The sequence below is a fragment of the Bos grunniens genome, chromosome 28, assembly GCF_055505025.1.
Source record: "Bos grunniens cultivar Pamir isolate PY7600 chromosome 28, Bosgru_T2T1.0, whole genome shotgun sequence".
Classification (NCBI taxonomy): domain Eukaryota; kingdom Metazoa; phylum Chordata; class Mammalia; order Artiodactyla; family Bovidae; genus Bos; species Bos grunniens.
Genome location: NC_141192.1, coordinates 19,195,045 through 19,460,084, shown reverse-complemented (window position 1 = coordinate 19,460,084; position 265,040 = coordinate 19,195,045). Strand labels below are relative to the sequence as shown.

Here is a 265,040-nt window from a genome sequence, read left to right as displayed (position 1 = left end):
TCCTTGATAGAGATGCGGCAGGCTCTTGGGACGACCTGGATTGGGAACTGGAAAACTGCCCAGGGAGCCCCAGAAGCCCTCTGCAGCATCCACGGGGTACACTGCTCTGGTCCCCCCCCAGGAGGACCAGCTGCAAGAGCAGTTGGCATAACCTCCAGCCATTGCAGCTTCAATCCTGTACAGCACTCTCCCCACTCGGGCTCTCCCGGATGATGACCGAGCCCAGCAGGACTCTGAGCCACTAGCTACACTGTTTCTGTCTGTGGCAGCTTTGCCTGGAGCCTCCCCACTGGTCTGGCTGGGCGTTCCTCAGACCCACCCTGCTATGTGGGGCTCTTCCTTGCCCCTCTCTATTCATGGGTGTCAGACCTGCATTGTGGTTCTGTCGGCTCTTCCTGCCTTCTTCTGCTTCCTCCTTCATCCTTCACAGGGGTTTCCACAAATAAACCTCTTGCAAGTCAAATCCCACCCTAGTGTCTGATGCTCTAGGATCTCAGTGACACATCCTCACCCTCATCTTTGTCTCTCTGGGCAGCTGCTTGGTCCTTCTTTCTGGTGAAGGCAGCCTTCTCTGGCACTGCCTAGGGAAGCCACCAGCCCGGTTTCCAACTTAATATGTATAGTTCCAGCCAGAATCAGTTGTCTTTCTCTTTCTTTGCATCGCTCTGCCCTTCCATCTTGAGTGTGGGGCCACTGGGCCTGTGGACTGTGGCCGGAAGGGCAGGAAATGATTGCTCATCTTCCGTATAGATGAGGGTGGGGTGGGGAAGGCAGGACTCAGGCACTCAGTGTGATCTGGGTGGATACCCCCAAATCTGCATGTGGCAGTGCCAACCTCTGATTATTTTCTAAATAAAGGGAATGCCCATTATAAGGGGTTTTCAAGATGTACCTCATTTGTCCTCCAGAAATGTCCTATTTGATGGTCTCAAATAGCAGTTAATGAGCTTAGCATTTCTCCAGCCTGGCCAGCACTGCTATTACATTTTTTTTTTTAACTTTATTTTATTTTGGGGTTTAGCCAGTTAACAGTGTTGTGATAGTTTCACGTGAACATCAAAGAGGCTCAGCCATACATGAATACATGTGTTTTCATTCTCCCCCAAGCTCCCCTCCCATCCAGGTCTATTACATTTTTTTAAAAAGTTCTTGATAGTTTTGTAGCTCAAAATAGAATTTCATACGTGTTTAATTTTATATTTTGTATATTTACTTATTTTTAAAATTGAAGTATCGTTGCTGTACGGTATTATACACTTAAGACATATAGTGATTCATAATTTTTAAAATAAATTTTTACTGAAGTATAGTTGCTTTACAATGTTATATTAGTTTTCATAATTTTTAAAGCTTATACTTCACTTAGAGTTCTTGTAAAATATTGGCTGTATTCTCTGTGTTGTACGATATATGTTTGTAGCTTTTTCTATACCTAATAGATTGTACCTCTTACTCTCCTACCCTTGTATTCCCCCTCCTCACTTCCCTCTCCCCACTGGCAACACTTGTTTGTTCTCTATGTCCATGAGTCAGCTTTTGTTTTTTTTGTTATATTCACCGGTTTGTTGTAATTTTTTAGAGTCTACATATAAATGGTATCATACTCTATTTTTCTTTCTTTATCTGATTTATTTCACAAAGCATAATATTCTCTAGGTCCACCTATGTTTCTGCAAATGGCAGAATTTCATTCGTTTTATGGTTGAGTAATATTTCATTGTGTGTGTGTGTGTGTGTATAAACACACACACACACACACACACACACACGGACTGCATCTTCTCTATCTGGTTGTCTGTTGATGAGCACTTGGATTGCCTCCACATATTGGCTGTTGTTGGAGAAGGCAGTGGTACCCCACTCCAGTACTCTTGCCTGGAAAATCCCATGGACGGAGGAGCCTGGTGGGCTGCAGTCCATGGGGTTGCTAGGAGTCGGACATGACTGAGTGACTTCACTTTCACTTTTCACTTTCCTGCATTGGAGAAGGAAATGGCAACCCACTCCAGTGTTCTTGCCTGGAGAATCCCAGGGACGGGGGAGCCTGGTGGGCTGACGTCTATGGGGTTGCACAGAGTCGGACACGACTGAAGCGACTTAGCAGCAGCAGCAGCATTGGCTGTTGTAAATAGTGCTGCAATGAACGTTGGGGTACATTTGTTTGAATTAGTGTTTTTGTTCTTTTTCTGGACATATATTCAGGGGTGAAATTGCTGGATCATATGGTAGTTCTATTTTTAGTTTTTTGAGGACCGTCCATACTGTTATTGAAGAGACTGTCTTTTCTCCATTGGATAGTTTTGCCTCCTTTGTTGAAGACTAATTGATCATAAGTGCATGAGCTTATTTCTAGGTTCTCTGTTCTGTTCCACTCATCTGTGTGCCCAGAGAGTATCTGACTCCAAGCCTGCGCTCATTTTAGAGATGGATATTGGTGCCAGCTCTGGGTACTGGAATCCTCTCTGACATTTTCAGTGATAGGAGAGAAACGTCAGTCCTTCTGGAAGCATGCCTTTGCTGGGGCGGGTTGGGAGGGGGATGAAGGGAAAGAATGATTTCTTTGAAAACCCTCCCATGAGGTCTTGCGGTTCTCAGACTTGATGCTTTTCAAACCCTGTGTCCTTTCAAGAGGTTCCCCTCAACACCCACAAGAAGGGCTTGTTTCCTATGAGTCACTCTGATAGATTATCTGTGACAGGGGCTTTTGAGTTTCATTTTGTGCCTCCCCTTAGCGTATTTTTTCCCTACCATCTGCCCACCTCACCCGTTGACATGCCATACATGACAGAGTGGCCATGCTATCCGAAAGTAATTTTCGTTCTTTCTTTGAACTAAATGAGACCATCTTATGGGCTGAATTAGACACCAATAATTTATGAAAACACCCATTTCTCCATTCCCACCCTAGCATTTGAGGTCACCAGTCTTCTTAATTTTTGCCCATCTGATAAAGGAGAAAACTGTTTTATTTTTATCTTAATATGATTTTCCCAATTACGAATGAGATGGAACATCTTTTTATTCCTTTGTTGGCCATTTGGATTTGCTCTTTTATATGTTTGCTTATTTTTCTATTGGGTTTTTTAAAAAATTAATAGGCGTAAGATATTAACATAATCTGCTTCGTTTGTAGGTAGGTAGATCTATAGCCAGTTCTTTCTCCTAGTTTATCTGGTCTCGTAATTCTTTTGGAGTGTCTTTTGTCAAATTTTTGTATTTTGTGTCAGCAGACCTTCTCTACCCAGGATTATTGATCTATTTTCTGGTTTTCTTTGATCACTTGTACAGTATTGTCCTTTATGTTTCATTCTTTAATTGACCTGGGATAAATGTTTGTGAGTGACATGAGGTACAGAATGTAATTTATTTTTTTTGAAATGGGTATCCAGTCGGCCCACGTTAATTTATTGAGTAGCCAAGATTCTCTACTCCTTGAACTGCAGTCCTTGTCATTTGATGGGTCCATACGATAGACGTGTGGTTGCCCTTGCCTGTAGCATTCATTCATCATCCAGCCACCATTTCTGACTTTCCATTCTAATTAAAAAAAATCTTGACTGGATTTTTAATTTTTTAAATCTTTATTACTCTTTTCTGGCCTTTTACTTTTTCTTGGGTCAATTTTGATAAAATGCCAACATTTCCCCAGAATAACATATGGACATCTGTCAAGAATTTTGAATTTATTAATGTAAAATCATATGTAATATTCTCTTAAATATTTAAAAGCCTCCTGTGGGGCTTCTCCAGTGGCTCAGATGGTAAAGAATCTGCCTGCAATGCAGGTTCAGTCTGGGTTCAGACTGGGTTCAGTCTCTGAGCTGGGAAGATACCCTGGAGAAAGAAATGGCAACCCACTCCAGCATTCTTGACTGGAGATTTCCATGGATGGATGAGCCTGGTGGGCTGTAGTCCATGGGGTCACAAAGAGTCTCATCTGTGATTATCTTCTTTCTCAATTTTAATATTTATGAATATCTTACATATTTTTCTTGGTTACATTTGCAGGTTTTTCTATTGAATTGTTGCTTTCAAATAAGCTATTTTCGTTCCTATAAATGTGAACACTGAGAGTTTGTGATCACATAAAGTAATAGAGGTGAATTTTTGCTGCAGTAATGCTGCTTGATTCTGTGAACCTCTTCTGAGTAATATGCCAAAAATCACCTCATGATATCTCTTTAAAACATTAAAATTTTTTTCGTTAGCTGTCAATCAAGGGAGTACACCTATAATTTTTTTAAAAATAATTTTGTTCATTTATTTTTGGTTATGCTGGATCTTCACTGTTGCATGGGCTTTTCTCTAGTTGCGGCGAGCAGGCGCTACTCTAGTTGCACTGTGTGGGCTTCTCATTGCAATGGCCTCTCTTGTTGCAAAGCAGAGGCCATAGAGCTCTTGGCTTCAGTAGTTGAGGCATGGGGGCTCAGAAGTTGCAGCTCCCGGGCTCTAGAGCACGGGCTCAATTGTGGTGGTACACAGGCTTTGTTGTGCCATGGCAGGTGGGATCTTCTTGGATCAGGGATCGAACCCCTGCCTTCTGCATTGACAGGCGGATCCTTTACCACTGAGCCACCGGGGAAGCCTTCCTGTAATTTTTTTTTTTATAAGCAGAGAATTGGAAAACACCTGAATTGCAAAAGGATCTATTACCTGGATATTGGAGTCATTAACTCTCTCTTTTCTGGAAAATATGCTTTGAAAAGTTTATTAAGATTTGTCAAGTGACTACTAATTATATCTCTCACTCTGAGGTACCCTACCCCCTATGTAAATTAGCATACACAAAATAGGTGAGAAGAATATCGTTCATTTTAAAACTCTTTTACAAATACTCTAATCTTTCTTTTTTCACACTTCCATAAAGTTTTTTAAAAACAACTTTATGGAGGTATAATTGACATACACTAAACCACAAAGTATATAATTTTTTAAGTTGACATATATACACACCTGTGAATGATCCTCAGGTTAATGAAGTCAAGTTAATGAACAATATCCATCATCTCCCAAAGTTTGCTCAGGTCCATTTGTTATTCCTCCATTCCCCCTTCCCCATCCCTCTCACCAGGCACACTTTGATCTGCTTTTTGAAATCATAGATTTGTTTGCCTTTTCCAGGGTTTTATATAAATGGAATCATCAACTGTACTCTTATCTGGCTTCTTTCACTCAGCATGATTATTTTGAAATCATCTATGTTTAATATATGTCAATTGGTCATTCTTTTTACAGCTGCATAGTATTCCATCATATAGCTGTACCTTCAGTTGGTTAATCCAAATTGTTGCTGGGTATTTGGGTCGTTTTCCAGTTTTAGCTAGTACACGTAAAGCTATTAGGAACATGTGGAGGTCTTTGTATGGACATATGTCTTCATTTCTCTTGGATAAATACTTAGGGAGAGAATGAATGATGTGGCATATGTATGTTTAACTTTTTAAGAAACTGCCAAACTATTTTCCAGATGGTTTCATCCCCACCAGCAGCACATGGGCGTTCCAGTGCCTCCACGCCCTTGCCAACCTTGGAATTGCCAATCTTTTTCACGTTAGTCATTCTAATAGGTGTGTAATGGGTATGTTTCCTACCACCTCGTGGCTCAGCAGGTAAAGAATCTGCCTGCCATGTGGGAGACCTGGGTTTGATCCCTGGGTTGGGAAGATCCCCTGGAGAAGGGAAAGGCTACCCACTCCAGTATTCTGGCCTGGAGAATTCCATGGACTGTATAGACCATGGGGTCGCAAAGAGTCAGACATGACTGAATGACTTTAACTTCACTTCACTTCACTTCCTACTACCACCCTCCCAGGTCACATTTTTAATTTTTAAGATTTTCGGTTCATTTCTTAGGGGAAGCCTAAAAGCATGCTAAGCCTCATCTCTTCGAAGACATTAGCATGGTATGGTGTGTGTGCTCAGTTGTGTCTGACGCTGTGACCCCATGGACTATAGCCCATCAGGCTCCTCTGACCACGGCATTTTTTTTTCCAGGCAAGAATACTAGAGTGGGTTGCCACTTTTTACTCCAGGGGATCTTCCCAACACAAGGATTGAACCCACATCTCCTGCATTGGCAGGCAGATTCTTGATCACTGTGCCACCTGGGAATCCCCTTGAAGACATTAGTCATTCGTATGTGAAGGCTTATTCCATTAGCTCTGTTTTATTGGATGTTAGTTCTTCTCTTTGTTGAGTTTGGTGTTTGTTTTTCGTGTTGCTGGTTTTCCTTCGTGGTTGCTGAGTTTGGTTGTGCGCTCATCTTTGTCTTGAGATTTGAGGTTATTCTGTTTGTGAGACCTGTGACTCTTTAGCATGTTCCAGATGACTGACTACTGGGCAGGGATGAGTGGTGCTGGTGACAGTGTGTGCTGGTGGCCGTCCTTCCGGACAAGGGTGTATATCAGCCCTGGGCTGCTGCCCCAAGTGCCCCCTCACTGCTACTACCTGACGATACACTACCCTGACCTGACCTGGGCTCCTCAGGGGGCACAAGGAGAGCCAAATTCTCCAGCCACCTCTGCTGGAATGCTCCAACCTATGTCCTGATGGGTGTTCAGGCTTCCTCCTGCCTCCTGGCCTGGCATCTCTGAGCTGAAATCTTCCTCAAAGCTGGTTCCTCCTCTCTCAGAGGCTTTCACCTGCATGACTTGTGGGCTGTCATCTCCCCTGCCCATCCAGTTCCGTCAACCTCTGTCTTTCAGGGACTCCTCACCATTTCTGACCCCTTCTTACTCGAGCACTGGCATAGAATTTAACAAATCAATACTTTAAATGATATTTTGAGGACTGTGGGTTGGGAGGGGGAAATGAGAACATATGCTCAATCATAATTTATGTATTAAAATAACTCACGCTATGTAGCTATTGCCCTGTAACAATTAGGATTCTGGCAACAACCTTGAGATCCGACTGTAAAGGGAGTTTAATGAAAGGACCATTTGCAGAGGTGTGGGCAGGGCTAAGGGAACCAGTGGTGAGGTGCTCAGGAACTAGTCGCAGGGGGAAGCTGTAGCTGTCCCTAGACCTAAGGGGGCAAAGGGACAGCACCATGTTACCTGCCCCTGCCTGCCACAGGGGACTCGCGGCCATCCAACAGAAACTGCGTTGAGGATGGGGTAACCACGGCCAGAGCAGCATCACTGAACGTGGGACTGATGGAGGAGGGGGTAACCACGGCCAGAGCAGCATCATTGAATGTGGGACTGATGGAAGAGGGGCAGATGCTTTGCCTTGCTGTCCTCCTCTGTCCTCTGAGCTCCCATCAGTACCTTCCTTTGATTGCAGGGGGCACCAGTGACATGGTCCACAGGGTGGGTCAGCCTCTGGAGAAAGGGCATACAGGAGAACCAGTGCAGCCTCTTCCAAGTGCTTCATGCATGTCATCACCCCCAGTAGTTCTGCAACAGCCCAAGGAGGTAGGCATGTTCCTTATTTTACAAAAGAGGAAGCTCAGGCACCTTGATCCAGTGATACCTCCAGATTTTCCTTCTGCGCTTCCTGTTGCTGTTCCTCCTTTCTCTAGCCCACTGCTCTGGATGGTTTCAAGCTCAGTTTGATTCAGGTCTGCTCACCCCTGCCATCTAAGTGCCCTTGAGATGCCTAGAGAAAGGATTCTGACTTCTCAAGATGCTGTGCCCACATTACCTCCAGCGTTTCATTACGAAAATTTCAAAAGTACAGGCAGGTTGGAAGTATATGGAGAACAGTCTGTACTTCTGTGCCGATTTCTCAAACACACTTTCACACTATTGTCATCAGCTTGTCTAAACCTCCTCTAACTTGTCAGTTCCTTAAAGCTGCGATCCCCAACCTTTTGGGCACCAGGGACTGGTTTCACAGAAGACAGTGTTTTCATGGACTGGCTGTGGGGGGAATGGTTTCAGGATGACTCAAGCACATTTCCCTTACCGTGCACTTTATTTCTATTATTATTACATCAGCTCTACCTCAGCTCATCAGACATTAGATCCCGGAGGTTGGGGGCTCTTTGTATCTCAGGGTCTGTGATGGCCTGGTACATGGAATGTGGTCAGTAAATATTTGATGAGTTGGTAATTCACAAGGCATTTGGTGTTTCTCAGGAAAAGGGAAGGAAAGTTTCATTTATTGAATGCCTATGGGTGGTTTTCATACATCATGTTGGGGCACTGAATTCATTATTTCACCAGAGCGTCCCAAATCAGAGGAGGCTGGGATTACGATCTCTGTTTTATGAGACCAAGAGAGGTTCTGTAATTTACTCAAGGCTCATGTCATATCCCTAAGGGATCTGGGATTCCGGACACCAAGATTCCCTCAAACCCATGCTGGTGACTCTGTGCCCTCTCTGTAGCCTAGAGGCTACTTGGGGTTGGGGACTGTGTTTGTGCTTTTCTGAATGTCCCAGGACCTGGCAACTAGCAGGCACACTCAATGTTTTTGGAAAGAATGAGTGAATGAACCTTTGCCGAGTATTTTCAAACTACTGGAATATGTCACTCACTGCTGGAAATTCATTCACCATGGGAATATGACACCTAAAGGGAGCTCGTGCACCTCTTCACTTAGCAAAGGAGGGGTCTGAGGCTGGAAGGGCAATGACAGCCAAAGTCATGCAGGGACCAGTGTGCTGACTCTCTGCAGTGCGCTTTCTTTTCCCTTTCTCTTCAGATCTATCTGAGCATCTGGACTGGTACCACTCGATAACCCAGGGCTTGGAGACCCACAGAAGCCACCTTTCCTAAGGCTGTGTGGGTATCTTCCCAGGCCCTAGCTCATAGTGCCTGTCTTTCTTCTTCTTCACTGAAGATCCCCATGGGCTTCAGATGCTTGAAGTTGTGTGTGAAATTGTGTTTATATACTTAGCTCAGGAGAGGATCCAGTGTTAGCATCAGGCTTTCAAAACAAATACAAAAACTGTGACTCCCCAGAAGTGGGTGGGGGCTCCTTTATGTGTTTCTCCAGTGGTTCCCCAACTTCTTGATTGCAGAGACAAATAGAATTTTTCAAAAAATATTAGGTTGTAAATTTTTGCAAAGTTGCCCCACTAAAAAGGAATGAACCCCTCTTATAACACTATCATATCATAAAAGGGTATTTTTAACCTCTCCAGACAAGGACAAATTCTCTGGAGGATAAAAATCATGGACCTTCCAATTAGATGCAATAGCTGTAACACCCTACATGGTCCTTATTTTGCTCATGTTACTCTTGACTGAAGAAGTCAGTGTGGGCCAGCCTTTGGGAATCTTGCCCTCCACCGAGAAGCAGATGCTTAGAGCTTGTGTACTGGTGGCTGTGTAGAATTCTCCTGAAAGGCACCCCCTACAGGTGGCTGGGCATGGGTTCTGTTGGATCCCTGGGTGGCATTTCCACTAGTTTGACTGCCAATTGGCATGAACTCTGGTCACATGGGGAGGTTATATAATTGTCTATTGGCTTAAGTTTTCTCACAAGAGTTTTGGGTGAAATTCTGGAGAATGCATGCTCTAAGTGACAAAAGCAATCTCCTGTCCCCGATTCCCTGGGAAAGGAAGTACTGGGTGGGGGCGGGGAGCTGTGGCCATGTGAGATGACCCCACTCCCTTAGGGTTACTTGGGTTCCTGTGTCCATCTTCTGCTGATGCAGGAGCTAGGCCTTTGTCCCTCCTGCCTCAGATTCTCCCATCAGGGCATTGGGTGGCGTTCTCTCTGGCAAGGTGCACTCTCTCGTTGGCCGGACAGGCAGGCTTGTGGCTTCATGAAGAGGTTTTCCAGGGAAGGTATACTGACGAGGGACTTGGCCACGAGCAGGAGCGTCTCGGGGCAGAGGTGAGAGCAGAGCAGCACAGGCTGCTGCAGTTGGTGGTGTCTTTGTGGCTCCTGTGGTACCACTCACGGTAGCATCTGTGTGAGTGTTTCTTGAGTGACAGGTGCTATTGAGCATCTCATGCGGTGATTTACCGCAGCCCTGTTTCTGCATCTCTAAAAGGAGCTGACAGTGCTCTCCTGCTCCACACCCTGACTTGCTGCGCCAGCAGGATTCCCTAGCTGCCTGTGGGATCTGGGGCAGGACAGGCATCCACCTGTAAGTCGGGCCCCTTCCCGATGCTGCTGCTGCACCCGACGTGTTTGTAAGGTGCTTCTGCATCCGGTCCTCTCCCCCACAGGAGCCCACGTGTGATCTTAGACCCTGCCTGAGCTGTCAGTGTGTCCGGGCAACGTGAGGAACAGCAGACCCAGAGGGGAACCTGCTTGCTCAAGGTCACGTAGCAAGCAAGGGCGTAGCCTGCCACACACATCTGGTCTGGGAGGGCTGTGAAAATGCTCTTCACTCCAGGCGGTACCAATAAAGGCCCTTCTGCCCAGTTTGTTGATGCAACGAAACAGTAAACAAACGCTTTTTGCAAGCAGTTGGGGGACATAATTAGGGAAGAATGGACCAGAACATCTAAATCATTGAACTTTTTCAAGGAAAGCCCTAGTGTTATTTTCAAATACACTACAGATGAGAACCAAGAATAAACTACCGTCTGGACCCAGCTAGGGCCCTGCAGCACCTGCTTAAACACCAGATAAGAATCATGCGGGATTACTCGTGGTTTGTAAGCTGATTTGCACGGTTTGCTTAATAAACACACTTACATGGTTTTAAATGGTTTCCAAAAGACTTGAAAGCAGTTTGTGCTCTTAACGAAGTTAAAAAATCCCCCGCCATGTCATTTGCCCTGCAGATTGATTCAGCAAACTGTATTTTTGTTTTGTTTTTGAAATCATAAACAGATGCTTATGTTTAGACTGCTGGCTCCAGCTTAAACATAGGCTTTCTGTTTCTTCTTTGCCCAGCTTGCTTTTAAGGGGCAGGGACTGGGCTTCTAGCTGGATCGGAGTCCTGTCCCTGTGCCTCTCCTGTAAGCTGCCTTCAGCAACTGGCTGCTCCCTTAGCAGTTGGCCTCCTGGGAGAGGAGAGGGTCGTGGGAACTGAAGGGAGCGGATGATGAGGAGTGAGGCCTTCTGGGTCAGTGTATGTGGCCTGGAGCAAGTCCCACTCCTGCCCTGCCCGTGGGGTCTTTGCCTGGCAGCCAAGGGGGTTAGAGTGACGGAGTAGCATGGTGCCTGACACAGGGATGCCCAGGAAATTCGTGCCCCCTGCTTTCCTTCCAGGCTCCTTGGAATCCCCAGCCAGCCTTCCCCACCCTCTTCTGGTCCAGAGGGTGGGCATGGGAGCTGGGGGTCTGGTTCATTGAGTGCCCCAGGGAGGGGAACCAAGTGCACCCCTCGTTCTAGCCCCTGGAGAAGCGATGTACAAACCTGCAGGTGCCATTTCCAAGTGCCAAGGAAGACAATGGGGGCACCAGGGTGGGCTAGGAGCCTCCAGTGTAATGTGGACCAGAGTGGAGGAGCGAGGAGCCAGAGGGGAGGGGTCCTGGTGAGAGCCCTATGCCCTGGCCAGGACAGGAGGAGTGACTGGGGGCACCCAGGCACTGCTACAGGCCTACAGTAGCGAGGGGTGGATGCCCGGGGAGGACAGATGGGGAGGTGGGGAAATGAGAGCAGAAGCAGGACATACCCAGCGCCATCGGCAGCAGAAGCCCTGGTTCGAATCTCTCCATTCCCAGCATAAGCAACTGGGAGACTTTGGACAAGTTCTCAAATCTTGGTTAGCCTCAGTTTCCTCACTTACAAAGTAGGGCTCTTAGAAAAAAGAAATGAAATCGTGCATGTTTACACAGCACATGTCTCACAGTAGGCACTTTTAAGAAGTGGTCGATAAAGGTAAAACCAAACTAGAAACCTTGAAGTCTCATCCTCACCTTGGTATTTGTCATGAGCTTGTGCATGAGAGTGGGGTTGGCTCTGGTTGGAAGTCCCTTCCTCCCAAATATTGGCTCCCCACACTGGGGGTCTCAAATTGTTTCAAGGTAAAAGGAGGAAGAGTAGAGGTGGATTTGGCCTTTTGCAGGGGTCAGGGCCATGGAGGGCAGTGGGAAGGGAGGAGCAGAAGCTTTCTCTCCAGCCCACCCTCGACTCTTCTTTTCCAGGAGCAAGGCTCCAGTGCTCGCTCTCCCACCCTCCCCGGTCTCTTTGTCTCCCCCTCACCCCACAAGCTCACAGTTACATGAAGCAGGGGGTATATATGCCAACATTCATTCATTCAACAGTGTTTATTGAGTACTTGCTAAGTGCCAGGTCCTATTAGGAACATGGAGGCAGTGATGATCAAGACAGTACCATGCAAAAGAGTCTCAAGGCCTAGTGACAGCCCCACCCATTTGGCTTTCTTCACTGCCCCCCACCCCCACCCCGGGGCGGAGCATTGCTGTAACAGGGTGTTCTGGGAGGGGTGGCGGAGCAGTGAGTGGGGCTAGGTCCTTGGTGCTTGGAAGGCTTGGAGTCTCATGAGCCTACCATGAACGTGAGGTTGGTCTCCCTAATGATGGAGAGCTGAGTTGGATCTTGTTTTAGGTCCTGGCCTGACAGGTGGGAAGATAGACACAGGAAGGTCAAGGCAGAGGCCAGCTGAGAAGCCAGTGGCAGGCTGCCGGAAACAGAGCGGTGGTTTCTCAAGAGGTTAAACACAGAAATACCATTTGACCTGGCAATTCCACTCCTTGTTGTTTATCTAAAAGAAGTGCAAGCAGGGACTCAAACAGAAACTTGTACCCCAGTGTTCGTCATAGCATTAGTCACAGTAGCCAAAAGGTAGAAACAACCCAATGTCCGTCCACGGAAGAGTGGATCAACAAAGTGAAATAGCCATGCAGTGGAATACTACTCAGCCACAAGAGAATAAAGGCCTGACACAGCTGACAGTGTGAATGGACCTTGAAAGCATTATGTGGGACGAAAGAAGCCGGAAATGATAGACAAATATTGTATGATCCCGATCATATGAGGTACCTCGAGTAGGCAAACTCCTAGAGACAGAAAATAGATTAGAGGTTACTAGAGGCCGAGGGAGGGGGAGTTATTGTTAATGGGAACAGCGTTTTTGTTGGAGATAATGAACAAGTTTCAGGTATAGATGGGCTTCCCTGGTGACTCAGAGCTTAAAGCGTCTGCCTGCAATGTGGGAGACCCGGGTTTGATCCCTGGGTCAGGAAGATCCCCTGGAGAAGGAAATAGCAAACCACTCCGGTACTCTTGCCTGGAGAATCCCATGGACGGAGAAGCCTGGTAGGCTACAGTCCATGGGGTCACAAAGAGTTGGACACGACTGAGCGACTTCACTTTCACTCTTCTTTCTTTCAGGTATAGATAGACTCATTGGGAAGGACCCCGATGCGGGGAAAGGTCGAAGGCAAAAGGAGAAGGGGGCAGCACAGGATGAGGTGGTGAGATAGCATCGCTGACTCAGTGACATGAATTTGAGCAAGCTCTGGGAGATGGTGAAGAACAGGGAAACCTGGAGTACTGCAGTCCATGGGGTTGCAAAGAGTCGGACTCGACTGAGCAATTGAACGACAAAAAATAGAGAGGATGCTTACATGACATTTTGAATGTAATTAATGCTACTGAACTGTATGCTTTCAAATGGTTAAAATGATCAATATTATGCTCTGTACGTGCGTGCTTGGTTGCTCAGTCGTGTCTGACTCTTTGGGACCCCATGGGCTATAGCCCACCAGGCTTCTCTGTCCATGGGATTCTCCAGGCAAGAATAATGCAGTGGGTTGCCACTTCCTTCTCCAGGAGATCTTCCCAACCCAGGGGTAGAATCTAGGTCTCCTATACTGCAGGTGGTTTCTTTACCATCTGAGCTACCAGGGAAGCCCTACTATGCTCTGTATGTTGTCTTATCATATTAAGTTAAAAAAAAAGTGAGTGGCCGGTGGCATCAGGGAATTGCTGTTCCTGAGAGCATCCCCCTAAAGTGAGTCTTCTGCACATGAGGGCTTTGTGTGTGATGGTTGGGAAGACAATGAGGACAAGATGTTAGGGGAGATGGTGCAGGATATGCTCTGGACAACTCAGGAGTCATACAGTGGGACAGCCAGAGACGCGTGCTCCTCAGCTTTCTGGGAGACCTCATTTCTAAAACAGGGATGAATACATCCATTTCGTAGGGCTGCTGGGAAGATTAAATGCGCTAATGCATGTACAGCCATCCAAATTCTACCATAAGCACTCAAGCACTTATTAGTATTTTACTTGTAGTGTTAGTAAGAGAAAAATAAGGGTAGTGTAGCGGCAAGGAGAGGCAGTAGGGGGTCTCTCAATTACTGCACCTTGGAAAAATGCCTCACAAAATGAAGTCTCATGAAGCCCCACATTCCCGTGGGAGAAGGATCTGCAGAGGTGGGAGTGACATCTTTAGTGACAGCCTCCACGGAGGCGGGACCTTGGGGGAAGGTCCCCCGTCCACCGGTGATGATTCCTGTGAATAGAGAGGAGAGGGAGACAAATATGTTTTCCTGGGGGGCCAGCCTTCTTTCATGGTGGTGGATCTCATGGGGAGTTTGGGTCTCCCAGGGGAAAAGTCAGTGTCGTGCCAGTAAGCTGACGTCATGGGCCTCTTAAGAAGAAACAGGGAACCGGCTGTTGTGGAGATTAACTGCGAGCTCCAGATGTGCAGTCAAGCCCGGCAGTAAACAGATTGCCATTATAGTCTGCAAAACAATAGCAGCTGTTCTGGTTTGGCCGGCAAATCTGGCTTTGTGAAGAGAAGCGCCTGTGGAGCAGTACTTCTGAGAATGGGGTGGCGGGGGGTGGTGATTGTGGGGTTTGCCCACCCAGCAGATTTGGGGTAACAGGGCTGTTGGGTTCTTCAGCCACACCCACTGTCAGGGACCAGCTGACTTGAGGACTTAGGGTCAAGTTCCTCCTAGCTGAAAAACCATGCAGAAATCATTGTTCTAGCTCCTTGTTCTATAGCTGGGACCTGGGGGCCTGAAAGGAGTTTTCTGTGATTATGAGGTACAAAAGAGAACTGGTTGGGGTTGGGGCTCAGTGTTGGATCAAAGTCAAGGTTCATATGGTTGAGTTTCTATGGCCAGTTTGGGGTGAACCTGTGGCTGGAGTCATTTCACTGCAGCCTGGATTGGCCATCAGTCCTTGGCTGCTCTTGAGGATCCTGTCTGTGATGGAGGTTGGTCTCTTGCTGTGCAACACTAACCCTCATCACCCCGTGAGAATCTCACCTGTGACCCTGGTCTCATCTGTACCACACCCACCCGCCACCCTATCACCCTCTCCCTAACAGTGAGAAGCCAGGCAGATGCCCAGTCTGCCCCTGTCTGTGTGTGTGGCTGCCTGGACTGTGGAAGTCTTGGCTGGAAAAGACCTCTTTAGGCAGGGGTGGATGGGGGAAGGAGAACTCTGTGAGCAGGTTAAGGTGGTGGGCCTGGCCCTTCTGGGGTCACAGCTTGCCTAGACCAAGTGGGTACCAGCTATGCCCAGAGAAAGTGCTGTCCCAACTGGGACTTTCTCAGTTGGTAACTGAGCCCATTGAGAAATAAAAGGTCTGGGTAGATAATAATTGAAAGCCATCCTTCACCTTCCATGAAAGGTTCTTGTTTTCACTGTCGGTATCAGACAGGAGGAGGACTGACTGACCCAGTCCCCTGTCCACCTTGACCTGGACAGTGGGTGGCCCTTCTGTGGCTCCTTCACACAAAGAGGGGTGAGGGACAGCCATTGCCTGGACTGGAGTCAGCTTAGTGGTCCTTCTGCCCAACCAAGTGAGAGATGGGACTGTATATTTAGACACAGGATCCCTGATCCATGACCGTGGCTGGATGTTGTAAAGGGGCAGGTTTCTGTGTCATATGATGGTTCATGGTTAGAACTTTCCATATGTAGAACAACTTCTGGAGGTAATGAGTTCTATCTCTGGGAGAATTCAAGTGAGGCTAGAAGATTCTTTGGTAGAATTCATTCATTCATATGATCATCCAGTGTTTTTCAAGCATCAAACTGATGTCAGGTGCTGGACCAATTGATTCAACTGTGAAAAAGATAGAAATGGCCCTTGGCCTCACAGTGCTGTGATGGGGAGATAATGAGGTCTATGGGAGCAGGGTATGGGGGGCCATGACCCAGACCTGCAAGCCAGGCTTCCTGCAAGAAGGCTTCCTGGAGGAAGCCACCTTTGAAAACAATCCTGAGGCTGAGGAGGACTTAATCTGGATGTAGGATAAAAATTCCAGAAAGAGGAGGCAGCATTCGGGAAGGGCTAGAGACAGTGTAGCTATCAGAAGAATCAGCTTGCTCAGTGAGGAAGGGCTTGGTGGGGGACAGGGTAGGGGCAGAGTTCATCAGGGCAGAATGTGGTCACACTAGGGGCTTTGAACTTTATCCCAAGAGCCACAAGGAACCAATGAAGAATTTTAAGTGAGGCAGTGGTATGGTTTGCTTAGCTGGGTTTCCTCAGAGACAAACCTTGAGACAGGGATTTGCCAATGAATTGTTTGTGTAGGAAGTGATCCCAGAAAATACCCCATAGTGGAGTGGAGAATTGAGCCAGGGAAGGGAGACAGCCAAGAGAGCTTGTGTGGTCAAGCAGGTCACCATTGTGGATACTGGAGCTTAACTCTGTTGGGAAACTCTAGGAGTCACTGAATTTGAGTATGTCCCTTGGAGTTATCCCCACCTCTGCTCCAGCCCTGAGATGGAGAGAGCTGGGGTATTTATATACCACCTCCCATCAGGCAATGGTTGAGGGCTGTTCTGGGCTGAGTGGGGCATGGCATGATTCCCCAGCACTTCTGGCCTTCCCCTGGAGCCCTCAGGCAGAGAGGCAGGGCCAGCCTGCAGTAGGGCCCAGGGGATCCGGCAGGGTGTGGGCACCACTGTGGCTGTGGGGTGGAGGGACAGTGAGGGGTGGACAGGAGCCTGGAGATCAGTGAGAAGGCCACAGGAAGACTTGTCCAAGCAAGAGATGTGGATGGCCTGGGTTGGAGAGGCTGTGATTGTGAGCAGAAGGGGGCGCTTGTTAGGAGGCTGAGTTGGCTGACTCTGGTGACAGATGTGGGGGAAGGATCACTGTAGAGAGGATTCACAGCTTCTCAAAGCTGCAAGGGGCCCCTGTGTCTCCCCTCGGGCTCTCTCCACCCCCACATGGCTGCTCTCCAGCAGATCCTCCCCTGCTCACACATGTCAGAGACACTGACACGGTCGCCGCACCACCTGGGGCCACACCTCAGAGACCACGAAGCGTGTCTGCAGGGAGATGAGGGTGCTGTGGTAACTGCTTAGAAAACAAAACCTCGGCTGTTGTCAACCCAAGCCCCGAGTCGTGGAAGAGATCACTTGGGCCCAGGTGGCAGGGGCAGTGCCACCAGCAGAGTGCCACCCTGCTCCATGAATCTCTTCCACGCTCACATCATCTCCCCATCAGACACAGCCCATGAGAAGGCAGATGCTCCACATGGCTTGTTCACTGACCCCAGGACCCGGTTGACAGAAAGTGCTCGGTAACCATGGGTGAATGCTGGAATCTGTGAATAGTCCCTGCTCCATGCCCTGGGGAGGGGAGTACTGGGAGCAGTTGAGTGTGACTCTAAGGACAAGGTCCTACCAGGGTGGAGTGGGAGGAGGGTTGGGAAAGGGGGTGGTGTGTTGAAGCAGCAAGGGAGAAAATGGAATGGTGTCATCACCAGGGTTTTTAGTTGCCAGGAATAGAAGCCAAGTCTGGATGAAATAAGTAGGGAAATAATTCAGCCCTAACCAATGATGGGTGGGAGGTGATGTATGGAAGCCCATCTCCCTCCCTCCCAGCTGGGATAACTCTTCGTTGGCTCTGGTTGCCCACGTGGTAACTTGCTGGATCATGCCTCTTTTATGGCCACCCTCCCTCCCCTGGCCTACTACCCCTCTTCTCTACTGGGCTCCCTGGGGTCACTGCCCACATAATTGCTGGTTTCAGCATCAGCTTCTGTAGGAATCCCAAACAGAGCTGGTTGCATCTAACTGGTAAACCAGTCACACATCTTCTCCTAGTTGCAGGGGAGGTTGGAGAAGAAAGAATACGGCATTTTCAGCTTCTGGGGCAAAGTGGTCCCTCTTCCTACCAGACTCACTAGTATGTTATCAGTGCCCCTATAGGAAGCTGTCCTAGTCTGTTCTGGCTGCTATAACGAAATACCACAAGCAGGTGGCTTATAAACAACAGAAATTTATTTTACACAGTTCTGGAAGTCCAAGGTGCTAGCAGATTCAGTGGGCTTGCTTTCTGGTTCATAGAAGGTATTTTCTCACTGTGTCCTCACACAGGGGAAGCAGCCAGGGATCTTTCTGGGGTCTCTTTTATAAGAGCAGTAACCTACATTAAGGGAGAAGGCAACGGCACCCCACTCCAGTACTCTTGCCTAGAAAATCCCATGGACAGAAGAGCCTGGTAGGCTGCAGTCCATGGGGTTGCTAGAGTCGGACACGACTGAGTGACTTCACTTTCACTTTTCACTTTCATGCATTGGAGGAGGAAATGGCAACCCACTCCAGTATTCTTGCCTGGAGAATCCCAGGGACGGGGAAGCCTGGTGGGCTGCTGTCTATGGGGTCACAGAGTTGGACACGACTGAAGCGACTTAGCAGCAGCAGCAACCTACGTTAAGAGGGCTCCACCCTCATGACTAATTGCCTCCAAAGGCCCCACCTTCTAATACCATCACCCTGACAATTGCTATTTCAATGCATGATTCGTGGGGAGACATAAACATTTAGACCATAGTCTGGGCATATTCAAATTATAACTTGAGGAGGGTTTATAAAGGGGGCTTCCCAGGTATCCCTAGTGGTAAAAGAACCCGCCTGCCAATGCAGGAGCATGTGAGACAAGGGTTCTATCCCTGGGTTGGAAAGATCCCCTGGAGGAGGGCATGGCAACCCACTCCAGTATTCTTGCCTGGAGAATCTCGTGGACAGAGGAGCCTGGTGGGCTATAGTCCATGGGGTCACAGAGTTGGACACGACTGAGCAACTAAGCATGTGCATTTGTATTTATAAATGGCCTCTTGACAAAGGTGTAGGGGGCTGTTGAGAAGCGGAAGGGACAGTGTGATAACTCAGGATTGGTAGTGGTGGAGCAGTCACCGTCCCTAGGTCTGAAGGGATGAAGGGAGGGAGCAATGTCTGGAACACAGAAAGAGACATGCAGAGACATTGAAGAGGAGTGGTGACACAGGGACAGCGAGCCCAAGGCCACCTCATTTGTCTCTGAGATCTCCCTCCTGCCCTCCCATCTCCTGCCCACAGGCTCAGATCGGCCAGCCTCCGGGCCAGAGCAGGATGGAGCAGGGTGAAGATGAGAAGTGGAGGGCGGATGGAAGACATCAGGCACAGCAAGGAATTTCCTGAACAAGCGAGGGGCCCCAAGTGTGACAAAGTGTCAGTGGAATGTCAATGAAAGTGTTGCATTGGAGCTGAGGGCTCCTTGGCTGCCCCTCAACAGCATCAGCCATTCTTTTTCCTTGGTAACACCACCCCTTTCCCTGTGGGTCCTCCTGTCCGAGTCCTGCTGGTCTCTGCAGAGCTGTTCTCCAAGTGGAGTGCCCACGACTCACAGAGCCCCGGCTCAGCCACTGACCTCTGCAGTCCTGGCCCAGTCGCTTCTTCTGAGCCTCTGTTTCCTTAAATGCAAAACCAGGAGGGTTAATCAGATGACCTCCCAGGATTGCTTCTATAGCACTGACCTTCTAGGAAGGCTCATGACCCCCTTCCAAACAGTCCTGGGAAGGGAGTAAAACACAGATCATCCTTTTGGGGAAACCAAGGCTCAGGGGAACTTTCTGGAGGTCCCTGACCATGTGGGGCCTAGACCAAGACTTCCAGTCTCTGGACAGAGCTGTTTCTGGAGCCAGGCCTGCCCTGGCCCCACTCTCCTCAAGGGTACGGCCCATAGCCATGTTATTTTCAACAACTACAGCAGCCAGAGTGAAGCTGCATGATTTCTCTTGTGCTCTTGTGTGTGTGTGTGTGTGTGTGTGTGTGTGTGTGGTTGTGAAGGGAAAGGTGTAAGAACAGCAGTTTCAACCAGGCTTCTAGAGCTTGCCAATCCCCCTGCCCCACTTGGGGACTCAGGGTCAGTGTAATGTCACTGCTGGGCTTTTGAGCCTATGGGTCCACAGACCTCAAAGGGCTTAATTTGTAGGGAGTTTCAAAGAGATCCAGGAGGCCTGTGCCAGCAACTCTGAGCCTCACCAACAGTGGCCCTGCACAGCCAAATCCTACCAGGTCTAGGAGGCTGCCCACTGCACGGGCCTGTGTTCTGGGGCCTGTGTTCCAGGCACATGAAACTAAGACCAGGTCGTGTTACATCACAGCCTGAGGCTCTGAAGGGTCCTTCATGCCAAGGCCAGGAGCCCTTGAAACCACTGCCTCTCCCCTAGAATTGTAGGATGCAGAGACCTGTTAAGTCAGCCAGGTTCTGAAATTAGAATTTTCAAATGATTGCTCTGGAACAATCATGACCTGCGTACATGTCCTCTGGCTTGTACTGCGCTTGCCTATGTTGGTTTATTTTTACAAAGTGAAGTGAACTGCCAACAGTTAGGAGTCAAGCTCGGAGAAGGCAATGGCACCCCACTCCAGTACTCTTGCCTGGAAAATCCCATGCACGGAAGAGCCTGGTGGGCTGCAGTCCATGGGGTCGCCAAGAGTCGGACACGACTGAGCGACTTCACTTTCACTTTTCACTTTCATGCATTGGAGAAGGAAATGGCAACCCACTCCAGTGTTCTTACCTGGAGAATCCCAGGGACGGCAGAGCCTGATGGGCTGCTCTCTATGGGGTTGCACAGAGTCGGAGACGACTGAAGCAACTTAGCAGCAGCAGCAGCAGGAGTCAAGCTGGGATTTCTAGTTACTTTAAGGAATTAGGAAAAGCTCCGGGCTCATATTCCTGCCTGGGAACCTTTGGTTGTCGCAGAGATGCCCCTCCCCTGCCCCGACCCTGGATAAGACATGCCCTTCAGCTCATCCCAGACTTCACCATTCCCTCTTATCTCCCCACTCAGAGCTGAACATCCACTCGTGTTTATTCCTGTTTATGCTGCTCTTTCTTGAATCAGAGAGTTATGAGGAGACTGAGATATTTTGAGTCCTCCCCATTTTCAACAGAATTGGGAAAACAGTTAATTTATATTACTTGCCTGCCCCTGGGGTCAACCACCTGTTCTGTTGGGTCGGGTTGCTAAGGTCGGAGTCCATCTCCGAGGCTATGGCTGGGCTCTGTCGTCTCCTCTGCTACCACCACCACCACCATCATGGTCACCATCACATCACATTTATTGGTCAGACTGTGTACACAATGAGACAAGTCAAGACAGTCCTGGATTTTGGCTGAGAGGCAAAGCTTGGTGGGCCAAGAAAACAGAGTAACCGGAGCAGCTGGGGCCAAAGAGGTTAGGTCTAATATGATGAAGAATTCACCACGCTAGAAGCGGGGCTGCGAGGGAATGGTGTAAGTGACACCAGGCAGCCTGGCGGGCACAGCGTCCGGGCTTTCTGCCCTGTCCCTGACCTGTAGGGCAGTGAAGCACTGGCTGCAGGGCCTGACCCAGCTCCACCTCCGTTCCTGGGCTCGAGAATATTGAAGAGCTAAGGCAGTTTGGACAGGGCTGAGGGCTGGCCTGTAAATCCAGCCACCTCATTGGAAGAAAAAAAGAAGTCTCAGTTTTCTGTCTGTCTAATGGAGATATGGAGATATAGGCCCTCTGGGTTCCTGAACGGGACCTTTCCAGTTTGGCACAGAGGTCCTCTCAGGACCCACTTCTCTCACCACACTGGCCCACTCCGGTTTCCTGGAGGATTCCCCAGAAGCCCTTGGGGGGCATACTGCAGGCACCTCTCCCCCGTCAGGTGAGGCAAGCATTTGACCTGGTAGGAGAATTTCAGGAGACCGTGGCTCATGGGGCATGACACCTCATGTGAGCCAGACTTTGGGGTGCGGTCACAAGTGCCAAGAAGGTCATCGTCCCAGCCAAAGTCTGCATCCCAGACCTGCACCCTCAGGGGGCCCCCGGTGGCCAGGAGCACATCCCCGAAGTCCAGCCGCGTCATCCACCTGGGGTTGTTATTGTTCCATACTGTGGCGGTCCTCTGCTCCTGGCCGGCGAAGAAGACCTTCAGATAGGCGTCCGTGGCAGTGATCCAGTCTCCCCACAGACCTGATGCCTTGAAGTTCATGACCTCCAGGTGGGCCAGTCCCCTCTGCCGGGGACAGCAGTCCTGGGTGGTGGCTGCTGAACCAGGACACATGCACTGGCATGGGTTCTTCGGGTTCTTGTGTTGCCCCGGGGGGCACGGGCGGTTGCAGTCCCTCCAGCGTGCCCTGTCAGTCACGTACTTGCTCACGGCCTGCCTGAGGGCCTCCCGCCGCGGGTCCTGGCTCTCCACAAGCATGTGCAGAGGCTCCAGCGTGTAGTCCACCAGGCCAGGGCTGTCCTGCAGTGAGGCCACCCAGGCTGAGAACTGCTCGGGCCCAGCCTGGCTCCCGAAGAGCAGGTCATGCATGGTTGAGTGGTGGCCACCATCGACATTGGAATGGCGCTCCCGGTAGGCCTGGTGGAAGGAGGTCCCCACCTTGTGGTTCTTCTTCTTCTCCTCACATGCCTTGAACGATGGCGAGGCACTGGCCCTGTCGCTTATGCTGACCTCAGCCTCGACAGCCAGGCAGTCCTCGACCTCGCTGGCTGTGAGCCCCTCCAGGGCCAGCTCGCAGGTGCGCAGGGCAGTGAGGGCCGAGATGCGGCCGCCCAGCTCCATGGACCGGATGAAGTGGGTTCCGTAGCTGGAGATGAGCCTGTGGTAGTCGGGCTTGGTGGAGGTGTTGAAGTGGGGGGGCAGTGTCTTGAGGGCCCTCTTGAACTCAGGGTGTACTGGGGGAGTGTGCACCAGGTGAAAACTGAGAGGTGAGAAAAAAGCAGGTGAGCCCAGTGGCGGGCCCCTTTCAGTAACCCCCTTGAGATTGCCCAAGGTCGTATTAAATGTCAGAGCTAGGGCTTGAACCCAGGTGACGTGGCTGCAAAGCCCAAGCTCTGAATCACCCATCCAGCAGGAAAACCCACTCTGCCCATTGCCCCTTGGTAACGTAGATAGTTTGTATAGGTTTTTCTTACTCAAAAAAGTTTGTTTTTTCTCTCAATTTTCTAATTTTAAAAGCAATGATACCCTACTGTTGGTAACCTTCTGGCTTTGGAGCCTAGTCCTGTGGGCTTTGTCTGTCTGTCTCTTGGACTGGGTCCTGGTCCCTGCATGGACTGGGCCATGCAGTCAGGAGGTGCCCTGTCTCACTGTGTGGGAAACATGGCCTTCCGTGAGAGAAATCAGGGTCGGTGACTCTAGGTCCCATGGAGACATGCATTTCTCAGGGTGACAAAGTCCCTGAGGACTTGGGGCGTGTCTACTTTTGTTCAACCTGCAGTCATAATTCCCAGCACAGAGCCTGAGAAGGCAGAAATGAAGAGTGCTTGAGTGGATGAAACAGCCCCAGGGAAGAGGGACTGAGCTGGGTCTCCTGCCCACTGGAAGCTGGCAATGCCCAAGAAAGAGGGGGTTGGGCATCTCCTCCTGGTGGAAGCAGCCTCCAGTCCCCACCTTACCCTTCCAGGACTCCCAGATCACCCTGAGTTTCCCGTTTCTTTTCTCAAGTCCCCTCCACCCCCAGTGCTCACCTGTAAAAGCGACACTCCACTAAGTCCATGCTGAAGCGGTAGTTGTCCTGGTGAGTCTTCTGGGCAGCGAAGTTGGCATCCTGGGAGTGGGAGCCCGCCACTGTCACACGGACATTAGCATTTGGCTTGGGAGACACGTCCAGCCCCACCTGCCAGTCGTTGCGGATCCTGTTGGCCGCCTCCCCAGCCACATCCTCGGTGGAGCGGCCCTCTAGCTTGACCACCCTGCGCTTGCAGCCCGCTCCGTGGGCACGCCAGTCGGTGATTGCCAGGGGCAGGCGCTGGAGGACATCCTTCTGCAGGGCATTGTGGCAGAGGGTGCAAGTGCCGTCGGGCCGCAGGAAACGCTGTGTGTCCACTGGGAACGAGCCTGAGCGCTGGAGGCTGGTCACATCCACGCCCTCCCCTGCCAGCCAGGAGCCCGGCACAAACTTGAGGGCGCGCTGGCACTCAGAGCGCGCGGCTGTGTAGCAGGGGGCAGGGGCAGGTGTGGGCAGAAGCAGGAGGATGCCAAGGAGGAGCACTCGGGCAGCCATGGAGCTGTGGAGACAGGGGGCATTTGGTCTCCCAGAAGCTGTGGGCAGGGGTGTGGAGGGTGGCCAACCCTTCCTCCAACTGTAGGTTATCAGGACATATGCGGTGGAGAGGGATGGAGATACATCTCTCAAGTCACTGGACGTCAGAGCTGGTATGGCCTTTACAAATCTGGTCCACCCCCTGCATTGTATGGCTGGACCCAGACAGGGGAAGGGACTTGCCCAAGGTCACACAGCCAGGCGGAGACCTTACTAGGATTTCGAATAGGAATCCAGATGGATGGTTTTGTCCCCAGGACCACAGCTACTGTTGGTGGAGAGGGGTTCTGCATGCAGAGGAGGGGGCAGAGAGTAGTTGGACAAGATTTGAGGAGGAATTTGGGAACCCTAGGGTAGCCTGGATTCTGGAGAGGGATCATTTTGGATTCAAGAACAAGCCATGCTTTCTTTACCCACTCCACCTCTCTCACTCCACCCCCTCCCCCTTTAAGCTCTTAGCAGTACTGGGGAAGAAATGAGGTTGCGCATCACCATCTTCCTCCCCATTGTGCCTTAGGGGCCTCTCTCTGAGCTCATGGAAGAACATCAGCCTGAATTCTAGGATAAAAGCTGCCCAAGCACCTGTGTCCCTAGATCCAGTGTGGGGAGGAGCCATTCTCCTCCAGGAGGCTTGCTCTCCTCCTGATGCTCGTCTCCTCTTTGGCCTTCCCTGCCCGGCTCTGCGGAATTCTGCTCATATCTGTGAGCTGCCTGTCACTAAACACTAGCTAAAAGGTTCTTCCTCAATTGGAAGTGGCTCAGGAGCCTCACTGGGGCTGCTTATGAACTGGAATCTCCACTCTATCCCTGTCCAAACTGAGCTCCTCAGAGACCGCTCCCCTCTCGCACCTACCAGGGACAGCAGCTTGTTGGAGGCCCAGGGGATCATGGAGGGCAGGAACCTACCCTGCATTCTAGCTTGGAGCCTCCCATGCCTTCCCCAAAGGAGTGGCAAAATTCCAGGCAACACAGCAGGCCCCAGAGAGGTAAACAGGAGAAGGGGAGTCTTTGGAATGCCCTCAGATCATCTCACTTAGGGAGCCAGCATGGTTCATAACTTTAAAAAACTGACTCTGGGGACCTTCCCGGTGGTTTGGCAGATAAAGCTCTGTGCTTCCACTGCAGGGGGTGCAAGTTCGATCCCTGGTCGGGGAGCTAAAATCCCACATGTTGCATGATGTGGCCAAAAAATTATTACTCATTTCCACCCTGACCCCCATCATATTATCTCCCAGGGAGCCTGTTTCTGGACTCTTTTTAGTTTTAATTTGAAGGGGCCTTAAAGACGATGTACTCTAACCTCTTCATTTTGTATAACAGAAAACTGAAGCCCTGGGAGGGCGTGAAGCAGCCCAGAGAGTCAGTAGTAGAGCACAGTCTAGACACTGGCCTCTTGTCTTAAGGGACACAGCACTTCCTGCTCCATCAGGCTCTTCCCCAGACAGGCTTTTATGCCCCTCTGTCCCCACCCAGGGGCTCCCAGCCTCCCTGGCTCCCTGCTTCCTCCCTACCTGGAGTCCATGCTGAGATGCTCCTATGCAGACACCTCTCCCCACGGACAGCTCCTGAAATGGTGGCGCAGCCCCCCACACAGGCTCACCACACAGCTCATCACCCAGGCCACAGCTCACATCACGTCTGCTTCCTGCCCCGCCCCCACCAGCTCTAGTCACGGGTCCCTTGTGCTCTCACCCCCCCACCTCCCGCCACCGCCCACCGGCACCCACCCTGTCCTCACCTCCCCATCCGGCTTGCTCACAGCCCTCAGGAAACAAGCGGTGAGGGCCTGAGGCTCATCTGCCATGCAGCGCTGCCTGGGGCATGGGAACCCGGGGCAAACAGGTGAGGTTCCGCGGGTGGAGCAAGAACACAGGGGTCTGAGAGCTTTGAGATTCAACTCTGGAGTTGATGACAGGCCAGCAGGAACAGTTTCCCTGCTTCTCCCCGCAGCATCGCATGTGTGAGCTGTAAGAGGCAGTATAGAGTAGGAGCTTGGGAACCAGGCTGCCTGTGCTTGGGCCAGCTCGGTTGCCCAGTAGCTGTGTGGCCTGGTCAGCGTCTTTAGCCTCTCTGTGCCTCAGTTTCCTCATCTCAAAATGGGGCTACTCTTAGTGTAGACCCCATGGGTTATGAAGATTTGAAGGGTTACTATGTGTGAAGCGCTCAGACCAGCGCCTGGCCCTCTGTGAGTATTAAAGCATGTGACCATTCCTTCCTCCCAGGGCAGTGGGGAGAAAATAAATTCTTGTTCAGACCTCTTTGCCCACTTCCTGCCCACACCTGCAGCCCAGCCCCAGGGCCAGGTTCTGGACTCCAAACACATGTTCCAGGACAGCATCTCCTGCTCCTCAGTCTGTGAGAACCAGTGGCCTCGCTGGTTTCCAGCCTCCACGCTCTGGTCTGGAATAGTACCCATAGCGTGGATGGGTGGACAGCTGTGTGACCCCGTTGGGGAGAGAGATGTGGGTGGGACCAGGGGCCCGGGGTCTTCTCCAACTTCTGTCTTTACCTGAGGTTTCCATGGGTTGAGTGACTCACAGACCAACTTCTGGGAGTGGGGGCAACATCATAGTGGTCTGAGGTGGAGATAGCTCGTTAAGTGGGGCACCGTTCTTTTGAGTTCACCCCCCAACCGCATCAGTAACAGGAAAAAATAGCCACAGGCCCCAGACCACGTGTGACACCACTGGATGGCTCATTCTTCCGAGTTTATGCCCCCTGCTGTGTCCCCTGCTCTTACAGGAACTGGGGCTTAAGCCCTCTTCTTGAAACCCAGGCCTATCTCCTCCCCACGATGTTCCCCTTTCTCTCTTAGAATTTACAGCCTCCTGACCCCCTTCTAGCTCCTGCCCACAGCCAAGGTCAGATATCCAGGCTGTGGAGTTCAGTTTTGCCTGTGTTCAGAAGACCAGCTTAAAGAGCGTGGAACCCCGTAGAAAATCTGTAGGAAGACAAAGGGGTGATAGGGGATACTGGTTCCAATCCCAACTTTAGTGTAGGCTTGCTGCGTGACTCTTGGCAGTAGAGTTTACACACCTTTCTAGGTTCGCTTCCTCATCTATAAAATCAAAGAGAGGACTTTGAAATTTCTAGGGATCCTTAGGCTCCTAATGATGAAATGTGCACTTAGCAGTTTTCATCTGGTGTGTAAAGTAGCTAATGTCCAAGACATGCTGGTGAGGGGCAGTCCGTGAAAGAGCAGTGATGACATTGACATTCGCAACTTCTGATGACAGCTGTCCTCTCCAACTGAAACTTCGCACTTGAAATGTGTTTTAATCACAGTTTTTCCCGAGAGACATTAAGTTGCAATTTTCAGAAACCATCTGTATGGTTTATTGTTAACAACTTTGTTGAAATATAATTCACATACCATACAATGCACCCATTTAAAGTATATAATTCAGTGGGTTTTAGTGTATTCACAGAATTGTGCAGCCATCACCACCATCAATTTTAGAACATTTTCATCACTTCCTCAGAAAAACCATGTACCTATTAGCCGTCACTGCTCATTTCCCCGGATACCAATCTACTTTCTGGCTCTGTGGATTTTTCTTTTAACTGAATCATACAAGGTATGACTTTTTGTATCTGTAGTATCATTCCACATATTTCCAAGGTTCGTCCAAGTTGTAGAATGTATCAAAACTGCCTGCCTTCTATGGCTGAATAATATTCTGTTGTGTGGACATACCACATTTGTTTATCTATTTATCATTTGATGGATGTTTTGGTTGTTTTCACTTTCTGGCTATTGTGAATAATGCTGCTATGAGCATTTGCATACAAATTTTTTGTGTGTGAGCATATGTTTTCATATGTCTTGGATCTACATGTAGGAGTGGAATTGATGGGTCTATAGTAACTCTTTAGGAACCATTTTCCTATGTGCCCCATTTTACATTCCCACTAGCAGCATGCGAGGTTCCAGTTTCTCCACATCCTTGTTATTATCTGACTTTCTGACTGTAGCCACTCTTGTGTGTATGAAGTGTTGTCTCATTGTGGTTTCAATTTGCATTTCTCCAACGGCTAATGATGTTGAGCATCTTTTCATTTGTTTATTGGTCACTTGCGTGTCTTCTTCCCCACTCCAGTACTCTTGCCTGGAAAATCCCATGGATGGAGGAGCCTGGTGGGCTGCAAGTCCATGGGGTCTCTGGGAGTCCGACACGACCTAGCGACTTCACTTTCACTTTTCACTTTCATGCATTGGAGGAGGAAATGGCAACCCACTCCAGTGTTCTTGCCTGGAGAATCCCAGGGACGGGGGAGCCTGGTGGGCTGCCGTCTATGGGGTCGCACAGAGTCGGACACGACTGAAGCGACTTAGCAGCAGCAGTGTGTCTTCTTTGGAGAAATGTCTATTTGAGTCCTTTGCCCATTTTTGAATTGGGTTATTTGTCTTTTTATGATTGATTTATGATAGTTCTTTATCTACTTCAGAGTCTAGACCCTTTTCAGGAATGTGATTTGCAAATATATTCTCCTATTCTATGAGTTGTTTTTTCACTCACTTGATGGTGTCTTTCAAAGCATGAATGTTTTTAATTTTGATGAAGTCCGACTTACCTATTTTTTTTTTGTTGTTTATACTTTTAATGTTGTATCTAAAAATCTTTGCTTAACCAAGGTCGTGAAGATTTAATCATGTTTTCTTCTAAGAGTCTTATAGTTAACTCTAACATTTAGGCCCATGATCTACTTGGAGTATTGTCCAACTACATTCTTTTGCATGTGGATATGAATTTATATGGGCTTCCCTCATGGCTCAGTTGGTAAAGAATCTGCCTGCAATGCAAGAGACCCATGTTTGATTCCTGGGTTGCGAAGATCCCCTTGAGAAGGAAATGGCAACCCACTCCAGTATTCTTGCCTGGAGAATCCCATGGACTGAAGAGCCTGGCGGGCTATAGTCCATGGGGTTGCAAGAGTTGGACACGACTTGGTGACTATCATCTCATCTCTCACATGGAGTTATATATTTATTTATATATATTTATATTTATCTATCTATCTACATAGATATATAAAGGTCACAAAATGTTTACTCTTGACAGAAAAACTTCATGGATACTCTAGTAGAACGCATGAGAAAGATATTGATCCTGATGGTATCTACCTGCATAAACTATACCTACAGTAGACATGAACCATAATCAAAGAGAGATCCTTTAACAAATCCAGTGTTTAGACTGTACTTACTGTGCTTATTTTAGAGATCCAGAATGTAGTCCCAGACATTGTTCCCTTCATCTTGTCGTCATTCTTCATTCTCTTTTCCTTACAGATTTGTGGAACTTTGGGATTCTTCCTCAAATGAGTTATCCATGGTTATGCTCGAGTCCCCATCTTTAGTTTCATTAAATAAATTGGAGTTTTTCCCACTTTCTCCATGCTGTGGCAGAGTTTGTGGAAGGCTCAGTCTTTGTAGTTGGGTAGATTTGTAGATTTGTAACTGTAGGGTCCATGTCTTCAATAGCTCTATCTGATTTTCTGGCTTTTTTTTAAAAATCTGATATTGGTTTTGGCAAGTTACATTTTTTTAGGACACCTTGTCTGTAAAACTTCACACTTGTAGACATGAAGTTGTTTACAATTGTCTCTTTCTCTTAAAACTTTTTTTTTTGAATCAGTAGCAATACCCCTTTAAAAGATGGTAATTTTTATTATGGTTTTTCTCTTTTTTCTAGATCAGTTTTGTTAAAGATTTTCATTACTTTTCTCAAAGAATCTGCTCTTGGCTTTATTCATCTTCTTTATTGTATCATTATTTTCCATTTTGTTCATTTTATTCTTATCTTTTTATTTGCTTCCTTCTTCCTGTATTCTTTGAACTTTTGTGGTTCTTTTTCTAATTTCTTGAGTTGAATCCTTAGTTCATTAATTTTCAGTCTTTTTTTTAACTGATGTATAATTGACATGTAAACATTAGTTTCAGGGGTACAACATAACAATTTGATGTGTATATATTGTGAAATCGTTACTACATTAAGTCTAGTTAACATCCGTCACCCTGCTTAGTTACAAAATCTTTTTTTACTTGTGATGAGAACTTTAAAGATCTATTTTTTTTAAGTTTCAAATAACACAGTATAGTACAATTAACTATAGCCACCATGCTGTAGATTATATCCCCATGACTTACTTATTTTATAACTGGAAGTTTGTACCTTTTGACCTCCTTCACTCATCTCATTGACCCTCCAACCCCACCAATTTATTCTCTGAATATATGAATTTGGCTTTTTTTTTTTTTAAATGAGTCCATATATAAATACGATCATATGGTATTTGATGTTCTCTGATTATTTCACTTATCATAATGTCCTTAAGATCCATCCATGCTGTTGCAAATGGCAAAATTTCCTTCTTCTTTATGGCTAAAGAATAATTATATGTGTATATAAAATTATAAGATGCTGGGAGGGATTGGGGGCAGGAAGAGAAGGAGACGACAGAGGATGAGATGGCTGGGTGGCACCACCGACTTGATGGACATGAGTTTGAGTAAGCTCCCGGAGTTGGTGATGGACAAGGAGGCCTGGCATGCTGTGATTCATGGGGTCGCAAAGAGTCGGACACGACTGAGCGACTGAACTGGACTGATAAAATTATATACATATATCCATGCATCCATTGGTGGACACTTAATGTTGTTTCCGTGCCTTGGCTGTTGTAAAGAATACTGCAGTGCACATGGGCATGCAGATGACTTCTCAAGTTGGTATTTTTGTTTTCTTTGAACAAATACCCAGAAGTGGAATTACTGGATTAGACTTTCTTCTTTTTTAATGTAAGCACTTAAGCTTCTATGAATCTTTCTAACTGCATCTGTAAAGTTTCGAAATATTTTCATTATTGCCTAGTTTTTTCATATTTTCTAAATTTCCTTATGATTTTTCTTTGACCTATGAGTTTTTTTTTTTTTAAGTGTGCTTTTTGCATTTTCAGGAAAATGGAGTTTTAAATGCTTTCTTTTGCTTATGGGTTTCTAACATAGATGCATTGTAGTCGGAAACATGTTGTCTAAATGACAACCATTCTTTGATGGTTGTTGAAATCTTCTCTGTGGCCTACTGAATGTGCAGTTTTTGTAAATGTTCCTGTGTACTTGAGAAGAATATCTCTTTGCTAATTTTTGGATGTAGGGTTCTATATTCAAATCTTTGGTTTTGTTGATACACTAATTACTGAGAGAATCATGTTAAAATCTGCCGTTGTGAAGACAGTGTTCAAGGTCTGTAACTTTCTCTCTGCATCTAGAGTTCTGCCAATTTTAGCTTTGTGTTTTGAGGCTGTTTTATGAAACAAGTGTAGTGTCGTTTCATCTCAGTGAATTTAATTCTTTGTTTAATGGCCCTTTTAATCCCAAATAATGTTTTTGCCACAGTATCCATTTTGTCTCATATTAATAAAACTATCCTAACTTTTAAAAAACTATATTTTTAAACTGTGCTAGATCACATGTAACATAAAATTTACCCTCTTAATCATTTTTAACTGTATCAACTTTCTTCTGATTAGTATTCACTATGGAGATTGGGTTTCCCTGCTGGCTCAGTGATAAAGAATCCACCTGCAATGCAGGAGATATAGAAGACGTGGATCCGATCCCTGGGTTGGGAAGATCTCCTGGAGGAGGGAAAGTCAACCCACTCCAGTATTCTCGCCTGGTGAATCCTGTGGACAGAGAAACCTGGCGGGCTACGTTCATGGGGTCACAAAGAGTGTGACACAACCGAAACGACCACGAACTCACACACTGAGATCCTCTCTCTTCACTTTCAAACTCCCTGTGTTCCTATGTTTTAAGTGGGTCTCTGCTAAACATAATTAGATTTTGTTTTGTCATCCAATTTGAGTAACTACATAGCTGCATTAAGTCCATTTACATTTATTGTGATTATTGTTAAGAGTTGATTTCTACCATCGTGGGTTATAATTTTTTTCCTTGTACTGTTTTTTCTGTGCTTCCCTTTCCCCACTCCTTTCCTGCCAACCAATTCTTTTAGATTGACTAAATTTTGAAAGAAAAAGTACATTCTTTTTTTTTCTCTAATGGTTTAGCTCTTAAAATCTTTCTGATTTTTTGTGGTTACCCATAAAAATGCTAATAACATCCATTCCTTGTAAGTATCTTTCTAGGGATACTTAGTATACTATTGGAGAAGGCAATGGCACCCCACTCCAGTACTCTTGCCTGGAAAATCCCATGGATGGAGGAGCCTGGTAGGCTGCAGTCCATGGGGTCGCTAGGGTCGGACACAACTGAGCGACTTCACTTTCACTTTTCACTTTCATGCATTGGAGAAGGAAATGGCAACCCACTCCAGTGTTCTTGCCTGGAGAATCCCAGGGACGGGGGAGCCTGGTGGGCTGCCGTCTATGGGGTCGCACAGAGTCGGACACGACTGAAGCAACTTAGCAGCAGCAGCAGTATACTATTACCTAAAATCACCCTCTCTCATTCTGAGGGTTATTTTTTTTCCAGTATTTTAGTTCTAGCTTACTTTTTCTCTACTAAATTAATCACTATTAATACACTCAAAGTTTGTTTATATTTCCCTACACATTTACCAGTTTCTTTGCTCATTATTCTCTGGGCTTCCTTTGAGGATAATTCTGCTTTTTCTTAAAGTGTGCCCGTTAGAAGGGTTTTCAATGGGTGTCTCCGGTGGTACACACTCTCAGTTTCTGTTTACCCAAAATGTCTTTGTTTCACCCTTGTCTTTGCATCATGATTTCAGCTGACTGATGCTTTGAAGTTATTGCTGGTTGGCATGTCTCAGCTCTTTGAAGTTTTTTTTTTTTTTTTTCACTGTTTCTGGCTTCCATTGTGGCTGTAGTTTGTCTTCCTTTTATAGAGAATTTTCTTTTTTGTGTGCAGAGGAGGGACTGTTTTTAAGAGCTTTTCATTTTTGATTTTCTGAAATTGTACAGCAAAGTGTGTATCCAGATATGAATTGGTTTTAATTGATCTTGTTTTGGATTTATTCTTCCTGCACCTGAGGATTCACATCTTTCATCATTCTAAAAATCATCTTGGCTGTTATCCCATGTATCCCATCTCCCTCATTGTCTCTATTTTTGACGTTTGGAATGCCAATTAGCAACAGAATAGGCCTTTTCCTTCTCTCTTCCTGATCTGTTATACTCTTTCTTATTGTCTACTGTTCGTCCCTCTGTACTGTGTTCTCATTATTTTTCTCCAGTTCTTTGTTTCAGTTCACTGATTCTTACTTTAGCTTTGTCGAATTTGCTATTTAATTCATCCATCAAGGTTTTGTTTTGAGGTATGGCTAAATTTATTTATTTTTATTGTGTTTTTCTCTTTTTATTTTTCAGAAGGCAATTTGGACAAGTCTCACATTTTCTTAAAAGACCACAGGTATACTGAACTGATAAAATGTATGGGGTTTAGAGTTGGTTTGGAGCTCAGATCCCAGCTCTGTGACTCATCTTTAGCAAGTGAATTAATTTCTTCAAACTTTTTAGTTTCCTCATTTTTTTAAAAGATAAACTTGATGTATTAATGATATTTCATCATTAAATACCAACGTCTTAGGGTATAATCTATACTTTTGAGTAAAAAGACTACTGGGTTGTGAGATATGTTTAAGGATTAGAAGCCTGTTACAGTCACATCAACAAAACTGCTAGAGACTGTGGCAGGTGAGGAAGAATTCTAGTTTGGAGAGATGTGGAGATCTGAAAAAAAAAGAAAAGGAAAAAACCTACAAGAGCAAAATTTAGATATGAATATACATTTTTTCTTCAGTAAACATTTTACTTTTTCCTATTATTATGACTTGCTTAAATTAACATTTTAAAAGTGAAATTTATTTATTTCAAAAATTAAAAAAAATATTATTGGAGTAAAGTCAGTTTTAGTTTCCTCATCTTAAAAATGGGGTAACAGTAGCACATAGCTCACAGAGTTATTTTAGGGACCAAATAACACATGAAAAACACATAACATAATACCAGGTATAACATAGAAAATATCAGCTACTATCTAAAATCCGTGAAAAGTCCCCACTGCCTGTGGGGAAATCTAGAACTGAGATTTTAGCCTAGGTAATACATTCACCATGATGCAAAAATCAAAGCAATAAAAAGATATACAGTGAATAAACTTCCTGATCCTTTCCCCGCCTGCCTAACCCTCTAATTTATGTTCACAGGTGCCACTTTTTTCTTTTTCTTTTTCTTTTTTGAGTTTTTTTGGTATCTTCTCAGATTTTTTTCCACACTAATATAAGCAAATACTCGTAAAACTTTTTATTTTCTCTCCTCACACAAAAGAAAACATGTTATACATATTGCTTTGCAGTTTGATTTTGTTATTAAATAATATTCTTTGAAGATATTTACATATCAGCATATAGAGAGTTTCCTCATTCTTTTATTTTTTAAACACTTGCATAGTATTTTATTATGTAGATGAACCATAATTTGGCCAGCCTCCTGTTGATGGACATTTGAGTTGTTTATAGTCTTTTGCTCTTACAAACAATGCTGGAGTGAATAATCTTGTACATATCTCATTTTGCATATTTGTAGGTATATCTGTGTATAAATTTCCAGAGGTTGAATTGTTAGATCAGAACCTTATACATGTTCAATTTATGTTTACATACACACATGTGTATACATATACATATATATATATTAAGCATTTACATATACAGTATATATATACACACACACACACATGGCTGCCGTCCATGGGGTCTTAAAGACTGAATGACTGAACAACAATATATACACATACATATATATGTATATTTATATATACCCTCCATAAGTTTGACATCAATTTTTGTTCTTACAGCAATGCATGTGTAGGCCTGTTTTCCTTACTCTTATCTGTAGAATATGTGGTCAAACTTCCCGATTTTTGTTTAGTTCATTTTTACTTTCTTTTTTTTTTTTTTGGCCATGTCACATGGCATGTGGGATCTTAGTTCCATGACCAGGAATTGAACCTGTTTCCCCTTCAGTAGAAGTATGGAGTCTTAACAACTGGACTGCCAGGTCCCTCATTTTTCACTTTCAGTAATTTATTTTTTACTTATAAACTCTCTGTTTCATTCTGTTCCAGCTTTTGTGATAATGTTTTCCATTCCTTTAAAAAATTTTGAAAACATTAACACATACTCATTTAGAATTTTATGTCAAGTCATGCCAATACCTGGCACCCTTGGTGCATCAACTGCATTGTGTTGTTATGTCAATTCAATCTCCCCTCTTAGTGGCTTGTATCTTTGAGCGTTTTGTTTGTACATTGAGATTGTGGGCTTATGCATGACTGTCTTCACCTGGGTTGAAAAATTCCTCCAAATTAGGTTTGCATTTGGTTTTGTGAGGCACTTCTCAGTTTGACCAACCCAACTATTTGTATTTATTTTTTGGCTTGGCATATTCTAATCCATACATGTGGCATAAATGTGAACCTCTAATGAAGGGAGAGTAGGTCTGTGGTTATGATGTTTTAGGAGAGATTGTGTTTTTCCACTCAGATTTGAGAGTGAAACAAACAATTGTCTTTCTTGGCTCCCTTTCCCAGTAAATAAATTCCTTTTTCTAGTCTACACTTTGATTTACATTATTAGCTCTTTGAGCATTTATTTAGGTCTTATGTGAGATGATTTCAGCTTCTCTACCTCCACACCCCTCCCCAAGACATGGTTGCCTTTTACAGCTCTGGTCATTGTAACTTAAGCTCTGGTTTTCCTGGACAGACACATACCCTCAGGGCATCCGCTGCTGGTCTGCCTGCTGCTGCTGCTAAGTTGCTTCAGTCGTGTCCAACTCTGTGCGACCCCATAGACGGCAGCCCACCAGGCTCCACTGTCCCTGGGATTCTCCAGGCAAGAACACTGGAGTTTTCCCCCTAATTATTACTTCTTTGGTTTTTGGCATCTTGGGACTTTTCTTACTTATTTTCAATTTCATCTGTGTTTTCTGATACATGTTACTATATTTACTCTGGCCTTTGTGGTGTTTTGCAGCAAGGGAAATTTTAAGGATAATTATTCTATAATATTTGATCTCACAAATACTCATTTAATAAGTATTTATTCAAATGTTCATATTATTCAAATAAAATAGCACCTACCATGTGCTAGGCTATTCTATTTTATTCCAAAAGATTAAAAAGATTATGCTTATTGGTATAGCAACCACTAGCTAATTCACGTACTATTAAATTAATGGGAAATTCTTTCCTATTTTAACAAAGAGATATAAGCATGGTGGATGCTGACATTTTCATGTGAAGTCAGCCCAACTTGGATAGCACTAAGAGGGCATTTGTAATACTCTTGTTTGAGGTTCACCCCACCACACTAATCTCTACTGATAAATCTGTATTAATAAAACAATGTTAATAAAATCTGGAATGCTAACGTGTATATCACACAAATGAGTAGTAAAAAGTAGAATCTCCTTTAAAAATTCTTTTTTAATTTATTTTTTTATTTTTTGGCTCTACCATGTGGCATGTGGGATCTTAGTTCCCTTACCAGAGATTGAATCCCCACCCCCTGCATTGGAAGTGCAGTCTTAAACACTGGACTGCTAGGGAAGTCCCTTAAAAAAAATCATTGGAGATAATGAAGGTTGCTCTAAGGATATGTTACTGTGGCAGTGTCTCAGAATGTTGAAACTATGAAGACGTCAGGCTCTTCCTCTCTCCTGTCCCTTCTGTATTTCTCTTTGAGACTCTGCACCTCTTTCATCTCCTCTTGTTTCTCTGCACCGCTCTTCAATTTCATTAGGTGCCTGTTTGGCTCACTCAGCTGCTTCGGTGGTTCCATCATGGCTGTTTAAACATGGCAGCCTTGGGAAGCCTGGTGGGTCAGCCAGCAGACATGGCAGCCCAGCCTTCCCAGTTGGCTCCCAGGGCTCACCCTTTTGATCGTATAGCATGGATTTTACGTTTACAAAGACTGTCACATACATTATTGAATCTATATCTAACAGTGTTGTGACATAAGCAGAATCTTGTTATTCCTAATTATTTTATTAAGTGAAAAACTGAAACCCAACAAGTAGTACTTGCCCACCATTACACAGCCAACAATTGGCAGAGCAGGGACCAAACCCAGGTTTTTTGGCTCAAAACCAAGTCTTTCTTAGGAGCCCAGCTCACATACAGCTGCCTGGTAAGTCCGCATCCAAATGAAATTCCAATGTCTGGAAAAAATGAATTTCTAACTCATCAGTGAGCTCCCAATTTTCTGAGATTTCTATTAAAGAACAGAAGGTCTGGGATTTCTTTGTGAGAATGGTGGCCTCAGACTATAGAGTTTAGAAAACCAGTGTGGGTTTCGTGAATGTCTTGAGGGCTATGCCTGGCCGTATCGGGAGTTTTGCAGTGGATTACTAGTGGCCAAGGGCTTGTGAAAATATACACGTCTCACTGAGCTTAAACCTGAATGGAAAAAAAAAAAAAAGAATTTCTGAGTAAGAGTCTGACTAATGGCTCTATGGAAGAAATTGAGCAGTGTCTGAGACTTTTCCATGTGCCTTTCAGCTAGAAAAATTTCATCTTAAAACTCTGTACTGTGCACAGTCATCTATTGTAACTCAACGATGAAGTCTTTACTGAACACCTACTATAAACTAGGTGCTGGCAGTAATAGATCCATACAAGATAAGACTCTGTCTTTAATGGAGACTATAGTCCAGAGAAGTTTTAGCACCCTCCTTGACTTTATAGTCTTGTTCACTGCCTGGTCAAAACCACTGCTCAATCCCAATTGACAATCAGCCTTGGATAAGTAATCTCTTTTAGCCTCAGCGTCCTCATATGTAAAATAAGGCCAATGATTGTTCCTACTCAGCTGTGTCTGTAACTCAGAGTATTGCTGTGGAGATTAAAAGGTAACGTATGCAGCTGTGTCTCTTTTGCTGTCTCGCATACAGGGTTATCGTTACCATCTTTCTAAATTCCATATAAATTTAAATTTAAAAAAATAAAAAATAAAAGGTAACGTATGTAAAGGGCTTGGCACAGAGTAAAAGATCTAAACAAAAGGTGGGTTGTTGGCATAAAATCTTAAAGAGGGTTTTGGATGTATGGCTTAGAAATGAGCAGCTAGAATAGTCCAGAGTGGTGGCTTTAGATTCCGTTATCCCACTGATGTCACCAGACTAGGGTGCTCTTGAAGGGTTGGCAGGTGGCAGACATTGTGCAGAGGTTTTCAGGGAGTGGAATAGCAGGAGCAATGGCAGAAAAGAGACTCACATCAAGGAAATAGCTTGTGTTTATGAGGAGGCCTAGTGTGTAGGGGAAAGAGGTAGTTATTAATGATTATAAATATTATAAATATCACACATTTAATACTCACTATCTGCCAGGCACCTTGAGAAGTGCTTTAAAATTATGATGTAAATTAATCTTCCTAATACCACATGAAATATCCCCATCAAATGCTGAAACTTGCCAGCCAAATACCTCTTTTAAGACAAAGCCTTACACTGAAGAGAAATGGTTAGGAGTGGAATCTGAACCAAATGGGACAGTGAAGAGTCAAGTACTTTGGCCACCTGATGTGAAGAGCCAACACTGGAAAAGACCCTGATGCTGGGAAAGATTGAAGGCAGAAGCAGGTGACAGGGGATGAGATGACTGGATGACATCGCTGACTCGATGGACATGAGTTTGAGCAAACTCCAGTAGATAGTGAAGGACAGGGAAGCCTGGTGCGCTGCAGTCCATGGGATGGCAGAGTCGGACACGACTGAGCGACTGAACAACAGGAAGCAATTCTTAAATTCCTGTCATGTTTTAAAGATATTTTCCAGTACAACAGAAGGGGGAGCCCTAGAATCATGAATCTTGGCCAAGAAATCTGCCCATTCTTCCCATTCAGGAGTACAGGGAAATCTACCCCACTTAAACATGGGCAACAGCAAAGAGCTGAAGGGAGAAACTCAGGGTTCTTGTAAGAAAAGGAACTGATGGGCATAATAACAGGCCAGCAGACAATGAAGTTCTCTAGAAAAGCGTGCCTATAAAACAAATGAAAATTTTAATTTAATATTTCAAAATAAGTTAAAAAAATTTTAAATGACTAAAGGTATGAAATGAAAGCATAACACAGGATAATAAAAATTCATAGATGAGATGATGGGACAAAGAAAGACTTAGAAAGAGTTCATGTAGAATTCAGTAAGGAAGAAGTGTTTTTCTCCTTTAAAAAGAAAAACCGTCTCAGAAATGAAAGCATGTGAATACAGGAGGGAGTAAATAACGCAAATAATATAATAAGAGAAATAGAAGATAAAAAGGAGGAAAATTAAAAAGAAATAAAAATAAACTGGAAAATGGGGGAAAAAAAGGATATGAGAGAAAATGATAGATATGGAAGAGAAGATCCAACCTGTGTATAAAAGAGAACCTGAGGAAAATCCAAGCAAAGAAATAGAAAAAGGGACAGAGTTAATACACAATCTCAGTGAAAGACTTTAATTTACTTCTCTCTGTAACTAATTAAACAAATAGGCAACAATAAAATCAGTAAAGATAGAAAAGATTTGAAAAGCACAATTGGTAAGCTTGATCCAATTAATATCCATAGAACAGTGCACTCATGTACCGAAGAAATACATCTTCTTTAAGTGCACACTGAACATTCCTCTAAATCACCTATCTGTTGGGCCGTAAAGTAAGTCTCAGAAACGGAATCAATTTCAATGGATTGAAATTTTACAGGGATTATAGTTATCTAATGGTTTTAGCTAGGAATCAATAATAAGAACAACAGCAACAAAAGAAAATCCCAAGATGTTTGGAAATCAGCAAATAGACCCTAAGACAAAGAATAAATTAGACAATACTTTAAACAGAATGATAATAAAAATATAACATGCTAAAGTATGTGGGATATGATGAAAGGCATGCTTAGAGGGAAATTTGCAGTCATAAATGCGTGTATCAGATAAGGAGGAAGATTTATTATCAATAATTAAGGTATCTATTCCAAGATGTATAAAAGGGTAGAAGATTAAATCCAGTGTAGAAAGGAAATAATAAAGAGAGGAAATTAATGAACTAGAAAGCAAATATGCTATAAAGAAAAATCCATAAGTATAGTTGTGTTTTTTTAAAATGACAAATAAAAATCATTAACCTTTAGCAAGAGATATAGAAAAAGAGAGAAAGAGAAGGCACAAATTGACAAGATCAGGAATGAAAAAGGTGATATCATTACAGGGCCTGTGAACATAAAAAAGATCATAAGATGATATTAGGGACAATTTCATGCCCATGAATTTGACAATGTAGATAATTAATACTTTTCTTAAAACTGTAGCTTACTAAAGCTAACATGGAGAGAAATAAAAAACTGGAATAAGCTCATACCTAGAAAATAAGTGTTTTTCCTTTGTATAATTAGGATGTGTGTTCCACGAAAGTCACCCTTTTAAAGTATAAAATTTAGTGGCATTAAGTACACGCGCAGTGTGGTACAGCCATTACTGTGATCAGTTCCAGAACACTTTCATTATCCTTGAAAAGAAACCCATATCCATTAGCAGTGACTCTCCAATTTCTCCTCCCCTCCCAGTGCCAGTCCCTGGCAACAACTAATCTACTTTCTCTCTCTGTGGATTTGCCTATTCTAGAAATTCCTTATAAATGTAATCATATGATGTATATATGTGGTCTTGTGTGGCTGGATGCTTTCACTTAGCATGAGCCTTCAAACTTTATCCATGTTGTAACATTTACCAGTGTTCTATATTTTTCATGTCTGAATAACATTCCATTGTATAGTTACAGGTACCACATTTTGATTGTCTAATTATCACGTGATAGATTGTTTCCACTTTGTGACTATCATGAACAATGGGGCTATGAGCGTTCATGTACAAATTTTTGTGTGGATGTACTTTTTCATTTCTTTGGGACATATACCTAGGAGTGGATCTGCTGGGTCATATTGTAACTCTAGGTTTAACTTTTTGAGAAATCACCAAACTATTTTTCCAAAGCAGCTGCTCCATTTTACATCCCCACCAACAGTGTATGAGGGTTCCAGTTTCTCTACAACCTACTCAACACTTGTTATCTGTTGTTTTGATTATAGCCATCCTAGTGCGTGTGAAGTGGCGTTATTTGTCTTACCGTTTAGTTGTAAATTTCTTTGATATATTCTGGATACTAGACTCTCTTCAGATCTGTGATTTGCAAAACTTCACTCCCACGCTATGGGTTGTCCTTTTCACTTTCTTGATAGTATTCTTTGAAGCACAAACGTTTTTAACTTTGATAAAGTTCAATTTATTTTTTTCTTTTGTTGCTTATGTTTTTGGTGTCAAGTTTAAGAAACAGTTGCCCAGTACAAGGCAGGATTGCCTAATCCATGAGGACTTACAGTTGTATTTTATTCTACAAATTTTGTGATATCAGATTTTGCCTTTAAGTCTTTGATCCACTTTTTTTCAGGTGATAAATTGATCTTGCTAAATATCCTAAGAAAATCTCCACTATTAGAAAACATGATTGCTATCAATGATAAACATTACCATGAAAAAGAGTATGGATATGAAAAATCTAATCCTAAAGCATACACTCTGAATGATGTAATGGTGGAATGAAGAGAGTTCCTGCTTACTATTATTTTTCCCTTTCAATTTTATTGAGATACTGTGTAAATTTAAGGTGTATGTACAGCATAATGACTTGACTTGCTTATGTTGTGAAATGATCACCACATTTCAAATAAATGATTAAGTTAACATCCTTTGATCCATTTTGAGTTAACTTTATAAATGATGTGAAGTAAAGGTTCAACTTCATTTTCCCCCCATATGTATAGCTAGTTGAGGCTTCCTTGTTGGCTCAATGGTAAAGAATCCACCTGCAAGGCAGGAGCTGGATTCGATCCCTGGGTAGGGTAGATCCCCTGGAGGACAAATGGCAACCTAATTCCAGTATTCTCACCCGGAGAGTTCCCATGGACAGTGGAGCCTGGTAGGCAACAGTCCATAGGGTCGCAAAGAGTCGGACATGACTTAACACACACACACACACACACACACACAGCTAGTTGTTCCAGACCATTTGTTGAAAAGACTAATTTTCCCCTATTGGTTGATCTTGGCACACTTGTTGAAAATCAGTTGACTATAAAAGCATGTGTTTAGAGATTTCCCTGGTGGCCTATTGGTTAAGACTCTGCACTTTCACTGCCAAGGGTGCAGGTTTGATCCCTGGTTTGGGGAACTAAGATCCCACAAGTCACACAGCATGGCCAAAAAAAAAAAAAAGCATGCCTTTATTTTTGGGTCCTCAATTTTATTTCATTGATATATGTCTATCCTTGTGCTACACCTAAGAACCTTATGAAGGGCATTCTCAAAGAGCAAGACCTCCAGTTACTAGGAGTGCTTTAATTCCATCACCAAGCTTCTCTTCTGACTGCGTGCACTGGCAGTGGAGTCAGCTTACCCTCTCCTGTGGCTTCTGTTGCCTTCAGAGGCTGATGAGCCTCACATTTCTCCACAGCCCAGGAAGCTGGGATGGGTTCCCTTGACTGAGTTCCAGAAACCTCAAACCTTTGTCCCAACCACCTCTTCCCTTTCCCTTCTGAACTTGTCGTCCTCATTTCAGGGGATGACTGCCACCCGCTTCCAATCCCCAAGGCAAGAACCAATGGCATCATCTTTATTTGCTCCTCCTTTCACCCCTCCAATCCGTCAACAACAATATACAGTCACTCATCTACTTCTCAGGTTTGCATCCCCTTTCCTAGACCTAAAGACAATAGAATCAGGCCTCCTAACCTTGCCTGTGGCTTATTGCACAGCCCCTCATGTGCTCAGATCCACTCCTGGTGAATAGATTGCTCCCCTTTCCAACCACCTTCCATGCCCTCTACCGCCTAAGGGATAAACATCCAACTTGGGAGGGCCCCAAATAGGAGCTAGGCGTCTGGAGGCAGATCGGATGGAATCATGGAGGCGGAGGAGCTGGCGGTGAGGGAGGGTGCGTACTGTGGATAGTGGGGGATTAAAGATCGAGTTAAAAAATATTGTTTGAGCATCTGTTGGGGCAGACACTGTGTTAAGCTCTTAATGTGCATTATCTCATTTAGTCTTTACATAAGGTCACATAGGAAGCAGGAGAGCTGGGTCTGAACCCAGACTGGGTGGGCTCAGTCCTGAACTGCACTTGACCACCAGATGGCTTCTGTGCAGGGCTGTGGGCAGCCAGTCCTGCACCGCAGGGCTTAACACAGTGTCTGCCCCAATAGATGCTCAAAACAATATTTTTTAACTTGATCTTTAATCCCTCACTATCCACAGTATGCACCACCAGTTGGGGTGAAATACCAGGGAGGAGAGTAATCCTTGCCCAAATGGTCGCTCATCCTCTTACCCCATGTTTTCTTGTCCTGCTTTTCATTTTGCAGATGAGGAAAATAAGACTCTGAGGTCCCTCAGCCAGCAGAAAGCAGAGCTGGACTGACACAGAACATCTGACCTCAGAGCTTCCTGGGAGGGGATCCAATGTGATGAAGGTAGCCCTGATTGAGGAATGGGGAGGCCCAGCTTCCAGGCTGGTGCACTCATGTATGCATATCCTGGAGGTGATGGGAAAGTGTCACCTCTTCATCTCAAGCCATCCATGTCTACTGCCAGGGCTATTGTGAGGCCCAAGGAGCTAGAGCTGATCTAGTGCTCCAGGGAGCAGCACACTATGCATGAACACAGGCCGGTGAGCAAACGTCAGAGGTTCTTACCGCTGTCCAGTGATGCTGAGGGAAGGGGGTGTCTGGGTGCCTGGAGAAAAGATGAGACCATTAGGGAGCCGGGCACTCTTGAGGTTAAGGTGAGAAACGACTGTGTTAACAAGTCGGAATCATCCTGTTATGAAATGAGCATCCTTTAGAGGTAGTGACCTCCCACCCCTGGGGAGAGGCAAGCAGCTGATGGAGAGTGTGCCCTGGGGGAGACAAGACATGAGTCATCCTCAGTTCCAAGACCAGTTCATATTGAGATTCTAGCTTTCTGAGAGGCTGTGCTTCTCAACGCAAAGAGAGTTCTAGGGGTAGACCCTGCTATGTTTGAAAGCTTATTGTCAAGGAACGAGGAAAATGCTATTTTAGGTTTACTAGCAGATTTCTTTTAACTGAGGAATAGTTGATTTACAGTGTTTCAGGTACACAGCAAAGTGATTTAGTATATGTATATATATTTCAGATTCCTTTATATTATAAGATATTGAACTTAGTTCCCTGTACAATAGAGGAGGTCCTTGTCATGTATCTATTTTATAAATAGTAGTGTGGAGAAGGTGATGGCACCCCACTCCAGTACTCTTGCCTGGAAAATCCCACGGACGGAGGAGCCTGGTAGGCTACAGTCCATGGGGTCCCTAAGAGTCAGACACGACTGAGCGACTTCACTTTCACCTTTCACTTTCATGCATTAGAGAAGGAAATGGCAACCCACTCCAGTGTTCTTGCCTGGAGAATCCCAGGGACGGGGGAGCCTGGTGGGCTGACGTCTGTGGGGTCGCACAGAGTCGGACACGACTGAAGTGACTTAGCAAGCAAGCAAGTGTGTATATGTTAATCCCCAACTCCTAATTTATGTCCCCACTGCCCCTCTCCCCTTTGGTAACCATAAGTCTGTTTTCTGTGTCTGTGAGTTCTTTTCTGTTTTGTAAATAAGTTCCCTTGTATCATTCTTCTTTAGATTCCGCATGTAAGTGGTATCATATTTCTCTTCTCTTAGTTGGATCATCTGTAGGTCCATCCATGTTGCTGTAAATGGCATTATTAGAGTCTTTCTTATGGGTGAGTAATACTCCACTGTATATATTAATATATACCACCTTTCTTTATCCACTCCTCTGTTGATGGACATTTAGGCTGCTTCCATATCTTGGCTATTATAAAATAGTGCTGCAATGAACCCTGGCGTGCTTGTATCTTTTTGAATTAGAGTTTCCATATTTTCCGGATATATGCCCAGGAGTGGGATTGCAGGATCGTATGCTAACTCTAGTTTTAGTTTTTAAGGGAACCTCCGTGCTGTTTTCCATAGCGACTGCACCAATTTACATTCCCACCAACAGCGTAGGAGGGTTCCCTTTTCTCCACACCCTTTCCAGTACTTATTATTTCCAGACTTTTTGATGATGGCCATTCTGACTGGCAGATCTTTTACTGTTTTTGTTCTTCTTTTGGTTTGGGAAAGAACTAAAAGATTGAATTTGTCTTTGGCTTAAAGATGGAGCTTTGGTTAAAAAGAGAATCCGCTTTAAAATGAGCCTTTGGAAAAGAGGAAGAGAATGGATCAGATTCTGAGGGGCCTTGGGATCAGGCCTGCGGGTCTGAGGTGTGCAGTGAGGGATGGAGTCGTCTTCCCTCTGACTGAGACCCACAGGAGGCTTCAGAGCCTGGCCCCTGGGGGTGGGCTGGGAAGTGTGGTTGTCTCCAGCGCCACCCAGGGTGGGCAACACACAACAGGGGCAGCAAGCAGAGGACATCTGAGGGACAGGAAGCTAGGAGCCCCCATAGAGGTGGCCAGCAGAATCCACAGGCTTCACACCCAGGGTCAGTTTGCAAGTGGTCTTTGCTGCAGCATAAGGCCCTCTGGAGAATTATAAAATGGTTTTTTTGAGTGTTAGCAGCCCAGTGATTGGTACATCTCTTTCTTCTCCTCGAAAAGAATTTCCATCAAAAGAAATACACTCATGACAGGCGTGTTTGTTCCTTGGAATCTCAGAGCAGCTTCTACTGATTTCAGAGGTATCTGAAACTTTTCCATGAATTGACCACCTGGGCAGGTGATTAGGACTGAGTGGGGTGAGGAGGAGGCTAGGACAGCCCTGTTTGGTTCTCATTCCAGGATAAAGAGGATGGAAACAAGGCCCCTAGGTGGTCTGAGGAGATTTGGGACTAGAGCAAAGTCAAGTTCATTGTAGCCCCTTCACTCCCTGTGCAGCAAGGGGCTCTGAGCAGGATAGGTAGAGCCCGAGAGCCACCCAGAGCCCACATTACAGGGTCCATGTACTTAACAGCAGGCTGTTCTCATTCTCAGAGCCCAGCAGCATGGATCTCAGCACCTGGTAGAGCATTGGAGGGGCCAGCTAAGGGTTGTATGATACATGAATTCATTGCACAGCCAGGGCACCTTCACAGAGCACCTGGGAATAAAAAGCAAGGGAGGTCACACCCCCATCCCACCCCCTCCCAGCAGCTCTTGATCTGCCCCGTCAGCTGCCTCCTAGCCCTCTCTTTCCTGGGCAGAGGACCTCAGTAGAGTTTCCTGGGAACCAGGCATCTCTGGTTGCTCTTGGGGAAGGCAGCAGGCCCAGCCTTTGGGTTGCGTGGGATGAACCCTCCCCATAAACCCCACCACGGTTCCTGGGAGCTCCCCCGAGACTTTCTGAGGGCCGGAGTGCAGGCACCCACTCCTCTCGAGTGTGGGGTACCAGGAACCTCACGTACAAACTCCAGAGACCCTTCACTGAGAGAACAGGAGTCTTTGACCTCTGACTTCTGGGCAGTAAGTTTGGGGTCACAAGAGCCAAGGCAGTCGTTGTCCCAGCCAGAGTCCTGCAGCCTCAGGTTCCCTCCACCCTGTGGCCAGGAGCACGTCCCCAAAGTCTAGCCGTGTTGACCACCCGGGGTTGTTATCTTTTCACACTGTGATGGTTCTCTGCTCCTGGCCACTGAAGAAGACCTTCAGATGGGCATCCGTGGCACTGAACCGGTCTCCCTGCAGACCTGTCGTCAGGAAGTTCATGGTCTCCAACCAGTCCGGGCCCTTCTGCTGGGGACAGCAGTCCTGGTTGGTGGCCACCAAGCCACTGAGGTCACTGGGGTTCTTCCACTGTCCCTCTAGGAGCCAGAAAAAACTTTGTGCAAGAGGCACTGGGTATGCATGAGCTCATAGCTTTGATTTTGTTTAATGTTTCCCTCTGACTATAAAAGCAATACTTACTCATGTTAAAAGTTTAGAAAGTATAGAAAGATTATTCAAACAACATAGTAAATGCTCTCTCAGCAGAATTCTCCATCTGTATCTCCAACCACATCACTGACTCCCCTCTTACTAAGCTAGCACTGCGGGGTCAATCCTATTCCAGGAAGGCTCCTTTGAGACCTCCCAAGTGGCCTCTGCTCATCCCCCTCTCTGTCTCTATGCTTCTCATTGCAGACGGAACATGGCTACTCCTTCCTTCCCAGCATTACATTCTCCTTGCCCTTTCCCCCGCCCAGCAGGCCTCACCTCTGCAAGAAGCAGCACTCCACCGAGTGTGTGCAGACGCTGTATTGGTCCTGGAACATCAGACAAACCCTGGGTCACTTTCTTGGGAGAGTGGGAGAGCTAGTTTTGGCCCTGGCCAGGTAATGCTGGGAGCTGGAGCCATAGGTGGGCCAGTGGGTGAGGGCCTAACGCAGGTGTTGCAGGGTAGCCTGCTGCAGGGCATCAGACCAGAGGGTGAAAATGCCACTGTGCCACAAGAAGCGCTACGTGTCCTCCAGGAAGGAGCCCAAGTGTCAGAGGCTGGTCACATCCATGTGTTCCCCCACCAGCCATAAGCTGGGCCCAAGGGTCACAGCAGGAGGTGGGTGCCTGAAAGAGCTGTGCAGTCAGGGGCACTGGCTCACGGAAGCTGAGCCCAAGAAGGAAATATAAGAGCAGGTCTCTGCAGCTTCTCACCTCCCTCCCTCCTCAGCCTCTCCACGCACCACTGACTCAGTCACACCTGCCTTCTTTCTAGCACCTCTACCTCCAGCATGGGTAGGTCTCCTTGGCAACAGCAGAGCGAGTGTCGGGTGCAAAGCAGGAGCTGAGTGTGCCTCTGCTGAGTGTTCTCAGGGGCCCTCTGAAAGGAAATAGGCCCCATTCTGAAGCCAGGGGGTCTTGGTCACTGTTGCTGAACTGAACTTGGGTCTGCTCGTCCGACAAGCAGTGAAGCCAATCGACTGACATCAGGTTGTGGTGAAGGAAAATACAGCCTGAGTTGCAGGGTGCCAAGCAAGGAGAAGTGGCAGCTCACACACAAAAGAGCCAAACTGCCTGATGGCTTTCAGGCCAGGGTTTCCACAGGCACACGAAGGGTGAGGGTCGCGGGGTATGTTGATCAGCTCGTGGACGTTCTTCTGACTGATTGGTGGAGAGGTGACATGGTGTTATTTCGGGAATCGCAATCATCAATTTTCTAGTTCCAACCAGTCTTGGGTCTGCGTTCTGGTGGTCATCATGCAGTTAACTTCCTCTACCTGGCAAGGGGCTGGGGGTGAGTCTTAGTTTCTGCAAAACAACTCAAGGATATGTGTTAGGATGTTATCTATAGCCCTTGAGGAGGAACGAAGTGTCCTTGACTTTGTTTTATGGCTAAGCTATTATTTTGCTTTGTTTGACTGCTTTTCTTTGTGTTCCTCTAATTATTAACTCATTACATTTGTTCTCTGGAACTTGGGGAATGCCTTTCTATAAGCAAGATGCAGGGGACAGGGGAGGTTTGTCCTGGGAAGGCACCACTGGTCCTGCTCAATTTCATGACCAACCATCCCAGTTTGCCCAACAGGGTCTTTGATTCTGGGACTGGAAAAGTCCTGGGCAAACCAGGAGGAGTTGCTCACCCTTGTCATCCACTCAGCCAACATTTGATCTGTGAGAAATAGGGCAGAGGCCCTGTAGACCCACGTGGCTCTGGCCCCACTGTGGTCACTACATCTTTGAGACCTTGAATGCTGTGCTGAATGGGCTCCAGTTCTGGCTCTGTGACCGTGGGCCAGAGCCTCTCTTCTCATGCCTGTAAACAGGAGCACGGATAAACACTTGCCCAGCACATCACACTGGATCATTGTGGATGTGGAAGGACCTCGTGGGGACCTCTGATGAGTGGCCGCTGGCATTCTGGTTATCTTTGCCCCTGTTCTCATTTCGGTGGGGAGAGCTTAGAAAACTCAGCCCAGCCTGTAGCCACCATGTCTGTACCCTGCTGCAGTTCTGTTTACTTGCTCTGCTTCCAGGCCTTTCTTATGGAAGCACGTCTGTGGGCCATTTAATCATCGCCTCTCTCACCTGTACAGCTTAGTACAATTTAAAGGGGCTTTCACATCCATGCTCGATTTTATTTGGTAATTTCTCAATTTTTCATTTACAGAGCACAGACTATACCAAAGCCCCCAAACCCCACATATCTGAGTATTTTGTCATCCTTATTTAGAGCAAGAATACTAAATGCAGTCAGAGTAACGGTGGACATTTATCAAGTCCTTATGATGTGCCAGGCACTCTGCTACGTACTTTGCGTACAGTGACGGCCCAACAAACCAGCTCTGTGATTTTCCCACTTTACAGATGAGAAAACTGAGACATGCTGGGGTGGTTGTTCAGGAAATATTCCCCAAGTCACAGAGCTGGTAAGTGGCAAGCCAGCATTGCTTATTTTCCTTAAGCCCTTCTGGATCCTGCATCTGACAGGGACAGACCAGTAATAGTCCATAGAATCCCCCTGCCACAGCATCTACTCCCTGAGTTGGGAGTACCAGGCTGCTGAGGTTGGACAGAAGATGGAAAGGAGGAGGTGGAGGTGGTTGATAAGGTACCTCCAGTTAGTGCAGGTGCCCTGGGCAGGATGTGGGGGGAGCCCAGGTTGGAATATTAGACTTCTGCTCTCCTGAGGTATGACTTTGGTCAGTTCGCCTCCACGTTCTGCCTTCGGTTTTCCCACCAGACAAGGTATTGGCATTCTAGTAGTCATCATTTGCAGCACTGCTTTGTGACAGCTTGGCATTTCCTGTGGGTTATCGGATTAATCTTTATACGATCCCTCATGAGTAAATACCTTTTTACTTTTCACTTTACAGATAGGGGAAGTGAGACACTTCAGCGGTGAAGTGACCTGTGTCAAGTCACTTGGGTGATTGGTTAGTGGTGTCCTGGGCTTAAACCTAGGTAGGCCTGTTTGGTTCCAGAGCCCAAAGCTTTAACCTCTGGGCTAAATGTGTGGAGGCCTCAGGTTCCTACCAGCTGGATGAGATCTGGGTTCCTTTGGGGCTTTCTCTCTTGCTAGGGTCAGGGAAGTAATGTAAATCAAGTAGTAAGGAAGTCCCAGTGTAGGAGTCCTCTGTTGGCAGTCATATCTAAGTCAGGGGCTGCACTCCAGGGGGGCTCCGTTATCAGCTTGATGTGGTCCAAGAAGTGCCCACTCCGTCCCTAGGCTCCTTCCCTATCCTAGACTGCAGTCACCTGGCTCTACCACCGGCTGTCACCTGGACTGTCTTGGATTCTGCTTCCAGATGCTGTCGTCCAAGGTAGAGCTCAGCCAAGGGAAGAAAAGGATGTGGCTCATGGCTTGCCCTTGTACTTATGAGGCAGGTCGGCTCTCTGGCTTAGCTTATAGTCTTATGTAGCCCCCACAGTATCTTTAGGGAGATGTCTGTGGGTCTCTGTATGTGTGTGTGTGTGCAAAGTTGCTTCGGTCGTGTCCGACTCTCTGTGACACTATGGACTGCAGCCCTCCAGGCTCCTGTGTTCCTGGGACTCTGCAGACAAGGATACTGGAGTGGGTTCCATGTCCTCTTCCAGGGGATCTTCCTGACCCAGGGATCACACCAATGTCTCTCAAGTCTCCTGCATCGGCAGGTGCATTCTTAACGACTCGCGCCACCTGGGAAGCCCCGAGTATCTGTATGTGACTGTCTTTTTGAGGATTTTTGTATAACAAGATGAAGATCTTATCTCTCCCCAGGGCAGAGGGCATATTTGTCCACTGTGCCCCCACAGCAATGATGAGGCAGACTTGCTAGTAGCCCTGTTTTGTAAGATTGGAATTTCCTAAACTCAGGGTTCCTCATTTGTGAACAACCCTCTGTGGGCACAGTATCCACCTAGGCCTGCCTCCAACCTGGTGGAGCTTGGGGACGAGGAGATATGAAGCTCATGCTGCTAAGAATGCCATGAGCAACCAGGTTCTTGGTCTTCAATCCAGGAGTTTAGAGGCTTCCCAGGTGATGCTGGTGGTAAAAAACCCACCTGCCAATGCAGGAGACATTAGAGATGCGGGTTTGATCCCTTGGTCTGGGAGATCCCCTGGAGGAGGGCATGGAACACACTCCAGTATTCTTGCCTGGAGAATCCATGGACAGAGGAGCCTGGAGGGCTATGGTCCATGGGTCACAAAGAGTTGGACATGACTGAAGTGACTTAGCATGCCAAGAAACTGGGGATTAGCCTCCAAGAAGGGTGACATCTCAGACCCTTCATACCCCTTCACAGGTTTGGTGATGAGGATGAGTAAAGATGGAGATATGTCTTTCTCGAAGAGGAAACGCTAAGCGCCTGATAGAGGCAGAGATGGGGATGTACCCCATGGGTGCGGTAGCAGAGGCTCTCCAAGTGTTGGCAGCTGGTTGGGGAGTGAAGGTCCTCCACTGTCCTCCCTGTTAATGAGGCCATAGGGCTCGAGGGAGGAGGGAAGTGTGCTCTCTGCCTGTTACTTTGGCTGTTGTTCACACTCCTGCAGCCAGGAGGAAGAGGTGCCAGGAGTCCCAGAGGCTGGCAGACAGCGCTGGCTGGATCCTATCTGAGCCTAGGCTGCTGCAGCGCTGCTGCAAACCCAGAGTGTGGGATGGACCGCAGCTGTGGGCATCTCTTCTGGTGATGGCTCAATCCACCTGCTTCCTGGGCCATTTGCCCTATGACCGCAGTGCACCTTCCAAAAGCCGCTCCCTCGGGACAGAGGGAGGGCTCTCCCCTCCGTGAGGCAGTTAGGGTGCGGCTGCCTCCAGAGAGGGCTCATTTCCCAGCTGCTCTCCGGACCACGGGGCTACAAGGATGTGTGGACATATTCTGACCACTCGGTGGAGGTCAGTCACTTCCAAGTGGGAGAAGCCTCCTCTGGGCCAGCTGGAGCAGACTCAGGGAAGCGCAAGGCTCGGGAGCCCTGGTTTTGCAGTTTGGCCTGTACAATCTAGGGTCCACTTTTAGCCTATTCTGGATCTGGGTTTTCCCTCCGTACCTCAATTCTCCCTGTGCTTTGCTCTCTCCACGACCTTGTCTCTGTGTCTCTACCCCTCCGCCCCAGGCACAGCTCCACTACCCCTAAGTAACCAAGTAGTGACTGAGTCAGGGGCCTTGGGAGGGATTTCTGACCCAGTTCCCACCCCTACTAGCCTCCCAGTTTCCCAGGCTGACTTGGCTAATTGATCTGGAGGCCTTGCCAAAAAACATATCCTGGAGGCTTGCAGAGTGTAAATGTGCACGGCTGGCTGTGGGGCTCGCTGGCCTCAGCTGCTAGGAGTTATAAAAAGAACAGAAGTGCCGGTGGCGTTGGGGTGACTAATGGTGACCACTGGGGGTGTAGCCGTCAGCTGTGAGATGATGTGTATTCCGCCTCACTCAGTTCCCAAGGCCTGAGTGTCCCTGGAGGCTGATAGCCTTTCTCAACTTCTAGATGGGGCTGCTTAAGCCACTGAGAGCTTAATCAACACACAGAACTCAACCAGGCGTAGAACTTAATCAGTGACCTGCAGAGCTGCAGCCACTGAGAGCTGGCCGTGGGTCCAGCCCTGCTCTAGGCACCATAGGAAGCCATGCACAAGGAGGAGCCATTGTGACCCTAATGATTTGGTGAGAAATGGTGTGCTTACAGATCCCCCAGGAGCTTGGAGAGGGTGGATTTCGGAGTCTGAAGAGCTGACTCCAGGTCCCAACACTGTTGCTTACTTCGGCTGGTTATTAACTTCTCTGGACCTCAACTTAAGTCTCATCTGGAAGTGGGACAGTCTCTGCCCAATGGGGATGACATGAATCAGGATAGTAAAATAAATTTTAACCTGACATTGGGTCCTATGGGAAGGAGATGTTATCCCCAGCTGGGTCACACTTAGAATATGCAGCCACCACCCCACCCCCACCCCCAACATCCCCCTGCCTGAAGACCAAGCTGACCTAGCCCTGCCCTTAACAGCTGCTTGTGGTACCCACAATTTGGGCCACCAATGTATCATTATCATTATTATTTAGTAACAGGAGATAGGAGAGGCTCTCTCACTGGGGACATTTTACTTAAGCCCAGGTCCATAAAGCATGGCGGTCATGGTCCTCTTGGGCACGCTGTAGAAGCTGGTGCATTTTCCTCTGCAGTTATCCACGCTGCCAACGGGAGGTTGGCCTGCAGCTCCCCACACTGGTGCCAGGGTAGATCTTTTCTATCCTAATCTAATACAAATCCACATGCCCTTCATGGCAATGAGTTCATACTCTTCGAGAAATCACTGAGCCCCATGGAGAGTGCAGCTCACCCAGTGTGGAGGGCCGAGGGGAGGGGACCTTGATGCTGGTCCATGAAACACACATCCATTGAGCATCTACTGGGTGACAAGCCCTGGTGAGACAAAACCTGAGCCAAGAATGGCTCCATCCTTAAGAAGTTGATAAGAAATGATTCAATAAGAAATATGCGTCTTTTTCCAGACCACGACAGGAATCTCCTAACACCACAGCAGACTTCAGAAAGCACTAAAGACTAATTGATGCAGTCATTCATTGATTCGTCAGACATTTACAAAGCATTTACCATGTTTCAGACTATGTGCTAGGAAGTAAATAAAGGTGGGATGAGACCTTTAGTTCATAGTTATTAAACTGATAAGTGCTTTCAGCATAGGGACTTTCCAAGATAAAGATGTGGAGCAGAAGAGGGAGTGATTGGATGTTTTGCTAGCTAGGAGAGTGGGAGTAGTTATGTGTCTGGGAGCGTTTCATGGAGGAGGTGACCGCTGATACAGGATTTGAAGGAAGAGTCTTGGCCTGTGGGATGGAAGCATGGGCCAAAGGTCCCGCCCCCGGCTGAGGGAACGGCCTATGCAAAGGCCTAGGGCTGAATCATGGACAGTCGGGTCTCAGAGGCACCACAAAGATGACGTCATCCCCCTACTCCTGGTGCAGAAGGGACTACTCAGAGCCATCCAGCCAATCAGTAGCTGTGTTCTGAACCTGGGCTCCTAACTTTCCTGCCAAGTGTTTCCTCTTGCTGAGCAAACACTAGGCTTTGTACAAAACATCGTCTTCCCGACTTGAATCATGAGTGGGTATACACTCAGGTCATCTGAATTTAGTTCAGAGTTTGTAGAGCAGAACTGGAGGGGCTGACGTCTACTGGGGTCTGTGCAATGCTTTCCATGGTACCTTGTACAGATGTGTTGTTCAGTCACTCAATCACATCCGACTTTTTGCGACCCCATAAACTGCAGCACACCAGGCTTCCCTGTCCACCATCTCCCAGAGTTTGTTCAAACTCACGTTCATTGAGTCAATGATGCTATCCAACCTTCTCATCCTCTGTTGCCCCCTTCTCCTCTTGCCCTTAATTTTTTGGTGCAGAGTTGGTGCTCAGTAAATGTCTGTGGGCTTCTCCATGGCTAGATGGTGGGTGACAGCCTCTCCCTCTTTTGGAGGGTGCATGATGACAGTTTTCAACTCACGATGGCTTGAAGCTAGGGCTTGGGAAAGCTCTGTGCACTCGAAGGCAAGAATTTCACAGGCTAAGCGTGAGCACTGAGTTGCTCTCAGTTTGAAAGGGGGCAGGTCATCCTGGAAATGAAAGAACATAGATGCACCTCCAGCTGCTCTGCCCTTTGAGTGGTGCAGGGAGTGAGGCCTTCTCAGTCACTCAGGGCTTTCAGTTTTAGGGCCTAAGAAGGAAGCAGAAGTGCCAATAACATTATGCTTTCGCTGTCCTTGTTCTTAAAGAGCTTTCAGACATGACTGGTGTGTGTGTCCACTCTTATGGGAGATAGACATTTGTAGTCTCATTGTCCAGGTTTAGAAAACTGAAACTCAAAAGTGCTACAGCCCAGGGTAATCTATTGGAGCAAAGTTGGCCTTGGGTAAAGAGAGAGAAATCACCACTGCCTAAATTGTGTTTCAGAGACTCAATTTTACCATCAGACTGCTATTCCACTGTTTTGATAACATATAAAAACTGAGTCATATTCTCTTTCTGAATTGTGTCAAACATACGAACCAAAGTGTACATCTTTATGTTATAGTTTATATTGATATATAATTATATAACACATAGTTATTAAATTATATTATACATTAAATATAAGTTATGCATTTAATATCATAGCTTATGATATAATATCATAAATTTATATTTATATAAGATATATAATATTTATTGTTGTTGTTCAGTTGCTCAGTTGTATCTGATTCTTTGTGATCCCATGGACTGCAGCACACCAGGCTTCCCTGTCCTTCACCATCTCCCATTTTATAGTGTATATTATATAAATTATATATTAAAGTATAAACTATAACATAAAGATCTACACCTTAAGATATGTATATCTGCTATATTTCAGAAAGAGGATACTGTGATAAGCACCCCCTTCCTATATCTTAACGTTTTCATCCCTTTGGGCTCTAAACCCTCAAGTACTCAGTGCCACAGTGTGAGCAAGGAATTTAAGAGCAGTTTTTAAGTCTCACTGGCTTTCTAAATCCTAACACTGCCCCTGTCCACTCATAGAAGCTTTCTAGTGGCTACTGAGAGCCCTCTGGATGGGCCAGATCCCTGGACACGAACTTTCAGGCCCCTCGAGGTCAGATCCACTCATCTCTCTCCACCAGCCACAGGGCACTTCCTCCAGGAGGCGTCTTCTAAAGGCTCACCTGTGGGTTTGGAGTCCCCACTGCGTGCCCTCGAGCATTTGTGTCCACGCCCCTCCAAGCAGGTCACCCCCCCTACCTGGACTGCCCAGGTCATCCTGGGGTCACCCCTTGTCTGTCTGACCCTCACTCGATGGTGAGCACAGAACCCCCAGACTGGCTGCCATGGTCACTTCTGGACCCCCGGTGCCCAGCACAGAGCTGGGATGTGGGCATGCCAGGGGGAGGTTAGATGTTGGCCATGAGTTGGAAGCTGGAGCAGCGAGAATCCGTGTCCTGGGAGTGAGGGAGGTTGTCCTGAGCCACAGAGGGAGATGGGACCAGCTGTGGCACTTTGCTCAGCCGGCCCGTTTTGGAAGGTTGGAATCATCCTGAATTCCCCCCTTAGTAACCATTCACTCCCCTCCCTCCTTCTCATAGAAACCTGATTTGTCCATCTTCCTCAGAGCAGCTGTGTGTTCCAAGGAGGGCCTTGGCCATTACTCGGGACTGGCTGAAGAACAGGCTTAGGGAAATTCTGGACCCTGAGGGCCAAAGGGGCCTCTGGAAGCCATTACCTTGTTCTTCAAAAGGGACACAAGAAAATGCAGAATTCTGCAGGACAAATGTGCTGGTTTCTTCAGTTGAAAAAATGGAGAGGAAAAAAGGAGAAGGAAATTGTTTAGATAAGGGATCTGAAAAACTTCTCTGGAAAGACCAAGTAATAAATATTTCGGTCTTTGTGGGCCATGCTGATTCTGGAGAAACCAGTCCCCTCCACTTTTGTAGCTTGAAATGATCCCAAGAACATGTAAACAAGAGGAGGTGGCTGGGAGTGTTTACAAAACAGGCTGTGGCAGGGATTTGGCCACAGGTGTAGTTTGCCTGCCCCTGGTTTAGATGAAAAGACTCATCTGTGACGCATCAGCCAAATGCCTTGTGTGGACTTTGTCTGGACCCTGATCTGAACAAAACTAAACGAAACAAATAATTCTGTGACAGTTGGGGAAATTTGTACAATGATTGGATATAGGATGATTTTAAGGAATTGTGGTTAATTTTGTTAGGTGTGACAGAGACATGATGGTTTTTGTTTTCGATATTTTGTTTTTGTTTTTAAAGAAGAGAGTTGTTCAGTCACTAAGTCGTGTCCAACTCTTTGGGACCCCATGAACTGCAGTACGCCAGGCTTCCCTGTCCTTTACTATCTCCTGGGGCTTGCTCAAACTTATGTCCATTGAGTCAGTGATGCCATCCAACCATCTCATCCTCTGTCACCCCTTTCTCTTCTTGCCCTCAACCTTTCCCAGCACCAGGGTCTTTTCCAATGAGTCAGCGGCTCTTTGTATAAGGTGATCAAAGAATTGGAGCTTTAGCAGCAGTCCTTCCAATGAATGTTGAGGATTGATTTCCTTTAGGATTGACTGGTTTGATCTCCTTGCTGTCCAAGGGACTCCCAAGAGTCTTCTCCAGAACCACGATTTGAGAGCATCGATTCTTCGGCACTTAGCCCTCTTTATGGTCCAACTCTCACATCCATACATGACTACTGGGAAGATCATAGCTTTGACTATATGGACCTTTGTTGGCAAAGTGATGTCTCTGCTCTTTAATATGCTGTCTAGGTTTGTCATAGCTTTTCTTCCAAGATGGGGGAAAAGTGGAAACAGTAATAGATTTTATTTTCTTGGGCTCCAAAATCACTGCAGATGGTGACTGCAGCCATGAAATTAAAAGATGCTTGCTCCTTGGAAGAAAAGAAGAGAGAGTCTTTATCATATTAACTACTGATACTAAATGGGAGATTATGCCTGAGATCCAACCACCTTCTAGGGTGTGGAAGGGAAGGAGTAAAGAAAACAAGACCATCTATGTGCTGATAATGATTGAAGCTGGGTTATAGGTAATAGGATGGGGATCTTCATACTATTTTATCTTCTTTCGCCTATGTTTGAAAATTTGCATAGTAAAATTTTTTAAAAGTTGGGACAAGAAAGAACTCCCTCTTCCATTGCCTCTGGTGATCATCGCATCTGGTGAACATATGTTACTGGCGCTAAGGCAGCTATCTTGTGACTAAGAGGGGACAAGCCGGAGGGTGAGATTAATGCCAGGCTTGGAAAAGCAAAAAAAGGAAGGAATTGGGTACTGGATGGTTCTGTTGGGTTGCCAGATTAATCAGCTCAGAATGTGCCTGCTTCAGTATTCCATATTATGTGGGGTAATAAATTAAACTATATTTAATTTTGTTGTTGTTACATGTAATTCCACTGATCTAGAAAGGGGAACAGAATGGAGGCCTGGCTCCTCTCTGCTGCAGGGTGCCACCATGGCATCTCAGGGGACACCTGGGTTGTAAGAAAGGTTTGTGAGAAGTGGGTCCTTGCCAAGACTCTGAGTCCTTCTAGCAGATCCAAGTGGCTCCAGGAAATGGAAGCAGTCCCTGCTTGTGACCTACCTCTCTTGAACGCCAAAAGGCCAATGTTAGGCTGCACTGGGCTTTGGCTAGAAGGATGGGATGCTAATATTTCAATCATAGACTGCCAGTTTTGGGAGCGGAAACGGCAGAAACAGAGTTACTGAAGGACAGCTGGTCTTTCTGGCATCCTTCCCTACAAAGACAGAGAGAGCTCTTCTCTGTGAACCCTCAACACACAGTAACCACAACCACACAACGTCCACATACAGGGCACAAACAGCATTGTTTCTAACTGATCTCACGGTTCAGCTGGTCTCAAGGGTATCAGCTGCTCTGTAATGTATGACAAGTCAGTGTGGTTAACTTAACCCATCCGGGTCTCCTAGATATGGTCATTAGACATATGCCAAAAAATGTGCAGAGGGAATCTGGGGGATAAAAGGAGAAGGTGATGTGGGAAGGGCCAAAGGCATGGTGTCTGGTTCCTCTGGATGCCCCGGAGCTCTGCCCAGGACTCAGGTCACATAACTCAAGCCCAGGCTTTGGAGATGGGATGGGAGGTAAGGGGGGCAGCCTTCTATAAGGAACCTTATATAAGGTCCTTCTATAAGGAACCTTCTAACCTTATATAAGGTCCCAAATCCTTAGTGAGTCTGTTTTCAGTCCCAATTTGGCCCTGATTTTCAAGGCTTTGCTTACAACAGTGACTATAGGCTTCCTTGATAGCTCAGCTGGTAAAGAATCTGCCTGCAATGCAGGAGACACCGGTTTGATCCCTGGGTTGGGAAGATCCCCTGGAGAAGGGATAGGTTACTCACTCCAGTATTCTTGCCTGAAGAATCCCCATGGACAGAGGAACCTGGCGGGCTACAGTCTATGGGGTTGCAAAGAGTCAGACATGACTGAGCGACTAAGCACACACGTGCGCACATGCATGTGTGCATGCACACATACACACACACATATATCTTGTTGTTCAGTCACTCAGTTGTGTCCAGCTCTTTGTGATTCCACAGACTGTAGCAACCCTTTGAGATACCATGGACTGCAGCACGCCAGGCTTCCCAGTCCCTCACCATCTCCCCACGTTTGTCCAAGTTCATGTCCATTGAGTTGGTGATGTCATCCAACCATCTCATCCTCTGTCGCCCTCTTCTCCTGCCTTCAATCTTTACCATCATCAGGGTCTTTTCCAATGAGATGGCTGTTTGCATCGGGTGGCTAAAGTATTGGAGCTTCAGCTTCAGCAGCAGTCCTTCCAATGAATATTCAGGACTGATTTCCTTTTGGATTGACTGGCTGCATCTCCTTGCTGTCTAGGGGCCTCTCAAGAGTCTTCTCATGTGTACTCACGTGTGTGTATGTATATATAGTATGTATGTATATGTATGTATTGGGCAGTGGCGTGTCTTAGGTGCAGCATGCGAGATCTTTTAGCTATAGCATTTGAGGTCTTAGTTGTGGCATGTGGGATCTAGTTCCCTGACCTGGGGTTGAACCAGGGTTCCCTGCATTGGGAGTGTGGCATCTTAGCTACTGAAGCATCAGGGAATCCCCTCAACAGTGATTCTTAACTAGGATCATCAGAATCCCCTGAAGGACTTGTTAAAACACAGATCATCTGGGCCCACCTTCTGAGCTTCTGATTGAACAGGTCCAGGGCCTGAGAATCTGCATTGAAGATGGACTCTGAAGTGATGCCTTTTCTGTTGCTCTGGGGAACGCTGATTTGAGAATCACTGGCCTAGAACTTCTTGGCAGGACAGTGGATCTCAGGTGTCAGGAAGAAGACAGTCAAACTTTTGTTTGTCGTCACTTTGGGCTGAGGTGGGAACCAATGATAAATGGCCAGAGAAGGCTCATCCAGGGTGGGAGGAGCCTAGAGTGGTGATGCTCTAAAATCATCTGACCAGGAACCAGGAATCTTGGGGTGTTATTTTGCTTCTGAGTCATCTCGCTATGTGACTTGAAAAGATCATGTTTGCTCCCCGGGCCTCAGTTTAGTGCTTTATAAAATGAGAAGATGGCCATTTTCTGTATGTGTTATAGTTTTCAAGGGGGTTGAGGATATAGACTCCAGGGCAGTTGTGACCATGGAGGCTAGTATGCAAAGTGCCTGGTCAGTAAGTGGCAGCTGTGATGACTACTTTGTTATTTTTAATATGTTTTCAAGGCTTGGGGGAGACACAAAGGCAACTCTTCTCTCCCATCTCTTCCTGGAGCCTGGTGACCTTCGTGTTGATGGTAGAATCAGAACTTGCAAGTATATGTGTCAGGTTTCCCCCGGAATGATTATTCTGGGAAATACTAAACTCTCCAAATTTTCTTTCTTTCTTTTTTAAAACAGCTTTATTGAGATATAATTCACACATCATAAAATTCCTTCTTCCAAAGCGTACAATTCGGTGTTTTTATTATATTCACGGAATTGTGCAACCATCGTTTCTATCTGAATTTAGATGGAAGTCCCAAATAGCCATTAGCAGTCACTCTCTATTCTTTTCCTCCCCAACCCCTGGCAGCAGATAACCTACTTAGTATCTCTACACAGATTTATCTATTCTAGCCAGTTTTTATATATATCTCCCCAAATTTTCTATGAACTGTTCCTTCTCCAGCTCCCCTTCATTTGATTATTTAATATTTATTGAGGGTCCATTAGGTGCCAAACACCGGACAGGCACTGAGGATGCAAGATGGAAAAAAATCCAGGCGAGCTCCCTGCTCCCTGTGGAACTCATAAACTAGGGAGGAAGCAGATGTTATCTGTGAATCACACAAAATAGGTAAAACTTAACAGTGAGAAGTGCTGTTGGGAGTTGGGAGGGCAGGACAGGCTTCAGACAGTGATGACAGGGATTGTCTGGGCAGAGGCAGAATAGAGCATCCAGGACAGAGGAGACAGCCTGTGCAAAGGCCCCGAGGCGAGACGAGCATGGTGCGTACCTGGAGCTAGGCTGGAGGGCTGTGAACGTGTATGTCTCGGGGTTCCCCCTGGAATGATTACTCTGAGAAATACTAAACTCTCCAAATTTCCTTTCTTTTTTTAAAACAGATTTTGAGATATAATTCACATGCCATAAAATTAATTCTTCCAAAGTGTACAGTTCAGCGTCTTTATTATATGCACGGAATTGTGCAACCATCATTTCTATCTGAACTTAGGGGGGACATAGAGGCAGGAGGGTCAGCAGGACCACCCTGTGCAAAGAGAGCCTCGGAGGCTGTGTTAGGGTGTCTAGTCTTCATCCCCAGAGTAAGAGAACCTCTGGAGGTTTATAGCAGAGGCAGTTACATGACCTATGGTGAGTTTTAAATATGTCCTCAGATGCAGTTGGAGTAGAGGTTTCAGGGGGCAGAGCTGGGGGGAGAAGGATCTGTTAGGAAGAACTTACAGCAGTGGCCACTGTAGGGTTGCTAGTGACCTACTGGGGTTGGGGGGCACATTTGAGATGGAAGTAGCTGCATTTGGGGGTCCTTTGGAGTAGATTCCATAGGGCTTGGAGTCGAGTTGGTGACTAGGGTGGCCTGTCTGTTGGGCTTCCTAACTGGGTGCATGGTGGTGGCTCTCACTGAACTAGGGCAGGATTCCCTCTCTCCTCGCCTGAGTGCGTCAGAGCCTGGTGGGTCACTGGTCACACCAGGAGTTATAAGAAAGGGATGCTCTGTGTGTGTTTCAGGGTAACATCTGAAGCACAGCAGCTGGCACTCAACAGTCGACAGCCACCTGCTGTGCCCCTGAACTGGGACAACACTGCACCCTGCTGTGTCTTGCTCATGTCCCCCCTCCCCGCTCCCAGGGGCTTCCTGGCTTCTTGCTGCGGAGACCTGTCTCAGGCTGAGACTCTTACTGTTTTAGGGGGCATCTGTGACTTCCCCTGTGAGGGGAGATTTCTTTGTCTCAACTGCAGACCACTTCCTCTTCCCTTTGGAGGGTGGAGCAGGGGAGGGAAAGAACCGGTGCCTGGAGGAGAGAGGCTGTGCTCCTGCTCATGAGCGAGCAGGGGCCTGGGTTCTGAAGCCAGGGGTCCATTCTTGCTCTCGCTGGGTGAGTAGAGGCAGGTTCTCCCCTCCTCTCTAGAGGGCACCTGTGAAATAGAGGGTGGGGCACTGGCTTGGAGACTGTCTCTGGGCATCTCCAGCTCAAGGCTCTGGGGTTTCGTCTGTGCTCGGAGAACAGGCTGCCTTCCTCCCCAGGGGGTGCTCACAGGTGGCCCTGCTCCTTCATCCACAGGCCGCTTCCCCATCCCCGTCTCCCCTGGTTGTCAGGCTTTCTCACACACCTGTCACGTCTTCCAGGGGGTTGCTGACTGTGCAGTGCAAGCTGTTTGCATCTCCTCTTTCCCTACAAGGGCCCTGGATGGGAAGAGTGTTGAGCAAGTGTCGGAGGGCCCTGAGCACGAGAAACATCCAAGTCATTTTCCCACCCATGTAGGATCTCAGGTGAGAGGCTGGGGACCCAGAACTTGCCTTCCTTGGAGGGTGCCAGCAGATGCCTGTAGATTGCTTTGCTCTGGCTCTGATCTTCTCCAGAAACAGGGCCGGTCACCCAGCCATTTCCCCCACCTTCTGGCCCAGACTCTGCACTCTGCTCCCATGTCCCCTCTTCCCAACAAAGGCTTCCTGACTAGAAAAGAGCTTGGACATAACATTGTTTGCCAACACAAGCAACCACTGTAGCCCCAGGGAAGGGGGTTGGGGTAGAGAGCCAGGGTGAGGTTTTGCTCTCTGCTTGCCAAGACTGGCTCCAGGGAAGGCCCCAGCCCACAGTTCATGAGTCAGGCTGCTGGGGTCCCTCTTGACTTAACCAAGTCTAAGGCAGGAAGTAGGGGGTGGAGTCTAGGGAGGAGACCTGGGCCCCTGAGGTTTCTAGGCAAGCTTCTCTGGGATGGCCCCAAAGAGGGAGAAAATTATCAATCTATCCATACTATGAATTTTCCCTTCTGTCACCACAGGGCCCGCCACTCTGCAGCTGGGAAAACTGAGCCCCCGAGAAGGGAGGCAGGCCATTTTATCCTGAGCTCCCCTGCTGAGTTCATGGAAGGCCAGAATGGAGACAATTCACTGCCTCTCCTGCTGCTGCTGCTGCTGCTAAGTCGCTTCAGTCGTGTCCGACTCTCTGTGACCCCATAGACAGCAGCCCACCAGGCTCCCCCGTCCCTGGGATTCTCCAGGCAAGAACACTGGAGTGGGTTGCCATTTCCTTCTCCAATGCATGAAAGTGAAAAGTGAAAGTGAAGTCACTCAGTCATGTCTGACTCTTAGCGACCCCACGGACTGCAGCCTACCAGGCTCCTCCATCCATGGGATTTTCCAGGCAAGTTCCCATTAACATACGGGTCCCCCTCACACTCTTGCTTCATCAGCCCTCACACACAAAACCACACTCTGGCCCTTGACTTCACAGATCTTAAAGAACCAGAAAGAAGAGAAAGAGAACTCTATTCTTCCCAGACTTAATATGGATCGGTTTGGTAATGCCATTTCCAATAACTGGATGCTCGGATGTTGAGTGGAATAGAGCACACTTTGCGCTTCCACGGGACTTCAGAGTTTACATCTGTGGCTCCCAGTGCCTTCACTCTTTGGCCTCACCTTTGACAGATGAGGTCGTGCAATACAGAGAAAAATGACTCACCCTTGGTCACTTTGTGTTGGGCAGAGTCTAGCCCAGAACAGTCTTCTGACCCCTACCCTTGTCTCTTTCTCCCACTCAGCACTAGATTCTGGGTTCTAATGCCAGCTCAGCTGCAAATGAGCTGCGTGACCTGAGACATGTCATTTCAGCTCTCTGAACCCGCTTCATAAATGTACTGCCCTCCAAAATCCTGATGTCATTTCATTCATTCCATGACTGCTGCCTCTCAGGAGGCCCTGAGTCAGGTCCTGGAGCTGTAAGGATGGGTTTTCTAGTTCTTTGCCCACAAAGCAGGAACATATTCAGAGCCCAGGGAGGGTATAGATTAGGAAACCGCATATGGGGAGAAAACAGCAGGGACCCAAGTCCTCTTTCAGGTGACCTAGAAATTCCCAAGAGAAGTCAGGTCAGAGAATTTCCATCCACACATTGGCCTCCCTTTAAGAAAGCCCTATAACAAAATGTCTGAGCTCAGAAGCAGAAAGATTAGGGGTCTTTATATACTTTACAGAAAGATTTTTTTATTTGGCAATTCTTAAAAACAAAACAAAACAAAAACCAAAACTGCTTTCTCCAATTCCCATCTCCGGGTTTACAGTGCATTTACAAATTGTTAGGAGCACATTTATAGAGTAGAGCAGGAAAGAAAGCAGGAGTTGGGCTTTTTGCCTGACTACTGAACTGGTCTCAGCAACATTGCAAAACCAGCACCCATTCTCATCTCTTAGACTCATTTTTTTCCCACGGAAGGCTGTTTGGCGGGTACATGGGTGGTAAGTTTGGAAGCAGAGGATGGTTATCATTTACTGAAACCTATGTGCTATAATTAACACCCATTTCACAGATGAGGAAGCTGAGGTGCAGAGCTAGGATTTCAATCAGGGCTGTTTGACTGTAAAGGCAGGGCTCTCTGCCCACCTTGCTCAGCCCTGCTCTGGACTAGGACACAGATCAGTCACTGTACTTGGGGGCAGGTGACTAGACTCCAAAATGGATAGATTCAAAGGGTGGAAGAATACTGGGGGCATCAAGACCATTAGGAGAGAAAGGAGACCCTCTCGGGGCGGGGGTGGGGTGTTCACTATCTCCCATCCAAAGGCAGTGGGCATCCCATCGGCCCAGTGGCTCTGGAAACAAGGAAAGTAAGGGGGACCAGCAAGTAAAGCGGAGCGGAGGAGCCTAGGAAAGTAAGGGCCGTCACTCCGGGGGAGCCAAAGAGGCTGAGGGGACAGTCTCCCAGGGCGCCCGGAGCCCCAGCTCTGGCTCCGCGTGGCACTTCCGATCCGCGCCCTGTGCCCCGCCCACGGGCGCTCTGCGCCCCCTGCTCCGACCCGCGCCCGGCCCCGCCCCGCCAGTGTGCCCACCCCCGGCCCGCCCCGTACTCCCCTCGCCTGGCTCCCGGAGCGTCCCGGAGCGTCGAGGCGCTGGCGGACCGACCCGCCGGCAGTTGGCACTGGGGACGCTGGCGCGTCGGTCGCTCCGCTCTCCCGCCGGCAGCCTCGAGCGCCCGGAGCCAGCGGTCCAGGCGGCGGCGCCGCGCAGGGGCCCGGGATCGGGCGGCAGGAGGCTGCGAGGCGGGAGTCGGCGGCGGCGGAGGAGGCGGAGGCCGGCCGGAGCCCGGATCGCGCCCCAGCCTCGCTTGCAGCCCAGAGCTTGGGGCTCGGCGCCCGTCCGGCCCACAGCCACATGGCTCCTGTCTGCGCACGGCTGTCCTGCCTGTTGCTCTTGCACTGTGCGCTCTGCGCCGCCGCGGGCAGCGGGACTGAAGGTGCGTGCGGGTTGGGTGCGCGGGGGCGCACTGGTTCGGTATGCACGAGGGTCGGTATGGCCCGAGGCTCCCGAGGTGCCCCGCAGCGTTGAAGTGGGGGGAGGCTGTGTGCACACTCTGGCTGTGCTCTCTTTTCTTCTCCTCAGTGCCGCCGAAGCTGTCGGGGATCTCTCTCCTTTTCTAGTGCGAGACTCCGAAGAGTCCCCAGGAGAGGACTGGGGGATAGAAGCCTTTTCTGAGGGGCTGTGTATCTGTCTCTTTGTCTCAGTGTTTCTCACTCTCCTCTCTCTCCTCTTTCACTGCCTTCTCTGTCTCCAGCTTGTATGCATATGTGTACAGATAAGTGTGTGTAGGTGTGTGTCAAGTGAACACCAGGCACTCACACTCCTGCACAAACACACATATATCTCTCTCCCCCAGTACTGTCACCCTGTGCCTTGCAGACACCCTCTCATAGACACCAGACACACTCCACCGTTACCCGTGCAGTATGGGGTGCCCTTCTGGTGTCTCTGAGCATGGGGAGGGGGCTCTGGTCTTTCCACGGCAGAGTGCCTGCTTGTCTGAGCTCTGTTCATGTAGGAAACAGGATCCCTTTGGCTGAAGTCTTGAGGGTCTTCTGCTGGGCTGGATAGAACCAGAGGAGAGAGTTTGTTGTCCCCCCCTCCTCTTAACTGCCTTGGGCACGAGGGATTTTCAGGACATATCATTTTCTAGGTTTTTATCAGTGCCGTGAAGGGGGCTGGGAGGCAAGAGATAGAGCCGTGTGGAAATGAAAATTCCTCCCAAGCTCCTATCCATGAATCACTCGGCCTGGAAGCCAGGGAGCTGTCATTCCTGCCCGGCCTGGCTGGGCTTAGCGAGAGCTGTGTAAGGACGGGCCGCTGGCATGTAGCCTGGAGCATGGGGCCATGACCTCACACTTAATTCAGTCCGAGTGGGCAGGTCACCCGTGCGTCTCCTTTTATTTTTGAAGATCTATATTTACCCAGCTTGGGGCTGGGCCATGTCGAAATTTCGGCAGCCACTGTGCTGCTTAAAAAAGTTTCCTTTCTAAACTTGGAAAAACGTAGAACCTGTATTCCTTCCCTTCCCTCTCCAGCTCCTCTTTTCTCCCTGACGCGTGCCCAGGATGCCCTGAGTTTCTAGGTGTGTTTGTTTTGCCAGCTGTGTTCCAGGAGCTCAGCGAGGAGGGCCCTACCCCAGGCTGGGCTGGTGACTTCAGTTCCCTGGGGAGTTTGGGCACACCCGGCCACCCCTCTCTTTGCCCAGGGGCTTTCGGGGAATTTCCTTTGTAGTGCCCAAAGTTGGAAGGTTTGTTGCTACAGTGACAGGATTCTGTTTGGCATCATTTATTTTCCTCTGCTAAGTGTAACAAAGATCTGGGATTATTGCGAGCAATTTGTGTCTAGCAGTTTATGAACTTGAACACCGATCATCTGAGTGCAGAGATCCAAGAGCTGAGGGAGCACTGGGTGAGAAATGGATGAATTTGGACTAAGGGGGTCCCTCCAAAGTGCAGTCAAGGTTGCAGATCCTTTCCTGTCCCGTGGGGTTTCCAGCTTTGCAACCCTATGGACTGTGCCTGCCAGGCTCCTCTGTCCATGGGATTTTTCAGGCAAGAATACTGGAGTGGGTAGCCATTCCCTTCTCCAGGGGATCTTCCTGACCAAGGAACTGAACCTGCATCTCCCGTGTCTTCTGCATTGCAGGTTGATTCTTTACCTGCTGAGCCACCCGGTAACTCTTTCTTTATTTCCAACAGAGCTGCGCTTCTCAAGAAAACTCAGTGACTATGGTGTGACAGTGCCCTGCAGCACAGATTCTCAGGGACGCTTCCTCTCGCATGTGGTGTCCGGACCAGCGGCAGCCTCCACAGGGAATGTGAAGGGGGATGGGCCGCCCTCACCACTGTCACACTCCGGTCGCCTGCGGGTGGCTCGAAGCCCACTGCGCCCTGAAGGCGTGACCCTGCAGCCTGGCAGGATGGGGCGCTCCTCCCTGTACTTCAACGTCACTGTGTTTGGGGAGGAACTGCACTTACACCTGCGGCCCAACCGCCGACTGGTTGTGCCCGGAGCCTCGGTGGAGTGGCAGGAGGATTTTCAGGAGCTGTTCCGGCAGCCCTTGCAGAGAGAGTGTGTCTACACCGGGGGTGTCACGGGCATGCCAGGGGCAGCTGTCGCCATCAGCAACTGCGATGGATTGGTAAGGGACAAGCCTCTCATCAAGATCCACTCCCCCATCCTCTCCCTCACTTCCCACTGTCCCCCGCTCTGCCCGTGAGCCAGACCAATGTGGTTTTCTCCTTGGCTCCCATGTGTTTGGGATTCCTGTGGGCACGGCCTGAAGTCAGGGCCAAGTCGGGGGCTGCGCTGCTTTCCAGAGAGAACCCCACATGCCCCACTGGCCACAAGGTTCACACTCTGTCGGCTTTAAAGTGGCCAAGATAGGATGGTACCTTATCCTCTTGATCCCCCACCATCTACTGACGCACCGGGACCACAGCTCACTGTCAGGGATCTGAGTATGCATGCATGCAGGTGTGAGGCAAGTGGGCTTTGCTGGAGCTGGGTCCTGGCTGCGCCGCTCCTGAGCCACAACGCTTTGGATATGTCACTTGCCCTCTGGTGGTCCTTTCCCTCACGTGTGGAGCAGTGTTTAATCTGCACGTATTTACTGTACGTGCTCCTGTCCAGCCTGGCGGATATGGCACCGCCTAAGACAGACATGGCCCCTGCCCTCCCGGACCTGATGTGCTGGTGATGACAATATGACCGACCTCACCAGGCAGCATGGCCAGTGGATGGCACCTGCTTGGCACATGGTCAAGGCTGCCGGTATCAGCTGCTGTTACTCTCTTTACTACTGTGTCCTTTCTCATGCCCCACTGTCTCTGGCCCTGAAGCCAGCCTGCTCTTCTGTGGCTCTCTGCTCTGAGTTCCCTTTCTTAGGACTCTGTCCTCCCAGGCACAGGGAACCTCCTGCTATTTGGTTCCATGTTGCAAACCAGAAAGCCACAGGTGGCTTCTGTCCTCCTCACACTCAACTGCTGCCGGATCCCATTCCCCTCGCTGCTCCGTCTGCTGTGTCAGGCCCTCATGAGCCTCCATGGCAGCCTCAGGGCCTGAATGGGTGCTGTTTTCATGGTCTCTGCTTTACCAAGCACAGGCTGATATGTCCACGAAAGGACCTGCCCGTGCCTCTGCCTTTCGGCTTTAAGAAAGGGATGAATCAGATGGTTCAATTGTAAGGGGGCTTCTTTCCTCACTGGCAGGGCTAGGAGCATTTCTTACCATTTTCCCATTCTTAAGAAGTGTCTTCCTGCTCAATGTCATGGCTCCTTTGTCTAGATCAGTGTTTCTCAATCTTTTTTTTCATTATCATCCCCCGGAGGAGCTTTTTTGGATACGTTTCCTCTAATTGCTCCCCGATGAAACCCTAATACCATAACTATATTGAATATGTCTTTCAACTCTGTATATCTATGTTTTATGTATAAAATGAGTGAATTTTTTTGCTTCCCAAAGAATCAATTTTTGCCCATTGGAAACACCAGAGCCCCACTGAAAGGCAGGGTCTAGGCAGTGGTTGTTTCTTAGAGTGGAGTGTATACCAGAATCACCTGGAACATGAGGGTTCTGTGGAGCAGACTTGGAGGAACCCAGATGGGAAGGCCAGCTGTGAGGAGGCTGAAACCTTGTCCTGCCGCCAGGGTGAGCCTTGGCTGCCAGCCCGCCCTGGCTCAGCAGTCCAGGGACTCTCCTCAGCAGGAGCCCTCAGTCAGCCTTGGCTAGCACTGTGCTGTGGCCACCGGTTTTGGTTGAAAATCCAGAGTGACATGGGAAGTCACCCAGAGACGCAGTGTCTTTATAGACAGAACGCACCAGGGCATGTCGGTGGCTTGGGCTGAAGGACAAGGTTACCTGAAGTCATCAGTCACATGGGCTGTAAGCTGTTTGGTGACAGAGATGGTCTCCTTGACCACCTCCATTAATGTCTATGGGGATCTGAACAAAGGCGTGAGTGGTGATCGTTGCCAGTAATAGATAGCTACCCACCCTCTTTGCACTCTGGAAACCCTGTCATTGAAGCAGCTCAGCAGGCGTTGACAAGTGGGCACTGGATGCTTAGCTGACATTGATGACTTGTGGTGGCCTCTGAGTAAATGTTCTCATTGGCTGTGTGTGACCTGGGCAGGCCACTCCCCCTCTCTGGGCTTATTCCTCTCATTTGTCCAAGGAGGGGCTGCCCTCGCTGCTTGCGGGCAGATGGAAATCTATTCTGTGTGACATTTGCAGAAGTTGGATCCGGTGTTGGAGGCTATCCACAGATAGGCTTCTGGAAGCCTGTTCCGCAGTAGAACTGAGGCTCTAGGAGTGGCTTGCCTGGTCCCCTTGCCTTTGGTGGGAGGAAGAAGTGGACATCATGGGCTGGGCCCCTGCCTGTGCCCTCAGCTGTCCCCAGAGACCAGTCCCTAAGTCCAGCTCTTGGGAATCTCCCCGACCAGTTCCCTGGCAGGGATCACGGTCCAGCACAGAGGCCCGCTGCCCAGGCAGGGATTTCCTCACTTCCAGTCCCTTCCAGAAAACTGCCCTGTGTCCCGTGAGATCAGATGTTCTTCACGCTCACCCAGCTGAGTCACCTTGGGGTTCAGAGTCCACAGTGCAGCCCTTCTGATGATCAGATTTAACTCTGCATCTTTACGTGCCCTCTGGATTTTAACCCCATATCTTAAATACTAAATACAGTCATTCATTCTGGAAAAATACGTAATGAGAGCTGGCCACAGGCAGGCTCCACAGGGAGACTGAAGAAAGTGCAAGAGACACAAATAAGAACAGTGACGGTCACCAGCCACAGCCGCAGCCCAGGTGCAGCACACATACGTCATGTGCGCCGTTAAGCTCATCCATTACGTAGGTGGGGAAACTGAGTCATGGGAAGGAGATGCGATTATTATTGTTGTTTTAGCAAAGATGATATTTGAACTGGGCCTTGAAGGATGAATAGAAGTTTGTTAGGGCCAGTGGGTGAGGAGGGCGTTCTGGGCAGAGGAAAGAGCTTGCCAGCATGCCGGTGGGGCCAGGAAGGGGATCCTAGAAGACACACTGGGCAGGTGGGCCCTGCTCTGACCTTGAAGGAAGCACAGGAAGGGAGAGGGGGCCCAGGGCAGCGATGTGGCCACCTGTCATCTGAGAAGAGTCTGGGCCACGTGTTGGGAGACGTGACTGTGTGATCCCAGGCAAGCTACCGTGCTCTGGGCCTCCCTTGCCTCCTGGGTGTATCCTGGAGCCTGGACTGGATACGCTCAGAGCCCTTCCACCTCTGGCATTGGTACTTTGTGACACAGGGCAGGCGTTGCTGGAGAAGCCCCTTCCTGGCGGGGCCTGGGATCTGTTCTTACCAGGTCTGGGCAGGGCAGCAGGTGCAGAAATGAAGGACATCAGTCCTGAGCTTGGCCCTTATGGCTGGGCAGACCTTCTAGTTGTAAGTGGTCTGAGCAAACCCTCCTTTGTGTGGACAGACTTGCAGCCGTTTGGACTTGAGCTGTTCTGGTAAAAGCGCTGTGTCTAAATGGGTGACTTGATCCTCATTTCCAGCTGGAATCTGCAGTGGGAGGCAGTGACATGACCTCTTCCACTTCTCCTGTCATCCCAGAGTCACTCACCATGGGCACCGGGACAGACATAGGTGGCTTTTGTGCACTGCGGTTAAATTCATACCTGAAACTGAGGAGCAGGCACTTTGGCTTACTTCCTACTGGCTCTGCTGGAAGACCCAGTGTGTCAGAGTCGGGAGGGGGTCAGAGGAGGAACTCAAGAATGAGGAAGCTAGGATCCCTGCCCTGGATGAGTCTGGAGGGTAATGGGACTCAGACATAAAAGCAGACAGACTGCAGTCTTGTGAGGCAGCAGGGGGAAGACCCATTTGTTTTGATTAGGTCATCAAGGAAGACTCCTAGAGGAGGTGGCATTGGCTCAAGACTGTTCAGACATTATAAACACAAAAGAAAGTGTCAAGCCCTTGGTCAGCAAGAGATAACTGCTGATACAGGGCGTTCTTAAGGATGTGTAGGGGAGGAGAATAAGGGATGTGGCGAGGCCCAGTCGAACCTGTAGAGGGCTTCCTCTGGGGTTGGGGGCAGCTGTCAGACACTAGGGTCCCAGATTGGGAGTGGGCCCAGGCAGTGACAGCAACCTGCTGGACCACTCTGCAGGGCTGCTCTTGGGGAGCAAGAGAAGCAATCAAAAGCGGCAGTCCCCTCAATGTTCCTGTGACCCTAAACCTCAGGGTCTCTAGGCAGGGAGGTCCTGGGTCATCTCAGGACCCCTGGCTGGGGGCAGATGCAGAATAGACCCTCTGCTAGCAACTGTGGCTCTGAAGTCCTGGGAAGCACATGAAAGCCTGGGGTGGGGGCCTCTTTCTGAGTCCTGGAGGGATTGTGGGTTGCAGGAATGGGGTCAGCAGAGTGGGGCCCCTGTGAACCATCTGGAACCCAGGCTGCCAGCCTCCTGCAGGCCATTTACCCCACTGCTGTCTCTGCCTCCTGGGGTTGAGCCTCGCCACCTCTGCACTGGGGTGATGGGGGCCAGACTGCCTCACATCCTCCCTTTGCCCTCAGTGCCCCTGTGAGTCACGGGCCTGGCGCGGAAGCAGCCGCACGTGGAAGATTTGTCACCATCTGGTTCTGTTTTCCACCCTCTGTAGAACGTGCATTTTTAACGGGTTACAGAGGAGACAGACCCCTGGCAGGCAGTGTGGGGAGAGGGCAGGGGAGGCTGATGTCGGCTCTGCTTCCTGCCCCTGCCTAATGTGGAAGACCCAGCAGCATTCTGAGCCTCGGTCCTTTTGTCTTTAAAATGGAATCACAGTGCCTGGTGGAGGGAGTGTGTATTGGGGATAGACGGTTTAAATGGTCCAGGGTTTCTCAGTGAGGTGATGAGATGTCCTAAACTTGTGGTGGTGGTTGCACAACTTTATGCAGATACTAAAAACTATCACATCTGTACTTTAAATGGGTGAATTGTATGGTACATGAATTATGGTTCAATAAAGCTGTTATCAATACTACTTGGCCTATGGAAAGCCCAGTAACAGGCGTTTTTAGTCATTAGGAGGAAAAATGATTTTTAGTCATTAGGGTGGCAGAAATTGTGGGGTCGCTCTACTCTAGTGCAGATTAGCTGTGTGACCTTAAATAGATTTCTAAATCTCTCTGTGCTTGATATTCCTCATCTTTAAGGAGGCAAGGAGAACAGTCATCTATAGGGTTGTTCAGAGGATTGAATAAGATAAGTAAAAAAGTGAAGTGTCTGATATATGGTGCAGCCTTAAAATATGGGGATTGTTAATAGTAACATTTATTGTTTTTATAGTAATTACAACAGTAATTACAGTTGTCATTAATGGTGAGAAATAACTGCTGCTGCTGCTAAGTCGCTTCAGTCGTGTCCGACTCTGTGCGACCCCATAGACGGCAGCCCACCAGGCTCCCCCGTCCCTGGGATTCTCCAGGCAAGAACACTGGAGTGGGTTGCCATTTCCTTCTCCAATGCATGAAAGTGAAAAGTGAAAGTGAAGTAGCTCAGTCGTGTCCGACTCTTAGCGACCCCATGGACTGCAGCCTACCAGGCTCCTCTGTCCATGGGATTTTCCAGGCAAGAGTACTGGAGTGGGGTGCCATTGCCTTCTCCGAGAAATAACTGTAAATATTGTTAAAGTCCCTTGTACTGCAGTGGTATGTGGATTATCAATGCTCTCTGATGTAAGCCCTAGGCTACCTCTGGTTCCCAAGTTGGCCAAGCCCTGCCTCCCCTCTGCTACAGCAACTTTCTCTGCAGAATGAGTCACATGGTGCTTGTTCAGTGCATGGGAGTGTGTAATGACTGGTCTGTAAAAGCCCCTGGAGAGATACTTTCCAGGGCAGGTGGATACTGGGAGGTGCCAAGTGGAGCATTCTGTTAACAATTTGTGGGCCCCTTGCCCCAGCCAGGTCCTTGACTGGGCTCTGGTGATGCAGGGTTGAAACACACCCCTTTCTCTCTATACTCCAGAACCCACAATTTAAAGAGAAGACAAATAATGCACAGTAGACAGCATAAAACAAGTTCTGCATAAGGTACTTGGTAGGTGTCCTGCAGGTGAGTACTAAAGAATGGTGCTCAGGGAAGTCTTCTTTACCAACTGAGCTGAGACCTGGGTTTGACCCCTGGGTCAGGAAGATCCCCTGGAGCAGGAAATGGCAAACCACTGTAGTATTCTTGTCAGGGAAATCCCATGGACAGAGGAGTCTTGTGAGCTGCAGTTCATAGGGTCGCAAAGTCGGGCACAACTGAGTGACTAACTCAACTCAGGGAAGGTTTCACAGTGGAGGGTACTTTTGGGCCGAGTATAAAGGCATAAAAGCATCAATAAGAGCTTTTAAAGCTAAGAGGTAGGAACTGTAGGCATTCATAGGGAGGGAAATCCTGTGTCTTCATAGGATTCAGGAAATGGTGAGTCTTCACAGCTCTCCATGGAAGAAGGGAGTGATGAAAATGTAGTTTAGAGAAGCTGTGCCTCACTGTGGAGCTTAGCCTTGCCCCGTGGCCGTAGGGAGCCATGGGAGGATGGTAAGCAGAAGTCACATTCGTATCTGGGGACGATGCTAATCTTCCCAGCTGCATCCCAGCACAATGCCATTGTAGCAGGTTTGCCTGCAACTCACTGGTGTCTTTGTGCCAATATCCATCCTTGCCCTGGGTTTGCTCCTTGCTGGTTAGGGAGTAAGTGAGCTTTCCTGACAGTTCCTTGGGAAGCCCCTGGCCCTGCCTTGCTGTCTGTGCCTGTCCTGGGATGTGGAGTATGAGGCTTGGAGTTTCAGAGATGCCCTCATCCAACCATCCAGCATGCCTGTCCCCATACGTCTTGACCTGCGGGCTGCCTGTCTCTACACGTCTGTGCCAACAGCCATGGGAGGGGCAGGGGATATCTTGCCCTGCACTGATGCAGAGGTTGTCGTCTTGTGCCACGTGCCCCTCCAGCCTTGGTGGTGGTGCCTGCTCTGCAGACCCCCAGCTGGGCTGGTGGGTTGTCACGTCCTTTTGCAGACCCTGCCTCTGCTCATTCTGTTCACACCTCCCACAGGGCTCTCCCCTTCCCTCTGCTGAGGCATCTGCCATCTTGGCCACCCGCTTCCCAGAACTCAAGAACTGTCTGATTTCTCTGAGTGCTGAGCACGGGACTGGGCTCATGATACAAGGGAGGTCATGACTTCAGGAGCAGGGCGTAACACAAGAAAGAGAAGAGGGCCAAGCGCTAGGGGAGAGGTGGGGCTGCGGCAAACTCCTGTTTGAAGGGAGTGGCAGTCTGGTATCACATTTAAGTATTTTAAGGGGAAATCAGAAATAGAGATCTTTAAGCAAAGTACTCTATATTTTAAGACAGGATGTGGGCCCAATATAGCAATATGGCATGTTTTGTTTTTTTTTGGCCAGTGAGCTGTACATGCAGGGGATGAGACCACGACCCCTGCAACCAGACTGCCTTGGTTGCAATCCCAGCCTTACCTTTTTCCTGCTGTGTGGCCGTGGGCGATTGCTGAGCCTCTCTATGCCTCCGTTTCCTCATCTGTAAAGTGAGGATGACATTAGTCACTCTATAAGAGTTGTCATGTGTGCAAAGGGCTCTTTTAGCCTAGTACCTGATAGGTTTCAGCCCTTGCTATTGGATGATGTAGATTTATTGGTTGAGTCTGCCAGTCTCAGGGATTGGGTGTGGGACAGAAGAGGAGAGGAAGTCAAGAGCACCCCAGTTTTCTGTGTGACACCCCCAGAGGGGTCTCTGGGCCTTCAGCTGGGAGGGCAGAGCCCGTTGCTCCCAGCCTCACCCAGGACTGTTCATTTTTTCTCAGGCTGCAGCTTGCTCCTTGCCCCAGTTTGCGTTCTTCCCCTGGAACATTCCCATTAGTCTCCTGAAGGCCAGGGTCTGAGCCTAGTGACCTGTGTGTCTGTACGACCCCAGCACCTGCCGCAGGGTAGACCTCCAGTGGATGCTGTGTGAGCCGACGGATGAGAGAGGGAACACGGGCGTCTTGCTTTCAGAAGCAGCATGAAGCTCATGTTGGCATCTTCTCACCCCCGCCAGAGACGGAGGAGCAGCGTGCCTGGGCTCGGGGATAGGAGGAATCGTGTAGCCACCTTTGCAGTCGTTCTCCCAGACAGACCCCAGGCAGGTGGGTTGATCTCTCTGAGCCTCAGTTTCTGTATTTGTAAAGTGGCATCCCTGCCTTGTAGTTTTGCTGATTAGAAATCAGGCATTTAAAAGTGGTGCCTCAGCACCCAGAACAGTAAGTGGCAGCATTTGCTACTATTATTGTGAATCTCTTGGGATAAATACGGAAACTGTGGCAGGTTCCACAGTGGGTTTGCTTCCAGACCCCTGGGTGCTCATTCTAGTGCTCTTGCTTCCCAGAAGGCCAGTGCGGCCTCCGTCTGAGTGGCCCAGGGCCTGGGTCCTGGGTGGTTTTCCACTCCTCAAGGCATCTGATCTTGTAGCCTCGCCGTTCTAGTCACCCCATGGCTGTGCCTTGCTGTCTGCCCTGGGTTAATAATGTGCGTAGGATATGGAGTAGAAGCCAGACATCAGCTCACTGCCACTCCTTCCGAGCAGCGCTGGCCTCCCATTCCAGGGGGGGCTGGTCTGGGGGCTGGTTTTATTTTTCTTCCCTGGCATCTTCAGGTTGGCTGGAGGGAGGGTGGCTTCTGGGCTGCTCTGTGGGCTGGTGAGTGTGGTGGGGGCTGCGCTTGCGTCCCATCTGCCTTCCAGCCTCAGTGTGGTCCAGGCCCAGGGGTGGGCTTTTGGTGAGGACTCGGGGAATTTCCGCATTCCCTGGACCCTGCAGTGGAAAGTTCCCAAGCCATCTGCCAGGCCTGGCCTTCTATCTTCAGCATGCAGGCCTTCCCCTGCCTTTAAAGCCTTAGAAACAACAAGAACAACAGCAAGAGGAAGAACAATGGTAATATTTGTGGACTGCCTCATCTCGGGCAGCTCCAAGGAGCTCCCTATCAGCACAAATAACCCTCATGTTATGAACACCTCCAGCTCAGCTTCATTGCCAGAGTTCACCCTAACTTTGGCCTGAGTGTGGGCAGCTGTAACTGGAAGAGACTTTGGGGGCCTCCCCTCGTCACTTTACAGACAAGGAAACTGAGGCTCAGGGAAGGGAGACTCCCCCAGGGTCACACAGTGGTTACCATCAGGGCCAAGGGGGTTCAGGGCCTTGAGTCCCCATCCAGCGCTCCCCACCCACCCCGCCACGATCCCGTGTAGCCTCTCCTGAGTTAGTAAACAGGAATTGCTCCTCAAGGTCATAAACCCTGTAAGGCCAGGATTCGGTGGCCATGACAATGACTTCAGAACACAGATGCTTAAGGGACTGGTCCATCAATTGCCCCATGGGGGTTGGTCCTGGGAGTCCTTGTGCCTTGTGAGTGGGGGTGTTTGGGAGGCTCCCACTGTAAATGTGAGTGGCTCAACTTCTTCAAGTTGCTGTCCTGAAGACTGGGAAGCCCCTTAAGAGAGAGAGGAAAAAAAAAGCCAGCCTCCCTGTTAGCAGGACTTGACGCTCAGATGAAACCTCCTGGTGCTTGTTGGCGCCAAGTGGCCATTGCACTGTTGTGTCCATTTTCGTAATTTTGGAGGGCAGCGGGCTGCTGTTCTGCACACATTGCTTGTCATGGAACATGAAAACCCTTTCGGTCTCCTTTTCTTCTGCTTTCCATAACGTGGCAGAGAGGTCAGTAGAACAGGCCCTTTTAGAGAAACGTCTGAAGGTAGGAGTGTTTGCTAGGGCACGGTCATTCTGAATGCAAACCTTATTCCCAATGGGTTACTTAAAGCCCTTTGTCAGTTTTCGCTTTTAAGCCAGCCAAATATTTGTACCTTTGATCTGTCCAGAAGACACTTGTACCCCCAGGCTGCCCCGCCCCGCAGGAGAAGTTCATTTCCGTCCCTTGAGGTTGGCAGGAACCCACACTCTGAATTAGCTCCTCCAGCCCAGAGAAACCTCATTGAGCCCTTGATGTTTCGTCACCTCATAATTCACAGTCCCGAGGCTGTCCGCTGAGCCACAGCCACATTTTGTGAGAGAGGTCTCTCTCATTAAGGGCCCAAGAGGGTTCATTTTGGAAACTTGGATTCGAGGATGTCTGCTGAAGGTGATTTTGTTCCGAAGTTGGTCCTGTGTTGTGGATCATTATTTGTCCCCCGATGGAGAAGCTCACATCTAGAAGAGGGACAGACAGACTTATCTGGGAGGGGTAGAGCATCTGCCAGGAACCACTGGAGGGGGCAGTGATGGGTACATTTAAGCTGGGCCGGAAGGGATCCACAGAGCTGTCCGCAGGGCACAGGCACGAGACCAGCGTGGACAAGCATGGGTCCCAGTACAAAACAGGCCCCATTTGGCTTCAGCAGGGGAGATTTTTGTCGCTAATAATCCCCAAAGGGAAACAAACAGGGCTTGACAAGAATAACAAGTGGTGGGGTGGTCCAAGGGCGATGGCAGTGCCCTCCCTAACGGCCTCCCCGCTTCCATCCATGCCCCTGGCCATCTCTTTACCATCAGCAGCCAGAGCAGTCTTGTTGGAGCCAAGTCCTCCCATGATACTCCTCCCAGAGAAGCCAAGCAGGCCCTGGGCAGCCTCCCTCCTTCCAGGCTGCCTGTGACACCCCTGGCATCCCTCCATGGCCCTTGCACTCTCCTCCTTCCCCAGATGCTGCATGCACCCACCCCTCATCTCACCCCTCCAGGGTCCCCTCTTAGTGACATCTTCCCTGACCCCCTTATTTAAAATTTCAACCTCCAGTTCTCTCCTCTGCTTCTTGTTTCCCCATGGGTGTACCATGTTCTTATGGATCGCCTGTCTCACCTCTGATGAAGGTCAGCCCCAGGTGAGGAGGGATTTTTGCCTGTGTCCCCTGCACACCTGGAATGGGGTCTGCTCAGCAATCATCTGAGGAATGAATGAGTGGTATGACAGACAAAGGTTTAGGAGAAGTAAACTGCAGAGATGTAAGTGAACTAGTAGAGTCAGTGGGGAACCTGGTGAGTGGCATGAGTGACTGGGACGTGGGCATTTGAACTGCTAGTAATAGGGGTTAACACAAACAAGCTCTGGGGAAGTGTCAGAGTTCTAAAACATTTGGAAAACATGCTAATGGTGCCGGGCCCTGGGCAGGGTTAAGGATAACAATGGGCCTCATTTGATGGTGCTTTTTAGCTAATGTGGTTTTGTCCACTTGTCCCCCTGTAGAGGAAGGCTGCTGCTGCTGCTGCTGCTAAGTCGTTTCAGTCGTGTCCGACTCTGTGCGACCCCATAGACGGCAGCCCACCAGGCTCCCCCGTCCCTGGGACTCTCCAGGCAAGAACACTGGAGTGGGTTGCCATTTCCTTCTCCAATGCATGAAAGTGAAAAGTGAAAGTGACGTCGCTCAGTCGTGTCCGACTCTATGCAGCCCCATGCACTGCAGCCTACCAGGCTCCTCCGTCCGTGGTATTTTCCAGGCAAGAGTACCAGAGTGGGTTGCCATTGCCTTCTGTCTCTGGTAGAGGAAGGCAGTGATGCCTAAATGTTGTCAGGAGCCTGTCAGGAGTTCAGGCATCTAGATACACTCATCTTTCCATTCTCCTGTGCTCACGTGCCTTCTGTAGGGCCCTCTGGAGTAGGCTGATGTCAGGGTGGATCAGAGGGGAGCCCTGGCCTCTGTGACCTGCTGAGGCCCAGCCCTCAGCTGTAGCTGCACCTTTTCCTGGCGCCACCCCGCCATCCTCTGGCTTTCATCTGAGCTGTAGAGTTCAGGCCTTGATGCGGGGAACCATTCCCCAGCTCAGGGCCTGGCAGCCACACTGCCTCCTGGCATTTGAGGGCTGGTTCCTGTCTCCTCGTCTTGAAGCCCCCACTGCTGCCAGGACTTTGGGCCAACCAGGGGGCCAGGCAGAGCTCCTAACCCAAGCTTGGTGGGCCATCCATGGTGGTGATAGAAGGGTAAGCCTCAGAGCCACGTGGCTCCTGGGCATGGGGAATGGAAACTGGTGGCGGCTGCCAGCCTGGCAAGGTCTGCCCTGGACCCTGGCTTGGCTCCAGGGTGGGGGTTTGCCGCACAAAGGGACTCTCTGAGCACCTGCAGGTGAGGCCCTGCCCTGCTGCTGGGCCAGGACCCCTGCTGCTGGGAGGAGGGGCATCATAAAAAGCGAGCGCCCTCCCTTTAAGCACATTTGCCAAGCTGGAAGAAGTTGCAAGAAGATCTAAGCAACTCTGTCCTCCATGGGGCCAGAGGACAGAATCACTCACTGCTTTCAGCAGCAGCAGCATCATAGTAAAGATATTGTTACTAATTATCCTCAATCTGCACCGTGGGCTCCTAACTGGTGGGTTGTGACATCATTGACTGGCCACTGGCCACACCACCACAGATTCCCTCCCTGCTTCCCAGACACACTCAGCTCAGGGCAGTTTTAGCAACTCACTCTTCACTCACAGTGGAGTGGCACCTTGAGGGGAGAGGGTGGTGAGGTTCTGAGACAGCACCTAAGGCATAGATCACATTTGGTCCAGGTGATGCTTGGCCATGCTCAGCCCAGGGAGATGCTCATGGTGTAACAGGTGTGCAGTCACCCGGCCTGTCTGGACTTCCCTTCCCCGCATCCCATTCGGTCAGGGCGTGTACTCATTGTCCTTTGTCCCCTCTCTGTCTTTCTTGCCCATTTCCTGTATAATGGCAAACTAATTCTGGTCAAACACTGCCTGCTGCTACTGCTCTCTTTGTGAAACATGATCACTTAAACATCCATTTGGTACCATTACACCATTTGGAAGCTTCTAGAATTGAGGCCAGGGGTTCTGAGCCCTGGCTGCACATTAGATTCACCTGTGCGGGTTTGAGACACTACTGATTCTTGCTCCCCCGACCCCACCACAGATGTAATTCATTTGTCTGGGCTGTGGCCTGGGCATCAGGCATGCTGCAGATTCCACAGGTGATACCAATGGGCATCAAGGAGTCAGACCCACTGCAATAGCGTTCTGGAAAAGTCTGCTTTGTGTTTGATGGAAAAGGTGGGGAATCAGGAGAGCCAGGCTGAAGAAGGAAGGAAAGGGAAAGGCTGCCTTGCCTGCTGCTGGGCCTCAGGAGGGGACATTTTCCCCTCATTATATCATTCCCTTTAGTTTCAGGAGTGGAAACTGAGGCTTAGAAAGCATCACCCAGCAGCTTGAGTTGGAGCAAACTCTGGAAGATAGTGAAGGACAGGGAAGCCTGGTGTGCTGCAGTCCATGGGGTCTCAGAGAGTGAGACCCGACTTAGCGACTGAACAACAACAGCCCAGCTGGGAAGGGTGCTGGCTGGGTCCCAGCCACAGGTGTTTCACTCATGGTGTAGCTGCTACATCCTTTACAAGGGGGTTGGGTGATAGCAGACGGGGGCGACACTGGGTTTATTTCCTTTTAAACTTTGTTTTAAAATCATTGTTGTGTAATTTTTAGTTGCTCATTGTAGCAGGCAAGCATTCTGTGCAGAATCATCTTTCCTGTTTAGATAGGGGAATCAGAAAAGTTAGAAGACATCTAAACGTTTATAGAGAAGGAAATTGCCTACAACTTCACACTTGGGTGGTGCATTTCCACTAACCTGTTGTCAGCCTGCTGCTGCTGCTGCTGCTAAGTCACCTCAGTCGTGTCCGACTCTGTGCGACCCCATAGACGGCAGCCCACCAGGCTCCCCCATCCCTGGGATTCTCCAGGCAAGAACACTGGAGTGGGTTGCCATTTCCTTCTCCAATGCATGAAAGTGAGAAGTGAAAGTGACGTCGCTCAGTCGTGTCCGACTGTTAGCGACCCCATGGACTGCAGCCTACCAGGCTCCTCCGTCCATGGGATTTTCCAGGCAAGAGTACTGGAGTGGGGTGCCATTGCCTTCTCCATTTGTCAGCCTGTGTTCCTTTTAAAAATTTTTGTTGGAGTATAGCTGCTTTCCAATGTTGTGTTAGTTTCTGCTGTGCAGCAGAGTGAATCTGTTACACTATACATATATCCACTCCTTTTTAGATTTCCTTCCCATTTAGATCACCACAGAGCACCGAGTCCCCTGTGCTGTATAGTAGGTCCTCATTATTTATCTATTTTGTACGTTCCCAATCTCCCAGTCCATCCCACCGTCTACTCCCCACCTTGATAACCGTAAGTTTGTTCTCTACATCTGTGACTCTATTTGTCTGCCCAAGTTCTTTCTCACATTTACGATTCCTGTGAACCAGCCTCTTCTTAGTAAGGACTTTTTCCTTAAGGATGCTTAACCATTGGTATTTTTTCTCAGGGATTTCTTCCTGTGTACAGACAGGGGATCTGAGCAGGTCAAAGCCAGGTTGCAGTGGAGCCAGGACTAGGGGTGAACCATCCGTAGTTCCAGAATGTTGCTCCCTTCATGAGCCACTGGTAGTCCCAGGCCCACTTTGAATCATAGTCGTGCTAATCATGGCAGCAAACTCTAACACTTAGACAGCTGTGTTGCTGGCTCAGACTGTTCTAGATTCTCCATGTGTGTTTCTCCAAGCAACTCATAAGATCGGTACCCTTATAGTCGTGAAGCGCAGGGATGTTTAGTAACTTGTCCAGGACTCCATGGTTTGAACCATGGCAGGCCCCAGGGATCCTGGCTCTAGGGTCTCTGTATTGAGCCACTACATTGCTTCTTCTTGAGCAGGATCTTTGCTGCCAATGGCATGGGCCCACCACAGCTTCCCTAGCCTTTCACCTGGCAGCTCCCATGGTATGGGGCCTGCAGAGGTCGTGACCCTGGGAGTGGGCCGAGCCGGCAAGGGTTCATCCCAGATAACTGCCTCCAGCTGGTGGAGGCTTTCAGTTTCCTGTGTCTCTTCTGAGCCTCGGGCGGTTCTGGGGCTCTGATGCCGCCCGTGTGGGGTGTGTGTTGCTCTCTGCGGCCAAGCCTGGCAGCTCCCAGCTCCATCCTCCGAGGGTGCCTTCCTCCGGCCTGTCCCCGGGGCTGCAGCGTGAATCAGCGTTCAGACTCTCCTTGGCTTGGGCCCAGGCCTTGGCAGCCCAGCGTCCAGCAGAGCTCCTGTGGCTTGGGGCTTCACATCAGGTTTGAATTATGTGGAATCTCAGCGTCCGCAGGCTTTCATCCTGGCTGTGCTGAGTCACGCTTCCGTGGAGCAGGCAGCCTGTAGCCTCCTGCGTGTGAGTCGGCTGAGGGCATGTGTGCTGTTCGCCTGCTTGTGTGTTGTGTCTCTGTGTGTATTGTCCTTTCTGTGCTCTGGGTGCTGCGTGTCCCTTGTTTCCGTGTGTATATGTAATTTCTCTGTCTCGTATCTCTCTGTGCATACCAGCCTTATTAACGGCTTTATTGAGATACAGTCTACATACCATGCAAATCACCCACTTAATGTGTACAGTTGAGTGGATTTTTATTAAATGCACAGAGCCATGTAATTATCGTGTATCTGTGCTCAGTCTTGTCTGACTCTTTGCGACCCCATGGACTGTAGCCCACCAGGCTCCTCTCTCTATGCGATTTTCCAGGCAAAAATACTGGGGTGGGTTGCCATTTCCTCCTCCAGGGGATCTTTCTGACCCAGGGATCGAACCTGCGTTTCCTGAATCTCCTGCGTTGGCAAACAGATTCTTTACCACTGCACCACCTGGGAAGCCCATGTAATTATTACCATGTTCAATTTTAGAACATTTTCACTATCTAAAAAAGAAGCTCTGTGTCTTTTATCCGCACCCATCACCCCAAATTCATTACCTCAGCCCCTGGCAGCCACTAATCTATTTTCTGTCTCTATAGATTTCCCTGTTTTAGACTTTTACATGAATGGAATTGTATAATATGTGACTGTTTGTGACTGACTTCTTTCACTTAGCGTAATGTTTTCAAGATTCATCCACGTTGTAGAATTTTTCAGCATGTCTTTCTTTTTTACGGCTGAATAACATTCCATTGTACAGACACACCACCTTTTGCTTATCCATTCATCTGCTGATGGGCACCTGGGTTGTTTCACATCTTGGCTACAGTGGACACTGTGTAAAGGTTTTTGCAGACTTACGTTTTCATTTCTCTTGAGTTTATACTGAGTAGAATTGCTGGCTCATGTGGAAGCTCTGTTTAATATTTGGTGAACTGCCAGACTGTTTTCCAAAGCGGCTGCATCATTTTACGTTCTCACCAACAATGTATGGGGGTTACAGTTTCTGCACATCCCTGTCAACACTTGTTAGCCTCTGGCTTTTTGATTCTAGCCATCCTTGTGGGTGTGTAGTATCTCATGGTGGTTATGATGTGCATTCCCGTAATGACTGATGATGCTGAGCATCTTTTCATGTGCTTAACGGCCATTTGTATGTCTTCCTTAAAGAAGTGCTCAGATTCTTTCCCCATTTTTATTTCTTTTTTTTCTTTGCTTTATTTTTGTTTTGAAAATTTACGTATTTATTAATTTATTTATTTGACTGTGCCGGGTCTTAGTTGCAGCAAGCAGGATCTCAGTTGCGGTTTGTGGGACTGAACCTGGGCCCCCTGCATTGGGAGCATGGCGTCTTAGTCACTGGACCACCAGAAAGTCCCTCTATCCCCAGTTTTAAATTGGGCTGTCTTTTTATTATTGAGCAGTAAGTGTTCTTCATATATGTTAGATATGTCACTCATAAGGAGAGCTGAGGCTGGTTTCTTGTGTTTTTATACCCCACCATCAAGCCCAGCATGCAGTAGATGCTTCATGAAAACATGAGGGCCTATTGAGGGAGGAAAGGATGGCCTCAGGGTATAGGGGTTTGTGGGTAGGGCTGCCCCCCAACACTTGTCATGAATCAGAGACAGTGCCCCAGGGTGATCTCTCAGAGGGGCTGGTCCCTGCAGGCTCTGTTGGATGCATCTTTCATCCAACAGACTTAACAAAACCATGAGGGAGGTTGGAAGACTTGCAAAAACCTAATCCCTGGGGTCCACCTGTCCCCTTGATTTTTGACTTGAGCAACTAGGCAAAAGAGTGTCATTTGCTGAGATGGGGAAGGCAAGGGGAGGAATAGGTCTGCTTTAAAGGTTGAGGTGCCCAGCGGAAGCCCAGGGTCTCTATCAAGGAGGCTGTTGGACATTCCTCTGTGGAATTCTGGGAGGGGTCAGGGCTGAGGATGTAATTTGGGAGGTATCTGCAAATACATGATATGTAAAGCTGTGGGATCAGGGGAAGTCCCCAGGGAGCATGTGTGTGGCTGGAGGAGCTGAGAGAGACCGGGACAAAGAAACAATGTCTTGCTCTGAACACGTGAGGTCTCAGGTGACTATGACGAGGGCAGTTTCCAGGAAGTACTGGTTCTAGAAGCCCCACTGGGGTGGATGGAGGAGAGGTACAAGGCACAGAAGTGGAGGCAGTGAGAAGCGTGGACAGCTGTGCTGTGGAGGGAAAAAGAGACCCTGGCCATAGCTGGCAGGGCTGGGAGGGAATTTCACAGAGATCAAGTGCATTCATGTGTCAGCGAAATGATCCAGGAGAGAGGGAGGGCCTGGCGATGCTGAAAAGAGGGATGCTAATTGCAGGATCAGCGTCAGGTTCACCTGAGAGCTCTGGCCCCTGATTTCAAGGAGACCCGTGGGCACCACGAGCATTTCCTCTGTCAGTGTGCAGACGTGGAGTGGGTGGAGACTTGGGTTGAACCAGGACAGAGGCTTCTCTGGGAGAGCAGGATGGAGGGAAGAGTGGAAGAGAGTTATGAGTGTTTGCAGAACTATTATGTATCATGATGGAGAAGTCCAAGGTGATGAGAAGGGAAGTAAGGACTTGGAGGGGAGATTGACAGTGGTGGAATGGTGGGGTCATGTGTTGGAAGTCTTAGTGAAGTTTAATGGTAGCTGGAGCCAGCATGTTGGAGTTACGAGGGAGAGAAGGAGATACCCACAGTCAGAGTTCCTGAGGTTGTAGCAGGTGATGTGGTCTTGGGGGGAGCCTGGCTGGCAGTGGCCGGGGATAGAAGCACGTGGCTATATTGGGGGAGAAGCTGGTGGAAGCCACTTCTGATTCTCATGCCACTCCTAGTTGTGTGCATCGCACCAGCCTCCACTTGCTGGGTTATCTTTTGTCTCCTCCAGTGGCATAGTTTCAGGTTAAATTTGCTGTAAGCCTAGAACCTAAGACAGCACAGCTGGCAGTAAAAGCCTCGTGATGGAATTTCCAGAACAAGTTCAAGCCTGAGAACACACTCTCCTTGGGAGGTGGTAGGATGCTTGGGTTAGGGGTGGGCTGCACTGCTTGATTCCCTTCTGGGGAGGCTCCACAGAGACTGGCTTTGGAAGGAGAAGGAAGGGGAGACTGGCCCACTACTCCATCTTGAAATGGGCCCTCCTTCTGGGCATTTGACACACATTAGCCAATTTGAGGGTGCAGCAAGGGACCTCAGGATTCCCTTTTCCCAGAGGACCTGCAGCTGTCCTCTCAGAGCCAAGTCACTGGCTCTACCTGGACCCAAGCTGACCCTTGCTCACTGTCTCTGCACCTGACTCAGCACAGATAGCCCCTTACCCTTGTCCAAGGAATCCCTTGGGATCTCTTTCTGTGGCCTCCCTGGAGATCTGTCTGTTGGCTCATTGTACCCTCCCCTCCCAGTTTACATGCAAGAATGTGCAGTTTTAGAATAAACATGTTATTCTAACATGTACATATTAATTTCAAAATAATGTGACTTCAGTTATTTGCTGAAGTATTTGGGACCTCACCCTGATGACAGATAGCTGCTGGTAACCAAGTGGACTCATTTATGACCCACAGTAGTCACCTAGCCAGTCATCACCTGTCTCCTTCAGGTGACCTGGAATTGCGCTTTGGTCTTGGGTTTTTTCCTGAGGGGAAACCGGACTGGAAAACCACAGTTAGCATGACCTGAAGGCCTCTGGATGAAGATTGCAGCAGCAGGTGTCACCTTTGCAACCAAAAACAATGTCCCAGCCATATTAGAAAATTCAAACCGGCCCCTCCATCAGCCATGCACCTTCCAGGAAATGGCCCTCAGAAGCAGCTGTGTTAAAGGGTCCAGACCAGGGCAGAGGGGGCCAGGCCTGCCCGCTGGTGGGTTTCTATTTGGAGAAATTGCCTGAGGGCCTGTACAATGTGTGGCCCAATTGGATAGAATCAGCTATTTGTTGTTGTTGTTTTTATTGCATGAAGAGCCTTTCCAGTATATATTTCCTGCTTACTGTTTCCAGAAGAATAAGTTATGGGTGAAAACAGATATGGCTGACATTTATTTTCCATTCTACCAGGATTTATTTTCTCCCTGTTTCTTGATTTCTTATACAGAAATTTGATTTGATTTTAGTGTCTTAAAATTAGCTACCACTTTTCAGAAATATAAACATCTCATAAATTGAGAGACAGGAGTAATTTGGAGAGGAGGAGGAGAGCCAGAAAGTTCCCGTTGCCAGTCTGTCTGCCCTGAGTGGTGCCTGGTTTCCTGGCCAGGGCAGTGCTGAAGGGGAGCGTGGGCCAAACCTCTCCTGGTGCAGACAGGGAAACCGAGGGCCTTTGGAAGGGACCAGCCCAGGCTGCCTCCTGATCTGGTGGCTGGGCCTGCCTTCCCATCCCTTCTCCAGGAGGAGGGTCTTAGACACTATGAGAGAGCCCAGACCTGGATTGGAACTGCCTGTCAAGACCTGGGCGTGATGCCCCAAATACATGAAGATGATCACTAGGGAGGCCCTGCCTTCAGTGCCAGGGAGGGCTGGTGAGATCCTCAGTTACAAAGAGGTTTGAAGCTTATTTTCCAGGTTGCATGTCAGGGCCTTGGGTCTTCTCCCTAAACAGTTCACTGGGGTGGGAAAATAGGGGTTCTTCTAGCTGTTCCTTGAGGGGAGGCCCGAGGACGTGTTGGGGGGGCTAGGCTAGTCCCAGGAATCCCGGGGCTTCCTTGTCTGGTGGAGCAGAGCTGCTGTGTGAGGTGGGAGTCCTTTCAGGGGAGCAGCCACCTGGGCAGTGGGTGCGGTTGGCTCCCTTTAGGGCTGAGTGCTGAAGCGTTTGCTCATCCTCACGGCAGTGGTAGAAGGTGGACTGGTTTTCATCGAGTGTTTTTGCCCAGAGGTGGGAAGTGAACAACCTGCTTGCTCTGCAAGGTCGGAACCAGAGGCACAGGGACTTGCAGATGGGACTATGAGAGGAATGTCTCCGTGCTCCAGATGGGCCCCCAGGTCAGGAGCGGGCCCGGGATGGGTGAGGTGATGGAGCCTAGTGATGAAGAGCCACATGGAGCGGAGCTCTGCTCTAGTGCTGTCCCTGACTTGATGAGCGACTCTGGGCAAGTTATTTAAGCATTCCGTACTTCTGTTTCCTCATCCATGAGATGGGTCTAATATCAGTGCCTACCTCATAGGGTTGTTGTAAAGATGAATTAAGATGTGTAAATGTGAGTGGCAGACACTCTTAGTGTTGTTATTCAGTCGATAAATCGTGTCCGACTCTTTGCCGCCCCATGGACTGTAGCACACCAGGCTCTTCCGTCCTTCACTGTCTCCCGGATTTTGCTCAAATTCGTGTCCATTGAGTCAGTGACGTTATCTAACTTATTACTAGCAATGGTAATAAGACTTCACAAAGGGCAGAATGCAGGGAAGTGTGTTCAGCTCAGTAAGACAATAACAGTGTCCCTGCAGAGACCAGGATACATCTTGAGAGGGGGAGCTCTCTGTCACTAGAGGCATCCAAGCAAATAATAGAGGTCCCCTGACTAGGTATTGAAGCCTGAGACTGGGGCAGACGTGGTAATCTTGAAAGGGGAACGTGAGCTGCAAGGGAGTGCCTTGTAGCCCAGCCCATTCTGTGTGCATCTTTCTGTACCCTGCAACCCTCATGGGAGGCCCTGAGGTCTGGTGGCCATGGTGACTCAGTGGGTGATGGGGCACAGGGAATGCCAGATTCTGAAGAATCTTCTGGGGCAGTGGGTTAACCAAGTTCCAGAATAGGGGAGGCTACGGTGAAGTGTGTATGTGGTGGGGGAGGGCGGTCGCTGAATGGAGTCTTCTGCCCCTTGGTCTAGAGAACTCGTCTCTGCTAGAGGAGAGGTGTGATGGGCAGAGAGAGAGCAGCTGCAACCCTCGGTGAGCCTGGGTTTGTGTGAGTTTGGCCAGGATGAAGCACAGGTCATCTGACTTCTGCTGTAAGGGTCTCTTGCTTTGCTTGGTCCAGAGGGCCTTCAGTGGGGTGTAAGCACTGACCTTGGGGATTAGACAGGAGTACAGAAGGTGGGATGGGATGGATGGGTGGGGGCCTTGGTGGAGAGTCTCTCTTGGCAGCTGAGCTGCAGTAGCTTTGGGTGGAAAGCCCTGGGCCCTGCTGCCCTATGTACCTGGAAGAATGGCTTCCTTCAGGGGCTGTGCATATCCTCAGTGGCAGAGGCTCTTTGACTTGGCCATCATTTACGCAGGGCTTCCTGGTGGCTCAGACGGTAAAGAGTCCACTTGCAATGCAGGAGACCCGGGTTTGATCCCTGGGTCGGGAAGATCCCTTGGAAAAGGAATGGCTACCCAGCCCAGTATTCTTGCCTGGAGAATTCCATGGACAGAGGAGCCTGGCAGGCTACTGTCTATGGGGTTACACAGAGTCAGACACGACTGATTGACTAACACACTTTCTGTGCAGGTTTGGCATAGCCTCTGCCCATGAACCTGAATGCCTCCCCAACCCCACATGGACCTTCCTGCTCCTACATCTGCATCCAGGTCCCTTACCTGCTGTGTCCTTTCCAGCTCCTGTGGGTTTCTTTTGCCACCCTGTCAGTTTCTCCCTTCTTTCACCATAGTAATTACCCTCCCTCTGGCCATGGGGATCGAGCAAGAACTACCAATCCCCGGGTGACTGTGTGAGTCAGGCCGGACTAACCACAGGTTTCCTGGGCTGTACCAGATGGGACTATGCAAGAAAAGCCTTCTTGTCTCTGGTGTCAGAGCAGAGATGTACCTGTGAGAACATACCTTGTCTGGGAGAGTGAAGCTGATGCAGAGGGGCCGTGAGGAGGGTGCGGAGAGAGCCAAGGCACTGGGCCCTTCATTTCCAGCGCCTGCCCCTGCCATGGTTTGTCCAGGGACCTATATGCTCCCCTTTGGTCCAAGAGGGTGCAAGCTGAATTTCTGCCCCTTGCAACCATGAGCCTGATGGATCCTTGTCCATCAGGTATACCTGCCAGAGCACCAAGCCCAACAGCTTGGCCATCTTCTCTGTGGTCTCCTCCGTTCAGATGATGAACAACTCACAGCCGAAGTCTGGGCCTCATTATCTGTTTTTCACTGCCCTGGGCACGTGGCAGGTGCAGAAGTTAAAAAGAGAAAGCATTTTAAAAGAAAGGACGCCTGCTTAATATAGAGTTTGACGCTGACATTTTAATAAGCAGACTGGAGCTTTTGCAGACAGTTGAGCGTCCCTGATAAAATGGTTACCTTGAGGAGCTCCAGACTTGCTCTGGTAATGCTGCTAATATCCCTGGAACATTTTTTTGGCCTCCTGATTGGTGCAGAAGGCAGCTATCTTGGTTTTGATCCAAGATGGTGTTGGCAGTTTGATGAAGAGACATAGCTGGGAAGGACAGGAGGAAGATGGGCTGCTCTGGGAGGTTCGATGTCGTGTGTGCAGGAAGCCTTGACGGGAGTTCCCTAAGAAGCAAGCTCAAAACAGGCCGAGGTGGGAAAACTGGTGGGATTTAGTTGTGTAAAGTAATGACTGCTTTAAAAAGAGGCAGCTCCTATTCAAACAGGAAGGCCCAATAGATTTATAAAAATGGTTTCCTTCATTCCCTGTTTTGTGTTCACAGCTGCATTCCCAGTGTCTGGCACAGGGCTGGTATGTAGTAGGCACTCCATAGGTGTTTGTTGAATGAGTGAAGGAATTCAACAAGTAAGTATTTATTAAGGATTGCCTCCTATTTTCCAGGCACCGTGGTGGGTGTCCCTCACTGCTTTATAGAGCTGACGTGTGCGCGGGGGCGGGAGACTGTACAGCCACACATGTATTCACACACATTTCATTATATGTTTCACTTACCCCTGTGAATATTGCCTTCATTTGGGACCTAATAACATGTTGGCGGGGCTCGACCAAGGTTATATTTTTATGTTTTTTTTTATTTCCAAAGCCAGCACTTGATATTTTTAAGGAACTATTTTGATGCAGGTGAGAAATCAGATCATAACATTGAGCATACACTCCTGGGGCACTGTCCTCGCTCATTTATTGTCAGCAAACACAAGCTGCACGCACACATGCTTTAAATCTGAAATAACAGCACTCTTTGCTGGAATTGGGGTCCAGTGCCCACCTTAGGGGGGCTTCCCAGGTGGCACTGATGGTAAAGAACCCGCCTGCCAATACAGGAGACATAAGAGATGCAGGTTCAATCCCTGGATTGGGAAGGTCCCCTGGAGCAGGGCATGGCAACCCACTCCAGTATTCTTGCCTGGAGAATCCCATGGGCAGAGGAGCATGGCGGGCTGCAGTCCATGGGGTTGCAGAGTTGGACGTGACTGAAGCGACTTAGCACGCATGCGCCTTTGTTTAGAGGAACTGTTACGTGCACCCCGTGAGCGCACAGCACAGTGAAAGTGGATCTGTTATAGACACGATGGGAGGGCGGGCGGGAAGGAGAGAGTAGCCTGGAAACATCTACACTACCATATGTAAAATAGATAGCCAGTGGAAATCTGCTGTATGACTCAGGGGACTCAAGCCAGGGCTCTGTGACAACCTAGAGGGGTGAGATGGGGAGGGAGGTGGGCGGGAGGTTCAAGAGGGAGGGGACGTATGTATACGTATGGTTGATTCATGTTGAGGTATGGCAGAAACCAGCAGAATATTATAAGACAATTATCCTTCAATTAGAAATAAAGAAAAAGAAAAGTGGCTCTGCTCTGCTTGTGACGGGCATGCGGGCCCTTGCTTGGCCGCCTAACACCCTCTTCCCACTTCCCTGCTGGCATCTGAGGGCCCCCAAGCCCCTAGAGGAAGTGCCTGCTCTCGTGTGGTCACACTCATTTGCACACACACGCACGCCTGTTCTGCCGTGTGTTCACATCTCTGCTCTCTCCCCGTTCCCCCCCACTTGCCGCATCCCTGGTTCAGGCCGGCCTCATCCGTACGGACAGCACTGACTACTTCATCGAGCCCTTCGAGCGCGGGCAGCAGGAGGCGGAGGCCGGTGGGAGGAAGCACGTGGTGTACCGGCGGGAAGTCGTCAGGCAGCGATGGACAGAGCCGCTCGGGGACCTTCACAATGAAGGTAGGCTGTGGTCGGAGGTGCCAGGTCTACCTCCCTCCACGTCGCAGGGATGTTTTCAGGTAACTTCTGGCCTGGGCTTTTCAACTCCTGGCCTCAGTCTTCTCACTGGTGTAATGGCTCTGGGCCATATAGATCTACTGCACCAGCAGGAAACTGCCCTCTGTTTTAGGGGCTATGATAGCAGGCTGGAGTGCAGGCCGGAGGAGCTACCTGAGTCCCCTGAACACAGGTCCTTGAGTCTCGGAGTGGCTCAGCGTTGCTTTGCAAGGCTATTCCTCTGCCAGGACAGAAGGTGGAATGACTGCAGTTAGCTTCTCCCCGCTGGAAATCATCTCCAGCCCTGGGAACCACAGGAAGGGGGTTCTTAGGGCACTCGTAGGGAGACTGCCTGGGGTCAGGCCACCAGAGTCAGCTCTGTGTCCAAAGGAGCGTTTAAAAATCCTACCTCCAGGGACTTCCCTGTGGTCCAGCGGTTGAGAATCTGCCTCCAATGCGGGGGTCACAGATTCAGTTGTTGGTCTGGGAAGATTCCACATGCCAGGGGGCAACTCAGCCCATGTGCCCCAACTACTAAAGCCTGCATGCCCTAGAGGCTGTGCTCTCCACTACGATGAGAAGCCCGGACACCACACCTAGAGAGTAGCCCCCACTTGCTGCAACTAGAGGAAAGACCATGAGCAGCAACGAAGACCCAGTGCAGCCAAAAAAAATGAATAAATAATTAAAAAAAAAACAGCTTAAATGTGAAAAGAAAAAGATATCCTACCTCCAGTATTGTTTACTGTGTGACCTTAAGCAAGTTACTTAACATCTCTGAACCTGTTTTTCTAATCTGTAAAGTGGGATGATCATTGCTAACTCTGAGGTTTTATGTGTTATAATGTTAGAAATGTTGTAATGTGTATAGAACTCCCAGCATGGAGCTTGGCCTCTGGTAGATGTTTGATGAATGGTTGCTCTTGTTAAGGCTTTGTTACTAAGGTAACTGCTGCCATGTTGGGGTGAGAGTCTCTGAGAGGGGCCTCTGTGTAGCCAGTGAGCAGCACCGGAGCCTGCCCACCAGCAGTACGCAGGACCCATGGTTGAGCCAGTGAAGTGGTGAATGGTCCTAGGCCTGTGCCAACTTCATAGTCCAACTGAGGTTTGTCTCAAAGCCCCTTTGGCCATGAGGACACGCGTGGATTCCACCCTCATTCCTGGGTGGAATCTGGCCATGAGTGACACACCCTCCTGCCTGGGCCCTGGCGGAATTGGGCCCAGCGTGAAGGAATGCCTGGAAACCAGTAGTCCCCACGTACAATGCGTCCTTTGAAGCCTCAGCTGCTCTCCCTGTGTTGCTCTTAAGTGACGCCACACTTATGTTATGACAGTGGAGGGCTCTGCAGTTATGTTATGATGGGGGAGGGGTTGGACAGAGCCTCGGGTGGCTGGGCAGGGTTTCAGGAGCTCAGTGGTGACCCGAACTGTTACCTCCACCACTCCTGGAGGGAATGACGAGTCTCTCTTGGGCTCTGTTTTATCTGAGGCCAGCTCCAAATCAAAAGACCACAAATCCTCCCTTTTGAGAGAGACCTTGGGGAAGTCCTACTCCAGGGCTGTGAGCCTGGAACCAGCTCCACAGTCGGCCACCATGATCAACAACTGGGAGGCTGAGACCACTGAGCTCCAGGTGGGGTTCACGCCTTGAACGCTGCCCTGTCTCCCCCTCGTTGGGTTGCCTGGCTGTACCTCCTGTGGGTGGTGGTGTGCCCTGGGCCCATCTGGGTTCTTCCTTAGAAAGACAAGGATGATAGGGGACTTTCTTAAAAACCTGTGACTCACTCTGTTATTTTAAGGCGAGCAGTGGGTCTGAGCCTGGTATGTGAAGTTCTTTTGGGTGTGCCTGTCTCCACTTAACATTCTTGTTTAAGATGAAAGGTTTGACCTCGAAGGCTGTGCCCTGCACGTTCCCATGCTCCTAATGTTGTCCTGTCCCCCCTCAACCCACAGTCCTGCTCTGTAGCCCTCTTCCCACCATCTAGGTCACTGGAACCTGGATGCTTGTGTGCCCGTAGCCAGAATTCTGGCTCCTTGGCTGGGATTTGGGGCTACCAAACACCAGAGCCATTCATCCCCTCAAGGGCAGCCAGCCAGCCTGGGGCTTAAGGCTGCTGTTGCTGCCTTTTTTTAATTGAGAGAAAATCCATTTAAATGTATACAATTCATTTTTTTGTTTTAACTATATTCACAATTTTGTGGGATCACCATTATTGTGATCACCATCACAATTACATCCCACATTAATGGGATCACCATCACCATTATCTAATCCTAGAACACTTCCATCACTCCCATAAAAATATCGCATACCCATGAATCAGCTGTCACTCCGCTTTTCCCCTTCTCAGCTCCCTGGCAACCACTAATCGACCTTCCCTCTCTAGAGCTTTGTCTCTTTTGGGCATCCCCTAGAGATGGAATCATACAGTCTCTAGCCTTTGGGGACTGGCTTTCTGTCACTTTGTGTGTAAGGTCAATCTCTGCTAGTGTGTATCTTAATTAGTACTTCACTCCTTTTCATGGCAGAGTAATATTCCACCCCATGGAGAAACTACATTTTACCTATCTGTTCATCTGTTGGTGCCCATTTGGGTTGTTTCCATTTGGTGGCTATTATGATAATGCCACCGTGAACATTCATGCACAAGTTTTCATGTAAGCATATGTTTTCCATTGTTTTCAGTATGTACGTAAGATGCTGTAAAGATGGAGGTTCTATGGTAATGCTGTGTGTAACTTTTGGGGGAGCTGCCAAACTGTTCTCCAGAGCAGCTGCACCATTTTACATTTTCTCAGGGCTCCTTGGGTGGGCTCACTGAAAGTTTCTGGTGACCTGCTGCCCCCACCCTTTCCGCTTTGAGAATTCCCTATTTGTGGCCTGAAGGATGAGAGATGCATAGAAGAGGGTGTGAATGGATTGTCTCCAGGGTCTGTGGCTGATGTCAGCAGGCCCTCCGCAATGCCTCTCACTGTTTTTTGAGAGAGAAATCTGGGTGGGCCCTGTTAGGGTGTGATAATGGGGAGTGGGAAGCCTGGGTTTACATTCTGGATGTTTACCATGAACTTGCTGTGTGACCTGAGATGAGTCAGGTGACCTCTCTGAGTCTACCTCTGACAGACCTGGCAAGGAGAGCTGTGAGGAGTCGAGTTCCCCTTTTCCCTTGCAGGGCTGAAACCTCCAGGCACTGCTCATGTGTTGGGAGTAGCTATTATGATTCAATTCACTGCATGGAGAGAGGCTTTGACCTTCTTCCTCCCCTGCTGGGGGTCTCTTCCCCTCTCACCCAGGAATTTGTCTCTGGGCTGCTGCGCTCTCTGTTGGGCTCAGATAGCAGGGCCTCCAGGAGCTCTGGTGCAGTCTCACCTGCAAAGAGAGAGGCACTGGCCTCGGGGGCAGTGAGGGCGGACGCTGGCCCAAGCCCTGCTCGCCAGTCTGTGCATTGCTCAGAGGCCAGCTGCCCATTTCTGGTCTCTCCTTTAGGCACAGTGGCCATGCATTCCCCAACTCTTAAATCTAGGGCATGGTAGATTCCTTTGCACGGCAGTGCCACTACCAAAGGGAAAATAGAAACAGCATGGAGCACCGTGATTTCCTTGCTCCGCACTCAGCCTTCGATCCCTGGAGTACCCATGTGCATGGAGGCTTAGAGGCAGAACTTGGGTGCCCATCGAGTCTTCCCGGAGGGTTACCACACTGTGGTCGGTAGCTCCTTACCCTCAGTCACAATGGGTCCTGTGGTCCCCGTGCTCCAGCAGGTCTCCCACTCCCCCTCCGGCCGGCTCAGGTGTGCCCTCCTCCAGAAGCCTCTCCCAGCTCCGCCGTCCCGGTTTGGGTCTCGGTGTGGAAGCCTGCTCTAGTCAGTGCTACTGTCCGGTCCTTGATGGTACTCTATTTACTACCCAGTTTCTTATCTGTCACCTGCACTAGGCGGGGGAGCTCAAGGACAGGGTCCTGCCTTCATCACCCACCACCGTCCTCCGTGCTAGTAGTGTGGGGCCCCTTCTGCAGCCACACCTCTGGATATGTGCTGGGACTGTAGTGGTGGCATCTTTAGAGCCTCAGCCCCATCTTGCAGGCAGAGGGGTTTTGAAATAACTGTGATAAATGAATAGTCTTAAAAATCAGTGCACAAGAATCAGAGCTTCAGGGTGGGATGGCAGGAGAGTCATTAAGACATTTGAAGCTTTCTTGAGAGACCCTTGCCTCCCATCCTGCTTCCTATGGTGTCCTCATGTACTCCTCACTCCACTGCCCCAACAAGTGTTGCTCCAGTCCTTATTCGGGCTATGGTGTAAATGACTGATAACTGCTTGAGATGTTATGTCTAAATAGCCATATGTTTCAAAGCATGACCTTTTGATTCAGACAGACCTGGACATGCTACTTTGAACCTTAGCTTGTTTACTTGTATAATAGAGTCAATAATCTGACACAGTTGTCTTTAAGGATTGGATTGGATTCTATTAGGAGTCAGCCAACTAAGGTCCATGAGCTAAATGAGGCCTACCACTTGTTTTTGTAAATAAAGTTTTATTGAAACCCAGAGACACTCATTTGTTTATATATTGTCTGTAGCTGCTTTTATATTTCAGTAGTCAAATTGAAGAGCTGAGATGCACCAGATGAACCACAAACCCTAAAATGTTAACTATCTGATCCTTTACAGAAAAGGTCCTCGATTATGTCATACAAGTTAATAAATGCTGGTTAAATAAATAACCTTAGCTAAAAGGTCAAAGCTATGATGGGGAAATTTGGAGTTGCTGGCAATGATTGAGAGGGATTTGAGGGGCATGGGGCATCCTCCAAGGGTCCCTAAAATGCCCTCCATAGGCCATGGTAATACCACAAAACATTTTTTCCTGTATGATGATGTTTCTACCCACTGCCATCTTTGATTTTTACAGCAAGCATGTCTGGCAGGATATCAAGGATTATTCCTTCTCATGTCACAGGAGGGGAGGGGAGCCCAGAGAGGTGGAGGGGCTTGGGCTGGGACGTGACAGGGAGATAGAACTGAGCGGGAACTGGAGCCTGGGCCAATTCTCACCTCTCCGCTCCTCACTGCCTCAGAGATTTGCCGCATCCTCACGTCAGGGAGAGGGCTCACACCCACCCATCACCTGGCCTGGCACAAACCCTCATGCTGTCAGAGGCAGGGGAAGGGGTGCACATGATGGGGGCAGGGGTCGATCAGCAGGTGGCATCATGGTGACAGTTCCTTATGTGGATTTGAACCTCTGTCTCTTCCCGTCTTGGTTCCAGCTTTTGGCCTGGGCTACCTTCCCAACCTGCTGGGCCTGGTGGGGGACCGGCTAGGAGAAGCAGAGCGGAAGCGGCGACACGCCACACCGGGCAGCTACAGCATCGAGGTGCTGCTGGCGGTGGACGACTCGGTGGTGCGCTTCCACGGCAAGGAGCATGTGCAGAACTACGTCCTCACCCTCATGAATATCGTGAGTGTGCCCGAGCCCTGGGGCTGGCTGCCAGGGCTGGGGTGGGGGCCCCTGGCGCTCGTCTGATGGTTTGGTGGCGCTGGTTTTCCGGGTGGGCTCAGGGAAGTCACTGCCTGCTCCCGCGTCCAGCTGAACGGTTGAGATGGGCCTGAGCTGGTCTGGCGTCCATCCTGGGCCTTGGCCTGGTGTCAGCAGCATGTGACTGTGCTGAGGTACCTACAGGCAAACTGGAGCTTGTGGTCAGTGGTTTCCGCACTTGGACATATTCAGAGCCTGGGTCAGGTGAGGCCAGGGGTCCCACTTGTCTTAGAGTTGAAGGGGTTTCCTGAGATTTATCATCTGGGGAAAATGCGCAATCCTAGGCTGGAGAGACTGGCTACTGGGCTGTCATGTTAGCAGAGATCCCAGCCCCACAGTGTGTGGCTCTGGGTGTTCACCGAAATCAGTCAGGCAGGGAAAATGAGGGTTCTGGGTAAATTTTGAGACAGGTGAAGCAGAGAGGCCATGCACTGTCCACAGTGAGTGGTTACTGGTCAGTTGTTGCCAGAGGTGCTCATGCAGAGATGCAGGGCTCTTGTCATGGATGTGGAGAAGGCAATGGCACCCCACTCCAGTACTCTTGCCTGGAAAATCCCATAGGCAGAGGAGCCTGGTAGGCTGCAGTCCATGGGGTCGCTGAGAGTCGGACACGACTGAGCGACTTCACTTTCACTTTTCATTTTCATGCATTGGAGAAGGAAATGGCAACCACTCCAGTGTTCTTGCCTGGAGAATCGCAGGGACGGGGGAGCCTGGTGGGCTGCCGTCTATGGGGTCACACAGAATCGGACACGACTGAAGTGACTTAGCAGTACTGTCATGGATAGGCCAGTTTGTTTTTTTTTTAAGTCAGAAATGCATATAGGTTTTTTTTTTTAACTTTTTATATGGAAAATTTAAATTGTGATATCTAAATAAATTGTGAAACTCCTAATTTTTAAAATGCTAAAATAAAAATGCTGTGAATGCTGAATAAAACCTATCTACATGTCACATTTGGCCTCTGGGCTACAGATGGGCAGCTCTGACCTAAAGGCGCAGAGATGAGGGAGACCAGAAAGAAAGGGAGGTGGAAAACATCAGAGGTGGGCTCTGCACTGGTTCTCTTCTGACAAGAGGCCTTTGTCGGAAGTGCCCGTGGCTGTGGCTCTGGGAGGAGGGGGACCAGTCTAGGTGCAAGAGGGGCCAACCGTGGACATTGATGATAATGTGACTTTCGTGAGGCGAGTGGTAGCACGTTTCTGGGAATGGAACAGTTGATGAGCAAGAGTGCCAACCCCACGGTCATGCCAACCCCCCTGGCAGCATTTATACAGAATAAAATAGCACGATGCTGCCTGTGCTGTCCGGTGTCCGTAACCCAGCCACACGGGCGGCGAGGTGGCTGCTGGGAGGGCATGCGGCCAGCCCCTTGTTAGCTGTGTGACCTCAGGCAAGGGACCTGTATTCTTCCGACTCTGTAACTTGCAAATGATGGAAAACAAACTCGAACTAGATTAAGGAAAACAGGGCTGAAAATATGGGCCAGGTTGTGGGAGAACAAGATGGAACTGTTTTAAGTGTAATTGGTACTAGAGGCTTACGTGGACTCTTCAGGTCCTCTTCACATTCTAATTCTCTTGAACAACTTCTCAAAAAGACGGATTCTGGCTATGAGCATTATGAAGCTGACTTTTTTTTCCCTCCAATTTTTAAAAATTGTGGTTAATTTGCAATGTTGTATTAATTTCTATTGTGTGGCAAAGTGATTCCGTTATACATATATATATATATACACACATTATTTTTTAAATATTCTTTTCCATTATGGTTTATCATACGATGTTGAACATAGTTCTCTGTGCTATACTGCAGGCCTCGTTGTTTGTCCATCCTGTATATGAACGCTTGCATCTGCTAACTCCAGCCTCCCACTCCATCTCGCCTTCAACTCTACCCTTTGGCAACCCCTCGTCTGTTCTCTATGTCTGTGATTCTCTTTCTGTTTCAGAGATAGCTTCGTTTGTGTCATATTTTACATTCTACATATGAATCGGTATCATATTTTACATTCTACATATAAGTGATATCATGACATCTGTCTTTCTCTTCCTGACAGTATGGTAATTTCTAGTTGCATGTTGCTGCAAAGGCATTCTTTCTTTCTTTTCTATGGCTGAGTAATATTCCATTGTATATATTTACCACATCATCTTTATCCCTTCATCTGTTGATGAATACTGAGCTTGTCTCCATGTCTGGGCTCTTGTGAGTAGTGCTGCTATGAACATAGAGGCATATGTATCTTTTTAAATTATATCAATAGTATTGTCTGGATATATGCCCAGGAGTGGGATTGCTGGATCATGTGGTAATTCTGTTTTTAGTTTTCTGAGGAACCTCCCTACTGTTCTCCACAGTGGCTGCACCAACTTACATTCCCACCAGCATGTAGGAGGGTTTCCTTTCCTCCACACCCTTCCCAGCATTTGTCATTTGCTGACTTTTTAATGATGGCCATTCTGACTGGTGTGAGGTGGTACCTCATTGTAGTTTTGATTTGCTTTTCTCTAATAATTAGTAATGTTGAGGATCTTTTCAGTGAAGCTGATTCTTACTGCTATAGCTCCCTGACCAGAGACAAAAGAAGTTTCTCCTTGAGTTTCCAGGCAAAAGTTCCTGGAGCAGGACTCTAAAATTTGAGTCACACGACCACCCTTTGGACCAATCACTATATGTTGGAGAAGGACAAGAGTTTCCCAAAGGACAAGAGGGACTGGACACAGGCATGGGCCCTGGAGAAATTGTTCTGAGCTCACCAGGCACCCCAATCTATGTCTGTTTTAATACTATTTAATCCCTGAAAGCCTCCATTTTTCATAATATTGTCTGCTCTTGGGTTGAATGTATATGAAGTCTTTAGCACACACCTGGCACTTAGGGAGTACTCAGGCAGTGTGTTCTGCATTCTCATAGCCGTATTGTCTTTGTGTGTTTGTGTGGTTCTTTGTGTAAGTCTCTGCAGGTGGAGTCCTTGAGGATGGGAACTTTGACTTAGGCTTTTTTTGAACCCCCAAGAGCACACAGCATGGGTATTTAGTCCAACACCTGATAGGTAGTCAGTAAATGTAGAAGTGAATGGTGTCTATGGGAGAGGCAGGGAGCCAGCATGGGAAAAGGGGGAAACAGTGTACTTCTGTCTGCAATGCCACTGTTAAGAAAAAGGCAAGGGTAGAGATCAGCTCCAATTACAGGAGCCCCAGGGAGGGGAGGAGTACCAGGAAGCCTGCCCCTTGCCACTTCTTTGTTTGAATACTAATTCTGTTATTCCTGGGGACTGGGATTCGATCCCTGGATTCCCTGGAGAAGGAAATGGCTACCCCCTCCAGTATTCTTACCTGGAGAATCCCATAGACTGAGGAGCCTGGCAGCTACAGTTCATAGGGCCGCAAAAAGTTGGACGTGACTGAGCGAATAACACACACACACACACACACACACACACAGCCTGTGGTTTGCAACTCACAGGGCAAAGGCTACCACTTGCTGCCATTTGAGAAAGAGAGGGAGGGTAACTATGTATATGAACACACCCACCTCCCTGGAGCACTTGACCACCCATCCAGACTCTATAAATTGCTAGTCCGACCTAAGACCACACAGCTGAATACTAATCCCATTAGTCAGAGAGCCAAGTTGGTCCCTGGAGCCAGCAGGTGGAGAACAGGAGTGGGGGGGAGGGAGTGGGGAAGGGGCCAGGGGAGCCTTTAGGAAGCCCTGAGTGTTAGGACCCTCGGTCCTGGATCGTGAAGACCCCAGGAGTATGAATGGGCTCTATTCACAGCCCCAGAGTTTGCTAAAAGATAATTTTCAGAAAAAAAGCAAAATCATGACTTTCATACAAAAATAAAAACAGGTGTCATGTGAAAGATTTTCAGTTCAGTTTAGTCACTCAGTCGTGTCTGACTCTTTGCGACCCCATGGACTGCAGCACACCAGGCTTCCCTGTCCATCACCAACCCCTAGAGCTTGCTCAAACCCATACCCATTGACTCAGTTATGCCATCCCATCTCATCCTCTGTCATCCCCTTCTCTTCCCACCTTCAATCATTCCCAGCATCAGGATCTTTTCAAATGAGTCAGTTCTTTGCCAAAGTGTTGGTGGCCAAAGTATTGGAGTTTCAGCTTCAGCATCAGTCCTTCCAATGAATATTCAGGACTGATTTCCTTTAGGATAGACTGGTTGGATCTCCTTGCAGTCCAAGGAACTCTCAAGAGCCTTCCCCAACACCACAGTTCAAAAGCATGAATTCTTCGGCACTCAGCTTTCTTTGCAGTCCAACTCTCACATCCATACATGACTACCGGAAAAACCATAGCTTTGACTAGATGGACTTTTGTCGGCAAGGTAATGTCTCTGCTTTTTAATATCTGTCTAGGCTTGTCATAGCTTTTCTTCCAAGGAGCAAACATCTTTTAATTTCAGGGCTGCAGTCACCATCTGCAGTGATTTTAGAGCCCCCCAAAATAAAGTTTGTCACTATTTCCATTATTTCCCCACCTATTTGCCATGAAGTGATGGGACTGGATGCCATGATCTTCATTTTCTGAATGTTGAGTTTTAAGCTAACTTTTTCACTCTCCTTCACTTTCATCAAGAGGCTCTTTAGTTCTTCACTTTCTGCCATAAGGGTGGTGTCACCTGCATATCTGAGGTTATTATTTCTCCTGGCAGTCTTGATTCCAGCTTGTGCTTCATCTAGCCTGGCATTTCACATGGTGTACTCTGTATATAAGTTAAATAAGCAGGGTGACAATATACAGCCTTGAGGTACTCCTTTCCCAATTTGGAAGGAGATCCAACCAGTCAATCCTAAAGGAAATCAGTCCTGAATATTCATTGGAAGGACCGATGCTGAAGCTGAAACTCCAATACTTTGGCCACCGAGACTTTGGCAAAGAACTGACTCATTTGAAAAGACCCTAATGCTGGGAAAGATTCAAGGTGGGAGGAGAAGGGGACAACAGAGGATGAGATGGTTGGATGGCATCACTGACTCAATGGACATGAGTTTGAGCAAGCTCCGGGAGTTGGTGTTGGACAGGGAAGCCTGATGTGCTGCAGTCCATGAGGTTGCAAAGAATCAGACACGACTGAGCGACTGAACCGAACTGATGCTTAACTTAATAAAGGAAAGAGAGGGGAGAAGAGGCTCCATGGGAAGGGCAGATAGGTTTCTTTAGGAAAGACAAGTGGACTTTAGGAGAATAAGTAGGAAATAAGAAAGTTTGTGATGATACATGTTTATTCAGGTGCAAGTGGTCTTTCTGTCTTTTTTTTTTTAATGGCCATGAAATTCCCCTGGGGAGAGGATTTATAGTAGCTCATTTTCTCGGGAGTTGCTGCTTTGTCAAAGGAAGGAATTTCTTTTTTTAATATATATATAATTTATTTTTTTTTATTGAAGGATAATTACTTTACAGAATTTTGTTTTCTGTCAAACCTCATCATGAATTAGCCATAGGTATACATATATCCCCTCCCTTTTGAAACTCCCTCCCATCTCCCTCCCGGGAATTTCTGAGATGCTTTATTTCTGCATCTGTTGAATCTCAAGTGTCTTCAGCTTAAAATAATATTTATGCCAACTCTGAGTTCTGAGTGGGTCCCCACCCAGGCCAGGAGTGGGACCCTGGGAGTGACCCCAGGAAGTGAGTGATTGGATGTGCGTGTGTCCTGGAAGGACCATGGCCAGTTCGTGAGATCCCTGCTTGGGGTGGAAACTCAACATGTTGTAGGTTTTGCACCACTGTGTGCCCTTGGGAAGGCCCCCACCAGACACACGGGCACTGAAGACCCTGCAGGGGGGGCCTGCTGTGAAGCCTGTTTCCATGGTCTCGGTTCTGTCTTCTCAGAGGGTTCTGGAGTGCTGTTGGAGGCTGGTTCCTTGCTCACTGCTGCCTTGCCCTTGTGGGTGTGGGAACAGAGGGGTGCAGCTTCCCACAAGGGCTCCTTCCTCTTGGGGGAAAGGCTTAGGGCACTGAGATGGACCTCGCTTAAGGAGCTGCTGTGTTGCAGACCTCCAGCTGCCACAGGGGGAAAGCGAGGTTTGGGTTCTGACTTTCCTGGGGGACAGCAGCCAGCCAGCCAGAATCCCACCTGTAACTATGAGTGGAGGGGCCCAGACAACCTCTCCCTCCCAGGAGACCAGCAGCTCATCCTATCCATTGTGTGGAAACCTGTATTTGGCTGGGATGCTTGAAGCCCCGCTTCCTTTCAGGATTTCATGAAGCTAGCAAAAAGGGTGTCCCTTTGCTCTTCCCTCACGGCGCCTGCCTGCCTGTGACCATTTCTGATCCTGGTTTCCGGGGCCAGGTTTCTGGCGGCATCAGAGAGAAGAGATATGGTTCCCAGGGTGGATGGGAGGGGCAGAGCCCTTTGTGGAACTCAGAATGATCTGATCAGGTCCCAGTCACTGCGGCTCTTGGGCTTCTTGCCTCTCAATTTTCTTTTGCGTTAACCTGGGGATGTACCATAAATATTCATAGAGCTTCAGATGTTGGGCAACGACTCCTCAGCCTTCCCTCACATGCTGCTGTGCCCTGGATGGACTTGGCTTTCTCTGTGCCTCGGTTTACCCATCTGTGTAGAGGATGTTTCCTTAAGGCTTCTTAAATCTCAGGGCAGGGGATCATGTGTCTGACTCTTTTTGTGACCCCATGGATTGTAGTCTACCAGGCTCCTTGATCCATGGGACTTCTCAGGCAAGAGTACTGGAGTGGATTGCCATTTCCTTCTCCGGAGGTTCTTCCTGACCCAAGGATCAAACCCTTGTCTCCTGTATTGGCAGGTGAATTCTTTACCACTGAGCCACTTGGGAAGCTCCCAATATATTCACTTTTTTGCAGGTTCTTTTCCTATATAGATTATTACAGAGTATCGAGTAGAGTTCCACGTGCTATACAGTAGGTCCTTGTTGGTTATCTATTTTATTATATAGTACAGTATGTTTGTTTAATTCCAAGTGCCTAATTTATCACTCCCTAGCACCTGATGTTTCCCCTTTGGTAACCATAAACTTGTTTTCAAAATCTGTGAGTCTGTTCCTATTATGCAAATAAGTTCATGTATATCATTTTTAATTCGATTTGACATGTGAGTGATATCATGTGATATTTTCTCTGTATTTTCTTTTTCTGTCTGACCTAGTATGATAATCCCTAGGTCCATCCATGTTGCTGCAAATAGCAGTATTTCGTTCTCTTTTGTGACCGAGTAATATTCCATTGTCTATATTTACCACATCTTTATCCATTCCTCTGTTGATGGACATCTAGGTTGCTTCCATGTCCGGAGTATTGTAGATAGAGCTGCAATGAACATTGAGGTGCATGTATCTTTTCTTTTTTTTTGCATGTATCTTTTTGAATTATGGTTTTCTCTGGATATACACCCAAGAGTGGGATGGCTGGGTCATATGATAGTTCTGTTTTTAGTTTTTTATGGATAAAACCTCCATACTGTTCTCCATAGTGGTTATATAAAATGACATTCCTACCCTCTCCAGCATTTATTGTTTATAGACTTTTTGATGATGGCCATTCTGACCTGTGTGAGGTGATAACACTTTGTAGTTTTGATTTGTATTTCTCTGATAGTTAGTGATGGCGTGACATCTTTTCATGTGCTTTTTTGGCGATCTTTATGTCTTCTTTGGAAAAATATCTATTTATATATTTTGGCCACACCGCGGGGCTTGTGGGATCTTAGTTCTCCGACCAGGAAGGGAACCCATGTCCCTTGAGTGGAAGCATGTAGTCCTAACTACTGAACCACCAGGGAATTCCTTTCTTGCTGTTGTTTAGTCACTTGGTCATGTCTGACTCTTTGCGACCCCATGGACTGCAGCACGCCAGGTTTCCCTATCCTACCGTCTCCCAGAGTTTGCTCAGACTCATGTCTATTGAGTCGGTGATGCCATTCAACCATCTTGTCCTCTGTTGTCCCTTTCTCCTCCTGTCTTCAGTCTTTCCCAGCATCAGGATCTTTTCCAATCAGCTCTTCACATCAGGTGGCCCAAGTATTGGAGCTTCAGCTTCAGCATCAGTCCTTCCAATGAGTATTCAGGGTTGATTTCCTTTAGGATTGACTGGTTTGATGTCCTTGGAATCCAAGGGACTCTCAAGAGTCTTCTCCAGCACCACCATTCAGAAGCATCTATTCTTCAGTGCTCAGCCTTCCTATGGTCCAACTGTCACATCCGTACATGACTCCTGGAAAAACCATAGCTTTGACTATGTGGATCTTTGTCAACAAAGTGATGTCTCTGCTTTTCCTGGAAGACGTCTATTTAGATCTTCTGCCCATTAGAGCTGCCCGCATAGAGCTGCATGTGCTGTTTGTGTATCTTGGAGATTAATCTCTTGTCAGTTGCTGTGTTTGCAAACATTTTCTCCCATTCTGGGTGTTGTCTTTTCACTTTGTTTATGTTTTCCTTTGTTGTGCAAAAGCTTTTAAATTTAATTAGGTCCCATTTGTTTATTTTTACTTTCACTTCTGTAGAAGGTGGATCAAAAAAGATATTGATGTGATTTATGTCAAAAAGTGTTTTCCCCTTAAGAGGTTTATAGTGTCTGGCCTTACATTTAGGTTTTTGATCCATTTTGAATTTATATGTATGGTGTTAGGGAATGTTCTAATTTTATTCTTTTACATGTAGCTGTCTGGTTTTCCTAGCACTGCTTATTGGATAGACTATCTTTTCTCCATTGTGTACTCTTGCCTCCTTAATTGACCACAAATGCGTGGGTTTTCTAGCCTGTTCCATTGATCTGTATTTCTCTTTTTGTGCCAGTACCATACTGTTTTGATTACTGTAGCTTTGTAGTATAGTCTGAAGTCAAGGAGCCTGATTTCTTCCAGCTCTGTTTTTCTTTCTTAGGATTTGTTTGACCAAGGGAACCACTTGAAATGTAAGGGGCAGTTTTCAGCATTTAGTGAGTGTCTGGTGTGTACATACTATTTCATATGGACTCCTGTTCTAGGGGACCTTTGAGGGCAGTACAGAAGGAGATGGTGTCCCTGTGGACTTCTGGAAACAGGAAGGCTTTCTGGAGGCATTTGGTGCTGAGCCAGCCTTGGCAGGGAGAGGTCTGGTAAGATGAAGAGTGTACAGGCCAAGAATGGTGGCAGCAGTGTGAAGGGGAGGTGGCAAATGCCTGCAGAGAACTCTCGGGAGGGTAGCTATGGCAGGATGGTCCATCAGGCAGTAGCATGGACCCTCAGATGGAGAGAATGCATGAAGAATAGTCCCTGATGGTGGCATACAGGTGGATATATGACAGGGGCAGATGGGTGCCAGAGGCCAGCTGAGGCTGTGATGGGGCAGCAGAAAGAACCAGGACTCCAGGACTCCAAGCTATTGTGAGTATCTCAAATATCACAGTGTCATTCCGGTTCCTACCACATGTCAGACGCAGGGCAGAGGACTTGACGGGCAGGCTCCTCGCATCCTCACCGCTGCCTTGCGCAAGTGACGTTCTGCAAGTCTCAGAAGCCAAGTGACAAATGGCAAAACCGGGATTCAGACTCTTCGCTGTCTGATTCCAAAGTTAGCTCTTTAGTCCTACTGCTGCTGAGGCAGGACTTGAGGCGGGAGGGTTGCTGGGCTCCCAGCTCTGGAGGTGGGAAGCACACTGCCCCTTTGCAGAAGGAGCCACTTCCTGAGATGGGTCTTCCTGGCAGAGTCAGGATCATGAGTGTCACCGTGAGACATTCTTGACCTTGACTCCTGGCTGTGGCCGGACTGGCTGGTGCAGTCAGGTACCCTCTCATTGCCTGGGGTGATGCACCAAATCCTTTCTGGGATGAAGAATCATGTGGATATGAGTTTCAGAGACACTCCTCAGGCCCGGAGCCAGAGCAGAGGGAGGTGAGAAGGCAGAGAGGCCCTTTCAACAGTCCTCCCCAAGCCAGTCTGTGGCCGGACCCATCTTGGCATCCCCCTGTCTGGGTGATAGGCCCCCTGCCCACCTCGATCCTAACCTGCCCCACTCGGCTCTTACTACAAAGATGCAGAGCACCAAGGCCTCTCAGATGCCCTGCTTGGAGAAGCTTGGCACCCCTTCTAGATCTTGGAGGTTTGGGTCTCAGACCTAGATCTAGGTGCCTCACCCAGGAGCATGGCTTTCTGTTGTCACTAACTGTGTTAGATATTCATCATACAAGCTGGTTCAGAACAGCACAAAGACCTCTTTCCTGCTGACAGAGCGTTTCTCTGCCAGACCTCTTCCCTTCAGGGGTATGTGAGCAGCTCAACCTCCCTGCTCACTGGGAGGATGCAAATCCCCATCCTCCCTCGCTTTATGTCCTTCCTCTTCTTTTGACTCTCCCCAAGGAGCTTCCCAGTGCTTGGACGGCACTCAGAGACCACTTCCCCAGCAAAACAAAAATTCATTCACTTTAAGATAGTGGTTCTTGACTGGAGGCAATTTTGCATCCCAGGGGACACTTGGGAGGGTTTGGAGAAATGTTTTGGGTGTCACAGCTGGAGCAGGGTATTCCTGGCATCTGATGGGAGGGGCTTGGGGATGCTGCCAAACACCCTCCAGGGCACAGGATGCCCCACAGGAGAGAATCGTCAGCATCAGAGTGACCTTAGTGACCACGTGTGACCGCCACCCCCCACCCCCAGCCTTACAGTATAAATCCAGAGTTCCCTGGTGGTCCAATGGTTAGGACTTAAGCTTTCACTGCTGAGGACCTGGGTTTGACCTCTGGTCAGGGAGCTAAGATCCCATAAGCCACGTGGTGCAGGCAAAAAAATGGGGGGGGGGCGTGGATTATGATCTCCAGTTGCCCCACACAAGAAGTCTACTGGGTAGAGAACAGCGCCTGCCAGAGGCCCAGTGCTGTAACTTCTGGCAGGCATTCCTGGCAGGAGAGACATGGTAATGAAGAGGACTGCTCCCGTGTGAAGAGAGCCTGACAGCTCACCAAGGGCTCTCATGTCCGGCTTCTCCTTTGCAGGTATGGAACACTCTGGAGGCCAGACTTCTGAAATCCTGATTCTGGGGTGATCTACTAGGCCGCTTCTCAGCCCCCAAAGTGGGAGGTAGCCATTTTAAACTAAATAGCAGATGCTATTGGTTGAGCCCATGCTGTGTACCAGGCGCTGTTCCAAACACTTGACTTCTGCCTCACCTTCCGTCCTCAGGCCTCCACACACCCAGAGTGTGGGTCTTTCCAGGACCCCTCACAGCCCAGCTTCACTCACAGGCAGGCCAACCAGGGCCGTAATGGCTCCTGCATTTTGGAGATAAGTCATGGGAGAGAAATGCTGAGTATTGTAGACTCATAACAGGGACTCTGTTGGGCTGGGAGGCCAGGCTCTAGGCACTCTGGAATCAGTCTGCACAAACAGCTTAGGCATGAAGCGGCCTGAATGGCTGCGTCCAGGAGGTGCTGGGAATCCCGGAGACAGCTGCACCTGAAGAGGTATGCTGGTTAGAAGGTAGCTTAAAGCGCAGGCTTGTAGTCCACACCAGCCTGTGAGCATGAACTTGTGGGGTGGGGATAGAGCAGCTGAGAAAGGAACAGGAGATTGAGCACCCTCCTCCCACCTCCCACCTCCCACCTCTGAGATCTCACTGGTGATCTTGAAGGCAGGGCCTGTCAACGTGGCATATGAGTCAGTGTGACTCCCCTGTGAGGTCTCAGTCCTAGCCCAGGGCACAGCAGGGCCCAGCTCTGGCTCCTGCCTGAGTGAGTCAGCGTCTGAGGGCTGGGGGCGAACAGGGACCTCAGGCTGCAGGCAGCAGTGTATCACTGGCATACATACACGTGTATACATGCAGGCACATGTATAGTAAAGTGTTTACACATGTGCCTATACATGTGCCCACGTCTATGTGTGTGACACGGATGCATGCACACGTGCACACACAGATGAGTTTAGACATCTGTGTAAACACATGCCTATTACCATATTTGATGAAATCAAAGACCCCATGAATTATCAGATCCTCTGTTATTTTATGAACTTGAGGAAGAGGAAAAATACTACTAATTAAATTCTGATATAATGCTTTCTTGGGTTTCCTGGGTGGCTCAGATGGTAAAGAATCTGCCTGCAATGCAGAAGACTTGGGTTCGATCCCTGGCTTGGGAAGATCCCCTGGAGAAGGGCATGGAAACCTACTCCAATATTATTGTCTGGAGATTTCCATGGACAGAGGAGCCTGGTGGGCTACAGTCCACGGGGTCGCAAAGCCAGACACGACTGAGCACTAACACACAACACACAGACACGATGCTTTCTTATCAGCATTTGTATTTGTCCTTATTGGACGAGCCCTTTAGCCTTATTTAGGCTTAGATTTTGATCATATATCACTCATTTTTTAACAATTTGAGTATCTATCTGGTGCTGTGTCCTCATTGTGGCACTGGGATCGTCTATCTTCATAGGGCACGTGGGATCTTGGGGCACAAGGTGTGGGGGCTCTTAGTTGCAGCATGTGGGATCTACTTCCCTGACCGGAGATTGAACCCGACCCCCCGTATTGGGATCATGGAGTCTTAGTCTCTGGACCACCAGGGAAGTCCCCTTGATCATACATTAGTCTTGTATGTACATAGATGTGACAGTATGGGGAAGTAAAGTATTCCCATAACTTCCTCACATTTAGAGTATTACTTGTCCAAGTCACTTTCAGTGTAGGGTCATCAAAATCTGTGCTTTTCAGCACAGTATCGTCCCCTGTGCCATCAGGAGCATGACTGATGAGGGAGAAGCACTCCACTCTTCCTCTGCAATGTCATCCAAGGCACCAACACCCGTTCTTCAAGCTTCCACATGGTGTTTTCTTTTTAATTTAAATTATTTATTTTAATTGGAAGCTAATTACTTTACAATATTGTAGTGGCTTTTGCCATACATGGACGTGAATCAGCCATGGGTGTACATGTGTCCCCCATCCTGAACCCCCCGTCCCCCTCCCTCCCTAAACCCATCCCATCCCTCAGGGTCGACTCAGTGCACCAGCCGTGAGTGCCCTGTCTCATGCATCGAACCTGGACTAGCAATCTATTTCACATATGGTAATATACATGTTTCAATGCTATTCTCTCAAATCATCCCACCCTCACCTTCTCCCACAGAGTCCAAAAGTCTGTTCTTTATCTCTGTATCTCTTTTGCTGTCTCGCATATAATGTCACCATTACATCTTTCTAAATTCCATGTATATGCGTTAATATACTGTATTGGTGTTTTTCTTTTTGACTTACTTCACTCTGTATAATAGGCTCCAGTTTCATCTGCCTCATTAGAACTGATTCAAATGCATTCCTTTTAATAGCTGAGTATTATTCCATTGTGTATATGTACCACAGCTTTCTTATCCATTTTTCTGCTGATGGACATCTAGGTTGCTTCCATGTCCTGGCTATTATAAATAGTGCTGCAATGAACATTGGGGTACATGTGTCTCTTTCAATTCTGCTTTCTTCGGTGTGTATGCCCAGCAGTGGGATTTCTGGGTCATAAGGCAGTTCTATTTTCAGTTTTTTTAAGGAATCTCCGCACTGTTCTCCATGGCTGTACTAGTTTGCATTCCCACCAACAATGTAAGAGGGTTCCCTTTTCTCCACATCCTCTCCAGCACTTATTGCTTGTAGACTTGGATAGCAGCCATTCTGACTTGTGTGAGATAGTACCTCATTGTGGTTTGGATTTGCATTTCTCTGATAATGAGTGATGTTGAGCATCTTTTCATGTGTTTGTTAGCCATCTGTATGTCTTCTTTGGAGAAATCTCTGTTTAGTTCTTTGGCCCATTTTTTGATTGGGTCGTTTATTTTTCTGGTATTGAGCTGCATGAGCTGCTTGTATATTTTTGAGACTAATTCTTTGTCAGTTGCTTCATTTGCTATTATTTTCTCCCATTCTGAAGGCTGTCTTTTCACCTTGCCTATAGTTTCCTTCATTGTGTAAAAGCTTTTAAGTTTAGTTAGTTCCCATTTGTTTGTTTTTGCTTTTATTTCCATTACTCTGGGAGGTGAGTCATAGAGGATCCTGCAGAGATTTATATCAGAGAGTGTTTTACCTATGTTTTCCTCTAGGAGTTTTATAGTTTCTGGTTTTACATTTAGATCTTTAATCCATTTTGAGTTTATTTTTGTGTATGGTGTTAGAAAGTGTTCTAGTTTCATTCTTTTACAAGTGGTTGACCAGTTTTCCCAGCACCACTTGTTAAAGAGATTGTTTTTTCTCCATTGTATTTTCTTGCCTCCTTTGTCAAAGATAAGGTGTCTATAGGTGCATGTACTTATCTGGCTTCACAGGTGAATTCTACCAAAAACTTAGAGAAGAGCTAACAGCTATCCTACTCAAACTTCCAGAAAATTGCAGAGGAAGGTAAACTGCCAAACTCATTCTATGAGGCCACCATCACCCTAATACCAAAACCAGACAAAGATGCTACAAAAAGAGAAAACTCTAGGGCAATATCACTGATGAACATAGATGTAAAAATCCTCAACAAAATTCTAGAAAACAGAATCCAACAACACATTAAAAAGATCATACATCATGACCAAGTGGGCTTTATCCCAGGGATGCAAGGATTCTTTAATATTTGCAAATCAATCAATGTGATACACCACATTAACAAATTGAAAGATAAAAACCACATGATTATCTCAATAGATGCAGAGAAAGCCTTTGACAAAATTCAACATCCATTTATGATAAATACCCTCCAGAAAGCAGGCATAGAAGGAACATACCTCAACATAATAAAAGCTATATATGATAAACCCACAGCAAACATTATCCTCAGTGGTGAAAAATTGAAAGCATTTCCCCTAAAGTCAGGAACAAGACAAGGGTGCCTACTCTCACCACTACTATTCAGCATAGTTTTGGAAGTTTTGGCCACAGCAATTACAGAAGAAAAAGAAATAAAAGGAATCCAGATTGAAAAGAAGTAAAACTCTCACTGCAGATTACATGATCCTCTACATAGAAAACCCTAAAGACACCGCCAGAAAATTACTAGAGCTGATCAATGAATATAGTAAAGTTGCAGTATATAAAATTAACACACAGAAATCCTTTGCATTCCTATACACTAACAATGAGAAAACAGAGAAATTAAGGAAACAATTCCATTCACCATTGCAATGAAAAGAATAAAATACTTAGGAATAAATAGATGGGGAAACAGTGGAAAGTGTAAGATTTTGTCTTTTTGGGCTACAAAATCACTGCAGATGGTGATTGCATAAAAGACGCTTACTCCTTGGAAGAAAAGTTATGACCAACCTAGATAGCATATTGAAAAGCAGAGACATTACTTGGCCAACAAAGGTCCGTTTAGTCAAGGCTATGGTTTTTCCAATGGTCATGTATGGATGTGAGAGTTGGACTGTGAAGAAAGCTGAGCGCCGAAGAATTGATGCTTTTGAACTGTGGTGTTGGAGAAGACTCTTGAAAGTCCCTTGGACTGCAAGGAGATCCAACCAGTCCATTCTAAAGGAGATGAGTCCTGGGTGTTCTTTGGAAGGACTGATGCTAAAGCTGAAACTCCAGTACTTTGGCCACCTCATGTGAAGAGTTGACTCATTGGAAAAGACTCTGATGCTGGGAGGGATTGGGGGCAGGAGGAGAAGGGGATGACAGAGGATGAGATGGCTGGATGGCATCACCGACTCGATGGACATGAGTTTGAGTGAACTCCTGGAGATGGTGATGGACAGGGAGGCCTGGCGTGCTGTGATTCATGGGGTCGCAAAGGGTCGGACATGACTGAGCAATTGAACTGAACTGAATTGAAAAACAAAAGACCTATATATAGAAAACTATAAAATACTGATAAAAGAAATAAGAGATGACACAAATAGATGGAGAAATATACCATGCTCATGGGTTGGAAGATTCAATATAGTGAAAATGAATATATTACCCAAAGCAATCTATAGATTCAATGCAATCCCTATCAAGCTACCAACAGTATTTTTCATAGAACTAGAACAAATAATCTCACAATTTGTATGGATATACAAAAAACCTCGAAAAGCCAAAGCAATCTTGAGAAAGAAGAATGGAACTGGAGGAATCAACCTGCCTGACTTCAGGCTCTACTACAAAGCCACAGTCATCAAGACAGTATGGTACTGGCACAAAGACAGAAATACAGATCAATGGAACAAAATAGAAAGCCCAGGGATGAATCCACATGGTGTTTTCTTGATCCTACCAGAAGGTGGCAATGCAAGTTTTCAGACAACTATGGTTCACATACCTTCCTCAGATAGTCCCTGAACAGTTCATTATCTGAAATGTTGATGGATTGCAGTATCCTATGAAACCACCAGGAATAACAAGAGACTCTTGCTAGAACAGGCAGTAGCAATACACCAGAACTGCCGTTTGGCCTTCTACAGCCGTAAACAGGGAGGACAAGCATCCTAGCCTCATGAGATGCAGCATGCATTGAAGCGCCTCGTCTGCAGTTACCACATGCCCTTTTGCTAGAAAGGTTAGAGCTTGAGGGACAGTAGAGCTGGCCCCAGGGCCCAGGATTGAGAAAGAGCCAGAAGTGTTACTGTTGCTATTCCTCTGCCTTTAAGCAATGCTGCTTGCTTCGGGTTCAGAGGCACTGGGGGGCCTCGGTAGGCACATGAGCGGGGGCTGGCCTTGAATTTCAACTGTGGTTGCTACAGTTGTGTGTTGTCTACGGTTGCTGCCCATAGATAAGTGCCTCCATCACTTTGGGCTGGCTTTTCTGGCCATGAGAACATGGATAGCGTACCTTTTTCCTTGGAGCTCCTTGGAGGAATGGCTGACTCTAGAATTAGGGCAGAGATTACCCAAGATGAGCATCTTGTAATACCAGAAAGTAAGGAAGTACCCCTCAAGACCCCCAAGCCAAAAATGATGGGCATGTGTTAAAAGGACAGGAGCCAAGTGAAAGAGCTCCTGATGGCTAAAGCTGGGACAGTTCCAGCAATAAAATAAGCAATGAGGTGTTGAATTATAACCCAGAGTATAAAATAAATATCCACAAGTCCATACTGATAAATGAATGATTGAATACATAAATAAATGGAGAAGAAGAAACAAATATCTGCAGAGGAATTTCAAATCACTGATGTAGATCCTCTGCCCTCGAGGAGTTGGGTTTTAACTCCCTGCTCCTCAGATGTGGACGGTGCATAGTGATTTCCTTCTGAAGAGCAGAGTATGGAAGCCGGACTGAGTGGCAGGGCAGGTAGTGACTCTGCAGAGCTGGCAAGCAGCTTCTCTGCAGATGGTCAAGGTCCACGTCAACAGTGATGTCGTGTTTGTAGTACACATTCTTTTTTGCCATGCCACGTGGCACGTGGTATCTTAGTTCCCCCACCAAGACCGAACCCATGCCCCCCGCAGTGGAAGCACAGAGTCTCAACCCCTGGACCACCAGGCAAGTCCCACAGCCTGTACTTGTGACATAATGTGATGAGGGTGCTCACCTCTGTGGTCTTCTTCCCTGAATCCATATCCTCAGTCTAACCATGAAGAAAACATCAGACATACCCAAACTGAAGGAGCGGCTGCAAAATAGTTAACCAATATTCCTAGAAACCATTTAGGCCATCAAAAACCAGGAAAGTCTGAGGGACATCAGAAAGGAGAAACAGCCTGGAGCAGCCAAAGGAGATGTTAATTGTCGTTGTTCAGTGGCCAAATTGTGTCCAACTCTGCCACCCCATGGACTGCAGCACACCAGGTTTCCCTGTCCATCACCATCTCCCAGAGTTTGCTCAAACTCATGTCTGTTGAGTTGGTGATGCCATCCAACCATCTTGTCCTCTGTCATCCTCTTCTCCTCCTGCCTTCAATCTTTCCCAGCATCAGGGTCTTTTCCAATGAGTTGACTCTTCCCATCTGGTGGCCAAAGTATTGGAGCTTCAGCTTCAGCATCAGTCCTTCCAATGAATATTCAGGGTTGGTTTCCTTTAGGATTGACTTGTTTGATCTCCTTGCCATCCGAGAAGGAGATAAAATGACTAAATGCAATGTGCTGACCTGGATGGGATCCTGGAGCCCAAAAAAGGGACAACACCCATATATTAGGAAAATTGGAAAAAATACGGATGTTAGTAAGTAATTCCCTGGTAGCTCAGGCAGTAAAGAATCTGCCTGCAATGTAGGAGACCTGGGTTCGATCCCTGGGTTAGGAAGATCCATTGGAGAAGGGAATGGCAACCCACTCCAGTATTCTTGCCTGGAAAATCCCATGGACAGAGGAGCCTGGTGGGCTACAGTCCATGGGGTCACAAAGAGTTGGACACGACTGAACGACTATCACACACACACAGAGTATGTCAGTATTGGTTCGTGCATGGTGACAAATGTATCATAGTCATGGCAGATATTAATCACAGTTAGCTCCGCACTCTCCATGCTGCTTTTCTGAAAATTTGAAGCTATTCTAAAATTTGAAGTATATTGATTTAAAAGGAAAGAAGGATTATGACTTCTTTCCAGGCAGGTTGCTGGGAGGGTTTGCGGAGATGATGCTGGGAACTGTGGGCTGTGTCAGCCCTTGGGTGGCAGTCCTGAGATCCCAGGGATGGGCTTTTTCCACATTGCCCCTCCCTGTGGAGCCCTGCTGGACCTAGCAGCCAAGCAGTAGGTAGACACTGTGCTCTGTAACCCCTCAGAAGCAATGGTCCCTAGGAGTGAGGTTGGCCCCCTTGGGGTTTGCCAGGAACCATCTCTGCTGGAAGGAAGGAGGAGAAGCCCATCTTAGCTTGGTCCAGAAGGAAAGGCTGCCAGCTGCCAGCTTGATGCAGAAGAGAAGGCCTACTCACATGGGCTCCCCAGGGCTTAGCTCTCCCCATCCAACCGTGGGCTGAAACTTGGGCATTTCTGCTGCAGGCACCCTGAGTCTGAGCCTGCCTTCGGGCAGAGCTCCCACCCAGTAGACCCTCCTTCCCTTCTTCCTACTCCCTGGGCTTGACCACAAGGCCCTTGGGAGGCCTGGCCATGCAGGGTTACAGGAGAGCAGAGAAAGGGTTTTTACAACAAACCCTGACTGTTCACTGGATTGTGTGACTGTTCACTGGACATAGAAAACCCCTCCCTTCATCTTTACCACCACCCCAGCCAGCCTGCCACTGAAACTGGTTCTGGATAGCCGCTGTGTATAGTGGCTAATAGCCACAAAGATTTGATCCCGGCCCTCCCACTTTCTAGCTGGGTGACCTTGGGCAAGTTACTTACTTAACCTCTCAGAGCCTTGGATTTCTCATGTGTGAAACAAGAATAATTCCTGCCTCTGGAAGAGTGCCCTCAGCATGGTGCCTGATGCATTGTATGTGTTGAGTGACCAGAGTTCTGTGGTTTTGTCTCCCCTTGATTAGAAAGAGTCTTGACCTTTCCTTGTTTTTCTCGTACACAACCAATAGCCATCCCAGACCAGTATGTTATGTAGAACTCTAAACTGAGGGGGTCTTAGCAGATGACCTTGAATTTGGCCGAGGTGCGGGGAGCAGGGAGACCAGACACAGTGTTCTTTTCTGCTCCATGGGTGTGTCTTGGAGCAATCATGCTTGTGTGTACAACCACGGGAAGCAATTCCTGATCTCCCCTGAGCTGGCTTGTTGGCCTCACCTCTGGCATTTGAGGAGTAGTTGTGAGGGGCAGAGGCTGACAGAGCCAGGCCTTGAGTGCACAGCCAGGCCAGAGCCTGTTGGGGAGCAGCCCTGTGTGTGTGCCAGAAGGCTGGGGTCCTGGGCCACTCAGGCAGCCTCACCCTCTCTCTGGGGCTCCAGCACCAGCTCAGGGCTGTGGGTGGAACCCATGTGCCTGGCAGCCTCTGCAGTTCTGCTGAGCATGGCAGTCATGTCCAGCCACCTCCTTGTCCTGTGCAGAGTGTCAGCATAGCTACAGCTGAATCAAAGTCACTGAGGTCCCACTCAAGGGCCAAGAGGGATGTGTATACATGAGCCAGAGCCCCAGAGACAGTCGGACTGGGGGACCTAAAATGGCAAGGCCAACCCTACTTTCGGAGGGGGGAATAAGAGAGAAAATTTAGCTGCTTTCTTTTCATTATCCTTATTTAATCTAAGAAAAGATCAGACTGTCTCTCATTGCTGAACCATGCGCCTATCACAGCCTCAAAACTCTTCATCCAGTCTTGTACTTAGGCTGTCTTCGGAGACAGAGTTCATTTTCCATCTTCCTTTCCTATGGATCCTTTAGTGGGGTCCATGTGCCTGTGTGTTTTCTTGTACTTGCTAATGTCTTCATTTCATCATGGTTCTTAGAAGATGGTTTGCTGGGTCCAGGATCCTAGGTTGATGGTTTCTTGGTGCTTTGATGGTGTTACTTCAGGGTCTCCCTTGTTACTGTTGAAAACCTACTCCCAACACAGTGGTCCTTCCTTAGTTTGTGGCTTGTCTTCTTTCTCTCTTGCTGCCTGTAAGACATTCTCTTTGACTGATGTGAGCTTGGAGGCAAATTCCTGAGAGACTGTGGTCACTGTCTGTCCCCAGGAGTGGAGCCGATGCGCTCAAGAGGGAGACTTGAGGCCAGTGGGGGAGGTGCACAGGAAGACTGAATGGGTCTCATGGCATGGGGAACTTTCTAAGGGCCAAGAGTGCCTTGACGGGCTAGGAAGAAGCTCCCCGTCATGTGGAGGGGGCCTCAGTTACCTTGATTGCCAATAACTTCGGGGCTGTCATGGTGGCTTCATGTAGTTCCTGACTTCCCTACCCCTACATCAAGCCTCTGCCCATCTCCTGTGAAGAGTTGATGACCTTCTCAGTCAAGGATCTTCTTCCCACACTCACTGTCTTCCTCTCTCCTGACCCCTGGGGTGGAGCATGAGGGATCTGCACCAAGGGCTTGGTACACCTGTCTGTCCCTTTAGTGTCCAGATTATTCCAGAGCACCGAGGGGTCTCTCCAGATGGCATGTCCCTTCCTACTTGCTCTGCATTTGCATTTAGGACAGTGACCTGGGACTGGGACTTTGTGTCAGGAAGTGCCATTCAACCTCCCACCTGTATCAAACACTTGGCTCTGATTCTCCATCCTGCACAGAGAACAGCAGCCCCCTCTCTCCCAGCTTGCCAGCCTGGAGATGCAGTGTTAGAGCAGGGCTCACTGCAGCCTTTGATTGGCGAGGTTGGCATGTTGAATGAGGGACACAAATGAGTCACGTGGAAGGATTCTGGCAGCACTCTGACTGGTCCACTTTGGAGAGAGGGGGGGCAGGAAGGCAGTGGCCTGGGTACTCTAGTTTTTTTTTCCTTTGGCCATGTTACCACGAAGCTTGTGGGATCTTAGTTGCGCTCTCCCTGTCCTGGGGTCACTGGTGGATTTACATGTGTATACAAGGTGCCCAGAGATGGCTGTGTGGAGCATGCATTGCTTATCACCCCATCCGTGGTTGCACTCTTACAGCGCACATCAGTGGGGTCTGAGACACCAGCCATGCCCTTGTGTGGTGGGAAGGCCCTGTAGGGTGTTGCAGGGGCTGAGATGCTGGGGTTTTTTGTGTCATCCTATTGCTGCTTGAATATCATTTCAGTGAGTCATCAGAGTCCTCAGGTTGAAATCCTGTGAGGTAGAATACATGTTCATGGTCTCCTAGGATGAGTCATGGGCAAGCAGTGGAGAAGGATGTCATCCGTTTATGCATTTGAGCACTTGGCTCCCATGATGTCTCTGCTCCTGCCAGAGAGGGGAGGAGGGTGGAGGGAGGTCCCCCCGCCCATCGCACTGTCCACTGTTATGTGTGCTGGGGATTGGGGGGCCTGCTGTCCCGCAGCAGGCACTGGTCTCTGGTCCTAACTGGGTCCAGACATGGGTGCCAGGCAAGGGGGAAGCCTGATGCTGGCACCTCTTATGGTTGGGAGAGTGGGCTGGGGCTCCATGGTGCCCGGGCTTCTGCTGCTGCAGCTCTGTGCTCACAGGCTCTGTCCTTGTGAGGAGGACAAGGAGGGGTGCATCAGCACAGGAACAGATCTCTGGTCCCCGTCCCCACCTTCCCATCCCCAAGGAACTCGCATGTGAGGGGTTGGCCATGCCGTTCCTCCTCCATCTGCTGGACAGCAATCCCTTTGTGGATTGTAGGCTGGTTCCTTTGCTCATGAGCTGAAGGGCATGGCGGGGTAAAGTGGTGAGAACAGGGTCATGCACAAATCTCCATCCTCACTCCCAGGAAGCCATGCTGGCAAGACTCAGAGGCTGGGTTCCACTTCTGTTCCATCACTGACCATACCCATGGGCCTCTCTGCCTGTGGTGCTCACTCATCATCCCCAGATATTGAGTTGGCATGAGCATCCACATGCCAGCCCCATGACAGCCATTATGGTCCCCATTCTACAGGAACAGAGATTCTTACTTTGCCAACAAAGGTCCGTCTAGTCAAGGCTATGGTTTTTCCAGTGGTCATGTATGGATGTGAGAGTTGGACTGTGAAGAAAGCTGAGCGCCGAAGAATTGATGCTTTTGAACTGTGGTGTTGGAGAAGACTCTCTTAGTTCCTTGGACTGCAAGGAGATCCAACCAGTCCATCCTAAAGGAAATCAGTCCTGGATGTTCACTGGAAGGACTGATGTTAAAGCTGAAACCCCGATACTTTGGCCACCTCATGCGAAGAGTTGACTCATCAGAAAAGACCCTGCTGCTGGGAGGGATTGGGGGCAGGAGGAGAAGGGGAAGACCGAGGATGAGATGGCTGGATGGCATCACCGACTCGATGGACATGAGTTTGAGTGAACTCCAGGAGTTGGTGATGGACAGGGAGGCCTGGCGTGCTGCAATTCATGGGGTTGCAAAGAGTTGGACACGACTGAGCGACTGAACTGAACTGAAGGAGTCACCTGACATGCCCCAAGCCACCCAGCTGCTAAGGGGCAGTGCTGGGGATGAAACCCAGGACTCTGACTCCTGGTAGCTGCACTGCTGGGTACTGACACTGACTCAGTGAACATATCATTTCTCCTCCTGGATAAGCCACTTCTCCTAGGGGAGTAGTTACATGCTCATCACATGTAGGCATTAGAGGTGATGCTTTAAATCCACAGAATGATGTTTCATGAAATAAGGAAATTTGCAAGAAGTATATTCAGTATTATTCTAATTTTGTAAAATGACACATGCATACACGTGTGTGGCAGGAAGCTGTGTTAATGGTACTTAGTATATATCTGGTTGATACTAATGGGAGACTTAGGTATTTTTTTCTTATTTTTTCTAACTTGGGAGCTTCTTTTTTTAATTGAAGAATAGTTGATTTACAGTGTTATATTTCTGCTGTATGGCAAAGTGGTTCAGTTACACACACACACACACACATATATATATACATTCTTTTTTAAAATATTCTTTTCTATTATGATTTATCATAGGATATTGAATATAGTTCTCTGTGCTGTACCATAGGATCTTGTCCATCATTCCATATATAATAGCGTATATCTACTAACACCAACCTCCTACTCCGTCCCTCCCCCAACCCCCTCCCCCTTGGCAACCACAAATCTGTTCTCTAAGTCTGAGTCTGTTTCTGTTTCATAGATGAGTTCATTTGTGTTATATTTTAGACGCCACATGTAAGTGATATCATATGGTATTTGTCTTTGTCTGACTTAATTTAAAGTGATAATCTCCAGATCCATCCATGTTGCTGCACATGGCATTATTTCATTTTCAGTGGCTGAGTAGCATTCCTGTGTGTGTGTGTGTGTGTGTACCACATCTTCTTTATCCATTCATCTGTTGATGGACATTTAGATTGTTTCCATGTCTTGGCTGTTGCGATTAGTGTTGCTATGAACATAGTGCGGTGCATGTATCTTTTGGGATTATAGTTTTGTCCAGATATATGCCCAGGAGTGAAATGATCGCTGTATCATGTGGTCTTTCTATTTTTAGTTTTCTGAAGAACCTCCATACTGTTTTCATAGTGGCTGTACCAACTTGCATTCCAACCAACAGTGTAGGAGGGCTCCCTTTTCCCCACATCCTCTCCACCATTTGTTATTTACAGACTTTTCATTGATGGGCATTCCGACTGTTGTGAGGTGGTACCTCGTTGTAGTTTTGATTTGCATTTCTGTAATAATTAGCAGTGTTGAGATCTTTTCATGTATGTATTATTTGTATTTCTTCTTTGGAGAAATGTCTGGTTAGGTCTTCTGCCCATTTTTTTTTGATAATGTTTTTTTGTTGTTGTATGAGTTGTTTGTTTATTTTGAAAATTAAGCCTTTGTCAATCTCATTGTTTACAAATATTTTCTCCTATTCTGTAGGTTGTCTTTTCTTTTTTTTGTTAATAATATACTTTGCTGTGCAAAAGCTTGTAAGCTTGATTAGGACCCTCCTTTGTTCAAGATTAATTGACAGTAGGTATGTGGGTTTGTTTCTGGGATCTCGATTCTGTTCCACTGATCTGTATGTCTTTTTTGTGCCAATACCATGCTGTTTTGATTACTGTAGATCTATAGTGTTGTCTGATGTCTGGGAGGGTTTTATCTCCTGTTTTGCTCTTTATCTTTAGGATTACTTTGGCAATTCCAGGTCTTTTATGGTTCCATGTAAGTTTAATTTGGATTGTTTGTTCTAGTTCTGTGAAAAACATCATAGGCAGTTTAATAAGGATGGCATGGAATCTGTAGTTTGCATTGGGTAGTGTGGCCATTTTAACAATATTAATTATTCCAATCCAAGAGCATTTTGCTTCTTTCCATTTCTTTGAATCATCTTCAGTCTCCTTTGTTAATGATTTAGAGTTCTCGGCATATAATTATTTCACCTCCTTGGTCAGATTTATTCCTAAGTATTTTATTTTTGGGGGTGTGATTTTGAACGTTATTGGGTTTTTTTTACATTCCCTTTCTGATATTTAATTATTAATGTAAAGAAACGCAGCCAGTTTCTGTATGTTAATCTTGTATCTTGCTACCTTACTGGATTCAGTTATCAGTTTTAATAGCTTTTGTGTGGAGTCTTTAGAGTATATAGAATCATGTCATCTGCATATAATGACAGTTTTACCTTTTGCCTTCCAATTTGGATATCTTTTGTTTATTTTTCTTGTCTTATAACTGTGGATAGGACTTCCAATACTATGTTGAGTGGAAGAGGTGAGAGTGGGCATCCTTATCTTGTTCCAAATTTTAGTAGCAAGGCTATCAGCGTTTCACTGTGGGTTCATCATAAATAGTTTTTTCTATGTAGAGAGAGATTCCCTCTGTACCCACTTTGGTAAGGATGTTTATCATGAGTGGTTTGTCTAGTGCTTTTTCTGTATTTATTGAGATGATCATGTGGTTTTTGTCTATTGTTTAAGTGGTGTATCACATTGATTAATATGTATATATGGAACCATCCTTGTGAACTTGGGGTGATGAATCCTGCTTGGTTGTAGTATATGATTTTTTATATGTTGCTGGATTCATCCCATTAATATTTTGTTGAGAATTTTTGCATTTATATTCATCAATGACACCGGCCCATAATTTTATTTTTTGGTGGTGTCTTTTGTGGTTTTGGTATCATAGTGGTGGTTGCTTCATAGAATGTCTTTGGGAGTTTTCCCTCCTCCTCAACTTTTTGGGAAGAGTTTGAGAGGGATCAGTATAGATTCTTCTTTGAATGTTTTGTATAATTTGCCTTGAAGCCATCTGGTTCTGGGCTTTTGTTTGTAGAGAGTTTTAAAATTCTATTTCACCTCTAGTGACTGGTCTTTTTAAATTATATATTTCTTCTTGATTCAATTTTGGTGGGCTGTATGTTTCTACATACTTGTCCATTTCTTCTGGGTTATTGAATTTGTTGACATATAATTGTTCATAGTATTCTCATATGTTGTTTTTTTTTTTCTGCAATAGTGGTTGTTAGTTTCCTTTTTCATTTCTTTTTTGTTTATCTGAGTTCTCTCTTTTCTTCTTGACGAGCCTGGTCAGAGGTTTGTCAATCTTGTTTACCCTTTCAAAGAATTGCCTCTTGATTTCATTGTTTTCCTTTCTCTCTGTTTTATTTTCTCTCGGATCTTTATTACTCCTCCTTTCTTCTGACTTTAGGTTTTGTTTGTTCTTCTTTTTCTAATTCTTATAAGTGGTAGATTAGCTTGTTTATTTGAGATTTTTCTCATTTTTTTGAGGAAAGCTTATATCACTGTGAACTTCCATCTAGAACTGCTTTTGCTGCATCCCACAGATTTGGTATGGTTGTGTTTTCATTGTTTTTTGTCTCAAGATATTTTAAAATGTCCTCCTTGACTTCATCGTTGACCCATTGTTTTTTTTAGTAGCATATTGTTTAGTCTCCATGTAATTGTTTTTTCCTCTCTTTTTTCCTGTGACTGATTTCTGGTTTCCTGCCATTGTGGTCAGAAGAGATGCCTGAGATAACTTCTATATCCTTAAATTTGTTGAGGCTTGTTTTGTGTCCTTTTATGTGGTCAGTCCTAGAGAATGTTCCTTATGCACTTGAAAAGAATGTGTATTCTGTGCTTTTTTTGGATGTAATATCCTGAAAATATCCATTAAGTATGTTTTATTGTATCATTTAGGATATGTGCTGTCTTATTGACTTTTTGTCTAGAAGATCTGTCCATTGATGTGAATGGGGTGCTAAAGTCTCCTACCATTTTTGTATTCTTGTCTTTTTTTCCACTTATGTCTGTTACTATTTGTTTTACACGTTTAGGAGCTCGGATATTAAGTGCATTTTTGTTGACAAGTGTAAGATCCTCTCCTTGTATTGATCCTTTTATCATTATATACTGCCCTTCTTTATAGTCTGTGCTTTAGAGTCTATTTTGTCTGATATGAGTATTGTGACCCCCACTTTCTTTTAATTTCTGTTTTCAAAAAATACCTTTCTGTACCCCCTCACTTTCAACCTCTGTGTGTCCTTTGCCCTGAAGTGGGTCTCTTGTAGGCAGCATATTGTAGTGCTTGTTTTTTTATCCAGTCTGTCAGCCTGTATTTTTTGACTGGAGCATTTAGTCCACTGACATTTGAATGAATAGATATGTATTTATTGCCATTTAAATCTTGTTTTCCTGTTGATTTTATATTTCTTGTCTATCCCTTTATTTGTTTTTCCTTTTGTGGACTGTTGATTTTCTTTCGTATTACACTTATGTTCTCTTCCTTTTAGTTTTTGTGACTCTATTGCATATTTTTGATTTGTGGTTACCCTTTTTTTCGAGTATATTAACTCTATCCTGTGTTTACTTGCCTTAGACTGATAGTCTTACAGGCTTAAACACATTCTAAGAAATGAAAAAAATCAACATTTCTAACTCTCCTCCCCCACATTTTATGATTTTGATGACCTTTTTTACATCTTCATGGTCATCCTTTTGCTGTTAATTGTGGTTATCATTGCTTCCACAGAAATTTTTTTCTTTTTTAAATTTGTGTACTGTCTTACTTAGGTGATTTGCTTTCCAATTGTGATTTTCTCTTTCCTGTATATTCTTTTTTTAAACAAATATTTATTTACTTATTTATTTGGCTGCACTGGGACTTAGTTGCAGCATGTGGGATCTAGTTCCCTGGCCAGGGATTGAACCCAGGTTCCCTGCTTTGGGAGCATGGAGTCTTAGCAACTGGACCACCAGGGAAGTCCCATCTTTCCTGTGTATTCTTACTTCTTTTCTATTTAGAGGAGACTTATTAATATTTCCTTTGGAGTAAGTTTAGTGTTGCTATATTCTTTTAGATTTTGCCTATCTGAGAAATTTTTTCTTTCTTCTTCTATTCTAAATAATAATATTGTTGGGTAGATTGCAGATTTTTTTTCCCTTCAGGACTTTGCATATATCTTGCCTCTCCCTTCTGGTCTGCAATATTTCTGTAGAAAAATCAAGTGATAGCTTTATGGGGATTCCCTTATAATTAATTCTGTGCTTTTCTCTTGCTGCCTTTAGACTCCTCTCTTTAACTTTTTCCATTTTTATTATATCTTTGTATAGGTATGTTTGGGTTTACCTTGTTTGGGACCCTCTGTGCTTCCTATACCTGGATATGTTTCTGTCTTTTGGTTTGCAAGTTTTTAGGCATAATTTCTTCAAGTACATTTTTAATCCCTTTTTTTCTTTCTTCACCTTCTAGAATCCCAATTATGTATCAGTTGGCATGTCTTATTTTATCTCATAGTTGTTTTATATTGCTTTCATTTTTTTAAAATTTTGCTTTCTGTCTACTGTCCTTATTGGGTGATTTCCATCATTCTGTCTTCTAGCTCATTTATTTGTTATTCTGCATTGTTTATTCTGCTATTCATTGCCTTTAGTTCACTTTCATCTCAGCAAATGAGCTTTATTTTTCTTGGTTCCTCTTTATAGTTTCTAGTTCCTATTTACAGTACTCTGAATTTCTGTCATTCATGCTTTTGAACTGTGGTGTTGGAGAAGACTCTTGAGAGTCCCTTGGACTGCAAGGAGATCCAACCAGTCCATCCTAAAGGAGATCAGTCCTGGGATTTCTTTGGAAGGACTGATGCTGAAGCTGAAACTCCAATACTTTGGCCACCTCATACAAAGAGTTGACTCATTGGAAAAGACCCTGATGCTGGGAGGGATTGGGGGCAGGAGGAGAAGGGGACAACAGAGGATGAGATGGCTGGATGGCATCACTGACTTGATGGCGTGAGTTTGAGTGAACTCCGGGAGTTGGTGATGGACAGGGAGGCCTGGCGTGCTGTGATTCATGGGGTCGCAAAGAGTCAGACACGACTGAGCAACTGAACTGAACTGAACTGAATTTCTGTCAGTAGCCTTTCTTAATTCATTCAGTATCTCCTTTTTGAAGTCAATGTCTATTAGATTCAAGAGGTCTGTTTCATTGTTTGTTCTTTTTTTTTAAATTTTATTTTATTTTTAAACTTTACAATATTGTATTAGTTTTGCCAAATATCGAAATGAATCTGCCACAGGTAAACCCGCATTCCCCATCCTGAACCCTCCTCCCTCCTCCCTCCCCTACCCTTCCTCTGGGTCGTCCCAGTGCACCAGCCCCAAGCATCCAGTATCATGCATCAAACCCGGACTGGTGACTCGTTTCATACATGATATTATACATGTTTCAATGCTATTCTCCCAAATCTCCCCACCCTCTCCCTCTCCCACAGAGTCCATAAGACTGATCTATACATCGGTGTCTCTTTTGCTGTCTCGTACACAGGGTTATTATTACCTTTCATTGTTTGTTCTTTCAGGGGAATTATCTTGGTCTTAACTGGGAATGTTTCTTCTGCTTCTTCATTTTGCTTCTATTTCTCTTATTCTGTGAGTTTAGGAGAAACAATTATCTACTGTGGTCTTAGAGGGCCATTTATATGTGGGAACATCCCTGTGTAGCTTGTGTGGGTTTAATATTTTTGGTGCAAGGGTTGTTTTTAGTAGGGATGCCTGTCACCTCTTTCCTCAGTGTGTGCTGGCCATTATCTCCTTGATGGGGATGTGCAGATGTAGCTTTTGGTGGCTGGTCATGGGGTTCTCTGTGGCAGTGCAGCTCACACGTGCCCCTGGAGCACGCCATGGGAGCAGAGGGAGTCTGCGACCACTTCTGGAGCCTGAGAGGTGAAAGCAGTGGCTTGAGACAGCTCCTAAAGCTTGGGGCAAGGTGTTGGGGAGGATTGTAGAGGCATGTGAATGCGCCTGAAGTCTAGGGGGAAGGGGAGCAGTAATGGCGGCTTACACACACCCCTGGAGCTCCTGTAGGTAATGTCCTGCTGCCTGAGAGCTCATGTAGGGAAAAAGGCTATATGGTGTTTTGCCCCTCTTCCTGTGCACTGCCCATACAGTGGCACCTGGTCTCTAAGGAAGCCCAGGCCTCCTCTGCATAAACCCTCAGATGGGGTCACACCAAACTCTAGCCCCTTTGCTCATAGCCCACCCCCGTCCCCTCCCCAGGCCCGATCTCCAAAGCCCAAGCTTCTGCACCCAGCCCCTGTCCACACTGGTGGCCACGTGTCTCAGGCTGGGGAGGGCAGAGTGATGATACTGACCGTATGTACAGGTTTCTTTCCATTCTAGCTGCTTCAAGCCAGTTGCTGCGTTCTCCTCCGAGGCTCCAACGCTTCCCCTCTGTCCCAGTTGACTTCCCTGCTGGTGAGGGACTTCCCAGGTGCAGGAAACTCCCCTCTTTAATAGCTTCCTCCACGGGGCACAGGTCCAGTTCTACTTCCTTCCTCAGTTTTGTTTTTCCTTTTTTGTCCTTCCCAGTTCCATGAGACTGTCTTGCTCTTTCAGAGGCTGGGAGTCTTCTGCCAACGTTTGGTAGATATTCTGTGAGAATCATTCCATATGTAGATGTATTTTTGATGTACATGGGAGGAGGTGAGCTTCATGTTACTATTCCATTTCTGATCACCTCTGACTTTTTGCTTTTCTTTTTTTTTGGGGGGGGTGATAGTTGGAGGAGCCTGGTAGACTGCAGTCCATGGGGTCGCTAAGAGTCGGACACGACTGGGCAACTTCACTTTCACTTTTCACTTGATACATTGGAGAAGGAAATGGCAACCCACTCCAGTGTTCTTGCCTGGAGAATCCCAGGGACGGGGGAGCCTGGTGGGCTGCCGTCTGTGGGGTTGCACAGAGTTGGACACGACTGAAGTGACTTAGCAGCAGCAGTTGCTTTTCAAAGTTTTTAGAGTGAAATATTTTCTATCCAGGAATAAAAGTTATTTAAAACAAAAAAGCTGGAGTGGTCTAGTGGGACCACTCAGGAGATGGACAACTTTAGGAGCAGGTGAGCTGCCTGTCCTTGGAGATGGACAAGCAGAGGTGGTGTCCATCTGTCATGGGCATGGTTCCAGGACTTCCTGAACAGGCGAGTGGACAGGGGCTGTGTTCTTTGATGAACTGTGCCAGGACCACCCCACAGGTCCCTGAGCCTGTGGGATAAGGGAGGAATCCAGTGCGCTGCTCCTCTCCTCACACTTGACAATGCCTGCGAATCAGTGATTCCCCCGAGAATCACTGGGGCGCTCGTTCCAACTCCGACTCTGATTCAGGAGGTGGGGCCAATACTGCATTTTTAATGAGCTCCAAGTCCTGCTAAAGCTTCTGGTTCAAGGCCCTGGAGCACATTCCCCCTGGATTTGCTCTAGAGGAGTGCCCAGGTATTACAGAGCAAACAGATGATGCCAGGGGTCATGGGAAAGGTAAACAGGGCTGTGAGGATGAGTGACCTGAGCTGATTGGCATATATGAAAGGCCTCTTCAGAGATATAAAAAGATGAGAGTCTGAGTTGCTGGGTTTGAGAACAGGTCACTTCCCACTTTGGCTTTATGGAGACAGCTCAGTGTTAGAATACAGCCAGCCAGGATTTGAATCCCAGCTCTGCAGCTCATTAGCTGTGTGTCCTTGGGCAGCTTCTCTTGCCTCCCTCTGCTTCAGTTTCTTCATCTGAGGATGGAAATGCCTGCTGGATAAGGCCACGATCAGGATGAAGTAGGATAACATGTCAGGTACCTGGTATTCAGTGGGTCTTTAATGAACACTGGCTTTTCCCAACACCATACACTCATCTCTTCTTGCAGGTGGATGAGATTTACCACGATGAGTCCCTGGGGGTCCACATAAACATCGCCCTTGTCCGCTTGATCATGGTTGGCTACCGACAGGTAAACCTCTTTGTCAGCAGGCAGGATTGGGAGGGAGATGGAGTGTGAGGCAAGAGCATCAGACAAGCTAGGGTGTTGGGAAGGGGAGGCAGTGTATAGGAAACATTTTATTTCCAGAATCAGAGCCCAGAGACCATGAGGTCTCAGTGGCAGAGGCATCTGGTGTTGATAAGTGGGACTTACAATTTCCCTCCAGTCAGATAAATGGACAGTCCTTGGTCCCTATACCTGGAGGTCCCACTCCTTGAATCGATGGGGAAAGTGGGGCTTAGAGAGATGACAGTGACCAAGATAAGTCCTGTGAGGGTTGGGCCCCAGGCTCTGTTGCTTGTTCTCCCCCATGTGGGAGTGAAAACAAGAGTTTTCCTCTAGAGGCTACTGTGAAAATTAAGTGACAATGAGTGTAGAGAGAAAAGGCTCAGAATAGCACCTGACTGTTGAGGGGTTAGAGATCATCAGTTCTCAGCAGATAGGGGTCCTGACATGGGGCTTGGCACAGGAACGTTCCTGAAGCAGGATGGGCAGCCAAAATCAGTGACCCTGCACTGCTGCTATCACTTGGGCCTCGGTGTCCCCTGCTGATGGGAACCTGTTGTGGTCTGTGGGATCTGACCAACCACCCTGCTCTCTGGGCCCACAGTCACTGAGCCTGATCGAGCGTGGGAACCCCTCTCGCAGCCTGGAGCAGGTGTGTCGCTGGGCCCACTCTCAGCAGCGCCAGGACCCTGGCCACGCAGAGCACCATGATCATGTCGTCTTCCTCACTCGGCAGGACTTCGGACCCTCAGGTATGCAAGGTACTGTATTTGCCATGGCCAGGTGTGTGCAGCCGCAGGGCAGGGGCTGAGGCTCTCTGGGGCCACCCTAGGAGGATTGGAGAAATGTTTTTCAACAAAAAGATCCTTGGGACTTTGGAGCAGAACCTGGCTGGACAGGTGGGCAAGCTTTGCAGTGGTTTCTTAGGGACCAGGGAGAGTGAAGGGTCCTGCTCTGGTCCCTGCTGCTTTGGTTGAAGCTGCAGTTGGCTGGGCATCAGGCTCTGGCCCTGTGCTCACCGTCCTGGGACCTGGCTGCTCCAGGGTCTCAGTGACCTTCAAGGTGCTCCTGCCCACACTGAATCATTCCGTCTTCAGGAGCTGGCCATGGGGAACCTGCGACAGGGCCAGTGTGGACTTCTGGAAGGAAGGCCCTGCCCTCTCTGCTGATCCATGACTCTGCAGCCCAGTGAGCTGAGCTCACTCATCCCCAGAACTCTCCCGACTGTGGAGTGGAGGAAATAGTAGTATATTTGCCGTCCTCTGTTCCCAGGCTGCTAACAGGCCTGAGGGATGCATGCAGTGTCCGTGATAGAGGCTGGTTGAGTGCCCTGTGCAAACTCAGGAAGCTTGGATCACCTCCCCCTGCCCCTAGCTTTTCGTAAGGGGAAACCAAGGCCCAGAGTGGCAGCAAGGTTTGCCCAGGCCCCACTGCAGAGAGGAGACAGAGCGGAAACTCAGACTGGATCTCCAGGCACCAAGTTGAAGGCTTCTTAGTGTTTTCTGGCCTGGTGCTAGAAGAGGGTCAGCCTGTACCCATAAAATCTGCTTGTCTGAATCCCTGAAATCCCCAAGGCGAGCTTGTACACACACAGATTGACACACACGTACAGACAAATGTGTACTCCTGCCCAGACACATGTGCACACAGACACCCACACATGTATGTGCTCGCATGTGCTGTTGAGCACATCCGGACCTCTAGGACAGGCAGGACCCCAGAAACTTCTATACCCCCAGGACCATCTCAGGAAAGGGTTTTGGCAGTTCTGAAGACAGAGAATAGCTGTCTGGTCCTGGCTGGCCGAAAGCCCTGGGTAGGGAGCGTTCTCTGCCATCGCCCCCTCTTCAGAGGTCTTCCCCAGCCCAGGCTGCCTTCCCAGCCAATTACAGGCCCTGGGGAGGCAGGGACGCAGCCCCCTGGATCATAGGCCTCTCACACAAAGCCACTCAGCCAGTTCTGGCCTCACCATGGCTACTGTGTGCTGGCCCCCTGCACTGCCCGTGTCTCCTGAAGCCTACCCAGTTGTGTCTTCACTCTGCCCATGTCTTCCCCTCCACGTGTCCACCCCCACCTCCCCATAGTCTCTCACCTCTCCCCCAGCCCCAGCTCTAGGCCCCTCGTAAGTCATGCCCTGGTCCCCTCAACCCCTTCCATTAGACCCATTCCTTGGATGCCTCCCAGGCATCCCCACACATCCCTCTGCGCTCCTGGAACTCCAGCCCTCCAGGCCCACCCCTAAGTAACCTCCTGACCCTGGTCTGCCTGCGAAACTGTCTGCTCCTCACGGGTGTGGATGTGCTGTAGGATGGGAGTGCGGGCTGGCACCTGATTCCTCTATTCTCCCCATAGTGTCTAACACTGCCAGGGGTCACACTGCACAGATGTGTGGAGCTTGTCAGCTGACCAACTGGCTGGCTGGAAGGCTGCAGCTTGGAAGCTGGGTGTGTGCAGGCTTGGGCACGCTGCCTTGTTTAGAGGAGGGGCTGAAGGCACAGGGAGCCGCAGGCCAGGAGGGAAGGATGTGCGGGCAGCTTGGCCCAGGTGCCACACTGCAGCTGCATACATACAGGGCGGGATGTTGCAAGAATCCTTCTTCCTCCCGGGACCCTCTGGCACTGACCCGATCCAGACATGCCTGTGGTAGCTGGCTTAGCACAGACCTCGTTGTGTCCTGCCTCATCTGCCTGTGACCTCTTTCTGCCCTCTCTCCCCGTCCCCGGCAGGGTACGCGCCTGTCACCGGCATGTGCCACCCCCTGAGGAGCTGTGCCCTCAACCACGAAGACGGCTTCTCCTCAGCCTTTGTGGTGGCCCACGAGACTGGCCACGTGTAAGTAGCCCCGAGGGGGTGGGCTGTGCCTTGAGCCCCAAGGAAGTCTGTGGGTATGGGAGATTTTGTCCCAGTTCTGAGTCCCATCCCAGGCTCCTGGGAGATGCCAGAGGAGCTGCCCCAAGGGGGAGGGAGCCCCGGGGCCCAGAGAGCAATTCTGGGTCTGCCTTGGTCCCAGCCCCCAAATCCCAGGGCTGTGGGAGACCAGACGTGGCCCTGCCTTTGGCAGCTCAGTGACAGTGTCCCCTCAGAGGCAGCACTGTGCTCTCTGGGTGGCCTCTGTCCAGTCACCCCTCGAGGCCCTCCCTGCTGCTCGCATATGGAGTGCTGGCCAGAGTCTGTCTTAAACAGGTGCATGTAGGTCCAGGACTCGGGCCAGGCTGGTGGCTGGCTTACGTGATCCTCGGACCTGGGTTTGGTTTAGAGTGTATTCATTCATTCAGTCAACCAGTATTTCTTGAACACCTGTTGTGTGCCAGGCTCTGTTCTAGAAATAGGGCTTCCGTGGAGAATGGGACACAAAAGCATGCAAGACACTATGTACTGGGAGAAAATAAATAATCCACCATCCAGTGTTCAGCGGTGACACACACCTGTCACAGCCGCGCCTCCTGGCCTTGTCTGTCCCCAGGGCAGAGCTGAGGGACACGCTCCCAGCTTGCCTGTCCCCAGCCAAGGCGTAGAGTGAGGGCCATTTTTTGCAGCTGGAAGGACATGGGAAGGAGTGGGCCAGCTGCGAGGGCAAGCCTGCCACCCACGGTCAGCCATGCCCCTCTCCGCATCTGCCTGCCCCCACGGTTTCACCCCAGCCCTGCCCTTCGCTGAGCGGGTGGCACCTCCTCTCTCGGGCCTTCGTTTCCTCAGCTGCAACACAGAGGCTGACACTGGGGAAGTCTCTGAGGGCCCTTCCTGCCCTGGCCGCCAACACTTCCACATATTCTAGAGCCCGGAGTTTGTCTTCTGTATGTGGGGGGCACTCTTCACTCACAGAGCCGCTGCCTACAGAGAGACAAGGTCAAGCTTAGAGGCCCACGTGTCTGTCTAGTGGTCAAGGCCAGATGCAGACATCTGGGAATGTGTAAGAATTTAGAACCTTTGGGCTTCGGTGTTACATACTAACTACAAAGGGCTTCCCAGATGGTGCTAGTGGTAAAGAACACACCTGCCAATGCAGGAGACATAAGCAATGTGGGTTTGATCCCTGGGTTGGGAAGATCCCCTGGTGGAAGGCACAGCAACCCACTCTAGTATTCTTGCCTGGAGCATCCTATGGGCAGAAGAGCCTGGTGGGCTTCAGTCCATGGGGTCGTGAAGAATCAGACATGACTGATGTACCTTAGCATGCACACTAACTATGAAGAGCAAACTTTTACATTTAAACTACCATTATGGCAGGTGGGTACCACACACATAGCTCTGTAAGGCCAGGTCTAGAAGAAGCTAAGGAGGCTGGTACACAGGGAGGGCGCTGTAAGCCAAGTCATACTGAACAGAATGAAACTGGTCCTTGCGCACGAGGCCTCAGGTTTGGAGGGAAGACAGTGGATGGTGTGCAACTTGTTAACTGTGGTGCAGGTGGCCCCTGCTGTGGGCAGACAGCCCCTGGGCGGGGGGGCCAGGAAGGGTGTCCTGGGGCCAGAGTGCGGCTTGAGCGTGAGGACGTTAGGGAGGGTTTGAGGAGGGGACTGGAGGGCAGAATGAGCTCAGCCTGATTGAGGGGCAACGTGGGGCCTCAGCTTCCATCCAGTGGGGTGGCTCTCCCCACTGCACAGTGGGGAACCTAAGGCCAAAAGGCACAGTCTGAAGCCTGGTTAGGGCAGAGTCTCCAGCCCACCTGCTCGTCTTCCCAGGGGTGGGCTCCCCAGGTGTGACTCAGGACTGCCCTCTCTGCTCCCCCACCTCCAGGCTCGGCATGGAGCACGACGGTCAGGCGAACGGCTGTGCGGATGAGACCAGCCTGGGCAGTGTCATGGCGCCCCTGGTGCAGGCCGCCTTCCATCGCTTCCACTGGTCTCGCTGCAGCAAGCTGGAGCTCAGCCGCTACCTCCCGTAGGTCACCTCCACCCTCCGCCTCCCCCATTGTCTCCCCTCAGAACACCATCCCACCCCAGACACATGCTCCAGTCCGGCTTTGCTGGTCAGTTCCTGGGCCTCCGGGAACGTGGAGGCCCAGGATGAGTATTGGATTCTGGAGCTCAAGGCCACGGACGGGTGCAGAGTGGATTTGGGTGGGGTAGGTGCCGGCAGAGATACTGTCACTAACCTCTGCAGCGATCGGCCAGGACCCAGCATACGTCCTGCATGGTGGGCTGATTTATCTTCCTCTCTCAGGGCAGTGAGCCCTCAAACTGTCTGGGAGCCAGCCCTTATTCTGGGCCATGGTGTGAACTCTGTAATGTGGGTGAAATGGGCCCTATAAGGAAGCCACGAGCTGCGTGCCTAAGGCTGGCCCTGGTAGCCTTGCCTTGGAGCCCAGACATGGTCATGAGTGGAAGCAGGGGCACCTGTGGGGTGGTCCATTTTCCCTGGAGAGCGCAGCAACCAGCACAAAGCAGCAGGCGGGTCCCTGCAGGCCTTCCTAGCTTGGTTCCCGCCCCCTCCTCTGGGAAGGGAGAGATGGGGCCTTCCTGCGCCGCCCAGCTCACTCCCTGCCTCTGCCGGCAGTTCCTATGACTGTCTCCTTGATGACCCCTTTGCGCCTGCCTGGCCCCAGCCCCCGGAGCTGCCTGGCATTGACTACTCAATGGATGAGCAGTGTCGCTTCGACTTTGGCACCGGGTACCACACCTGCTCGGCGGTGAGTTCCCATGGCCTCTGCCAGCTGGGATGCCAGGCCAGCCTCCTGGATCCCAGGCTGGTCATTCATGGAGCCACCATAGGGGACTACAGGATGACCAGGGTCTAGGCCCTACCACCTTCTGCTATGTCCCCACTGCACCCAGTCCCATGGAGGGGTGGGGAGTCAGTGTGTGTGGGGGCTGGAAAACGCCTGGAAGGATGGGGACAGAGTAGAACACAGAGGGTGGGCACTGACGGGTCCTGGCAGGCCAGGCTGGTCACTGGGGGGTTTATCTGCCAGGTGGCCTGTGTGTTAGATCAGGTACTAGCTCTGGGCTGGTAGAGAAACAGTTGCCACCCTCTGCTGTCTGGATGTTTGGGAGGATGTTTGGTGCAGACTTCCCACCCTGGTGAAGTTCTCCTGTGTCCCACGTAATAATCTCTCCAGGGGGTCAGTTGCATGCTCCCTCCATCCTCTGCCCTGTGCCTGAGATGATAGATACAAGGGAGCAGAACCCCGTCCTCCCCTGCAGGACAAGGCAGGGAGAGCCTGGAGCCTGGAATCAGCTGAGCCCCCCAGGGGAGAATCAAACAGCCACTGAGCAGGGCCCAGGCAGAGGCTCAGAGAAGGGGACATCCCAGGACAAGGGGGATGTCCCAAGGGGTGAGGCCTTGGTGCCTAGAGTACGTCATACCTCCCACATCCAGGAACGTAGCCCCCTCCTCATCTCTGCAGGACCTGAAGGCCCTGTGTGTGGCAATCTTGTGCCCGGCCCAGGCAACACTGGAACACCTGGTCTCCGCTTTGAGGATGGAGCAGCAGCTGGGAAATGGGATTTCAATGCCCAGAGGCTGTATGTGTGTAGGACATAAGTTTGGCTGGCAGGGGATTATAGAGAAAAGGAGATTGAGGCTTCCCTAGACAATGTGAAATATAAGGTTACCAGCCTTATATGAGGAAATGGCAACCCCCTCCAGTATTCCTGCCTGGGAAATCCCGTGGACAAAGGAGTCTGGCAGGCTATATAGTCCATGGGATTGCAAGAATTGGACATGACTTAGCGACTAAACTACCGCCCCAACCTTATATAAGAGGGAGATGGGAGTCCTAACGTTTTCTGGGTGCTGCAGGGTCTGGGCTAGACTGGCAGCTCCCTCCAAGCCCCCGACAGGCACAGAGCTTAGGGGGCATCAGCAGACCCAGCCTCATCACAGCCTCAAACCCTGGTCCCTGCTCAGCGACAGAGTGGCCTCTGCAAGACAAGAATGGAGGCCTTGGAGGGGAGAGCAGAGGCGTGTGAGCTGTGGCTGGCACCTTCTTCTCGGTGGGGTTGCTGGAGGCCACTGGCACTTGGGGTGGAGTTGAGCTGGTGGACGTGTGGGGCTCTGGTTGGATGGGCCCCTCCTGCCTCCCTGGCAGTGTTTGGCCCAGCGCCCACCCACACCCTGCCCCCTCTCTGTCACTATCGGTTCCCCTGGACAACTTGCCAGAGCTGGAGGGCCAGTCCAGCCCGGTGACCCCGTCCCCCTTGCCGCACAGTTCAGGACCTTCGAGGCCTGCAGGCAGCTGTGGTGCAGCCACCCCGACAACCCGTACTTCTGCAAGACCAAGAAGGGGCCCCCGCTGGATGGGACTGAGTGCGCGCCAGGCAAGGTAGCTGTGGGCTGGGGCTGCAGGCGGAGCGCCTTCCTGGGTGCCGGCCCCTAGGGGGACCTGCCCTCTGCCCAGTGTGGATGTGAGTGCATGGTGGCCAGGGCAGGGTGGGAGTGTGGGACAAGAGTGAGCCTTGCGTGCAGGCAGATGGGTGTGGAGTCCTCACATGAACTCTCACACACCCCCTCTCCTCCCCGGGACCACAGTCTTTGGCTTCTACAGAGAGCAGGTTTGGCCTTGTCTCATATGCGTCAGCAGGCACATTTACTCCCATTTTACAGATGAGGAGACTGAGGCCGAGGCTGGTTAGGGAACTTGTGGAGGTCAAACAGAGGGTGATTAGCGGGGGGCGGGGGGGGCTTGTTCAGGGGTCCCCGGGTCTGAGAGTCTTGAGCTGAGTTCTGAAACCCCACCTCTGCTCTATCGCTGGCCCTGCCTCTCCCCGCAGCTCTCTGTGGTGACCTTGGGCCAGCTCTGTGTCATCCTCTGACCAAGCACGTCCCTCTCCTCGGCTTCTTGTGAAGTTAGGAGTCCTGTCAAAGCAAATGAGGGCGCTGGGAAGAAGCAGGGTGCTCCCCCCACCAGCCTGTCATCTGCCCTTCACCCTCGGCCCTCAGCATACTCACATCTGTAAATGGTCTGTCCCTTCACAGATAGGTGGGGCTTCTTTTAAAAATCTCTATCCCTACAGAGTCTGACTCAGTCTGGGGGTGAAGCTGAGACATCCGGAGTTTTAAAAGTTCCCCTGGTGACTCTGAGGCTGAGAAACACTGAGTTCTCTCTTGCAAATGGCCTGGACAGCTTTACTGTATTTCTTACCTATGGCCCTACAGGAGGAGGGAAGGGAGTTAACCTGGGCTGAGCTCTCCTTTGCGCCTGGCCTTGTGCTGAGGCCTTTGTGCGTGTGGTTGCCTTCAGTTCTGAGAACAGTCCCGTTTACCAGGCAAGTACACTGAGGTTCAGCGAGGTGAAGCTCTTCCAAAGCCACACACAGCTAGTAATGGCCAAGCCAGGATTCAAACCTGGGCTTCTTGGACTTGAGGCATACACCCTCCACTGTGTGGCTGGACCTCCCGGGTAGCTGGCTTCCCTCCTATGAACATACCTGCTTGGAGTCCCAGATGGTGATTTTGAGGTCCAGAGCCAAGATCAACTGTAGATTGTGTGGGAAGATTATGTCTTCTCTCCCTTATCAGCTCTTTGTGCTTCTGGGGGTGGTAAATCAAATAATTGCAGCTCTTGTCATTGTTATTATATCACCTGCTGTTATTGAAGGGCTGTATGTGAGTGCTCACAACAACCCTGTGGGCGAGTGCTCTTATCCCCATTGTCCAGCTGAGGAGTGGGCTCTGAAAGGGATATTCTTTGCTGAGGGTCATTCAGCTCACAGTAGGCACTGGATTCCGTGTGACCCTGAGGCTGGTGCTCTTAGCATTCCTTTCTCTGGGCTCACCCACGGTACCCAGTTGGTCACTTTCTATGGCAGTGGCTCCAGGATGACCTCACACTCTCTGCTCCATCCCAGTGGTGCTTCAAAGGTCACTGCATCTGGAAGTCGCCGGAGCAGACTTATGGCCAGGACGGAGGCTGGAGCTCCTGGACCAAGTTCGGGTCGTGTTCACGGTCCTGTGGGGGCGGGGTTCGATCCCGTAGCCGGAGCTGTGACAATCCCCCGTGAGTGCACTTGGCTGAGGTGGGCAGGGCAGGGGCCTGAGGGGCTTGGAGGGGGAGACACTGGGGGGCAGGGCCCAAGAAAGAAGGTCCCCTGCAGGTGGCTACATATTCCAGTGGATGAGGACCCAAATTGTTGCGGGCACCAAATCACTTCCACCTCGGTCAGACATCTCCCATTGGGTCTGACATCTGAGGACAGGTCTGAGCTGGTGATTCTCAATATCTCATGTGCAGAGAGTCTGGGTGGGCCCAAGGCTTGGTCAGTTCAACAAGCCCTTCTGTGACCCTGATCCTGCAGCTAAACTTTGAAAAAACACTGTTCACTAGCCATATTTTCGGAGAATAAATTCCCCAAGTCTGTTTCCTACTACATGAAGCAAAACTTCTTCAGTTTTTCTTATCTCTTTCTAATGTCAAATCCTCTCCTTGCTTCCCTGCCCCCCATTTTTCAGCATTCTTGGGGAGCGATCTATTTCTCCCTTTTATCCTCTCCATGGGTTCCCCTCCAGTGGTTTTGGTACCTCTGAGCACCAGCTCTTTATGGCCTCCATCTCCCGAGCTGATGCAGCCTGCTTAGAACAGCTTCATGGGAGCTGGGGGCTGGCCCAGTCTGGCCCTGTGGGTCTGCTGGTCCCAGGAACCAGGGATGCAGAACCTCTGTGGGGCAGGGCCAGCCTAGCCCTCACAGCAATGAGGGATGTGATGGGGACCTCAGAATGGCAGGGTCCTAGGATCACAGAGGCTCAGTGGTGGTCATCTTCTCTCCAGCATCTCCAGGAGTAGTCCTTCCTACTCTGCTGCGTGTATACCTCCAGGGATGGGACTCTCAGTGCCTCCTGTTCCCATGTCAGATGGCCGTACTGACCCTTTACAAGTAGGAGCCAAAGAGAACAGCCTTGTAACTTCAGCCTGTTGGGGGTATGAAAGCTGGGTTAGAGAAAAGGCCAGCGGTGCCCACTCTGGATAAACTACCTCCTGGTCATGACACATAGTTATTCCCTTGATCGAAGCTCCTGTTTATTGAACTGCTCTGAAATAACTATTTTTATTTTATGAGGCTTAAATGAAATATTATGTGTACTCTCCCCAGCACAGTTTAAGCGCTAATGAAGGACGGCCTCTGTTCTAATTACTCCGGGGTACGGACTGCTTTCTCTGCGCCAGGTGGGGTGCTCAGCACTCCTGTGCTTAAGCCCACATAACCCTCCCAGCACCTCTGTACAGAGTTCCAGGAGCCCCATTCACTTGAATACTTTGTACCTGTAATCTAACCGAATCTTTTTTAATTTAATGGGGACGAGAGTACAGATTGCTTAAGGATACCTTTTTAAAATTTATTCTTCACAGACACACCAGGAGGTAGATAAAATAAGAGGTGTTATGGTCCCTCCTTGAAAGGGGAAATTAAGGCATAACAGGACTTGGGCGTAGATTCAGCTAGATCTTTTGACTCCAAACCCAAGTCTCTTTTACCTCTCCTTAGTTTATGGTGATATTAAATGGAAGTGGATGCAAATGAGAGCAGCGGAGTCCTGTGTTGGGGGCCTACTGTGCGTCAGGCCTGTGTAGCGGGTGAAAGAATACACAAAGATGAGTCAGACTGATTTCTCTTCCAGCCCAGCTGGAGCGGTTAGTCTTTCCCTCTTGTCTTCCTCCTCTCCACCCCGTCTCTTGCCCCGTTTCTTTCATTCTGTCTTCTTCCGATCACAGAAACACTCAACTGGGTGGCATATGCCTGAAGGGACCAAAAGACTGAGCTCAGCAGCCCTCACAGTGGGGTCCCCCCTAACTTCCAAGTTAGTGGGGCCCTGTTTTATGCTCCTCTAAAGGGCTGAGCCACCCAGGTGGCTGTGGGAAAGCCTGCCACCCGTCCAGCCTTTCCAGCCAGCACAGTCTCTTTATGCCTGTCCCAGCCCAGCTTACGGAGGCCGCATGTGCTCAGGGCCCATGTTCCAGTACCAGATCTGCAACATCGAGGAGTGTCCGGGGCCCTACGAGGACTTCCGGGCCCAGCAGTGTGCCAAGCGCAGCTCCTACTACGTTCACCAGAACGCCAAGCACAGCTGGATCCCCTATGAGCCGGACGATGGTGAGTGGGGCACGCAAAGGGGCATTGCAGTTGGCAGGTTTGCCCTATGCCTTTGTGCAGACCTTTGCACTGTATACATTGGGGGCCCACCATCGTCACGAAAATCATCCTGGATTTGAATTCTTATGCTGTGTCCTGGCTGATGCGAGGGCAATGTCTTGAGCAGGGGTCACTTGGCCCAGAAGTACCATTGAGGCCGGCGGCAGTGCTGGTGGCGGGGCGGGTGCTTTCAAACATGTCCTGCCGTGGGCGGAAGGCCCAGGTGCAGGCATTCCTCGCTTTGCATCACCAGAGTCCAGAGAAGCTCAGTGCTATTACCGACCATGTTTTTAGGTTTGTACTGATTGTACTACTGTTTCAGGCGTTAATGAAAATGATTGGAAAGTCAGGTCAATGGGACCTGTGGGATCCTCCCACTGAGCCCCTCCAAACTGCCCCTGGACACAGGCCATGGGACTCATGTAGAGGGTCAGAATTTTGGGGCTAAGCCAGTGCCTGTCTATATTGGAGCTTTTTCAGTGATGTCTCTTGTAGTGGCAGAGGATGAGATGGTTAGATAGCATCACTGACTCAACGGGCATGAATTTGAGCAAACTGAGAAAGAGTGAAGGACAGGGAAGCCTGGTGTGCTGCAGTCCATGGAATCTCAAGGAATCGGACATGACTTAGTGATTGAACAACAATAACTCTTGGCAGCAGAGAGAAGCCAGTGAAGGGCTGGGACTCACGCCAGCTTAGTGTCTTCAGGCTGGAAGGATCTTCAGCTGTCCTCTGAATCTCCCTTGCTTGGCCAGCCTCTCCATGGTCCTTCCACAACCTGATGCTCACCCCCTACTACCCAGCCCTCAGCCTCAGGCAGTGCTGATCAGAATGGCCTTTGCTCTCCCTAACCCAGGGCTTCCCTCTCATAGCCCTGGTTTCAAATCACCATTGCAAGACCCTCCGTTCTTCAGCTCTCATTTAGAATGAGAGTCTTCAAGTTGGAAGGGACCTCAGAGGGCCTGTGTGTTGCCCGCCAGAGCACAGACCCCTCCGGGACATGCTTGCAGGGAGTGTCTCTTCCCTGCTTAGACTCCCCCTAGTCTGGGGAGCTCACCACCTCCATGCCACTGTTGGCTGGCTTTCAGGGCTGCCTGGAAACCCACTTGCTTGAGGTATACTGGTCAGGGTCTTGCCTTTCTGTGGGAGGGTGAAAGCTCCCTACCCCTCGGCCCCTGGCCCAGGTCCCACTGGAAGTATGGCTGCTCCTGTGTGTGAGATCCAAAATGATACTGGATGTTGGGACTCTAGACTCAAGTCCTGAGTGCTGGGACATGATGTCACTGGGCAACAGGGACCTTAGGGTTGAGGAGCCAGGAGCCAGATGGTTCCTGACAAATTTTGCTTTGGAAGCTTTGCAGATCCATCCAGAACCCACACAGGCAACCCACACGGGGTGGAGAAGGGCTGCAAGGTCAATGGGACAGTTGGACTTTGGGTTTTCCCAGGACTTTTACACAAATTCCAGGAAGTTAGCTAAACTCCAGTCTCCCCTTTTCTAAGAAACACAGCAAATGTTTATATGTTCTCCGGAACCTACTTTTATAGGACATTAATAGCCTAGACAGAGAACATTTGATTGTTAAAACTAGAAAGGACCTCTGGAAAGGATCTCCTTCCTTCCGTCACTGCTGCTCCATTTTGTAAGCCCAAACCCAGACCACTGTTCACAGACATATTGAGGTTCACTGTCATATGTGTGACTGGTGATGTGTATGTAGAGATCAAAGCAGACTCTGGCCCAAACCAGACAGCCTGGGTTAGAATCCTGGCTCTGCCACTTCCTGGGTGGCTGAGTGGCCATGAGCAAATTCCTTAACCTCTTTGGTCCTTGGTTTCCTCCTCTGTAATGCTAGAACCTACTTCCTGGGGAGTATTGACAGGTTTAAATTAGCTAATTCACAAAAAAGCATTTAAAGTTGTACATCAAGAATGTATAAAGGTTTGGCACATAGTTAGCTTTCATTAAGTGTTGGCTAATTGTTGTTATTGTTTTATCACTTGCTGTTTCTTAACAGCGTGATGTGGCATTTTACTGATGGGGGTAATAAATAAGGAACTGAGGTTCAGAGAGGTCAGATAAGTTACCCAAAGTTACATGGCTCCTAAGTGCCATAGCAGGGATCTTATGCCCAGCTCCACCCCAGAGCTGGCCCCTGGGACTTCCTGTTCCGGCCACGTACTAGTGTCGGGCTAGGCCAGCCCACTTTCTTCGAGCCCAGCCTGCTCAGTGTGTTCCGTTTCCCCACAGATGCCCAGAAGTGTGAACTGATCTGCCAGTCAGAGGACACAGGGGACGTGGTCTTCATGAACCAGGTGGTCCATGATGGGACTCGCTGCAGCTACCGGGACCTGTACAGTGTCTGTGCCCGCGGCGAGTGTGTGGTAGGTGGCCCCCTCTGGACCACCCGCCCCCTGCCTGCCCCAGGAGACTGGAGGGCTACAGCGCCTCCCCCTCCTTCTGTTCCCTGGGAAGACAGGCATCACCTCACCTTCCCTACCCATGACACCTCTTGTCCTCAGCATAACTCTGGGATGCTGGAAAGGGGTCACTGCCCAGCCGCATTCAAGGAGAGAGGCGTGGCTAGGTTTCAGAGCTTGACTGTGTCACATAGCATGTTTGTGGCAGAGTCCCGTCCAGGAATGCCTCTCAGTCTACGGTCCTTTCATGTCTGGGGACTGGAGAGGGGGCCAGGGGCTGCCGACCGCACGTGGCAATGCGGGTGTGGAAGCCTCCTTTTGCTGACCCCATCTCTGACTTTAGCCTGTCGGCTGTGACAAGGAAGTGGGGTCCATGAAGGCAGATGACAAGTGTGGGGTCTGTGGCGGCGACAACTCCCACTGCAGGACTGTGAAGGGGACACTGGGCAAGGCCTCCAAGCAGGCAGGTGAGCAGGTGGGGTTGGCGGATGACCAGGAGCAGTGGGGTTCTGGTCCAGCCAGGGCCCTAGAGAATGAGCCATCCCTAGTTGAGCCCTTTCCTGCTGAGCCAGGCCACAGTTCAGGCAGGGAGAGGGGGCCCTGGAGCCTCTGCCCTGACTGTGGTCCCTCACCATCCAGGTGTGCTGTGCCTGCGCTTGGGCTCAGGAGCTCAGAAGCATTTCCAGCTCAGCACTGTGGGTCATAGGAACTAAGCTTGGCCTTGGCCTGTTGCTGGGAGTGAGGGTGAGATAGGTCTAAAGATGAGGCCCAGGCTGGACTAGCAATTTTCCTTTTCATCCTCATCTTTTACCTTGTTTTTTCGTTTGTTGTTTTTTTAACTGAAGTGCTTCCTGCTTTGAACTCCTGGTTAAGTTCTTGACTTCTCTCCATACCTCTATTGAAAAGGGCCAGATATTAGTCCTTTACACTTTAGTTTGAATTAGATTCATTTCCCCTTTGGGAGTATTTCAGCTTTGCCTCGTCTCTCCTTGTTGGGGGAAAGTTGATGGTTCTGAGAAAGGTTAGTTTTCAGGCATTGGATTGGGAGGATCATGGGGACCGCCTAATGCTGGATCTTCATGGCTTGTTTCATCTAAATCCCTACAGTGGCTTTAAGTATGAGAAGAAAGGGGAGAGGGGAACCTCAGGAGAGAAGAGGAGGGTCAAGACAGTGGGAAATAGTAGCAAGTGACACACACACTGAATCCATAGTTTTTATAGAGCATTTTAAGCTATGTAACTGTGAACTTCTCAGCACTTTGTAAAGAAGGGCCTGTTCCTATTTACAGATAAGGAGACTGAGCTTCCAGGGTGCCTGTGAGGAGCAGGGGTGATGGGAGATGCTGGGCGTGGTGCTCCCAGCTCAGGATGCTCATGATTTTTCTGGAACCTCTTCTGTGGCAGGAGCTCTCAAGCTGGTGCAGATCCCAGCAGGTGCCAGGCACATCCAGATTGAGGAGCTGGAGAAGGTCCCCCACCACATTGGTGAGTACGGGGTGCTAGGTGATGGGCAGCCAGCCCCTGGGACCTGCCCGCAGGTGTGGGGGAGCTGGGAGAACGGAAGAGAAGATTCTAATGTAGGGGACATTTCTTGAATTTGAATAATGTGAGAGAATGCTTTTTTGTTGATTGATTTTTCATTTGTGTTGAATTGGAAAAAGGCTCCATGCTTCAGATTTCAGAAGGTATGAAAGGGGATCCAGGGGACATTCCTTCCACCCTCTACCCCAGAAGCACTTTCCTTCCCCAGGGGCAACCACTGTTCATTTCTTGTGCACATAGGTACCTTTTAAAGGTAACCCATTTCCATAGAATGTATTAGTTAACGTTTGCTGTATAATACATCATCCCCGAACTTAGCAGCTTCATGCAGCAAGTGTTTATTAGCATCAGTTCTGTGGATCCCCGATTTGGGCTGGGTTCAGCTGGGTGCTTCTTCTAACTCATCCTCCTGGAAACTCACTCACCCAAGTGCAGTCAGCTGGTGGGTCTGTAGGGACCTGGTTGGTACTGGCTGTCAGCTGGGGTGACAGGGTCATGTCCCCAGCTGGCTAGCCTGGGATTATGCACGTGGGATCTGTTGCATGGTCCTCAGGAGTGGCAAGAGCAGGCAAACCCCGATGTGCAAGCCCATTTCAGGTCTCTGCTTGCGTCCTGCTTTCTCATGTCCGAGTGGTCTAAACAAGCCCCATGGCCAAACCCAGATTCAAGAGGTAGAAGCAGAGTATCTCCTAATGGGAGATGTGGTGCATCACAGTGCAAAGGGGTGAACCAACAGGAATAGGAGGAATTTGTGGCTGTTTTTGCAGTCTACCAGAGGGACCTTTTAATTATTCTTATTATAATGATGCTTAAACACATAATCTCTAAGCTGGATGCCTACCCTTTATACATGCAGCAGTTATACAGCTATAAAACCAAGACATCAAAAATGACAGCCCCCCAAATCAATCAGTAGAATTAAAATTAAGCCCATAAGTGTAAGAAGGGGAGATTTTTGTGTGTTTCTTTGCTTCATTCTGTTTTTGCTGAAACTAAAATTGGCATCAAAAAATGAGCATGTGCAGAATAGGCAAATCCATAGAGACAGGAAGTAGGTTGATGGTTGTCAGGGGCTGGAGAGAGGGGAAAATGGTGTGAGTGACTACAAATGGGTCTCAGATTTCTTTCAGGGGTGATGAAATGTTCTGGAATTAGATAGTGGTGGTGATTACACAGTCACAGAATCGCACCCTTTAAAAGGCAGAGTTGTATTCAATGTGAATTTTATCTCGATTGAAAGCACATTAGTATGGTTTGGAGCAGGCTCCTGGTGAGCAGGGGGGCAGAAGGCTGCTGCCCACACGCTGGGCAGTGCTGGGTTCCCCACACTTGTCTATGTTCAGACTCCTTACAGAGGGTGCGTGGTTGTGATGGCCCTGGGCCATGGCCTGTCCAGAGCCCCCTCTTACCTACTACAGCCACCAACTCGCACTGCTTGTTACCAGCTCATCATGAACACAAACACAAAATGTAACATCTCTGGGAAAGTTCATATATTACAAAAATGCCAACAGTCGTGTTTTTAGGTTATTATTAAAATAATAGAAAACATTTAAAAGGTCTCCTGGGGAACTTGCACTCTCTGTGCATCTACATTAGCCCAGCTGTAGAAATTCCTCACCTGGTCTGGAAGGCACCTGAGTGGAGTTGAAGTAGGCAGAAGGGGAAACTGAGGCCCTAAGTGGGTTATGGGCGATTTGTGCACCCTCATTCACCTGCAGGATGAGCCAGTCTGGACCTTGGTGTCCGATCTCCCAGCCGCGTGCCTCTGCCAGCCACACCTCTGGCTGTGAGATGGGAGGGCTTTGGCTGCACCATCTCCCTGCACAGCTGCCTGTCTGGCTCTGGGGAATTGTGCCAGCACAGGGGCTGGGGAGGGACAGGGGCAGGGAGAGAAGGTCATTTGCCCTTGAAAGAAGGTGGTTACAAATACTTCTCTTACTGCAGCCCTACGGATGATTCCATACTATCAGCAGCCCCTTGGGCTGCCTGTCCAGCTCCTTCCATCCATCCCTACCCTGTGCAGATGTCTAGCCTTCCCAGGGAGCTAGCTCGATGGGCTTGTAGGTAGCAGACGGGCTTCTGTGGAGGTTGGGGTAGAGGCTTGTGGGATGAGTCCCTGAGGGTTAGAGCTCTCCAGGAGCTTGTGTGGGAAGGAAGCAGAACTGAGACCTGTCGTTGGCACAGATTGTGTGACTATTATGTGTGTGAGATCCACAGCAACCCTGGTAAAAGTGTGCAGAATATACATGTGTGAGTGTGTGCGCATGTGCCCGTGTGTGCACATGTGTGCTGACAGGGTGTGTGCTCTCTGGAGAAGCCTGGGACAGGTGGCCGCCTTGGCAGTGAAGGCCAAGGCCCTGTCCAAACACGTCTGGCACTCCTGGAATTTAGGGGCATGGACTCTGAAAGGAAGTGAAGGGAGAGAAGCCGTGCTTGTAGCACCCACTGTGTGTGGGGCTGGAAGCTGGCACTCTTCATTTGCTGGAGCCTCATGACAACCTTCTTTTTACCCCATTTTGCAGTTGAGGAAACTGAGGCCCTGAGAGGTTAAGAAAATTGCTGGAAATATGGAGCAGGTCAGTCGTAGGGCCTGGGCTCAGAGCTGGTAGGACTTGGATGGTGGATTCCAGCACCCCCTGGAATGTGGGGTGTACAGCCAGAGACTGGGGGACAGCAGTAGCCGTGAGCTATGGGGACAGACAAGGGCCCTGCCTAAGGCGATGCTTGGCGCTAGCCTGGAGGGTCTGGCCATTCTGGAGCTGGGCCAGATGAGGTTGTCGGGGGTAGGGGCATCTCTCCTCCTGCTCACTAAAGAGGCTGGCCCTCCTGAGAACTGGACCATCAGCCTCTGCGTGTCCAGGACACACCCCTGCCCATCTGGGAGCCTCTGATTCCCCATCTGGATTAATAACAGCACCAACCTCAGAATGCATGTGAGGATTGCACTTTGGCAGTGAGCAGAGTGACCAGCCTGTGGTTGGTGCCCTGTATCCCTGGCTCTTATGTTATAATTACCCCAGGTGGGGACACCCCAGGGCTCCAGAGCCTTTGTCCTCCCCACCTGGCTGGGGGCTCGGGTCCCAGGGTTCAGCCCTTCTCTGACCCCTGGTGCTTCCAGGGTGAATAAGGCTGTGAATCGGGGCCTTTGCTGGGGTGTCTGCAGCCTACACACCTCCTGCCCGCCAGCCTGTTCCAGTTGTAGGCTGTGAGTTACTCACTGGCTGGGACTGTAAGGGGTAGACGTTTACAGATATTTTTTTTATCCACCCACTCTGTGCTCAGCCCTGTTGTGGGCCAGGGACACCGAGGTAGAGGAGATATCCTGACAGGCTGTGGGAGAGACAGGGTGTCTGTAATTGCAACTATAACTCAGACGCTGCTTTGATGCCAGTAGTAGTGCCTACCATTTATTATGTGCCAACTGCATGCCATGCACACAGCCTCGTTCTTTACATATATGAACTTTAATTGTCCCAAGAGCCTCTTGGCAGGGTAGGTGAGCATGGGATACTGTGATTATCCTCAAAGGGCATTCAAAATTTATACATGGTGAAACTGAGGCAGCACAAGGACTCTGAGTAATTTTCCCAGATCAGTCTAACTCCAGAGCCTATACTCTTAGCCTTTATGCTCTGCTATAGAGGTTGTTTGGAGAAGGAAATGGCAACCCACTCCAGTATTCTTGCCTAGAGAATCCCGTGGTCAGAGGAGCCTGGTGGGCTGCTGTTCATAGGGTTGCACAGAGTCGGACACGACTGAACTGACTTAGCATGCATGCATGCATTGGAGAAGGAAATGGCAACCCACTCCAGTGTTCTTGCCTCGAGAATCCCAGGGACAGAGGAGCCTGGTGAGCTGCCGTCTATGGGGTTGCACAGAGTCAGACATGACTGAAGCGACTTAGTGGCGGCAGCAGCATAGAGGTTACTGTGCTGAGCCTTAAATGTGGGTGGAGATCTGTCAGGCAGGAAGAAGGGGAGACCAGGGGAGAGGAATGGTGTGCACCATTCCAGAGGCAGGGGTGCTGCCAGGGGGCAGTGGCACGACCCATCTGACTGGGGAAAGGCTCAGGTGGGGACAGAGTGACAGGTAGGCAAGAGCCCCGAGGGACCCGTGGGGACGGCCTTGAAGCCCTGAGGTGTGGCTCATGCTCCTGTGGAGGGGAATAGAAATCTGTGTGACCCTCTTCCCATGGCCAGCGGTGAAGAACCAGGTCACAGGCAGCTTCATCCTCAACCCCAAGGGCAAGGAAGCCACGAGCCGGACCTTCACCGCAATGGGCCTGGAGTGGGAGTACGTGGTGGAGGATGCCAAGGAGAGCCTCAAAACCAGTGGCCCCCTGCCCGAAGCCGTCACTGTCCTGGTGAGCCCTCGCCCGCATGGTGGCCCCTGCCCACTCACCTTGCTGCCCCAGCCCAGTCCCCTAACCCCCTGTCTCTGCTGCTGAGCCAACACTCCTGTTCCTGTTTAGGTGTCTTTGGGAGCCTGGACAAGGCCAAGATGCCCTTCATACTTCCAGGCTGGTAGGATGGGAAGTGAGAAGGGAAAAAGAAACTGTTGTCTCACTGTCCAGTCAGAGACACCCCTTCAGGGAGCCTGTCCTCCATAATGCAAGCTCAGAGATAGGGCCCAGGAGGGGCTGGAGGACCTGGGTTGGTTCCCCCTGTTATTCTGCCATCTTCTGGCGTCCACTTGCATTGTGACTTTGCCAGCAAGTGCGTCCAATGGCCTGTGGCTCATGGGTGCTGTCTGACACTGCCAGCTACTGTCCCAGCTGGGGCCCACCTCTGCCCACACCTCCTCTTCCTAGACCATAAGCCAGAGCTTGTGGATCACGGATTGTTAACTTAGGAGACCAGGTCAGGAGAGCCTCTGTTGTCACTGACTGGTGACAGGGAGGCCCTGGACATGCTTTGTTTCTGGTGATACTCTTGCTGGTCAGGGAGGTCCTAGAGGACAGGGTCTGAAGCCAGTCGGTGTCAGTATATTAATTCAATCCAACATGTGCTTCCTGTTCACGCTATATTTACTGCCCACTCGTACACCTATGGCCAGTTGATTTCCAGCAAGAATACCAAGAATATTCAATGGGGAAAGAAGGATCTCTGCAACTAACAATGCTTGCATAATGGGATATCTACAGGCAGAAGAATGAAGTTGAACTCCTGCCTCACGCCGTCTACCAAAATCAGCTCACAATAGATCAAAGCCCCAAGAATAAGAGCTAAAGCCATAGAACTCTTGGAGAAAATAGAGGGATAAATCATGACCTTGGATTCCTAGATACGATACCAAAAGCATGAGCAATGAAAGAAAAAAAAAAAAGAGAGAGATAAACTGGTCTTCATGGAAATTGAAAGCTTTTGTACATGAAAAGACATTTTCAGGAAAGTGAGAAGATTACCTGAACAGAATGGGGGAAAGTATTTGCAATCATATATCTGATAAGAATCTCTATCGTAGACCATCTTCTAGAGACAGGCAGTGTGAGTGCTCTCGTGAGCAGGACAGACCAGCAGACATGGTTCCTGCCCTTGTTGGAACTTAGGTGTGTGGGAGGGAGAATCACCAATGGGCACACAGGCTGTTCAGGCCAGGCACGCAGTAGGTGCTTGGCCTGAGTTTTCCTGTGGCTATGGGTCTGAAAGTCCTCCCCAGGCCATACTCGGTGCTACCCCCTCCTGGCTTCCACTGGTTCTGCTTCTGACCCCACATCCTCCCTGGTGACTCCTCCTCTCTGATCTCCCTATGCTGGCCTTGCTCCCCGCCCTCCAGTCCTGTGCCACCTCCTCCGTCTCCCCTCAGGTACTCCCCCCAGCTGAAAGTGGCCCCCGCAGCAGTCTGGCCTACAAGTACATCATCCACGAGGACCTGCTGCCCCTTATCGGGAGCAACAATGTGCTCCTGGAGGAGACAGACACCTACGAGTGGGCACTCAAGAGCTGGGCGCCCTGCACCAAGGCCTGCGGAGGAGGTACCAGCCTGCCTGACTGCAGCCCCCTTGTGGGGCAGCCCAGGGCCTCTCGGGAGAGGAGCAGGAGGGGTCAGGGGGCTGAAATTGTCTCCACTTACCGTGGCCCCAGCTCATGCCTCAGTTTCTCCATCAAGGTCGCTGGGGTGTGACAGCCTGCCTGGGCAGGGCCTTGGGGCTGGGCTGGGGGTGCTAGAGACAAGCCTGGGGCAGGGTCTCTGCCCTGCAAGGGCTCCCCCTCTGTGCGGAGAGGCTGTGGTGCAGAGCCACATCCCCACCTGCACTATGGCAGGGACACCTGAGATGGGCTGGTGGCTTCCTTAGAAAGTGACTTTGGGAGGAGATGTTGCACAGGCCCAGAGGGAGGTGGGACTCAGAGCTCACAGTCCCTGAGGCTCTGGGCCAGGATAGTGGGGGGCCTGGCAGAACTGAGCCCCCACAGCAGGCTGCCCTCCTTCCAGGGATCCAGTTCACCAAATACGGCTGCCGGCGCCGACGAGATCACCACATGGTCCAGCGGCACCTGTGCGACCACAGGAAGAGGCCCAAGCCGATCCGCCGGCGCTGCAACCAGCACCCATGCGCCCAGCCAGGGTGAGTGCTTCCGGGGGAGGGACGAGGTGGCTGAACACAAACGTCCCGCAGCCCTGACCTCAGGATGAGGGGTGCTCCTCCAGCACTGGAGCGTGGGGGCACACAGACCCTGCAGCAGGGACTCTGAGCAGAGAGTACCCACACACCAGACTCTGCCCATGGCCAGCACTGCCCTCCTTGCCTATCCATCCCCTCTGAGGTTTCTAGATTAGCTTTCACTCCCAGAAAGAGGAAGATGCTGCCTTTGTTCTGTCCCTCCCAGCATCCTTTTACAGGTGGGGAGGCTGAGGCCCGATCTGTGGACCCAGCTTTCTCTCCATGATCCAGGGGGTCCATGGAGGTGAAGAAGAGCTCAGTGCTTCCAGGGCCTAGGTTGGGGCATGTCCACCAGTTCCTCTGGCTAGTCATCTGGGGCCCAGGCACATGGCCTGGCCTGCCAGCTCCCAGCCACGGTCTAGCCCCTGATTGGGATTCCCTGGCTCTTTTGAGCACAGGGTCATGTTCTTGGGGGTATTTGGAGAAAAGAGAGGCTTTTTTTCTCTTCTCTTGGGGCTTAGGGGAGAAAAGAGCCGTGATTGGTGTAGGATCGAGATCTGGCCTCTGAGCCTGTTGCCCAGCACCCCCTCAGCCCCTAGCAGGCTTCTCTAGTGGCCCTCAGGCAGGGCCGAGGGTAGTGGGCTGGCAGGAAACCACAGAGAACCAAGTCCGCCCACCTGCCTCCCTGGAGTCCTCTCAGGGTTAGGGAGGGGATTCCGATTCATCCTTGCTGACCCATAGCAGCTCTGCTCCTGTAGGGCGGAGGGGCCTGGGGCCAGGGTGGGAGCTGGTGGCCGGTGCTCGAGCCTGCCATGGCCTCCCTGTGTCCAGCCCCAGGCCACGGTCCCCAGCCCCCTAGCCCTCCATGCTTTTCTTTGATGCGTTACTTTTTATTCCGGCCACTTTCCACACAGATACTGGTGGTCACAGAGTATGTGGGGCTAATGCCTTCATGACCCTCAGCAGGTCACCCACCAGAAACATGGCTTGTTTCTTCATGTGTTAAATGCCAGGTGAAGTTTGAGGGCTTTTTGTTTTGTTTTCTAAAGGAAGGGATTGGCTGAAACCCCTGGTTTACTAAACGGTGTCTCAGGAAATAGAGGAGTGGCATTTGGGGGCTGCCCTCCCTCCATCCTGCCACAGGGATCTTGCATTTTCTCTTTCTAGACAAGAGCGGTTTTGCTTTGGTCTAACTCTTCCAGAGGGCATCTGCTTAAGATGCCACTGGGAAGTTGCTCTGTGGCTAAAGCTAAAAGATGCTTGGAGACCACCAGCTTGGCTGATGAGCCAAAGCTCTGCAGGCACTGGCGGTGATGGTGACAGAGCCTACGTTTATGACACACCTGCTGTGTGCCAAGCACTCCACCACATGCTTTATGTATACATGTCCTTTAACTGTCCCGAGACCCCCCTGGAGGCTGGGGTACTTCTGCTTCTTTTGTGGCACACGGACTCTCTAGTTGCAGTGTGGGCTCCAGAGCTCATGAGCTCTGTGGTTTGCAGCACACGGGCTTAGTCACCCTGCAGCATGTGGGATTTTAGTCCCCCAACTAAAGATTGAACCCATGTCCCCTGCATTGGAAGGCAAAGTCTTAACCACTGGGCTTCCAGGAAAATCCAGAGTGTTGAAAGAATCCTGATGTAAAGGTGGGCTGACTGTGGCTTAGAGCGGTCAAGAGCTTGCAAGGTGCAAGGACCTGCAGGGTGGCAGAATTTAAATAGGTGTTATACCCGTTTTTTAGACGAGGAAACTGAGAAGGGAATAAGTGACCTTCCTAAGGCCGCACACCCGGTGGCTGCAGAGTCAGGTGGATGGCTTGGCCCCCAAGCATTCTGAAGCCCAGCCCTTCTCTCTGGCTCCTGCCTCCTGTGGTTCGGAGGGTGGGAGCAGCTCTGGGAGAAAGTATGCCGCAGTCCTGCCTTCCCTCTACCTTTCTTCCTGTCTGTCTCCAGGTGGGTGACGGAGGAGTGGGGCGCCTGCAGCCGGAGCTGTGGGAAGCTTGGGGTGCAGACTCGGGGGGTGCAGTGCCTGCTGCCCCTCACCAACGGTACTCACAAGGCCATGCCGGCCAAGGCCTGCCCCGGGGAGCGGCCTGAGGCCCGTCGGCCCTGCCTGCGCGTGCCCTGTCCACTCCAGTGGCGGACAGGAGCCTGGTCCCAGGTGAGCTGTTCTCAGACAGTACAAGGGGCTGGGCTAATAGGCACTTACCCTGGAAGTCCAGAAAGAGGTGGGTCTGGGAGGGGAGCTGCCGAGAGTTCTGGTTGTCCATGCAGGCAGAGTTTCTGGTTGAATTTCTCTCCCTGCATCTGATTTGATTTTTCTCAAAACTGAGTCCATCAGCTCCCATGTATGCTGGAACATGGGTTTGTTCTCGGCCTTTATATTATTCAGTATCTGCTTTGACCTTCACTGAGAGCTAGGAGGCCTGGGCTAATATCCCTGTGTTTTAGATATGCGAATTGAAGCACATTCTTTTTAGTATTTATTTTTATTTGGCTGTGCTGAGTCTCACCAGGATCCTCCATCTTCACTGTGGCCTGTGGGATCTAGTTCCCCGACCAGGGATAGAAGCTGGGCCCCCTGCATTGGGAGAACAGAATCGTAGCCACTGGACCAGTAGGGAAGTCCCTGAAGCACATTCTCGCATTCAGGAAGTATTTACTGAGTGCCAGCTACATTGCAGGCGCACTGTGCTAAGAATGCCTAGAACCCATTTCCAACAGACCCGATTCTTGTCCTTGGGGTGCTTACAGTCCGGTGAGGGAGACGTGAGACAAGTACCAGAGACAGAAGCATGCACCAGCTGCAGCTGGACCTGAGCAGAAGTAAACAGGATAACATATCAGGGAGGGCCTCTTTGAGGTGGTGACATTAGAGCTGTGACCTGAGGCATGAGCCACAGGAAGACCCTGAGGCAGGAACGACCTTGTTACATTCCAGAAACAGAAAGGGACTGGAGCTCAATAGGAGGGGCAGGGGTTGTAGGATGGCTTTGGAGAGGTGGGCAGGGGTCAGATGCTGCAGGGCTTTATGAGGAGTTAGTTATTCTGAGAGCAGTTAAAACCTTGAAAGTTTTAACATGTATCACAAGCTCTGGTTTCAGGTTTAAAGATCATTCTGGCAGCTCTGTAGCAAGTTCATTGTTGCGAGGTCAGCGAAAGAAAAGGGAGACGATAAGAAGGCTGTGGAATGGTCCAGGGACCACAGGGTCTTGTGTTTTCTTGAAAATTCACTGGGTTTGAGCTTTGAAGACATGACGTAGAGTGAAATGAGCCAGACACAAAATGACGAATACTGTGTGATTACTTAACGTGAGGTACCCATAACAGTGAAATCCATAGAGACAGAAAGTAGAAGGGTGATTGCCAGGGGGCTGGGGGAGAGGGGGTGGGAAGTTAATGTTTAATGGGTGCAGAGTTTCAGCTTGGGAAGAAGAATCAGTTCTGGAGCTGGGTGGTGAGGGTTTCACAATAGTGTAAATACACTCAATGCCCCTGAACCATGCACTTAAAAGTGGTCACAGTGTAAATTGTATGGTCTGTATATTTGACTATAATTTTTGAAACTTCAGCTGATCACAGAGATAAGCACAATAACGCCTATTATAATAGAAAAATATCAGGAAATATTATATATATATCTATCCATCCATAGGAAATTATACTGAAAAAACCCCCATGGTCTGTTCATGTAATAAAATACTATACAGCAAGAAAAATAAATAAACTTGAACTGTACTTATCAACATAGATAAACCTCAGAAAAATAGGTGAGAAAAAGCACTGACATATGAAGGACAAAAATACTTCCAATGGGGCTACCATTTATGTAGTTTAAAAAGACACAGCACCATATTTGAAAATATGCCAGAATGCTGATTTATTGACTTTGCTAGTGGGCTGTTTGAACAGGCGTTCATGACCAGCTTCCTCATACTTTTCTGTAGGCTTGAAGTAGTGCACGGTACAGAGTATTTGATTTTTATTGTTATTAATTTGGGGGGGTGCGCTGGGTCTTCGTTGCTGCATGCAGGCTTTCTCCAGTTGCGGAGAGCCGGGGCTGCGCTCTAGTTGTCGTGCACGAGCTTCTCATTGCGACGGCTTCTCTTGTTGCAGAGCACAGGCTCCAGGGCACGAGGGCTCAGTGGTTGCAGCTCTCAGGCTCTAGAGCTCAGTCTCAATAGTTGTGGCCCACGGGCTTAGTTGCTCTGAGGCGTGTGAGATCTTCCCGGACTAGGGATCAAACCCATGTCCCTTGCATCAGCAGGTGGATTCTTATCCACTGCCCACCAGAGAAGTCCAAAACAGAGTATCTTAAATAACTAAAAATCCCCACACAACCCATGCAGATTTTATATTCTTCTCCGTAACATATAGCTTTATTTGTTTGAATGTAAAACAGACAGATTGCTGGTCCATCAGGGACCCCTTACAGAGAACAGATGACAGCTGGTGGAAGATCACTGGCCCTGTAAGACTGGGAGAAACATTCCAGAGCTATTGTGTTCTAACTCTTCATCCTGGGAAGATGAGCTGTCTTGGTCCCGTGGTTCTGTGTGGTGTGTGACCCCTGGGTCTCCCTGGGTCGTCACCTGCCCCCGTATGCGAAGTGGACCTTTGCAAGTCCTTCCCATCCCACTAGGAGAGGCTGTGCTCAGTGCTCGCAAAACCCAGTGACCTCAGGAGGCATGGGTTTGATCCCTGGTTGGGGGAGTTCTGCATGCCGTGTGGAGTGGCCAAAAGAAAGCCCAAAACAAACAAGCCCAGTGACTTGGTCACATGGGGCACCCTCCCTTGCTTTTCTTGAAGTGACCCTACCCATCTATTAGAGCATGGGGGGTCCAGGAGATGGTGTGTGTGGCCATCCTCACCAATGGCCTTTTGCTCCTGGCACCCATGCCAGGACACTTTTGAGCATGTCTCTGCATGCTGAGTTTTGGAAAGCAAAGTCATTGAATGTCAGAGCTAGAGGGGTCTGTGGGGACCCCGACACCTAGCTCTCTTGGCTTAGCTGGTGTTACAGTCTGGGTTCCTGCATCCCCTTGACAAGGTATCATCAAGTGCATAGACCTGCCCCAGGTCCCTAGGACTGGTGGATGGCAACAGGGAGTGTGCAGGGTGATACACAAATTATTTGAGGACCCAGGTACAAACTAGACACAGTGGACATAAGCGGCAGTGCTGGAAGGGGGCCCCACAGGCCCCCTCCAGGAGGTGGGGAGGTTCAGGGGTTCTAAGATCAAGACAGTGGCTCTTTCCCACCTAGTTGAGGAATATTTGGGCTTCCCTGGTGGCTCAGATGGTAAAGAGTCTGCCTGCAATGTGGGACACCCGGATTCAATCCCTGGGTCAGGAAGATCCCCTGGAGGAGGGCATGGCAACCCACTCCAGTATTCTTGCCTGGAGAATTCCATGGACAGAGGAGCCTGGCGGGCTACAGTCCACAGGGTCACAAAGAGTCAGACATGACTGAGTGGCTAAGCAGCAGCAGCGGAGTATTTGAAGTTGCTGCACTGACCTGGAGAGGCTGTTGAGTGCAGTCCTTGTGCATCCTGGTCAAGGATCAAGTCAAGCAGAGGCTTGGCACCCTCCTCTGTACCCTTTCTGTCCTGCACATTGGCTGGGCTTCGGAGCTCACCGCCTCCTTCCTCTGTCTCTCTGCCCACCCCGGCCTGGCCCGCCCCCATCTTGCCCCACCTCCACCCCACCCCGGCCTGGCCCGCCCCCACCCTGCCCCTCCTCCCCCCCACCCTGTCCCCCCTCCCCCCCACCCTCCATGACAGTGCTCTGTCACCTGCGGAGAGGGCATCCAGCAGCGGCAGGTGGTGTGCCGGACCAACGCCAACAGTCTGGGGCAGTGTGAGGGGGCCAAGCCGGACACGGTCCAGGCCTGCAGCCTGCCCGCCTGCGGAGGTGAGCCGGGTAGGATGGGGGTTGGCCAGCTTCTCTGGCCTAGATCTGAGGCCCAGCCTGACTGGCTTCCCAGCCCACTGGTACCCCCAGTACTAGAGCTTCTTCCCCGCCCCTCCCAGGAAATCTCCAGAACTCCACAGTGAAAGCTGACGTCCGGGAACTTGTGACCCCAGAGGGGCAGTGGGTTCCACAGTCTGGGCCTCTGGATCCCATCAACAAGATATCATCCAGTAAGTATACCTCTGGACCGTATCCCTTTCCCAGCCTCCCAGTGTCTGGCATCACGAGCACGGGCCGTGCAGTGGAGCAGACCCAGCTTCCAGTCTGTTCGCGTGACCTTGGCTTCCTGAGGTGACTATCACCACCTCACAGCCTTGGATTCCTCAGCTGTGAGAGGGGGGTGATGCTTGTAATGGTCCATGGTTCCTTATCTGCTGTTCCAGAGTAATTGAAAGCTGCAAATGTCTCCCTGAATCTGGTGCAGACTCATTGGGCAGCAAAATCGGAACTGAACGGACAAGAAATTAGTTATTCTTTTGTTACAGAAACATTGACATATTTGGTTACAAGGTGACCCCTCAGGCCCACCGGGGGTGTTATATAATATGAATACGGTGAAGATTACTTTTCTAACTTCCAAAGTTCTGAATTGTGAATCATATCTGGTTCCAAGGTTTGGGGATGGCAGTGGTAGTTCTGAGCTGTCTTTATACGGCTTTTGAGAGAATTAAATGATAACGTATGCACTCCTGCCTAGCTGCCAGCTAACATCAACAAAAACAGTAGCAGTCATTTCTCTCTGCTTCATGATCCTAAGCCCGTCAGTTCACCCTCTCATCTTTCCATCTATCTGCCCGTCCATCCATCCATCTGCCTATCCATCTATTAATAAATATTAACCAAGAACCTACCAGGCTTTATGTTCTGTGCTCCTTCCTAGGCTTCTTCTCTATTTCCCTTTCTCACTGTCCCAAGGACCAGGGTCTGTAGCAGAAAGATCCCAGACCCTGACTCCTAATGAGAGGACCAGTTGGTTGGCTGTGTGACCTCGTGCACATCTGTGAACCTCTCTGAGCGCGGCAACCTGATCTGTAAAACAAAGGGGTCTGATTAAATGTCTTCAGGTTATCTCCTGGCTCGAGTCTTGCTGCTGCTCTGCTCCTATGCTGAGGCTCAAACGGTGCAAGCAAGCGGTGCAAGCGTCTGGTTTCCTTTCCTTTCACTCTGGGGAGCGAAGGGGAGCTCTCACTCTGGTCCTAGAATTCTGGCGCCATCTAGAGGCCACTTGTTTTCCATTTTCCCTAACATTTCTCGTTCCCCTTAGCCTGCACCCTACCTTTTCTCTCCTCGCTTTTTTCCCTTCCCCCTCCCCCTTCTCCCTTGTCCCCTCCCTCTCCCCTTCCTTCTCCTCCTTTTCTCTTTCCCTGGCAAAAATTAGTAGAAAGCTAAGCTCCTGACCTCACATTGTCTGGAAAGACCTACCTGAAGTTATCACAAAAATGCAAAAACCGTTTTTTGATGACATTTAAGCCAAAGCAAACAAAACTAATATGGTGAGCACCCCTCTATGCCAGAAACTTTTTAAATGCTATTTTCAATAATATTATTATTATTTGGTAAATGTCAGCATTATCTCCGTTTTTACAGAAGAAACTGAGGGTTGAAGAGTTTAAGGCCTCTCAGCTTTTAAGTGGTAGAGCCTTGAATGGAACCTAGATTTGCTTGATTCCACAGTTAGTGGTAAGGGGGCTTAGTGTTTCACATGCGTGCTGACTGGTGGCAGGACATTTAGGCTGCTTGTCACACTGCGTTACCAGCTGCCTGCTCCTGGCCGGAGTGGACCAGATTCCTCAGGGTTGACTGGGAGGTGGTGAGGGTGGGAGATGAAGGACTGAGTAGGCGGTGGGACCTGGTGGATGGGCACCTCCAGCATCAGTCTTTGTGCTGTGTGTGCAGTGGAGCTCTGCGTGCGGGACAGGTCCATCTTCTGCCAGACGGAAGAGCTCGATCGCTACTGCTCCATCCCCGGCTTCCACCGGCTGTGCTGCGAGTCCTGCACCAAGAAGACCTTGAGCCTAGACCCTGGCCTGGCCTCACCACCCCCCTTCTCCACTCCTGGGAGCCCCTTCTCAGCACCCGTGGCCCCTCCAGATGCTGTGGAGCCCTCTGTGGGGCCAACGGGATCAGAGCAGCGTCAGCGAGACCAACCCACACCGCTCCCAGGACCTCTGGGCACGAGCGCCCCCGTGACCCAAAGCTACTTTGCTCCCCAGAAACCAACCCCTACAGCATTCCGGGGCACTTCCCCGAGTGCCCCCTGGGGCTGGACCGGGGCCCCTACCCCAGCCTCTGAAAACAAAGGGCTGCTCAGGGAAGACCCGAAGCATCCAGGCACCAGCCTTCCCTCCACGGCCCCGGTGACATGAACCCGCCTCGCCCTTCCTGCCAGTCAAGTTTACAATCTCTGTGCTGCCCCGAGACCCCCGGCTCAGAGGACACACAGCAGGGCGGGGGCCTGCACGGACTGCCTTTTAAATTATTTGCCTTCATGTCGTTCTAGTTTGGGGCTGTGACACTTTTCACCCTGTGAAATGGGTGTATGAGGAAGAAAAAGATCAGGGAAAGTCCTAACCGGAGATACCTCAGCAAGCAGCCCAGGTGACCGAACCGAACCTCTCAGGGGCTCCTGTCTGTCTCTCCTGCAGGGACTGAGGGCCTGCTACCACCCCTCCCTCACCACCTGCCACCGGGCCCCACACTGGATCCATTTGCCAGGACTCGTGAGCACCCCGGTGGAGGCCCTGTCTACTGGGCCCCTCTGCCCCGAGAGGCAAAGCAGGACAGGGAAGGTGGAGGGAATACTCGCAGGTGGTCTGAGAGGAAGTGGGCTGGGGGAATTCAGCTACATGCCTAGGGTGGGTGGGAGGCAAGTTCATCTCGGACTCAGCTCTTTGTAGCAAGAGCTGCAGACAGCTCCTCCCGCCAAGGCCAAGAAGCAGAGTCCAGCTGGAGTGTGCTGGCAGGACGGCAGTGTCGGTGGCCACCTCTGCACCTGCAGATGGCACGTCCTGTGACTTCCAGTGCCTCCAGGTTACAGATGGGCCTCCTAACCTCACCCCAGCCCCAACCCCCCGAGAAGGGAGCTCTGGACAGCCTGGAGTATGTGTCCTCACCATCCAGGGGATTCCTAACTGGTGCTAGACCCCTGGCTGGACCAGGAATGGCAACTGTGGTCATCGCTTTGGTGCATGAAGGGAGCACAGCTGGAAGGTGACTTGGTGGAGCATGAGGAGTCGTGAGTTCTCAGACTGAGCCCCATCCGCTGTTGCCCTCTATCAAAGACCACTCCTGCTAGAGTCAGGGGTCTTCTCTCACCTGGCTTAAGCTGGGCCAGAGGTGTATTTGTGGTGCTGGGTAGGGGTAGGAGGGTGACCAGACTCCAAGGCTGAGGACCAGAGTCCACCCATAGCCAGACTCTGGGGTTGACAAGGGCCAAGTGCCCCAGGGCAGGACGTGAGCCTCTGCCCCATGGAGACACTGGCCCACCGTGCTGTAGGGCCTCAGCTGTCCCCCGCCACGTTACCTCCAACGGCAGGTAACTTCCCTGGACCCTCTGGCTCTCTGGAAGCCACCCAATTCCCAGGACCTCTCCAGGGGTTCTCACTCTGAGGCATGCAGAGGGTCTCCCAGACCCCTCAGCAGGCCGTAAGGTGCTGGCCAGTTCTTCTGTTCCCAGGGCAAAGGGGCCATTCTGAGCCAGGCTAAAGGAATAGGGACAGTGGGCCCCGGCCTGAAACCCCCTGGAGAATGGAAGCCCTAGAGGGGCTCCCCAGGGGCCCTCTCCACCTGCTGCCTACCCCCTCCCAGGGCAGCTGGGACACACACAGAACCATTCCTGTGCGACCCAGCCCACCTGTATCAAGTGCCTTTGCGATCGAGATCTTTAAATTTTTATGTATTTATTAACACTGTCCTTGGTGTTTGTTTTGGACCCGAGAAAGTTGTGGTGTGTTTTTCTTTTTCTCTCCATTTTAGCAAAAAAGGGACAGCAAAGCCAGAGCTCTACTGTCCTTGGCTGGTAAGATGATTGGGGTTGCGGGTGGACAGGGAGGGGTCAGAGCCACAGGAAGACTTGGCCCCCAGCCTCCTCACCTTGGTCACACTTGTTCTGGGGTTCCTCTGAACATCACCTTGGTGGAGAGGCAAGAGCAGGGCTGGGGGCCTGGGGGTCCCACTTAGGCTGTTCCACCAAGTAGCTGTGTGGTCTCATGCAAGTCACTGTTCAGAATTTGGTCCAAAGGGTGGGAGCACCTGGGAGGAATTTGGGGGTCTGCATATGGAGGACGTGCTCGTGAGCAGAGCTGTTCAAACACACACGGGTGGCTTCTTTGCAAGGTGGTGAGCACTCTTTCCCTGGAAAAGTCCATGCAGGAGGGGGATGTCGGACAGGAGGTGGAAGGAACATGATGGGTCTTATTGGGCGGGGAGGGCTGATGTGGAAATTGCTGTATAATTTAAAACTATGGTTCCACGCCTTACTCCTTGCCCATGACAGACATCACTAATCCATTACCACACCCTTTCAATGAGTGTTCCACAGGCCCCTCCCTGACAGCTGTGGGGCCCAGGGCAAGGGCACAGAGGCCCCCTCCAGGGACCTCACATGCCCATGTGTGTCTAGCTTTCAAGTCCAAGCTCCATTTATATCCCTGTGCAAACAGCTTCCCCTTGGAAACTAGCCCTTCTAAACACGTCTGTCACTTGGACCTAGGGGTGCATATACGTGGTGACCCAGGCACACGTAGGGGGCTACCTTGGGAGATGCTACCACAGGCCCTAGAACTGCACTCAGGACTGCTGGGGTAAGGAATACTGGAGGCCAGTGTGCTCCGAGTGTAGCCTGCAGGAGGGGACTCATGGACCTTGGGGGAGGGTACCTGACCTTGGTGCAGGCCACCTCGCCATGGTGGGTAGTATGGGTGGAGGGGGGCCCTCTAAGATCTCCAACACCCCAGCTCTAACAGCGGTACTGGCACATTTCGTGGGGCAGGGATAGCACATGGAAACATGCCAATGCTGCCTGTCTTGTGCCCATGGCAGATATTGCCAATCCATCACTGCAGTCTTCCCCACTGAGCCCAGACTCCCCCGGAGGCCTTCACATAGTGCTCCAGATACTGACCTCCAATCAGTTTCCATGGCCAGGACAAGAAGCAGCGATGTTAGACTGGGTCAGTGAATTTAAACTTTTACACCATTGGGAACCTTTGTTCGGGCTCAGCATCTCAAAGCAGGACTGCAGTGGCCCAAGTGGAGGAAGAGGGACCAAGAAACCAGCCCTGAGGACCCTCCTCTGACCTCGAGGACCCCACAGAGTCCTGTGTGTGGATGAGACAGCTCTAGGGAGCCTGTGGGCTCTAAGGTTCTGTGGGACCCTCAGCCCTTCTGCTCATCTGAAAAAATGTCAGTGAAAGCATTTGCCTTGCCCACCGGTGAAAACAATGTGACCAGAAAATGCAAGAGAGGGTGGATGAGGGGTATCCTGGGGGTGACGTTGGTCCCTGGGTTATTCCTGGAATAGGGCTTGAGGGATCCAGTCAGCATGGAGGATGGATGAGCTGTCGCTGTGCCACAAGAGTAGACCAGAGTCAGGGCTTGGGCTCCTTGAAGTCCCCAGCCTCCACCTGTGGAATCTTGCCGCTTTCCCAGTCTCCCTGAAGCCCTTTCATCCCTGTGGGGACTGTTGCTGTTGGAAACCCAGGCCACGGCCCTGACCAAAAGTTACCCGCACCCTGCTTAGGATGTAGAAAGCTACAGGAGGACATCAGTTCTACCCTTACAATAAGAAGCCAATAAGCTTCAGTGTCATGCCTCTTTTAGCCTGTTACGGGGCTGAGTTTTCAAGGTAAGCAGGTGGGTTACATTTCAGAGGGTGACAAGTCCCTCAGGGGAGAGAGAGGCTCCACGTGCTCATCTACCTCTGGCAGAGCATGGAAGGAAGTGGTCAACAGAGAAGCAGGTAAGAAAATGCAACTGAAATGTTAACACACTTTTAAAGGTTAGGGTGACAGTTTGGAATCGTTGGGAGCTCCATTCACAAGGGGAGCCTGCACCTACTCATCCAGTCTTGTCCATGGGCCTCAGCTGGATGCACACGAGGAAGATCTGGGGCAGGACAGGTGAGCCTCGAGAGCACCCTCTGGGGCTCTGACCAAGTCCGAGAGTGCAGATTAAGAAAGCGATTCCGATTCACAGTGCATCAGGTGCAGGCTACCTGTACACGGAAAATTAGAAAGCCTCACTCAGAGAAGTGTAAGAATAGCTAAAGGAAGTCTCAGTATGGTCAAGTTCTCAAAAAGACTTGTAACGCTATTCCACTCAGAATTCCAGCAGGCTGGGTGTTCTTTGGAAATTGCAAACTGATCGTAACATTTTTATGGAAATAAAGAGGACCTAGGATATCCAAAACAGTTCTGAAAAAGAACAAAGTGGGAGAATTTTTACTACCTGATTTCTAGACTGACTGTGAAGCTACGTTAACTAAGATGGTTTGGCGCTGGTGTAATAGATACGCAAAACAATGGAACAGAAAATCCGGAAATAGACCCACACAACCCTAAGTTCTTAACAAGATGCCAAAGTCAGGGCATGAGAGTCTTTCCAGTAAATGATGTTAGAAAAATGGAAGCTCTGCATAGAAAGAAAGAAACCTCAACTTTCACCTCGTATCATATGTGAAAATTGACTCGGTCAAAATGGGTGATCCACTTAAAGGTAGGAGCTAAAACCAAAAACTTCCAGAGGAAAAACATTTGTAAACAATCTTTGTGACCTTGGGTTAGACCAAGATGGCACTAAATGCACAGACCATAAAAGAAAAGGTTGACAAATTGAACTTGATTGAAACTAAAACTTCTTTTCGAAAGACAGTGGTAAGAAAATGAAGAGGCAAAAAAATAAGCAAGAAACAAAAAGCAAGCAAACAAACAAAAAACCGAAAAACAACAATGGGAGAAAACCAACCAACAGCACAAGCTGGGAGAAGGTATTTCACATAATATATCTGATACTGGACTTGTATCCAGAACGTATAAAGAGTTCTTAAACAATGCCCCCCCTCAAAATGGGCAAAAGATTTGGACACTTTACTGAAAATGTACAATGACAAATAGGTACAGGAAAAGATACGCAACATCACTGATTGTTAGGGAAAGGGGAATTTAAATGGCAAAGAGTGTCTATTTCATAACCATTAGAATAGCTAAGCGCTTCCCTGGTAGCTCAGATGGTAAAGAATCTGCCTGCAGTGTGGGAGACCTGGGTTCGATCCTTGGGTTGGGAACATCCCTGGAGGAGGGCATGGCTACCCATTCCAGTATTCTTGCCTGGAGAATCCCCATGGACAAAGGAACCTGGCAGGCTATGGTCCATGGGGTCGTAAAGAGTCGGACACAACTGAGCAACTAAGCATAGCACAGAACAGCTAAAATTAACAAGATTGGCCACATCAAGTGTTGGGAGGATGTTGGGCATCTGGAACTCTCATTCTTTTAGGTAGGAATGCAAAGGGTGCATCCACTTAGGAGAACATTCAGATGCTTCTTATAAAGTTGAACATACAATTACCTCCGACTCAGTGATGACTGCCTTATGTATTCACATGAGGGAAATGAAAACATTTGTCCACAAAACAATTTGTATGCAAATGTCCCTTAGCAACTTAATTCAAAATAGACCTCGACTGGAAACAACCCAAATATTCACCAAATAGTGGATGGATAGATAAACTGTGACGTATCCATACAAGGGAATACTACTCAAGAACAAAAAGGCGTGAACCGCTCATATGGACGTGCACACATCGATGTGCACAGATCTGCAGAGTGTTCTGCTGAGAGAAGAAGACAGGCCCCAGAGACTACACACCAGGTGAGTCCCTTCATAGGAGATTTTGGAAAAGATAAAACAGACCACTGGTTGCCAGCACTGGGAGTGGGAGGGAGGATTGTGAGTGGGCATGGGAGGACTTTGTGGAGGACTAGACATGCAGAGGTGCCTGGATTGCGGTGGTCCCACTCATTTTAAAGTGAACTCTCCTATATGCAAATTATGTATCAGTAGAAAATATTAAATCACATAATGAAGGTAATGGGAGACGTCTCACCCAAGATCTCTGCAAATACACTATACTGTTTTCCTGGAGAAAACATCTGGTCCCTTCTCCCATTTGATTCCCAGCATCACCATTTACCACCTGGGTGGAATTGGGAGAGTTCTTTTATCTTTCTGAGCCTTAGACTCTCATCTGTAAAATGGGCATACTTCTTTCTATCAGAATTGCTCATCACTCTTTGAGGTGCTGAGTGCTGGATCTCTGCTTACGTAGGAGGTAGGTTGCTGGAGGAGAGGAACGATTGATTCTTTTCTTATTTGTGTTCTTCTCTCTTCACCCCCTGCCTCCCAACAGGCCTCAATAGAGGCCTCTGGGACTCCTGGCTGCATGATGCTGCAAGAAATTTGTAAGGACAGCCAGAGGCACCCAGGCCAAGCCCTCGGCTCCTAGGCAAAGGACCTGTTCCTGCTTCTAGGACTCTCTGGGAGCAGGTGACCACCCAGGGCTGGCAGCGCCTCATCCCAGAGAAGTGGGAGCAAGAGGGCACCCGCCTAAGCTCAGAGGCCCAGGACAAGCTCAGGCTCCACACCAGCACTTGGCTTCATGTGCAGGCTGCCCAGTCACCACCCACCTTCCAGCCTCAGCTCCCTTATTTGCAAAAAGGGATATGAAATGACTCACAGGTTAGTTTAGAGCGAAGGAGACAGTGTCTATGAAAGTGTTTAGCAAGTGAGGGATTATGGTTGCTCCTAAAATTCTGGTGATGGATAGCAACATAAAAGAGATCTGCAGGGAGCCAGGAGTTGGGCTGGGGCCTGGTTCAGTTCTGCCTCACAGAGGCCCTCCCTAAAGCCATTTGGTGGCTCTCGTCGCCCTTAGGGAGGAGACCAAAGTCCTTCCTCTGGCTGCTGAGGCCCTGGTGGTCTTCCTCAGGGGATGTTTCTCCACCTCTGCTTTAGAAAACATGGTGCACTTAGGGGTTGATCTCCGTGGTGACTGAATAAGGCCTGTCCTCCCCCTGGGACTTGCTTTTAATAAATGCAGCATTTTCAGGATGAGTAAACAGGGATGCACAGAGGTGGTGGGTTCTCTGCTTCCCTGCAGGGCCCCACAGGGCTCCCGAGCTTCTCCTTAGGAGCCAGGCCCTGGAAACCAAGAGGCAGCTGGAAGCCAGGGGTGAGGGTGGGGAGCCCACTGGGTCTTGCAGCTGGAGATTATGTCTCCTTGGAGGAGATTGTCACTGGCTGGATCAGTGAGAGGAAGCTTAGGCCTTCCTTGCATGTAGAATTAGCAGCAGGAGACAGTGTACAGATGTCTGATCCACCTGTGCAAATGGGTAAACTGAGGCCCAGAGAGAGCAAATGGCTATTCCCAAATCACGCCAGTGGTGGCAGGGACCAGGCCAAGAGTCAAGTTTTGCCTATGGTCAAGCAGTATGTTCCTGACAGATCTCAAGTCTCTTGGGCTGGTGGTTTCCCACCCTTTGTCCCATCAAAGGTCTAAGTGCTATCTGAGGTGGAGCGTAGGCCTGGGGAGGTGATAGGAGTGTGGCCTCAGGAGTCTCCTGTGGAAAAGAGCAGAGACCAGATTACTAGGTTCTAGTTCTTTTTTTTTTTTTTTTTTTGAAACAGAGACATCACTGTGATTATCTCTTTAAAACAAATTTTTTTTTAATGTGGGCCATTTTTAAAGTCTTTATTGAATTTGTTACAATATTGTCCTGTTGTTTATGTTTTGTTTTTTTGGCTGTGAGTCATGTGGGATCTTAGTTTCCGGACCAAGGATGAAACCCACACCTCCTGCATTGGAAGCATGAGTCTTAACCACTGGACCACCGGAAAAGTCCCTGGGTTCTAGTTCTGACTCCGCCACTCATTGTGTGACCTTTGGCGAGTTATTTAAGCTTTCTGAGCCTCAGTTTCTTATCTATAAAGTGGGGATAATAATACGTGTTTCACAGGGTTAGAGCGAGGATTGAATGGCTTATTTTTGCGGGCGTTGCATACATAGTTGCGGTCCATGCAAAGCCCTTAGGACAGCGTTTGCACACGGTAAGTGCTGCGTGAGTGTTAGCTGCCATTTCCAGCCTCACTCCCCCCTGCCCCAGCCTCCTGAGGGGAGAGTGGTGGTGAGGGTCCCATGCAGCAGATTCAGGGGGGCTGGGGATGGCCGGGGGCACAAGAACCTCCGTCTCCAGCAGGCTGTCCTGCTGCGGGCTGCTGACATCCAGGAACTTCCTGTGTGGCCAGGGTGACTCTGAGCAGAGGTAGCTTAAGAAGGAGTGGGGGTGTGCACGAGCCAGGCCACACTGTGGGGGCTGAGAAGGTGGAAGGAGGGCAGAGGTGAAAGAGGCTTTCAGCCACACAGGGATGCTGGTTGGGGTCCCCTCCTGGGCATAGGGAACTGGGGGAGTGGTTCGTCTATTTCTGGGCAGTTAGATGGAGGGAGGTGCCTTTCAGGGAGAGCCCTTGGTAACATCCATCGGGAGGATGCTGATTTAAGACAAGGGTCCCCTAGCATGAAGACTGCCGAAGGCTAGGAATGATGGTTTGCAAGCAAGGGTATTATCTGGGGGCTTCTGGCAATGGGAGAAGAGAGATGAGGGGGCGCCTAGTGGTAGAATGCCAGGGGCTAACAGCAGAGCTCTTCCCTAGGACCCACAAAACTGCAAAATCTCCAGAAATCCCCAATGTTCATTATGACTGGATTCCTCCTGGTGATTTGTGCAGGAGCCAAATTCTGCCTCTGGGTTGATATGAGCAGCAGAGCTGAGGTCAGAGGCAGCAAGCCCCCCAAGTCTCTATGTCTTCAGGAGCCCCAGAAATCTTTAGACAATGGGAACAGGGACAGTTCAAGGATTTCTCACCTAGAAGACATGGGCAGGGGAAGAGAGGGTCCCAGAGTCCCAGGGGACTAAATACTGAGCAGGAGACCTGAACCAGGAGCTGGGATGATATCCTTTGCTGATACTGTGCTTGGGTCTGGACGCTGGCAGAGGGCCAGTTTATAAGGTGCTTTCTCTAAGTAACCTCTTTCTTTGTCTGCTTCTGCTTTACAGACGTGGACACAGATGCACTGAGTCAAGAGACCTGCCCAAGGAAGGCATCCAGAGCTGGAATGTAAGCCCAGGTGGGGATTCTGCCCTGGAGCATCTGGACCCTACCCCAGGAGGCCAGTGAGTGAAGGGACGTGGCCAAGTCTCCTGGGTCAGGCCGAGACAGGTGAGGGGCATTTGCTGGGTAAGCAGTGAGGAGAGGGGGCCCCTCCAGTTCCGCAGGCTCCTGAACAGAGGAGCCACCTGGCAGCTTCTGCTGGGGTGGGGAGGGGGCGTGCTGGAACTGGGGCGGGGAGAAGAGGGGTGTTGGAGGCAGCCTCGCATCCAAGGTTGGGAGGGCTGGGGCTTCAGGGTGCATTGGTCTCAACTCACTGTCCTGGGGTAGATTATTCCTCCTGTGGCCCCTCGACCTTCCCACCCATGCTGGGCACTGCCAGGCTGGCACGGGGCTTCCATCAGGTTGCAGGTTAATAAATCTCACTCTTCCCTGAGACCCGAATTGCAGGATTGCACTTTATCTCAGTGTGGTGCTGCAGGAAAGAAAACACTCTTCGGAATTCAAATGTATGAAAATCTCATGCTGTTCTAAATGTAACTAGGGGAGCTCACTAAGGAAATCTTGAGAGGCTTTGATAAAGCGATCACCACTGACCAAAAGAAGAGAACAATGTCACTGAAAGTAAATGACTGCAACCACTTTTGCCTTCTAAGGGAGCAGCAGAATTTATATCACAGAGTAAGCAGGTCTGTGCTTCTGGGGGAACTGAGGAAAGTGCTGGAGAAGGCGCCCCATGGTTACAAAGGGCTGGAGAAGGCGCCCTTTGTAACCATGGGGAGCACCCTTAATGGGGAGAAAAAACAGTTGTAGAGAAGGGGTGGGGGAACCACAAGACTGAGATGGCAGTGGGGACAGGGAGGAATGGGCTGCGTGGGGACTTTGGGGGATACAGTTTGCTTAACGGGTCTAATAGTTTATTTTTTGGCATTGTCCCCTCAATCCTTGGGGTGTCCACCCCACACATTAAGGACTTTGCAGGAGTCAGGATTTGTGTTTATTTTGGTAGAAATTGAAAAAAATGAAACGATGCACAGTTGAAGATAAAATAGTGAGCATAGCCCTGGAAAGCAGGAGTGGGGCAGGGCAGAGAATGAGGTGCTGAGGAGGCTGTCCCCCACCCTACACATACTCCAGGAAGTTACAGAAATTCTGAGGAGTGCACCAAACTGTGCAGAGATTCTAGGAGGTGAGGAGCTCAAGGAGCAGGAACCACACACTGACATCTGAGTTGCAGTAGAGAAGTCACCTCTGCTTTAGCAGCTTTGTTGACGAGGCAAGTATTTGTGCTGGGATAGTTGGAGTAGGGCCTCCCTGCAAGCAGACCCCACTCCTGTCCCATGGAGCCAGGGTAAGCATTTGTGTACTTGGAGGGAGCCTGAAAATTGTCTGGACCGTCAACTTTGCAGATGGGGTGACGGGCTCAGGGAGGAAGTATGTACATTCTCAGGTGTCGTCCAGTGGCAGAGCTGGGTGGCTCCTAACCCAGAGTGAGGAAGAGGCTGGAGTGGCAGGGACAGGAGAGATGCACCAGGGGTGGGAAGGCGGCTGGGCCTCTCGTGCCTGGCTGGTGGTGGCGGTAGGGGAGAGCTGCCCAGTTGCTGCCAGGGCTTCCTGCATGCTCTGCCTGGAGGTGCCTTACTGAGCTGGCCACAGATAAGGAGACAAGCTCCGGGTGTTGCCTGGACGGAGAACAGCAGAGAGAAGGCACCCACAGTCCCCAGCCCCAGCTCTACCACTAACTGTTAGCAGAGGATCACATTCTTTCATGGGGAGGTGGGTCGCAGCCCGCAGAGGCCCCTCCTCCACCACCAGTCCTCTGACCCCCACCTCGGGAAAGCCCAATTGCTGAGCTCCTGGGTGAGTCCTCTTGGTCTGCCCAGAGCCCCTACCCCGCAGCCTAATCTAGACCTTTGGTTCTGGTGGGCAGCACCCACCTGGAGGTGTCTAGCTCCCACGGGTGAGTGAAGGAAGCAGTGTGGTCCTCCTGAGCCAGCACTTCACGGGTCAGGCTCTGCCAAGGCCATGGTGGCTCAGGCGCCAGAGCAGCCAGCACCCCCAGCACTTTATGAGAGGCAAACGCCAGAGCCCCACCCTCAGTGAGTTGTGGGGAAGGGTGCAGAGGAGGCGGGGGCCCTCAGAGGGATGGTGTGGGCATGGATGAGATGCTTAGACACCCTGGCCAAGTCCTTGGGAGCTGTGAGGATGGGATGACCCTTTCTCTACCCCTTCTGCCCAAGTGGAAGCTCACAAGGGCATGAAAAGAGGACTCTGGTGTCTCCCCGAAGCCAGGGAATCTTAAGATTGTGGAATCTTAAGATTGTGGAATCTTAGAATGTTTGAATCATAGAATCCCAGAAATACTTGGTATTGGAATTCTGGAAATAACTGGAGTGTAAAATTTTAAAACATGTTTTAATGCATGGTTCTCTTTTATTTATCATTATGACTTGGAGAATGAAAAAAGACATTAAAAATATACTAGTAGTTTTCTTTAGTGTTTTGACTCTATATTTACTTTTCCCAGTTTTCTCTGTTTTCCAAATATTTGCAATGAGCGTGGGTTATTTTGAAAATGAAAAATAAACAACATGTAAAGATAGCAGTCTGCCTCTTATCACCAGAGGCAGTACACTCTTGTAACTTGAGTGGAGGCTAATGATGTCCTCTTGTTAGGGGCAGCCCTTTTTTCCCCCGATATGCAGAAATATGGAAGCATAAGATTTTTAAATCAGTTGCCAAAATATAAGAGTCTGGCACTTGTAGAATCTTAGGAAAAAGAAACCAACCTTCCCAGAGAGGTGAAGCAGCCTAGAACTTTTAGCTCAGGGGAGCCTAGAACTTTTGAGAACAGGAGCTCTCAGAGGACTTCAAAATCACCTGGCCCATCTCCTCCATTTATGTCTGAGAACTCTCGTGAGAGGGCAGAGTCTTGTGTGAGGTTACCTTCTTCTGTGGCTCCCAGCTCTGCCAAGGGCGGCAGAGCATCTCCTGGGTGGCAGGCAGGCAAGGGGCCATGTGGTGTCGCTGACCACTCCTGACCCTTGTCCAGTGCTGTCTCAGACTGCATCTAAGGGAGACTGGCCGGATCCAGAGTCTGGGGGCTGCCAGCTTTGTCTGCATAGAGTGTATCCACCTGGTCAGGGGGGAAGAGCAGAGAAGCCCTTGAGAACAGATGGTCACAGGAAGTACCTGGTGTAGGGGAGAAACTAAGACAGTGTGTTTTGAATACATGTATGTATGAATGAATCAGTGAGTGTGATGGTCTTAGTGAATAAGAGCCGGCAGTAGGTCATACCTGGGACCTGAGTCCTGGCTGTGCCGCTGAAGCTGACACACCTCCCAGGGACACTGTACCCACTGCACACTCATGTTCTTAGCAGCATTGTCCACAACAGCCGAAAGGCAAAAGGACCCAAATGTTCGTCATTGGATGGATCGATAAACACAGTGGAGTATCGCATATAATGAAATACTATTCAACCTAAAAAAGGAAGGAAGTTCTGGGACTTGCTACAACATGGATGAATCTTGAGGACACTGTGGTAAGTGAAGTAAGCTAGTCACAAGATGACAAATACTGCATGATTCTACTTATATGAAGTACCAAGAACAGTCAGATACATAGAGACCAAAAGTAGAAGGGAGGTTGCCAGGGGATCGGGGAGGAGGGAATGGGGACTTATGGTTTAAAGGGTATAGAGTTTCAGTCTTGCAAGATGAAAAGGGTTCTGTGGATGGTTGGTGCTGATGGTGACCCAACAATATGCATGTCTTTAATATCACTTCCCAGATGGCTCAGTGGTAAAGACACCTGCCAATGCAGGAGACGCAGGAGTTGCAAGTTTGATCCCTGGAGAAGGAAATGGGAGCTCGCTTCAGTACTCTTGCCTGGAAAATCCCATGGACAGAGAAGCCTGGTGGGCTGCAGTCCACAGGGTTGCAAGGAGTTGGACACTGAGTCACTGAGTATGAGTGATCTTACTGAACTGTATCTTATAAATGGTTAAAATGGTAAGTTTATATTAAAAGTACTTAACAATCAATTCTATTAAGAAGTAATTTTATTCTCAAATGATGGGGAAGAATGGGGGAGGGTCAGAATCATCAAGTGTGACTGAATCCATGGCTTTGTCTCTTGGAACAATGATGACCAACGATGGTGTCATCTCAAAAGCCAACATTCCTTCCCACTCAACAAAAAAATCCAAGAGCAGACGGTGTTTATTCCAGTTCGGGTCATATGCTTATCCAATCCTTGAACCAGTCCTTGTGCCCAGGGATGCGATACTCCGGTTGGATGGAGCTAAGTTTCAGGCGCACTTGGAAGGAGGGCAGGGGACATCTGGGCACCCCAACAGGGGCTTCCACAGTGGGCAAGGAGACTGGATCCCAGGAGGACCTAATAGCAGAGAAGACTGGAAGGGAAAATCTGTGTTCTTGCTTCAGTCAGAGCAGCAGAGAGTAGGGAGAGGAGAAATTCCAGGGCAGCGTGAGCCAAGGAAAATTCAGAAGTGACTCAGAAGTGGCCATGGGGTACTGACACCCAGCGGAAGTCCCCTTGATGGCCAAACAGGGGCTCAGACAGACAGCACTGCTAAGCAGAGCACAGAAGCTCTGCAAAGCCGAGTCGCACTTACACACCACAGCCCAGTAACCAGCCCGGCCCCCAGCCTGCCCAGGGCCTTAGGTCAAGAGGGCGCTCTGTGCAAGGGCCAGTGCAGGCAGGCCTGATGCCGCTTGCATTTGCGGGAAGGCCAGTGGCGACTGTGCTTTGTGACATGTCTGGATGGAGCCTTCCAATTCCCCCAGCTGGCTGCCCCTTGGGCAGTCAGCAGCGACTCCCTAAAACATGGAGAAAGTAGGCAAGCCTGTTGGAGGACTTTAAAGAGGGCCAGGGAGTCAGCAAACCCTGCTGAGCTCCATATTCCAGAGATGGAGGAGGAGGGGCCAGGAGGAAGAGCGGGTGAAGTGACTGGAAGTGAGGGATGGGTCGAGACGAGTGGGCCTTGGGGTGAGCCTGAGAGGTGGCAGCTGGCAGGAAGTAAGGGGCACTGACTGAGAAGCCCACAGCCCTGGGTTTGAATCCACTACTTATTGACTGTGTGAATTTTGATGTTACCGTTGCTCTGAGCCTTGGATTTTTCTACCTGTGAAACCTACCTACGGGTCGCTGTGAGCCCTGAATGAGATCAGATCATCCCAGCCAACCCGAGGTTAGCCATCTGTGTTTTTGCAACAGAGCCGTTTCCCATTTGCATGTTGTGTGTTTATTTCCACGGTGTTTCTATGTGCACTTGGTTCAGTTCGGTTCCCTTATCTTTCTCCTCACAGATTGCAGAGCTGCTGACCAAGATCTCGTCTGTTCACAGTCTACCCTCACAATACCCAGGTAAGAAGCCTGACCCAGAATGTCTTCTCTTTAAACACAGTGCCAATGGGTGCAAAGCCAGGCAGTGACACAAGCATTCTGCAGGGAGTTGTGAAAGCAAACACAAGATGGAGAAAGCAGAGTAAATAGATTTGAAGGATGGGCTAAGAAACTTAATTTTTTCTTTAGAGTCTATACCTTGAGATGTTTTTAAGTAGCAAGTGTCTCCGTTATATAGTTGTATATTTAAAAATGACATATGTATTTTCAATTATATATATGTTTTAATTTGGCTGCACCAGGTCTTAGCTGTGGCACGAGGGGTCTTTGATCTTTCTTGTGGCATGTGAACGCTTAGTTGCAGCCTGCGGGATCCAGCTCCCTGACCGGGGATTGGACCCAGGACCCCCGCATTGGGAGTGAGGAGTCTTAGCTACTGGGCCCACCTGGGTAATCCCCTAAGAAACTTAAAAGGGGAGGTACCCTCCAGAGAATAAGAAAATTATGATACTCTGCAGGGGCAGATGTATGATTCTACTAATACTAACACGGTGTATCTAGAGTAGTCAGACTCAGAGGCAGAAAGTAGAGTGCCGGGTCTTGGGAAAAGGGGGAAATGGGGAGTTGTTAACGGGTTTCAGAGTTTCAGCTTTGCAAGATGTGAAGAGCTCTGGCGATGGCTGATGGTGAGAGTTGCACGTGGTGTGAATACAGTTAAACACACTGAACTGTACACTTTGAAGTGGTTTAAATGGTTCATTTTTTGTCATGTCTATTTTATAAGAAAAAAATTCGGAAAATTTTTGTGGGCTTTCTGGGGGCAAACTGGTGGCAGGGTTGAGGACAGAGCAGGAGAAAGTCAGCGAGATGGCATAGCTTTTGGTTTCGTCTGTATGTTTTGTTTTTGGCTGTGCCCCTTGGCATATGGGATCTTAGTTCCCCGACCAGGGATCAAACCTGTGCCCTCTGCAGTGGAAACATGGAGTTCTAACCACTGGACTGCCAGGGAAGTCCCAGGGCATAGTTGTTTAATATGATGCTGCCACCAGGGAAACGTCCCTAGTGGCCAAGGACCTTTTAAAAACAAGACAATCTTACACTGACCATGAAGCTTTTTGCTGGATTCACAGCAAATCCCCACCCAGTCCCTCTTCTTGATTGAAGCCTGCTGAGCACAAGTTTTGTGTGAAAGGGGCTCCCTGAATTGACACAGGGAGAATGGCAGCAGACCTGGAAGTGTAGAATGGAGTCACAACCTGTGGACGGAGCCAAGTCAGTAGAAGTAGGAGCTCAGAGCCATAGTGACCACGACATTGCAAATACTCAATGCCAATCCCCCCAGCCCCAACCAAGAAATCTGTAGAAATCTCAAGGAAGACGTTGGATTCCCAGAGAGTCAGGGCCATCTTCTCTATGTCTTAAAGGATAGAGATACCCCAGCTGCATCTGGGTCATATTTATGTAATATCCTTTTCCTTTTCGATTTTGTCAACCACCATTGTGCTAACTCTACGCTCGTCCTGAATGTAAGCCCAACTTTTGGTGAGGGTTACTGTTCACAGAGGATGAGATGGCTGGATGGCATCACTGACTCGATGGACGTGAGTCTGAGTGAACTCAAGGAGTTGGTGATGGACAAGGAGGCCTGGCGTGCTGCGATTCATGGGGTCTCAAAGAGTCGGACACGACTGAGCGACTGAACTGAACTGAACTGTTGACAAGGCAGCAGAGTCCAGCAGGTAGAAGCAGGGATTCTAGAAGCAGACGTGTTGTGTTTGGATCCTGGGTTCTCACTTTATTATGTGGCCTTGGGCAAGCTGATTCACCCGACAGTCACTCAGTTTATTCGTCTAGAAAATGAGAGTGATTCTCTACCTCCTAGGGTTTTGGGTGAGCATCAGATACAGTACCACATATAAAGCACGTACAACAATTCAGAGTGTTCATCAATAGCTAGTACCTTAGTCCTGCCCCAGTGTCTGGTAGGAATTCGATTGTTGCTATGGGTGAGTCTTCTAAAGCAGCCTGTGAGTTCCCCACCTCTACGCTAATCTACCCAGAGCCCTGTGAGTCCTGGCTCAGGGATGAGCACAGACCTGTCCACCCCTTGCCCTTTGATTCTCTGGAAGTGAACAGAAGCAGGGAGGCCCCACACAGGGAGGCTTTCTCCAAGGGAGTCGGGATGGTTTGGTTCAGCTCATCCCCCTTCCCAGAGCAAACTACATAAACACAGAGACCTCCTGCTGATGGGAGAGTGGAGCTGTCCTCTTAAGGGGAAGACAGTAGTTTAATGGGCTCCACGTGGTAGGAAAACCAGTACTGCTGCTGAGGACTTAGCGACGGAGTCTTCGAACTCAGGGGCTTTTCCTGAGCGAGGCGCAGACTCCTCAGCCCTCTGCCTTTGCCGCCTTCTCTTCTGGGTTCTGGCTGGAGTGCACTCGAAGAACTTGAGCTTTTCCAATGTTCTCTGGGATGGGGAGGGGGGACACAGCAGGCAGGAGAGTGTGAGGGAGCTGCCCAGGAGATCTGGGGAGACCCCTGCTCCCCACTCCAGGCCCCGGTGCCCAGGTCAGCCCAGGCTTCTGCTCAGGCTCCCCGGTCACCTGGGAGGGACTGACTCCCTTCCCCCAGCCTCACCTCCACCCTCTACTACATCCAGGTCACAGATGTCTGCACAGTACCTACTCTGTGTCAGACACTCACCCTGGCACCCAGGACCCCTTATGATCTGTTTGGGAGAGCGGTGTACTTCAAGAATACCTGTCTTCTCTCCCTGAAACCTTCCTCCCTTTACCATCCTGCCCTGGCCTAAGGCACCCCTTTTTCTCCCTTGTCTCCCTCATCCCCTCTGGACCTCCATAGTCCATTGTCTACACGGCCACCCGAGGGTCCCCCCATGCCCTGATAACCCTCCAGTGAACCCCATGCAGCCTGCATGAGACCACACGCCTGACCTTCCCTGTGGGGAAGGCCACAGCCTGTGGGCTGGCTCTGCCCACCTGTCCCACTTCTTACCACAGTTCCCAACCCACAAGTGTCCAGCCACCCTGGCTTGCCTGCCTGCTCTTTCACCCACACACCTGGCCGTGGAAGCCTTGTTGCAGGCTTTCCCTTGACCCACAGAGGGTTGGATCCTTTCTGCCTCTCGACTCAAGGGACCCTTCTCCATGCCCCCGCCATCCCCCACTCAATCCTTCTGACTTTCCTGTTGCCCTGTTATTTCCCTTACGGCACCATCTCCCTCAGGTGTCTTTGTGGTCTGCACGTCTCTCCCTAGGATGTAAGCTCCGAGGCAGCAGAACCCATCTCTGAATTCTCCCCCAGTGATCCCCAGAGGCTAGCACCTGGGTACTAACTAAGGATCTGCTGAGTGGATGGATGGATGGATAAAATGAGCAGCTTCTTTGGGCAGGGGCCCATCTCTAGAGGGGTCCTTGAATCCCCCAAGGGATCTAGCCTTGGTGGGCTTCAGTGAGCCCCCCAGTGCCCTGCTGTGGGGACTCTTACCTGGTTTTTCGCTTTTTGATAGAGGTGGTGTCTTCATCTTCTTCGGGGATTGGCTAAAACCAACACAAGGACAGCTAGGAAGGTCAGGCTGGAGCCAGACAGCCAGCTGAGTGACAGGGTGGGCGGGGAGGTAGGGAAGGTGCCCCTGGGAAAGGCAGAAGAGCCAGCAGGTATCTATCCAGGGATGGCCCCACCCTGAGCAGGACCCCAACAACTGCGCACTATCGCTCACTGTGGCCACAATGAACCAAGGCCCTTCTCTAGGGGGCTGTAAGAGAGGCCACTGCACTGGCCCTCCCTTGGCCTGCTGCTTTCCTGAAGATGGGAACTCTAGTGAGCCCTAATGAATTACTGACAAGTATGGATAACGCTCCTGTCTTGTATAGGCTCTGCACTTCAGCAAGCCTTTTGATGCACCCGAAGTAATGTTTCTTCTCTATGACTTTAGGAGACGGGGTTTTTGAAAGAGTGAAACTGAGGCTCACAGATGGGAGGTGGCTTTCCCAAGATCACCGTGAAGTTGCCTTACCACTGTGTCTCCACTGGTCTCAAGCTAAACAAGAAAACCAAGTTTGGGGCCAGAGCAGGCACCTATAACCTTTAACACATGCAAGCCAGCACTGCATCCCGCCTCCTTCTTCTCAGTCTGCCCAGTATCCAGCCACTCCCAAATTTCACATTCCCTATCACTTCGAATTCCTGGCTTTCCCAGCCCTCCTCACTCCTGACTTGCCCTACTCTTGCATTTGTTTGTTCAAGATACACATCTCCATGTTCACCCCTACTCGACTATGTGGCAATCCCTGGGCATCTGCCTTTCCAACCAGCTCCTCGGGACTCTGAGTGCTGCTGGGCTGGGAAGTTGGATAAGCCTGAGTCTGCATGCATGCTAAGACGTGTCAGTCTTGTCTGACTCTTTGTGACCCCATGGACTATGGCCTGACATGCTCCTCTGTCCATGGGATTCTCCAGGCAAGAATACTGGAATGGGTTGCCATTTCCTTTTCCAGGGGATCTTCCCAACCCAGGGATCGAACCCTTGTCTCTTATGTCTCCTGCATTGGCCGGTGGGTTCTTTACCACCAGCGCCACCTGAGAAGCCCAAGCCTGAATATGAGTCCCAGCTTTTCTGCTGCCCACCCGGGTGACTTTGGGCTATCATTCAACTGTCCTGAGCCTCAGTCTTTTCATCTGTAAAATGGGAAGCCATACTGCCTCCATGGGTGGCTGCATGGACTAGAAATGTGTTCAACACCCAGCCGTGTCAGGTACACACAGTGGACACTCAGGATCGCTGGTCCCATGGCTGACACCCAGGCCCTGCTGCCCTGCTGTGTGCAGCCTTCCCTCATCTTCCCCTTCCCCAGCTTGTCATTAATCCTTCTTTCAGCCATCTGGAGGACTTAGTACCAGCACAAAGTTACTTCTGCATGCCTTATGTTACCCTTCCTTCTCTGCTTGTGTCTTCCCAAGGCCCAGGAGCTCCTGGGGAGCTTGATGTGTGTGGCTTATCCAGCTGTTTTGCTACAAGTGACTCAGGTCACCGCCTCCCCTGCTCCTCCCCTCCATATCCTCCACAGCAGGCCTCTGGAGTCTGGTCTGGCAGAGAAAGCCTCTGAGCCGTCAGGTGGCACCAGGGGTCCTGGGGAGAGCGGGGCCTCTTCCTCCAGCGCAGGCACAGGCAGCCCAGGCTCTGGCCTCCTTCCCTGGGCCTCCTCGGGCCACACCTGGGCAGACAGGTGGCTGAATATGAGGGAGCAGTTCCGGGAACAGAGGGGCCGGTGAGGGGTGTGACCCCCACCTGTAGGGTAGCTGGTGCCTCTCTTGAAGTGAGTCTTGAACTTCCAGGAGCTGGTTCAGGAGTTTTTCGGCTGGGATGGGCACTAGGGGCTGGGGAAGGAGCTGAGCCACGGCGGTCTGCAGGAGCCCTAGTGCCATGTCTTTCTCTGTAAGCACAGCCGAGGTTGGGGGGAGGATGCTCAGGGGCAAGACCTCGGCCCCCGTCCTGCTGCTGGATGGGACGGGCAGGAGCAGGGCCTCTAGCTCTTCTGTCCCACAGGAGTCCACGGGGAGGGCCGTGCATCTCTCTGGCCCTTAAGCATGCCTCAGCCTTCCACACCTTTACACACCTGCTCGTGTGTATCTTATTCTTGGTTTACTTGCCATCACACCCCCAACCCTCTGGGAAGCCTGCTGGGGACCCACCTTCCTCCCCGTCCTCCTCCCCTTCCTCCTCCACTCTCTGGTCCAATCAGTTCTCTGATTGTTCCTCACCCCTCTACTTAGATACACTCTCCACTCACCATCCCAGTGTCTATGTGTACGTCTGTTCACATGTACACATGTGTGTGCGCCTATGTGTGTGTTTGCCTGAATGTGTATATCCATTTATGTGTACATATGTGTATGCTCTTATGCACATATATTAGCATGAATGTGTATGTCCATTCATGTGTACACATACATGTGTGCTCTTACGTGTGTGTATTTGCATCTTTGTGCATGTGTGTTTCCCACAGAGGTGGATTAAGGACTGTCTGTCTCCTTCCCAGGGGCCAAATCCCAGGGGTCAGCATGCAGGAGGGTTTGCTCTAAGAAGCAGTGTTGTGGAAACCCTGCGGAGGAATGCGGAGGAGAAGGCAGTGATGTTGTCTAGCTGGAAAAGGTTAGTTTGTGACTCCAAAAAGGAGGAGCAGCCCCCGTGTAAGGCCATGGGATGGGAGCGGAGTGAATCTGAGTCCTGGAGAACCAGAGGACACAGCCCTCAGCAGCCTCCACTCAGATGAGAACCGGGGCCCAGGACGATGTCCTCACCCTTGGCGGGCGCGTAGAGTAGCCAGAACTGGATAGCATTCAAGGAGTCTGTCTGCAGAATTTGCGAAAGCAGTTCCAGGATCTGTGGGCAGGAGGACAGGCCTGGGTCAGTGTGGCTGGACAGCATGTTCTAGCCGGCAGCACAGCCCCTCCCCATAAAGTGTTCTCTCCCCACATCCCTGGCTAGACTGGCCCCCACGATGGTCCCTGCCTACCCTCTGCATGGACTTTACACTTTAGAGAAAGCTTTCTCTGCCAATAGCCCTGGAGGAAGGTTTTTCACCCCCTTCCTGGACAGATGAGGGATCTGAGGAGGACACCTGGCAGAGATGCTGTGGCAGAATGAAGCCTCTGAGTCAGTTTCTTGGACCCCCCCATCCCTGAGCCCTGTGTGGTTGTACCCCAAGGTCCCTCACTGGGGAGGCGAGGTCAGAGCTGGCTGTCAGCTCCTTAGAGACGCACCGAGTCCCGAATGCCTGGCTCCTTGGTGTGGGAATTTCACGGACCTCGTGGGCCTCCCCTTCCTGAAGTGCCTAAGCTCAGAGTCTGGAGATGTTAGCAAAGAGGTGGGCTGATCCCTGTGGACAGCTTGAGGGTTGGAGCCAGCTGGTTCTGTGCACCGCTTAGTCGGCAGCCCCTTCCCGCCCAGGGCTGGGCTGTCTTCGCTCCCAGGGTCCTTCTCAGCCCACTCAACCTCCCACATCTTTGCTACTTCAGGACCCTTTCCCCACTGCGTCCTCCAGTAAAGGGTCAGCGGCAGGAGATCCAGGCCTGTCTGAGGAGGGCTACGGGGGCTCCCTAGGCGGGGCTGCTGATGGCGGCGGCTGTGTAGAGCCGGGGCCTGCAGTGGGTGGTGGAGCTCCTGGAGTCCTAGGAAAGTGGGGTCCCTTCAGTGTTTGGCGCCAGTCTCCCCAGGTCTGCCACGTCCCTGGCAGAGTGGAAACTGGGCCAGGTCTCGCCCCCAGGCCTTGCCCTAGGCCTCCGCTTGCTAGGCTGCCCACCCTCTCCCTCAGGGAACCCGCTTGCTGAGGTGAACCCCACCCCTCATCGGCCTGGGACCCTCCTCCATTCTCCGCATCCAACTTACCTGCCCTGTGCCCCCTCCCCACAGGACCTGAGAACCTACTTCCAGGCAAGGTGAGGCCGCCCTATGGTGGAGAAAGCACTGTGTTTGAGCCCCTGCTAGGCTGCTCCTTCTCTGGGGACCTGGGCCACAGGCCATCACCCGGCAGGGCCTCAGCCTCCTCATCTGTGGAGTGGGGATCCCTGCCCTGTCCGCTGTGTCTGTTCCCTGAGCTGTCATAAGGCTGCAAGGGGACTGCATGCTTTAAAGTGCTGGTCACGGGGCAGGTGTCAAGATGTCGCCACAGTCTGGCCTCTCCTGGAGAACACGTGCACCTCTGAACAGGGACTTGTACTGCCTTGCCCACTGGCATGAGTCCTGCGTGCCTCCCAGGCCCTAATGGGAAACTTGAACACAGAGGAGGGGTCTTTATGCTTTGTTCCAGCACAGACCAGACCCCTCCAGAGTGTGGGGACCTGGCTGGGACCAGCCTTGCAGGCTGCGGGGGCAACTGGGTGTGGTGAGGATGCACCAGGCAGGGCCTCCACCTCCAGACAGACCTCCACCTCCATGCTTCTCATTCCACTACTGCGGCTCCCTTCCTTAACTTATCAAGTACCACCGCAGGGCCAGACCTTGTGATAAAACATCTGTTCTTCCAGTTTGACTAAATGATAGAACTAAGGTCCCTAGAAGGGAAAGGACTTAAAGATGGAAAGGCTTACACAGAAACCTAGAAGCAGCTGGGGATTGGAATCCAGGCTCCTGACTCCCGGAGCTGGGGTTTTTGAGTCTTAGGGTCTCAGGGACAAGACCTTCTCCCTGGAAGAAGCCATACGTGAAAGCACTATGCAAGGGTCCTAGTTGGATCCTCGTGAGCCTGGGAGCAGGTTCCACCAAGTTCTCTGCCTTCAGATGAGGGCCTCCATAGGGTCCACAGCCCCCAGCCTTCCCAGCACCTCACCAGCAGCTCCTGATCCTGTAGGACAAAGGTCTGGTCTCCTCCATCTCTGCTCGCAGGCTGGTTTCGGCCCTGGTGGGAGTGGCGGCGGGCCATGGCCCGGGTAGAAGCAGGAATGAGCCTGCCAGTCTCTGCTGAGTACTTTGCCCCCTGTTCCCGCTGAGGCTCTTCCTTCTGCTGGGGAAAAATGTGGCCAGAGACTCCAGGCAGAGAGAAAGAAGAGAAAGCAGAGGGGAAAGGTGAAAAGCAGAGGAGGAGGCCAGGGACCCAGGATGTCAACCAGGCCAGCCTCAACCTGTCTTAGACCCCACTCACCAGTGGGGGCAGCCCTTCCTTCATAGCCATTGCTCTTCCCCCTGGAATTTTACTGAAGGTCGGCTGCCCCCACCCCCATGGTCCTTGGTCTTGCCTGGGTAGGCCCTCCTTCAGGTCCCTCCCCTCAGCCCATCAGAGATTTGAAAATAGTATCCTGTACCAAGACCCCCACTGCCTTCCTTAATTCTTAGCTCCGCTGCCCCTAAACCTGTCCCCCACAGCTTAGCATCCTTTCTTTGCCCTGGAAAACCTTCCCGAGCCAGGTGGGCACGAGGCCTGGGACCTCCTGCCCCTGGAACTCCAGTTAAGACTGGTAGTATCCTTCTCCCCATTTTATTTATTTTTAGTACTTATTTATTTGGCTGGGCTCAGTCTCAGTTCCGGCATGGGGGATCTTTTAGTTGTGGCTTGGGAACTCTTTAACTGGGATCTTCCTGGACCAGGGATCGAACCCGTGTCCCCTGCATTGGCAGGTGAATTTTTAACCACGGGACCACCCATTTTAAAGATAAGAAAACTGAGGCCCAGAGAGCTTAGCTGAGTTACCCTGAGTGTTACAGCAAGTTAGCTGTGGAATGAGAATGAGAACTCTGCTGCCCAAGATAAGGGTAGGACCAATCTCAGCCAACAGGGGCCAGGCCTGTCCTAGGACCAGTTCCAACTACCTTCAAGCTGCCTCCTCCTCGTCTTTACTGATTTATCAGCAAATAGCACTCAGGCTACCGCCAATCTCTCTGAAATCCTTCAGTGATGCTCCATCCCTTTGTCAGGTGAAACATGAAACTAAGTTCAGAAATGAGAAGAAAGCTGATCTTGCCCACATCCAAAGTTGGCCCCCCTGCGACTCCTCTCTCACTGCTGCCCGCTTATCTCCTGTGCTTTTAAACCCTCCGTTTTCTAAAACGCTCTCCTGTATTTTCTAGCTTGCGAATGAACATCTGTGCCACGTGCCTCCACCAGGAACACCTCCCTCCGTCCTCTTCTAAACTATGAACCCTTTCTGGATTTCTCCACCAGGTACACTGTGTTCTCGGAACCCTCACTGCGACCCTGTCCCTTGGGTTATATTCAGGGACCCCTCCCCTCTGCCAACAGCAGTGCCTCCCGCCTTCCTGAGAAGGTTTGCTCTGTGCTGGTGTGGTTGGAACCACGTGGGAGCGGTTTAGTTACAAAGGAGTGGGTCCATTTCATTTCTTCTTGGACAGCTCCTTTGTTCTGCACCCACCTCCTTGCTCTTCAGCTCACTCTCCTTGGTGAAGATGGCCACCCGGGAAGCCAGGTCCTTCAACTCCTTCTTCCAGGCCTCTGGGAGGAGGGGGCAAGATCTGGCCAACTGATCCCCGGGGTCTCCCTGTGCACCCTCCCTTTGGGCCGAGTGTGGAAGGGGGATAGGTGGAAGAGCCTCCTCTCCTCCCTGCCCTCCCACCCAGGATCTTAAAGAGAAGGGTATTTTCACAGGGCAGGTGGTGCCCTCAAGGGAAGGAGCTGGAATCACACTATTGGTTGGTGGGTGGGAGTGCTTGCTGCTGACATTTGTGTCCCAGCCTGTGTCTTAGTTGGGAAATGCTGGAGAATGTTTGGCTACGTGTACCGAGATGTTTGTGATTTAGACTCGCTTTGCCTCTTTCAGGAAAATGAAGCCAGGGTGGAGATTCGGTTGATAGGCTGTGCCAGTTGCTACAACACTGAGCGACTCCTGGCCAGGTTGGTAAAGAGCCCTGCAGGAAGCTTTCTGGGCCCCTCTGCCCCTTCTCCAGGATCCTCCCTGCTCTTTGGGGAAAGAGAGAGGCTTGGCCCAAGTGGAGGCCTCTGAAATGCTGCCCCAGCACTCCCTATGGCTAACTGTTCTGACTGGCCGGTGCCTGAGCACACAGGTTACAAAATTCAGTATTTCCAATACTGTTCCTGGCTAGAGCTGGAAGTCACATGTCTGTTGTCCAGATATGTTTGTCCTCTGCTTTTTCTGACTCCTCAAACACCTCAGAGCCAAGCAAGGGTGCATTTCTGAGGACCTTGGACCCCCACCCACCTAAGAGCCATGGCCTTTTCCTTCTCAGGCACCTGTCCAAGCCAGGCAGCCCTTGGGGCCAGGTATAGCCCCAAGGTATAGGGCCCTAGTACCCACCAGAATAAAGCCAGGGGTCCCGGTTGGACTGAGGGTCTCCAACAGGCACCGAGATGGTGGGCATCCTGATCAGGTAGCGGGATAAGAGTGTGGCTTGAGGAGAGGTGGCCAGAGAGAGCTCGTCCCTGACGACGCAGACAGGCTTCCCGGTGAGATCTGTTAAGGGTTGGAGGCAGTGGGAAAGGGGACCTGAGTGGACCCCAAGAACTCCAGGAAAATGGGAGGAGGCTGGTGGGCAGGGAAGCACTCAGCCCCACTTCTTCCAGTAAACACAACCCCAGAGATGGCTAGGGCTGGGAGGGCCTCTCAACCGCTCTGACCTTACCCCAGGGGACACTCAGCATGGCAGCGAAAGGATGGGCTCAGGGTCACATAGTGAGACTGGCCGAGGGGAGAGGAGAACCCGGGCTGCCTGGGACCCTCATCTGGGGGTCCCTTTGGTTTTCTGTGACGGGGTAAGGAAGTACAGGTGTGAGCGCACAGAGTGTGTGGAGCACACAGAGGCAGGCAGCTTCAAGAAGAGGAGTGGGAGCAGGGCGTTAAGCCACAGTTTGTGGCGAGAAGGGCCTTGACTCAAACCACGGGGTGCGAGACCCTCTGGATAAAACTTCATGCCATCTGTCAGCCTTGCAGGTCTGAGTGCATGGCACCCTGGGGGTGGTGAGAGGCAGCTTACATGTGAGGAACCTCCAGGCTAAGGTCTGTGTAGGATTATAGCATCATTGGCTTCCCAGGTGGCATTAGTAGTAAAGAATCCGCCTGCCGATGCAGGACATGAAAGAGACGTGGGTTTGATCCCTAGGTCAGGGAGATCCCCTGGAGGAGAGCATGGCACTCCAGTATTCTTGCCTGGAGAATCCCCTGGACAGAGGAGCCTGGTCGGCTACAGTCCATGGGGTCGCAAAGTGACTGAAGTGACTTAGCATGTATGCAATGGCATCGTTAGATGGTTAAGCTTTGGGGAGCACCGTGGTTAGGACTTAACCACAGTTTCTCACTCTCTCCTCCCGGAACACTTTCCTCGGGTGCCAGGACCCCTCTCTCTCCCGGGTCCTCCTAGCTCACCAGTCACTGCTCTGCCACTTCCCCTTCATCTCCTCGACCCCGTAACCTTGGGGTCCCCAGATTCATGCCAGGTTCTCCTCCCTAGCCTCTACAGGGTCCTGTGATGATCCCCATCCAGCACACCTCTTCAAACACCACTCCCATTTGAGTGGCTCTCACAGTTGCATCTCTGCCTGAAACTGACGCGACTGCCTACTTGGCGCCTTCCCTCGGGCTTCCCCACCCACCCTCCTGGGACTTCTAAGAGGCATCTCACATGCTGCATCTCCCAGCATCTCAGACCAAACCCCGACCCTTCCCATCCTCCACTGGCCCCGTCTACAGGCTCCTCTATGTTAGCCCAAACCCAGTTTTCCAGTTACTCAGACCAAACACCTTGGGAGTCAGCCTGAGTCTTCTCTCCATCTCATACTCCATTTTTAATCCATCAGCCAAGTCTGTTGGCCTCGCCTTCTCTATCTCTCTAGAGCAGGGCCACTAACTCCTCCACTGCTATCTCTCTGGTCCAAGCCACTGTCCATTCAGAAGCCAGCAGAGCCCTCTGTTACTTCTTTGCTCTCAACCCTCTGATGGCTGCCATCTGACTCAGTGAGATGGCTTAAGGATGACGACGGTGAGCTCCAAGGCCCACAGGACATGGGCCCCACTGCCTCTGTGTCTCACTTCTCCTCCTCCTCATTCTGTTTCAGCCACACCCACATCCTCACTATTCTCCAACAGGGGGCTCTTGCCTGGGGGCCTTTGTCCCGGCTCTTCCGTCTGCCTGGGACACCTTCCCCCTGAGATCCACATGGTCATGTCCTGTCTTCCTTTAGTCTTTGCTTGAATACCACGCTGTTGGTCAGGCCTTGGCTCTGTATATAGCCTTGGCACTTCCAGCCTTCTGACACCTTATCTGTTTTCTATTCTTCCCCACTAAAGGTTGGCTCTGTGAGACCAGGGACCATCTGTCTGGCTTGGTCGTAACGCCAGGACCTGAAAATGTGCCCCACTCATAGTTCACACTCGTTAGATCTTTGATGAACAAATAGCTGAATGGATGAAATGGCCTGAGTCAGAGACGAGAGCACAGCTCTGGAGCAGAATATCCATCCCTTTCTCTGATTCGTAAGGTGGGAGAATCGGCAGGGATGTAGATCCTGTGGGGCTCTGCAGTCTGCCCTTGGAATCCCCACCCTGCTCCAGGTGGGTCTCGGCTTGGCCAAGAGTGGCTGGGTCCTCCCTTTCCAGCGGCCCCCCAACCCCCACCGTCAGGCCCTGGCCTACCCCAGCCCTACCTTGGATGTGGGTCACGTGCTGGGGCTGGGGGTGGTGCCTGGAGAAGAAGGAGTGGTGGCTGAGGCGACCGAAGCGGTAGGCACTGGGGGTGTGGGGCTTGGATGTCCTCACTGCCTCTCGGATCAGCTTGAAATCCACGATCCCTGGGATCATCAGTTCTTTCTGTGGCCCGCTGTCCCCATGGCTCCTTGGCTGGCACCCCGACTTCTTTTCCAGTTTCAGCTCACCTTTTGGACTAAAGGAGAGGGCCAGGGAGAAGCAAATGGAGCCTTAGGCAGCAGTGCCCACCTGAGCTTATGGGAGTCCATTCCTGAGATACTCTGAAAACTGCTTAACAGATTCCACCACCACCCCCATGGCACTAGAGCTGGGCCTCTCCCAAGGTCCTTTCTCAGCCATGCCGTCTGGCCCTGGGGAACCTTCGGTCTTCCTACGATGCCTGAGTAGAGAGCCAGGATCCATCTGACAGAACTCAGATGGAATCTCTCAGGACCCCGGTTTTCTCTCAGAGACCATTTCTGAAGCCAGAAGGAAAAGCCATAGACCTACCTCCTCGTCCAGACACCTGCGTTGGAGCAAAGGCAAGTTATGTGTGCCTCCGGGGCCAGGGGGCTGACCCTAGCATGGGCCTCTCCCCAAGCCAAACAGTTGGCGGTCCAGGAGAAGCCAGCTATAGGCTGTCACCCAACCCCCCCTTGCCCTCAGGAGCAGTTTTGGCCCAGACTCAGCATCCAGGAGCTGATGCCAAAGCCAGACTAGGCCAGCCAGTCCTCTTCCCATGAGGGCCCCCCTGGGAGCCGCAGAACTGTTGGTCTGGCTATCTGGGCTGCGTCGCTGTGGGGAAGCTTCAAGCTCTTGCTTCGCTTCGCTTCGCTTCACTGGAGACAAGCGTCTCAGGTTCTCCGTCCTCCACCCGCACCCCTTCCCTCTCCTGAGGATGCTGTGCCTTCCCCCAGAAGAATAGGTGGAGTCCGTCCAGCAAGGATCCAGGGGTGAGCTGCTCTCCTCCAGGGGTCTGGTGGGACCACCTGCCTGCTCACTCTCTGCTTCCCCTTCTTGCGGCCCTGGCTGAAGGGAGGCCCTCTGGAGGTGTGTAGATGGACTCTGGATATGCTAAGCAAGGCATTTTGCCCCGGGGCCCTCTGATGCTTTCGATGACCAGGCCCCTGAGTTTCCTGTTCCATCCTCGATTCGCTTCTAGGGGATCTGGGACTTAAAGAAATAAAGTAAACCTTCCCTGAACATCACTGTTAGCTGACCTCCCCTGCCCCCAACTAACGGTAGAAGTCACCCCCTGAAACCCCTGGAATGTTTATGCTCCTGCCCCGAGCCACCACACCCTCTCCCGACCCAGGAGGGGCCCTGCCTGGACCTGTGTTAACTCAGGCCTGAGAACCCACTGGGCACCTGACTGATACCAGAGGGAAGGTGACCTCCCCTTGGACCCTCAATCTGTTGAGTTCCTTTGTATTCTACCCTCCCCAGCTCCCTCCACCTCCTCGGTCAGCAGGGAGGGCACTGGGGACCTTACCTCGGCAGTGAACGCTCTGCCAATTGGGCCCTCACTTCTGTAGCCATTGGGGTGCCTCTAACAGAGTAAAGACTGGTGCTCTTAATACGAGTGTTGAAGATGCCTAACAGGAACAGACACTTTAGGGGGAAAATTGGCAATGTCTTATAAAATTGAACATTTGCATACCATATCCCAGTGTAACCCAGCAATTACATGTGTGTACTTGCTAAGTCACTTCATTTGTGTCTGACTCTTTGTGACCCATGGACTGTAGGCTGCCAGGCTCTACTGTCCATGGGATTCTCCAGGCAATAGTAGTGGAGTGGGTTGCCATGCCCTCTTCCAGGGGATCTGCCCAACCTAGGGATTGAACTCACATCTCTTATGTCTGCTGCATTGGGAGACAGGTTCTTTACCACTAGCTCCACCTGGGAAGCCCTAAAATTGAATGTTTGCATGCCATATCCCAGCATAACCCAACAATTACTATCCCAGAAATATACCCCAGGGGAACTCTTGCAGATGTGTAAGAATATTCAAACCAACATTGTTCAAATCAGCAAAAACCTGGTGATAGTTCACATGTCCAATGGCAGAAGAGTGGATAAATATGCTGTGGCCCATTCAGACAATTGAACATTATATTGCAGTGAAAATGAATGAACCACAGCTACATGCAGCAACATAGGTGAATCTTACAAATGTAATGAATAGTCAGGGAAAGCAAATTGCAGAAGACCATATAGCGTGAGATCCTTTTTAGAAATAAAATTCAAAAGCAAGCAGAATTATCATAAAGGTAATAAAACAAAAGCAATGAAACGCTGCAAAATTCATGTAGTGGCTATTTCTGAGGGCAGATAAAGAGTCGGGGGAGGAGAGGAGCACATGGGATGTCCTGGTGCTGGTATTCTAGTTCTTGGTTTGAGAGGTGCTTTTATTGGCATTCATCATATTACTAAATAAGCTAGATGACATGAATGAAAGATAAATGTCAAAGCCAAATTGACACTTCAAGGTGATTATGAATCTGTAAGTGTAGTGCTGGGGTTGCAGGTGCCGAGGATGGGTTGAACAATCAGTACATTCTGAGAATTAACCCTCTGAGTCATAGACTCTGCAGGGGACCCCAGAGGTTCCCCCAGGGCCAGGCTTCCATCAGGTTAGGGTGGAGGGGAGCAGACAGCACTGCATGAGATTGGGGAAGGGGAGGGACTTTGAGATCAAGGAGCCAGGCATCCTGACTCAGTCTCCTAATCTTTCCTTAAAGACAAAACTAGCTGGTAGGGCATCCTTTGAAGGGAGTCTGGACATCCGTGATGAAGAGGCTAGGCTCTGGAGCTCTCCCCAACCTTTTTGTTACCAGGGACTGGTTTCATGGAACACAATTTTTCCTCAGATCGGGGAGTCAGGGGGAATGGGTTCAGGATGCATCAAGTACATCACATTTATTGTGCACTTTATTTCTGTTTTATTACGTCAGCTCCACCTCACATCGTCAGGAATTAGATCCCAGAGATGGAGGACCCTTGCTCTGGAGCACTTCGATGCTGCAGGGCTGAGAACAGGGCATTTACAAGCCCATACCCACCTGCCTACAATAAAAGGAATCAACACGATAGAGACTTTTAAAAATACTTTTGACTGTGACCATCGTAAGAAACTCATTTTTATATCCTAACGTGTGCATTTACTTGTGTGTGTACGTGAAACTGAAGCAGTTCTTGTCCTTGTTGTATATGACACATACTGATAGTTTCATCCTACTTTTTGTCTTCATTTTGTCCTTATCAAACTATTTCATTGATTTTATAAGCCACTGTGGGTCATATCACACAGCTGCTGGGAAGAGGTCAACAGGGCCTCTAGCCGGCCCGGCCTGCCTTTGCCAGAGTGGGCCAGGCTGGGCCCCACTGCATCTGCCCTTGACCTTCCTTCCCTCTCCCCTTGGGTTCCCAGTTGGCCAGGGACAAGGGCCCTGAAGGCTGATACCAATTCAGAAACAGAACTTCCTTTTCCCGCTCTGTGCCCTCCCCCCCAGCTCACCTCTGCACTCACCAAGGAAAGTGGCCGCTATAGTATGTGGGTGAGTAGCCCTTGCTGCCTGAGCAGGAAAGAGCCGAAGGATGTCAGTTCTGTGGGTAAGCCTGTCGCTTTGTGACTACATCAGCCAGTGGTTGCTAGGTTACCCCTGCCCTACAACTCCAGAACCACTCCCCAGCACCCCTCTCCTCACCCCTAGCCAGCTCCTCTTACCCTTCCTGGAGGGGCAGAAGGTCTCACCGAGCACCCCCTGCTTGCCTGCCCTCCAGGCTCCTCCTCTCTCTCCCATTCAGCACTTTCAATGGGGCTCAAGGGAGAAAATGAGAATCAGGGGCTGGTTTCAGCCAGCGTGCAGCAGGCAGAGAGAGAAAAACTGGCAAAAAGGTTTGGTTGGGTTAGGTGCCAGCTCTGTCGGCATGACCGGGCTGTCTGCCACTGTGGAGGAGTCTGTCCCCGTGTGCCCTATTTCTGGGGGTTGATTCTCAGAGAGCTGTCTCTTGGATGGAGAGGAGGTGGCCGCCAACAGAATCCAAAGCCTTCCTGCGGCCCTACTCAGGCAGGAGAGCTGGGTGGAAGGGCCCTGGGCTGTCGGTGGCAGGGGTCTCAATGGGATTCTGACCTGCCCTAGGTGTGCTGCCCTAGGGGTGTCATCTGTGCTGCCAGAGGTGTGGGACAGTGGCAAGAATACTTGGTTCCAATTCCAGCTCTACTTCCTAGCTGTGCAGCCTCAGACAATTTGCCTGATGTCTCTGAGCCTCAGTTCTCATGTCTCTGAAATGGGAGATGATCCTCGCGCTCATTCTCATGGGGTTTTTGAGATTGCTTAATGGAAAGCCTTTGACTGTGTGGATCCCAACAAACTGGAAAATTCTTAAAGAGATGGAAAAACCCGACCACCTGACCTGCCTCGTGAGAAATCTGTGTGAAGGTCAAGAAGCAACAGTTAGAACTGGACATGAAACAACAGAGTGGTCCCAAATTGGGAAAGGAGTACGTCAAGGCTGTATATTGTCACCCTGCTTATTTAACTTATATGCCGAGTACATCATGAGAAATGCTGGACTGGATGAAGCACAAGCTGGAATCCAGATTGCCAGAAGAAATACCAATAGCCTCAGATATGCAGATGACACCACCCTTATGGCAGAAAGCAAAGAAAAACTAAAGAGCCTCTTGATGAACGTGAAAGAGGAGAGTGAAAAAGTTGGCTTAAAACTCAACATTCACAAAACGAAGATCATGGCATCCGGTCCTATCACTTCATGGCAAATAGATGGGGAAACAGTGGAAACAGGACAGACTTTATTTCTTTGGGCTCCAAAATCACTGCAGATGGTGACTGCAGCCATGAAATTAAAAGACACTTGCTCCTTGGAAGAAAAGCTATGACCAACCTAGACCACATATTAAAAAGTAGAGACATTACTTTGCCAACAAAGGTCCATCTAGTCCAAGCTATGATTTTTCCAGTGGTCATGTATGGATGTGAGAGTTGGACTATAAAGAAAGCTGAGCACCGAAGAATTGATGCTTTTGAACTGTGGTGTTGGAAAAGACTCTTGAGAGTCCCTTGGACAGCAAGGAGATCCAACCAGTCCATCCTAAAGGAAATCAGTCCTGAATATTCATTGGAAAGACTGATGCTGAAGATGAAACTCCAATACTTTGGTCACCTGATGCAAAGAACCAACCCATTTGAAAAGACCCTGATGCTGGGAAAGATTGAAGGCGGGAGGAGAAGGAGACGACAGAGAATGAGATGGTTGAATGGTATCACCCACTCAATGGATATGGAGTTTGAGTAAGCTCCAGGAGTTGGTGATGGACAGGGAAGCCTGGCGTGCTGCAGTCCATGGGGTCTCAGATTGGGACACAACTGAGCGACAGAACTGAACTGAATGTAATGCACATGGAAGTTTTTAGAATAGTCCCTGGCACCAGATATGTCTCCTACATTATTACCCTCTTGGAGCCTGTAAAATGGGGTGTCCTCACCTAATTCTCAGGTCGTTCTGAAGGACAAATGAGCCGATAGAAGCGAAGCACCTGTCAAATGCCTGGTGCACAAGAGATGCTCACAAATGGTAATAATACTAATCAGTACTGTTACTGGTATCTTTTGTTTTTCAATTGTGGTTAATCTGTCACTGGTCTCTTGATGGAGGGGGATGGGATGGGTCCTGAGCCTGAGAACCACTGCGGGCAGTTTACTTTGCTTCTTTGAGACTCAGCTGAAAAAGGGGCTCAGGATAATCCTTTGTCCACAGGACTGAAGTGAGATCAGAGGCTGCCAGGGGTGTAAACAGGCTCTGTAAACGGAAGAGTCTGCAGACGGCGCTTGGTCCTGTCCAAGGAGTGAGGCTGCTGGCCCTCAAAACAGATGGGTGTGGGCCTATTGGAGGATCTTTCTTCTCAGCCTCCCTGGCTTCTTATCAGTGGCCTGAGGCTTCTAGACTCTGTGTCCTCTGCTGGGGAGAAGAGCAGGAAGGAGGATAGCTAGAGGCAAACACAAGTCCTTCAAAAGTTCTGCCCGTCCCCTCTGTGGGGTGGTGACTCAAGCCACTGCATTGACCCATTTTGGGGTGGCTTCTGAACTTGACCTTGCCTCTGGTGCTTTTAGGCTCTGGCTTCTCCTGGGCTTGTCCCTGCAGGAATGAGGTGATCCCTTTGGAACCATTCTGAAAGCCCCCTCTTGCATGCTTCTGGGAATCCAGGTGGCTACAATGATAAATGAGACTGTATTTGAAAGAAGAGAGGGCTTCTTCCCTCCTGCCGGCCCCTCCACACTGCTTTCAGCTCACCTGGGGGATTTCCCACAACGTGGCCTGACTCAGTCAAGAATAAAACCCACTCATCCTCCCGTTGCACTTCTTAGCCCTACCGCTGTGTTCTTAAAACTGGACACTGGGTCTCCGAGCAGATTGCATCTTTGGGACTGAAGGGGGTACCTTATAGATGCCCTCAACACTGTTTTGTAAGATTTATGAGGGAATTCAGGGTAAATCCTTTTGGCTGCTTTAGTCACTCAGTCATGCCCTGACTCTTTGCGACCCCATGGATTGTAGCTCACCAGGATCATCTGTCCATGGGATTTCCCAGGCAAGAATACTGGCGTGGGTTGCCATTTCCTTCTCCAGGGGATCTTCCTGATCCAGGGATCGAGCCTGTGTCTCCTGCATTGGCAGGTGGATTCTTTACTACTGAGCCACCTCTTTATTGAGCGTCAAAAAGAGGAGGGAGATTCTTGTCTGCCTGGAAATGGTTTGAAGTACAATCATCCTGCTGAGATGCCTCAGTTATAAGAGAAGCAATATAAAATTTAATGGAATACCTCTTATGTGACAGGCATTGAGCTAATCCTTGTAAGCATACTATCTAACTCTACAGATGAGGAAGTTGATGGTCAGAGAAATCCTTTCTTACGTATAAGAAAAGTATATTCTCCCCTCATGGCTTACTCTTCTGTCTCCAAATACAGTCTTTTGATGGAAAGACGTTCCTATATTTAATTTAGCCAGATTGGCTAATTTTGTCCTTAGTGATGAAAGGTGTTTTCATCCTGTTTAAGAAATATTTGCCTCTCCAAAGTTATGAAGGTATTTTTTTTTTCCATATTATTTTTGGAAAGTTTCCTATTGTACTGTTCACATTTAGATCTATGTTCAATCTGGAATTGGTTTTTGTGTATGGTATAAGTTAGAGGTCAAGAGCCATATTGTTTCCCCTACAAATATCTCTTTGACCAGCACCATTTCCCCCTGCTATTATTTGGCCACACTGCAGCTTGCAGGATCTTAGTTTCCTGACCAACAAAGAAGCATGGTGCCCTAACCACTGGACCTCCAGGGGAAGTCCCTGATCAGCACTGGTTTAAAAAACACTATCCTTGACTTGCTTCTCTATGGTATCATCTTTGTCAAAATTCAGTTGTCCAAATATGTGTGGGTCTATATCTGGATTCTTCCTTTCGAATGCCCTGAGTCTACCATTCCACCAATACTGTGTATTTAGTTGCTCAGTCGTGTCTGACTCTTTGCAACCCCATGGACTGTGGCCTGCCAGACTTCTCTGTCCATGGGGTTTCTCTAGGAAAGAATACTGGAGTGGGTTGCCATGCCCTCCTCCAGCGTATCTTCCCAATCCAGGGATCGAACACAGGTCTCCTGCATTGCAGGTGGATTCTTTACCATCTGAGCCACCAGGGACACTCTCTTAATAAAACTCCATCAAGGAAAACTCTATTTTTCTCCTCCACTCTCAGTATTTCTGAAACTGGATGTATAGGGGTTTTTCCACACCATACATTTCTCCATTTCAGCAGGCACCAACTGGGTGTCCTACAGGTTTAACTTAATTCTGACTCTATCTGCCTGGGGATAGCATTGGACCCCACAGGTTAAGAGCTCAGTGCTTCAAGGCTGCCCCCTCTTCAGACCCGGAAACTGAGTCCCACTAAAACCTAGTTCCCTTACCAAGTTGATGATTAATCTCTCTATCCAAAACTGAATTCCCTTTCTTGTCCCCTCTGACCTCAGTCCTGTGCTAACTGGACACTCACCAGCCAAAGTCAGATGACTAAAATTGCTGTTGTTGATAACACTGGTGTCCTAAGGTTGCTACCATAGATATTATCATTAAGGTCTAAGTCACGCTGTTTCTCCAGGGCAAAGTGAGCTAACAGGCCTCGAGCCATGGACAGCCTGGCCAAAGAATCCTAAACTGGAAACCTCCTGAGTTCCAAAACTGTAGTCACAGATGCGTCATCACCAATGACACCTTCTGTGTCATCGGTGATGACAGATGAATCCCAGCCTCTTTGTTCTTCCCTTCAAAACACCCCTCACTCAGACACCAAATGGAGAGGACTCGAGACTTGTCTCTCTTTTCCTTGCTGGGTGTGTGGCCATAAACCCTTACTTTGCTGCAAACACCCACTGTCAGAATTTGGCTTTCTGTGACCTCAGACACATGAGTCCTTGCTCGTAATAACATCAGGCACAGGTCCAGGTTGTTATCTGTATTTCTGCCTGGCCAGAGTTAAATTGGGGTTCCCATGATCCCCTCCCTGGGTTTGAAAGGTTGCTAGAATGGCTGACAAAGCTCAGGTAAATATTTACCTATGTTTACCAGTGTATAGTAAGTGAAAGTGAAGTCACTCAGTCGTGTCCGACTCTTTGCGACCCCTTGGACCACCAGGCTCCTCCGTCTGTGGGATTTTTCAGGCAAGAATACTGGAGTGGGTTGCCATTTCCTTCTCCAGGAGATCTTCCCTGGAGAAGGAAATGGGATTGAACCCCGGTCTCCCGCATTGTAGGCAGACGCTTTACCATCCGAGCCACCAGGGAAGTCATAGTAAAGGGTATCATAAAGGATACAGGTGAATAGCCATGTGAAGAGGTACATAGGACAACGTTCTGTGTGCAGGAGCATCTATCCGTGTGGAACTGGGGATGCCACTCCCAACATGTGGACATCTCAACCCAGAAGCTCTTCAAACCCCCAGAAGCTCTTCATCCTTTCAGGTTTTTATGGAGGTTTCAGCTGGGGCTTCCTAAGTGGCTCAGATGGTAAAGAATCGGCCTGCAAAGAATTCCATTTTGATTTACCTGTGGTGTTTTTCAGTGTATCTCTTTGTATAACTTTTCAGTGGTTGCTCTAGGTATTGTATTATACATACAAAACTTACCACAGTCTGCTGGTATCATTGTGTTACCAGTTCAAGTGAAGGTTTTAAGTATAGACATCTTACTTCCTTTTATGTAATTTACTCTCCTCTTTTATAATACCACTGTCTTAAATAATTTCCTCTATATACATTTAGAATCATATCAAGCAGTAATATATATATATAATTTTTGCTTCAACTGTCAAACATTTATTTAGAAAACTCATGAGAAAGGAAGCCTATTTACACATATTTTTAACTTACTGTTTTCTTCCTTCCTTCCTGATGTTCCAAGGTTTCTTCTCTTATTGTTTCCTTTCTGTTTTGAGAACTTTCTTTATTCTTTTAGGGCATGACTGCTGGTGACAAATCGTGTTAGTTTTCCTCATCTGGAGAATGTCTTGATTTCCCCCTTCATTCTTATAGGATATTTTTGCTTAGATATAGGATTCTGGGTTTTCATTTCTTTTTTATATCATCTGAAAAATACTGTACCACTACGTCCTGATCTTCATGATTTGTGAGGAGAAATCTGTTGTCATTCTATTTCTTTTCTTTTATAGATGAGGTGTTGGTTTTCCTCTGGCTGGCTTTTTTTTTTGTCTTTAGTTTTTAGAAGGTTAATAATAATGTGTCTGCATGTGGATTTCTTTGGCTTTATTCTGTTTGATTTGTTCAGCTTCCTGAATCTCTAGGTTTGTCTCTTGCCCAATTTGGAATGTTTTCAGCCATTATTTCTTTGAGTTCTTTTTCAGCTCTGCACTCTTTCGTTCTCTTGTTCTGGGACTTTGATAGAACAAATATTAGAGCTTTTGTTATAGTCCCACGGGTCCCTACAGCTCTGTTCACTTTCACTTTTTTGGAGGTCTAGTTTTTGTTTCCCAGACTGGGTAATTTCTATTGTTCTATCTTCCAGTTCCAGGGGCTTCCCTGGTGGCTCAGACGGTAAAGCGTCTGCCTGCAATGAGGGAGACCCGAGTTTGAATCCTGGGTCGGGAAGGTCCCCTGGAGAAGGAAATGGCAATCCACTCCAGCACTCTTGCCTGGAAAATCCCATGGACGGAGGAGCCTGATAGGCTACAGTCCATGGGGTCGCAAAGAGTCGGACATGACTGACTGGGGGACTTCACTATCTTCCAGTTCACTGATTCTTTCTTCTTTCACTTCTATGATGATTTTGAGCCCATCCACTGAGATTTTAGTTCAATTGTTGTATTTTTCAGTTCTACAATTTTCTTTTGGGTCTCTATGTCTCCTATTTCTTGCTAGGGCTTTCTATTTTTTTCCCCACTTATTTCAAGTGTGTTCCTTATTGCTCATTGAAACATTTAAAAAATCCCATCTGCTATAAAATCTTCATGTTTATACATCAAATAATTCTAATTCTAATACCTTTTTAATTTTGCTGTTGGCATCTATTGCATTTCTCAAGGAATTTTTCCAAAGGATCTACCTTTTCAAGTTTATAGCACTGGCTCTATCTTTGTATTACCTCTAGGAACTTCTCAGTGCTTCCCTGGTGGCTCAGACAGTAAAGAATCTGCCCGCAATGCAGGAAACCCAGGTTTGATCCCTAGATCAGGAGGGTCCCCTGTAGAAGGGAATGGCTACCACTAGAGTATTCTTGCCTGGAGAATTCCATGAACAGAGAAGCCTGATGGGCTACAAGTCCATGGGGTCGCAAAAAGTCAGAAGTGACTAACACTTTCACTTTTTTAACTTTCACATGTCCTTGTATCGTCTCTAGGAACTACAGTGATATAGTGATATCTTTTTCATTTCGGATATTGCACTGAATTTGCTCATTCTCTCTCTCTCATTCCTTGATCAGTCCTGCCAGGGTTATTATGTTTAGAAGTCTCCCCCAACCCCACTAAAAATTTTAGGTTTTGGGGTTCTCTTATTTTCTTTCTTCCATTTTCTTTGAGTTTAGTTTGTGTTTTTGTAATCTCTTAACAAGGATGCTTAAGTCATTTGCTTTCAATTTCCTTCTTTTCAAATATATTGTACATTTAAGGTCACAATAGCTGCATTCCACAAAATTTTCAGGTTTACAGGAGATGACATTACCTTGCAAAGTGAAAGTGTTAGTTGCTCTGTTGTGTCCGACTCTTTGTGACCCAATGCCCTGGGGCCTGCCTGACTCCTCTGTCCATGGAATTTCCCAGGCAAGAATCCTGGAGTGAGTAGCCATTCCCTTCTCCAGGGGATCTTCACGACCCAGGGATCGAACCTGGGTCTTCTACATTGCAGGCAGATTCCTTATCATCTGAGCCAAAAAGTTTAGTTTTAATTTGCAGTTCTTTAATCAATGGAGTTGAGCATCTTTTCATATGCTTAAGTACTATTTGTATACATTTCCTGGGATCTCAATTCACGTCCTTTGTCCAGTTTTCTGTTGGTTTTTTAGTCCTTACATGGATATATGTTAGATTATTTCTTTTTAATATGAGTAATTAAAAAACTTTTCCCCTAGTTCATTGATCTTCTGTTGACTCTGTCTATGCTGTGAATTTAGATTCCTCTCCTCCTAAATTGGTATTCTGCTGAGGGCTTACTCACCTGCTTTTGGAATTCAGAAACCCCCTCCGCTTTGTTGTGCTTCCATTCATCCCCATGAAAAGTCCTCAGAACAGAGGCTCTGGAGATACTCAGACCTGCCATTCTCTAGCTGTGTGGTCTTAGATAAGTTTTGACACCTCTAGGCCTCAATTTCCTCATCTGTAAAATAAAGATAATAATTCTGCCAACCTTATAGGGCTGTTTGATGCATAAATGAGATAATGCATATAATCACCCAGCACAGTGCCTTGCCCATCATGAAGGCTTAATGCATGGTATTTTTTTTCTTACTATTTGCAAAATCAAGCAAACATTTCATGAATGGCTGCTGTATTATCCCGGTGCTATTTCCCATTAGTGTACAGGAGAAAATCCTGTGATGACGTGCCTTTTATCTCACCTGTTGTGTCTTTTCTGCTTCATACATGGGATTCTGGATTGTGGCCAGTAACGCTGGGTGCTTTGATGAAACTTAACTGCTCTGAAAATTGAGTCTCTACCAGGCTCTTGGGTTTACCTACCATGGCATTACCTGTGCTTCTATTGTCCCAAAGTCCATGTGACTAGCTGTTTGATGATATTTTAGAGAAGAAAGGAGGAAAGAAAGAGGCATGACTAATGACCCCACATGGCTCAGCCACCCCACCTGTCTCCCCTATGATGGTCAGTTGCCTGGTAACCTGTCATCTGAGCAGGACTCACGGCTCTGGAGCTGGCAGCTACAGACTGGTCTAAGTCAGCATTCGGGAAGTTTGACTTAGAAGAGCAGACATCAGAGAAGAGAGAATAAGTCTGAGCTCTCCAGAAAGATCTAAGTTCATGGAATCCAACAAGTTTCCTATCTCTTTTCAACTTAAATGTCATTCTCTGCTTCCACCCCAAGTTCTCCCCTCAAACTCTCTTTGAATACCCAATAATTCTTATAATTTCACATCTCTTTACTCTAAGCCTGTCAGTTCCAAAAGGTTAGAGGATACCTCTATCTTGTTCATCATCAAGCATATTGCCTTGCTCTGCATGATGGTTAGTTATGTGGGTCTGTTTGTGTTATACTAATTCATCAAATGCCTGGTACAATGCCTCATGCCCAGTAAATATTCACTGAATTCATGAATAGATGAATCAGAGTCTAAGGTAGTTATTCTGGCCAGTCACCCGTTCCATATCTGAATCCTCACCTCAGAATTCCTACCCACTGTATGCTAATATTTGTCAACAAAACAGCTCTAGTGACAGGAAGCTCTCTGCTGCCCAAAGTTGCCTGTTCATTTTCTGTGTGATCCTGTTGGCTAGAAGGTTCTTCTCAATATTGCACTTAAATATATCTTCTTGAAGCTTCCAGTCAATATTCTTGATTTATTCTTAAGAATAAATCAAGTCTAGGTCCTCTGTGTGATGACAACCCTGTACACATTTGACCTTAGTTCTCATACCCACCTCTTCTTCTCCAGGCTAGTCACAAAATCACTGATTAGACACATATTTGTTGAGCACCTGCAACATGGAATACACTAGAGAACACAAAGATGGGAAGAAATAATAAGTACCTTCAAGAGGTTACTGGTCTTGTGGGGCATCAATAAAAATGAAGATCGAATGTAATAAGGACAGTGGAGACTCTGAGTTCATCTGTGAGTTTTGGGAAAGGCTCCACAGAGGAGTGGGCTATAGAAGGTGGTCTCAGTGGACATGGGAGAAGCAGATGTTCCAAGAAGTGAGAGTATATGCCAAAGTCTGGAGATATAGGAGCCCATTGCATGTTATAGGAACATGGCTAGGGAAACCAGAAATCCCAGATGGCACAAGACAGTCCAAGTTTTTTCTGCTCTCCCAGAAAACTTACTAATATGTCCTCAGCCTCAGAAGTGTCCCAGATTGGATGATTAATTACATGATTACTCTAACTATGCCAGGGGTAGAAAGTCTGAGAGTGAGGTAGAGATGTGGGAGCTGAAGGTAGAGAGAGGGCAGAGGCTGATCCCCAGGGGCCCTGTGGGCCAAGTTCAAGAAGAACATTCAGTTAACTGGGCCTTGTATGGTACCTTCCCTCAGAGGTCATCCTCTCCAGGTATATAATTTGATTCACAGACAGATCAGTGCATCTACTGATAGGTGTTTATTGCTGTGGATGACCATCTTTTTCATGAATTGTTTTGATGTGGACTGCTTTTAAAGTCTTTGTTGAATTTGTTATAAAATTGCTTCTGTTTTATGTTCCTTGGTTTTTTGGCCACGTGGCATGTGGGATTGTAGTTCCCCAACCAGGGATCAAAACTGCATTGGAAGCCAAAGTGTTAACCACTGACCCACCAGGGAAGCCCCCTATGGATTACCACTTATGGGCGACATAGCAGGTAAGCACTTTCCAAATAGTCTGGGGAAGGGGGTGGGGGTGGCCCAGGCAATCTCTGCTGACCCTTGCTCATGCATTTTCTGTAATGGATTCTCTGACACTTAGCCTTGGTTTTGACTTGTTGTGGTTGTGAGGTTGTGTCCAGAGACGGCACTGGGCAATCCCCTCTGGACTTTTTGCTCTCAACTAGAGACTTTGTAAGACTTCCCCGGAGGGATGTAGCGAGTGTCAGAAGCAGGCCTATAGCTATAAACAACTTGCTTTAAAGGACTGAAATGATTTGTATATGATAGGGACTTATAAGAATATTTGAACGAAACGAGTTTTTAATTGGGTCTAAGATGATGCAATAACGAGGGATTGTTTCATTAACTGTTTGGGCAGTCAGTGGAATGGTTTATACATTTGGAATGCTTGACTTACATGAGAAGCGGATAGTCAGAGTAGGTATTTGAGATATGTCTGAGTGAGTGGTTTCCTTTGCAGTGACCCTTGCAACATCTGTCCCTAAGTGGCAGATGATGGTTTGCACCTCAAAACTGAGTGTCGCAGTCCCCTCAAGCAGATCCACAAGGACTAGCTTCAGGCTGCTTTGCCCACCAGGAGGTGAGTCAGCAGTGGACCCCAGGGTTTCTGGAGACTTCGGAACCCTAGTCACTGCTCTGACACTGGGATGCTCAGAGGGGACGTAAGGCAAGTAGGAATGGCTGTGTCATCCTGCCCTTCCCAGGCGTCCTTTTCCAACCTACTGAAGCATGGGAATCTAGGTGTATGAGTTTGCTAGGACTGCTGTAACAAAGGACTATAAACAGGGTAGCTTGAACGGCAGACATTTGTTGTCTCACTGTTCTGAAGACTAGAAACCTGAGGTCCAGGTGTTGGCAGGACTGGTTCCTTCCGGGGGCAGTAGTAACAAAGAATGGGCCCCAAGCCTCTGCCCTAGGCGGGCAGTTTTCTGGCCGTCCTTCGTGTTCTTTAACTTGTAAAAGCATTGTCCCCATCTCTACCTTTGTCTCTGTGTGGTGTTCTCTCTGTTTGCATGTCTGTGTCCACACTTTCCCTTTTTATAAGTCCACCAGTTACATTGGATGAAGGTCTCATCCTCCTCTAGTTTGACCTTAACTAACTACATGTGCAGTGACCCCTTTTCCAAAGAATGTTCCATTCTGTGGTGCTGACAGTGAGGACTTCAACATATGAATTATTGGGGGGCACAATTCAGCATACCACACGAGGGTAGATAGAAATAGCTGCAGCATGAATGTAGCTACTCTATTGGTTACTGCTGAAACCCACTCTGTTTTGTGGGAAGTGATCAGATCAGAAAGAATCCTGTGGTTAAGGGGGAGGTACCCATCCTGGTCTGACAGGTTAAAGGTATAGCCTTCTAGACATGGGTTAGTTTGTCTTGAGCTATGAACATGACTTGTCCCCTGGGGCTGTTGGCCTGAGGTCACACATGGCAGGATGCTGGTCAGGGCACAGCATGGACTGTAATTCTAGGGAGCTCTTTTTAGTCTGTTTATCTCACTTTACAAGAGTCCTAAGCTCGTGCCCTTGTTCAAATTCTAGAACCAACTGTCTTTACTCTTTGCTGAGATAAATGCAAAAGCCTGGTGCCTAGTCTGCCATTCGATTCTTCTTCCAGCCAAGTGATCACTTGATGATCACTCTGCAACTACAAATTTCTCTTCTGTATCTTGGGAGAGAAAGATGGAATTAACAAAGACGGGTGATTCAGCAAGTGACATCATGGTCACAAGATAGATTTTGCAAATGACAACAGGAACACAATGTGGTCCTACAATATTTTTGTGCTTTCTCTTGAGAAATTATGCTGGCTTGCTGTTTCCTATTGCTAACTAAGGCAAAAGAGTCTTCGCAAGTTGCATTCACCTTATATTCTACTTAAAACGGCAGCGTCCATGACCACCTGCTCGTCCCCTACACTTTCTGTTTCCCATACTTGGCTTTACTTATTTTTTCCATAGCCCTTGGCACCTTCTAACTCACCATAGAGTCAGTTATTCTGTTTGTCTCCTTCCACAAGAATGCAAGCTGCATGTTGGCACAGATCTTTGTTTTGTTCAGTGATTCATCCCCGACTCGGGGTATTGCAACATAACATATAAGTAGTTGAATGGATGAATGAATGAGCCTGAGGTCTGCTCCCCAAAGTAGTCACTCTCCCATTTACATGCTTGGGACCCTGAAGGCATGTGTATTTGTACCCCTGACCTACACATCTGCCCCTACTGACCTGTACAGCCTCTCCCTCCCCTCCCCCTTACTCTGGCTTCACTCGCTGGCCCTCCTACACTGGCCACTGGGCCTTGGAATGCACAGTTCCCTCAGCCAGCACACTCTTCTTGCATCACTCTGCCTGGTTAACTCCTGCTCATTCTGCCCTCTCAGCTCATGCTATCCTTGATCCCTCTGCCTGCGTCCATTCTCCCAGGCACAGAACATGGAGAACAACTGCCCTTAGTTTAAAAACAAGCAAACTAATAGCAACATGGGGAAATTTCTTTGACCTTGTAAGACATAAAATGCTTTTCATCTGCTTGCAGAGACGGATGCCTTCTCCTTCCACTCTGACCCTGAGCCCTGGATGCAGGTACTGCCCAGCTGTCCCGAGCCGGCTCCTCTGAGTGAGTCAGCCCTGGAAACCGGTTCTACAGGGCCAGGCAAGGAGTAACCTTGGGTCACTAATTACCCGCCTAGTCCTCTGTTTGCAAAGGACTTGTATTACTCTTCATCACATCCCATCTGTGTCAATACTGAGAGGGAGGAGAGGGGGAGGGTTGCTGTATCCGGGCCACCCCATGCACCCGCAGCACAGGACCAGGGCAGATACCCTCTGCCTCCAATCTGCCTCCAAGAAACTATGTGATCAAGGGTCCCTCCTGGGAACTGGAGCACAGAGAGGTGGAGTGGCACCTGGAAAGTGTAACCCAAGCAGGGCAGAGAGAATTCTAGGCTGACAGAGTTGGAGAGCAGTGTCCCCTGTCTGTACAAATTTGAGGTCAGGACATTGAGACCCAGAGAGGGCAAATGGTGCACCCAAAGCCACACCGTGTGTGAGTCTCAAAGGCATCGTGAGAACCTGTAAGTTTCATTACATTTTGTGGGCGTGGGCTCCTGGAGCTGGAAGGTCAGGAATTCTAGGTTCGGTTTCCACTAGCTATGGGACCAAGGCGTAGACACTGATGACAATGAATAGAATCTAGCAACTTTTATCTGGTGCTGGTTTAGTTGCTAAGTTGTGTCTGACTCTCGCAACCCCATGGACTGTAGCCCAACAGGCTCCTCTGCCCATGGGATTTTCCAGGCAAGAATACTGGAGTGTGTTGCCTTTTCCTTCTCCAGGGGGTCTTCCTGACCCAGGGATCATACCCAAGTCTCCTGCATTGGAGGTAGATTCTTTATCTACTGAGCCACCAGGGAAGGGTGTTCAAAATACAGATATTTGGACCCTATCCCTCATTCACCAGGGAATATAGGGAAGTCCTAACTTGGGGATTCAGAAAAGTTCCTTGGCAGTTCTGATGTGTAATGCTAGATGGCAAGGTTGGGCTGGATGATCCTTGAGTCCCTTTAACTTGACAGACATTCAGCTGTAGATATGAAGATGAGGCTTGTCTTAGCATTCATTCCTGTCATCAGTCCTCAGTGGGACAATTTGGCTCCCTAGGAGGCATCCTAAAATTTTAAAAATTTCTGGTTGTCACAATGACTGGGGCAGTTTCTCTGGCATTCAGTGACGGTGATGAATGTTAGATGTCTTGAAATGTGGACATTGCAAAGGTAGCCCCTCACAACGAAGAGGTGTCCTGACCCCTACACATTTTGTTTTTTTAACATAACACACAGCCAGAAAATCATATAGGGGAAAAGCTGTGCTTCACAGTCACATGAGCCAAGAGCTCAATTTCACTTTCATACAAAAAAAAAAAAAAGTGGATTTCTTTAAAAACATGGTTTTATTATACACTCTTCCTGGTACACATCTACCATGCGGAATGTTGCATGTAGGTTATCCTTCATTTTGCTTGGAACTTTATCAACTCTTAACCTGTCATTTTGGAAAATCACATCACCCATGGCATTGCTGTTCACAGGGTAATAGAGTCACAAAGACCAGACCTCTGTCCTGCATTTGTAGCTTTCCTGTTCTCAAAAGCTGTATGTGCTAATATAAAGAACCTCATTTAGCCCTTACTTCAAAACGGCAAATATAAAGGAAAAAGTGACAACGATATTCGATTAAATATTGCCTTCTCTTCAATGAGTACTTATTCATTGTAAGTTCACGCATCTGCTAACTTCATGGACAATTTTTTAAATGATGTCTTTCACTTTTAAAGTTAAGATACTATATTGCTATATAGGTGGGTACACACCCCTGTACATGACATATATTTTGTAACCCCCGTAAAAAGGGTGTTGGGGCTCCTTGGTTTGGGACTTACTGATTTAGAGACAACAGACAACAAAACCCGCAGGAATACTGTAGCTCTTGGGAAAGCCTGGAAAAGGCCTAGGCAAATGGTCTAGGGTGCACTTAATGGGGCAAGTGGCAAGTTGGTTGGAAAGACTAATCAACTGTCAGGATCAGGTCCTGATGGGGACCGAGCCAGACCAAGAGCAATGAGGTGAGAGGGCAAGGTTTGGTTTAGCCAGTGCCAGAGCCCAGACTGGCAGGTTATCTGAACTCTATCATGTATGTGGGGGAGGTTAGACTAATACCTCTTGAATGCCTTCTGTGGGTTTGGCCCTACATTGGGTACACATATCCACCTGCCACCACAGTCCCAGGATAGATGCTATCAACCTTTGTTTTTCAACTGAGGAAGCCCAGGCTCAGTTAAACCCACTTTCCTGAGGCCACACAGTGATCTCTGGGTAGAGGCTAGCCTGCCTTCAAAGCTGTTCCGTCACTGCAGGCCCAGGTGGTTTCCTTTTGCCCAAGGAAGTTGGTATTTATTTGGTTTTCGATAAGCAGTCGCTCTCTGGTTTTGATGCTTTGCTAGGAGTGAATGTGCAGCCTGGATAGCAACAGGGGGCTTCCTCAGGAAAGGTGGGCTTTCCTGGGAAATCGCTTGTCTCTCAAGATCAGACTTGGCCACTCTGACTTTTGGCTGAATTGGCGCCTGGGACATGTAGCTTAGTGATCCACTGCTCCTTAGTCTTCATCCCATTTGGCAACCTCTGGATACATGCTTCCTGCCCAGGTGCTCCCACGTCGGGTTGGCTCTCAGCACCCTTTTTCCCAGTGGCAGGTCCGGTCACGGTCGTTTCACAGCCTGATGCCATTGAGTGGTCTACAGCCCCTCCTTGGGCAAGGCGTTTTAGGCTCCATGAGCGGATGTCCTGCGGTGGGGGGCTTTCCTGTGGGCTGTTCTTTCCCAAGAGTTCAGAAGCTGCAACCTCTTTGAGATTTGCTGGCAGTTCTGTCCTAACCAGAGCTCCCACAGAAGGTCCCCGGTTGGGATGGCTGGGGCTGGGGGAGGGGTGTCAGGAACAGGAGTGGAGGCATGATAGCATGTTCCTGCTTTTCAGAGTGGAGCGTGTGTGCTTGTATGCGAAGGGAGGGGTGTCACCAACTTGGCCATGGCCAGCTGCCATTTTAAGCAGAAACAGATTTGCTGATATGAATTGTTTTAAAAGAATCCACGTGGGGTGGTGGAAATCCCAGACCATCTTCCTCCACACTCTCCTCCCTGCCATCCCCAGCCCTCTGTCATCAGCAGTTATTTCAGTCCCTCCCTGGTTGCCCCCCACCCCCAGCCACCCTGCCACCCCGCCTCTCCCCCTTCCCCCTCCCTCTCCCCCCACCACTCCTGGCCTTTCTAAACCCTCCCAGTCTTCTGTTATCCTGAAAGGCTCCATGATGGCACCAAAGGCCAACTTGGGGAGCATTAGTTCTCCTCTTTACCCCCATCCTTTTTTTTTTTTTTTGATCAGTCTCCTTCAGTTCAGTTCAGTTCAGTTGCTCAGTCATGTCCGACTCTTTGCGACCCCATGAATCGCAGCACGCCAGGCCTCCCTGTCCATCAACAACTCCCGGAGTTCACTCAGACTCATGTCCATTGAGTCAGTGATGCCATCCAGCCATCTCATCCTCTGTCGTCCCCTTCTCTTCCTGCCCCCAATCTCTCCCAGCATCAGAGTCTTTTCCAATGAGTCAACTCTTCGCATGAGGTGGCCAAAGTACTGAAGTTTCAGCTTTAGCATCATTCCTTCCAAAGAAATCCCAGAGCTGATCGCCTTCAGAATGGACTGGTTGGATCTCCTTGCAGTCCAAGGGACTCTCAAGAGTCTTCTCCAACACCACAGTTCAAAGCCATCAATTCTTCAGCACCCAAATTCTTCGGCGCCCAGCTTTCTTCACAGTCCAACTCTCACATCCATACATGACCACTGGAAAAACCATAGCCTTGACTAGACGGACCTTGTTGGCAAAGTAATGTCTCTGCTTTTGAATATGCTATCTAGGTTGGTCATAACTTTCCTTCCAAGGAGTAAGCGTCTTTTAATTTCATGGCTGCAGTCACCATCTGCAGTGATTTTGGAGCCCCCAAAAATAAAGTCTGACACTGTTTCCACTGTTTCCGCATCTATTTCCCAAGACGTGATGGGACCGGATGCCATGATCTTCATTTTCTGAATGTTGAGCTTTAAGCCAACTTTTTCACTCTCCTCTTTCACTTTCATCAAGAGGCTTTTTAGTTCCTCTTCACTTTCTGCCATAAGGGTGGTGTCATCTGCATATCTGAGGTTATTGATATTTCTCCCGGCAATCTTGATTCCAGTTTGTGTTTCTTCCAGTCCAGCGTTTCTCAGGATGTACTCTGCATATAAGTTAAATAAGCAGGGTAACAATATACAGCCTTGACGTACTCCTTTTCCTATTTGGAACCAGTCTGTTGTTCCATGTCCAGTTCTAACTGTTGCTTCCTGACCTGCACACAGATTTCTCAAGAGGCAGGTCAGGTGGTCTGGTATTCCCATCTCTTTCAGAATTTTCCACAGTTTATTGTGATCCACACAGTCAAAGGCTTTGGCATAGTCAATAAAGCAGCAATGGATGTTTTTCTGGAATTCTCTTGCTTTTTCCATGATCCAGCGGATGTTGGCAATTTGGTCTCTGGTTCCTCTGCCTTTTCTAAAACCAGCTTGAACATCAGGAAGTTCACGGTTCATGTATTGCTGAAGCCTGGCTTGGAGAATTTTGAGCATTACTTTACTGCATGTGAGATGAGTATTTAAACCATCCCAAACAAATACACAATCTTAACTGAAAAACACCAAGCTTTCTCTGCAAGCAAGGTGTTCAAGGAAGTGCTTCTGAAGTTTTACTGTGCATATTATCACGTCTGGGGATCTTAATAAAATGTAGATTGCAGTTCTGTAGGTCTGGAGCCGGGTTCCAGGAACCTGCATTTCTAATCAGCTCCCTTGGGATGCCAGGGATGTTCGCTGGGAGACCTCATTGCCAGTATGGGAGCCCCAGCACCCGACCTCTGCCCCTCCACCAGCCAGATGAGCCCCTCATTTGTAGAACTTCTGAAGTCTCTAGCATGGGAGTGTCTAGGGGGTGGGGGAGGGAGGAGAGGGCATGTGGTCCCTTCCTTAACCACCACTCTTAATTTTGCAAATCCTTCCTCTCTCTGAACCGTAATTCTCTCCTTTATTTATGTCCCCTTTGCTCTCTGTTCTCTTCCTTTCTCCCCAGGGCCCACCAATATAGCTAGGACATGTGAATCTGATAGTCAGTGGGGACGTTGTTCTGTTTTAGTACATTGTGATTCTCCTGTAAAGGCTGAAGTTTTCTTTCTTAATTCTTACACCTGTTTTATCTCTGGTCATTTATCTCTGGTCATGATCTCCTGGAGGAGGGCATGGCAATTGACTCTAGTATTCTTGCCTGGAGAATTCCATGGACAGAAAAACCTGGCGGGCTACAGTCCATAGGGTTGAAAAGAGTCTGATACAACCGAAGCAGCTAAGCACACATGCATGTCCTTATTTATAAGTTGAGAGATGATGAGTGTCGGCTTGTCTGGGCACGTTAGGACATAAATAGAGCTTTGGATGTAAAGGTGCCTAGCACAGTTCTATCTCAGTCAGCTTAGGCTGCTATAGCAGAGTACCACAGACTGAATGACTTAAACAAGAGACATTGATTTATCACAGTTCTACAGTCTGGGAAGTCCAAGGTCAAGGGGCAGGCAAATTCAGTTTTTGGCAAGATCCTCTTCCTGGCTTGCAAATGCCGACCATTTCACCGTGTGCTTGCATGACTACTTTGTGCAGAGAGATAGGGAGAGAGAGAAAGGGAGACAGACAGGGGGTGTGTGCTCTGTCTGGTCTTGTTGTCTTGTTCTTGTAAAGACTTGAATCCTATTTTGGGGCTCCACCCTCACTACCTCACCTAAAGCTAACTGTTTCCCAGAGGTCCTGCCATTAGAGCTCAACATATGAATTTCGGGGGAGATCTTTTAGTCCATAACAATAAAGATTAGACAATATAGTTGAACTGATTCACTTGGGAAGGACGAACAGGCTGCCTGCTGTGCGTGTGACCAGTGAAGCTGTACCACACTAGTGTAGGGAGGAATCAGACATGGACCTTGCTCATCAGTCAGCTGGCACAGACATTCTAGATTAAAGGATGAGAGGTGACAGCTAAGAAGCAGGCTAGGGAAAGCAGATCCTAGGATCTGAAGAAGAAATAAAGCAGAAAGGTGGGGCCTGAGGGCTAGGGAAGACATAACCTGGAATCCCCAAAGTTAAAATGAAAGTTGCTCAGTCATGTCCGACTCTTTGTGACCCCATGGACTGTATCAGTTCAGTTTAGTTTAGTCGCTCAGTCGTGTCTGACTCTTTGTGACCCCATGAACTGCAGTATGCCAGGCCTCCCTGTCCATCACCAACTGCTGGAGTCTACCCAAACCCATGTCCATTGAGTCGGTGATGCCATCCAACCATCTCATCCTCTGTCGTCCCCTTCTCCCTCTGTCCTCAATATTTCCCAGCATCAGGGTCTTCTCAAATGAGTCAGCTCTTCGCATCAGGTGGCCAAAGTATTGGAGTTTCTGCTTCAACATCAGTCCTTCCAATGAACACCCAGGACTGATCTCCTTTAGGATGGACTGGTTGGATCTCCTTGCAGTCCAAGGCACTCTCAAGAGTCTTCTCCAACACCACAGTTCAAAAGCATGAATTCTTCTGTGCTCAGCTTTCTTTATAGTCCAACTCTCACATCCATACATGACTACTGGTAAAACCATAGCCTTGACTAGGTGGACCTTTGCTGACAAAGTAATGTCTCTGCTTTTTAATATGCTGTCTAGGTTGGTCATAACTTAATTCTCCAGGCCAGAATACTGGAGTGGGTAGCTCATCCCTTCTCCAGGAGATCTTCCTGACCCAGGAATCCAACTAGGGTCTCCTGCATTGCAGGCACATACTTTACCAACTGAGCTATCAGGGAAGCCCTAAAGTTACTCTGTTTTTAAAGGTATTTTATTTGTTTATTTTTGGCTGCTCTGGGTCTTCATTGTCGCACGGCTTTCTCTAGTTGTGGCAAGCAGAGTCTACTCTCTAGTTGCTGTGCACAGGCTTCTCATCGCAATGGCTTCTCTTGTGGTGGGACATGAGCTCTAGGTGTGCGTGGGCTTCAGTAGTTCTGGTGTGTAGGCTTAGTTGCTCCATGCCATGTGAGGTCTCCCTGGACCAGGGACTGAACCCGTGTCCCTTGTATTGGCAGGTGGATTCCCAGCCACTGGACCACCAGTCCCCCGAATTACTCTTGATGAATAGGCATTGGCAGGAAGTCCCAGAACATTTTCTTTTTTTTTTTTTTTCTTTTTTTCCAGAAAATTTTCTGACCCTTCAACACAGTAGAGAGTGAATGTCTACTGGGGAACAGCAGTAAAAGGGCTAAGGGTATGGCATTATTAGTGTCTGATTCAAGGGCTCTGATAAGCAGAGGTGTCCGGGACTTCTGATGGGTGGAGGCGAAGCCGGGGAAGCCCAGAGAGAACTTATTTGACTCTTTCAGAATTTTGACCATTCTAGCTGGGAAACTGTGAAGTGCAAAAGGGGCTGTGCAGAGAAGGGCAGGCGTGATAACAAGGAATTCCATCCTAAAAACACTAGATGAGGGTAATGACAGTAGTGATGACCACCCCCCCCCCCAAATAGTGTCATGACAGCATTTTGCAAGAGGATGGAATTCGGTACCCTCCTTAAATGTCATTTTTTATTAAGATGTCAAGATTCCAGGTAGGTGTCATTTAAATAATTTGTTGAAAAAATACTGTATGCAGATCACTGATCAGTTACAAGTGACTAACCTGTCTTATGCTTCTGCCGAATTAGTGTCGTGACAACATAGACAAGTCATGAAACTGACTTCAGAGTTAGTGCTTTTAGAAATGACGGGTGACCTCTGCTATCTCGGTGAGTACTTTCATCAACATTGCTCATGAAAATAAAGTAGTATTGGTAGAATTTTTGCACTTATAGTCCCTATTCTCCCTTTTTGTGGGCAGAGGGAAGGATGGGGATGACATTTCCAATAAGGGAGCCTTTTCCTGTCGCTTTTTTTCACGCATCGTTGACCTCAATAGAAGTCTTAGGAAAGAGACAAGGAGCATATCTCTGAGTCACTCACTGAAATCCCAGAAGCCTCTCTAGAGACACATCTTGAATCGACGTTCTGGATCAGTTTGTACAGTGCTCTGCAGGCTGACTCTCTCAGGGGCTTCAAGTCACCAAAAGTTGCCAGTAAGTTGGTTTTAAAGGAGACTGACGAACCTGGGGACTTTATGGGGAGGGCTGGTTCCACCTTCCCAGGAGGGCTTTGGTGCCGCCCCCGCCAGGCCAGTAGGAGGCGCGCGCGCCTCCTGGGGCTTGGAGGCGACGCGGGCCCGGCGCCCGACTCCCCGCGTGCGCGTGATCGGCGGCGGGGCCGCGCACGCCAGGGCTGAGGAACGGGGCGGGGGGCAACGTGAGGGCCATTTCCGGGCGGGGCGGGGAGGGGCGGGGCCGCCGGCGGCCGGATCTTTAATCTCGGCGGCAGCCGGTGAGTCGGTTTCGCTGTGAAGAGAGGCAAGGCCAGCTACAGAGTGTCAGCGGGGAAGGAGCGCGGGAGCTGGCTCCCGGCTGAGAAGGTTTACTGGGCCGCCGCGGACCCTGAAGAAGAAGACGGGTCCGCGCTGGGGAGGAGGGCTTTGGTTTGGGTTTGGAGAGAGTCGGGACTGAATGGGAGGCGGGTCCTGGCCGGGGCGGAGGAGGAGTGTCGGGACGGCGGGGGGCCCTGATGTGGAGAGGGTGAGGACTGATGGAAGGGCCGGGCCGGACCGAGGGGCCAGCACCTCGGGGCGGGCTCGGGTTCGGGCTGAGGGTAGGGGCGCAGGCCACCCGAGGTCTTGAGTTGAATGCCGGGTTCGCGCCAGGGCCGAGACGGAGCGGGATATGACACTCCACTCGTGGGCGCGGTAGGAGTGATCTCGCGGTGGGCAGGTTTGCCGATCCTTCCCCGGCGAGGAAAGGGTTGTGTGGAGGGAGGGATGAAGTCTAGAACGAGGCCAGCTTGTTTCTGAAGAGCTGCCAGTGGAGGCTGGACCCTGGGGCTGGGCTGCCTGGAGCGGCCGCTGGTCCGCCGGGTTAGTTTGAAGTGGGCGGGGCTCCGGGCCTCGAGGCCTCGGTCTGCTGCGGGCTGGGCGTTTCCCTAGTATCTACCTGGAAGGGAATTGCTTTTGTAGGGGGGCTGGCTCTGGTGGCGTTTGGTCAGCGGCGGGAGGGAGGCAGAGTGCCAGCAGGATTCTTAATTCGCTGGGTTGGGGTGCTGGGCTTTAGTGTGAAAGCGAAGAGTGAAAGCTGAGCTCTCCAAGGAGGGAACAGAACCATTTCTCTGCAGCTCTGGCGAATATAGGCGGGCCAGCGGGACAGTTTGTAGCGTTAGAAGTAAACAAACCTGGTTCCTTTTGCAGAGGGGGAGACGCTGAAAGGACGTCTGGGAGAGGAAAATGCCCAGTGCAGACCTAATGTCGTTGGTGAGTCCTTTTCCAAGTATCTTTCTTGTTGTAAGGCACTTGTCCAGTATGTTTTATTTTTAGTCCAAAGGATGAGTGTGTAGATTTCATCTCTGATGCTTGCCTTTGATAGCTGAGAGTTTCTGCCTCCTTTTACTTTGGATTTAATGATTAGATGGGTAGTGACTGAAATAAATGTATGAATATATATATATTTAATGAATGTGAAGAATTTTTGCAAAATTCTTGCAGTTGATTTTAATCTCTCCTTTCGTATACTACCAGAACCGTTTTAAAACGTCAATGAAATTTTGTCTGGATCTGCCATATATTAGTTTATAAGTGTTAGTTTCCCAGACTAGAGTTATTCCCTGGAAGGCAGATATCTTGTCTTATTTGTTTAGAGGTGATAAACACCTGTCATGGTGCTCTGTATATAATAAGTTGCTATTTGCTGAGTTGAGCTAGTTTGAATGTACTTTCTTCTTTTGTGGTGAGGAGTTGGCCTGTTTTGGTAGAGGCTGTTTTTTCCCCTCTTTTGAGATCTTTCTGTGCTTCCCCCCCCCCCCCCCCCCCCCCCCCCCCCAGTGAGCAGGGAAGATAGAATTGCCAAATGAGCGTTTACCAAAATGACGTTTTATTCTTGGGACATTTGTAGGTTCCATAGAAGTTCTTTATTGATTTTTATTTTTTTCATAGAGGGTGTTAGTGAGAGAATTGTGAGGAACCCATGATTTTCAAATAGCAATATGTTTAGTTTTTAATAAGTTACATCTTTGATGTCTCTTTGTACAAAGAGACATTGATATGAAAACATTTCCTTTCCCTCTCTCGATGTCAGTATCCCAGAGAGTTGATAGCTGTCACTGGGAAGTTGGCAAAAACTAGTAGTGAGTTTTTTTTTTTTTTTTAAATATCCACGGCTGATGTCCTGTAATGTCAAAATCTCTAAGGTCTGCAGGAGAAGTTGAGAGATCAACCAAGTTGTGACTAGTTCTGGTTTGCGGTGAGGAGCAAGGATGACTTTGGAGACATAGACAGGTACTTGGTTTATCCAAGATTCAGATGAAGGGTTCACCTAAAATAGTTGTTTTTGCCTCAAATTTCATACATTGTCAGTAGATAATAAATTGTGTTCTGTACTATTAAATTCTTATTACAAGAGCAGTTATGTTAGAAGAATTGGAAGCTATTAATAAAAGGAAGCAGCCCCCAATAATTCCGCTATTCAGAAATAGCCACTACCAGCACCTTGCAGAATGATCTGCAATAATTGGCAATTTCTTTCTCTTTTATAAATCAGTACGTATATGTAAATTAAGATTCCTATATGTTAGTAGGATATAACTCCATACCCAGAGATGTGTGTATTACATCCTGGGCCTGTGGGCTCCCTTTAGCAGTCTGAGCAGTGAGTGCTTTTATTTACAATATTAACTTTGGAATCAGTTTTGTTTTGAAGTATTTCTCTAGCTATCACTACTGCTTTTCACTTCCTCATTTGAAAATCTAGTTCTTTATGGGTGTTGCCTTGCTCATTGGTGCAAAGAATTAAATCATATAAATAACAGCTGGCCTGTGAGAATCATCCCTCTCTGAAGACACTGTACATGTTGCTTGAGGTGCCCTTGAGGGAAAAATTGTCCTTCTTTCTTTGACTGTACTGTGCTAAATGATAAAGAACCAGTGATCAGGGCTGGGTTTTCAATGAGGATGCTATAAACGTTTGGTCAACATCTGAGTTCAAGGTGTTTCTCTGTACTTGCTTTGTATCGTGTAATGCATTACACATGTTCTTGGCCCTCTAACTGGAAAGAAAGGCCTCTAGTTAATAGAAGATAACCTCAGCATAGGGCAGCATATGGTAGAATTACAGAATTAGAAACAACCTTGCAAGTTATATGATGCAATTTCTTACTTTTATTGTACATGCATCATTTTTAGAGTATTTCTGCTAAATGAATATCCAGTCATCCATCTTTTCTCCTGGGGGAATCAGATAGGCATAAGCTAAGATACAATAAGAGATGGATTCAGGAGTAATAATGTAAGTCTGATAGCTAACATTTATTAAGCACATATTACGCATTAGGTGCAGAAATAGATACCCTATATACTCATTTAATTTTCCTAAAATTCCTTGAAAAATATGCTGGCATTCTCCTTTTATAGATGAAAAACCAGACTTAGCATATCATAGCAATGAGGTGGTGGAGCTTTATTTTAACCACGGTTAGTCTGTCTTAAAAACCCTCTTTCTTGTCTATTTTGTGAAGCCACCTCTAAGTTGTCTTCATGGAAAGGTAAAGAAGTTACTGAACTTTGTGGCTGTTGAGAGCAGGTTTGTGTGGAGCAGGAGTGAAATAGTTCTGCCCTCTAAGGGGGCACTTTGGAAGAGTAGGGGAGGGTGCTTTTGGCTTCTGATCTAGTCTTGTCTGAACATACATGTTTTATTATACAGATCTTCATGTTTGTTTTCTCTTCCGTTGCAGTTAGGGCATTATATTGAAATTTTTAAAAGTTATGTCTATAGGTATAATGTTATATTCTTTGAATTTCATTTCATAATAAAGGGCATTATGAAGTATTAGTTATAGAAAAGGGCATTGGGTCTGATAGGGTTGAATACCACTGTGTGGAGGGCAGTAAAACTTGAAGGTGAACTGGAGTCCATGTGTAACAAGCCTAGGGTTCTGGAGGAGGACTCCTGGGCTGTCAGCCCTCGGTGCTTTCCTGCCCTTGATTTTGTCCACATTTGATTAAGGTGGTATGCCTGCCTTTTTTCCATTTGCTCATTTATGCCATGGACTGCAATACTTTCCACTTATGTCTCAGAGAGAATAAAACGAGTGAGTGGATTCATTCATCTGAGAATTGCAATGCTTTCAGAGGGAATTAAAGTCTGGAAATCTTTTAGCAATCTTTCTCCACTTTAGCAACCATTCTTTTTATCCATATTCTCCTCCTTCCTAGTGCTCAGGGGCTAGATCACTTTGAGAGTTGCAAAATACTCCTAGATTCTAAGAAAAAGATACTTTGTAAAGCTAAGTCTAGGTTTTAGACTTGTCTAAAGGGACGGTGCAGTGTTACTGTATGGACTGTGGTAGTTCTGGGTGGGGTTTGAGTGATAGTTGTATATCTAGGGTTGAGGTTCTCAACCAGGAGCAATTTTTGCTCCCCTCCCCGCCACAGCCCCAGGACATTTGGCAATGTCTAGAGACATTTTTTTCGGAGAAGGCAATGGCACCCCACTCCAGTACTCTTGCCTGGAGAGTCCCATGGACGGAGGAGCCTGGTGGGCTGCGGTCCATGGGGTCGCTAAGAGTCGGACACGACTGAGCGACTTCACTTTCACTTTTCACCTTCATGCATTGGAGAAGGAAATGCCAACCCACTCCAGTGTTCTTGCCTGGAGAATCCCAAGGACGGGGGAGCCTGATGGGCTGTGGTCTATGGGGTCGCACAGAGTCGGACACAACTGAAGTGACACAGCAGCAGCAGCAGCAGCAGCAGAGACATTTTTAAGGGCTTCCCTGGTGGCTCAGTGGTTAAGAAGCCACCTGCAATGCAGGAGTTGCAGGTTTGATCCTTGGGTCAGGAATATCTCCTGGAGTAGGAAATGGCAACCTGTTCAGTATTCTTGCCTAGAGAATCCCATGGGCAGAGGGGCCTGGAGGGCTACAGTCCATAGGGTTGCAAAGAGTCAGACACGACTAAGGTGAGTGAGCATAAGCACAGTGATAGTTGGGTTATTTTGCCCGTGGATCAAGCTCTACTACTTTGGAATATACATTGGAGAGCATACTTTTCTGAAGCATGGTAAAATTCCTAAGAAATGCTGTCTTTTACTACATTTCTGCAGCACAGTTTTCTTGATTTGGAAGCAGTAAACCCGTCTCAGTTTTGTTTTTCTGGTTCAAAAATCAGATCTTTCCAGATCTTAGAGCTTTATCTTTCACCCTTGACTCCTTTTCAGGGATGCTTTCTTAATGACTCTCTAATGGAGTTAAGCAATAAACTGAAAGATGGACACTAAAAGCTCATTTCTGTATTTGAATCTGATGTCTTATTTGTAGGCTTGTCTAGAAGAGAGGGAGGACAGGCAGGACGTTTGAAATTTTGTTGACAGTTTGAGTGGCCATTGTAGGATGAGCACTGGTTTTGACGGTTCTAATTTTGTAAATAAAGCAGATTATAATAACAAGTATGATAATTTCTCCAGTTTTTGGTGTGAAGGAAAGGGAAGTTATAAATAGATAATCCCCAAATCCTAGTCTTTGGCTTGACTCTGCAGTCTGTGTGTCAGGAATTTTTAGTAACTTTTTAGTAACAGATAGCTTCCTAATTAGGTTTTGCACAATCCAGTATTACATGCAGTTTGTTCACATTGGTGGCAGAAATGGGAATCGGCTTGGGATTGAGACTTTTCCATAGGGAACTGATCTGCAGTGAATTGGTCCACATGTGGAAAGACACAGAATGCAATTACTGAGAGAAAAGCCATGCTAAGGGGTAAGGGCAGAGAAAGGAGCCATTCACCGGGGAAGATGGAATAGTGCAGGCTGAAAATAATTTGTTGGGTCTATCTGTTATCTCCTGGTGCACTCCAACAGTTTGAGTGCCCAGAGTTAGGGAACACCAGCGGGGTTGGTGTTAAGAGCGATTAGCTCTCTTAGGCCTGAAAGGGCAAGAGAGGGACTTGAGAGAGTAAGCTGTGGGAATGGAACCACTTCCGAACAGTGGCCTAGCAGGAGGGGATCCAGGGAAATAAACACCTCAGCTGTTCTGCTGGAGGTTTTCATTGTCAAACCCAGCTGGCAGCCAGAGGACATGGGGACCTGGGTGATTGAATTGAGAGGACAGCCCCATGAGGCACGTAATGGAGTTGGGGAAGGTTGGGTAGAGGGTCAGGATACCCAGTATGCTGAAATCAAGGTCAAGTTAGTTTTGGGGTTTTTTCCCTTAATTTATTTTTGGCCGTGCTGGGTCTTCGTTGCTCTAGTTGTGGCAACCAGGGGCTAACTCTCTGGTTGTGGTGCTCGAGCTTCTTATTTCAGTGACTTCTCTTGTCATGGAACAGGGACTCTAGGGCATGTGGTGCGCAGGCTTAGTTGCTCCTGGCATGTGGGATCTTCCTGGATCAGGGATCAAACCCGTGTCTCCTGCATTGGCAAGTGGATTCTTTACCACTGAGCCACCAGGGAAACCCTCAGGTTAGTTTTGAAAGATCTGGTGAGAAGACAGTGTTTGAGCAGAGTCTTGAAGAACGCAGGTCAGGGAACATTATAGAAAAGAAGTGTTGTCGTTTATTACAGAAGCATAGATTCAGAAGCACAGTTGCCGCAACTTCAGAGCTAGTTTGTTTCCATAGTAGCCTTAGAACCTTAACTGCCAGAGGGCCTTTAGACATCCTTCATTGCCACTTACCTTGCCGTGTGGGAAGCCGTTCTCGGATGCCTGGCCAGGAGTGGGTGCAGAAGACTTTCTCGGGGATCCTTTCCATTGTCGGACAGCTTTAATTGTTAGAAAGTTTTTATTTGTCCAAATCACAGAATGTATCAGGATTAGGTTTGGCTGAATGTAAGAGAAAAATCTAAAGTATCAGAGATTTTTAAGATAGAAGTAAATTTTTCTAAAGAGAAATCCAGAGTAGACAGTTGATGACTGATAACCATCATTCCTAATTCTTTGAGGAAGTTCCACTGCTCAGAGTGCATCCCTTCGGGGTCAGACAGCTGCTTGGAGCTTGAGCTGTCACGTTTTGCGTTTCATTTGGCAGGAAGAGGAAAGGGAAGGAGAAGAGCTTGCCTGCATTCTTAATTTATTATACAAGCAAACCTGTATAAAGCATGTGAAAGTATTAGTCGCTCAGTTGTGTTCAACTCTTTACGACCCCGTGGACTGTAGCTCTCTAGGCTTCTCTTTGCATGGGATTCTCCTGGCAAGAATACTGGAGTGGGTTGCCATCTCTACCTCCAGGGGAATCTTCTTGATCTAGGAATCAAACCTGGATCCTCCTGCATTGCAGTCAGATTCTTTACTGTCTGAGCCACCAGGGAAGCCCCAATAAAGCACTTATCCTCATTTTAAAGAATAATAATAAAGGAAACAATCATGTATCTACCACCTGGGTTAGGAAATAGAATATCTACCCCCAACCCCATGTTCCCCACCCTGGTAACATCTCCTTCCCTTTCCTCTAGGGATACTACTCTACTATCCTGATTTTGCAGAATAGTTATTCCCTTGCTGTTTAAGAAAAAAAATTGTGTTACCACCTATTTGTGCATCCCTAATTTTAGTTTTATTTTTCAACTTGCTACAAATGGATTTATATGTATTTTTTTAACCATTAAAAAAATGGAAGTTTAGTTAATGTACAGTGTTGAGTTTGTTTCTGGTGTACAGCAAAGTGATTCAGTTACATACATATACATTTTTATACAGAGAGAGATTGGAGAAGGAAATGGCGACCCACTCCAGTGTTCTTGCCTGGAGAATCCCAGGGACAGGGGAGCCTGGTGGGCTGCCGTCTGTGGGGTCGCACAGAGTCGGACACGACTGAAGCGACTTAGCAGCAGCAGCATATATAGAGAGAGATGTGCATATCCATTTATATTTCAGGTTCTTGTCAATTATCGGCTATTACAAGATACTGAATATATTTCCTTGGGCTACACAGTAGGTCTTGGTTGTTTATTTTATATACAGTAGTGTGTATATGTTAATCCCAGACTTCTAGTTTATCCTTCTGGTCCCCACTCTCCCCTTTGGTACCCATTAGTTTGTTTTCTGTGTCTGCGTCTTATTTCTGTCTTGTAGATAAGTTCATTTGGATCATTTTTTAGACTCCACTTCTAAGTGGCATCGTGTGGTATTTGTCTTGGTCTTGCTTCATTTGGCACGGTGATCGCTAGATCCCTCCGTGGTGCTGCACCCGGCAGCACTGCGTCCTTTCTTACGGCTGAGCAGTGTTCCATTGTACGTGTGCACCACGTTTTCTTTAGTCATCACCCGTTCGTGGATGTTTAGGTTGCGTCCATGCTTTGGCTGTTGTAAATAGCGCTGTGATGAACACTGAGGTGAATGTATCTTTTTGAATTAGAATTTTCTCCAGATATATGTCTAGGAGTGTGATTGCAGGATCACATAACTATATTTTTAGTTTTCTAAGACACCTCCCTAGTATTCTCCATAGTGGATGCACCAATTTACATTCCCACCAACAGTGTACGAGGGTTCCCTTTTCTCTACGCTCTCTCCAGCATTTATTATTTGTAGACTTTTTAATGTTAACCGTTCTGACTGTTATATACCTCGTTGTAATTTTGATTTGCGTTTTTCTAATAATTAGACATAATGAGCATCTTTTTGTGTGCCTGTTGGCCATCTGTTTATGGTTGATTCATTTTTATTGTTGTATTCCATTATAGCATAATCAATATATGATTACCACAGTTTATTTATCATTCCACTGAAGATAGATATTTGGACTGTTTCCAATCTGGGACTTTTTTGAAGATTACTGTTACAAACATTCTTATATATGTGTTTTTTGGAAAAATGTCTATTTAGATCTTCTGCCCATTTTTTGATTGAGTGGTTTGGGTTTTTTTGATATTTAAGCTGCATGAGCTCTTTGTGTATTTTGGAAACTAATCCCTCATTGAGTAGCGTCATTTACAAATATTTTCTTCCAGTCCATAGGTTATCTTTTTGTTTTATGGTTTCTTTTGCTGTGCAAAAGCTTTTAAGTTTAATTAGGTCCCGTTTGTTTGTTTTTGTATCTGTTTATCTAGGGGACAGGTCCAGAAAAATAATGCTGCAATTTATGTCAAAGAGTGTTCTGCTTATGTTTTCCTCTAAGAGTTTTATAGTATCTGGTCTTACATTTAGGTTTTTAATCCATTTAGCGTTTATTTTCATGTATGGTGTTAGGGAGTTTTCTAATTTCATTCTTTTACATGTTGCTGTCCTGTTTTCCCACCACCACTGATTGAAGAGACTGTCTTTTCTTCCTTGTGTATTCTTGCCTCCTTTGTCGTAGATTAATTGGCCATAAGTGTGTGGGTTTATTTCTGGGCTTTCTATTGTGTTCCATTGATCTATATTTCTCTTTTTGTGCCAGCACCATACTGTTTTGATTACTGTAGCTTTGTAGTATAGTCTGACGTCAGGGAGTATGATTCTCCCAGTTCTTCTTTCTCAAGAATGTTTTGGCTGTTCGGGGTCTTTTATGTTTCCACACAAGCTAAAATTTTTTTGTCCTAGTTCTGTGAAAAATACCACTGATGATTTGATAAGGGATTGCATTGAATAATTTATATGTGTTTTTGATGGTTTTCCTATATTAGTACCTGTGAGATTCATCCATGTTGTTGCATGTAGTTCATAGTGCATTCATTTTCATTGTTGTATAGCATTTCATTATAGCATAATCAATGCATGATTATCACAATTTATTTGCCATACCACTGAAGATAGATATTTGGAATTTCCTTTTTGAAGATTACTGTTACACACATTCTTGTATCTGACAGATGATCACCAGTGTTAAAAGAGTTTTTCTGGGATTTATTCCTAGTAGTGGAATAGGTGGATTCTAAAGAGTATATAGCCTTAACTTCCCTAGATAATGCCAGACTTTTCCAAAGAGGTTGATACAGTTTATAACTCCTAGCAACATTATATGCAAGTCTTGTTTCTACAGAGCTTGACAAACTTGATATTTAAAAGTTTTACATTTATTTACCAGTCCAGTAGGGTTGAAATCTAATTGCTTTCCTTGCGCATTTCCCTGATTACTAATGATGTTGTGTCCTTTAAATGTTTATTGACTATTTGGATTTCCTGTTTTGTGGATACCTCTTTGAATCTTATACCTTATTATTTATCTGTTTCCTCTTGTAGTTCTGTTAGATTTTGTTGTACATAATTTGATGTTTTCTTACTAGGTACATAGAGATTTAAAATTGTTACATCTTACCTAGTAAGCTACGATTTTTATCTAACAATGCTTTTTGACTTAATATAACATAGCTACATGAACTTTTTGTTATGAAGTAGGCAAACTATAAATTTTTGGTGAATGAATGACTTACCTTGTAGAGGCAGAAACTTCAGAGCACTCCGCCAAGTCTGTTCTCCTGGCACAGTTATTTATGTGTCCTGTTATCCTATGAAGTGAACAAAGCACTTAAAAAGGCAATAGAGTTTTCTTTTTGAGAGGTACAACTTGTATACAGTAAAGGGCTCCAGTCTTAATTTTATGGGCATATGGATACATGTCCTCACTGCCCAGATCAAGATGTGAGAAGTGTCCAGCCTCCCAGCAAGCTCCTTATTTCCCTCCCACTTGATGCCTGCCAAAGGTGGTCACTCTTCTCATGATAAGTGGTTTTGAAGATTTTTCAACTTCGTGTAAATGGAAACATACATTATCTTTCATGAATGTCTTTTTCCCTCCAATGTTGATTGTATTTGTGAATTTCATCCATGGTCCTATGTAGGAAGATTTTTAAAAATTATTGCTATTCAGTTTTACAGTGTATGAAATACTATAATTTATTCATCCTATAATTGATGAACATTTATGTCTCTATTTTTTGGCTGTTATCAGTGACATTGCAGCATTTTTGAACTTATCCTTTAGTAACCATAAATACAGTTGTTGGGTCACGACGTATACTGCCAAACAGGTTTCTAAAGTGGTGGTACCAGTTGCTACTCCTATGTTTTCTTAATATGTAACTATTGGATTTAGCTTTGGGCAAAAAGTCTTCACTTTTTGTTACCTGCATACTAGACAGTGTAGAGAGCTTTGAGAACTTTCCTGAAGTAATGCAGGTACTTTTAAAATGTGATTACACCCTTTCTTTTCTCTTCAGTCTTACCTAGTCTGTAAATATTAATAAACATTTGATGGGAAAAACAAGCAAACTTGGTCTTTTTTGAATATTAAAAGTTTAGATTTGTAAAACACCATTTGTAGCGGTTAATTCCAAGGCTGAAATCATAATCCTTTGGAACTCTTTGAAACCTAAGTAGGAGTTGTGGAATATTTATACTTCATGCTCGGTAGTGAGAAGACCTGTCTCTTTGGAGACTTTTACCGAGAGGCATTTGAATTCAGTCCTTTGAATTGCATTTTGGCTGATGAGTCTAAAAAGGAATGCATTGATCCTATCTTGAGTTCTGGTCTTAATGGTGCTGAGTCTTTGAGAAAGCTGAGGCAAATCGATATTTGTTTCAAATTTTAATGGGACGGAATTGAGGACAAATATGAGAATGCCTCTGTGGCCCTGTTCATGGTTGAGTTGTATCACAGGCATGGTGAAAGAAAGCCTAGGATTACATTACCCAACCCTTTTTTTTGATAAGGTTTCAGACGTTGTCCCACAAATCATGACTGCAGCAGTCAACAGCAGTCTATCTGGATGACTGAAATCAGGTTTATGATCTGTAAACATAATTATTAATAGGTAACTGGTTTAATCTGGTTTTCTTAGAATCAAAGGGGACACTTGCAACCTTCTGATTGAATTCAATTGATGAAGGCAATAAGATGACTTAACATCTGTCTTACAAAACCAAGGAGCAGCTTACTATTTACCTGCATTTATTAACATTATGTGTAAGAAAATACAGCATAGGCATGGGAATCAAACTATGTAAAGCCTCTTAAAGCTTTGCCTCTATGGCTTTGCTTGGAACTTGCAAAGGTCACTTTTCCTTGCTGCTTATGAAAAGGAAAGGAAAATGTTTATCACCAGAGAACTCACTCATCAGATACTTAGTTAAGTGTGTATTATCTGAAGCTGTTTGCTCATTACCTTACAGCATTTAAGATTCACAGCAACCCTTGAATTATTATTTTTCTTGTGAATTTTTTTTTGTTGAATTATAACAATGGCATCTGTTTTTGCAGATGAGGAAAATCCAGTTGCATAGAGGTTCAGTAACTACCAAAAGTCACACAGCTTCTAAGTTAGAGCGAAAATTAGAGTAGAAGCCTTTGAATACTATCCAGACTTTCTAGGATACAACAGTGGCCTGTGAAACACTATTAACACAACTCTCAGAGTCCACAGGAGTCGTGATGAGGTTTAAGTTCAGGACAGTACTCAGAGGTGGGTGTCCTTTTCAGATATCCTGGAGAGTGGCTGGAGTATGTGTTCATAAAAAAACACAAAAGATGTTTTTAAAAAGTGTCATCATTTTAGCAGTTAGTATTTCTGTTTATGAACTCTCAAAATGATACCTTTAAACAGTAGTGACCCTTTTTGTCTAGTTTATACATAATTACTGTACAGATTTCTTCATTGTTTTTAGACACTTAATGGATCCTTTTATTTGGAGCCCAAAGCTTTAATCTCTGTTTTTGGAATTGCAAAGCTTCTGCTATCTTTGGTCATATGGAAACTTTTTTTCAGAAAGACTTTTTTTTTTAAGTCTGTGAATACAAACAATTTAGGTGGTTGGTCTTAGCTGAGAGAACATTTGGTGAACGTAAATGGAATTGCTGAGTCATAATGTTTTTTTTTTTCTTTTAAAGTATACAATCCAGTGGTTTTTAGTGTATTCACAGAGTTTGTGAAGCCATCACCACAATTTTTGAACATTTTCAAAAGAAACCCCTTATTCTTTAGTAGTAACTTCCTCCTAGTCTCCTAGTTTTGAACAAATACCAGACTACTTTTTGTTGATAAATTTTCTTGTTCAGAACGTTTCTTATAAATAGAATTATATACTATGTGGTGTTTTATAATTGGCTTTTTTCACTTAGCATGATGTTTTCAAGATTCATCCATGTTGTAGCTTGGATCAGAATGTCATTCCTTTTTATTTATAGGCGTGAGGCTTTTCCTGAAGAATTTTAAGTAATGGATATATTCAGTGTTTCTATTTTGTTCTCACCTGCAGGAAACATAGGCGTCTTGGGTTTGCTTTATACAATAGGATAGTTTTTTGTTATTAGAGGAGTTATTAACCTGAGGAATATGACCCCAGGGACTTGGCCTTTAGGATGCCCTGAACCCTTTGTAATTATCTGCGAGATTTTATATTCCAAAGCATTTTTTGATGGGGGAGCATAGGGGACTGAGAACATTTAGCTTTTGTTAAAAGATAATTTCCCCCAGAAGGTAAAGTTGTGACACTCATACAGGTATGAAATGAATACACACTTTTATCTTACTTACAGTGTTCAAAAGAGAAGTCCAACGAACCAATACATTTGTAGTTCAGGAGTATTAAAATGAATATGCAAATAGAGTCAAAACAGTTTCTTCCGTAGTGGAGAAGGGAGGCCATTGAGCCTTCGCTGGTCATGAGATATAGATTAAGAGGAGTCTGCATTACTATCTTATCTACAGCTTGTACATGTCTGACTCTTTGTAACTGTATGGACTGTAGCCCACCAGGCTCCTCTGTCCTTGGGATTCTCCAGGCAAGGATACTGGAGTGGGTTGCCATGCCCTCCTCCAAGGGATCTTCCCGACCCAGGGATCAAACCTGTGTCTCTTTACCAGTGAGCCACCTGCAAAGCCCAAACCTGTAAAACAACTTACATATAATCAGAATCCAATAATTCAGAGGGGTGTCCTTGACAGTATATACTTTTTCATTGGAAGCACACATTTTCTCCTACACTTTGAACAGATTATCCAAAAAGTCTGAAAGTCTTCCAAGTATTCATTTTAAATTTAAAGTCTTCAGTTTTAAAAAGTAGCTCCTTCATGACTAGATTTTGAAAGCAGACATTCTAAAAGTGTTTGTATCTGTTGAGGATCAGAGACCCAGGGATAAGTCTCTAGTAATTTTTTTGAACAGTGTTACTTGTTAGAAAGTTCCAGAGAAGTAGCCCTTGCGGTTTACTTAGGTCACACTTTTGGGCATGTGTTCAGTATTTCTCATTTCTAATAGCTGCGTGACTGTTATTGAAGGGAGGGGATTTCTGTAACTAGTTATAATTTGGAAAGTCTAGCTGTCTTAACTCTTGACAAAGGTAGGTGGATAATCCTATTAGTAAAAGAAGTACGGGAAGGGAGAAACCTAGATGACTGACTTCTTCCGCAGTTGCTCAGGGAAGTCAAGAATTCTCCTTTTTGTGTGAAGAATGTGGGATTATTCCCACTCAGTTCAGTTCAGTTGCTCAGTCGTGTCCGACTCTTTGTGACCACATGAACCGCAGCACGCCAGGCCTCCCTGTCCTTCACCAACTCCCAGAGTCCACCCAAACCCATGTCCATCGAGTCGGTGATGCCATCCAGCCATCTCATCCTCTGTTGTCCTCTTCTACTGTTCCTACTAGACCTTGCTTATTATCCAAGGGGTCCTTTCTGGTCTTAAGAGGATGATGAACTTCTTTTGCACTTTGACAGGTAACTTTGTGTACACGTGCACAGTAAGTCATTTAGCTACTGACTGTAAGAGACTCTGGGAGTTCATTGCAGATTTGGCAACATTATGTGCTCAAATTTGCGGAGTGCTTTCCCTCAACATCTGCCCTACTTCCGTACTTCCCTCGGCCTGAGGTCATATTTACCAAGAAAACGCTGGTGGCTCAGTGGTAAAGAATCTGCTTGCCAATACAAAAGACATGGGAGATGCCAGTTCGATCCCTGGGTCAGGAAGATCCTCTGGAGAAAGAAATGGCAACCTGCTCCAGTGTTCTTACCTGGAAAATCCCATGGACAGAGGAGAGTGAAGGACTACAGTCCGTGGGGTTGAAAAGAGTTGGACATGACTGAGTGACTGAGCACGAACTGTATCCCTCAGTCTGTACCTTTTGCTTGTTGAACTTAGTTTTGTGTATTTCAGTATTCTCTGCTAGGTTGAAGCTCCCCATAATGTCTTTTTTGATGTATTTTAGAAGAGCGGTGCTCAGAGTTAACAGTTGACAGAATCAGCATCTGTCTTCACTGGATGCCTGCTCCTGACCTAAATTAATAAAAAGTTTTCAACAACCATTTGGTAGTCTTTGGGGCTGCCAGCTTTTAGGAACTTGAATTTTCTGTGAATGCACTCTTAACAACTGTGTTACATTGCATGGCTGTCTCCTCTCAGAGGCCAAGATTGTGTTCCAGTGATGGTTGAGGTGCTTTGCCCAAATAATCTAGTGTTAAGTGTAGAGCAGTCAGTCTTGTCAGGCCTGTGAACTAGTACTGAGAATGTATATCTGACTGTTGAGGCCTGACTGGAAGGGAAAGTGTGGACAGTTAAGCGTTTTGAGACGAACTTCTCAGATACTGGATCATTTGACTTACATAGCGGAATTTTGGGGGAAGTATATGGTTTGCTTTTTACCTCCTAAGAAATGATGACTCATTGCCTTCAAACGTTCCTGTATCACACAGTTACCCTTGGTTGGTTGGAATAGCTGTTTGGTTTATTGCTCAATTTCTTTAATGACTCAAGGGAGGTTTCCCTTTGGGCTTGTGATCTGTTTTTGCTGATAAACTTTAATGCCTTTTGAGGCTCTAAAGACAATAGTGTTTTCTTACCTGTTTACTTTATACTTTGAAGTTTTGCAGAATGTAATCTGAAGGAGAATCAGATTCAGTTAACTTTTTTCCTCCTATTTTTAGAGTAGAAGTAAAGTAAGAATAAGCTCTTAACTCTTTGGCTTTCTTCTCTATTTTAATTTCATGCCCTTATTGCAGTCTCAGTCATTAGAGTATGATTTGCTTTTAAGACATTAAGACAGTGGGTGGACTGGGTAAAACAGGTTTTTCTTTTCCTCAACAGCCCATTCCTGCTTTAAAGCTCAGACTTCGGGATCTTGTGGAAAGACTATTGAGTGTTGAGTTGTGCACTTTTACTAGAGGATTTTGATTATTAGTATCTATAATTAGATTAGATTAGATCATTAGTATCTCACCAAAGAATAAATATTAGCCATGAGCAGTGAATTGATGTGGCGGGGCCCCAGCTTTAACACTTCCAGTTAAGCTTGGTGGATGTCTCTTACCCCCATCTAGTAATATGTTCTGGAGAAGGAAATGGCAACCCACTCCAGTATTCTTGCCTGGAGAACCCCATGGACAGAGGAGTCTGGTGGGCTACAGTCCATGGGGTTGCCAAGAGTCGGACACAACTGAGCGACTAAGCACAGTAATATATTAACTCAATTACTGAGTATTTCTTTTATCAAAGTAGGGGATGAGGAGAGAAGGGGCCATGTTATGGTGTAGAGAAAGGGTTCCTAACCAAGTGAGGATGTCACTGTCACCTGGGGGACATTTTCCAAAATATGTATTTCTGGGCTCCACTCTGTCCGTACAGTCCTGCAGGGTGGATTATTCTGAGAAAAGCTCCTTGGATGATTTTGGTGCCTTCTACTGGTTAGAAGTAATAATAACCATCCTTTCCCTGTAATGGAAAGGATGGTTATTATTAAGGAAAGAAGCATCATCCCTTGTGGGTCTGGAAATACCTTCTTTGAGTGATAGTAATTTTTAGAATGCTTCTTCTGGTCTAAGTTGTTAATTAAGAAATTTAATGGGGAAAAAATATCACTGCATAATTAGGAAGTTGATTAGGTGCAGTACTGTTTCTCAAAGAAGGTTTTTGGAGGGGAGAGGGGGAAAGAAGATGTGGATGGTGCCATTATGCAAAGTTTGCTTACAGAGTCATGTTCTCTTGAAGGGATTCAAGGACTGAAAATGGTTAATATCATTGGGGAGATCTGTAGGTCCGTGCTGATAGGAAAGTAATTTGTGATGCAAGAATTCTGAGTTTCCTGGACTTAGATGGACTCTGTCACATCATAGTCCTGGCCTCGTGAAAATGTTAAGAAAATAAACCCTAAGTATAAAAAGCACTGAGATTGTGTTGAGTGGAACCTTAGTGTTAATTCCTGTGCTGTTACACAGTCACGTTCTGAATTTAAGGAAGCCAGGAGGGAAATCACTCTAAGACACTGGTTTTAAACCTGAAGGTCATGATCCATTTAGAGGGATGTAGAATCAATTCAGTGGGCCAAACCTTTAAAAAGAAGGAAGAAATAGAAAAGAAATGTAAGTCTGTCACTAGTAATAAAGTATAAAGTATTTTGGAAATTTTTGTTTTGTTTTTATATCTTCTGTTGCTATATATGTGAGTTTGTGTTGTAAAATACATTTCTGTGGAACTGCATTGGGAAAGTTTGAAACTCAGTCTAAAAAGCAACAGGCCCTAAATTTACTAGCTTTGTAGACTGCTTGCACCCTTGAAATGACACAGGGGGTGAAAGAGCTCAGTATTAGAATGCTACCAAGCTCCCAGACACTCCAGCGGTTGCCTTTTGTTTAATAATGATTAGGATTATTGAATAAACCTTTAGATTGGAAATGGGATAAAGAGAGAAAGAGGAAGTCTGGTTACTTTTATCATTATTTGATAGCTTCTTAAAGTGCTTAATGTTTGAATCTTCACACTAAAGTTGATCTTTTTTCCTTTAATATACTTTTAAAAGATTTATGGTATTCCTTACTTTCATTTTATATACATTCATTGGGCAAAGTGTTTTGTTTTTTCCTACAAGAATACATTTTCAGTTTTCTAACAAAGTATGAAGAAGAGAATGCTTTTTGGTGCAAGTTTCACCAATACCAAGAAGATCCTTGCGTAATAGACCACACCCACACCCACCCCACAGACACACACACAGACACTATTCAGTGAATGTTCTGTGTCCCTTCTGGGTACAGAAATAGAGGCCCAGACAGGTGAAGTAGTTTGCCTGGAGTTGTACAATAAGCTAGTGGCCTTCGTAGATGACCATTCATAGCTCTTCTGTTTCCAGAGACACAGTGTAGAGATTAAGTTGGAATAAATAGAAGCCTCTGTAGTTGTATGTTACCATATATCCAAGGTATATTCTACCCAGAGCATAGAGTATAGAAAGAAAATTCTGGGAATGGCGCTGGATTGTGATGTGTTTAGTACTCCTCTGCCTGTGCCGCTGAGAATGAGGGCTGGAAAGAGTACTGGGTACTGTCGGGAGGCGTGGGTTCCTAGTCTCTGCTTTAACGCAAGCCCATCCGGATGAGCTTAGGCACCCCGTTCCACGTAAGGGCCTCTATAAAATGAAAACGTGGGTTTGGTCTCTAAAGCTCTCTTCAGCATTTAGATTGCATGCTTCCCCAGGGCTGGCTTATTGCGTCAGAATCCAGCCTAGGGTTGGTGTTGTTTGCAAGGCCCCGAGGAACTGCGGCCTCCCGTTTGCTATCCAAGGAGATAGCAAACATTACCGCACAGCCCTGTCACGCCGTGAGCCGCCAGTGTTGTGAGGTGCTTCTTCGTTGAGGACTGAGCCTAGGTTGTTTGTGGTGACCTAAAAGGACCCTGGAGTGAGGCCAGGAGGTGTAATTTCTGTGACCAACTAGTTACCTATTCAGAAAACTTGCTAGGACCCGTCCAAGTACAGTAGCATTCTATCATTGGAATAAGAGAATACAGAAATACATCTCCTTAAAAGGTGTTTCTTTGTGCTTAAGGAGATGTAGTCAAAGACTTCAAATTCACGGATTCCCATTATCTTCTCAGAGCAATTACAAAGAAAATATACTTCTGCTGAATATAATTTTGTAAACGTTAGCAAGGAATGCCTTTGTATTTTAATAGGCTTTTAACAATGGAATTATTAATAGTCAGCATTTGCTGATCCTTTGCCCTTTGCCTAATACTAGTATGTTACTTTTTTGTTCAGTCAGTGCTATGATAACATCCAGTTATCTTCTGACATTGGTAACCTCTTATTTTATGGGTGAACTAGGAGCTAGAATCACCAGAGGGAAAACTGATCTGCAAAGCTGGAATGATGGTTCTCCCATCGTCCCGTTCATGCACACTTTTAACCATTTGGTTTTATCACAGCTTTAACACTAGAAGATGCTCTGTAATAATCGAAATTATGACATACCTTCGATGATGGTAGACTCCTCTGCTCTTTCTCAGGTCTCAGCCGGCACTGCCACTGCTGTGCAGCATTGATTGTTGATAGCAACAGTGTGCTCTAGGGAATGACCACCAAGAACTGTGGGGAGGGGGTTGCAAATAAGCTGTGTTTCTATGGATAGCCCTCTGGGGACCCAGGAATTGCCCAGTGCTAATTACTGTATGCCACAGCCTAATTGGTAAGGGCACAAATGTTTTCAGCAAACATTAGTTGAGCCATCCACCCTCCTCCTAAGCTTTCATGCTACTGCTAGAACATGGCATGTAGATTGCCAACAGGAATGTAAAGCAGCAGCATTGTCTTTTTTCACAATCTCCTCCTCCATCTTCAGCTTCCCTCCCTCCCCTCTTCTTGTCTACCGCAGTTAATGCTGTCACTGCTTACCCAGTCTCTCAAACGAGAATTTGAGAATCTGGAATTATCTGTATGCTTCCCGCTCCATACTTCCTATGTCTGATAAGTTACTAAACCCTGTTTGTTCTACTTCTAAAATTGTTTTTCAAATTGTGCTGTTTTTTTGGCCCTGATATATAGCTCTTGTCAAACCCAGTTTATTTCTGTTTTGGACTATTTCAACAATCCTCTTAACTAAAATTTTTTGTCTCTATAATCCCTGTCCTGTTTCTATTCCTTTCCCATGAAGTTATCTTAGAAAAAAATTGCTCTCTTGATTAATAACCCATGCATTTTGTTTTGTTTTTAATTGTTCTTCAGTTTGCTTTTTTCTTAAACTCTACACCGTGTTCTGGAAATTTCTCATTGTGGTTCATTTAAATCTGTCTTTTTAATGCTGCTAAGTATGGATATATAAAATGTATATATTATAGTTTATTTAACTGTTTCTCTATCAGTAGATGTTTATGTTTGTTTATATTTTTTTCTTTTGCTGTCACAAAGTGTATGTCCTTGAACATGCACATAGATACAAACAGGTAGATACCAAAATTGGAATTACTGAGTCAAAATGAATGTACATTTAAAATGTTAATGCTGCTGCTGCTGCTGCTGCTGCTAAGTCACTTCAGTCGTGTCCGACTCTGTGCGACCCCAAGGATGGCAGCCCAGCAGGATCCCCTGTCCCTGGGATTCTCCAGGCAAGAACCCTGGAGTGGGGTGCCATTTCCTTCTCCAATGCATGAAAGTGAAAAGTGAAAGTGAAGCTGCTCAGTCGTGTCCGACTCTAAGCGACCCCATGGACTGTAGCCTATCAGGCTCCTCCCATGGGATTTTCCAGGCAAGAGTACTGGAGTGGGGTGCCATTGCCTTCTCCGTAAAATGTTAATAGATACTGACAAATCACTTACAAAAGTACCTGTCAATTTATGCTTCCATCTGTGCTTTTTTTTTTTTTTTTTTTAAGATCATTTTAAATCCGGACCTAGTGTTCTCCTCCTAGCCTCGGTTCGCTTGTAACTTGATGTGTTCCCTCATTTACCTGGTCTCTGTCAGCCACTGTCCCAGCCTTTGTTCGATACAGCCTGTCTGCCAGGCGCCATGCTGGGTGCTGAGGATGAATTCTGGAGAAGACAGAGTCCGGTCTTTGCCCTCATCTTGTGTGTGCTCTTACTGCACAGGGCTTTTTGCCATTCCCAGGCTCCCTGATGCATTTGCCGCTATTATTCTGTCTTCTGGGTATGAGTTTTTGTTTTTTCTGCCTAGAGACTTTTATTTGGTCATTCTATAGATTTTATCCTCTGTCTTGTCTTCCCCATCTCCCCACAGGTAGAGAGAGGTAGGGCTTCCTTAGTGATCTGTCTTAGCATCCTTCTTATAGTGTTTATCCTGAGTAGTTCTGATTACTCATTTATTTATGCATGTGCCCATGTGTGTCTGCGTGTGTATGTATGGCCTCTCTCATTAGATTCTAAGCTCTGTAAGGGCAAGAAGCTACACTGTTTACCTTGATGTTCCCCCAGCTTAATGTCTTAAACACTGGAGAAGCTTCATAAATGTTGAGGAAGGGAATGAATGGCAAACTAAAGATGAACTTAATTTGTCTGGGGCACTTGGGGGGCTTGTGAATATGGCTGGGATCTGGTCAATCTTCAGGTCCCCAACCATGCAGGGAGATGAAGATCATGAGTCGACTGCATGGCACATTGTCATAAGCTCTGTGTTGAGGCACGAGTGAATTTACTCTCATGAGTTGGGTATTCTGGTGACTTTTCAGAGGAGAGGGTTTTTTTTTCTTGCTAGTGCTAGCTGTTGTGAATGATTCATGTCATAAGATACAGTTCCTTGCCTTAAGAGTTTTTGTCAAATGGGACCTTAGAGCAGAGATGGGTGGACTATGGCCTATGGGCCAAACCTTGCCTGCTGCCTGTTTTTGTATAGCCTGTGAGCTAAGAATGATACTTTAATTTTGCAACTGTTTTTATAAAAAAGGTATTTTGTGATTGTGAAATTACATGAAATTCAAGTTTTAGCATCTGGAATTAAATTTTGTTGGAACACGGCTCCCTTCAAGTCTTCACCCTCTGTTTTGTGGCTGCGTTTGCTGTGGTTGCAGAGCTGAGTAGTTGTGACACAAACTGTTTGGCCTGTAGTACCTAAAATATTTAGCCTGTGGCCTTTTACAGAAACAGTCTGCTGCCTTTCGGGTTGTGTTGTTGTTGCTCAGTTGCCCAGTCGTGTCTGACTCCTTGCGACCCCATGGACTGCAGCATGTCAGGCCTTCCTGTTCTTCACCATCTCCTGGAGTTTGCCCAGGTTCATGTTCATTGGTGATGCCATCCAGCCATCTCATCCTCTGATGTCCTCTTCTTCTGCCCTCAATCTTTCCCAGCATTGGGGACTTTTCCAGTGAATTGTCTGTTTGCCTTTTGGGTTAAAGAACGGGAAAGATTCAAATAAAGAAGAGAAGAAGAGAAAGATATTGAGAGGATTAGTTTGAGTTAAGATAATGGGATGGGTACTTCCCTGGTGGTCCAGGGGTTAAGCATCCACTTCCTATGCAGGGAATGTGGGTTCGATCCCTAGTCGGGGAACTAAGATACCACGTGCCGTGGGGCAGTTAAGACCATGTGCCACAGCTGGAGAAAGCCTGTGCCCCTGCAGCGACCCGGTGCAGCCAACAAAGAAGACAGTAGGACAGTAAATCCTGCAGTCTTCCAGAAGTTTTAGACTGAAATGATGACCCAGCCTAACCTTTTATTTTACAGACAGAGGATCAAAAACTTTGTCAAAGTCCATGTGTCTGTTAAGGGGCAGTGTCCGCTGCAGTTCCTGGAGCAGAAGCTTTGCGGACTTCAGAGGATGATAAGATTACTGCTGGGGTAGGGCCACATCATGAATGGCCTTGCCCTTGAAAACATAAGGTTGAAAAACAAACTAAGAACAGACTTCCTTTCTCTCTCTGAAAGTAATATTTTTTTTCTTTTGTATTTCTAGAAGGCCTTTGAGCCCTACTTTGAGATTTTGGAAGTATATTCCACAAAGGCCAAGAACTACGTGAATGGGCACTGTACCAAGTACGAGCCCTGGCAGCTGATTGTGTGGAGTGTCGTGTGGACTCTGCTGATAGTCTGGGTGTATGAGTTTGTCTTCCAGCCAGAGAGTGAGTATACTGCCCCCTCTGTAAAGGTACAGTGGAGTGAACCCCAGCTTTGGAACTCGGGGCGAACGGATTGGGCTAACCTCTTGCCTGGTTGGTTTGGTTCTGATTTTTAAAATCTATTTAGATAGAAAGGGCATTGCCTTCTGACTGGTAACGTTTTAATAGGACTCTTGTGTGACTGTAACTGTTTATGTTGATTTTTCTGGATTTGCAATTTACATTAAAACCCCTGAGAGATTAGTCATCATAAGGATCCAGAGTGTGGCTCAAACCCTCTTCACTTTTACTTTCTTGCCTAGAACATAATTGTGTCACCCAGAGTTCTCCAAGCATGGATTTATTGCTTTCATTGTAGGCTTTTTTTTCAATAAAGATTATGTGAAATTAGAACAGCACCCATGCAGCGACCATGGGAATGTCTGCTGTGTGTCAGGCACTGCCATGCTCTAGAGATATCTCTGCTGCTGCTAAGTCACTTCAGTTGTGTCCGACTCTGTGTGACCCCATAGATGGCAGCCCACCAGGCTCCCCCGTCCATGGGATTCTCCAGGCAAGAACACTGGAGTGGGTTGCCATTTCCTTCTCCAATGCATGAAAGTGAAAAGTGAAAGTGAAGTTGCTCAGTCGTGTCTAACTCTAGCGACCCCATGGACTGCAGCCTACCAGGCTCCTCCATCCATGGGATTTTCCAGGCAAGAGTACTCCAGTACTCCAGGGTGCCATTGCCTTCTTCGAGGGCTATCTCTACAGTACAAGTAATACAGGGTCCCTGTCCTCTTAGAATTGAACCTCTGCTGTCAGGAGACAGTACCCTTTGAACTTCCTGTGCAGGGACTCCGGCAGCCAGACTGATGGGAAGAGAAGGCCACTCCTCAGGGAGTGTGGAAACTGAGAAGTTTGTAGTGATCAGTTTGTCCATCTTCATCTTCATCTTCCTAAGACCCTGCTCACTTTCCCTGCACCACCCCCTCCACCCGCCTACCACCTGGTTGTGTGTGAGCTCCTTACGAATTCTTCCCCTGTGGGCTGGGTTGGGTAAGTCAGCAGTAGGAGAGGTGATGGGTGTTCCGTACACGCCCCTGCACCCCTTCCTCACCCACAGTAGGGTATCTGAGTTAGAAACATTGATGAGACTTCCTTATCATTTCCCATCTGTTTAAAATTTCCATTAACTGTTTGCTTCCCTGATAACATCTATTTGAAGAGGCTCTTCAACTGATATTTTTTTCTGCTTTTTTTCTTCTTCCCCTAGGAAAGTCAGCTTAGAGGCCAGATTCTGTTTTATCCCTTTACCATGATGACTAGCCAGCCATCCGGTAACACTGTGCCACATTGCCAAGTTATAGCAGAGTTAGCATTGCGCTTAATTAAAGTAGAGGTGAAATGTCCTCAGTCTCTGCTCCTAGTGCTTGCAAAACTTTCTCACAAATTCATGACAGGTTAGACAGACTAACCCTTGTGCTTCATCTGCTCCATGGTTTGGAAACAGACGCAACCCTTGTCCTTCTGCTCAGGCTTATTCCTTTCCTGGGAAGCATTTGATTCAGTGCCGCCCACCATTCTGTCTGATTCCAGAGGGTTCTAAGGAGTAGCAGTTCTTGCTTTTTTTGTTGTGATGAAATATATAGAACATAAAATGTATCATTTTACCCATTTTTAAGTGGAAAGTTGTGACATTAAGAACACTTACATTGTTAGGGAGCCATCACCACCACCTTTCTCATAATTTTAGGCTCTGTGCCCATGAAACTTGAACTTCCCACTACTTTCTCTCCTCAGCTCCTGGCATTCACTGTTCTGTGTGCTTTTCCTTTTAAAGTGGCGCATTTGTAAATCTGAACTACAGATTTACTTACTCACTATCATAAGCATGTCTTCCTGTTAGAGAAACTATTTACTTGGTCTTGGTCAGAGACCTTGGTCAGACCGGAGTCAAGGTCAGAGACCTTGAGGTTTATATTTCTTCAATATGCTGGGTATTAGCTTTAGGTATTTACTTGTATTTTCCGTTGTGCAGCCCACAGTGCCCGTGTCCAGTTTGTTTAACCCATAGTAGCAGCTCAGCCATCTGAGGTCCTGGAACTTACCTACCTGCCTTTAGTGTTCAGAAACGAGTGTGCCAGCTCTGAGCATGCCATGAGAAAACTAACACTAGCAGTGTGTTAATGGTGTGTGCCATCTAAATCTTCGTGAACTCCAAGCCATTGCATGGTTTTTAGTAACATTTTTTCTTACTATAAAAGCAGTACATTTTCATTGTATGAAATCAGGCAATATGGTAAACCATAAGAATAAAATTGAAATCTTGTTACCTAGAGATAGCCACTGTTTATGTATCTGTATGTCTGTCTATGGCTTCCCAGGTGGCTCAGTGGTAAAGAATCTGCCTGCCAATACAGAAGACACAGGAGATGCAGGTTCAATCCCTGGGTTGGGAAGATCTTCTGGAGTAGGAAATGGCAACCTGCTCCAGTATTCTTGCCTAGAAAATTCCACAGACAGAAAAGCCTGCAGGCTACAGTCCATGGGGTTGCAAATAGTTGGACATGCCTGAGCAACTGATCATGCATGCACCCATCTCTTTCTATATCTGAATTATACAAAATTAATTTCGTAGGTTGAAAATTGCTGAATATTGGCAATTTCATATTGCTTAAATACACAACACACTTTTTATTTTATAACTTCCAACTTGAACTTTAGACAAGGATAGAAATGTCTTTCCTCCAGAGATCAGGAAATTTTGATAGAATTGCCAATTTTTTTAGCACCTTGCTCACGTAGAAGTGTTCTGTGTATTAGTGAGCATCAAGTTCCTTTTGGTGTATTGCCCTAGAGGAGTCTAAAGTCTGACTAGTGAAAAATTTTGCTGATCTTCAAATTCTGCGTACCCTTCTGAGGGAGAGAGGGTAATTGTGGAACACAGCATGGACACAGGTAGATAAGAACTGGACACGGCAGGAGGGTAGGGCAGGGTTGGCAGTCTTCTAAGGCGTGATCTCTCTTCTACTTCTCTGTGGTTATCAGCTCACATCCTTCCTCACTGATGTTGGTTTTACCTGTGGGATTGTCTGTAGTTCATCAGTAGACATCAGAGTTCTGTGGTTGGAGGAGGTTTCTAGCCATGGCACCTTGGGCAGTGCCCTTAAGCCTGTTAGCCTGCTTCCTCGCAGTGAAATGGGCATACTTATACTGCTTTACCCAGTCAGAGAGTGCTGTGAGGCTTGAGTGGCATCACTGGTGTGAAGGGATTTGTAAACTAAAAAGAGCCATGCACTGTTGTTGTCACACTGGCATTTCCTATTTGATTACCTTAAAACATTCTCGTTACTTTTCTTTCTGGACCTCTGGGGGTTTTTACTGTTCTAAAGAATTAACTCTTACTGCAGTGTAGTTGCTTTGCACTGTTGTGTTACTTGCTGCTGTACAGCAGAGTGAATCAGCTGTCCGTATGCATGTCTGTCTGATTTCCTTTCCATTTGGGTCACACAGAGCACCGTGCTGGAGCTCCCTGAGCTGCACAGTCGGTTCTCACTAGTTGCCTATTCTGTGCACAGTGGTGCACCTTCTGTTAGTCCCACTCTCCCAGTTCTTGGTTTTTACTTTGGAGATACTCTTTTTAGGTCTCGACCACATGGTCTTTTCATTCTTAATTTCTCTTTGTCTGATCTGTATTCTGTTCTTTTTACTCTGTACCGTGTTATCTCACAGGTTTCACAAAATTATGTGTTCTCCTCCTCCCAGTCACATGAATGTACTTTCAGACACCTGATTCAGCTTGCTGATTTTTAGACTTCTTTCTACCTCATTAATTAATTGCTTTATCCATTAAAATAGGGAGTAGTTCTGAATCTTTACAGCTTTAACACTGTTAGAAATAATCAAATAACAAGCAGCTGAACCATCTAACACTAAATGCTGCTCGTTTGATGGATTGTTGTGGTGACATTTAAAAATACACTTTGGAAGAATTTTTAATAATGTAGAAATGCTGTAAATGAGAAGAGAATACAGTATTCTGTGTACCATAAGATTTCAGGACTGAAACAAAATACTCTAAAATTTAAGCAAAAAGTAACTGGTTTCAGCCCTTTGTCTTAGTCAGCCTGTGTCTTAGATACCTGCTTTTGTCCCAGACATTTATAGAGTGTCAACCTCAGTGCTAGGCACTTACGGATGCACCCTAGGCAAACACTACTAGTAAAGATGCATAGCACCATTTAATAAATACCCGTAGGTGGTGGAGACACCTTCTTTGGTTGTTGAAAGCTGCTTTTGGGCAAGGAAATTGGAATCCCCATATCTCCTAGGAAAGCAGCAAAGTTCATTCAGTTCATGCCTTGTATCCTTGCAGAAAGCATAGGTCTAGATTCCTTTGAAACTCATTTGAGATAACCGAAAATTCTGTTGTGCATGTGAAGCAGTATAGAGTCCTAGGAGTCTAGGACTAGAAACACAGAGACTTCATTTAAATCCTTGCCCCATCACTGATATGATCCTCGGCCTTGAGCAAGTTATTAATGCTTTGATCCTTAGCTGCCCTTGGACAGTAGGTAGTGCCTTCTATGCCAGCCTCAAAATCTTGCTGTTGGAGTCAGTTGAGATACACTGAACGTGAATTCATTAAAAGGCATGACTGTGTATTTAGATGCCATGTATTTATAATAATTGTAATTTACAGGATCAGGATTTCAGATTTGTCCTATGCCCAACAGAATGAAGTCTGATTGGTGTCCATGATATCTGAAAGCCTTTCTAGGTCCAGAAAATGTTGTTGGGATATGTGTTGAATGAGAGACTAGAGCACAGATTCTGAGAAGATGCATGGGTTGGTCATTTATTTTGAGGCAGGGGAGAGAAGTGTTGGGCGCCTGGCAACCTTGGGAAGGTAAGGAAGTCTGCGGTATGCTTGGCCCAGCAGTTGTGTTTCTGGGAACTTATCCTGCAGATATGCTCTCATGCAGTACAGCATGTGTTACAAGGCTGAGCCATTTCAGCGTGGTTTGTAACAGCAGACATCAGAAACAACCTAAGTTTCCATCAGGAAAGGGCAGGTTAAATAAACTAAGGTACGTCCATCTAATGGAATACTCTACAGTTGTAAGATTGCATTAGGGAGCACCGGTCTGTAAAAGACTGCTGCTGAGTAGAACAGGTCTCGTGCAGTGCTGGAGTATGCTACCTTTTGTGTAAAAGAGACAAGACAAGAACAAGTCTTCCCTCTTGCTTGTATATGCATACAGAAACTCTGGAAGGGTATCTAGAAACTAGTAGTAGTTGTACTAAGCTGGGGGTAGGATGAGGGTCTGGGGGATAGATGAGAGTGTGTGTGTGTGTTTATTTTTTTGAACCATGTTATATTACTTGTTCAAAAATTAAAAGTTGTTTTTTTGTTTTAAGAAACTTACCTTTGTAATCTGAAGGCAAGTGTGATTACAGAGGACATGCTGAATATTCAATAGTTCATACATTATGACTATCAGGTCATAATCCATGGGAATTTCAATAGAACCATTTGTTTCTTTTAGGTTTATGGTCAAGGTTTAAGAAGAGATGTTTTAAGCTTATCCGGAAGATGCCTATCATTGGTCGTAAGGTAAGCAGAGTCATTTCACTTTTCCCTACTGCTTTCCTCCCCCATGTTCATCACACCTCTTTCTATTTACTAAAACTAGGAGTTCAAGGGGGATTGGGTGCGTTTTGTCCCCCATCTCCAAGAAACATTTGATCACATCAAATGACTCACCTCTCATCACCCAGAGGTGAGTCCTCTGGGCACTGAGCGGACAGGGGCGAGGGATGCTGCTAAACATCCTCCAGTCGCAGGACAGGCCACACAGCGGAGACCCATCAGACTCAACGCCGGAAGTGCCACAAGTGAGAAGCGTGACGACACTTTCTCCACCATATTTGACCAGAGGAGAAAGGAGATGTCTGTTCAGGAAAAATTTGAAATTAGACAACCCGACAGAAGTGACAGGAAGCTTTGGAACAGTATTTGGTGGTGGTAGTTTAGGCGCTGAGTCGTGTCCAACTCTTGCGACCCCATGGACTGTAGCCTGCCAGGCTCCTCTGTCCATGGGGATTCTCTAGGCAAGAATGCCGGAGTGGGTTGCCAGTTCCTTCTCCAGGGGATCTTCCCGACCCAGGAATCCAACCCCGGTCTCTTGCATTGCAGGCAGATTCTTTACCAACTAAGCTACGAGGGAAGCAGAGCAATATTTGGCTGAGCTGAATTTAGATACTTAGCAGGGATTGAGTGCTTACATGGTTCAGGGTTGGCAGGCTTTCTCTGTAACAGGCTGGATATGAAGCGTTTTAGGCGTGGCAGGCCACGCCACATCTGTCAGCTTTTCAGCTCTGTCCCTGTGGAGGGAAAGCAGCAGTAGAACAATGGGTGGAGGAGTGGGCCTGTGTTGCAGCAAGAATCTCTTCACAGCCACAGTCCACACTCGGCCTGTAGTTTGATTAGGCCTGTAGTTTGCTGATCCCAGGTTCAGAAACTTAGAGAGCAGAGCTGTTCTCTTGCTCTTTGTTCGTATCTGTAGTCTAGTCTGCTCCCTTCACTGGCTCCTCTCTGACCTCACCCATGCTCAGGATGAGACAGTCACCTCTGCCTTCCCACGGGTTCTTTATCACAGATGAAGACAAATAGGGCAGGCCCCTCTGCGGGTTCTAACGAAGGCACACGACCCTGATGGCGTCATCTCCCCTGCCTCCCACCTTCCCCCTCAGCTTTCCTGCAAGCTTTCTTTCTTTTTTGGCTTTCAGTTCCTTTCCCCCTTGCCTGGCCAAATCAGAAAAGACGGCAGTTACTTCCAGCCTTTGACTGATGTTCATTCAGACCACTGTGTGAACTCTCCCAGAACTTTGTATTTTTAGGTTCATTTCCTGTGGGGAAGTGGAAGTAGTAACGGCTGGAGAAGGAGAGAAATGAGGGCTTTTATTTGACCCTTAATCATATTAAGCCCTAAAATCAATCTGCTGTAGTCCTTAGAGAACAAAGAGCAGGGGAGAAGAAGGATACAGAGGACAGGCTGATTACAAGGGAGAAGAGTGTTTCCCCTTATCATTTCCTGTATTTTTCCCCTGCCCTTATTCCTTACACTTTGCTCCTTCCATTTCTAATTTTGATACAAATGAATGCTGGGGTTCCAGAACCCATTAAATTTATATGATAACAGCATTGGAAGTTACTATTCAATTTTGTTACTCAGTAAATACAACAGCATTGGAAGGTACTTAGAAAATGTATAATCACCTTTCAACTTTCAGATGCAGATGTTGAGGTGCAGAGACAAAAGTTACTCGTTTTGAGCGAGTGTGTGTGTCCCTCCTCATTCATTGAGCATCTGCTCAGCGTAGGTACCATTCTGGGTGCTGGGGACATAGTGTAGGACCACTTGGGAGGCCATGCCCTTCCCACATGGAATCTACATTTCAGTACTAAGGAAAGACAGAAAATGAATAAGGAAGCAAATGCATACGAATTTCCCTTTGAGATAAATGCTGTGAAGAAATCAAAATGCAGTGGAGCTTCTGAGGCAAGAATTGATGAGATGATTTGAGGAAGTGCTTGCTGTGCTTTCTCATATGCCTCTCATGGTCATTTTTGTCTGTTTTATTACAGTAGCATCATCTGTGCATGGAAGCCCAGCTTTCATAGTTCTGGTTACATTTATGCAGCACAGTTCTTTATTTAAATCTAAAAAATATCTTCATGTCCATCACATGCTGCCCTGGCATTGTCCAGGAGTGTGCCCTGGTCTTCCTGCCAGTGCCTGCCTGATAGACTGTTACAGACATGTTCTAAAGGAGGGGCTTTCCCTGTGGTTTTTTTGAGGGCCGCATCTAAGACCGTCTTGGATTCTAATCATCCACTGCTAGAGATGAGACAACCTAAATGTTGGGAATGAGACATCAAACTTTAGCAGACATAGGGCTGAAACCATGTCACTGTGACACACACAAGTCGTAATGTGTAGCCACCCTTCCCTAAATCTGCAAACCAAGAGTCTCTCATTACCACTGGCAGCCTCTGCTGTATTCTTCCCATCTGCTCTGTTCCTCCCCTCCCCTCTTACCCTAGCACTTTTCATTACCTTGATTTTCTGACTGTGATGCTTACAGATAAGCTTCAGGACAGGACTTAGCCCTGCCCCACCTAAGCTGTGTACTGCCTGAGTTTGTTTTGTTCACTGTGTATCACTGCTGTGTAGTTCAACAAATGTTTACCAAGTGAAGGAATGAAAGAACATGTCTGATGAGGATGGAAACGAAATAACCATAGTTGATAAATTATGTGGCAGAAGGACCACTTTCCTGGCACTGGAGAATGGGGCAGTGTGAGCTTCCAACGTGAGGAGACAGATGGCAGCCTCCCTGGCTCTTCCCAGCACGTCTGTCTTACTCTTCTGTGTGGGGATTCTGGTAAGGCCTCCAGTTCCTGGTGGTTCTGGGCGTGCCTGGTGAAGGGGCCCATCACTTGCCCAAGCACCGGAATCTGTTTTACTGCTGCTTGGCCTGTTCTCTGGCTACTGTTCATGGTTCTACCTTGGTTTCTTTGGTGCATATATTGTAGCTGCTGTCAAGGCATGAACAAGGTCTGACTCTTGCCCACAGAGAAGTGCTGACTTCAGCAAATGCAAACCAAGCAAAGCATTGGTGATAGCAACGTGACAAAGGAAAGGGACGGGGTGGGGTGGGGAACCGAGTGTATCTTTGACCTTTCGAGAGAAAGTTGACTTTTCAGACTTTAAGAGACTGTTGTCCAGGTGAGATAACAGTGAAGGGGTCAAAATGTCAACGTACCTCTTTAAGAAAAAGTACCGTCCTTGTTCTCAAGCACTTGTGCAGTGCCCAGCATCAAGTGGTTGTTTGGTGATGTAACTGGTTCTTCACTCTCAGTACTATATTCTCCTGTCTCCTGTTAACTTTATCTTCCTTACCTTTGGAGATCCAAGATAAGTTGAACAAGACCAAGGAAGATATTAGCAAGAGCATGACATTCCTGAAAGTGGACCAAGATTACGTGAAAGCCCTGCCCTCTCAAGGCCTGAGCCCGGCTGCCGTTCTGGAGAAACTCAAAGAATACAGCTCGAAGGGTACGCTTCTCAGCAGATGCATGCTCCCTACTTCTTCCTGTGGCTGGTCACTCGCTCATCATGGATGTTTATAGAGGTTAAGTAGAGTTCATCCCTGGTGCTTCTGTGTTCAGGAGGGCCCGCCTCCTGTCTCAAAGGCTGAATTTCATCTTTTAAAAATTGTATTTAGATTCATTCTTCACCTATAAAGCAAGCAGATCTCAGAGAAGATGGAACTTGGTTCCATTTTCTTTTCTAAGCCTGAATAAAATAGATTTGTTTTTTGGAAAGACAAAATATGTGGTAAGACTGAAATAGAGATTCATTTTAGAAATTATGGAATCTGTATAGAGGCACAGAAGAAATAAGAAGTCAGTATAATTTCATCCTCAAAAGACCAACACAGATGATATATATATCTCTCTCTCTCTCTCAGAATGTTAATGGTGTTTTGTGTAATAAGCCCACACATGTACATGTATGCATGTAGGAAGGATAAATGCACTTAGCAGCCTAGTGTTAAGAGTACAGCCCATGGACTCAGGCTTGACTCACATCTGGTTCAGCCACTTAACAAGATGGCCTCAGGTGAGTTACTTCACTTCTCCATGCCTCTGTATCTGTCTCTCTACAATGAGGATAGTAATTGTAGTACTTACCTGAAAGGATAATTGTAGCGATTACATGCAGTCATACATATAAGCATATAATACCTGGCTTATAATAGGTACTCAATAAATTTCAATAAATGTTAACTATTATTAATGCAAACATGTTTGTTACAAACTTAGGATTATATTACAAATAAATTAAACATAGGCATTTTCATTTGGCATAATTTTAGATTTATAGAAAGTCTGCAAAGATAATACAGAGATTTCCCACAAACCTCTCACTCAGCTTCTCCTGATGTTAACATCTAAAATAAGCTTGGTACATTTGTCAAAACTAAAAAAAAAATTAACATTGGTACAGTGCTGTTACCTAAACCACAGATTCAATTCCTATTTCACCAGGGTTTCTATAATGTCCTTTCTCCTGTTCTAGGATCCAGGGTACCATATTGTATTTAAAAAGTTCTAATTGACATGTGTTGAATTTTTGATGATATTTTTGATCAGGTGATACAAAACTAGATACAGTCCAGGAATGATACAGGATATAAAACAGGGATTAGCATTCTGAGACCTGTAGATTAAAGATGTCTACAATTATGAGTGCTGGGTTGGCTGCCTCCTGTCTCCCTCCCTTCCATTTCTAAGTCGCTGTCCATTGCCATTACTCTGCAGCTCCAGTAAAAGAACAGGAAATGAAAGCACACACCCTACTTTTGAAATGCAGGTGACCTCTGGTCTGAAGACGTGCCTGTCACAAACCAGTCCCTCTGAGGACAAAGTTAGCTTGGCCACAAGCCAGAGCTGCTGGTCACATGAGAACGAGGGTTTGTCTGGATAGTCACTGCTCAGTCTCTGCTCTCACTGGAGCTGCGGACCTTGGCTTTGTCAGAACCATGGCAGCAGTTTTCAGTTTGAGTGCTTCTATAATTCTCACCACTCACTTTCAGTAGGGCACAGGCATGTTGTCTTAAAGGACCCGAGACCCTCACGTGAACGGATTTGTTGGTATTGGGGAGTGTTTCTGGGGGAGGACCTCAGAGAATAGTGGCAGGTCGGACCTCACATCCCGGTCAGGAACCTTTCCTCTGGTCCTTCTCCCAGTGTTGGCTGTGCTGCTGACGCTGAGTGCTGCAGCACATGTTGCTGGAAGCAGGTGGCTAACTCTGTATGGGTTTCCAGGCTTGTCTGAGGACGATGCTGATGGCTCACATCTCACCATGGTTTGTCCAGTCAGAGATTCAGTTCCCTGACTCCAGCTCTGGTGATACTGTGCTGAAATTCTGCACTTTGCCTTACTCTTTCTGCTAACTGTGCCCATAGCAGTTTCCACACTCCCTTTGACTGGCTAGAAAGGGAGAGAAGGTGGAAGCCACTGCAGAAAAAGGTCAAGCGGAGCCATACAGAGAACTGAAAACGAGTGTAGACAGAAGAAGTGGTTCTGCTGTTAGAGGCCAGCTGGGGATGACGACGTTACTAGTGGACGCTCTCTATTGTACCTAGATGCTGTTGCTACCTTTTTCACACTGTTGTTGATGGTAGTGGTTGACCTTTCATCTTTATTTTGCTGTGACACTCTTTACTGAAGCTCTTTTTCTTGATTTAATGTAAGGACGCCTTGGAGGTTCTGCTCCAACTCTTGTACACAGAGGAGTTTCTCCCTGTTTCTTCTTTAGAATCTGTCTCCCCAAAGGCTCCTGCTTACTGACCCAGTGGTCTGCCTTTTCTCTGCAGATGTCTTGTGGCAAGAGGGGAAAGCCTCCGGAGCAGTGTATAGTGGGGAGAAGGAGCTCACCGACCTCCTCGTGAAGGTGAGCAAGTGCTCAGTCCTTGGAAGGAGTGTGCGGCTCTGCTGGTTTAGATGATCACATCTTTTTCTCTTTATTCTTGTAATTTAAAAAAAAATTACTTAAGCAAAGTTTATTGTTAAAACTAAAGAGGTTCAGTGTCTCTTACCCAACAGACAAAAATGCATAACATTGTCCAAGACATCTTCAGTCTGTAAAAAAGTAAGATGTTATTTATGTCTCCAGGCTTAATAGACACCTTGTGTAGAAAGCAGATTGCTAGGGAAGGTAGTCCATCATTTGCAATTATTAATGATAAGGTATATTTTGTTGGATCAGAAGAGATAAGGGATGGAAACTTGGTCATGATTTCCTGAGTCTCAAATCACAGAATCTGAGAATGAGCAGTGGTCTCAGTTATAATTCATATAATTCTCATATTTTTTGGTTGACTTTAGAATTGCTTTAGCTTCTTCCATTTCTAATCAGATTTATTTTTTAAATCTCACTTTGTCATACAAAATTGGCATTGGACTGTTGCTTTCTAAGGTCTTTGTGTTTGATTATTAGAACTATGAAACTGTGCACAGCTTACTACACACTACATGTTTTGCTCAGCTGTATTTTGACATAATACCCTGACCTTACTTCTGTGCTTAACAATCTTTCAGTGACTCCCATTGTCTATAGGACAAATCCTAAGCTGCTTATGCAACCAAAAATGCCAGTCCCTTCGTGAGCCAGATTTTCCCACATGAACACTAACCGCTGCCTTTTCTGTTTACTGAGTGCCTTGCTCCTTTGTTGTTTTCCTTTCCCTTGTTCTTGCTACCTGTTCTTAATGATGAATTCCTATTCACGGCTCAAGGTTCCACTCAACAGACACCACCAGACCACTCAGAATGTTTGCTACTCCCTCTTTGAGGCCCCTTACCTTCATGTACATACACAGATCTGCTATCACACTGAAAATAGTTGTGCCACACACTCTACTAAGTGCTTTGCGTGTGTGTGCTTTACGTGTGTCTTATCTTACTTACGGCTAGAACCCCATCAGCTGTGTACTGGGATTATCCTCGTTAACATATGGGGAAACAGCCTCAGTGAGGTTATTTACCTAAGATTACACAGCTAGAAGTGACAGATAAAGCTAAGATTTCAAACTGGGTCTGGTGGGTGTTTTTAGTCAGTGCTTTTAACCACATTTATACTTCCTCTGTTACCACTTTGTCAAAATAATTTTTATGCCTGTCTCCTCCACTACAACACTTCAATCTTCTTTAGATCGGAGGACGTATCCTACCGTTTTCCCAGTTCCTGTTGTATCTAACATGGTTTGCCTGATCCTTTTTCCTGTATGACGTAAGCGTCTCCACTTGTGCTTGCGTTTCTCTGTAGGCTTATGGAGATTTCGCATGGAGTAATCCACTGCATCCAGACATCTTCCCCGGACTCCGGAAGATAGAGGCAGAGATTGTGAGGATGGCTTGTTCCCTATTCAATGGGGGACCAGATTCCTGTGGATGTGTAAGTATACGCAAATGACATTCTATAATATGACTTGTGTTTTTTTTTAGCATAAAGTAGAAGGTTATTAAAAACATATTATTACACAAATAATACATGATTATTGTAGGAAGATCCAGTTGAACAGAAATTTTTAAAGATTACTTGCAATTTTGTAATTAGTGTCTTATCAGCATTTTAGTAAATATCTTCTAGATTTTTTTTCTCTTCAGTCTTTTATTTTGAAAATCTTTAAACTTACATTGTCAGGATAGTTCTCCTGCCTCTCCTCTTTTTCTCCCCCTCCCTTTCTTTCTTTGACCCACACACCTAACCACTTTGTTGTTATTGTTCAGACGCTCAGTCGTGTCTGACTCTCTGTGACCCCATGGACTGCAGCACGCCAGGCTTCCCTGTCCTTCACCAACTCCCAGAGCTTGCTCAAACTCATGTCCGTTGAGTCAGTGATGCCATCCAACCATCTCATCCCCTATTGTCCCTTTCTCCTCTTGCCCTCAATTTTTCCCAGCATCAGGGTCTTTTCCAATGAGTCAGCTCTTTGCATCAGGTAGCCAAAGTATTGGAGCTTCAGCATCAGTCCTTCCAGTGAATATTCAGGGTTGATTTCCTTTAAGATTGATTGGTTGGATCTCCTTGCTGTATAATTTTGTCAAAGCATCTCATCATTTTTTGATATACTTGTTTTGCTTGAGCTGGATATTGTTTTGCCATAAATCAAATCTTAGTTGGTTTAGGATTAAAGAAAGAGTCATTGTATTTAAAGATACACACGAGGATTCCTTCTCTCAACTGTTCTTTCTAGTAGATGTTTGTTAGTTTTCCTAAACTGTGATTGATGAACTTCTACTGAGATTTGTTACTACAGACTGGTATTGCCTTCTCTAGAAAAAACTAAATTTCAGCTTATGCAAGATGGAGTTAACCCGGGGTACTATAATGGTAACCTCTAGGTGCTGATCCTGTCATACTTCTCTAATCATCATAAAGTCTGCAAGTTAAACTACTGAAGGGCCCATCCAAGACAAGAACATTTTATAGTTACTCTTTTCTCCCCCAGTAAGCAGCATTGGGTTTTACTTTTCAGTTGGCACCATGAAAAATCAATCTGGTATTCCAGACACTCATTTAAAAAAAAAAAAATTCTAAAACTGTTAAAAACTGAATCATAAGTGGGTTCCCTTATGGCACTTAGATGAATGGGTAACACAGATGCCAGTATTCTTACAGTACCTGGGTATTCTGTGCCATTAGACTCTTTATGAACTTTTAAGAGAGTACAGGTTAAACAACCACAAAACCAATTTGCAGTTTATCTAGTAAAGTGGAAAATATCCATATTTTATGACCCTAAAATTCCACTTCTTGGGATATATTCTAGGAAAGCTAGTACATGTGTATATCAGGATAGATGTATATTCATAGCAACATTGTTCATGATAGTTAAATACTGGAAATAATTCAAATATCTGTCAGTGGTGGGGTTGATAAATTGTAGGGACTGTGTATGCTTCAATCTACCATAGCTGTCACTCAGATTGATGCTCAGATTACTCCAGTTTTTGCCAGTGAGAGCTTCTTAATTTTGACTCCTATGTCTTTTTGCATGACTCAAAGTAGTTTTTGAAAGCCTCCTTTCTTTCCTCCCCACCCTCCCCCCTTTTTTTTGGACAAAATATTTTTATTTGGTGAAAATATCTTTTACATTTCCTGCTTCAGATCCAGAATCAGCCCTAGTTCATTTATAGCCATGTAAAATATTTTCATGGTTCCTAAGAGTAAAATTTATGGAACAAAGACAAGTTAACCAGAATAAAACCCAGAGAGACGAATAGAAAGTTAAGAGATATGAAAGAAAGAGTGAGAAAGGCTAACACACCTCTAGTTCATATTTAAAAGCAGTCCCCCAAAATAGATAGCCTGTAAAGGTGTAACTGTTAGAACAACTGATAGTCTCGATAGCAGCAATGGCTTGGGCAGTTGCTGGTAGAAGAAAGATGGGCTGTGAGTTAAGAAACATTGGAGCTGGGTGATACACGCAGGTGTGTTACTAATTCCCTCTCTAACTGTGTGTATTCTACTCGTTCTTCCATCGGGTTTCTATTTTCATTTACTGTGTTTTTCACTCTTGAGAATTTTTTTTTTTTTTTAATTGGTTTGGTTCTTTGTAGTCCCTTTCCTTGGCATATGTTTTGTTTATTTAAATATATTGCACATAATTGTTTTACATTCTATGTCTGATAATTCCATGAGCCTTACTTGTTTTGTTTTGTTTCTGTTCTGGTTTTACTTATGTTGTCTTGTATCCTTATCTCTTTGATTTTTTTTTTTTTCCCCTATGAGTTAGGGTTTTCCTATAAACTTAACTTTGATGGTTGAAGTTAAGTTCTTTCAGAGATTTGTATTTACTTCTGCCAGTTACTGGGGAATGGCTGGGAAGTACTGCCACATCGGAGCCAGTGTAAGTCCAGTTTTCAGCCCATAGTTTTGTACTGTGGAAGTAGTCTGAACTCAGACCACACACTCAAATAAAAGCAGTTTCAGCGTACATTCTTGAGAGATCCTTATTTTTCGTTGCCCTGAGTATCTGGGTAATAGCAATTTTTCTTGCTATCTTCTTCTGTACCAGCGGGGTTTATTTCTCTCACTGCCAGGAGTGTGGGTGAAGTCAGTGTTTTCAGCCATGCCCTCTTAGATGCCTCACCTTGAACAGGCCCCAAACTTCTTTCCTGTTTATTTGTCAAAGTGAAAGTTTGAAGTCTGATCTAGGAGTTGGCAGTAACCTTCCGAGTTAAAACCAGCTTTGACACTTAGCTTATATGATTCTTGATCATATAATTCTTGATTCAGTGTGTTCCTTTATGTTAGCTCAGTCGTGGATGGATGTAAAAATACTTGTTAATGTTTTAGCAGGCTCTTTTAGCTGTTTCATATAGGAGGGTGGCCCAAGATGTATAATGTATATTGCTGGAAACAGAAGTTCCATGATTATTTTTTTCTACATGTGAGACCTTTGTATACTTGAAAGCCTCTTTCCCCCAAATCCTCTCTTCACCATGGTTTTCCTACGACACTCAGTTTTCTAAGAGAATATGATCTCACAGATTTCCATGTGTGCCCAGCGTTCCTCTTAGTGCTTTTTGGCTATGTATGACTAGCACATGGACACAGTTCTCCAGAGCACTGAGTTTTCAGTCTCTGCCTTCTCTGGATTCACTAAATTGACCTCAAACGTTTCCTGTAATCAGCATAGTGGTTCTCGGCTTCTCAGCAGTGTTTAATATGTTCCTTGCTGTCCTAATGTATATAGTAATTCTGCAGTCATGCTTTGTGATACTTTGTGTTTTTTTAGGTCTGCAGCCTCATTCTGTTATTTCAGTGTCCACTCTGAGCTCTTGTTTTCTTGAATTCCTGTTCTTATTATATTGTCCTACAGTGAGAAACAGGAGGAATTTCCTTCTGTTCCTTAGGTTGTTACCTTCTGAGTTGGCCTTTATTTTGCAGGCTACCTTCTTTTCTTTTTCTGTGTTTGCATAGTTACCATGTCATCTTCTTTCATCTTGGCTCGTGTTTCGGTGACTGTCTCTAGACATTCTGTTTGTTCTGATGCATGGCAGGTCTGGTCTTGTCTGAGAGGGAAGGCTTGGGTAAAGCTTTGTTCCACCTGTGTTAGAATATCTCGGCCTCTTCTGCGATTTCATTCAAAGTCACCTACCAGAGTTCACTCTGCCTAACTGGAAGAGAATAATACTCTTTGGGCTTTGATTATTTCTTTAGCTCATCCTATATCCCTGGAGTCTTCACTTTAAAGAGCAAGTCCTGGTGTTCCCTGTCCCTGGGCGGCTTGTTTCTCCTTAGCCGCCATCCCTCTTACCCACTCATCTGACAATAAGGAAACCCCCTCCACTTGCTTCTCTGAAGACTTGGGGAATATTAATGACAATTCTCAGCATTTTGCTGTTTTATCTGGACAATTTCCATATCTTGGAGGAGGGATTAGGAACTGTGTTTGACTCTTTGCCATGATTCAGAAGCTTGTTTTCTCATCACCAGTATTTGAAGTTTGTTGTATTAGATTATCTCCTTGTTTGGTTGTTGTTATTGCAGGGTTTTACTGCTTTTTTCCTTCATTCTTTCATGTACCGAGGGAGAGAAAATCTGTGACGTAGTTTCAGTCTTCCATCTTAATACCAAAGTCCAACTCTTGTTTTCTTGCATTGCTACAATTAAACCGTGCCTCTCCAATTAGGACCTTTTTCTAGTGCTGTGTCAGGGGTCAGAAGGACAGATAGAATCTCAGATCCCCAGCCTGTTCAGATACTTAGACTTTTATAAGAGAACTAATTACCTCTGGGATTATGTGAGTTTCTCTGGTTCTCTCCTAAGTCTCTGCCTTTCTGTGTATCTGTCTCTGTCTCTCTCTGGATGATCTCCTTTTGGTGAGGAAAGTTCAGAGGCAGGAAACAGAAGACAAAGCCAACTGCCTGGGCAGTCTGGAGCCTGTTCCTAACTAAGGTCTTAAGCTCTTCTCATTCTGTATTCTTTACCTGACACTGTCTTTCCTTTTTGTAGCTTCATTTGCCTCAGTTAGAATGAGTGGGAGGTGACTTTATATACTGAAAGAAATTTGGTTGCTGCAGTAAAGTCTTGGCTTGTACAAATGCCATCAGGTCCAAAGAGTATCTAAAAGAAAAATTTCCCAGTAGGTCCTGTTCTACTCTTGTTTTCTGACATAGCATATAAGGGGTGAGAGTTTTTGAAAGTGTTGAAAGATGTTGACTAACGTGTCAAGTAGTTACTGAGGCTTCTGTCTTCTTACTTTAGAATTAGATTTCCATTTTGGAGGGGTGGGACAGGGGACAGGGGATAGAGGAAATAGCAGCAGCAAAATTTGAACACAGAATTTGGGGTCAGAAATTAAAATCAGAGGCAGAATTTAGGTGTTCCTGCTTTTACAGTCCAAAGTACACCATTGTTTGCCTAACAGATAATGATACTGATTGGATTTGTTACTGGACTGAAAATAGGACATGTAAAGTGAGTGACTAGGGATTTGGAAATATTTCTGCTTAGGTCATTGCTGAACCTTAGTGAGAGAACAGTGCACTGAGAACTTGGTGCTTTCCTGACTTCCTTCACAGCTGTCTTGGTTCCTCATGTGGTGTTCTGAGGTTTTATGCTGGACCCCAGGACACACTGCGATCTGCAGCACTGACCTCAGCTGTAAGCAGAAATGCAGGAGCCTACAAACAAGGGTCCTGTGCCCCAGCTCAGTACCTGCCTGTGTGGATGACGGTCATGTGTTTCCTGACGGCTTCCTCAGTTACAAAATGACTGACTTTTTAATCTGCCACGTAACTCCTGACCGCTTGGATTTTGTAGCCTATGGTATTTTTGTCTTATATGTGGATATTACTTTAGGAAATTTCAGCCATCATCTGCTCTCATTTCATCTCATCGGGTTACACTAAATACAAAAATATAGAAAGGTTTACTTTTTATCAAAAGATGGATGACTTTGGGTGAATCAGTCTCTCAGGGCTCAGTTTTCTTACCTATAAAATGGAAAAGTTTTCTAAGATTGTATGAATCTTTGGAGATGACAAATCTAAGGAAATATTCACCTAGCTCAATGCTATGGCTCTTTTGTGTGTGTTTTGTGTGTTTTTTGTTTGTGTTTTGTGTGTTTTGTTTTGTTTGTGTTTGTTTGTTTGTTGTGTGTGTTTTGAAATGATTTCATTCTTAGAAGCTACCAAAGGATAGCCAGATGGGTATGGCGTACCTGTATTGGTTGTGGTTTACTGAGAGTCAAATCAGGCATTAGGAAATGTTAACTGATGGTCTGATGGGTGTCAGCTTTACTAGCTGGGTATCAGGAATATTGTCATGAACAGACTGGTCGCCACCTTCATGAGGTTGTAGTCCAGTGAGGCAAACAGGATGAAGGAAATGACCTCGAGTATTTTTGTATCAACTCAGGTAAAATTTGCCTGTGTCAGAGGGGCTAGGTAGGCCTAGCTTCAGGAAGACATTTTTCTTTAAAAATATTAGGACTTTTGTTTTGACTTCAGATAAGTAAGTTAATAAACTAAGCAGAGGCTCCTTGCTTTTCTGTCTTTCAAACTTATCAAAATCACAAGTTTACTCTGGAATGTCTGAGTGTCTCTTCTTGGTCTTCTAATGTATCGCATAGTTGACTAGAGCTATAACTTCCCAGTTTCACATTCTTTAGTGGGCATTAAAAATTTAAATCAGTCAGTAACTCTGATGCTTCTGGAAGGGGATAAAATGCCCTGTCCTGTCTGCAATTGGATGAACAACAGAAATGTAAGTGTGTTGTGCACAGGTGGTCTGGGCAGATACGCATTTATTTGTTCACACATACAGTGTGGAGCTTCTGATCATTCAGTAGTTTTATTCTTCTCCTGAGCCAAGATTGGGCTTAGCCAATAAAGTCAAATTTTCCTTCTGAAAGACAGCAGCATGTGCTCTAAAGTGTGCATCCCAGAGCTTAAACGTCTCTGCATCAGATACCCTCAAGATCAAGGCAGAAAGTGCATGCTGATAGCTACCCCAATTCTCTTTTTTATTACAGGTGACCTCTGGGGGGACAGAAAGTATTTTGATGGCCTGCAAAGCTTATCGGGAACTAGCCTTCGAGAATGGGATCAAAACTCCAGAAATGTAGGTACAGTTGTTCCTTAGTATCCATGGAGCATTGGTTTCAGGACCCCAGTGGATACCAAATCCTCCATGCTCAGGCCCCTTATGTAAAGTGGTGTAGTATTCACACATGATCTTCACACATCCTCCCTATAGTCTTAAATCATCTCTATCTCTGGATTACTTACAGTACTTAACATGTAAATGCTATGTAAACAGTTGCTGGTGTGCAGCAAATCCAGGTTTTGCTTTTTGGAATTTTTTCCCCCCTAATATTTTGTGTTATGTGTAGCTGACTTTTCCCCCCATTTAAGTTTCTCTGTGTGAAACAGCCTGACCATCTGTTTTCCGCTTCTTCTGGCAATTCCAGTCCTCTCCGTCCTATCCTGTGCCCTTGACCATTGCCCTTCACATTTGGCAAAATCCTGAGTGCATCTGCTAGTTCATAGTCCCTTTCCTACCCCCACCCCCAAACTTATACACGGTATATACTGCAAGAACAAGATTCTTTTTCTAAAAGTAACAGGACTGTATCTTTGAGTTCTGTGATACTTACTGTAAGTTTATCTGGAACCTAAGGAAAACCCTCTAACATTGTAGTTCAATAAAAATTACTTAGACTGCTTCAGGGTGCTCCCTAAGAAAATTTCAGCCTGCCAGCTGTGTTCTTGGAAGGAAAATTCTAAAAATCCAGAGATGACCATAATTTTATTTGGTTGCTTTAGTTTTTTCTCTCAGTCCCCTCCCTTGTACAGTAGCGCATACCACAGCTTTCGGGTTAATGGTTTCCCACAGGTGTCAGTGACTGCGGGTTTTGTTGCAGTGATCTCATGCTATAATTCACGCCAAGCGTGAGAGAGGAAGTCAGGCTACCATCTTTCTTCACACATACATCTTTGGTACTTGGTACTTAGTGATGGCAATTTTTTTCCTTCAAAGGGAACAGATTAATTTTAAGAGTGGAGTAATTGAGGGAAGTCTGAAAGCAAATGACTTGGTTTCCTTTTTCAATACCATTGAAATGCTGTTCCCAACTGTGTAGGACAAACGGAGATTTTAGTTTTTCACAGGATCGTGGTCTTCCAGAGATGAAGACGACCATCGATGTGATGCTTGACTGCTGCTTTAACATCCCTGCCAAGCAGTCTTTTATTTTCTGCCTGAGCGTGTGTTGTGCCAGGAAGCCTGCTCCTCATTGGGGTGCCCTTCTTTGGATAGACAACCACCAGAAAGCACACCCTCACGTTGATCTGATCCAAATTCTCTGTCCCCTTTTACCTGTCTGCCCTGATTTAAGCTTGGGATTCCTCCCTGTGGCATTACTTCCAGTTTCTTCCTGCTACCAAAGTGATTTCCTAAATAGCAGGGAGGTTTCTCTAGAAAATCATTTGACCTCTTTTTGTTTGTGTTTAAAACAAAAAGTAAAACAACAGAAACACTTTAAAAAATTTGAGGAAAAATAACCAGCAGTTTATTCCTGGTGATTGCAATTCACTGCTAGCCATGGTATCTCTTGAACCTGGTTTGATTGAATTTCACTGTTTTCTTTAGCGTAGCCCCCCAGAGTGCCCACGCTGCATTTGACAAAGCCGCCAGTTACTTTGGGATGAAGATTATACGGGTTCCCCTGAACAAAATGATGGAGGTGGATGTTCGGGTGAGTTCCTTTGAAGGGCTGTTGTCTGGGGCTGGGAGAAGCAGGAAGTGCACCTGATCACTAGCTTTTTTCAGGGTCACACATGGATAGGCTCAAAGTGCCTTTGATTATAGCATTAGGACTTGCAAAATCTGCCACTGGCAGTGGTGAGTCATTGCAGCATCAGTCTTTTCATATGTACATGAACTCTTAATAGGAAGCTGAGACTAACGTGGTACCTTAAAGACCTGAATTTTGCTTCAGCACCATCACTTTCTCTTCTCTTTGTAAAATGAGCCTGGACTAACTTGCCCCAAGACACTCATTGTTGTTTTCAGTTGGCCTGAATTAGTACCATTGCCCTTATAATGGTAAGTATTTTTTAGAAGTAAACTGTCCAATTTATTACCACTAGCATTATTCTCGCACCTTAATTGAGGTGTTAATTGACAAAAAAAATAGTGTATATTTAAGGTATGCAATTTGGTGTTTTGCTATATGGATACATTGTGAAATAACCATCACAGTTAAGCTATTTAACATCTCCATCACCTCACATAGTTTTTTCTTTTTTTCATGGTAAGCATACTTAAAACTACCCTCTAGATCTATAAGCAGATTTCCGGTATACAGTGCAGCGTTGTTCAGTGTAGTCACGTGACTCTACATTAGATCCCCAGAACTTACTCGTCTTAATAACTGGAAGTTGGCACCCCTTGACCAACATCTCCCCATTTCCCTCATTCTCCAGCTCCTAGCAAACACCATTCTAGTCTTTGCTTCTATGAGTTTGACTGTTTTCAATTCCCCATATGATTGAAATCATGCAGTATTTGTCCTTCTATGTCTGGCTTATTTAACTTAGGGCTTCCCTGGTGGCTCAGAGGGTAAAGCGTCTGCCCGCAATGTGGGAGATCTCCGTTCAATCTCTGGGTTGGCAAGATCCCGTGGAGAAGGAAATGGCAACCCACTCCAGTATTCTTGCCTGGAAAATCCCATGAACGGAGGAGCCTGGTAGGCTACAGTCCACGGGGTTGCAAAGAGTTGGACATGACTGGGCGACTTCACTTCACTTATTTAACTTAGCATTGTGACCTCCAAGTTCATCTACATGGTCTCAAATGGTAGGCTTTCTTTTTTAAGCCAGAATAATAAGCCTTTAGTAATTATTTTTGTGCCTTGCATTTATGTAGAGGAACTTTCTAGTTTCAGAGCCGCATTTGAGCCTCATGATAACCTGGGGAGAGCATAGAAGCAGTTAGTATTATTGCATCTCATAGATGAGGAAACATACTTGACTGAAGTTAAGTAGTTTCCTCAAGCTTTCACTGCTAATGTGGGGCCAGGACTCACGTTTGGCTCTCTTGCCTCTTAGCCCACTATTCTTTACCATCACAGTGATTTTGCGGTTTCATATTATGCTTGCAGACTGTTTTCCCCCGGTGTTTGTATTTGGCCACCATGGTGGGGCAGTGGTCATCCTCTGGGCTGGAGAGGTGAAGGGGGTGTGCTGGTGGAGCTGAACCTTTAGGTTGGTAGCCTAGGCTGCTCTTGGCAGCATAAGAGCAGAGTAACTGTGATGTGACTTCTCATTTTCCTTTCAACTTTATCCCCTCAGGCAATGCGCAGAGCCATCTCTAGGAATACGGCCATGCTCGTCTGTTCTGCCCCACAGTTCCCTCATGGTGTGATAGACCCTATCCCTGAAGTGGCCAAGGTATGTGGGAGAAAGGACTACTAGGCAGGCAGATAGAGATTTTAGAGTAGAGTCTAATGGTGCCTTATAGGAAAGAAGAAAGTGATTTTGAGTTTAGATTGTAGCCCAGTGGTGGTGAATACCGGTCATCCACCCTGAGGTAAGCTGCACAGCTTTCTGGAAGCCTCTGAAGGTGACTAGCTCGGGCTGTGGGGGAGGGATAACACACATTTAAACTGTACATTCTGCAGTGGTACTGACATTTTGATTCAGATCAGGAAATAATCTGCATTTAGGGGCATGCCTACCAGAGGGTGATCTTCACCCACTGTGCTGCCCCAGAGCACCCCTCCCTCCTTCCCCACCCTGCAGTTACTAGAGCAGGACACCACACACCTTCAAGCCTAAATCACAGTTCTGCTTATTTCTTGTATGATTTTGCAGTGAGTTGGAGGCCCTGCATATTTAAAATAGAAATCACATTTCAGGTGAATTATTTTAAAGGCTAACTATACTTGAAAGATGAGCTTTATTAAGAAAGTCAAAAATAGAAAAAAAAAAAAAAAGAATGTCAAAAATAGCCAGGATTTTAAAACATAGTACATAATGCTCTGTGGTTATATCCCAGCTTTCCACCCATGTCTCGCAAAGCTTTTGTTATAGGGCTATAACTGATATTCTTTATGGTCTTTGGAACTAGCTGGCTGTCAAATACAAAATACCTCTTCATGTGGACGCTTGTCTGGGGGGCTTCCTCATCGTCTTCATGGAGAAAGCGGGATACCCGCTGGAGCAGCCGTTTGATTTCCGGGTGAAAGGCGTGACCAGCATTTCAGCTGATACTCATAAGGTGAGTGAAGAGAGAGACCACATGTTAATCAAAGTTGACAGTTGATTATTTTGACTATCATCAACAAAAGAAATCAGTCAAAGCCTCAGTTTCCCCCATAAGTGTAAAATTAGATCTGGCTCTTTGCTCTTGCCAGGGCAGCTGATGGTTGTCACAAGGTAAAGTGATATGACAGGATATAGAGCTGGAGGTGATGAGCAGTAGTGGAAAGGAACCTATTATCTTTGTATCATATGGCTAAGAGAATTTCTGTATCCAGTGACTATACGTAACCAGGACATACTAGTGTGGTGGCTCTTACACAAAGAAAGGATCCTGGACCCTTAACAGTTTTGGGGTTGGGGAAGAGGTGAGGTTGATACCAGAATTCCTAAGAGGAGGTATGTTAATGTTTCAGCCCCCATGCTCCTGGGGGTCCTGCACCTGAGTGACTGGAATTTATCAACAGAAGAGGCCTCTGGGAAAAGGGATGAACCCTTACGAGCTCAGGAATGTTTGCCTTGTGAAGTTTGAAGTGTCCGTGCCTGCTATCCCCAGAGGCAAAGTCTACATCAGATAGCCCCATGCCCTTTTTCTTACCATCTGTCCTTGTGCGGCTCAGGGAGTGAAATGAGTTCCATCTTAGCTTCAGTGAGACTTAATTAGGAGGGCACGTTAGTCAAGTACATAGTTTATTTTAAAGCTGGATTAAGTAGCTTCTAGATTTTGAGCACCATGGTATTCTGAAGAGGAAAGTATACTAAGCAAAAAAGATGGAAAGTGAGTCAAACCATGATTTTAGTTGCTCCAAGTGACCTGAATTCCTTGCTTTCCTGGCTTCCAGTGGAAATTTACCTTCCAGGAAGTTTCAATCCTGACATACCACCCTGAGGTCCTGTTTTAAATAAGGAAAACTACATGCTGGATGAGAGGAGGCAAATCCATTAACTAGATAAGACATTGTTTTTCCTAGGCCTCAGATTCCTTAATCCTAAAATAGAGAATTTTAAACTCCATCCCTTTGGTTTCCTCTATTCTTTAGTAAGTTCTGAGTTGGAAATCTTAATGTGAGATGAAACTGTCAAGAGACCCTGACAGGTGAAGGGGAAATGCCTGGAGTGCTGGGGCGGGTCTGCACGCGAACCACTCACTCACCTGTCTGCTTCTCCCTGCAGTATGGCTACGCCCCCAAGGGCTCTTCCGTGCTCTTGTACTCTGACAAGAAGTACAGGAGCTATCAGTTCTTCGTTGCCACAGACTGGCAGGGCGGCATCTACGCTTCCCCAGCCATTGCGGGCTCACGGCCTGGGGGCATCAGTGCAGCCTGTTGGGCCTCCTTGATGTACTTCGGTGAGAGCGGCTACGTTGAAGCTACCAAACAGATCATCAAAACCACTCGCTTCCTCAAGTCAGAGTACGTGTGCAAGGCTGGCATTCTGCCTTGTCTCTTGCGTTGTATGCACATAGGCTCAAGGTATCTGCCAGGCCAAGCACCACAGCTCCAGCACCTGTAGGCCCCTGAAGCTTAGGAGTGTGGTGCTGGCTGAGGAGAATAAGCTCCCTTGCTGTGCTGTGACTTGGGGTCACAGCCAGGCTTCCTCTGTAGGCCATCTTGTCTCCAAGGATGTCTTACCAACTGGCAGCTCTTACCAAGTGCTTAATGGTTAAGACAGTAGTTTTCAAACTTGAGGCTGAATCCTAATCACCTGGAGGGCTTGTTAAAAGGCAGATCACCAGGCCCCACTCCTAGTATTCTGACGCAGTAGGTGTGGAACAGGAATGTGAGGATTTGTATTTCTGAAAATGCCCAGTAGACACCAATGCTGCAGGTCTAAGAATCACACTTATGGAATCATTAGAAGAAGAAAAGAATTGGAAGGGGTCGGGGAGGAAGGGGTGCTGAAATCTGGGTTGTTAAGGCAAAACCATGCTGCTGCTACTGCTAAGTCACTTCAGTCGTGTCCAACTCTGTGCGACCCCAGATACTGCAGCCCACTAGGCTCTGCCATCCCTGGGATTCTCCAGGCAAGAACACTGGAGTGGGTTGCCATTTCCTTCTCCACTAATGTCTCTTCTTCATGTGTTACCTGCTTGGTTCTGTGTGTTACCGAGGTTTGAACGAAAGTGGCCACTAGGCTTGGCTCGTTTGACCAAGGCCCGTATATTGTCCTGATACACCCATCTGCTGAGAACTGCTATACCATCTCCTGCTTCAGGGATTACATGGATGAATTTTTAAGGAGAGATGGAGGGATCGTTTTTCTAGGATTAAAAAAAAAAAAGTGCATTGTTTATTCCTCAGATACTCCTGTGGGAGGTGGGGGGATACATAATTTAGGAGCTGGGCAGACAGGTTAGGAGCCAAAAGTATTGGATCTAGTGGGGTTTGGGCCTTTAAGTGTTTGTAATATTTAGGAACTACTGATCTCAGTCTAGCCACCTGATTAGGAAACTCAAGTCCCCAAAGCTCAGATTGTTATAAGGGTGACATGAGATGATGGCCAGAAGTATGTGACTGAATTTCCTTTCTGTTCCCTTTGTTTAAGACTAGAAAATATCAAAGGCATCTTTGTCTTTGGGGATCCTCAGTTGTCAGTCATCGCTCTGGGCTCTCGTGATTTTGATATCTATCGACTATTCAACCTGATGAATGCCAAGGGCTGGAACTTGAATCAGTTGCAGTTCCCACCCAGGTGAGCTTGAAGACGCTTCTTTGGTCTATGGCTGCTGAAGAACTTTGGCAGCAAGGTGACCTCAAGGATAGAGGGACTGCTAGCAGCACTTTCATGGCAGCTGTAGTATCTGTAGATTGTCGGCCTTGCCGTTAGGAGTTACTCAGTTTCAAGAATAAGACTGTTAGCTTTAAACTGTGGCAAATGAGGTGGCAACCTCTTGAGACAGTGAGATTGTTACCCGCACCCTTGCTCTGGGCTCTGTTCTCTCTCTTACTCAGGTAATCAGAGGAATGGTGAGCTTAGAACCTTCCAGAGGGCCTCTAAATCATTTGGACCTGATAGTGTCACCTTGCATATGCATTTCTAGTCTTGCATGATGCCTGTAAATAAGCACTCCGCTGCAAGAGTAGGGGTCTCGGTGTCCTCCACGCAGCCCTGATGCTTTCACGTGTTGGTGCACTGCCAGTCCCATCCGGACTCCCTGTTCTCCTCTTCACAATCTTTTTGTACCCAGTCTCCCTCCAAAGGGAGTCAGAGTTTCTTTGCCCTGAAGTCCTTCAAGACCCCAGCCATATGGCCCTATCACCATGAGGTTTACCACCTAAGATAAGTGTCCTATAGTTGAAGGAACGCAGTGGACAATTTGAGGGGAGGGGTGGCACAGAACAGCCAGCTGTATTCGACTTACCACGGTGGTTCTTGATCACGTTCAGGGCATGATGCCCTCATGCCAGCCTACAGTCAAGAGTCTGGGTATTTAAGAGCCCTGATGCCTAGGACTGGGAGCAACTTGACTATGCTTGTCATGAATAATAACATAAATAAGCAACCAGTAAATTCCTGCATTTGGAGCTCCTTGATTTCAGAATGTTTTTCCCTCTTTGTCCCAGATTCATCTCACTTTGTCTTTCTTCTTCCGTAGCCTTCATTTCTGCATCACATTGGTACACACCCGCAAGCGGGTAGCCATACAGTTCCTTAAGGATATCCGGGAATCCGTTACTCAAATCATGAAGAATCCGAAAGCAAAGACCACAGGAATGGTAGGGACATTTGGGTTTTTTTTTTTTTCCTGTGGAAGCTTAGGTGTTGGTGGTGGGTTTGAAAAAATCAGATGACCTCCAGTCTGTTCCTGCCTCTGCCCCTTATCCACAAACTTCTTTATTAATCAGAACTGATGGTCTCTGCTTACCCATTCCCAGGGATTTTTGGTCTCAAGTAAGGTATCTATAGATATAATAATAAGTGTTAACATGAAGGCAGGCAGTGGTAGTATTCCTTTAAAAAGAAAATCTTTACACAGGAAAGGCACTAAGCCAGTTTCCTCTGAAATTTTCTACACCAGATCCCACAGGCTAGTTCTTTAGGCAGAAGGGCAGACTGGCAAATGCCTATGACAAACATCTTATGCCAGCTATCTTTCTGGTGGAACTGCGCCTGGGATGGGAGTGGGGAGATGCAGGGAGGAGGAGCGCATGACCACAGCTTTCTATTTCCTTCAAACCCCTCATCACTAATGACATTCTTTGACTGGATTTCCAGGGTGCGATCTATGGCATGGCCCAGGCTACCATCGACAGGAACCTGGTGGCGGAGTTGTCCTCCGTCTTCTTGGACAGCCTTTTCAGTACAGACGCTACAACTCAGGGTAGCCAGATGAATGGCTCTCCGAAACCCCGCTGAGCTGAGACCCTCTGTAACCCCGAGGGGTGTCTGACCTTCAGAAGGTTCTCGGGGTGTGGGACAGGCCATGCGGTTTCAACATCTGGTCTTGCTCCATAGAGCACGACGCAGACCACGAGACAGCTTGATCCTCAGGATTCTCATCCTTTGGTGGTTTTGAATGTGAAGACCTCAAAGGATCCCATGACGTAATTATTTTGTCCTTGTTCTAAATGTTCCCCTAGGAATTGTTTTAACCATTTCCTTCTCTAACCTCTCTTGCTGTCAACTTCACTTAATCACGGTGTGGCAGCTCTGACCTGTCCTGACTCCTTAGGGAAGCTGGGCTCCAGTTTACGATAGGAAAGGTGTACTTTGTTACCTCAGGCAGCTGGGCTAGTCAGACAGGAATTCTGTTCTGTATCTGGTGTTCCCCTAGGTGAGGGTCAGGTCTGCTCAAGCAGGAGGCTTTCCCAGCCCTAGTGTTCTCTCTTAGAGTCCCTTCTTTCACAGCTTATGCTTTCAAGGACACAGGTTGGCCAGCCATCATTCTGCTATGCGGGGCCAGCAGGGTCAGGCAAATCTGCTCAGTCCCCCAAGGCAGGGTCTGGAGTGGTTGCTGCTCCCCATCTGTGCTTGCGGTCCCCTTGTAGTACTTGGTTGCCATCACCTTCCGTTCCCAGTGGTTTGTTCCTCTTTGCATGGATTAGGACAAGAATGGTGTGGGTTCCAGAGAAGCTAGGACCTTCTGGCCCTGGTGCTGCCTCTTGGAGTACACCTGAGCCCTCTGCTGGGCCCCTGAAGACGGGAACCAAGCCTTTTTCTAGACTTCCCTGAGCATCAGTACAGGACGAGCACCCAGAGTTAGCAGCAGTCCCTCCGCCCTGCTGCTCTAGCTGTCATACACGTTTGTTTTTTGTTTGCCTGAAGGAACAGCTCAAAGCACCTTCACAAGTTGCCTTGACTTCCCCAGGGAGGGCGTGAGAGCCCCCCCAAGGCAAGGAAAATCTCTGTTAGTGTGTTCTTTCTGCCTCTTTCCCCTTCATTCAACTCCCAAAGGTACGACGGCAGTCAAGCCTCAGGTACTGGACGCTCCTCGGCCCTGGCTAGGATGAGAGAGACTCTGGAATAGGAAGACATCAAGTGTCACTTGAGGCCTAGGGCCTGGGATTCCTTCGTTAAGACCAGTTGCTCAGGGTGGCGCAGGAACAGGACCCAACCCTGCGCCCACTTCCTGCCCTCTGCCCCTGGCACAGGGCCGTGATCTCAGTTGAGCCACTGTCCTACCCGCATGCCAACACACGACGTGCCTTCTTTCTCAGCAGTGAGCAGTGCTGGGCTACTCCTGACCCAGGCCCGGAGGGAACTGAATCAGCCTTTGAGGTTTTTACCTGGGTAGGGTAAGTCAGGAGACACTTTCCTCTGTTCCACCACCCTTCTCAGGGACTCCTGAATACCCAGCCGCCTCCGGCTGGTGTCCTCTAGCCTTCTTCACTGGGAGTGCTGGCCTGGACTTCCCCCAGACTCCCTGGCACATTTGTCTAAGTGTTCTTTAGCACTGTGCTTCCTCCACAATAACTGACTGGCTGGCTGCGTCATTGCAGGGCTGGTGTGTTGTGTTTCATTCTGTCCTTGTAGGCTCCAGGAATGTGGGTATGTTTGTGTTAGAAGCAGAGATCCTTTGGATAGGGGAGTTACATTCTCCCCCTGGTTGATGAATTGATGGGCACTCTGTGTGAACCATCCCTGGATCTCCAGTGCGTTCATCGTGTTGGAGGAATTCCAGGGACCCAGAACCACTCAGAGGCACCTCTGTGGTTTGTCAGCTGCTAAAAATGAAGAAGCACATACCTGCAGAGTGTCCTGTTGCTTCCCATGTCTCCCCAGGACCTTCCTCTGTGGGCTGTGGTGTTTTCAAAGGGACCTGCTGTCGCCACTTTACGATCATGAGTGTTAGACTTAACACTTGTGGGCTTTCTGTTTTTTTACATACCTGTGTGCGTAAGTAGCATCTAGTCTGCAGAGGTAGATGGAATGTCTTCATGGTATCATGTTGCTTGCAGATGTCTCATTGGCCTCTGCAAAAACTGTACTCTTGTTTCTGGGTTAGAGTTTAAGTAGTTGCATGAATATACTGCCGTGTCACTTTTAATATGACCAGTTTTATACTTGGAAAATGGTACTTGCCTCTTTTAAATCTTTTCTGTCTTTAACCTCCCCCCTTTCCATCTCAAGGCTCCCTTCCTAATTGTAGCAATAATCTCTTAAGAAGCAACTAAGTAATAAAATGTCCCAAATCTTAATCATTGTGGACGGATGACTGCATTCATTTGTTTATTTAGGCATACAGGGGAGATAACCTGCTGGGGTGGTGGTTGCTGCAAACTGGCTGCTGGTGAGAAAGTGCTCCTTTGTGGTGAGGTGGTTGTGTGTGCCCACTGATACTAGAACCAGGTCACAGCCATAGATGACTGGCAGCTCTGCTCAGTTCCAAGCACTACCCTTGGTAGCTCCACCAGGAGTGGTGGTCACACCTGTTGAAAGGGAAGTCGGGAACTCACATCTTGAGTTCCTCAGAGCCAGTGTCCTGCCTTATGTTTTCAGTTGTCATCATGTGTATCTGCACACATCTTAATGATGGACTGGACTGTCTTGGGTGGTCCCTAGCTAGCTGGGCAGTGTGGTTCCATCTTATGAAAGGACACTGACTTCAAACCCTGCATTTGGTTTGGGAGCTGACAAAACCCTTCAGATATCTGCAGAGGTAACCACTGGGCCTCTTGTTCCATTAT

General features: G+C 47.8%; 4 protein-coding genes and 1 long non-coding RNA gene across 24 annotated transcripts; 3 read left to right on the top strand and 2 right to left on the bottom strand.

The window, feature by feature from the left end:
* Nucleotides 1–21,168: 21,168 nt before the first annotated feature.
* On the bottom strand, nt 21,169–25,815 carry PRF1 (perforin 1). Its single transcript, XM_086381544.1, has 3 exons — nt 25,660–25,815; nt 23,574–24,113; nt 21,169–22,804 (listed from the first exon to the last, which is right to left on the bottom strand). The coding sequence occupies exons 1-3, from the start codon at nt 25,668–25,670 to the stop codon at nt 21,676–21,678; spliced, it is 1,680 nt and encodes a 559-aa protein (XP_086237670.1). The 5' UTR covers nt 25,671–25,815; the 3' UTR covers nt 21,169–21,675.
* Nucleotides 25,816–65,270: 39,455 nt separating this feature from the next.
* Nucleotides 65,271–160,677, top strand: ADAMTS14 (ADAM metallopeptidase with thrombospondin type 1 motif 14). Of its 5 annotated transcripts, none has more exons than XM_086382209.1 (22): nt 65,271–65,626; nt 67,392–67,834; nt 91,776–91,932; nt 97,238–97,428; nt 129,012–129,095; nt 129,736–129,892; nt 131,858–131,963; nt 133,869–134,012; nt 134,628–134,760; nt 136,282–136,395; nt 137,921–138,069; nt 139,983–140,158; nt 142,449–142,582; nt 142,962–143,085; nt 144,023–144,103; nt 148,363–148,526; nt 149,969–150,137; nt 150,596–150,728; nt 152,718–152,925; nt 156,548–156,677; nt 156,797–156,907; nt 158,634–160,677. In XM_086382209.1, exons 1-22 carry the CDS (start codon nt 65,545–65,547, stop codon nt 159,101–159,103), a joined length of 3,660 nt encoding a protein of 1,219 aa, XP_086238335.1. In that variant the 5' UTR covers nt 65,271–65,544; the 3' UTR covers nt 159,104–160,677. The 5 variants fall into 5 exon arrangements, 3 of the variants coding, with proteins under 3 accessions (XP_086238335.1, XP_086238336.1, XP_086238337.1); XM_086382210.1 differs by having other exon boundaries at nt 65,273–65,626; nt 129,736–129,883; XR_015156873.1 differs by having other exon boundaries at nt 65,280–65,626; nt 148,407–148,526.
* A 12,528-nt stretch (nt 160,678–173,205) lies between these two features.
* On the top strand, nt 173,206–189,678 carry LOC147342957 (uncharacterized). 3 transcript variants are annotated; one of them, XR_015156871.1, is made up of 4 exons: nt 173,206–173,292; nt 182,855–182,948; nt 183,562–183,635; nt 189,396–189,531. It is a non-coding gene; the product is annotated as an uncharacterized LOC147342957 (long non-coding RNA). The 3 variants fall into 3 exon arrangements; XR_015156870.1 differs by lacking the exon at nt 173,206–173,292 and adding an exon at nt 179,326–179,443; XR_015156872.1 differs by lacking the exons at nt 173,206–173,292; nt 182,855–182,948 and adding an exon at nt 182,973–183,210 and having other exon boundaries at nt 189,396–189,678.
* Nucleotides 175,516–190,071, bottom strand: TBATA (thymus, brain and testes associated). Of its 6 annotated transcripts, none has more exons than XM_086382204.1 (9): nt 189,971–190,071; nt 186,399–186,634; nt 184,057–184,212; nt 183,157–183,236; nt 181,620–181,793; nt 179,593–179,674; nt 178,580–178,724; nt 176,779–176,831; nt 175,516–175,738 (listed from the first exon to the last, which is right to left on the bottom strand). In XM_086382204.1, the coding sequence occupies exons 2-9, from the start codon at nt 186,550–186,552 to the stop codon at nt 175,659–175,661; spliced, it is 924 nt and encodes a 307-aa protein (XP_086238330.1). In that variant the 5' UTR covers nt 186,553–186,634; nt 189,971–190,071; the 3' UTR covers nt 175,516–175,658. The 6 variants fall into 6 exon arrangements, with proteins under 6 accessions (XP_086238330.1, XP_086238332.1, XP_086238329.1 ...); XM_086382206.1 differs by having other exon boundaries at nt 181,620–181,790; XM_086382203.1 differs by lacking the exon at nt 189,971–190,071 and adding an exon at nt 186,949–187,611.
* Nucleotides 190,072–210,156: 20,085 nt separating this feature from the next.
* SGPL1 (sphingosine-1-phosphate lyase 1) lies at nt 210,157–264,551 on the top strand. 9 transcript variants are annotated; one of them, XM_086382195.1, is made up of 16 exons: nt 210,157–211,005; nt 211,176–211,332; nt 212,541–212,603; nt 233,914–234,079; nt 239,608–239,675; nt 243,036–243,183; nt 245,511–245,587; nt 246,962–247,090; nt 253,683–253,771; nt 255,302–255,407; nt 257,005–257,103; nt 257,783–257,932; nt 259,087–259,325; nt 260,458–260,604; nt 261,509–261,629; nt 262,129–264,551. In XM_086382195.1, exons 3-16 carry the CDS (start codon nt 212,577–212,579, stop codon nt 262,267–262,269), a joined length of 1,707 nt encoding a protein of 568 aa, XP_086238321.1. In that variant the 5' UTR covers nt 210,157–211,005; nt 211,176–211,332; nt 212,541–212,576; the 3' UTR covers nt 262,270–264,551. The 9 variants fall into 9 exon arrangements, with proteins under 9 accessions (XP_086238321.1, XP_086238325.1, XP_086238326.1 ...); XM_086382199.1 differs by lacking the exon at nt 233,914–234,079 and having other exon boundaries at nt 210,397–211,005; XM_086382194.1 differs by lacking the exons at nt 210,157–211,005; nt 211,176–211,332 and adding an exon at nt 211,524–211,630.
* Nucleotides 264,552–265,040: the final 489 nt, after the last annotated feature.

Bases quoted from the DNA above. Each gene is read 5' to 3' on its own strand.
- SGPL1 (XM_086382195.1), top strand. From the start codon at position 212,577: ATGCCCAGTGCAGACCTAATGTCGTTG. The intron at 247,091-253,682 runs GTAAGTATACGC...TTTTTATTACAG, and splicing joins GACCAGATTCCTGTGGATGT to GTGACCTCTGGGGGGACAGA. The intron at 253,772-255,301 runs GTAGGTACAGTT...TGTTTTCTTTAG, and splicing joins GGGATCAAAACTCCAGAAAT to CGTAGCCCCCCAGAGTGCCC.
- ADAMTS14 (XM_086382209.1), top strand. From the start codon at position 65,545: ATGGCTCCTGTCTGCGCACGGCTGTCCTGCCTGTTGCTCTTGCACTGT. The intron at 129,893-131,857 runs GTACTGTATTTG...CGTCCCCGGCAG, and splicing joins CGGACCCTCAGGTATGCAAG to GGTACGCGCCTGTCACCGGC. The intron at 143,086-144,022 runs GTGAGCAGGTGG...CTTCTGTGGCAG, and splicing joins CAAGGCCTCCAAGCAGGCAG to GAGCTCTCAAGCTGGTGCAG.
- PRF1 (XM_086381544.1), bottom strand. The intron at 22,805-23,573 runs GTGAGCACTGGG...CTCACCTCTCAG, and splicing joins GTGGAGTGTCGCTTTTACAG to TTTTCACCTGGTGCACACTC.
- TBATA (XM_086382204.1), bottom strand. From the start codon at position 186,552: ATGATCCCAGGGATCGTGGATTTCAAGCTGATCCGAGAGGCAGTGAGG. The intron at 181,794-183,156 runs GTGGGTGCAGAA...ATTTTTCCCCAG, and splicing joins GTGAGCTGAAGAGCAAGGAG to CAGAAGGAAGAGCCTCAGCG. The intron at 176,832-178,579 runs GTGGGGGTCACA...TGTTGGTTTTAG, and splicing joins AGGCACCAGCTACCCTACAG to CCAATCCCCGAAGAAGATGA.